At 41.3% G+C, this 283,652-nt stretch overlaps 6 protein-coding genes across 22 annotated transcripts; 4 read left to right on the forward strand and 2 right to left on the reverse strand.

Moving 5' to 3' along the window:
• The first annotated feature begins 9,381 nt into the window (after positions 1 to 9,381).
• LOC116329151 (voltage-dependent calcium channel gamma-2 subunit-like) lies at positions 9,382 to 76,729 on the forward strand. Its single transcript, XM_031751124.2, has 4 exons — positions 9,382 to 9,658; positions 56,460 to 56,543; positions 70,194 to 70,334; positions 74,501 to 76,729. The coding sequence occupies exons 1-4, from the start codon at positions 9,448 to 9,450 to the stop codon at positions 75,031 to 75,033; spliced, it is 969 nt and encodes a 322-aa protein (XP_031606984.1). The 5' UTR covers positions 9,382 to 9,447; the 3' UTR covers positions 75,034 to 76,729.
• A 9,040-nt stretch (positions 76,730 to 85,769) lies between these two features.
• On the reverse strand, positions 85,770 to 96,218 carry ift27 (intraflagellar transport 27 homolog (Chlamydomonas)). Its single transcript, XM_031751115.2, has 7 exons — positions 96,048 to 96,218; positions 95,515 to 95,594; positions 88,363 to 88,422; positions 87,801 to 87,860; positions 87,455 to 87,572; positions 86,255 to 86,364; positions 85,770 to 86,098 (listed from the first exon to the last, which is right to left on the reverse strand). Exons 1-7 carry the CDS (start codon positions 96,079 to 96,081, stop codon positions 85,994 to 85,996), a joined length of 567 nt encoding a protein of 188 aa, XP_031606975.1. The 5' UTR covers positions 96,082 to 96,218; the 3' UTR covers positions 85,770 to 85,993.
• A 134-nt stretch (positions 96,219 to 96,352) lies between these two features.
• LOC116329133 (synaptogyrin-1-like) lies at positions 96,353 to 123,966 on the forward strand. Of its 2 annotated transcripts, none has more exons than XM_039613251.1 (4): positions 96,353 to 97,342; positions 116,808 to 117,045; positions 118,870 to 119,009; positions 121,102 to 123,966. In XM_039613251.1, exons 1-4 carry the CDS (start codon positions 97,241 to 97,243, stop codon positions 121,315 to 121,317), a joined length of 696 nt encoding a protein of 231 aa, XP_039469185.1. In that variant the 5' UTR covers positions 96,353 to 97,240; the 3' UTR covers positions 121,318 to 123,966. The 2 variants fall into 2 exon arrangements, with proteins under 2 accessions (XP_039469185.1, XP_031606960.1); XM_031751100.2 differs by having other exon boundaries at positions 119,213 to 121,244.
• A 1,851-nt stretch (positions 123,967 to 125,817) lies between these two features.
• Positions 125,818 to 149,130, forward strand: tab1 (TGF-beta activated kinase 1/MAP3K7 binding protein 1). Of its 9 annotated transcripts, none has more exons than XM_031751091.2 (11): positions 125,818 to 125,930; positions 128,571 to 128,704; positions 129,460 to 129,613; positions 131,954 to 132,049; positions 132,397 to 132,535; positions 138,340 to 138,456; positions 141,037 to 141,148; positions 143,759 to 143,903; positions 144,154 to 144,367; positions 145,399 to 145,552; positions 148,179 to 149,130. In XM_031751091.2, exons 1-11 carry the CDS (start codon positions 125,898 to 125,900, stop codon positions 148,402 to 148,404), a joined length of 1,524 nt encoding a protein of 507 aa, XP_031606951.1. In that variant the 5' UTR covers positions 125,818 to 125,897; the 3' UTR covers positions 148,405 to 149,130. The 9 variants fall into 9 exon arrangements, with proteins under 9 accessions (XP_031606951.1, XP_031606957.1, XP_031606953.1 ...); XM_031751097.2 differs by having other exon boundaries at positions 128,574 to 128,704; XM_031751093.2 differs by having other exon boundaries at positions 128,574 to 128,704; positions 148,182 to 149,130.
• Positions 149,131 to 156,553: 7,423 nt separating this feature from the next.
• Positions 156,554 to 222,268, forward strand: mgat3b (beta-1,4-mannosyl-glycoprotein 4-beta-N-acetylglucosaminyltransferase b). 7 transcript variants are annotated; one of them, XM_039613046.1, is made up of 6 exons: positions 156,554 to 156,627; positions 201,352 to 201,512; positions 205,697 to 206,120; positions 208,347 to 208,984; positions 211,390 to 211,672; positions 211,846 to 222,268. In XM_039613046.1, exons 2-6 carry the CDS (start codon positions 201,436 to 201,438, stop codon positions 212,341 to 212,343), a joined length of 1,920 nt encoding a protein of 639 aa, XP_039468980.1. In that variant the 5' UTR covers positions 156,554 to 156,627; positions 201,352 to 201,435; the 3' UTR covers positions 212,344 to 222,268. The 7 variants fall into 7 exon arrangements, with proteins under 7 accessions (XP_039468980.1, XP_031606971.1, XP_031606969.2 ...); XM_031751109.2 differs by lacking the exon at positions 156,554 to 156,627 and adding an exon at positions 168,080 to 168,299; XM_039613045.1 differs by lacking the exon at positions 156,554 to 156,627 and adding an exon at positions 176,608 to 176,732.
• A 22,175-nt stretch (positions 222,269 to 244,443) lies between these two features.
• Positions 244,444 to 261,416, reverse strand: c1qtnf6b (C1q and TNF related 6b). Of its 2 annotated transcripts, XM_031751125.2 has the most exons (3): positions 261,273 to 261,416; positions 255,846 to 256,038; positions 246,233 to 246,780 (listed from the first exon to the last, which is right to left on the reverse strand). In XM_031751125.2, the coding sequence occupies exons 2-3, from the start codon at positions 256,024 to 256,026 to the stop codon at positions 246,233 to 246,235; spliced, it is 729 nt and encodes a 242-aa protein (XP_031606985.1). In that variant the 5' UTR covers positions 256,027 to 256,038; positions 261,273 to 261,416. The 2 variants fall into 2 exon arrangements, with proteins under 2 accessions (XP_039470015.1, XP_031606985.1); XM_039614081.1 differs by lacking the exon at positions 261,273 to 261,416 and having other exon boundaries at positions 244,444 to 246,780; positions 255,846 to 256,026.
• Positions 261,417 to 283,652: the final 22,236 nt, after the last annotated feature.

Consider the following 283,652-nt stretch of genomic DNA (forward strand, 5'->3'; position numbering starts at 1 on the left):
GAAAAAAAGTAAGTTTTGCTAACGACTTTTCCAAAAGCCACTTTCGGTCAGTCATATTGGAAGTGTGGATAATTAGAAGTGCCCCTCAATATTGCTGCTACTATCCACACATGGAGAATCAAAGATCACAGCAGACTAGCGGCATAAGACCCTCGAAGAGGGAAAAAGAACCCAGTGGTAACAGAATTGCAAAAGCATAAAAATCTAGACCAAAGAAAATCTAAAAACTGTGTTTAAAAATAGGGAAAAAAAATAATGATGATGTAACTTTAAAGACACTGTGAAGGAAACCACTTTGAAGCATGGAGCATTGTGGTTTGGTGCTGCTTCGTTACCTCAGGGCCTAGATTGTCATAGAAACGGTTAATTAAAGATCGTATCCAGACATTTTACAGGTGAATGTCAGGTCAGCAGTCCATGACCTGAAGCTTAGGAGAATCTGGTTGATGCAAATATGCAGTGACACAAAGTACACAAGCAAATCAACAACAGAATTTTTGGAAAAAGGAAAAACGGTTGTGGTTTGGAAATGTCAGAGTCTTTACCATAGACACATTTAGATGCACTGGCTTGGAGGCAGCTGTTTAATCAAGACTACTGATGGGCAGCTGCAGCTCAGGAGGTAGAGCTGGTTATCTACTTATGCAAAGTTCTGTGGTTCGATCCATGACTACTCCAGTCTGCATATCAAATAGTCCTTAAGCAAGATACTAAACCTTACAGTTGCATCCACTGACATGTGAATGTGATAGTTAGGAAGCACCTAACGCCATTAATAAACACAAGCTACTCAAGGAAATGCCCTAATGGGGGTTGTCACTGTTGAAGCTGATCCTGAACAGTTATTATCCCGTGTGTTCAGTATCGATATGATATTGATTACACTGATCAGTCATAACATTATGACCATCTGCTGAATATTGTGTTGGTCCCGCTTGATGTCAAAACAGCCCTGACCTGTTGAGGTATGAATTCCATTAGATCCCTGAAGGTGTGCTGTGATACCTGGCACCAAAATGTTAGCAACAGATCCTTTAAATATTGGAAGTTGCGAGGTAGGCCTGAGGTCTGTCCAGCACTTCCTGCAGATGCTTGATTGGATTGAGATCTGGGAAAGTTGTAGGCCGAGTCAACACCTCAAACTCGTTGTTCTGCTCCTCAAACCATTCCTGAACCACGTTTGCTTTTTGGCAGGGAGCATTATCCTACTGAAAGAGGCCACTGCCATTAGGGAATACTGTTTCCATGAAAATGTACAGCAATGCTGTAACAGTTTTTAAGTAGCTGGTGTCAAAGGAACGTCCGAATGGATGTCAGCACCCAGATTTCCTATCAGAACATTGCCCAAAGCATCACACTGCTTCTGCTGGATTGCCTTCTTCCCATAGTGCATCCTGGTGCCACGTGTTCCCCGGGTAAGCAATGCTCATTTAAAAGAAGATGTGATTCATCAGACCAGGCCCCCTTCTTCCATTGCTCGTTGATCTAGTTCTGATGTGTGTTAGCAGTTTCAGGTGGTCAAGGGTCACCATGGGCACCCTGACCGATCGTAGCTATGCAGCCCCATAACAAACTGTGATACTTTGTGTATTCTGGCACTGTTTTAGCAGAACCAGCATTGATTTTTTTTGGCAGTTTCACATACAGAAGCTCATCTGTTGGATTGGACCACACGGGCCAGCCTTCACTCCACACATCATCAGTGAGCCTTGGCCATTCTCGACCATTACGCTAGTTTGTCGGAGTTATTTTCTTGGACCACTTTTGATAGATACTGACCACTGCAGAGCGAGAACACCCCGCAAGAACTGCAGTTTTGGACCCAGTCATCTAACCATCACAATCTGGCCAAGGTAAAACTTGTGCAAATCATTATGTTTGATAATTTTTCCTGCTTCTAACTCATCAACTTTAAGGAGAAAATGATTTCTCGCTCCCTAATATATCCCACCCGCTAACAGGTGCCATGATGAAGAGATAATCAGTGTTATTCACTTCACCTGTCAGCCACATAATGTTATGCCTGGTTGGTGTATAACTATTTGTGTCACTTGTACCGACACATAGACAATCAGGTACATTATGTTTGTCTGTAACTCTAACTTGGATGAACATCAGACCAGATTATGTGAGTAATCGGTTCAGAAATCCTGGTAATACCAGCGGTTCAGTCATTTGTTGTTTTTTTCTTCAAACCGTTCATATGTAGATTGTACAGATTATGAAGCTAAACCCAGCAGCTGGTTTGCTTTGGTAAAAGGCAAAGGTGAAAAAACAACCCAGGCTCTCAAACAGCTATGTAACGTGTTGTTTGTTTACTTCATAGTAAATCAGAGGTATAATAATGCAGTGGATTTCCAGAGTAGAACATAAGCTAACATGGGGCGCCGGCACTGTTGCATGCATACTAAAGCTGTAGACTTTGACAGGAGCACATACTCTATGGACTGTCTGTGGAGAAAGACAAAAGAAGCATACTGTGCATGTCATCACCCACAAATGGTGCAGGCAGCTGCAGGGGGATCAGCAAGAAGGTAGAGCTTCCCTCATTACATCCAGATCTGACTAGTGCTGCAGTGTATGGCCTTTCAGCGTCTGAAGTTTTGACATTTAATTTGAGAATCCCCAACAGGCAGCTTATTATAATTTCAAAATACTGGAACCGTGTCAAAGACCATTGCTCCAAGTTTCTTCTGCAGTAGTGTGTCTCTGGCATCACCTGAAACATGCTGGATATATGTAGAAATGTATATATAGGTGGAACCATTTGCTACACTGTATATACATTCACACTAATCTTTTAAATGCCTCTTTCAGGCTTTAAACCGGTTACAGTCCTTTTAGCTAACGCTGCAGCAAATAACTCTACATATAGAAGGGTCACTATAAAAAGTCTTACGTACAAATCATGAAATGTTGCATATGGCACTCTGTGAGCTGGCCTTTGCACCACATAGCTCAGCTGTATCCATCTGAAAGTTCAGAAAATTCTGGTTAGAAACCAGCATTCATTGACTGCATGGGTGTGTTGAAACAGGCTTCTTGCATCAGTTTGTTTCTCCAATAAACCACATGGGAAGCCATATTATATGCAGTAAATCACTATGGTAACACTGGAGACGGTTGTGAGGTTCAGTTAAACATTACCTGAGGTCCATTTTAGCAGACAGGTAGAGGGCTAGTCAGGACCAACATGTCACTCTGCGCCCCTAATAATGTACATAATGTATATAGCTGTAAGTTCTCATATACTTTAAACATGTTAATTATGTAAAATTATGCCTTGATAAACCTACAGTATGGTATAAAAATCTTCGGTGACTTCCTACGGGAGTTATTGATTTTCAGAAAACTTGACCTCTGACCTTGACCTTGAGGGTGAGATCACTGAGCTTAGAGCTCATCCGAGAATTTAAGAAGATGCACCTGTGGTATCAATATGTTGACAAACATGGCTGACGGGTAGAAACTCATCCCCTGAAGATTCATGGTGGAGGAAATTTTGTGTGTCTGCGTGGGTTCGCTTTGGGTACCCTGGTTTCCTCCCACTGGCCAAAGACATGCAGTTGGTATATGACATACTCGTTACATTCCTCTCATGTTACTCTGTAAAATATCTGAAGCACACTGTCTCATAATCACCAATCAACAATAGAAACCTGAGGCTACAACCCCACACACCAACACAAATGCCTAATGAGGACACACATCTCTAAGATCTTTCTCTGAGTAGAATGCAAAGCTAACCGCACAAAGCAAAGATGAAAACCAGCACAAAACAGCGATCACCACAGTGATTCTGCTTTAGAGACATGAACAGAGAGAAAGGGGGGCTGCAGCCCGACTGTTCATCTGCTTGTTATCTGTCGAAGTTTGGGGTCTGGCTGCTGCACTCAGCTTTCTCTCTGGGTTGTTGGCTAGCTTAGTGTTAGCATGCTGTCTGTGCAGATGCATGCAAAGAACCAAAGTTGTGTTAGCAACATGTTGCAGCTGTTTCCATCCTGGATGCAGATTTCAACTTTACCAATTATCTTGTCCTTTTTTGCAGTAAAAATAAATGTTCATATCCATGCTCTGGACTGCGTCACTATTTTCCTCTGACATGCGTACTGAAATCCGCTGATTGTAGGGCGAATGCAAGAACCAATAAGCGGGATCGATAGGCAGGTAGACTAACAATTCCAAAGAACTGGACTACTGGGAACTGGTTTTCTGCAAGAAGCAGTTCTTGATTCTCATCCCTAGTCTCTGTGTGTTAGCCCTGGGACAGACTGCCAACCTATTTAGGGTGCACTCCTTTCACCCTACGGCAGCTGGGATAGGCTCCATCCACCATGGTGACCCTAATTAAATAAGCAACAGAAAATGAATGGATGGATAGATGATGGTTGTTCTGCTGCAAATATGAACATTTTGAAATCCCCCAAATCAGATGATTAAAGAAGCATATTTACAGCCTTGTGCAAAAAACTAATTTGGCCTTTATTGATAGTTTTCCTCTTCATTACAGTGCACAATGGGAGAGTTTTTATTTTTGTTTTTCTAACTCATCCATCTGGATAATAGCATTGATTGGCAGGTGTTCGACACTGGCAGCTTTTAGCTAATAGAAATCTGCTGGGCCTCAACTCTGCTAAATTAGAGTCCATGAACCCCACCTCACTAATGTGTTTGTGCTCTCTGTGCTTTTTGGAGCATTTTATTTATTTTAACGATCTGATATTATGTGCTGCTGTGTGGTACAGCCTGTCCCAAAAGTTGGTGTTTCCAGTTCTGGCAAGTGAGATTCTTTTGTTTTATTAGCTTCGTACATGGCAGTAATTAGCAGATATGTGTGTCTGTGTATTGCACCCCTTAAGTTCATAAACTTTCCAAAGTTAGAAAAAAACAATACTGCTGACATCATCAGCTTCATCTTAGTGTGGGTCATGATGTTCTGTGCGATGCCTTTTCAATCTAGCATTGAGAAATAATGTCCAATCCAATGAAATCCAAGTGAATCCGAAGATACGGATTCTCTTCACTTTAATCAGTTAATCAGTTTTGAGATTAAACATCGCCTTTTGAAGAAAATCCTGCCCAGGAAGAGAAGCATCCGTTCCTTCGCCTCCTCAGAGGAACAAAACTCCTGCTGCCTCCAGGCAACACTCAGTTTTTTTTCTTTGTATGTGTGTCTGTGTGTGTGTACACATGAATCTGTGTCTATTTACTAGCAGTACCCATGAAAATACCATGTGGATACAGTGCAGCCTATCACAAGAGGGAGACAGTTGCCGTGCTTGTGGAGTCACTGGAGGAGCTGTCCATTTCAGCACCACGATGAGGCAGCAGAAGCCACAGATGTTCCTATTGAAACGTTCCATATTTAGGTGGATAATATAAAACAAACAGGAATGATGCAAAACATTAGATATGTTTACTATGATTCCACGTACTGCACTGTATTTCCACTTGCTATACGTGGCCTTCAGCCACCTATTTTTCAGGAATTCCTCATAACTATTTTGCCTTTAAAGCTTTCATTAGCTGTGTTGAAAAACTACTTACGTTAGGGTATTTTAAACGTGCGTCTACATATAACATGATGTATATACGAGTGGCTCTGACAGCATTAGAATCACTGTAGTTTCTGCAAGGCGAGGGGATGTGAAACATATGATAGAGTCAGACATACTGACCATGGATCAGTGAGTTTTACAACCTAACCAATCTATTTCTGTAGAAACCATCCAAGCTCTTAACTGCTCGCTCAGGTGTTTTACACACTCTGCTCGCCCCTTTCATCATTTGTGTCTCGTATCTGCCTCTCCCCAGGAAATGAATGCACACACCAGCTCACTGGAAAATAATAATAATAATGCACTGATGATGATAATAATGTGACACTTTATTGATCCCTGTCAGATTTTTTTTTTCTTACTTCCCCTGCTCAGAGAAAAGGCTAGAAGGTGGAGGTCACATCACAGCAGCACTTCTGCAGTAACTGGAGGCTTTTGGTTCTGCAAGGACACGGACTTGGATTAAAAACAATAAAAACACACAAATATACGCTGCCTGATGAAATAGAGCCACTGTGATGCGACTCAACCACGGGTGTCAAACATGAGGTCCGGGGACCAGAATTAGCATGGCAAAGACTTCAATGGACGCCCACTGGATGGCTTTAGAAAACGTGGAGGAGAGCATGCATTTTTTCAATTCATTTTAACACATTTTTACAATATGGCTGAAAAAAAGAAAAAAAAGAACAGTAACAATTTTTTTTTTAAAGGACATTTTCTGTGAATTAACAGAAAGCTGTATCTGACCCCGAGTGTATGCTAAAAAAACACTGCTACAGACTGCTTTTGTAATTCATTGTCATTTGTTACTTTAACAGTGTCCCTGCTATCAGTGAAATCAAAGACTTTACATATTTGGGGGATTTCAGCCAAAACGGAAAGAAATCTTACTTCAGTAATAAGTTATTTCAAACTGACATCACTCGGCCGCCGTGACATGGACATGCATGCAGAAGTTGCAGTAACAGCAGAGGGAGATATTTTATTTAAAACCAACATGAAAATAATCACGCGGAAAGATTTAAACAGACATGATGAACACGTAATTACATATAAATACATATTAGCCACCTAGCTTAATCGTTTATAGCGATTAAGGATCCTGGGATGTACTTTGTCTGTTTTTTTGCTCACAACCGAACTCTTAGCTTTAAATATCTCCCCCTGCTGGTAACGTGGCTTCTACATGCGTGTCTAGTTCACGCTTTATTTTTTGGTATCTGGGAAGAAACTGTCTGCTTCTCCAGATTGCGCATCATTATTATTATTATTATTATTAATATTATTGTTATTATTGTTATCATTATTATTATTATTATTATTATCATTATTATTATTATGTTGCTTCATTAAATTTACAACTTACAACTCAAATATGTTTCATTATTACCACACTTGACTATATCTACTTTTTAAAATCTACTTTTTATCGTTTTATCCTACACCAGCTAATTTTTCTGACCTTTGTTTTAAACTCATGCTCCTTAGCACACTTTCAGTGTCATGTCCGATTCTTACCGTCATTAAAGCGCTGGCCTGTCGCCGTTTTACAAATAAAGTTGCCCAACCTTAGAGAAGTGCAAAGAAAAGCTTTCTAGAAACGAGTTGATGGAACATGCACATGCTTTCTCACTGCTTCAGACAAATAATAAACTGATGGATGTACTGACGTGGGTAAAGGGCATGTTTTTTTCTTCCTTTTTTTGCAGTGCGCTTGTTTTTGCGTAAAGTGCTGCTGCTGCTGCGCACGGAACATCCCCCCCTCTCTCTCGCTTTCTGGTTGTGTCGATTTTTTTTCATCCTATGCTCCTAACCATCATCCACCCCCTCCTCCTCCTCCTCTTCTTCTTCTCCTCTCTCCACTTCTATCTCGGCGCTGCGAAGAAGGAAACCGAGGGAACCGAGGATTGATGTGTTGCTCGGCTTGAAATTTGCCTCTTCCTTTTTTGCGCACACTGCCCACCCCCCACCACCTCCTCACGCCCGACAGCCTTGCCATAAAATTATTGCTGCTTTTTTTTGATGATTTCCGATCTTTTTTCATGTGATGACAGTAAACGGCTGTGTGTGTGTGTGTCTGTGTGCCCTCGCTGTTCTCCGGCTGACCGTGATATAACCGTTTAAGGACCGTTTGGATGCGGGAGGCAGAGGCTCTGACGCTCCGGGAAGCTTCGTTCATCCCTCCTTGTCCTCCTCCTGCCTGCGACCGGCTGTGTGACCGGTGATGCTCGGCCTCTCCGCCTGGATGCGCCCCTCTCTCCGCGGTGTGCCGTCGGTACCGCTGCCCGTGTCCCCCTGTAGCAGAATTCCACTGTTGCCGGAGAAAGGTCTAGGGACCACATATGGAAACTGGGGACCAGAATTTTAGGAAAAAGGAAAACTAAGCAGGCTGTCGTTTGATTTGCACAACTTGATGTTGTTCCTCTTCTTCTTCTTTGCTTGATTTTTATTCCTATTATTTGGAGAAAGAGGGGGGCAGGAGGAGGGGGGTTGATCGTCCCTGGTTGGTTTATTTATTTATTTGATTTTAAATTCTCCATCCTCTCTTCTAAGGAATGGCTGGTTTTTATGGCAGTCATGGCACTGGCTGATATTTGGCAGTATTTATCATTCTGTCCTTGATTTGGAGGTGTGTGTGTGTGTGTGTGTGTGTGTGTGTGTGTGTGTGTGGTGGGGGTGGGTGGGTGAAGTGCTCGGTTCTGCTGGTTTGAGTCTGTCCTCTCATTCCTTTTGGTACATTTAGTCCTAATTTCCCTAACATATCCCGGGCCCTGCCTGCCTGTCTGTCTTGCCTGTCTCCCATCAGAATACATGTGCTCAGCCTGATTTGTCAGAAGTGCTTGACATGTACCTCCATGATTCACTGATCCACCTGGGTTCACACTGAGCTAGCCATCACTGAATTGTGTCATCGTTAATTAGAGATCTGTGCTTTGCCTTCTTCGGGGAGTGTTTTAAAGAAATCAGGCCGCCAACTGTGTTAGTCTTAACAACACTCCACCCACCCTCACCCAGCCACCCCCCTATGTTTCTTCATTCCTCTTCAGTATGAATTAATTCACCCTGCATGCATGCGGGTGCTCGTCCATGCACAGGTGTGTGAAAGTTTAAGTCTGCGAGCGAGTGTGTTGTGTGTGTGTGTCTGCGAGAGAGCAGGAGAATGACAGTGTAGGCTGTGTGTGACAGACTCTGTGAGTGGAAAAAATATATATATAAATATATATATTTTTCACAAAAAATCAAGCGCTCCCATGCACATCACATCACCGTTGAAGCTGTGAGGATTGTAATACGTGTAACTGTTTGAGTCGGCTCAGAAAGCCTAAATCAGGTCTAAAAACAGCCCCGGAGAAGCTGAGCAGAATCCTCCATCTTCTCCTGATCTGGGCCTTTTTCAGAGTTTGACGTTTAGAGGCCTTCCAACTCAACAAAGTAGGCCTAGATCCCAGACCAGGTCTCTTGTGGGATCTGCTTGAAGCCTGTGTTTTTAGGTCAACTTTTTTTTTTTTCTAGAGCAGGGCAACTTACTGCCGTTTGAGGACTCGAACAGCTTCAGAGCTGAGGGCTCCGCTGTCATTGCCAAAGTCTGTTTGACCCCCCCTCACCCCCCTTGCTCTGTTGGGTCAAACAGCCACAAATCCACCTCAGAGCTTCACCCTTCCCTTCATTTTTTCACCCTTTTGAAGATCCCCCCCAAAAACCAACCATACGATTTCCCCCGAGCTCCCCGAACTCCCCCGCCCCCCCAGCCGCCCCCCGCCACCGTCGCCCGCCCGACGCCGCCCACCCCCCGTTTTCCGAGCTGGCGTGGCGACGCAAACTCACAAATATTTACTTCCTGTACATCAAGAGGAAAGGGGGCCCCCCTTTCGTGGAATGCGGCAACATGGGCGTGTTTGACCGTGGGGTTCAGATGCTGCTGACCACGGTGGGGGCCTTCGCTGCCTTCAGCCTCATGACCATCGCCGTGGGGACAGACTACTGGCTGTACTCGCGCGGCGTCTGCAAGATCAAGAGCAACAACGAGAACGAGACCAGCAAGAAGAACGAGGAGGTGATGACGCACTCGGGCCTCTGGAGGACCTGCTGCTTGGAAGGTGAGCTGGAGCTGTGCTGTAGAAGTCACACACACGTATATATACATATATACACCAACGACACCACGCTCAGGCACACAAGCAGATCGATCCCTACATGCCCACACACACATTCACACAGTCCTGCAGTTGCACTCACATGCCTACACATAGGCTCACATGCCCACACTATTCTGTATGTACTCTGCATCCATTCCCACACTATCTGTCTATCTATCTGTGTGACATCATTCCTTCTTTGTGTGCTGAAATGAATGCAGCTTCTTCCTGAGCAGTGATTTGGATGGCTTGTCTACCAAATGTAGCATCCTCGTCCGCGGTTTTGGGGCTGCCCTCATGGTCCGTCATGGCCGGTGTGGCCAGAATGGCTTTTTAATTGTCCCAGCAGAGAGCAGCCTGGCCCACTTAGCAAACTGCCACAACAGGCTCCACATGGCACACACGGTCCAGCCAGGTGCACAGCTAAGTTTATCTCCGTGGCAGGCTGATGAACCCATATTTCTTACTTACGTCTATGTGGGGGGAGCAGTTCAGCGATCACCCTCCTGCTCTCCATACTAGTCTTGTAGATGTAGATGGGGAGCGAAATCCAAAATCCTTGCATCACAAAGGGGAAACCAATGTGATGCATCAGCACGGCTTATTTTAGAGCCGGGGTTATTGGGATTCTACTAAAAAAAAAAAGAACAAGGAAAAAAAAAGTCAGTTTTAACTTTTTTGATTGTAAATCTAGGGAGGTGCACTGCTGTGTTCAAAATACTGGCTGCAAAGGGATAATAAAAAACCCTGCTATACAGCCGTGTTTGGGAGCAGAGATGGATAGAAAACTGGCATGAATGTGTCTTTGATGTGTGCAGGAAGAGCGGTTTTTGGTGGAGGGAGAGAGAGAGAGGAAAGCATATGCGAGTTTGCAGTGTGAGTTTGTGATCATACAAAAGGAAAAGCTGTGAAGTGTCTCTGCGTGCGAAAGCGTCTTTGACACATGCACACAAACGCTCGCACTGCAGAGGGTCACGCACACACACGCACACACTTTACATACGGCATGTTCAATCGGTCGTGATCATAAATCACGCAATATCAAGCCCACAGATTCGAGTGACGGAGATTCACTGCATTTGTGGGATTTCTCCCACGATTCAGCGAGGCTGCACGACTGCTCTGTTCAACGTTGGCCCGGACGGGCGTTTAGGAGAAGGAGGGATAGAAAGCATGAAGCTCTGTGTGCAACACGATGTTCGCACGTTGAATCGGGCCTTGAAATCAGCACCTTTGTGATCAATCTGACAGAAAACGACATGTTGCTGAGTCTGGTTTGATGTCATAATCTGCACCTACCTATTACTCATGTATATGTGTGCGTGTGAGACCGTGTGTGTGTGTGAGACTGTGTGTGTGCCACAGTGTGGATACTGTGATGCGCCGCTCCCTGATTGTGACCTCACGTTGTCACACCGGTCGAGCCATGAAGCCTGATCCTGTCGCACACCTTTGTTATTCATCCTCACAGAAATGATTAGAAGACGAGCTTGTTATCAGTAAGTCCTGTAGATTCTGTCCTCATATTTATTTCTTTTCAGTTTCATGGCAAAGATAGCAAAGACGTGTAGTGAAACTTAAAATCACAACTCCAGCTGCTTCTTTCACTTGATCATCAAATTTTAAATGTGTTTTTTTCCATGACATAACATCATGTTGTATTCTCTTCTTTCTCAGCTCTCCTGCTGTTTGACTTCATGGCATTTAACTCTGATCTCATACAATAATCTCACCTTATTTCTCCAGAACATCTTAAATTATCCCTTCATCACATTCATAAGAGGTGATCCGGTGGCAGATGAAGCTCCAACATCACACACTAATTTTTAAAACTTAATTACATCAGAACATCACTGACATCATTTTTTTTGCTCAATATTGTTGCATTTCCTAAAAAAAATGTATTCTTTAATGAGGTTTTTCCATGTGTATATCCTGGACTAACAGCACTACTGTCATTGTTCCTATCTAACAGAAGCTCATGGCACGGCTCTCACAAAATTGTCCAGTTCTGGTCAAATCTTAGCGTAGAACCAATCAAAGGAAATACATCACATCTATAGTTTTGTCTAAAATATCAGTTTCAAATATGATTTCATATTTCCCATGTCTCTCCTGGTTATCTACGTATTGACACTGTATGTGGGTGATGAGGTCATGTCTGGCCAGACACCATCATGTCTTGGTCGATCCTTTGACCACGTGCAAGGTAAATGAAAAAAAACCTCATCTTTCCTTTTTCTCTTTGTAAATGAGCTCATCTAATGCAGGACAAAAACACGAAGGGTCGTGTTCACTATTAATCAGAGATTTAAATCAAAAGGCATTTTTCACAGATATTTTTTTAACTTGGGAAAGCACAGGTGGTTTAGTTCCACCACATGTCCCATTAAGCCATGGTAGTAAACCAGCATGCATCATTAATACACCTGCGCTTCCCTTGCTGGGAGGACTCCAAATGTCTGCCATGAGGATTGCAGATAACAGCGTAACCTGTGCCCAAGACCTGGAAGATGTTGCACTTTTTTTCGTCTGTCTGTTTTACACGAGTTAAACCACAGTAATAAATGTAACCGTGGTTTTTAATTCGACTTGATCTCAACAGAACACTAGCCCAGGAATAGCACAGCGCTCCCAATAACTGAAACAAACAGTTGCTAATGCTTGCTCATTCAGCGAAACACCAGCCAGGTTATGAAAAGCGCTTAAAGGTCCTATACCACATTCAGAGAATCGGGTCTAGGCTCTTTTTTTAATATTGCAATTTTGCTAGAAACACAATTCAAACTGTTGCAGATGGAAGAGAAGATTTGGGATCATGGTAGCACAAAGCATTCACAGGTCCACAGATGGAGAAATCAGCTTTGAGATTACAAAATGACCAAAATAAGTCCTGGTGTCCTGTGTGAATCTTGGATGATAAAGGTTTAGAGCACAACAGTGAACCAAACTGAAACCTAACCCCGAGTCAACTCGGTCGCTAAGGTAACAAACTTTATGTAAGCTTTCTATGTAAAAAAATACACTTATCAGTGGCAATACAGCCTCAGTTAACCCAAACTGAATTTCCCACTGATGGCTACCTCCATCACTGCTCAGGTGCTAACACATCTGTTGCAAAAAGAAATACACTGGACAACACAGATCTTTGGTTTTCCACCAAAAGTGAAACGTAGTTTTCTTCCAGCATTTATATTTTCACCCTGCAGCCTGAGCCCTGTTTTAAATTTTAGCCCAGAAACAAAAGGCAGAGTATTTCACACAACTCTTGTTGCTAGCTTCTCTATTTTAAACAAAAGGCTCATTTTGTGCAGGTGTGATAACAGCTACGAGTGATCGGCCATGTGTCCACGTTATGCAATCATTTTTGAGCGCGGGTCACGGATAACAAATGTTGCACGTAACGCTGGTTGGTTTATGAACGTAGGTACAAAAAAAGGGCCAAAAACAGAAGAACTTGGCACCGAATTTTTAAAAATTGTGTCAAATCAACGACACGTTCGCGGATGTGAATGCGGCCACGCCAACTCGCTCCATGTGATATGCTTATTTTCCTCGCTAAGTGGCTTTACTTTTCACACTCTAGGCTCGCTCGGTGTCCTTGGCACCAGAGATTTGAAATGGTTAAGAGCAGAGAGGAATCTGAGAGAGATCCAGCTTGCTCTGTTGTGCTTCGCCTTCAGAGCTACAGTTGCTTTATGGCTGTGTGGTGCAGAGAAGAGAATGAGAGGGAGGAGAGGAAGAATTGGGAGGTGTTGAGAAAGAGAAAAACGGAGGTGGTGGTGGTGGTGGAGGGGGGCAAGAGATAGAAAGAGCAGGCAGCCCTGGTTTGCTGTCACACCCCCTCAGGCATCCTGTGCTATCTTTAACACACAGGCCCACGTTCTATCTAACCTATCTTGCCCGCCTTTTAACATAAAACGTCACAGCGTGACAGTGATTTTACATTAATGCTCGGGACGTGATGTAAATGATTTGTAGAAACTACTGAGTGACTGTTAAAGGTTTTGTCATCACGGTGAAACGCTGGCGTCACAAAAACACCAAAGATCACACGCAGCACTTTCACGTCGAGCTTGTGTTCGTTATTGCGGTTGTGAATATGTTTCTGCTTTAAAGCTCTGCTCTGTATACAGATGGAAAAGTGCCTGTGTCTTTCTGCACGAGGCAGGGCTCTGTCTCCATATTGGAGTGCATTACGGCGATGACATTAATTATGCTAATAGCCAACAGCTCCGGTAGCGTTGCTGTGCTTGATCGTCAACAGAGCCTCTCCACGCTGCCTCTTTATCTAAAGCCCCAGATAGTGATATGCCAGGATAGGGGAGTAACTAATTACATGGGATCCAGAATACAAAAATCCAGCTACTGACACAGAAAAAATATGCAGACCAACTCTTTATCTAAAGCCCCAGTAAGTGCATCAGTGGATGGAGAGCACAAATGGCTTGTAATCAGATTACAGTAGTAATCTGATTGGACAAGAAAAAGTCATGTATCTTTCATATCAAGCACTAGTTAGAGAGTCAGTGCAGGGAGGGACGGCTGACTGCAAAAGAACACCCACTGCTTTATCAGATGCTTCATTACTTGATATGGGGAGCGGGAAATGATGATTACGAACAGATTTACTCCAAAGTCACCTGATAATGTGCGATCTGGGATCTGTAGGCTCCCAGTTACAAACAGAAACAAATGAAATGATGCAAACTGTTTGACTGACAGGCCCAACTTCCACTGTGGTTACCTCAGTGTTTTCCCTCTCTATACAGTTATTTATGAGTCTGTGTTGTCAATTCAGTTTTATTTATACGGCACCAAATCACCACAACACTCGCCTCAAGTTATGGGTGTTAGATTTTTTTCAGGCATTATTGTAGATCAGAGTTTTCTGCATATTTTATGATGATATTTAGGGTTATGTTTTCATGTGATGCTGAAATATGAGCTCACAGAATTTGTTTGTGTTGTGGAATGTATATCATAAACTCAGTATATGTACATGGATTGATCCAAATATTGAGAGTATCGATACCAATGCTGATATTGGTATCCAATTGCTACTAGAACAACAGAATTGATACTTGTTTCTATCCTCTATGTTAAATATGCAGCCCACTGAATGTTTTTTGTTGGGGTTTTTTGTGGGGTTTTTTTCAAACATGCACTATGAAACACAGAAGTTAACCCAAAGGGCTCACATTTCATGTCTCCAAAAAATCCAGGTTCAAAATACACGAGAAGCTGAAAGGTGTGTTTTGTTGTGTTAGTTAATTATTGTGGAAAATAAAAAATTAGCGTGATTTAGTGATCGATAAAATGTGTTAAGACTTTGCAAACTGCTGATGATTCATCCCATAAATCATGACACACTGCTTTCCTGCATATAAGCTGTCTTTACAGGTCAGAAATATCGGTATCTGTATCTGCAACATTGGCACTGTATTCACTTGCAGTATTGCACAGGACTAGTTCTCAGAAAACCTTTGTGTTGAGGCTACATTCAAATATTCAGTCACTTACTGAGAATTATGCCCTATTGTTGTCATCTCCTTAGCTTAAAATGAACCGTATTACAACACGTCCTTACCCCGTGGTCAGTACATCCAATATAGTTCACAAGTATTTAATAATCAGGAACCATAAAATGTTGCAAATGTGTAAACCTGTCCCTTCCTACAATAACACAAACTTGTTTTAAGGAGAGGAAAGGTTGAAGACGTAGCTGCTTAATAAAATGCAAAGAATCCTAAATGATGTCTGAAAGAGGAGTGCTGGTGTAAGAAATAAGAACCATTGTTCTGTCTCCACACAGAGGCCTGCAAACAGTCAGCATCCAGCAGCGCTCCGTGGGCGTGTTGCTGTTGATACTGTAATAGAAGTGACTGACAGGTCAAGGCAGCTGTCAAACCACAGCCACCCAACTACTGGAAATTCTTCTCAACAGAGACAACAAAACCTATTTGGAATTATTTTTAGCCTTATAACTTATTTAAAGAAAATGCCCCCCCTTTTTTCCCATAATCCCTGTTGAGAACATGAAGTCTAAAGGCCTGTACACACCGGACACGCAAAACTTGTGTAAATGTTTAGTGCATTAAAAATACTTTAACTCTTCTGTTCTTATTGCAGCCATTTACAGTGACTTCAAAATTTCATAGGATGAATTGGAGGCATTTTTTGTGACCAAGCTTGATTTGTCTGAATTTTCACATGTGAATAAACAGATTTGACCAATCAGACCACTGCATTTGGTAACAGGCGCGCTCGTAGCTCAAAACGAAGATAGTAAAAGCCTTAGACACACAGCTGTACGCTGCTCCAGGTCAACAGGCCCTCGGAAATGATTTCACTGCCTCTTCAAATGTGATCCAACTCTCCCCAAAACAGTTCAAACTGCCTCACTGACATCCTGAAATACGTAACAAAACGGTCGTGATAGCTCAACTATTGGATGAAACCATGAAATTCTCCCTGCTGCTAAGTTCTCGTGAGATTTCAGTGAAAATTCTGAATTTCAACTGATTTTTCAAGCAGAAACATGAAGATATTCATGTTTCTGAGAGTTCGTTCCACAAGACATAAAATACAGAGAGGAGAATATTTAAATCAGATTTACTGGCATTTCCGACACGCGAATTATAGAAAATTTAACCCCGAAAAATGTAGTAGTTTTTTGTGCTTGATATCGAAATAAAACATGTCTAAAAATCAACCCAACTTTTAGAAACCCAACTTGCGCTAATTTGAGCGCTAGCTAGTAAATCTGGCCCAAAAAGCAGCAATTTTGCTTTGTTTATTACGCTGTTTCCTTTCAGTGGTGCAGTGGGTGTCACAGTCACCACACAGCAAGAAGGTCCTGTTTGAATCCACCAACCAGCTGGGGCCTTTTCTGGGTGGAGTTTGCATGTTTTCCCTTTATAGGTTTTCTCTGACTTCCTCTCAAAGTCCAAAGACCTGTGCGATAGGTGATTATCGTTGTGCTTCAAAATTGGCCGTTGGTGTGAAAGTGAGTGTGAGTGTGTATCTGTCACTCTGTTAGCCCTGTGACAGACTGGTGACCTTTCCAGGGTGTACACCGCCTTTCACCCTGTGACAGAATTAGGAAAGCAGTTACGAAAATGGACGGACGTTTCTTCCTAAAAAGTCAGAGATGTTCTTGGAAAATAACTTCAAAATTGAGATTTGCTGCTGCTCTGACAAACTGGCACATCAGTCAAAATAAAATCAAAATAAAACTTCTTAACTAGCAATTCAGTTATGTTAAACTGGACAAGTGACAAATGTAAAGTATTTGCCACAACAGCCCAGCTGTGCAGATGCAGCTGGTTTGTTCAATGAAGAAAAAAAGTAACAAGTAACGTATGGTTACTTTTTTACTTATGACTTATTTATTACAGCAATAAAAGTTGACACAAAAAAGTTCTGGGAGTCCTCTCCCAGTGGGGCTGCCATCTTTCGATTAGTCCATGGAAGTCCTGTAGGGCAACCCTGACAGGCGAATCGGGCTATAGGATCTTACAGTAGAATCTGGTGCTGCTTACAGTCGGTTGGATTGGGGGAGGAACTTATGGTGCACGAACACATGAATTTTGAGAAAAGAGTCTTGAGTTATGCTCCAGGTTGCTCTTCAGACCTAACACAGCTTCTCTGGGCTTGAACATTGCAGCTGGTCTGAAAGTGTTTCAGAGATGCACAAGGAGACGACCTTAAAGGTTATCACTGTGAAATTTAAATCAGGCATGTTTTGGGGTTTTGTTTTTGTTTTTATGGAACTTTTTGAGCACCAACTACAAGGTTTTTGTTCTTATTGATGAAAACAATAACAGTAAAAATCTGAATGTTTTAGTTTAGCATTTAGCATTAAATCAGTATTTCTCCCCTTAGACTAATTAATCACAAAGCTTCCTTTCTCGGTGTCTTCTTGAACTGGGCAGTTCAAAAGTAAGGAAGTGACACAGTGATGCATACAGTGACAGAACAGGCAGAATGGATCTTTAAATCTGGATATGTCACATATGACAACTTTACTTTTGTGTATATGTGTATTTTAGACTTGCGTAAAAGTGCACACAGTACCCTGGAACAGCCTCCTTATATCCGTGCAGCCATTACTCGTCCCCTCGGACCCCCACACTCCTCCATCCAGCAGCTATCGAGTCTGCTCCAGTTGGATCTGCTCAGCGTGCCTGTCATTCTGGATGGATGGCCCTGTGTCGGTGGTCCAGCTGTGGAGGCAGGCTCCACAGATCCAGCCTGTCGCGGGTTTCCGTGATAGATCTTGCCCCGGGACAGTCTCTCGTTCGTAGGCACAGACCGGAGCTGCCCTGGGGGCCCTAGCCTTGACAGGTGGAGCTCAGCAGGCTCTAAATGCTGCTATTAATCTCCATCACGGCGGGTTTGAGAGCGAGCGAGGTGTGTGTGACAGCAGATATGTTTCTGGGACTGAGGTGTGAGTGTCTGAGAGTGTGCTGCGAGTATGTGTTTGTACCACCGTCAATTTTAGCTTTCATCACACTCAAAATCATTTCGCTGCTCAAGCCATCTGAACCGCCCGAACCTTTAAAAACCCTGCCACGTCGAATAATTTCCATCTATGCAGCACTCGCCTGGACTGACAAAAACACAGGGCCCGCCGCGCTGTGCGTTACGTACGACCTGTAAGCTTATGTGTGCGGACATGTATTTATCACAAAGGATTGTTTAAAGACAGTGAGGAACTCTGTCATCGTGAGGCTTCACCGTCTTGTAAGGGTTAGGTTACCGTGGAGATAAGCGATTATTTTAGACCTCATTTTGTATTTTTCTTCAGCACCAGGTCAAAAAAATTTTTTTTATGTTTTTATTGACAGGCTGAAAGTCAAAACCCTGACCTGTTTGGTCAAAAACTGGAGCCTCTGTATTCTCCTCACCTTGTATGTTGCCGTTGTGCATACTCTTATACATTCTTGCATAATTACACTTATTGTGTGGTGTAACTTATATAACTGTACGCCATAACAGAGAACTGTAATTGGAAGTTAATAACCATGCTGCATGGCTACAAATACTGCTGTGTGTGCATAAACTCTGTGAAGTGAAGAATTTAACTTAGAGAAAAGCGACAAGTGACCTCAGGCTGACTTTTATTTATTCATTTTCTTTGAGTAATCCTGCATCCCATTATCACAGGCTTGTAAAAGCTAATGAAAACCGGCATTAGAATTAAAAAGGAAAAAATAATAATACAATCATTTGGGTTTAAGAGCTTAAGTTCTATTTGGACTATATGGTTTTTTGTTGTTGTTTTGATTACATAATATAACTGGAAAAACATTAGTGCAGTACTTTAGTACAGGAAGAGGGTCCTGGGCTCGACTCCACCATGTGGCGTTTATGTGTTCTCCCAGTGCCTGCGTGGGTTCCAGGTACTCCAGCTTCCTCCCACAGCCTAAGGGCATGCATGTTGGGTTAATTGGTAATTCTGAATTGTCTGTAGGTGTGAACGTGAGTTTGAATTATCGTCTGTCTCTCTGTGTTAGCCCGACTGGCAACCCATCTAGGATGTATCCTATGACATGTGGGATAGGATCCAGCCCTGCCGAGACCCTGACGTGGATAAGTGGGAGAACACGGATGGATGGATAAACCCAGTTTTTCCTGTTTGTGTCCTTGTAAGCCCGAGTCATTGTTGTCATGACCATGAACAAATGATTTACATGGGTTTTACCACTTTTTCTCAGAGGCATGTTTATATAAACATACACCATTACACCCCCCCCCCCAAAACAGCCCAAGATCCAAATGGAGCAAATTAAAATGACAAAAACTATTTTAATTAATTTAGTTTATATTACCCCAACCTTCTCTGTGTTAACCAATTAATGCAGTCGGTCCACTTTCTATTTGTAGCAGTGTTCCTTGTCCTCTTTCATGGCATTGCTGGGTATCTATGGCCACATGACACGGCGTAACTATGGTGATGCAGAGCTCTGTTGGCAGCACAAGGCCGGCTGTCACACAGGCATCACGGCCTCTCAATCAAAGCGACTGTTTACGAGCACTCACACACCACCTGGGACTGACACACACACTCCAGTCCGCGCCATGGGAGGGGCATCAATCACACACGCAGCAAACAGCTACGTGCAAAAGCGCGAGCGCATGCACAAGTGTAGTAGAGACACAACAACACACAAGCATTGTTCTAAATAAGGCAATAAAACTAATAATAACAATAAATAGACAGTTGTCAATACAGTTTTGTAAAACCTTCACAGCAATAAAGAAAAAAGTAAACAAATAAATCCAAAAAAATTTAAATAGTTAAATAAACATGACAACAATCTAAACATATAAACTCAATGAAAGGATTCATTAACACATTAACTGTTGATTGTTTACCACAAAATTGAAGTTTGGAATCGATCCGATACCAAAGGGTTAGTATTACCAATATCAATACCTTTAACCTATGGAGGCAGCTTATTTGTAGGGCACAGCAGTGTGTCATGATTTAGAAGATGAATTATCATCTTTCCAAATTCCAAAACACATTTTAATGACCATTTAATCATTGTAAATGTTTACTTTCCGCAATAATCAATCAGCACAATGAAAAGACCTTCCAGCTTTTACAAAAAATAGACGTGAGAGTCAACAAAAAAAGATTCAGCCATCTGTCATGTTTGAGGCATACTTTTTCATTTGCAAAAAATGAATTTATTCAACAAAATCCACTGGTTCTACATACTGAACTGGGAGGATCGGATCCGATACCAATACCGGTGTTTATTACCAATAATTGGATCAATCCACCCACCTCTAATGATGCATTGGTAAAAATCCAGATGTAGTTCGTATATGTGTGAACATAATCTGTTACTGAAATCTTAAAAAGCAAAATATTTTCATGTACTGTATAGTCAAATACTAAAATTATTCCAACCATTAACCAAATTTATTTTTCAGTCTCAGTACAATTATATATACAAGTCATTTCTGATCAATAATAATTTTCATGGAGGACAATATCCAGGCAGAGGACAGTGAGCACTAAAGTAATTTTAATTTGGTGGGTATTTTTGAAGAAAGACTGTTGTTTTTAGACTAAACACATTTACATTTTGAATCAAATCAAATCAAATCCCTCATTATATTTGTAAATCATCTTTTTTGATATGTTTGGGGCTCGCAGGGCATCCAAAGCCTCCAGTGTTAACATTAAAATATCTTTTGAAAAGTACAGCAGTGTGTCCGGTCATGTGTTTGTTCTGCGGATGCTGAAGTGTTTCACTAACAGGGTTATGCAACAGGACAAAGCTGTTAGCAGACTGTGGTGTTACAAGAGGAAGGTGTGCCAGAGCGATGTAGTAGCAGGACTATCCTGCACATGTGCGTTATTTCTGTAGTGTAAGCCAATCCTTGACTGTTAAACCACACAGAAAAGATCTATAAGCATTATTTTAAATCATCCAGAATGACTTGCATTGTATTACAATCTGTGTTGTCACAGGAGAGCCCAGCCTCTTACAGTAGTAACAGTAACAGTATGTCACGTTCTTTGTTTTACAGTATAGTAGGCTGACTGTGGTGTAGCGGGGATCTGTTGGCACCTCCACACAGTCTGTTTAACGCCTGGTGGGAGAGGTGCTGACAGGCCGACTGCTCCCTAATCCTGCAGACAACAGGAGCCAAAGGGAATGACCAGGCAGTGCATGTATGTGCATATAAACCTGTTGTTAAAAACATTACATTTACATTTGCAAAGTGTATTTGTGGTCACATGGTGACGATACAAACACTCTTTATTGTTAGAAGGAAAAATACTACAACATCCATGTGCTCATTAGATAGAAGTCATGAGAGCCTGTGACCCTGCCCACCATCAGTCACAGCAGAGCGACAGCTCGAGTGGGCTGCTGTCATTACAAACGCAGGGTAAAGCCGATAAGAAATCTGCATTAGTAGTAACATATGGTCGAACTGATGGAGTAACAATGCTGTCATCTCTAAGCCACATGACTCATAAACATAATGCCTGTGTGTGTGTGTTCACAGTCTCACTTTCCTGTAAACAATACATTAGTCAATTGATTACCTGATAGTAAAACAAGCCGATCCCAGCACAGCACACGCAACGCGAGTTAAACGTGGACCGCTTGCACACATTTAGGACGCAAGCACATTCCACACATGCAGCCAAACTAACGTTACCCGCGCGCGTGCATGTCATGTAATTATGTTCTCACATTCATTGTGTGAGTAATAACGTGCAGCCTTGGTACAGAGCTTGGCAGTTCGGACTTGTGTGTACACCCGGGCAGAGACGGCTGCATACAGAAGAAATTACAGAAGCCAGTCCCTGAGGTGATGTCGTGACTTTGGCTTCATGTATATATGTATTCATTTACAGAGCACAAACACATGCACTTCTCATTAAAGAGGTGTTCAGAGGTCAAATTTGTAAGGTTAAGTAATGTGTTAAGTACAATGACTCAGTCTTACACACAGACACACACACATACACAAGCACTATCACAATTTGACGTCAGTAGATATGAGCTACCAATCCTCCTACCTGTTGAAATATAACATTTAGAAGTAGTAAGTAATTTGTATTAAAGCACTTATTTGTTTAGGCTCTTAACTAATACAGGAAACAGTACTAAAATGCACTAAAATGATATTTATGTAGCCTGGATGCAAAAGCACTACTGCGGGATACAATCCAGGACACAAACCACCGAGGCCACTTTTTGCACAACCTGGCAGACACTGAAGTGTGGATGAACGCTACGATAGCAGTCACAGTGCCAGATCCTGTTGCACTTCACTCAGCATTAGGCCACATGGTGACACAAAGTTGGTTTGGCTTACTTCAAATGTCACTTTTATGACTGAGGTATATTAAAACATAACAGATTTTATATGCTTTGAGCAGCAATTGAATTACAGGGTTTAGGTTTGTCAGTGAAGATGAGCAAACCACCTGAACATGACACAACAACCCATGGACACTCCAGTTACTACTCCTTTCAATTTTTTTTACATAGTGCATGAACATTCACGTCAAGGTGCTTTATATTATAAGGTAAAAATTGTACAATAATACAGAGGAAACTCCAATAATCAGATGACACTTTGTGAGCAAGTACTTGGCAACAGTGGAAAGGAAAAACTCCCTTTTAACAGGAAGAAACCTCCAGTGCAACCAGGGAGCAGCAGCCATCTGCCGTGTCTGGTTCAGGCTAATGGGAGGAAGACAGGACAAAAGTCACACTGTGGAAGAGAGCTAACTAATGATTAAATAGAGAGTGGACTATTAACACACAGAGTGACAAAAGGTGAGTGAAAGAAGAAACGCACAATGCATCATGGGAAGGCCCAGCAACCTAGGCCTATTACAGCATAACTAAAGGAGGATTCAGAGTCACCTGATCAGAACTAACTAAATGCTTCATAAAAATAGAAAGATATTAACTGAGAGACATGCAGATGCACAAAGAAAACTCCAACAAACTAGTCAGGTTATGATTCACCAAGTCTTCATGGTCAGCAGAAGATGTTTATAGCCACACTGCAGATGTGTCTAACTCACAATAATGATAATGGTGCAACACTATGAAGGCTGTAATAAACTCCACTGTCTGCCATTATGATTCGTGGTCTGTTGTAAATCGTGTGTGTGTGTGTGTGTGTGGCCATCAGGATGTGTTTTTCGTGAGTTAGTTTGGGAATTTACAGGTACTGTATATGTGATGCTTCAGATATGTTTGATTGGCAGACCTCGACAGCAAGAACATTTTATTAGCTCCGCACGTCATCCGAGAGCGGCTTTAAAGCCTAAGCTTTCAAAGACCTGGAAAACGAATTTCTCCGTTCTGTGCAGACTGATGGAATGAGTCTAAATGGCTGTGCTCCTCGCACCGATCAGAGCGACAATATTTGAACAAGAATTTGATGACTGTTGGTGCATTGTTTGGTTACTGCAAAAAAAAATTGATCAAACCACATCCGCCCACTGATGAACAAAGATTAGAAGGCCTTTTGAGAAGTACACCTGTAAAAAGATGAATTATAAAGAAAATGCAAAAGTATTAAAAGAAGAACTGCTCTTATTCTTTTACATCAAAGTGCTTTTACAGATGTTTGGGAGTAATACTTTCTGAGGATAGATACTCGAGTTCCATACTTGAGGTTAAGTCTTTAAGATTGAAAATGGAAAATTAGAGCAGTAAATTTAGAAGATGCCAATCATCTCAGACACAAATGAGTGTCTGTGGTCGCTCGCTCTGTGGTATAGTATCACTTCCTGTTCCTGCTCAAACACAGTGGTGTTTCTGAGTAGCTTTTCTGCTTAGCAATTTAATTTAAATCTTTTGATACATCCCTTTTTCATAGTATAATCTTAACGTGCTTTATCTGAATCACCCTTTCTGTGTACTCACTACCTAATTTATAGCCAAAGTATTCACTCTCTGTCTCTGTACTGTTTCGCTAGCTTAGCTTAGCTCGTAGCCGACTCGTTAGCACCATGGCTACTTCACCTGCTCCTCCTGCACTTTCCTGCTCATTGTGTCAGATGTTTAGTTACTCCTCGGCCTCCTTTAGCAGTAATGATACCTGTAACAAATGTAGCATATTTGCAGCTCTGGAGGCCAGGATTACTGAATTGGAGACTCGGCCGCACCCTTCATTCACCCGTAGCTAGCCAGGCCCCTGTAGCTGGTGCAGCCGAAGATAGCGTGGGCCCGTTAGCTGTTCCCGGCAGACCCCAAGCAGCTGGGGAAAGAGGGCGGCTGGGTGACGGTGAGGAGGAAGCATAGTCTTAAACTGAAGCCCCAGGTACACCACCAACCTGTTCATGTGTCTAACTGTTTTTCCCCACTCGGCGACACACCGCCGGGGTCAAACTCTGGTAATTGGTGATTCTGTTCTCAGACATGTGAAGCTAGAGACACCGGCAACCATAGTCAATTGTCTTCCAGGGGCCAGAGCAGGCGACATTGAAGGAAATTTAAAACTGCTGGCTAAGGGTAAACGTAAATACAGTAAGATCATAATTCACGCCGGCAGTAATGACACCCGTTACGCCAATCGGAGGTCACTAAAATCAATATTGAATCGGTGTGTAACTTTGCAAAAACAATGTCGGACTCTGTAGTTTTCTCTGGTCCCTCCCCAATCAGACCAGGAGTGACATGTTTAGCCGCATGTTCTCCTTAAATTGCTGGCTGTCTGAGTGGTGTCCCAGAAACGATGTGGGCTTCATAGATAATTGGCAAACCTTCTGGAGGAAACCTGGTCTTGTTAGGAGACGGCATCCATCCCACTTTGGATGGAGCAGCTCTCATTTCTAGAAATATGGACCAATTTATTAAACTCCCCAAAATATGACTATCCAGAGTTGGGACCAGGAAGCAGAGTTGCAGTCTTACACGCCTCTCTGCAGCTTCTCTCCTCCTGCTACCCCCAAAACCCATCTCCATTGAGACTGTGTCAGCTCCCAAAAGACAAAAAACAAACCAAAACCAGCAATAAACAACTTAAACATAAAAATCACAAAGAAAGAACAATACAGAATCCACATCTGAACCAAAGAGTAAAACAATGAAATGTGGATTATTAAATATTAGGTCTCTCTCCTCCAAGTCTCTGTTAGTACATGACTTAATAATTGATCAACAAATCGATTTACTCTGCCTTACAGAAACCTGGTTGCAGCAGGATGATTATGTTAGTTTAAATGAATCAACACCCCGAGTCATTCTAACTACCAGAAACCTCGAAGCACAGGCCGAGGGGGCGGTGTGGCAGCAATTTTTCACACCAGCCTATTAATTAACGAAAGACCAAGACAGACTTTTAATTCATTTGAAAGCCTGATGCTTAGCCTCGTCCACCCCAGCTGTAAAACTCAGAAACCAGTCTTACTTGTTATCATCTATCGTCCACCTGGGCCTTACACAGAGTTTCTCTCTGATTTCTCAGACTTTTTATCTGATTTAGTGCTCAGCTCAGATAAAATAATTATTGTGGGTGATTTTAACATCCATGTAGATGCTAAAATGACAGCCTCAACATCGCATTTAATCTGTTATTAGACTCAATTGGCTTCTCTCAAAATGTAAAAGAACCCACCCACCACTTTAATCACACTCTAGATCTTGTTTTAACATATGGCATAGAAACTGAACATTTAACAGTGTTTCCTGAAAACCCTCTGCTGTCTGATCATTTCCTGATAACATTTACATTTACAATAATTGATTACACAGCAATGGAGAGTAGACTTTATCAAAGTAGATGTCTTTCTGAAAGTGCTGTAACTAAGTTTAAGAATATAATCCACCCACTGTTATCATCTTCAGTGCCCTGTACCAACACAGAGCAGAGCAGCTATCTGAACACTACTCCAACAGAGGTCGATTATCTTGTTAATAATTTTACCTTCTCACTACGTACGACTCTGGATACTGTAGCTCCTGTGAAAACTAAGGCCTCAAATCCGAAGTACCTGACTCCGTGGTATAATTCTCAAACACGTAGCCTAAAGCAGATAACCCGTAAGCTGGAGAGGAAATGGCGTGTCACAAATTTAGAGGATCATCATTTAGCCTGGAGAAATAGTTTGCTGCTTTATAAGAAAGCCCTCTGCAAAGCCAGAACATCTTACTATTCGTCACTGATTGAAGAAAATAAGAACAACCCCAGGTTTCTCTTCAGCACTGTAGCCAGGCTGACAAAAAGTCAGAGCTCTACTGAGCCAACAATCCCTTTAACGTTAACTAGTAATGACTTCATGAACTTCTTCACAAATAAAATTTTTATCATTAGAGAAAAAATTACCAATAATCATCCCACAGATGTAATATCGTCTACAGCTACTTTTAGTACCATCGATGTTAAGTTAGACTCTTTTTCTCCAATTGATCTTTCTGAGTTAACTTCAATAATTAATTCCTCCAAACCATCAACGTGTCTTTTAGACCCCATTCCTACAAAACTGCTCAAAGAAGTCCTGCCATTAATTAATTCCATCCATCCATCCATCCATCCTCATCCGCTTTATCCGAGATCGGGTCGAGGGGGCAGCAGCCTAAGCAGAGAAGCCCAGACCTCCCTCTCCCCAGCCACCTCCTCCAGCTCATCCGGGGGAACACCAAGGCGTTCCCAGGCCAGCCGAGAGATATAATCTCTCCAGCGCGTCCTGGGTCTGCCCTGGGCCTCCTCCGGTGGGACATGCCCGAACACCTCACCCAGGAGGCGCCCAGGGGGCATCCTTGTCAGATGCCCGAACCACCTCAACTGGCTCCTTTCGATGTGGAGGAGCAGCGGCTCTACTCTGAGCCCCTCCCGGATGGCCGAACTTCTCACCCTATCTCTAAGGGAGAGGCCAGCCACCCTTCGGAGGAAGCTCATTTCTGCCGCTTGTATCCGCGATCTCGTTCTTTCGGTCACTACCCACAGCTCGTGGCCATAGGTGAGGGTAGGGACGTAGATCGACCGGTAAATTGAGAGCTTCGCTTTTACACTCAGCTCCCTCTTCACCACGACGGACCGGTGCAGCGTCCGCATCACTGCAGCCGCAGCACCAATCCGTCTGTCGATCTCCGGCTCCCTTCTCCCATCACTCGCGAACAAGACCCCGAGATACTTAAACTCCTCCACTTGGGGCAGGAACTCATCCCCGACCCGGAGTGGGCACTCCACCCTTTTCCGGCTGGGAAAAGGGTGGAGTTAAGATTCTTCGATCTTAAATATGATCAACCTATCTCTAATAATCGGCTATGTACCACAGGCCTTCAAGGTGGCTGTAGTTAAACCTTTACTCAAAAAGCCATCTCTAGACCCAGCTGTCTTAGCTAATTATAGGCCAATCTCCAACCTTCCTTTTATATCAAAAATCCTTGAAAGAGTAGTTGTCAAACAGCTAACAGATCATCTGCAGAGGAATGGCTTATTTGAAGAGTTTCAGTCAGGTTTCAGAGCTCATCACAGCACAGAAACAGCTTTAGTGAAGGTTACAAATGATCTTCTTATGGCCTCTGACAGTGGACTCATCTCTGTGCTTGTCCTGCTAGACCTCAGTGCTGCGTTTGATACTGTTGATCATAATATCCTATTAGAGCGATTAGAACATGCTGTAGGTATTACAGGTACTGTGCTGCAGTGGTTTGTATCATATCTATCTAATAGACTCCAATTTGTTCAAGTAAATGGAGAGTCCTCTTCACCCACTAAGGTCAATTATGGTGTTCCACAGGGTTCAGTGCTAGGACCAATTCTATTTACATTATACATGCTTCCCTAGGCAGCATCATTAGAAGACATAGCATAAATTTTCACTGCTATGCAGATGACACGCAGCTCTATCTATCCATGAAGCCAGGTAACACACACCAATTAGTTAAACTGCAGGAATGTCTTAAAGACATAAAGACCTGGATGGCCGCTAACTTTCTGCTTCTTAATTCAGATAAAACTGAGGTTATTGTACTGGGCCCTGAGAATCTTAGAAATATGGTATCTAACCAGATTCTTACTCTGGATGGCATTACCTTGGCCTCCAGTAACACTGTGAGGAACCTTGAGTCATTTTTGACCAGGACATGTCCTTCAATGCACATATTAAACAAATATGTAAGACTGCTTTCTTCCATTTGCGCAACATCTCTAAAATTAGAAATATCCTGTCTCAGAGTGATGCTGAAAAACTAGTTCATGCCTTCATTACTTCCAGGCTGGACTACTGTAATTCATTATTATCAGGATGTCCTAAAACTCCTGAAAAGCCTTCAGCTAATCCAAAATGCTGCAGCAAGAGTACTGACAGGGACTAGGAAGAGAGAGCATATTTCTCCTGTTTTTGGCTTCCTTCATTGGCTTCCTGTTAAATCCAGAATTGAATTCAAAATCCTGCTCCTCACATACAAGGTCTTAAATAATCAGGCCCCATCTTATCTTAATGACCTTGTGGTACCATATCACCCTATTAGAGCACTTCGCTCTCGCTCTGCAGGCCTACTTGTTGTTCCTAAAGTATTTAAAAGTAGAATGGGAGGAGAGCCTTCAGTTTTCAGGCCCCTCTTCTGTGGAACCAACTTCCAGTTTGGATTCGGGAGACAGACACTATCTCTACTTTCAAGATTAGGCTTAAAACTTTCCTTTTGCTAAAGCATATAGTTAGGGCTGGACCAGGTGACCCTGAATCCTCCCTTAGTTATGCTGCAATAGACGTGGCTGCCGGGATTCCCATGATGCATTGAGTTTTTCCTTTCCAGCCACTCACTATGTGTTAATAGACCTCTCTGCATCGAATCATATCTGTTATTAATTTCTGTCTCTCTTCCACAGCATGTCTTTCATCCTGTTTTCCTTCTTCACCTCAACCGGTCGCAGCAGATGGCCGCCCCTCCCTGAGCCTGGTTCTGCCGGAGGTTTCTTCCTGTTAAAAGGGAGTTTTTCCTTCCCACTGTCGCCAAAGTGCTTGCTCATAGGGGGTCATATGATATGATTGTTGGGGTTTTCTCTGTATTTATTATTGTGCGATCTATTGTACAATATAAAGCGCCTTGAGGCGACTTTTGTTGTGATTTGGCGCTATATAAATAAAATTGAATTGAATTGAATTGATACTTATATTTCAGCATACTGAGTATAGTAATTCATTGATGGTCATTTACCTGCAGTAAGCACCTCCAGTCCTCACTGAGTGCTTCAGCTCTGTTAACCTCTACAGAGTAAAGAGGCCAGTATGTGGTCATTACTATAACTCACAGCTGAGTTTGACTCTTGCGTACATGGAGGAAACAGTATAGATGAAAATGAGCCTGCAGAAATTCATAATTAGTCATTTGCATGTATTAGCTTTAGGTTCATGAAACCATGGCTTTGCCTTCTGGACATGTTCAGCTGTAGGTTTAGGTTATTAAATCAGCCTCATAAATCATTCTCAAACAGATAAACAACATTACTCAGTCTCGGGATAATTATCATAATTGGTGGCATTTTAAATAATACTTCAAATGACACGATTAAAATTAATCTGTTTATTAGATTTAAATTAATACAAATATATAACAGCATAATAATGTAAAGGTCGAAGGGAACAGTCACTCTTGTGCGGTGCTAAATAAAGAAGCGCATATATCAAATGCACTACTTTAAAGCACAGTTACACACTGTAACTAAAGCTGCTTTAGAAATGGTGTGTAATGCAGACACACTAGGGAAAACAGTGGTTCGAGACAAAGGCCCAAATATTTCATTGCCTTTGATATGGTTGTTTCAAAGACGGCACCAGGTAGGCCACCACTCGCAGTCACGTACCGTCCTCAAAACGACTTTGGTGCTTTAAGATGGAGATAAAACGGCAGTAAGATGGATTCAGTCTGCTATCAGTTTGTTGTCAGTTTGTGATTTAATGGGGTCAAGTTGGCAATTCCATGCAATCTGTTTGTGGCAACACAGGGATTAACTGATAAATCAAAAAAAAAAATTGCAGATCTGTTGGACTTAACATTAACTACTAACATTCAGGATGCAGTCTTAACCTCAGAACAAAAAAAAATCTGAAATTCTGCTACAAATAGTGACCTACTTTCTGCAAAACGATGATTTAACTGCAAAAGGACAGAGGCGCCTGGCAACCTTAGTTTTAAATAGGAATATAACAAGAATACATCCAAGGAGATTGTTTGTTGAACGCTTAGCGTCTGCGTGACCAGTTGGTCGCCCAACAGCTTCCATGTGGTCACTAAATGGTCAAAAATTAATTGCTATCATTGGTCAACCACCAACTTTTCCTCGTCGCAAAGACACTCCTGTTCAGTTTTTACTCCAGTGTGACTGAGCCTGAACGTCAGAACGTAGTGTAAGAAGTCGAAACGTGGTTATGTTTGGGTTAAGGCAGAAAAAGAGGACTGTTAGTTTGCATGCCATACCCTGTGTATGTGTGGCACATAACTTACATCAACTTAACGAGAATGGAGGTGATAACCACCCAACAGCCACTCTCTGAACACATATTTCAACATAAAGTTTTCAACATAAAGTTTTATCACTTCATTAAATCAGTACATTAAACAGTCCTCTGCTTAGCAGTGTACAGTGTAGCTACACTAGCTAGGTTCCTTAGCATGCTGCTGTTAGCTGGTGGTTCCATCAGTCCTGCTGCTGGATCAGAAAATCCAGCAGCAATGGCCGTGTTCTTGAGTTTCAGCCGTGCAAAATTGTACAAATCACAGTCAATTTGTAAAATCATAATTTATGCAGATATGATCTGAAAAACAAGGTTTAAATGACTTGGGGTTCAGTCCTGCAGTATACTACTAATCCCTCCCTTAGGACTGAACTGGAGAGGCACAGAGAGACATACAGTAAGTAGGTGTGGAGTGAATCAGTTACTGGACTTTTAACTACTCATTGATCAACTGCAGCTGCTAAATGACCCAGCAAAAGACTGTATTTGTACTGGGCTGGTGGTGCTGTGTGATGGTGTGTAAATTTAACAAGGAGACTGAGTGTGTGTTGCTAAGACACTACTTGCATGCACATTCATTATTCCACTGTTAAAGTTACACTTGCACCATTTCCAGGCTTACCAGTCTTTTTTAAAGGGCAGGTTGACTGGCAGCTGATTCATACGAATGCTTTCTCATATCCTGCAAATTTCCTTAAACTTTCAGTTCAATGCAAGTTTTCTCCTTGTTCCTGAGAGAATCTAAAGCATCCAGTTTACTGTCTCTGAAGCCTCACTGCGATTCTGATGTGCAAGCTACGTATTGGGTATTTGACTCGTGCGTGCAGCTGATGAAGCGTTCAAGAACGGGATCGTGCTGTTTTGAGGGAACAGGAAGCTTCTTCCCTGCAGCAGGTACTGCAGCGCATGAGTCGAGTCAGAGTAAAGTGAAACGATTCAGCAGTTTCCTGAAACCTCTCAGTGTTCAGGTCAGAGCAGTGACAACAGCGCGTGGACACAAAATGGCCTCCAGCTATGTCTCCTTGTTTGGTGTGTTGCGTCTCTGTCCAGACGTGCCGACCAACAGGTGATGCAAGTGGGAGGCATCTCTGCTTTCAATCGGTGCAGGATTTGCGGTGTGCAGCGGCTATGTTGTGTGTTGTGTATTATTTTTGAACCTTTTTGTGAATTAAATGATTGAAAACACGTTGCGGCCATCTGCTAACCATACAGTGGAGTGTCTCTCCCAGCATCATGTGTTTAGATAAGTGTGTGATTCTCTGATGCTCCAGATTGAACGCTTTTCTTCCTTTGTAGAGCCGTCCTTTCCAAAAAACATGGCACAATATCAGCACACCAGGCACGCTAAACAGATGCCTACATTTTTCCAGCTGTGTCATTTCATTACAGTTTCAAGTGTTTCTTTAACAACAAGTGATCGGCTTTTGAGAGGGTTGGATGTAAAAAAGCTATAGTGCTCTAAGACAAGCAGTCAGAGGACCATTTCTACACTGTCTGCACTCTGACTGTAGTCACACATGCATAAGCTGCCTGCTTGTTTTATCTGTGGCAAATAAGTGTTTCCATATGCAAAGGTAGGAGCTTTTGGTATGGCGATATATCAAAGTGGATAACATATTGACTATCGGACAAAAGTTTTATCTATATCATACACTGTATATAAATGATGGACCGAGGAACCAGGATGTTAACCAAATCTGAAGCGCTGAGGTGAGTATCTTGGCCATCATCATCTTGGGTTTTAAACCTAAATATAAATAAGAAAGGCGTTTATCACTTTCACATAGAAAGTAATTATCAGTCAAAAGTAGCTGCAGTCAAAGAATACCTTCTTTTGTCTTAGATCAAGGAACTATAGCGTTGATTTCCTATTGACCTCCCATTGACACATAGCCCCCTGCTGGTCATCAGGAACAATGCAAGTTTATAGCAAGTTTAGTGTAATCACTATCGGCCTGAAACCTGTCCAGGGTCTACCCCGCCTCTCGCCCTATGGTAGCTGGGATAGGCTCCATTCGCTTTTTAATCTAAGTGAATATCAGGAAGGTATTTTTGGTATTTGAAAGTATTTCTAGTCTCTATTTTCTCCTTTTTTTTAAACAAGGAAACAGCTAGATTGAAGCTAACTTCTGCCTTAAATGTAGAGTTATATGACCTCTCTGGTGAAGTCCCTGGCATGTGGGAGAGCTGCTCAGGTTTTAAGGGACAAAGTCACAATGACAAGACACTCATGTGTGTCCCTCCCTCAAAATGGGAGGCTGAAGTTGACTTTTTTCAGGGTTGGTTTTCTTGAGCAGCAACACTGAAGGTCCCCTGCTATGATAATGAAGCTGTGAATCCATTATCACTCCATCGTCTTCCAATTATTTTCCGGTGGAATTATAATTTCAACCTAAACTGAACTTACAGCTATACTTATTTTTTGTTCCACTGAAATGCAAACGTAAAAACTTCATATAATTAGAAATAAATTACAAGAAAATGCAACAATACTAAAAACAAAAATGCTGAGATGCAAATTTGACTTGGTTTCACATAGGTTCTGATATGATCAGAAATGTACAGCACTGTGGAAAAGTCTGTAGCCATCCTCATTGCTTTATAATTTGCTAGGCAAATGGGAAATAGGTGCAATATTTATTGAAACATGTTGAAACAAGACAAAAACTGAATTTGTACAATACTAATGACCTTGAAAGTCAATATTTGGTGTGACAACTCTTTAACACAGCCTGAGGTCTCCAAGTCAAGCTTTTTTGTAATTTCTTTTAGTAGTCTTCAGGAATAGTTCTCCAGGCTTCTTGAAGGATATTAAAAGATGATTGCGTTGATCGTTTGCTGGCTTTTGCTCTGTTTTCTGTTGAGATGATCCTTCATTCCATGACTGTTTGTTTGTTTTAATGCGGTATGCTTTCACTGCATTGGCAGTGTGTTTGGGATCACTGTCATGGTTGGTAAATGAATTCCAGTCAGAAAAACCTCAGTGAGATGTTTTCCATATTGTATAATAAAACTTCACTGTAATTTTCCACAGTCACAATGTCATCAGTTTTGATAAATTCAACCTCAAACCATGACAGAGCCTCCACCATGTTTTACAAATGGCTGTAGACACTCACTCCTATACCTCTGTCTTGACCACCTCCATATAATATATATATATATATATATATATATATATATATATATATATATATATATATATATATATATATATATATATGATTTAAATCGAAAATTGCGAATTTGGATTATTCACTCCATTACACCTGTTGCAACTTTTTCAGTCCAGTTCTTGTGTAGTTTACCATACCTACCTTAGGAGTTGTTACTTGTATCCCCACCCTTCCACTGAGAACATTTCAGATGAGGTTTCAGTGAACAGTAGGTGGCTCTACTAAAGGATCAAGTGCATCTCTTGGGTCCTGTGTCACGTTTTTGCTGGATGTTTTCCGGTTTCCTAAGGGCATGATTTAAAAAAAAAAAGTTAATCTGCTTTAAAGTATTTTTTTTTAAAGAAGAGAAATCTTTTAGGAAATCTATTGCTTGAGAACGCCTAAGAAAATCTGGCTTCTGAGAAACAAAATAAAAAATGAGGGTTGGCTCAAGATGTTCACTCTCTACTGTGTGTTTCTTCATGGGATTCTTTTTCTGTTTTTGTGTTGCTGCTGTGTTTGTGAACTGGCGCTGTGTTAAAATGTACCCTTTGCCACCACTACGGCAGAAGTTGGCGTATTAGCTCGCTGCTCTTAATATTAAATTATTAATAATTATTCTGTGACTTTTTCATCGGCTCTTACTGTTTTGAAGTTGCAGTGAAACAGAGCTGAGGGCTGGCCTCCTGGTTTCAAGATATTTATGGAACGAAACAGTTTATGAACTTCGAAAGGAGCAAATATTTTTGTTTTTGTTTTCTAAGCACTTCGCCCTCTCTCCTTCCCTCCGTTCCTTCCTGCTTGTTGCCAGGCGCGCTTGCATTTGTTGAATATTCACAGATAATTTAGACAACAGAGGATGCAGGGGCAGGAGGGAAGTAAAGAAGAAAGAAGGAAGCGAAAGGCAAGAGGAAAAAAGGAAGGATGAGCAGAGGAGGTGGAAGAAGAAGAAGAAGGGAGGGGGGGGGTGGATGGAGGTGCTCTGGCGGATCCAAACTCTGCACTCATTGGCTTTTTCTTAAATGAAAGACTGGAGGCGAGAGCTGCAGCGAGGCGCTACTCAGAATACTGGATGCTCCTTTCTCCCCTCCCTCGCTCTCTTTCAATCCCTCCCACATTCTCGAGGAATCAATAGTCGCAAATTAATCATTCTGCCCAGAGCGCTCTGAGAAAGACAGAGAGAGGAAGAAAGAGAGAGAGAGAGAGATGGTTTGCATAAAGTGGCAAAGCAGCAGCAGTGTGCATAATCACACCTTCAGCGCGCTGAGCCTGATTAGATGTTATTCATTGTTATTTCACTTATTTGGAGATGAGTAATCATTGTTGTCATGGCGATTGTTGTGGCGCCCCCGTTAGTCGCTCTTTGGATCATTTCAGGGAGGAAATATCTCTTGCCTTCATGGAAATCCACCAGTTGGAGATTTTAAAGTCACACCTACTCTGAAATGACTATCTCAGCTCTGAAGTTTAAAAAAAACAAAACAAGAAAGTTGGTAAAGTAGTCTGCTGGTCTGAAAAAAAAAGGTGTGGGCAAAGGTGCAAAGTCAGAAGAACTCCTACTAGAAGCGCCTGAGGAAGGGTTCCTTATTTTTGCACTCTTTATGCTAAACTAATCCAAGCAGCACTCGGTCGTATAGAATTATATTTAAAGGATCAACATGAGAGCGGTATTGAACAAGTAATCTAATAACCCTTTTTTCCCTAAAATGTCAAAGTATTCCTTCAAGGCTCTGCGCAGGTGAATGATAAAAGGAAATCCAATTACTGCTGAAATCCACTGAAATGGCAGGACCTGTTTGAGCTGGATTGTCTTCAGGGTCTCCGTGTTTTGTTTTCTTCTACTGTTGAGCTTTTTTCCCAACCTCAGCCACCCAAGCCGATTAATTTATCGATTATTCGATTAATCTTTCAGTCTGTAAAATGTCAAACATGAAGACAAATGACCATTACGTTCTACTAAAGCTCCCCTATTAACAGCTATCCGGTTAATAAAACCTGATTATTTAGCAGCTTGTTATTAATAAATGACTAATTTGACTTGAAAGAACGAGCAGTAAAAACACACAGGGTGAACCTTAGGCACAAATCCTATTTATGCATTCGTGCTGTGCGTTGGTATCGATCTGATACAAAGTAAATATAGGGCGGTATTACCGACACTGATACTGATAGTTTTAATTTCTAAAGGCAGCTTATGTAACAATAATAACTTATTCAACACAGTTATATACGGAACTATGAGGATAAAAACAAAGTATCCTACTGTGCTAGTGTTAATCCAATACCAATACTATATTATCAATATTTGGATTAATCCGTCCACATTTAATACATAATATACAGCACACAACTAAGCCACAATTCCCCTGGAATTAAATAGAATTTACCCTTTAAAGCTTGATCCATGAAAATTTTAATTACTAAAGCTTCTGACAATTTAAAAAAAATAAGCAAATATGAATTTACATATATGAATTTTAATTTATATGATAATTTCTACATGTGGTTATAATTTGCACCTAACTGCATGACTTTAAATACAACTTGTGTGCGTCATTTATTTTTAAAAACATTTATTGTATAAAATTGACCACGCTACAAATTTTCATGATGGAGAAATGAACCCAAACAAGCCAAAATTATTCAGTAAACATTTAGTTCTGGTCTAGACTAATGGATGTCTTGCTGTTAGAGGCAGGCTCATGCGGTCATCGAGGAATTGCAGTTTTTGCCACCTAAAGGTTGTTTACTCTTGGCATGGACATAAACATTTATCCTTATTCTCCCTATTTCGGCATTAAACACGTTTGGCCTCATCGACTCAGTAGCTTGCAGAGTTAACCATGTGTTTGTAACCTTTGTAAAAGAGACCGTAAATTGGTTTTTAGAACAAAATGTGGTGACCTTCTATGCAATTTGAAATCTTATGAATGTTGAGACCCGACTCTTGCTGCTTCAGTATCCAGCCAGGAAAATTGCCTCTTGCTTTTTCCTTTTATTTATTTTTTTATTTTCACTTTTTTCATGTTTGTCCATGTAATGAGATTTTGTGTTTGGGTCTGGACCCAAATCAGCAGCCTTGAAACCAAGATGGAAATGATTCTTAGACACCAGGCAAGAATTATACATGCTCACACAGTTCACAGCTGAATATCTACACACACACACACCCGCGCGCGCACACACAGTTTCCCAGCTTGCGTGACAGTATGGGTTGCTCTCTTTATGCAGGCTGCAAGCGTATTACTGTGACCGGCCCACCCAACCCAAACAACAAGTACTTCTCTTGCCTCAGGAGACTTTTCAGTTTTATTGCATCTGCAGGAGAGATCGTCTGTGCCCAGAAACATCTGGGAGAGATGCTACTGCAAAGTGAGAAGAAGATCTGGGTTGAGCACAGAGGGAAAGTCTGAAAGGAAGGTGAAAAAAAACCCCGGGAGAAGTGAGGAAGGGAAACTGGGGGGAAAAAAGAGCAGATGGAGAGAAAAACAGCATTGGTGACGAAGAGAAGGTGGAAACAGAGAGAGAGAGATGGAGGTAAAAGGAGAGGCGAAAAAGCAGAAGATGGGGACAGGTAGACATGTGCCAAACAACATCTGTGAAGGAGGGCGAGGTAGCCGTGGGTGTGTATGGGAGAAAGCTTTCCAAACAACATCTGTACCGAGATCAGCGTCTTTAATGGGGGGGGCGAGGTGAGAGGAAGAAGAGATCTTAAAGTGAGAGCGCACCGAGGTGATGACTGACACTGCCTTGAGTGACGGTTAATGTTGTTGACACAGCAAGCAGACACTGGAAGCTCGTGTATTTTTTATCGCTGCAGAAACATCAGCTGATAGAGACAGACAACACTTTCTTCTTGTTTACTCCTTTGCTGATTGGGTAAAAGCACTGCAGCTGAGCCTTTTGGGAAACATCATCGATCACCAGCACGGCTTACTAGCTTTACTATTTGCCCCATCTATCACTATTAACCCTTCAGGGGCTCCAGCTGCGGTAGCAAACAGCATTCTTGTGATTCTTGGTAGGCTACAAATTTCAAATGTTTTTTTCAATTACACTAAGGTGGCAATATAATTACCGGCTGGGCTGTTCTCAGGGAAAACACTTTGTTTTGGCTGAATGTAAGCGATTAGAGTGCCTAAAAATAACCATAAAAACTTCAGTAATGCTGTAGTCGGTACAAGTGAACACTGTACTGCAAGATCAAAACAACATTATACCGTCACAGAACACATTACTTGCACTCTATGTATTTTCTGCTGAAATGCAATGCAGTGTTTTTTTAACAGAAATACAATCCGGTCACTTTTCCTTCAAAGATTACTTGCCATTGCACATTTGTATTCACTTGTGCATCGACATTGTTTCTAGAAGGCCGGGCCGGAGTGCCGAGACCTGCGACGGGGCAGCGTTTTTCTCGCCACCTCCCTGTGACTCAGAGTTCAATTTTGGGAAATGTATTAGACAAGATGTAAAAGGTCAGTTTCTCTGACAGTGGCATCTCTGGCAGATGGGTTCAAAAAATGTACATGGTGGGGAATCCAAATCATCAAAACAAGAGCACAAGGTCTGTGAACTGTGGGAAAGCACAAGAATCAGTCTGTAAGGAAACTGGGGGACTGATATGTATACTGAGGGAGCTAATTAGAAAACTCCAAGACAGATGTGGAGGTAAGGATCAAGTGACTGGGATGTGATGATGCAGGCAATGGCCCAGCAATCTGTTTCTACTAAACTTATGTCCTACCTAAATGTAATGACAGGTTTTTTATGGTTTTAGCCGCTGCCACTCAGAAATATTTTTGCTTACTTAAACTCTGAATGCTCTCATTTAGCAACTAAACTGTTGCTAGAATGTATGAAGCCATACCTCAAAATTTCGAGTTAGGGATCTAAATATTTTGAGTGAAAAAGGTCTCTGCACAGTCAAAAACAGGCAGTGACGGCATCAGTGAGGTACCAATGTGTAGCAAATGTGAACAAATTAGTGCCAGGTTCTTTTTCTCCTAGCAAGCGATAAACTGCATAAATGGTATCGAATCAATGTGTTCAATGTGTTGAACTATTGGACAGCTGATGCCTTCCGCCCTCTGCTTCTGGGTAACAAGTTATGCAGCATCACAGGGCTTCCTGATTGGCAGAACTAACCTGAAATCTCCCGATACCTAACTTGATAGATATTAGAACAGGTCTCTAGTAAACCAACACAAGTAACCTAAATTTGACTAAGAGCAAACCTCTTAATAATATATTTATTATATTGTATAAATTAATAAAGGAAACACTTGAATAGCTGACTATTTTTTCTTGAAGAGAGTTTTATATAATGAAGAAATTTTCTCCCCCCACTTTGCAAAGCTATGACGTCACAGCAACATGATTGGTCAGCTGCAATGTTGATCCTGGACCAACGTTACTTTGATGAGGCAGGAACAGTAACCCGGGATATCTGATACACCTAGCTAGTTAGTTATATGTAGCTAGCTTGATAATGCTAATTGCTAAAAATAAACACTCAGCTAGCTTGCCTTGTGAGCGACTGGTTGTTGTTGCTTTGTTGATTGTGTGGAAAGATCACTCAAAGTGATCCCTGTGTGTGAATCCTGCCTTATGGGAAAGTCATATTTTTACTTCCAGCAAACAGATATGAATTCGTTCTTCACTTGAAAGCATATTTAAGACATTAGCTAGTCTAGTTAAAGTTTGGACAAAGTTTTATTGAATTTGTCCTTAAAATAGATTCTGTTTGCCCCCCACATTCCTCATATTGTCCTGATCATTTTTGTTTACGTGTTTACATGACATGTCTTGAAACTATTTTGTGCGCATTGATTAGTGTATTTATGATTTAATGGGTCCTTGTGACCTGTTAATGGAGTGTTTACGGGCCACTACACGATCAGTACTGGTTGCTAGGGACCTATATGAGCTTTTGCACAGCCGTTGCTATGCAGGGAAAGACAGCGAGCGGTGAGCTACTAAGCAAGTGAGAGAGCCAGAAGCCCATGCGGAGGATGACTCATAGCACCCCCCCACCTCCCCCCACCAGGCCCTCCCTCCCCTCACACTCATACCCCCTGCCTTCCTTCCACTGACTCAATGGGACCTCACACACACAAACACACGCAGCTGGGCATGTATACATGTGTGCGTGTGGACAAACGTTCACAGAAACACACACACACAGTTTCCTACCAATTCTCTCAGTGGTAGCCAAACCTGTTAACATGTCTTCCCTGTGGATAACAGCTAATGGCTCATATTCATATGCATGTACACACAGACACAGGCACGCTTGCACTTTTGCACACATGTGGATGCATGGACCACGCATGCATTCACAGGTGCGCACGCACAGCGCAGAGATGAACACTTTTAAAGCAGACCCACACATTCCCACATGTAAGAGCATGAACACACAAGTGCGCACAGTCACGCAGATGTACACAAACATAAATACAAACACATACATGCAGCCATCATAACGGTTTCCCCTCAGAAACCATTACTGAGGTGTTGTTTAAGTGAAGCACTCAACCTGGTGCTTACATACTGAAGATTGAACTTTGAGGCTCCTACATGTCAGGCCACACTTGTTACATGGTTTTTCCTTTCTACATGAAGATGAAGCTTCAAGGTTTTGGAGCTGAGATTTTCCTGTGCTGGATAAACTTTCAAGCTCAGGTCACGGTCAGGTCTGTTCTCATGCCAATATTCACATTAACACAGCTGGAGATGTGTTCTCGAGCTATTATCACATAATGCAAGGTGCTCTTCAGGTTTGAGTAGCTTAGGGGATCAAAAACTACCAAACTTTGTGCAATTATTTTCTTGTGTTAAAGATATTTTTCAAACTCATGTATTGTTAATGCAGCAGTTCACACCGGCTGCATAATCTTGCAGGACAAATTTGAAAGTTTTGTTTGCCCCTCTGCTTTCTAGCAGTCCCCTGATTGGAGGTTACCATTTACACTGTGATCTTAAGCAACCAATAGGCAAAAAGCTAACCTGATAACAGATCACTTATTTGCATGAAGATGCAGAAATGAAAAATGTAAACATGTTTTGGGAAATAAATATCAGTACAAATAAAAATCAGAGAAATCATCTTATAATCAGTGCCTATATTAATTGTGATTGTAATTGAATATTAATTTATTTATGGTTTACGGTTGTGGTTTTGTAGACCCTGCCCAGCCAATATGAGAGAGGTGCCGGAGCTGGAATTTAACCCAGTTAAATGTCTTGTGCTGTTTTTGTTGTTTTTTTTAAATGAATCCCAATTAACAAATTATTGTGATCACCAAATCAAACAAACCAAATCGCAGCCAATCACAGCAGGACTAAATCAAAGTGGGGGTTTGTGGGTTTGTCCTTCTGGAGAGTGTGAGCTGATCAAAATCACGGACTTTCTGAAGCAGAACAAGCACGGACACGCAGGGAAAGAAAGATGTGGGAAGGATGGAGGGAGAGAAAGAGAAAACCAGTGTTGCTGCTAGTATCTTGGTTATTTATAGTTTAAATGCCCGGGCTCTTTTTTGCCTGAATTCATTGTCTGCCCCTCTCTGTCTCTGTCTCCCCCTCTAGCCTCTCTCCCATTCCCTCTTTCCTCCCCTCCATATTTCCCCACACCAAACCTCCTCATCTCTTTCTTTTCCGTGTTTATTCTTTCCATCTCTCCAGTCGACTTCGCCTCTGCCCTCCACCCCACCCTCCTCCTCCCTTCCCCTTCATCTCTCTCTGCTCTTTCATTAGATATTGGGTCAGTGCTCTTTGCTCGACTCCCTCACCACCCCATCCTCCTGCCCACCCTCCAAGCTCCCAGCCCTCGCCGATGCTGCACACTGGTGTGTGTCGTTTTTCTTTAGTAATGTTACGCAACGTCCATCACAGACACACCGGGGGGGTAAGAGGGTAGAGTAAGAGAGACGCGGATGGGGAGGAAAGACAGTGGACGGGAGACTTAAATGAGGAGAGAGGGGGAGAAAGCAAGCGCTCGCCATTTATTGGTCACTGACCCACTATCTCGCCAGATCCTGCGGTCCGATCAGTCGACCTTCTTGAGCTAACGGCTAATTCTGACCCGTTTACGCGCGTTTTTCACCGGAGCATGAATGTATTTTAATGTGGTGTAATGTGTGACATTATGACCATGACCGCTTTTTCATTCAGCAATCCCCATCTGTCAAACAATTCACATCCATGTCATAAATACAGGAAAAAATAATTTTAGGCCTGTGGTTTCTAACCATCACGTAATATTTCGATTTTCACTGCACCAGCGGCGAGTTTCACTGTGGGCTGAAAATTAGACCTCTGCTTAAATCATTTATTAAACCAACAGGCCACCCCAGCTGATTTGTTTGGGCTTTTAAAGCGAGGAGATATTTTAGAATAAGGTTTATTAAAAGATTTTCAGTATTTGAAAAACAGGCACTGATGATTAATCTGATTATGTAAAGATTTCTGAATGACTCAAGGCTTTAAATGTATGCTGTAAATGAGATTAATTAAAAATCTGCAAATAGTCAGAATATCTCATCACCACTTGTTGTTTCTTTTAACCAATCAAAGTAAAATTTACTGTAATTCTGTTGTATTACTTTCTGAAATAATCAGACGTATTCTGCTCTTGTCATGTCCTCATGTCTCCAATTTGTGACAGACAGAAAAAAACCCAAAAACCTAGAGACCTGTCAAGAATCGATTTATGTCTAATGAGCATTGTATCTGCATTAGTCAGGAAGTTTAGGTCTTTGAGGTGTAAGTCAGCATTAGTGATAGCCTAAACCCTGAGCCCAACCAGAATGTCTCATTTTTGCTCTTGATAGAAATGATTCTTCCCAGTCTCGGAGTCAGGGAACAAAGAACTTCAATCATTCTACCTGATACACATGAAAAACTTTCTTTTCCAAAGAATGACTTCTTGCTCGACTCCGAAGGGATGGGGTCATCACCAACGACACCTTGAACCTCAATGGATTAAGGTCTGTTATCTATGATATCTCAAGTAGATAAATCCCAATTTGATATGGACACAAGAGATAATAATGTCCTTTAGAAGTTTAAATCACACTGAATCACATCTTTATTGTTTTGGGGGGTTTTTTGGTGGTGGTGGTGGTGTGGGGGCGTGTCTTTTAGTCTTCTATACCTAACGTTTCAGTGTTTTGGCCTTCACTGCAATGGTTCCAACCTTAGGATGCGAAATTTTACGGAGAAATGCAAGAGCCACCATTTTGCAACATTCTTTTTTTTACATTGCAATGTGTTACCAGTTCTAGATTAGCCACTTGAATTAAGGTATACGACTAATATGAATGTAGCACTTCGTACATTTGAAAAGAAAGCTAGTACTATGTACAACATGGTTTCCAGATCACAGGACTACTCCACAGTGTTACTATAGCTCAGTTTAGTGCCTCACAAATGTGATGTCAGACTAATGTCCAACATTTTCATTTTTTACTTGATTGGAGAATTTAAAAACTGATACATTAACATACAAAAAAAATCCAGACGGGTCACTCCGTCTCAAATCCAGACAAGCCTTCTGCTCAACTGTCTCTGATTTGTATAAAAAATTATGTGTGAACATATATAATGATTGCTGTAAAATTTCTGCTTCACGTATCAAATCCTTCTCAAGATATATTTTTTGAAAATGGTCCATTGACCTTCTTTCAGGCCCTTTTTCCACACAGTGAAATCTGCAGCAATATTTGAACCTGAATGTCTCAAAAACTATTAACGACATTTTCATTGGTCGGTCTTACCATCTAAATGTCCCAAATTTGAGACTACACTAATAAAAAACTTCACGATGCAAAAAACAACTAGTGACTGTTTCAGAATGGAGTACAGCTGAATTTCACAATACTGCAATATAAAGCACTTAACATACTTTTCAACAGAAAAGAAGAAAATACTATCTCCATTCAGCTTCCATCCTGGATTTAGCTCCACCCATGTGTAGTGGAGGTTTGTGCTGGGTGAAAATTGAGCAAAAATAATGCACTGATTATTTGCAGTTTATGCTTCACAAACTGTTAAACAGAATACATTTTTGAGCTTTGAGAGACATTTGAAGTTAAGATACTGAAACACTGGAAACAACAGAAAAGCCTGCGCTGGTGCTTTTGTGCACAGCTGCGTCTCTCGTGCTGCGTCACAAATATGCACAGTTAAATTCAGTTATAGTCATTCAATTATAGTCAGCTGTTTTTGCTTTTAATTAGTAAATGATGATTAGTCCTTTTGATATTTCAGGATATTCAGTGTTGATAAAAATGTAAAACAAGTTGAAATGAGTCACACATCACACGTAAGAGATTCAAAATAGTCACTGCAGTGCTCTGTTGTAACCTTCAAAACTCTGACCCATCTGTTCAGCCAAACAACTTTCTTCTAAATTCTCGCAGATGTTGAAATACACACCAAATAATCTACAGGTCCTGTCAGTCGAACAGACAAAGCATTTTGGCTTAAGCATTTCTCTCACCAGCACACGTTATGTGCTTTCACAGTGAGATACAGCAAGCATGCAGTTGTTGACACCTTATAATGGGGAGGAAATGTGAACATTTTGAGTTAAATGTCAGTTTTCTGGATGAATATTGGACGTATGAGCAGCTGCCCAGTGTGCTGCAACAGAGATGATTTTGGGAAGATGTAATGTAGAGCTGCAGAATGAGGGCAGGTATCTATTCCACATATAGCAGCTTGCTGTAATTTTATACGGGGCTAAACATCTGTTGCCTCATTTATCAATGAAGCTTCACCAGGATGCTGCGGGCTTTGTGGATTTTCTCTCATTTTTGTCACCTCTCTGTCTCCCATGTCTCATCTGTCTGTCTCTTTCCTGTCCTCCCTCCACCCTTTTGCTTTTTTTTCAGTTTCCTCATTTCGCTCCTCTTTTCTTCACATGTGTGCCAAAGGAATTTATCAGAGCTGGGAGGGGGGAGGAAAACATTGCAGAAAGTTTCACTAAACAAAACTAGGATAGAGCAGGGAAGGGACCAATGACGGCGCGCTCAGGGATTTCTCAAAAGGGGGACAGTGTGGTTGTTTGCAGGTGGTTGATGGTACTCCCTTTTTAAAAATGAATTGTTTATTTGCTGTACCTGGTAATCTTCTAATCTTCTAATCTTTTTTTAAAGACTTTGTGAGACCATCTGCAAATTTATGTCTGCAATTAGCACGTGTACAGCCACAGATGGAGGTGGATGTTCCGTAATTAGTAACTGTCTCATCAGCAGCCTTGTCCAGTTTACTTCATTCATGCACTGATTAGTGTCTGATTTATCTTTCGCATTTTGACCATTTTTTTGCTGCTGGTGCTGCATATTATTTCTTATAGTTACATATGTATACAAATCAATGCATTCCTAAGATAAGCATTCTTCTTTCATGGCAGGGTGCAACCTTTTTTGCCGCAATCTGTTAAAAACAAAATACCTTCCTTCGCTGAGATGTAGAGTGTAAAGGGCTTGTGTGTTTTTCTCAGCACTGCGAGAGCTACCGTGTTTTGTTGTTTCGCAACCGTCTATTTTCACATTAAGATGGTGGAACCAGAGTACAATGTTACAATGTTTGCCTTAAGAATTATGGCCCTGTTTTCAGCACTCAGTTGTCGTTTCACGTCCTTTCTCATGTGGCAGTTTCAAAGAGCTGTGGCTGTTTTTCGTGAGGTGGGGTAATGTGTTCTGAAAATCTGCATTCACTCGCCAAGTTGTAACACTCTTGCTGTAAGAGTGCTACATGCTGGTGACACAGTACAAGTCCTACTTTTAACAGCTGAACTGCTGCTTCTCTGCAGCTCTGTCGCCCCAAAAAAGTGTTGCTGAGTTTTTCAGCTCTCTGAAATGGTGTGATTATGTCTGATCACAAGTTTAATTTTGTGTGGCGCTATCAGAGGAGGCAGCCGTGCTGAGCTAGTGTAACAAGGATCCATGAGGATAGATGTCTGCAAATATATTAGTGCTGGATGCACAGATGAAGATGACGTTCATGATGCGTGAACGCTTCTGTTGTTCGTATGTTTTTAGCTGAGATCTGAGATGAATGGTGCGGCGTGCTGCATCTCACGTGCATGTTAGATTTTGTTCACTTCTTAACTTTAACTGAGTAGCAACCACACTGTTGGTTGCACTGATGGATTTTTCTAAAATAAATATAGAAATTTGGCATGATCTTGGAGTTGACATAATTGTTCTGGTCTCTATCGCAGCTTCAATTAATTTTTTGATATTTCCTTAAATGCCAATATTATCTGTCTTGCCAAGAGTTTGATGATATATCTCAACAGCAGAAATATCATCCACCAGTTCTTTGTTTAACTTATACAGCAAACATTGTGTACAAATGACAAATAGAAATTTCCCATTATGCATCAGGCTGGTTCTTGATTGGGTAAAATGGGTTTTTGAATCCTCTGCTTGGCATTCATTTAAAAAGACAAGAAAAACGAACAATTTCATCAAGGGTCACAAGCACCACCCAACGTAAGGTTATTAACAGCCTTGGTAATTACCAAGATCAGTTTTCATGTTTCTGTAATGGTGAACACACCAGTTATGCGCAAATCCTTTATTCAACAACAATATTTTTAATGCTAAAAATATATTTATTGTTGTAATCCATGAATTTTTCTATTTATTATTTTACAAAAAAGCAGAAATAGGAAATCACATTGTTATTTTTTTATTAAGATGACAAATTACAGTTATTTACTTGCATTCATGAACAGAAAAAATAATTTTGGTGGTTAAATGTAATGCTTGATATATGTCAGATTTCTCAGAGAAGTCCAAAGGTAAAAGGTAAATTCAGTAATTCATGTATTCTCTTGTTTTTGTGGCAATTTGTGGAGCCCTGTATATACTTTTTAACAGTACTGTAAATGCAAATCCAAACGTGATAGCAGAAGATGACAGTTTTGGATTAGTATATCTGACTGAAGGCGTACGCACTACTTGATGCGTACAATTTTACATTTTGCAGTCATGTCCGACACAGTTAATATCAACATTTATTGACTGATTTGTTTGTGTAACAGCGCTACATAATGTCTTTATACAAGAAGCAGAGACATAAAATACAGCTATGCAAGATGTGAGCTGTTATAAACAAGCTAAACTCTACTCTAAGCTTTAATGCACTGACTGCCTGAGTGATTAAAACCACGAATGACTTTTCTGTAAGACGCTGTGTGTCATCACATTTCACCAACACTGAAACCATGTAGTCCAAAGGCTTAACTATGTTTGTGTTCAGTAGTAGTTTAAAATAAATGTTATATCACAGATATAATGTCACCATATGCCCTGTTTATTTACTGAATGCGTGCAATGCCAAGTTATGTTACAGATGAACTCTCTACAAGCAGCTTGTTTATTCTAAGGTGTTCCTTCTGCTAGAATGCCAGTGTTGCTAATTAAGTGCCTGCTTTAATGAAAAAGTCTACTGAAATTGCAACTTTGCTGTTATTGCTGTCGCTAATTTGTCTTTATTAACTACATGACTGACTTCAGCTTGATGTATTTTATATTGTGCAGGATTTTATTTCTAGCAAAACTTGAAAACTGCCTGATATGAGATGCACTCTGATTCCTTACAACTTCAGTGTCGTCTGTTTGTTTAACAGCTTATAACTGAATATCTGCCTTTCGCTTCAAACGGCGTCTTGGACACACTGGCAGAAAAGGATATTTCTTAGTCATCCAAGGATCACACTGGTTTTCTTTCACCTGTTTAGCGGCTTTTCTGCCTGCTTCTCTGCATGCAGCTGCAGCAACGCAGTCATGTCATCTAAGCATCCAGTCTTGTCTGCAGCCTGCCCTGTAAGGTCAGCACTGTTGTCCACAGACTGACGGTTCTGGCTGGGTCCACTCTTCTTTCCAAGGTTTCACATACTGAGGCATCTGGATCCATAGGCTTCACACTGAGCTGCGCTAGGTATTATTTATCACAGGTTAGACCTGTAGAGTCAAAAGGAGTCCTTCAAATTCTGACAGAAAAGTGACACAGGTCATGGATAAAAATGTTCCGCTGGCATCACTGTAGCAGGATACACAGCTGTGGGAATGGCAGATGGCAGAAGTTTAGATGAAAGCTAATTGCGGCAGAAACGTAATGTCACAGAATTCCATCTATGAAGCTTGCGTGATTCTTCCGTCCCTGCATGGGTTACAGTTCAAAAACATGTATATTAGGTTAATTGGTGATTCTAAATTAAGTGGCGAGGTGGGTATAAATATGATGTGTTGTCTGTTTCCTGTGCTCTGTGGGCTGCCAGACTCTCCAATCTACAGTATATACCAGGGGTGGGCAACTCCAGGCCTGAAGGGCCGGTGTCCTGCAGGTTTTAGATGTGTCCTTGATCCAACACAGCTGATTCAAATGGCTAAATTACCTCCACAACATGTCTTGAAGTTCTCCAGAGGCCTGGTAATGAACTAATTATTTGATTCAGGTGTGTTGACCCAGGGTGATATCTAAAACCTGCAGGACACCGGCCCTCGAGGCCTGGAGTTGCCCACCCATGCTATATACCCTGCCCAGTGCCAGCTGGGATAGGCTCCAACCCCCTATGGCCATATACAGAGTAAAAGATATGGCGAATGTATGGATGCATATACTGTATCACACTTGGTTTACTCACATTAGTCCACTTGGCTTTTGCTCTGCTACTGATCAGAAGCACTTAACCCGAGTTGAGTCATTTAAACGCGGAGGGAAATCTGAGCAATGAACTAATTTGGACTAAAAGTGTGAACACTTGTGAAATGCTCTCTGACCACCTGGCCGCTACGGTGACCTCCACCACACAGCGCCATGATCTGCCAAATTATCACTAACCAGTCATTTGCTCCTTTTTGCTTTGTGCCACATGACAACAGGCTGCTCTACTTCCCCGTCACAAAAAAGGGAAAAAAAATCAAAGTCGGGATGGAGGCTTCTTTATCAGGAGCAAACCCAAGCAGTTCTCTCTGTCACAACCAGACATCAAAGTAATTTATGTGGTGCGTGTGCACACTTGTGCATGCCTGCTGGTAGGAAAAGTAATTGCTTACTCTAAATTAGTTAGAACAAATAGGGTGAGAATCTAATTCCACATTTATTACAATTATCTTTAATAGGTCTGTCTATTGCCAGACGTGTGCTGAAATTGCGTGGAAATGAATTGGCCGTGCGGGTTCAAAGATTAAAATGAAATACAGCTCACAATGAAGTCGTTTAATGAACTGAAGGCTTTTTCAGTCATTTCTGTTCTTTTGTTCTCTATCAAAGTTTTGAAATGCATGAAGAGTTCATTTCTGGCCGCATGTTTACTGCATGAATTTTGTCTGAGCTCCTGGGATTCAACCTTTTATATGGATCATTATATTTGGACCATTTGGGACTAGTAGGAGAAAATGAAGCCTTTTTCCTCTTTGAACTGAGATTTCAAGTTATCAAGACTTTGTACAGAAATAACATTGTGCATTTTTCATATGAGGTGAAGTCAGGAAATGGGGTTTAATGAGTCAAGCAGCTGCTTACCCTGACTTGCTGAGAAACCTGATTACGTCTCCTACTACAATATGTTACAATCCAGTTTGATCCAATTTCCACTTTCCCTGGTAATCCTCTTGTCTCCCGACTTGTTCTGATTTTGGGTCATGACCTGAACCGTAACGTGTACACACATACACGAGCACAAGTGATATAAATTTCATCAGAAGAACACGAATGCAAGGCTCTGAACGGAAATCTGCATACCATTCAATTTCCCGTGATAGCACTGTACAAGGGAACCAGCTACACATGTGTAAGCCTGATTTAAAGAGCAATGGGAAGTTGAATAACATGACAGCTGCCTGGGTGTATGTTCACAAGCAAGTCTTATCTTATCCTCTCATACTGAAATTGGCTGGTGGTGCACCGGGTTCTTTGTCTTCCTCTGTTAAGCAAGTAACATCCTGCAAGGTGAAAGTTTGCACAGATATTTATGTTTCTCACAAAAGAACAAAGCAACAAAATATTTTTAAATTCTTAAATTTTATGATGTAAAGTTACAGGGCACAGCAGTTAAGCTCTATTCTTATCTTTAACTTCCCACTTTTCAGCTCAAGGCCGTATGTAGATCATTCCCTTACTCATATTCTTCTGCTGGAGGTTTCTTCCTGTTAACAGGGAGTTTTTCCTTCCCACCATCACCAAGGTGCTCGCTCATAGGGGGTCATCTGAATCTGGAGGTTTTCTCTGTATTATTGTAGGGTCTTTACATTATAAAGCGCGTGGAGATGACTGTTGTTGTGATTTGGTGTTATAGAAATAAAACTTAATTGAATCGTATAACAAAGAAACCTTATATTTCCTTTTTCAAATTGTTATTATTTGAGGTGCTCTTTATAAAGATTTTAAATAACGACAATTAAAATGTCCGTCTTTCCATATTTATCTAAGCCGTTAAACAGTTTAAAACATTTCTTGGAATCAGTGTTTTCTAGCGATGTTCCACCAGTACGAATCTTTCACTTGTGGCGTCCGATCAATAGCGATTTAACCTTACATTTAAAAATGCAAAACAGATTTAACTAACAAACACATTTTCGAGGTGGTTTAAAACATGACATCTCTCTGCCTACTCCAGTGTATGTCTCTGAAAATCTTTTGGTGTTTTCAGGAGGTTAAATTATATACTGCAGATGTTCGCTAATAATTAAGGTTATATTCTTTGGTAGCCTAATTCTTAATATCGAACAAAACCATCAATATGATGTAGCCGAGGGAGATTAAATGTGTTGTGGTTAGTTCTACGTTTACTTTAAATTCTTTTCTGGTAATGCCACTAAAACTCAAAGAGTGGGGAGAAAGGTGGATCAGATGCAGCAGGCGAGGCGTTTAGGGAGCGTTTTAAGCATCGCTGCTAACGGTTCATGGATGGGGTTGTTGCAACCTTTTAGAATCTAAAATGTTCATATTCGGAACAACCGAGGAGCCTAAAGAACACAAAGAAATATTTACAAAAGCATGAAAGCAGGGATGAATGTTCTCCTGGGTGAATTTACATTAATAGATCAAGAAAAGAAAGGAGCACATTTCCTGTGTACCGTGTTTGTAATCCACTGAACTGAGCTGGTAGCTACCTTTGCTGTGCAACACGTCTCCTTTGAGGTCTCTGATGTTCATCCACCTTTGCTGCTGAGGGATTACTTTAGTGGCACTTTAACACACAGACTGAGCCATAATTAGCATAAAGGAATAAAGGCACGCCGAGTTATTTGCATAAGACACAGTACCGGTTCAGAGGAGGGCATTTACTCTTCACACACATTTTCACGTATCTCATCGAGTGGGTTACGATGTTAATGCTTCATGAAAGGATGTCTTCCAGTGTTTCATCATACTGTATTAACTTATCCTTGACAGCTACCAGGTCGGTCAATGAGCAGGATTCTGATTGGCTTATGACAGCAAAGGGGTCATCAGGGTCTCCTCTTATTGGTATAAATCATCCGCTGTGAGACACAGTGGCCCCTCTTGCTGTGAGCATAAGTGGGTGACAGAGCTGTCCTGACCCCCGAGGTGTAGGTTGGTCTCAGAATAATAGTATCTGTTCCATGTTTAAAGCAGAATGTATAATTTAAAAGGGGCAATTTGGAAGAGCGACGCGTCATTATGATGGCTGTGTCGAGAGGAGAAGGGAAGAGGAGGAGTTTCTCAGATGGGGATTTCTCAGCAGGCACAAAGGTGTCTGCATTTTTTCTTTTATCTGAGCAAAAGATTGGTTGATGTATTGCAGCTTCAAAAAAATACTCCAGTTTGTTTCAACACGATGACAAAGCTGACAAAGGCCAAATACACAATGAGCGTAAATGAATGCAAAGCGGATTTGTTTGCTAGCAGAGGTTTGTGTTGCTAATACACAGCATCGCTTTATAAAGAGACCTTTTGGAGTTTCATGGAATCCAAATTTACTGCTGCTGATAATTTCCTCTTTTTTTCTTTCTATCCAGCTCCATGAAGCCAACTCTGTTTTAGCTCAAACTGGGGTTTGAGGGCTGAATGGCCACTTATGACTGGATTCACAGGTTAATATCCATCCATCCCAAGCCAGCTGAGAGTTGTTATCTCGCCAGCATTTCAGGGCTTCCTCCCACTGAGGCATCCTCAAAACACTTCATTGAGGAGGTATCCTAGGGAGATGCCCAAAAACACCTCAGCTGGCTCCTTTCCACATCGAGGAGTAACAGCTCCACTCTGAGCCGCCTCCCAAATAACCGAGATCCTTACCCTATCTCCCAGGGAATCTCATCCACCCAGGGTCTTTTTTGACCACTTTGGTGACCTCAGACACAGTGATGGGCGAGTCATCCCTCTTGTCCCCGGACTGTGCTTTTACTATAGAAAGTGTTTCAGTGGGATTGAGATCTTCGAATAATTCTTTATTATATCCATGGATGAGATCAGCAGCACCCCACTCCCACTGTAGACGGTGTGAGCAGGAAGCTGCTACCTGCGTCGCCTGAAGCTTTACCAGAATTGCCTTAAAGCCAACCAAAGGTCTTGCTCCAGGGCCTCTATGTGCAGTGGTCAGGGGCAGAGGTCCTGCTCATCCACTATATATACTACATTAATAATAAAGGTACTCATGTCATATATTTCCAGTTTGTCTCACACGTGTTTTTGTGTCATAATTCACCAAAGTTTGATCAGTTATCTTGACACGTGAAATCAATAAGACAGAATGCAGATTTAGGCTGATATCCACTCATGAAGTACTTGTGGTATGATTGTGCTGAGATGTCCTTCCTGCTCTTAAATATACAGTGGCATCTGTAGAATAGGGCCAAACGCTCAAAGCCCCTCACTCTCTCCACAGCCACACTCTGACGGGTGAAAGCTGGCAATCCTGTTTGTGCTATATTGCTCTATAATCACAGGTGTGAGTGTATCTAATAAAGAGGCCATGGAATCATGTGTTTAACCCCCACAGCCCATACAAAATTAATAAAAAAGAATCGGCCAAGAAATGAAATGCGCTGCACAGGTTTCTTCCCAGTCAAGACAGTAAAGCATGGTCTTAATTTGAATTGCAGAAGGAATAAAAAGGAGAGAGAGAGGCCCAGAGGACGGGCTGAGCTGCAAGCTCATTTCAAATGGGAATCTGGTCTTCAGGGTACCGGCACATGTATGTGAGACAGACAGGAGAGCAAGATGGGAGGGGCAGGAGAGCGAAAGCAAGGAGAAGGAAGGGAAAATGCAATTCCAGATTACATGTGCTTGTGGTGCAGTGTGGGTGGGCATGTGTTGAAGCAAGTGAGGGAGCGTGTGAAAGGCAAAGAGAGAGAGAGAGCAGCAACGGAAGAATAGATATAATGTAGTTTCTACATAGCTGTGAGTGTGTGAGAATTGATGTGTTTGACATGCTGTGGGATGTGGGTTGAAGACACCAGAGATCAAACCAATACATTTATACAGAAAACCAAACAAAAAAGAAGTCATTTTATTAAAGTTAAAGGAAATGGTGGTACCAGTCTAACAGCGCCATGGCTGTATACTCCCAGCTACACAAGAAAGACAACGTATGACGTATCTTGAAATGATGAATATATATATACCACTATGTACCGCTATCCAGGATGAAACAACAAACATCCATGAGTACATCAGGAAGATTGACACAACTGACCACATGTTAGTGAATACGTCAGGAAGGATAGGCCTCTGCATGGTATGGACCATCGACAGATAGAAGAAGTGGCTGATATTGAATGGCTGCACTTAAAGACAGCACAACGGCACTAGTGATTGCAGCACAGGAACAAGCTCTAAGTACAAGCTCCATAGAGGCTGGGGTCTACATCACAATGCAAGACCCCAAATGCAGGCTGTGTAAAGACACCCTGAGACAATCCAGCAAATATTAGCAGGGTGCAAGATGCTAGCAGGCAGGGCATACCAAGTGGTCAGCACAGTATACAGGAATTTCTGTGCCAAGTATGGCCTGGAAGTCCCAAGGTCAAAATGGGAAACAATCCTGAGCCAGGATTCTGTCGGACTTCCAGGTAGACTTCCTGTTTGGTCTTCGGTTTGGAGGAACTCAGCAAGGGGCACTCAGAGAGAGAGACACACCATCAAAACCATCAAAACATTCTTTTTTCTTTTCTTCTCTTGGGTAGCTGTTGAACTTTTTTTCATATCTACTGCAGAAACTTTATGGTTTATAACAGTAATGTAATCACAGCTAACAACAACATAAGACATGCACATCACATTGGTCAGAAACTTCCCACAAGATACCTACATCACACCCAGGTTCTTTAAATATGTTTAATTTAAGCATCTCATGTTAGTTTGGAATTACTGCCCCCAACAATCTTGATTGAATCAGTGATCTTTGACTAATGCATTAAAGCAAGGGTGTCAAACAGAAGGCCCGGGGACCACAATCAGACCACAAAAGACTTCAATCTGGGCCACCAGACCTGTGAAGGAGGACATAAATGTTAGATTTTAACTGTATTTTCATCAAATTTGCAGCTTGTTCTACTGATAAAGACCTCCCCCACAGTAGTAAAGGTAACAGATAAACAATTAAATGACATCTACTTTCAAAATGTCTGTTTTTTACAATGTGTCCACATTCAAATAAATAACTAAAATGGACATTTTCTCTGTTTTGAGAAAAACTTTCCTCTTTGTAATGACAGGGCAGTCTGGGCAATGAGCCAGCAGAGCTGTTTCTGTCGTTTTACACTCTTATTTCTTAGAATTTAAGCCCAAAGAGCCAAGCTGGAATAATTTATTTCGCTTACTACAGCAGCATTTCTTTATCATGTTATAAAACTGAGACATTCGGTTGAAATTGCATCTCTTCTTCTTATCCTAAGAAATCTCAGGGATTAAACGTGCAGTTAAACACCTTTACACTAACAGTTTCACCGGTCTGGTCCACTGCAGATCAAAGTGGGCTGTATGTGGCTCCCAATGTAAAATGAGTTTGACATCCTAATTTTTTTGGAGAGCTCAGTCCACATTAAACATGCTCTTATTCACACCGAGGATTTTATGGGTCATATAAAAAAATCTCATGCAAACGTGTGGTGTTGTTTTCTGAGGGAGGACAGGCTCACAGTATGATGACATCTTCATTTGTGACACTCTTCATGCTCTTAGATTATCCTCTATGTAACTTGAACAATGCAGCTGTCACCACAGTCCTTTAAAACTCTGTTGATCAAACAAACACACAGTTTCTAAGAGGCTGCGCTGAAATGCTAAATATCTCCTTCACGTCCACTGGAGGGAAAATGACATCATTTTAAAGACCTCCAGTCATCGGCGCTTACTGTAGCGCTTTCTTTCTATGTCTGTGAACCTCGCAAGCACACTCAGCATGATTGAAGTATTTTTAACTTTGTAGTACCGACTCGCATTTGTCCAACAAACAATTACTGTAAGCAAGTGAGACAAAGGGGCATTCAGATGTGAAACTATTTCTGCTGAAACACAGTGCGCTGTCACTCATCGCGGTCCTTTCAGGAACCGAACGCAATCTCAACACGCCGCTCTACACGCAGTTCACGGTGAAATTATGAAAAGATGAAAGTGTTTTCGCAGGATTCTGAAAGGTTTCAGCGCCGCTTCCTCGTGAAATATCTTCTTTAATGTATCTATCAAAGTGCACCTGATGAAAAACACTTTGTTCGTCTGAGAGTTTTCTGAGGTGTATTAAAGATATGTAAATACGAAACAGGCTGTTGTTGGAGTCCTGTCATGATTTTTTTTTTCTTTTTTCACTTTTATTTATCGGGCTTTGTTATAAAATGGTTATTTTCTCCACAGGTATGATAAAAATGCAAGTTTAGCAGCAAACACTCCCACCACGATGAGTGAAAAAAGACGGCTGGAGTGAGGCTCGTGGTAACAGGGCTGATGCTACAGTATGTGAATGTGTGTGTGTGTGTGTGTGTGTGTGTGTGTGTGTGTGTGTGTGTGTGTGTGTGTGTGTGTGTGTGTGTGTGTCGGTGTGTGTGCACGCCTGGAAGTGTGAGACATATTGTGAGAGTGTGCCCGTGTGCGCAGGCGATGCCCATTTAAAAGCCAGCGCTCGTCTTTCGTCCTTCAATCGCCAATTAACAAGGGGCCATTTAATTGCAGTGGTTTGGGAGGGTACAACAATTACCACAGGAGCTGCACTGAGCCAAAAACACACACACAAACACACACACAATCTCTCTTAATGAGCAGTACTATCCTTTCTTCCTGTCTATCATTTGCATTTTGCTCTCCTCTTGCCTCCTCCTCACCCTCCCACCTGCGTTTTTGAGTTGTTTAGACTGAGCTCCTCCAATCGTCTTCCTTATTTCTCCTTGTCTGTCACTTTTTGTTCTGTGATATGTTTCCTTCAAAGCTCCTGACAAAGTTCTCCTCCCTGTCTCATCTCTATTGTCCCAAAAAGGGTTGATACAGACACCGAGCAGAATACTGGAGACTTGATACAATCTGCGATACCATGCAGGGAAAAACTGGGAAAATTGAGTTTGCTTGCATTCGGTCATTCAGTCGAACACAAACATAAACGCATGTTTACACGTGCAATTTTATATTTTGTCAGTGCTAATTTTTGTAATATATTCTTTCTTTCTCACAGGTTCTTTCAAAGGCATGTGCAAGCAGATAGATCACTTTCCTGAGGATGCTGACTATGAGGCGGATGCCTCAGAGTACTTCTTACGTGAGTCTGTCTTTTTTCCTTCATAATCCCAGAATAATCCCAAAGTTGTCATCTAATCATGCTTTCTGGTTTTAGTTGGTTTTGAGTCAGTAACATCTGATCTTAAAGTTATCTTTCACTTCTCGTGTCTTTATCATAAACTCTCTAAAAAGCCTACAAACATATTAAATGAAGGATGGAAAGTGAGGATGTGGGCTGAGTGACAGCACACTTGGCCAAAGATGGAAAAAGATCAAAGGAAGAGGGGAAAGGGGCTAAGATGAGAAACCATACTTTTGTTTGTCGTAGAGAGGGTAAAAGGAAGAAGTAGCAGAAAGTCAGAGACTATGGAGGGCAGTGTACACTTACAGTAGAGAGTCAGTAGAGGAGGAGGGGTCAGGCATGTGAATGGAAGAATGAGGGGAATGTCACTGTTATGGAAGAGGAGGAAGAAATTGTTAAAGTCCTCAAGAAGAAAGATTGTGGGAGGTGAAAGAGGACAGGAGGAAGGTGCATCAGGAGAAAGCACATGGCTCAGTGAAGGGAAGGTTGAGGAGGTGAAGGACAAGGAGTAGGGTAGCAGTACAGTGCTGTTGCTCTCCCAGCGGCTTGCCAATTAGGACACTTTCTTCTATAAATACTCTAGGCTCTTCTAAGTGGGTCACACCTCTCCCACTCCTCCTTCCTTCCATCCATCCAGCCATCCCTCACCTCCTCCCTCTTGCTTTCCATCCATATGTCTGTCCATCTCCACCGAGGCCTTCGCGCTTGGCTGACAGCTGGTGGATGGAGGCTGTGGGGTAGAGCGAGGAATACAGGGAAGCAAGGGAACTGAGTTTGTTGTCAGGTCCACTCAAAAATCTTTTTTTGTGTTTTTAAAAGTTCGTAAAAGTTTGAAGATGGTTTAGTTGGAACGGATGCACACGGTGTGGCATGGGAAGTTTGCTAGTTTGAGACTGGATAGTGGACAGTTAATCTTTTTTTAACAGCAGGGAGTGAGTTGGGGCGATTCTCTCGATGCCATAGACTTTCTCTGAGGCCTTTCAGACAGAAAATTCTTACATATCAGCCAAAAAAAGTATCTATGGCGTTAATTACCCTCTGTGCAGCCTTCCTGTTGTCACTAGTGGCCCTGAGGAGCAGTAGAAGGCCAGCGGGAGGTTCTGGTCGTTGGTGTTGTGGGTCCATTTGAGATCAGCGGAGATGTGGGTGCCCAGAAATCTGAAGGTGGAGTTAGGTTTCTGGGCCGAGTCAGACTGATTGAGGCTGGTTGGTTGGGAAGTCTCTGATCCAGGAGCAGGTGTCAGGATGGACCTGAAGGTGGTCCAGTTTGGTGTTGAGGATGTCTGAGATCCTCCACGAAGAGCATCCTAACGTAGCTCTTCCTGTTCTCCAGATGGCTAAGTGCTCTGTAAAGGGTGATGGTGGTGACATCCTCCGTGGACCGATGTGGATTGTAAGCAAACTAGTGTAGGTCGAGAGAGGGGTTATACAGTCTCTGATGTGGGTTATAGCTGTGTAGTCGTTGAGGCTGTCTATACCAGTCTATTTGTGGATGGGAAGGGTGGTGGAGGCCTTCAGACAGGTGAGAACAGTGGCATGAGTCAAGGAGAAGTTGAAGACTGAGAGCCGTGATCACCCATCAGCTCTCCTGGGTGATCACGGCTCTCAGTCGTCCTTATATACTGTTCAGGTCAAACTTGAATCATTTTGATATATGGTAGCAGTAAAAGATAAACCTGAAATTTATAGATTTTTCTGTTAAAAGTCACGTAAAATATCCATCCATTCTCTTCTGCTTATCCTGGTCAGGGTTGCTGGGGGACTGGAGCCTAGCCCAGCTGTCTTAGGGCGAGAGGCAGGGTACACCCTGGACAGGGCTAAAAAGAATATTTTTAGGTAAAACAGGACCTATTTTGTGATACTAGAGGTTTCTCTACAGAAACAGGGGTTGAAAAAACTAAAAGAATACTCTCCCTCCTCACTTTAATTAATGATTAATCCTCCATTTAATAATGTCAAATAGGTTATTATGTAAATTCCATAACAAATCTCTAATTTTAAAATTGGTATAAACACATATGATGAGGCAATTCTAGGCCTGGGAAAAACTGAACCTGACCATACGAACATGAACGTGTGTGTAAGAGTTAAAAAGCCTTCACATGCACTTGGACATGAATATTAATAAACTGAATGTAATTTTTTTTTCTAACATTGACTTTGTAATGAGATGTAACCACTGCTGTCCAACGAGAATGACCTAGCTTAATTAGAATAGTCATTAGCTGTAACCCTGACAACAGGTCAGGTAAAACGGTTAAATGCTGAACTCAGCTGTAATTATATGCTGGAATTCATCGCTGTGTCAAGTGCTTAATTGTAACTGTCACCATTTGCACAAACTGTCCTTCTGCTCCTATTCTGTTTGCTATCTGAGCACCACTTTTGTAGTTTGCCGGGTTACATAACTATTATAAATGCGTTAACGCACTGACTCTTGCACTATTTGCTTTTGGCTTCCTGAATTCTTCAGTGATATGGTAATCAAAGCCCATTTTACTGTCCGATTCACTGCAAGTCACTCTGATTAACGGTGTCAGCTAAATTACTGCAATAACAATGTAAAGTGTGGATGATGACACATTTTGACAGATGGAAATGATGCAACATCTGTTTATCAATGCAAGATTTTTTCCTCTGTTATTCTGCTCATACACATCCCCACCTGAAAGCTTCCCACTATAGCCACAGTCTCGTACTAGTTGCTCAACCGAACTTGCTGGGTTCATTATACAATAGTTGATGTAGCTAGTTAACCATTCCCCTTCAAAAAGCTAACCTTCAAGTGCTGCATCTGTAAATCCCAGCCCACCTCTGCCACCTTGAATTTCCATCACATTGTTTTGCTGCCAAAAGCCTGAATAAAGACTGCCAGAGAGACGGAGTGAAACAATAGAGTTCAATATTTGCTGACTTGGGTGTTGCTGGTTTCCTCAATACATCCTGAAACATCAAAGTTGTTCTCAGGCACTCTGAATTATACAGAAAAGGACGTCTGGTCATTGATGCAGGTATTTTACCTTCACCTGTTTTTTATTTTCAGTAGTAATATCACATCACATCAGTCATTAAGTTCTGACCAACAATTTTGAAAACATGCGTGTGAAATAAATCTTTGTTCTTCTTTTGCTTTTCCATGTCTGAATGCTGCTTTGTGGTGATATGGACTAACATCACAGACCACATCGAAGATGCAAATTAGGAAGGAGAAAGCAAACAAGCCATAACATTCTCCTGATTTTGTTGCAGTATCACAATCTGTCCCAGATGGGCTTTTTGAGTTGAGATTCACTGCACAGATTTTTTTTTAAAAAGGAAAAGGACTAAATAACACCTACTGCATCATGACTGAGTGGGATTTGTCCACAGATTAATGAAGTGCAGCAGTTGTGCAGCTCCAGAACTGGAATGAAAGAAAAAGTGTAAAGAAGCACAGAGACGGACAGAAATGTCAGATGTCATGAACGTGGCTTCTGTAACAATTCAAACAGTAGCAGACTAATATTAATATGACGACAAAGGCTGTTATTCAGACTAGAGGAGTGCCTTAATGCAAGGTTTTCAAAAGTTGAATTAAGGTGATTGATAGCAAATAGTAGGGACAACTAACTAATTACCCAGACGTTAAGCAGGGAATTCCCTTGACCTTCGAGGTGACCACTTTTGATGGCAACACAATTGCACAGGTCATCTGGTGGAAGGCAACCTGCTCCCCAAACAATTACACTGTAGTCTGTCAAAAAGATTGTAGTGACTCTCAGACAGATTGGTGAAGGTGAATAATCGCTGTATAATTAATAAACGCAACACTTAAAAGTAAAGAGGAACAACTTTATTAACTGACCAACGCGTTTCAGCCTGTATCCTTCATCAGGGTCACTTAATAAATGCAGACAGATTTCTAATGCATTGCAATCAATCTAAGTCAGCCTGCACCAGCAAGTGCAACTCATCTGCATTTGTCTCTTTGCAGCAGGGGACTCAACTCAGCTGGTTGCCAACTGGTTGTATTCTGTAAATAGTCTATGTAAAAGCAAGGTTGTCAAGTGCCTGTGTCACTCTGTAGTTAAATAACCATCCTGCAGCAACTACATCAGAAAGAATTACTGTTTCAAATCTGTGAGGTTCTTGCAGGATTCAATGTAAATAGTTAATATGAATTTCTATATAATGTGATTATGGCAACAGATTTTCAACAAACAGGAGGAGATGTGGAATTTTCACTGATTTATCACAGTTAACTGCCATATCTGCAAACAGATTGAATATAATTGCAAATTGACCCCATTCAATGACAAATTGATACAGACTGATAGCAAACTGATTCCATTATATTGCCGTTTTAGTACCATCTCGATGCACCAGAGTGGCTTCGAAGATGTCCGGAAACTGACGGTGAATGGTGGCTGACCTGATCCCCATCTCCAAAGCAGCTATTTAAGAAGAAATGAAATTGAAATTTCATTCCACACAGTCGTAATAATTCCGGTCATGCTGCAGTTTCCAATCACTGTTTTCCCGAGTGTGACTGCAGCATAAGAACCTCGGGTTTGCAGGCACTATGGTTTCAAACATTTTCATGCATTGCTATGTAGTAAAGTTTTGCCTGGGATGCCCCATAGGTGCCTGTGTGCAATAGAAAACAGCTTTTAGGCAACACATGAGCACGGCTCCAGCAAACCGGAGAAAAACACTGTCAAAATTTGCAGTATATCAGGTGAACGGATACCGACACACACGTGCATACATAGATTCCTTTATTTGTTAGAGATTCTTTTCACACACTGTTTCTCCTTTTCTCTGTCTCCCTCTCTCTCTGCCCAAGGGCATTTTCTGTCTCTCTCCCTCAGTCTCTTGCTCTCTGAGCTGTTTCACCCTCCCCCCCTCCTCTCACTGGGTGAATTTGTACATGTGGTTATGTAAGAGCAAGCAGTCAGCCTTCGTCCTGCAGCAGTTGTACTATCAGCCACAGAGAGAGAGGACAGATCTGCCACCAAAATTCTTCAGTTTGGATAATATAGAGGACAGAGCTGACGATTTACCTTGCCGATGTACCCATCTAAACCAGAGAGCTCCACTGTCGATGCAGAAATCTCTCTCTGTGTGACTCAACTGCATTTTCTGTTTCCTGGAAAATTTTACTGCCGTCTCCTTTCCTTCAGATCTCTCAATTTGAAAAAATTAACTTATGCATGAAGACTTTGGGGTTTTCCTTGGTCTGTTTCATGCTGTGCAGAAACCATGAAGGCAATCACAGCCGCCTTCTTGGTCAGAACTTAGACTTTTATAATTTATTTTATAAAAAATATACACCAGACAAAATCAGAACTTGTGGCTCGCTTAAAAACAAATATTATACAAGGACATATAATTTCACCTCGGCTTGCTGAGACGCTTGTTATGTCCTATATAAAACCGTTTTGATGTATAGCCTACTGTCCATAATATGTCTAGCACTGTCTGCTATTATTGCACATGAACTCACAGTGTCCTTGAAACCTGAGCTTGCATTTATTGGATAACAGATTTAGGTGACAGCATGTTTCTTGGTGCCATCAAGGTGGATTAATGTGCATTCACTATATCCAAAAACAAGACAAAGAAAAAAAAAGCTATATATATATATATTTCCTGAAATTGTTACATAATTGATCCCATTTTGGCTTTAAAACGGAGGAAATCCGAAGCCCACGGTGCGTGGCTATTTGTGTACTGATGTGCCTTTGTGGACATGTTACAGTGAATGTTTTGACTTGGATAACATATGAGTTATGTGTATTGAGGCTTTAATTTGACACATATGAAGTCTATAATTCACAGATTTCGCATAGGCTACTACAGCTGCTGTGTGTTTGCAGAGTTGGAAAGAGTAAAAAGGGAAAGGCTGTGAAGCATACAACACAAAGTGTGTGTGTGTGTGTGTGTGTGTGTGTGTGTGTGTGTGTGTGTGTGTGTGTGTGTGTGTGTGTGTGTACGAGAGACACAGTGTATGTGCAAGCTTTTGAAGTGTTTATGTGTGCTGTGTCATGCATGGAGCCGATGAATGGGATTAGATATGGCTAACAGCTCAGCACTGGCCCTAACTGGCTTGAACAAGGCAGAGTTACACACACACACACACACACACACACACACACACACACACACACACACACACACACACAACCAAAAACACATTTGTGTGCATTTATAAGAACCTTCACTAAATGCACACTCCTGAGACATTAACCTCAACCATTACAACCACTGCCTAACCTTAACTAAGCACTAGTAGTGGAGTTATGGAACCTACAGATAAAGCAAACAATAACATATGAAAGTGTCAGTTTTTACTGGTATTGCGTAAGATTGTGACTCCTGATATGCACAAATCAGGAAGATTTTTAGAAGTCGACAAACTGGCCAGGAATTAGAGGGTTCCCACCAGTATATATTAAACTAATGAGACCTGGGCAGTGACTGGCTTTGTCAAAAACAATACACTTTACAAGGCGTTGCCAGCAGATTTTGTTCTCAATAATAACAACATCGTTTATAGCAGTCGGTTTCAGAGTAGCTACTCTGCAGCTGCCTAGCTTAGCACAGAAAAACAGGTAATGCCAGCTAGCTAACACTATTAGAGCAGTGGTGTTCATGCAGCTAAATCAATTCAGGGTCTTTACCTTACAATATATGACACTTTGAGGTGATGGTTGCCGTGATTTGGTGCTACATAAATATAAGCTGAATTAATCTGAATTCAGCCAGCTAACTGTACAATTTATTTTGTAAAATATAATGTAAGCTGTTTAACTGGATCAATATAACCATTTGCATCAAAAATTAGCATCACAAACAGAAAATCTAAAATAGCCTCTTTATTTTATCCTCTGTAGTGGACAAAATGAGTTAAACTGGAAGATATAAGACATCGTCTTCAGCAACTGGGGTCAGTATAGTAGGTACTGTTACTAAGATTAGTATTTTGGCTAATTGAAAACACATTGGCTCTTACTCTAACACACTCAGCTCAACTGATTTTGACAGAAGCTTTTACGTGGACTCACGCCCTCTAGCCATCCATGCAGAACTGCAGTCTGTAAATCCTACACCACAAACCTCCCAGCACACCTAATTCAAATTTTAGAATTTACAGTATGAGGAGAAACTATATGTTATTGCTCTTAATTAATACTGCAAGTAAAACTGTTGATTAGAAAAATGTGTCATATACAAAAAAGCACTCATGTTGTGATGTAGCTCACTTTAATACATTAATGTGCTGGGTGAGGCGCAGCTAAATTCTGTGGAGCTTTTATTTATGTCTAAAGGCATAAATAATTATAATGCAGAAGAAGATTAATATAAAACAGCCCAAACAAATCCTGTTTTGCAAAATAGAGTATTTAAGATAAAATTTATATAGTTATTTTACACTTATGACCTTTAACTAATTTTTAAAGCATAAAAAAGTGAACAAGTGAGGATCAGCCAAAATATACTGACTTTGAAAATATGTCCTCACTAGTCAGGTCTAAAATTTGGTTCAGAGGGCACACACCTTCAGAGTCCTAATTTGTACTGAAAACCCTTTTAGCTCCTATAATTAGAACGTTGAACGCGTATACATAACGCTAATACTTTGAATCGGGATGCTAGGAGACATGTGACGTCACCCGCTGATGATGTCATCAGGCCCACCGATGTCACTGCAGCTATTTTTGGCGGTCGAGTTGTGACATGGAGGCATATCACGATTTACATGAGTAATACGGCATGATAATGACTGGCAGGCTGCGCAAGCTCCCCCTGTGTGCGTGTAGCACACACACACACACACACACACACACACACACAAACACACACACAAACACACACACAAACACGTGCTCCCACTCACACAGACACGTGCAAACACACATCTGCAGGGTGGTGTTTGTTTTCATTATTCTGTTCTTCTTCCTCCATTTAAATAAAAGCAGTTTGTTTCCTAAAAATGATTCGTTTGTCAGCCCTGCATGGACGCACACACGCACATGCACACACACAGATAGTTATTCCCCTGAAGCTGTTTTGCTGAGTTCCCACTACCACATGTTCTTTGCTGCTGGGCTCTCCCACGTGGGCGAAGTTGTGTGTGTGTGTGTGTGTGTGTGTGTGTGTGTGTGTGTGTGTGTGTGTGTGGGAGACAGAAAGAGTGAGCAGATTGTTCCAGCACGGTTAGTGTACGGTGTGTATGGGAAACACCCCACTTGAGGAGAATGAGCGAGTGAGTAGGTGGTGGGCTGATCGATGAGTGTGTTCACTTTGTAGCTTGCTGAGCTAATGTGTGTGTGTGTGTGTGTGTATGTGTGTGTGTGTGTGTGTGTGTGAGAGAGAGAAAGTAATTGGGGTGTGGGTGGGGGGGGTTCAACTGTACTGTAACTGTAGATTATGTGTACACACATAACACAACTCTGTGTGTGTGTGTGTGTGTGTGTGTGTGTGTGTGTGTGTGTGTGTGTGTGTGTGTGTGTGTGTGTGTGTGTGTGTGTGAACCCAAGGAGCTCCCATGGTGGTGTCCACCCCCATCTCTATAATTCAGCCACAATTACAAGCCTCTCCTCTGCTGCAGCTAATGAAACCATAAGTCAGCCAGAGACACACACACAAACACACACTCATACACACACACAAACACACACACACCACTGCAGCAGAACCAGCCAAGCAATTGGAGAAATGAATGGAAGATGAAAGTGTAATACATAGAAAAAGAAACGCTGTTTGAAAGCAGCGAGGCGAATGTGTTGGTTTGTGTGTATGTCTGTGTGCCTGCTCTGCCATCTGATTGTGTATTAAATCTGAATTATAGTCCTCAGTACATATTGTACTGGTGTGGATGTAGGAATGACCTAATGTCTCAAAAAGTGTTGCTTAACTTTGCTCATATGCACAGATGAGAAATCCAAACTGGAGAAAAAATCTTATATGATGCAGCTTTTAGCACGTTTAGTGAGATGAAATTTTTACACAGCTGACAATTGCTGGACTGATGTGTAGTATAGGAGCATCAATAGCAATAGTATGATCATCGCCATTCTCTACTTCCTCCTCCGAATGATTGTTTCTCCGTGCAATAATGCAAAGCCTTACTCTCTTCTAATTTCGAACCACTAAACCAATAGTGTTGCATAGTTCAACGGGGGAACGTAGAAACAATATTACGAACCAATTTCATGCTGATAATTAGCACACAGGTGCTCTGTTCAGGGTGTACACTGCCTCTCGTCCAATTATGAGCTGAGACAGCCACGAACTCCTTTGGCATGTATAAGGGGGTACAGATAAATAAGACATTTCTGGAAAGTTGGACTCTATGGTGTTCTGTTTGACTTATGGTATGTTTGGCGTACTTTGATAAGAAACGGTGGCCTCGAGATAGATCAAATCACAACAGGTGGGAAAAAGTTTCCTTGTTTAACAAAGAAACTAAACCATACTGTATATGTCTCCTCACACTGCTGACACTAAAACTCATTCACTCTCAATTCAGCTCTCTCTGTCTGTCTCTGTGCCATGATGTGCTTGGTGGCAGGGTGCGCCTGGAGGCCAGCGCATTTAAAAATTCTCCTTTTTTAACTCCCTGCCTTCTGCTTAAAGTGTAGGTGCAGGGAGGGAAACAGAGGGAGAGGGATCGCTGGAGGCAAAGCAGCTTCACAGAGAAGTGAAAGCCTGCAGTCTTTGCACTTCTCCTCTCTTCTCTTCTTTTCCCTCTCTTGCTCTCTTTATTTCTTTTTCTTTTCCTTTCCCTATTTAGCCCCTTATTCTCCTTGAATCCTATAATTATACATGCAGTGTATGTTAAAAAAACCTGCAGTGCCACAGCATGCTTACTGCAACTTTGTTTCTTTTCTTCCTTATCTATGAAACCCACTCCTGCTCTTGCTCTCTTTCTCTCTTGATTCTGATTATTCACTTTTTTATGGCACAAATTAACATGAAATCAGCCATAGTGATAAAATACAAAAAAAAAAATCTTTTCTACTTTCACTCAAGTCAACTGGAAAATGTAAAAATGTTGTCAGAGTGTTGTCATATTTTGCTCACCAGGTAAAACCAAGAAGTCATACTTCTCTCTGAATCCATTGTGTCAGAATTTACATAACCACTTGTGTCATTGTAAAGTATGCTGTATGCCACAATGCCAAACCTGACAGGTTTGATAGTGCTAGCTAAACTAGCTGGGTAGTAGCTTAGCAAACTGCCAATCTGATAACAAAGTGCAGCCATTTATTTTAATAATGAGAAATGACAAACAGAAAAAGTATTGAACAAGCAGGCGTGGAAGTCATGACACCACCTGAAATCTATCAGTAATTAGAAATCAATCCTGCCACTTAGACCAAATTAATATCAGCTGGTTCAGTCCCATCTGAGGGCCTATAAAATGGTGTCTCGTGTCATGACGGGTAAAACCAGTAAGCTCTCTCAAGACCTTCACAACTTTATTGTAGTAAAACATACTGATGGCATTGGTTACAGAAGGATTTCTAAACTACCGAAGGTTCCAGGTGCTCTCTACAAGATTTCAGACACAGGAGTGAAAAGAATTATCAGAAGACTTTTCCAAAAGCCGAGGACCACTTGTGGAAAGTTACAGAAAGACTTGGAATCAGCATGTACCATTTTTTCAAAGAAAATAAGTAATACACTCAAACCAGATGGCATGTCGGTGCAGGATGTTATAGTAGCCATGCTGGTACAGTTTTGAATAAATCCCAAACACTGTCACCAGCAAAGCACCCCCACACCATCACACCTCCCCCTCCACGCTTCACAGTGGGAACCATGCATGTAGAGACCATCCATTCACGGCGGGTGGAGCCAAAGATCTCAAATATGGACTCATCAGACCAAAGCACAGATTTCCACTGGTCTAATGTCCATTTCTTTTGATTCTTGGCCCAAACAAATCTCTGCTGCTTGTTGTTTTCTTTAGTGGTGGGTTCTTCTGTCTTTGGACTTCTGCAACTCAGCTTCTTGCAGTAGTCTGTTTTCACATGTGCTCTGAATGATTTGTACATATACTGACTCCTGTAAAGACAAAGAAAAGGCTGAACAGATTAAAATAACCCTACTGTAAAGATGGGAAAAGTTTTGCAGAGTTAAATAGAAACAGTCTGTCAAAATCTAGCAATAGGTCTATGTCGGAATCCGGATTGTGGTCTGGTCCCTCTATCGGTGACCGAGGAGCTAGGGGAATGCATTGTGCCAACAAGTGTGTGTGTGGTATGGGTATTACTCCTGTTGTGTTACGTCACTGTAAAGATTACAGTGACGCAGCCATAACCCTTACTAGGAAGGTTTATGGCTGGCAACTCCCTAGCAGCATCCATTCACTATGGAAAAATGCATATTGCCAAATCAATTGGCAGATGTTTCTTGGTTGCCGCTGAGTGCTGCTAAGAGATTGCTGCAGGCGACCATAGTTTGCATGAAAGATGCCAACTTGTTTGCAAATGCAGCCTAACTCTTTTAGAGGCACAGATTTTACTTTGAAGGCAAAAATTCTCTGTTTCATGCGTTTTTAAAGTTGCATTGTCGCTTATCGAATAGTTGTTTGTGTCTACAGACACATCGTTGCAGTCGTGGCAATGTCTTAGTGACCAAAGCTATTATAATTATCAGTGCAGAACTGTATAGTTCTTTGACAAATTTCTCCTAGTGACTATCAGCAACCTCCAGCAACCACTTGCCAACTGGTTGGAGAATATATATTTTTCCCTAGTAACCGGTCATTATCAGCAGGTCACTGATCTGTAGGCCTGCAAGATTCGGGCTTTAGCAGTTGATTTCAGAGTGACACCCAGAAACCACTCATGACCAGTCAGGGAATACTCATTTTGTTCCCTAGCAACCAGTGGGTGGGAGGTTATCACCACCTGTCTCTAGGTCTGTGTGACTGGGGTCTTGGGCAAGCAGTAGTTATGGTTCAAGCTGGACTGATTCCCCAGGAGTGCAGCTCAGTGTAACGTCCTCTGAAGTCATGTTTACGTGATGTGAGTGAATATGACAGAAGGCAACTTTGCCTATTCTTTGAATATGTGTGTGTCTTTGTGTACGTACAGTGTGCACCTGGTATGAAGGATTTCCACCTTGAAGACGATTTGCACTGACAGCACATGAAGAAGAGGTGATGGGGTTAAAACAAATAGGAGGGAGAAGAGTAGGAGGAAGAGGAGGGGAATCTTGGTGCAGTTCCAACTCTGAGGTCACCTTAATATTTGATCTGCTTCAGTGGATGAAACGGTCAGAGAGCAGCTATAATAGAGAGTTGGAGGGAGAGAGAAATGCAGGATTAAAAACAAAATGAGGGAGGGAAAAGAAAACCAATATGGGAGCTACTGACATTAGAAACAATACCAGGGACAAGACCTGCTCTTTGTTCATTTGAAGGACCTTCGAGCAAAGCAATGGAGGCAAACTCTGGTTTATTACAGCCAGCATTGTTTTGCCTTTGCTTTGTGACCATAATGTCATGAGACATAGGATGTAAAGTCAGGTCAAAGGTCTGCAAAATTGCAGCTGTTTACAATAAACACTTTAGTTAATAGTTTCACAAGAAGCATATGAATATTTTTTTGCTTCACAGAGTCGTGCACATCTGGATTTTAATGCTAGATGGTGTTCACTGAAAATCAGAGCTTAGAATATTATGACACTTTCTGCAAGGGAAACGGAAATAACCTGAATGAAGTTGCTGAAATACAATCAAAATTTCAGAACCGTGACACTGGTCGCCTCAGAAACCGGCTCCATGACCACGGCAATGCCATGACAACCCTGAGGCCGATCAGGAAATCAGCAACGCAGATGGCAAACAGACAGATGATGAGGACAGACACATACAGAGAGATGGGGCGATAAAGGGATGACGAGGGGTTTCATGGAGGGAGACCGACACAATGCCCATTGGAGGATCTGATACAGATAGAAAAGGAGGAAAAGCGGCAAGGAAGTAAACAAAGTAATAACAATAATATTATATAAAGGGCAATAAAAGACCCCTCTTAAGGATCTTATCAAGGATTAGTTTTACCGAGGCACTCCAAAGTGGTAATTCGGCCTACTGCTGAAATTTGTGCAAGCAAATGGTGTACACCGCTTTAAGCATAATTGTTTTCAAAGTCATCATACCAAAACAGGATGATAGCAGATATGGTGCTTAACCCCTTCCACACTGGAAGTCGCTGTCTTCCACTGTGGGTGTAGAAGTGTTTTAAAAAAAGTCACAGAAGAACACAAGATCTAGATGAAGTTTTTATTACATTAAAAAAAACAGGGTTTAAGTTGTTAAAAGTATTTCCTGTTGTGCTATCAAGTGCAGCATTGCTACTGAAAGAGTGCAGAAATTCAGATTACCTTTACAAATGGGAATTTTCTGTTGCTGACTATCATTGTTTGAGGTTTAATAGCCCCAAAGCAAAGCATGAAAGCAGCTATTTCTCTAAAACCTTTCATACTTTGTTAGCTTCTGGTTAAAAGATTTGTATTTGCTTATATCTCGTGCCATACAAGGAACTAATGTCAGCGTGTCCACCGATGACAATTATGGTAACTATTTTTTGCCTTGATGCATGTGTGCAGGTGCTGTACGAGCCTCCAGTATCTTCCCCATCCTGAGTGTGATCCTGCTCTTCATGGGGGGGCTGTGCATCGCCGCAAGCGAGTTCTACAAGTCACGGCACAACATCATCCTCAGCGCCGGCATCCTCTTCGTCTCTGCAGGTATTAAGGGAAATAGGAAAACAGGCAGACTTACCAGGAGATAAAACAGTCAAAGTGGGTGAGCAGATGGAGGTAAACGTAAAGAAGAAGCAAGTTAGAGGTGGTAAAATCTTTGTGGATGTATGAAAAGGCAGATGAAAGTGAAGCTGACCAAAGAGCCAGCGTAAGTTAAAAACGATACTGATATACTGGGAGAAAAAGGAAGGGGAGCGTATTAAGCAAATATTAAGAAAAGTTTCTGTTGGAATTGATGATTTTATGGCACCACTGTGAAAAATAATAGATTTCTAGATATAGATATACAGTGGTGTGATTTACTTTACTACTAGGAAAGTGATTGAAAGTGAAAACACACGGGCTAGTCCACCTCTGAATGGCTTAAGAAAAACAATAGGAAGACTTAGGAGTGGCCTTGTCCTTACCTGAATTAGATTGAGATGCTGTGGCATGACCTTAAAAAGGCGGTTTATGCTTGAAAACCCTCCAATGTGGCTGAATTACAACAATTCTGCAAAGATGAGTGGGCCGAAATTCCTCCTCAGGGGTGTATAAGATTCATTGCCTGTGATCACAAATGCTTGATTGCAGTTGTTGCTGCTTAGAGTGGACCAACCAGTTATTAGGTTTAGGGGGCAATCACTTTTTCACACAGGGCCAAGTAGGTTTGGATTTTTTCCCTCCTAATAATAAACAACTTCATTTAGAAACTTCTGTTTAAATTTGTTTAATGATCTGAAACAATTAAGTGTGACAAACGTAACATTTGTGAGGTCAGACATTGATGTGGGAAAAGAAGCCCTGGCTCACAGTCTAAGCTCTAAATCATCCCAAAGGTGTTCTGTTGGGTTGAGGCCAGGCCAGTCAAGTTCTTCCACACCAAATTTGCTTATTCATGGACCTTGCTTTGTGTACTGACGTGCAGTCATATTAGAACAGAAAGGGGTCGTCCTCAAACTTTTGTGACAAAGTGGAGGAGCAGTTGTAAAGCTCTCCATTTGTCCCATATGTGTTTACTTTATTTTGCACATTGTACACATTATTCTGTTTCTATGTATTTGCTATGATTTGCTATTTGTCAAGTAACATTGCTTCACTCACTATCCCGGGTTTGTTTGTGTAAGCGTTCTGTTGCCGGCAAATCAAACATTCTGCAAATTAAGACAAATACTAAGTTATGTTTCTTTATATTTTATTATGTTACAGATTAAGTCATTTGTTCATACTTACTTTGTTTGTCTTTTCAGTTTTCATGAGGGTCAGGTGTGGGGAAACGCCCGCCTGGCATTTCCTCATTTTAAAATCCTGATGATGTCACACATGACATCAGCGGGTCAAACCAAGTGGAGGGGTTTCTTTTTCCATAAAGATGCTTCCTTTTGTTTGTGTTAAGGCTTAAAGGAATTTGTTGAATGTTTTTCCTTTTGTTAATATTGCCATTTAGTTGTGTAAATGTGCATATTAGAAGTGTGTAGAGGTTTTGTGTTTTTAAATCATTTGTGTAGAGTTTTACATCCCTCAGTTGAGTGAGTGGTACTAGCTGGGCAATTGGAGGGAAATTAATGGCCCTATTTAAAGCTAGTCTCTACCCAATGCAAGAGAGAGGAGAGGTGAGCTGTGTCACCAGAGCCATGCCATGCCATGCCATGCCATGCCATGCCATGCCATGCCATGCCATGCCATGCCATGCCATGCCATGCCATGCCATGCCATGCCATGCCATGCCATGCCATGCCATGCCATGCCATGCCATGCGGGGGGAAGTTTTGTTAAGTTACATTATATTAAGTTCACTGTAAATAAATTGCTCACCTTGGAAATCTGAAATGCCTGCCTAGTCTGCTTCCCTACCACATTCCTTGACATTCGTGTCCGACTACTTCACACTTTCCCATGAAGTTGGCAGAATTAAATTGTCCAAAATGTCTTGATATGCTGAGGCATTAAGAGTTCCTTTCATTGGAACTAAGGGACAGAGCCCAACCCCCAACACCATAATCCCCCCTCCACCAAACTTTGCACTTGGCACAATGCAGTCAGATAAGTACCGTTCTCCTGACAACTGCCAAACCAATGCTCGTCCATCAGAATGCCAGACGGAGAAGTGTGATTCGTCACTCCAGAGAACATGTCTGCACTGCTCTAGAGTCCAGTTGCACTGCGTTATACAGCACTGCATCCGACACAAGACAAAGATAGTGCAAGTTGCCATTTTGCCACAGAATTTTTCTGTGTGTGTGTGTGTGCATGGTTCTAGGCCATGGCCTACTGTGCTGCACTAGATAACTAGTTCCCCTCCAAGTCAGAAGTGAGAGATGCAATTCTGTTTCTCTCTCTCTCTTTCTCGCTGTCTGCGTCTGACTCTCTCGCCCTGTTGCTAGGCTAAGAGGAGGCCACTGGGATTACACTCTAAAAATAAGGTGTCCCTGATACTTTTTCTCTGATCCATCTCAATCAGGCCTACAAAGTCCTCACACCTCGGACTGCTGCTCTATGTCTTTGTGCAGAATTGTTTTCACCGTTTAGCTTTGTATCCGTCTTTTTGTCTCTCTGGCTGTCTGTCCATGTCTGTGTCTATTTCTGGCTACACACACCCAGAATCCTGTTGTATGATGTTGAAAATACAGAAAGGGAGATAACAGATAGCCTGACAAAGGATGTGAGTTGAAGCTCATTGGAGGCTGGGGGAAGATAGAGGAGGGTAAAATACAGAGGCACAGATGAAAACATTCAAATAAGACATAAGAAATAGAAGTGAACCCGCCCCAGTTTGGACAAAAATCCTGCACTTTTGGGAATATGCCTTCTTTCAGGTTTCACTGATTCTACTCATATTAATGCTGTTGCACATAGATTTGATAAATTACTAATTTATTTGAGGCATATTTCTGGTTCTCTGCCATGCTCACTCATCAGCTGCTTCAGCCATCAGATGTGAAGGACAGCTATTTGGCCACTCTCCTGGTGGATGACAATAGCAGTTGAAATGTAAACAAATTGAACATAAAAGCCTCAATTAAATATGAAAAGGTTGCTTTCTTATAATAATCATAAATGTCATTCTAGGCCCTGTGACTCCCTATTGAATCATTATACTTTCAGTGAAACACTACTATGTGTCAAAATAATGACAAATCATAATAAGTCATTTTAAGCTTTCAGAGGTTTGATTTTCCCCTCAGGGAAAATGTTCGGTATTAAAGACCTACGACTATGAATAAAAATGGATGTAGTTCATAAACAGTTAATGTGATCCTTTTTGTTAAACTACTAAAATTAAAGCCGCACGTCTGCACTTCAATCACATGTTGACTGTTTGATTTGAAATCCCCTGTGGTGGTGTACAGAGGCAAAGCTACAAAAGCTGCGTAGTCCAAAAACTTATGGACCCTACTGTACACGCTGAACTTGATTCAGCTGCTGCTGGTACCAGCTGTCCTAAATACAGTACTTGGTGCCCTCCATACAGAGAAAAGTTACAAAAATGTAGTCAGTCTGAGCAGACAGTGAAGGAGGGTAAGATTCTTAAGAGGACAAATATAAATATGACACATGATGATTTTAATTTGACCTTATTTTATAACATATATATTTTTGCATATTTACTTTGCATACACCGACATAACATTATGACCACTGACATGTGAAGTGAATTATGATGCTTATTGCTTCATCGTGGCACCTGTTAGTGGGTAGGATATATTAGGGAGCAAGGGAACATTTTGTCTTTAAAGTGCACTATGAGAAGAAGGCAAGTGGGCGGAGGCAGTGTGATGCTTTGGGCAACATTTTCAGATCATGTACACACTTTCATGGAAACAGTATTCCCTGATGGCTGTTTCCTCTTTTAGCATGATATTACATGCTGCCACAAGGCAAAGAGGGTTCAGGAGTAGTTTGAGGTGCACAACTTACAGGACTTAAAGGATCTGTTGCTAACACCTTGGTGCCAGACACCACAGCACACCTTCAGTGGTCTTGTGGAGTCCGTGCCTCAATGGGTCAGGACTGTTTTGGCAGCATAAGGGGGATCAACACAATATTAGGATGGTGGTCATAATGTTATGCCTGTGAATATTTCATTATACTTGGGTTAATGTGTGGCTTTGTTTGCGATTGACTGCATTTTAGCTCTTGAGCTAATCTCCGTCCCTCATTTCTTTACCCAGGCCTGAGCAACATTATAGGAATCATTGTGTACATATCAGCCAATGCTGGGGATCCTTCCAAGAGTGACTCCAAGAAGAACAGCTACTCCTACGGCTGGTCCTTCTACTTTGGCGCCCTCTCCTTCATCATGGCTGAAATGGTGGGTGTGCTGGCTGTGCACATGTTCATCGACCGACATCGGGAGCTGCGTGTGGGGGCACGAGCCGCCGACTACCTCCAAGGGGCAGCCATCACACGCATCCCAAGCTACCGCTACCGTTATCGACGCCGCTCGCGCTCTTCGTCCCGTTCTACAGATCCCTCGCACTCTCGCGAGGCATCGCCAGTGGGCCTGAAGGCCTTTGGGACGCTGCCCTCCACTGAGCTGTCCATGTACACGCTCCCCAAAGGCCAAACAGGCACTCCGACAGCCACCTATAACTCCACGGAGAGGGACCACAACTTCCTGCAGGTCCACAACTGCATCCAGAAGGACCTGAAAGACTCAGGTGGCCATAGCAACACCGCCAATCGGCGCACCACACCTGTATGAAAATGACACAGACATTAAGAGAAATCAGAGGAACTCTGGGGGGAAAGACAGCTTGTGGCTTAAGGAGACAGAAAGAGAAAGAGGGCTCCAAAAGACTGAGGAGTTAGGGGTAGGCAACAGAGGGGAAGTTCTGAGAGCTCCACAGCGCCTCAGATAATCACAGAGTTTCTGTTTAATAAAAAGGAAATGGAGTAAAAATGCATAAAAAAAGAAACATGCATGATTTTCCCATGAATCATTGTTTAACAAGTTTTGAACATGTTTGTAAAGAGTTGAGGGGGAGGTCGGGGAAAGATAAGTGGGGATGGGGGGCATTCATGATGCTGGGTTGGGGTGGTTGATGGTTGTCTCGGGGCTGTGGAACTGTGGAGTGGTGGGCTGGGCCAAACTGCCCATTTATAGGCAAACTTTATATTTTTTACTCTTCCTCAGTCTGATTGAAAGGCCCCTTGGCCCTGCCTATGAACCAACCCTCGCACTACCATACCACAAGCCCCTCCCCCCAACACACGCACCCTAAATTCCCTTATAAACCCTACTCCTTTCTTTAGTTACTGTATCTTCTTGATTTCATTCTTTATTCGCATTAATACTGTGAACCATTGCGGTACGGGATTTTAGCAGGGAGCATTTCAGGCCGCAAAAAAAAAAGAGAAAAAAACAAGAAAAAACACATAAGTTAATATATGTATTGATTATATATAAATATATGAACATATATGTTAATAAATCATGACTAGACTTCCCTGAAGCAAAAAATATCAAGAAAAAAATAAAAAAAGAAACAACGTAACCTACAATGAAACTAAACCGAGTCGTCATGGAAACTAAACCAAGACGGAGGATTCATTGTGACTGGCTCATTTGACGGGCAAAGGCTTCAGCCTACATGATAAACTGGTATTGGTTAGCGTTAGACACATTATCACATTCTTTTACAACAACAACAAAATCGTTTGGCCTTCCGCCAAAGCCCTGGCAGCCATCTTTGTTCAGGGTCAGCTAGATGTGAGTTGGCCACTCTTGCTTTTGCCCCATGCAGGGGTGGAGTGAAGAGAGAACTCTGGGTAATGGATGGTCTCTCTGCAAACTTGAAGATGACTACGGACAATGAATCGTCACTACTGCCAAAGACACAAAGTAGTGCATGTGAGAACATGGCTACGAGTGAGCTGAAGCTAAGTGACTCCAAAAAAAAATTAAGAATTTACATGCATGCTAATCTAAAATCATCCGATCTGCTTTTAAGGAACCTATGTTTTGAACAACTGAACAATGATACCATGTAAGGGCAGTGGGAGTGAAAAAAGTAGTAATTAATGTTACAGTACTGTGTCAATTTCTATTTTTCTTTATCTTGTTTTTCTTTTTGAGTGGGTTATTTGGGGTGGGGTTTCATCATGCTTGAAACAAAAAAAAACAACCTTTGAAAAACGTATCAAGGCTTTTTTTTTTTTAACAGAAGAGAATCTTATCTTGCCTTTTCATTTAATTTTATTTCCTCCATTACTTTGGACTCTCACACAGCCTTAGTCTCTTTCTTTATCTCATTTTCTTGTTCTTTGGTTTTGCTTTGTGTTGTTGTAAATGACAAATTAAAACAAAAAAACAAAAAAACATAATGTCTTTCAAGGTGCCAAAACTGAATGATTCTGAACTTGGATGCATCAAGTCCTGATGACAAATAAAAATTGAACCCCCCGTAGGGAACTGAATGAGTCTTTGTTGTATTATATCTGATCTAACATGAACATGAAACATGAACATGTAGAAACAGAGACTACAAGCCCGACTGCTGCTGAAGATCAGGCTCTGGCTGCTGGGCTGGGGGTCAGCATGCACTCAGCTTTATCATCACTCTGGGTTTATGGCTAGCTTTGTGTTAGCATGCTGACTAAGCAGATACAGCATTCTTCAGTGGTTTCTGCATTTTTGTTTGATTTATTTCCCTTGTAGCCGTGGTGTGTAGATAACTGAAGAACCTTTGTAATGCATAACTGTAACCATAACGTAATTAATAAATATTAATAAATTTAGTACAGTAACAGTAATGCACTAACATTATATTACTGCATTACTGAAAAATGTATTGGGACTATAGTAATGCGTTACTTTGGAGCACATTATGCCCAGCACTGGTGATCATTCTGTGGAAGTTTCAGTAGTGATTCTGGTAAAGTATGAAAGAACACATTTGTATGGATGCCTCGCCACCGCATGAGTCTTTTGGCCAGAAGAGCTAAAAAGAAAATGGGCCCAGAAGTTTTGTTTTTTCATGATGTGGTATTTAAGTATGTGATAGATGAGAACGTTAATGTTCAAGGATGTGTTATTTACATACTTCTGACATTATAGATGCATCACTGATGTTAGCTGTACTGCTAATTAAGGACATTGCTAAAATGTGTCCTTTCCCACAAATGACTAAAAAACACTTAATAGATTTGATATTCACCATTTGTTTAAGCATTTGATTAAATGTCACGTTCTTTGATAAGGTACAGAGCCATGCAAAAGTGGGCAAATGGCCACTTCACGACAATCCTGGAGCGTCACATAACTGTTAGGCCACTAACTCTAAAATAAATAAAATTAGCTAATTAAATCTGACATTTATTACATTTATTGTTCTGCTCTTGTAGGAAACACATTCCACTTCCTAAAGTTGTGAAAACTGCAGCCTGTATATAGCAGTAGATCAGATCCTACTGCCATGAGTGACACACTTCCAAATGGTTAAAGCTGGTTCAGCCCGAACAGCCAATCCTGGCAGTTTGGCTCACCGTGGCTCAGGTGATACACTTCTACATACAGTGTACACTATTTAACCTCTTTATTCCTGAGTACAGTTGTTACATGCCATTTGACACCCCACCTCTTCACGCTGCTAATTACACACAATTTGTCTATGTTGGCATTTAGATTGCAGTTGCCAACTCAGGTGTATGCTGTATTTAAGCACAGCAGTGGCCATTTGTCATGATACACTGTGACTCAGTGGCTAGAAAAACCATAGGTATTGTTGGATTATACTGTAAAAGAAATGTAAGATTTCTCTAAGTTGCAAACATTTCAGAGCAAAATGTGTTTCAACACTTGGCCCTCTGTCTGTGTGTACTTCTCTTCAAAATACAGTCTTTACCAATTCACTTTTTAAAGAGTCACTTTCATTCATTCACTTCATCTTTGCCTTCTTAGTCACTCATTCACAGCACTCTTCAGTATCCCTCTTTCTTTCACTTTTTTTCTCTGTTGCTGTCAGCTCTTCATCAGCTGTCTGTCCTGCCATTTCCATGAGCTCTGGAATAAATCTCAAATTCTTAAACATCAGCCTCGATGTCCTGCATGTTGCATGAAAGTCTGTCTCATGCGCTGTCTGTCCCTGTCTTTCCTCCGTCCCACTCTCTCTCCTCCCCCGGTGTGATGATCAAAGTGGCTGGCATGTCTCTCTGCAGTACTGCTGTGATCACTGAAGAGCAGTGAGCGAGCGAGGGAGGGAGGGAAGGAGGAAAGAGTAAAGGGAGTGGAGTAGCAATTCTGCTCTATTCAAACAGCAACACGCTGCCCCCATCTGGACCGGAGGTACATAATGATTTTTCTTCATCCCAAAATTTGAACTTTGTGACCTCACCGAAGTGCAGGGAACATAAATCTTCCACACAGCGTTTGCACCATGGAGGCTAAATTTTGTTGACATCCGTCTAAGATTTACATCAGAGTCTAGAAAGATTTTTTTCTTTTTTCTTTCTTTAAGTAGAATTCAGGAGTAGTTCTCTAGGCTTCTTTAACGGATGTTGGCTGTCTTTCGTTCTGTTCTCTGTCAAGATGATTGCACAATGATTTCATAATAATGTTGAGGTCCAGGCTCTGGAGAGGCCAATCCATGACTGACTGACACTCTTCCATTGAGTTTTTTTCTGTCCTGGTGTGCTTTTAAAGCACTGGCAGTGTGTTTGGGATTATGTTGTGGAGAGAAATGAAGCTGCTGCCAGTCAGACACTTTACAGATGGTACTGCATGGTGGCTCAACATCTGACAGTACATTTCTGCATTTATAATTCTAATCATCTTGACGATATCCTGAACACTAATGGCTGAAATGCAGCCCCAAACCATGACAGAGCCTTTGCCATGTTTTACAGATGGCTGTAGACACTCACTGTTGTACCTCTCTCCTGATCTGCTCCACTGGTATTGATAATGGCTCCTTGACAGTTAACCTTCAACTGAGACCATTTCTGATGAGGCCTCAGTGAATGTCTTGAACCTACTACTACGGATAACCCTACGTTCTCTTTGCTGAATTGACAAGTTTCTGTTATTTTTCAGGCGTGCTTCCACAACAAAATGACTTGGTTTCAGGGTTGGTTTAAGATTTTTCCACAGTATTGTACTTTTACTGGCTGGGAGCTCGCAATTTTATTGTGATATGAGACGACTGCCAGTTTCCCACATTGCCACAAATTACTGTTTTTTTTCCTGAGGACTTTAAGCTACTATTTGTTGGCCATTTTACTATTTATGCAACTCTGGTCCAACATCTGTTGGACTGCTTTGTACAACAAAATGGGGGGGAAAGTTATGAATGTTAATGGTTATCTCAAATATAATATTACAATTCTTACAATACTGCCTGGAGGTTACCTTAATTATTTTAGAATGCAAATGCAATGACTGCTATTTTAACAAATGGCATCTCAAATGGAAGATAATGTAATAAAAGACAAACAACCCAAAAAATTTCTGATATGGTGACGCAGATGAGCTCAGAGGCATGGTAGCTGATTATTGTAAGGGAAGCAGATCTGAGGGAACAGCTGCTGTGTCCTCCCTCACCTGCAATTAGTAAGCTTTTTAGGTCATGGACAGTTAGAGGCTATAGAACAAACCATGCTTAGATTCAAGCCTACACACAGACCGAAAAAAGAAAAAAGAAGAAAAATCAAGGTTGAGGTCAGTTCACCTCAAATTAAATCAAATGATAAGATTGTGTGTTAGAATATTTTTACAATTATGGCATAATTTGGTGTGTCAATTGGCTGATAATAAACCTGCGCAGATTTGTGCCTGGCGTCAATTTTCTTGGTCTGCTGTGGCGTGAGACGAATATAATTGCAAAAGCACGTCGAAAGCAGCGGCTTTAAAAACTACAAGTGTTAAGCAAGTGGAAACAGATTTTTCAGAGAGTTAGCCACCAGACAGGCAGAAAGCTGATCTGCAGGAAAAGCGCGACAGAAACAGAAAAACAGCCAGAGTAGGTGTAAGATATGAGTTGGAACTCTCCGCCCTGTGCTCAGGCTGTGTCATGCATACAAAACTCTGTGTTAGTGTTTGTTTGGATGAGGAGCACTGCAGTGAAATGTAGCTCAAATCAAGTCCTCGGGTCCCAAAGCGCACTCATACCTTCCACAGATATGATGTGCTGTGTTGTGTTAGGGCAAGATCATGGATCGGTTTTAATGAAATCACTGTCAAACCATTAAACATGTCTGATGCATTTTTATTAGGTGTAAAAGAGCACAGCAAGCATAATTTGCTCAAATGTAAACATATGGTGGCATTTTAAGGTAATCAAAGTGTCAATTAGTTTGTATCCAAACATAGCAATTAGTGCTTCAAGTGTTTACTCAACCTTTGCACATGTGGGGATTTTCAATGCAGCAGCTTAGGCTCTGCTTTAAGTTCAACACACTGCATTAAACCTGATGACAGTTGGCTGTGAAATTGAATCAGAAATGGCCCGTCAATACCACATCATTTACAATTCATCAGTCAAGGCTTGCACTCAAGAATTTCTGCTTATTTTCATACACTTTCTCATCCACATTTCTCAGTATCCACAAATTTCTGTTGATCAGCTGTTTTGTGTCACTGTGACAAAATGTAGTTTTGGAGAAACTACTACTGCTCCACTCTGTATTTAGGGGGAGTGGCAAAATACATGTACATGTGTTTGTTTGGTTAACCCAGGGGTGGGCAATCTCAGTCCACGAGGGCCGGTGTCCCTGCAGGTTTTAGATGTGTCCTCGAACCAACACAGCTGATTTAAATGGCTAAATTAGCTCCTCAACATGTCCTGAAGTTCTCCAGAGGCCTGGTAACGAACTAATCATGTGATTCAGGTGTGTTGACCCAAGGTGAGATCTAAAACCTGCAGGGACACCGGCCCTCGTGGACTGAGATTGCCCACCCCTGGGTTAACCCAATCCTTATTTTAACTTTAACACTAAAACCAAATCTTCAACCATCAAAGGGTTGAATCAAAGACTGAGGGATGTAAAAAAAAAAAACAAGATGAAACCACAAAGTTCTAACTTTTGTCAAATGTCTAAAATGCTATAAAATCTGCAAACTGTTGTTACAAAAGTAACCTAGTTTACACTACCTTAAATGGAAACTACACTTGTCAATTGTCTGTATGCCCATTTTGTAATATTATATCCTAAATAACCAGGAAAAAAACAGAAAGTTTACATTAAACTTCTTAATTCTTATTATACAGAATTTGTTAGCAGTAGATATCATACAAAATATGATTATATTAAGTTCTTCTGTTTCATTATAAATGTGTTTTTTATCAGGTGCTTAGGCATTTAAACAATTTCTAATGTGCTTTCAAACTGAGTTTCCACCACTTTGCATGTAATCATTAGTTATTATTAATCTCTGCCTCTCTTCTGTCCTGTCTTGCTCCCATTACCTGCAGCTAGCTGCTCTTCCCTGAGTCTGGTTCTGTAGAGGTTTCTTCCTGTTACAAGGGAGTTTTTCTGTCCCACTGTCACCAACTGCTGCTCATAGGGGGTGATCTCATTGTTGGGGTTTCCTTTGTATTATTGCATGGGTCTTTATCTTACAATATAAGGCACCTTGAAGCAACTGCTGTTGTGATTTGGTGGTATATAAATAAAGTTTAATCAAATCAAAAATAATTGATTTTAGGAATGTGAACTGTTTTTGCCATTCACTATTCACCGACTTGGGAAAGCAGCAGCATTGCAGTTTTATGCCCCATACGAGACACAGTTAAAGTAAATGCTCTTGCTAAGTACTGCAAAAAAGACCCAGAATTAATTATAGTATTAAATACTACTTTAAAGGATAAGCGGAAGCGAATGGATGGATTAAATACTTCATTATATTAGAGAATCATCAGCGCTTTATAATTACGAAGGGTTAATGTAAAACTATTGCCAAACAAACTGCAGGCACAGAAATGCTTGTGTTTTACACCAGTAATAATTAAAGCCATAAAGAAACTGTATTAATGTTATAGTGACACAAAATTTGAGGATCCCCTGAAGAGTTCCTAACAGCTATAAACATCCTACAGCCGACCACTATTACCTGCTGCAAATGTGTCCGCTTTGAAGGGGAGTGTTAGTGCCACAGTTACCTCACTTATACTTGGGAGGTGAAAAGCATCTGTCCTGCTGTGCTGTATTACAGGCCGAGCAAACCTGTTATGAATACTAATCATTGAGAGGAAATGATTGTGTTTAGTAGGGAAAGATGATTGAGCATGCTAGAGAGGCACGAAAGCAAAGGGAGCTCGACATTTGCCGTGATCTCTAAAAACCTGTTTCAATATCTGTGGAAATGAAGAAGTGTCTCCCGAAGCAATAAGAACCAGCCCACACTACGTCTTATGATATTATTAAGTGATATTCCCGAGGCGTGATGCTCCATTTAAGTTGAATAGAGGACAGAAGGGATACTGTTTAAGTAATAATAATGGTTTTCTAGGATAGTCAAGAGCTTGTGTTATACTGTACCTTGGTGTGTGTGCGTGTGTGTGTTTGTGTGAATAAATTGTAGTTCAAAACCACAGTTTGGAACTTTGGATTGTCCTCTTGACAACTTCAAAGGGCTGTTTAGGGAAATTATTTTTTTTCCGAGTGTCCTCACACAGACAGGAAGTGTCCTCACACAGACAGGAAGTGTCGTTATGGAAATTTTATGAGTTAAGGTTGTCTTCATGCACAAATGAAGTTTAAAATACAGATATATTTATAAAAAAAATCAACTCAGCCCAAGACTAATTTAAACATGGGACTCTAGGGGAACTGACCATAGACCATACATAAAAAATGAATCTAATGATGTCCCTTGGTTAGTTCCTCCGTAAATCCTCCAGTTGAGTGCTCTCAGAGACGTCATCTTGGTATTTTCAAATGGGACCCGAGGAAACAGCAACTTGTAATTATTAGGTAGGCTTGTGCTCATCAGGAAATGTTTATTGTTGTCATAGAGCAAGAGAGCCAAGGGCCATTTTCACAGACTTCTATTGAGGTTTTGCAGACATGTGACCAATAACCACATGACATGAACTTCACTGCCATTTTGAATATGTGACATTTATTGCATGTATTTTCAAGTGAGTAAAGCCCCTGTCACACACGCCTGCCCGAGACCATCAGGCTACCACCTGTCGTGAGGGAAAACGGGAATATTCCCTAATTGTTTGTGAGTGGTTGCTGGAAGCTGATAGCAGTGACAGGGAAAATGATTTGTGACGCTCCACCTGTGGCCTGTTTGTGTGGCAGGTCTCATCTGCAGCCACTGGAGAGGTGGTGTGGCTTGTTTTCAACACCTGGCTCAGTATGCCAGTGCTCCATAAAAGCCCTCAGAGGTCAATTGTGCACTAAACATCTTTCTTTCACTTAAAATAAGTAGCCTTTTAGTTCTTCGTTTTTATCACATCCATGCAACCTGGTTTCTGTCAAACTGGTCCCAGTGTCACATGGGCCTACAGACCAATCAGTGATCCCCTGGGAACAACCTATCACTAGGGAAAAATGTGCATTTCTCAACCAGTTGGTAAAAAACTCCTTGTGGTTGCTTTGATCACTATCACATTGTCACAATCACTGTCCAGCTCCGAGCTGCAGTGAAACCATGACATGGAGAAATTTCGCCTTCAAAGTAAAAGCTGTGCCTCAGAGCTGTAGACAACAGACACAACTTTTTTTTTTGTGGGCCATTAGTAGTTTTTGTTGCACTTTTTGAAGTTTCATTATCACTGGGCTACTACTTGCCAAATATTTGCATGAAACATGAAAAACTCCAGGCAACCAAAGGAATCACTGTGAACCTTGGTGCAGCACCTACAGAAACCACTGCAAACCAGTCAGGCAATACAAATTTTCCCTAGCAACCGGTGGTTGCATCACATCCAAATATGATGGACAGTTCTTGAGCAATATGATGCCATATGAGAAAAATCAATACATAGCAAGTTCTTTTTGAAACAGAGGACCCCCCCCCCCCCTTCCACCTGGCAGTCATCAAAAGGGATGCAGGTTTGAGGCTTTAATTGTCAGATCCTAAAGCTATGTCAATCTTTTTGGAACAAACCTCAAGTGGCCATCTGACAACTGCAGTTTTTGGCAGTCAGAACTAAGTCCAAAGATGAACCCACCCGCTACTGCAGCTATGACCTACCTTCCACAGAGACTTTTTTTAGACCTCCTACTTCTACAGTATGTCTACCCTCCCCTGAATATAAAGGGAACGCAGCGATTTTCTGTATCAACAATAAGCCAGGTTGTCCTTGAGGCTTCTGTAGATGAAGAACAGAAGACAGTCACGTAATTACGCTTCAAAAAGGCTCCACCAAGCCCAAGCCTTCCAGGTTTATGAGTTCACACTTCCAAAGATCCATGACACACAAGTACTTACATTACAGGTTCCACATTGAAGAGCCAACTGCAGTTGCCAGTGCCATAATACATTTACGGAGATGCAAGCGTACATTATTGGGCACAAAGAGAAAGAACACATGCAGACACCCTCACAAACACACATACCAATTACAGACACAAAACAATAAGGAGAGAAAGAATGAGAAGGATAGAGAGCCTAATTGCTATAATTATAATCACCCACTCAATGAGTACAAAAGCTGCAATAACAATTATAAGTTGTTTAATGCAGATTCTGGTAAGAACTTCACTACAAACCGTTTTGCAGGGGATAAAGTTTCCAGATTAGTTCCTTTAGGTGTTATCCAGTTACCGCATATGTTTGGGGAATAAACACAGCTGCGATTTTCAAAAGACCACACAAAAAACAAATTCTGCGACTGAGTTTGGACTCCAAAACAGGACAGAGTCGTCATGAGTAAATGCTGCAGTTATTATATGTGGTGCATAATGAGATAAAAACTATTGTGTCTGCCTCAAACCAGCGTGCCCTCATTTGAATGGTAGCAGCTGGTCTGAGAGGCAGAGAAAGAACAAGGACATGGCTTTGACCTGGTTTGAATGGGAGAGCGCTAATTAGAACGGTGATTACTGGTTGTTAGCGCCGCACAGGGGACATGACTGAAATGATGTGCGAGGGCTGCAGCCAGGGAGTTAACACAGCAAGGGAGAAAGAAACTGAACGGAAAAGAGAAGAAACAGCAAGTAACATTCAGTGAATGCAAAAAAAAAGCCAAGTGAGGCAAAGCTGACGCCAGGAAATAAAAAAAAGAAAAGATAACGAGGGCGAGTGAAAGAGGCAGAAAATAAGAAGAGGAGATCAAACATTTGTGTTGCCTAAAATCAGGAACAACCACTGCGACAGAAGAGGAGTCGTAAGAAGAAAAAAGGAGGTACAGACACCCCCCACCCCCACAATGAGCTGAAGTGCTATTGTGGTTTTGGTAATCACCCAACCATCGATGTGAAAGAAAACCTCTACTATCTGAGCACAGAGGAAACACACGGATAAGAGAGAACACGGCTAATCACTTATTATCAGAGAAAAACAACTTTATTTGTGGTCATAGTAAAATATCTGTCTGAACAAGCTATTCCTTTGCTTGTGTGGTAGAAAACAGTGTTTTGCTGTGTATTATCTGAATTTGTAAGAGTTTCAAAGGCCCTCAGTCGATGAAATTCTCTCAGCAGAGATACTTTGTATCCTCCTAATGGTGAAAAATCAAGCTGTGTGGTAAGTGGGGTAGGGTGGTGGTGGTCTAGCCTGGATTAAGGTTTTGGATGGTCTCACGGTGCTCTTGGTACAGAGAATGGAAGGCCTGAGCTAAACAGAGGAGAGGAGCATCACAGTTTTCCATCTCTTTCTGTAAAAGACAAACATAAACAGACAGAAATGCAGGCAGCAGTTACTGTATTATAAAAAGATACAAAGATTATCCTGCATAGTTCATCCTTCAGATGTGGGAACTGTTAATGTCTGCCATGAACACTATGTCGATGTGCGCAATAAGCTAACTCACAGCTGAAGTCTCGTGGTACTCCAGTCCCCGACTCTGTGCCCATTCCTTGGCCACAGATGCTTGTACCTCTCTTCTAGCAGACAGATCTGACTTGTTGCCCACCAGGACACCTGGAACACACACAAACACAAAGATGCACTTAGAGATGCACATAAACACAGATTCAAGACTTATTCCAGAAGTGTTGTTGTTTGTTTAGTTAATGCTTGGAAACTTTTGTTTAAAGATTTGTAGTTAAATGTGTCTTTTTCTTTTTTTTGGTGGGTTGCAAAGTGGGTTACAGGGGTGCAGCAAGAACGCTAAAGCTGCATAAACAGCTCACCTAACATGACACTAACAGGCTAGATGGGTATCAGCTGTGCTATCGTCTCATCTGGGCTGACATTGGGTCCACATACTCAGGAAATTCAAAAATTTCAAAGATTTTAAATTTATTTGTCAGTATGGATTCTTCTGTAACTTTTATGGCATCAGACTAAGTGATGCACTTTGAGATGTTTGTAAAGATTTGGGGTCTTTATTTAACTTTTAACAAGCTAAAGCAGAACAGTTTATCTGGTTCTTACCAATTTGTTAATTATTGAAATAAATTCACATCAACGGCAACTGCTGACATATTACACTGTCATTATTCCTTATTTATTCAAACAAAATGCAGAAACAATGTCTGAAAAGCTAAGTACACCTCAGAGCAATAACTTATTCAACAAATTCAGAGTTCCATTTTTCTCCAAACACTGTGCACTATGAGCAAACACATCCCCTTTGGTTTCATCTGTCTAAAAGATTTTGTTACATAAGTCTTGTGGTTTGTTCAGTTAATGTTTCGAAACGTTGATTAGAGATGTGTACTCAAATGTATTTTTTTCAGGGAGATGGTGGGTTGCAAAGTGGGTTACATGTGTAAGTTGGCTCAGCTGATACCCTTCTACACGTACAACTGGCTATCTTATGTAACACATGCTGTTTATGCAGCTTTAGCCTTCCTTGCTGCACATCTGTAAGCCACTTTGGAAGCCACCTCAATTTGACATTCTCATTTTATCTTGGAGCTGAGAGCGTCTCAGAGCAGAAACTTGTGACCATATTAAAATTACTGCAGCTGGTAATATCAGTCTTCTTCTGACCACAGTGGTCTTGATTGATTTCCCTCCCTTTTATTTTCCGTTTCCCAGTATTTCATGTTCTGTGAGGTGTTACCTGGAACATGGAGACCCTGGCAATGAGCACGGACTCGTTCCAGCCAGCGGCTGCAGTTAGCAAAAGACTGCTCACTGGACAGGTCGAAAACCAGGCACAGCAACGAAGGTTCCCCCCACTATAGAAAGGAACGTAACGAGTGGTGATGAGGTGGGAAATGTTGGTTTTTATATACAAGGAATGAGGGAAGTGGGACAGACACATGATTGGTCCCACATCGGCTTACTTCTCTCTACTCGTGTAGCAAATCAAATAATACTTTACTATGACAGGAGGTGAAGCTCCGGATGATGAATTTATCTAGTACCATGCAGATTAAAAAAAAAATCCAGGGAACAAGTCTCACCATTTTCTCACAGGAATCCACTAATGTCTCCTTCCCTGCAGAGTCTATGATGTAGAGCTCCTGGAGGGGAAAAGCAGAGAAAGGGGGAGACGGACGAGGTGTTATTCACGGGAAGTTAATCAAATTACTTCACATTTTCTTTTATAAGGACATTAATCTTAGAACTACAATACTGCCAAATAGCATACTGAATTCAGATGAAGAAATAACAATATTATATGTCTGGGAAAGCTTCTTCCACACTGAGTGATGGATTCCAATTGTCAGCATTTTAAAAACAGACTGGCGACTGCCAGTGCTTCCCCTCAGCCTCCTAGTCGACACAACTATCAATTTCAAAATCCTACATGGCCTTGTTCTCTAGTTATTGCATTCACAAACTTAAGTGTCCAAACGCCCCACTGGGCGGGGTGACGACAATACTCCATCAGCCTTTTACAACCATGGCTGAGAGATGAACTTTAAGCTGTGGTTGGGTGGCTAATATCTGGTGCTTCATTCAACAAAATGTAGCCTCCACCTAGAGTCCTGCAATGGATTCCAGGCACATGGTTGCACTCACCACGCTGTCATTGGTTGCTGGGATGTTGATACACTTCATCAGCAGCTCCACGCCTGTTGTCTGCCAAACAAACAAGGCTACAAATGTTAAATTAGTTATGTGACGTAAAGCTAAAATAAACCTCTTCATGATGGATCTGGCATGCCTTTGTCATAAACAATCATTCTTTCTGTCACATTATGGGCGTGCCTGTCAAAATGCATTTACAATCTGCAACAGTTTTGAAGAGAAGAGAAGAGAAGAGAAGAGAAGAGAAGAGAAGAGAAGAGAAGAGAAGTTTGTTGTCAGAGAGTTACCACTGTCTAGTCTGATGTATGGCAAATGTCAATACATGTTGACTGTTGTTCTGATTTGGCGCTATACTTAATTGAATTTAAAGTATTTTAAGCCTTTAAATCACCTAATGTTATGGTAGCATTTGTTTGTAGCCATACTGAGCTGATGTACTTATGTGTCATATTCAGTTTCCTTTTTTCTTATCTGACTATTTAGCTTTAAATGGTCCACTATGTTCTAAGTTCTTGCTCCCTACTTTGTGCTGTTATTTAGAGGTAAGCAAGTATTTTACAAAGGACTTTTAGAACACTTTCACTAAAAACAGCTGCCTACAGCAACCGAAACTGACATGACAGTAAACCAAAGCAGAAAACAACTTGGCCATTAACTCAAGACGGGAGTCAACAGAGGCCATTTAAAAAAAGAGTAGGTATAACTGTAAATGTTTCTTTTTTAGAGTTATATCTACTGTGAAAGAGAAAAAAAGCTGACTGTTTCTATGTGAAAGAAACACAGAAACAGTCAGTGTGAGTTTTTCTCTTTTGTCAAAACAAATAGCTGGTATAGCTGTTTACTAAAATGAATGTTGACTGTTCATCACACAAAAGCAGTTGCAAAAATATTTTGAAACAATAAGAATGACACAGAAAGAGCTGTAGTGGCTGTAAACCTTCCTCCTCCTTTGCAAGGTGGAGGCAGCTGTTTTTTGAATCTGCCCCAAACTACAGTTCAGGAAACATCAGCTATTTGAACTTTGGTCAAACTGTCTTAATGTTAAACAAACTGCTGAAGGTAGTTGGGATCTTTTAGTATCTGTACTAAAAGATCCCAACTACCTTCAGCAGATAGAGGTAGCTGTTAAAGGAGATAAAGTGCAGGACGATATCACAAATTCACCTTCTTTACAGGCTACGAGATCTAAAGAAATCCTAAATGGACCAGATAGTTGCAGGCTGCCTTTCCCCCTCCAACTATTCACTGGTATGAGATCAGTGATGACCTTGAAGAAGTGAGTCGAGGTTTCTTCACATCAGCATCTAACTCTAAATTGATCTGATCTCCTGAGCTCACACTTAACGAAGCATGTCAAATGCAAGAGACTAAAATCCTGCAAACACACACGCACACACAAACGCACCGTGGACACTCACTGCCTCTGTGAAATACACACACACACACCTCCGACCAACATTTACCCAATTCATACACACGCAGAGTTCATAACAAGCATCCAGCAGTACACACACGGACCATGCTGCAGTCCCACTTCAGAGCGGTCTAATGAGCTGGTGTGATGCATAGGAAGCTTCTTGCTGGAATGTCAATGAGAGCCTATTAGTAGCAAATAAACTTGGAATATTGCTAACAGGCTGTCTGACATTTTCAAAGGAGGACGTGAGCGGAATGGCTGACAGCCTCGGCTACCCTTCAAAATCAAAAGTTGAAGAACATGAGGGATGACTTGGGCGTCTGCAGAAGGATTAACCCTTCACAGCACCGGTTAAGCCCCGTGAAAGAAACACATATTGTGTCCTGTTTCCATCAGCATTTAAATCTTAAACTGAAAGCTGTGGGACAGAGTTACTGGTATTAGAGTAGAAAGGTCACCTGTGGAGTACCCCAGGGATTGGTGATTTACAATCATGATATCAGTTAATATTTTTAAAAATGACACTAATTTATATTGCTCTAAGGGAAATTTTTTTTTGCAGCAAACCTAGCTATTGGAAGAATCTGGAATAAAATAAATAGAAGCAAAAGACCTTGTAAATACTTTGTCGTCCATTTATAGTTTTTTAAATATCCTATCCCTATCCCTGTAAAAACACGCTAATCAGCTCCAGGAATGTGCACCCCAGCAAATTCACTCCATTCATCCAAAGGTCAGATCGTGCAGACCTCAAAGAAACCACGAAAAAACCCAAGAGTTACATCTCTGTGGGTGAACGTGGTTCAGGGGGTTGAGAAGCTGAACTTGTAACCGGAAGGTTGCTGGTTCGATCGCCTGCTCTGTCTGTCTCGGTCGTTGTGTCCTTGGGCAAGACACTTCACCTACTGGTGTTGGCCAGAGGGTCCAATGGCGCGATATGGCAGCCTCGCTTCTGTCAGTCTGCCCCAGGGCAGCTGTGGCTACAACTGTAGCTGCCTCCACCAGTGTGTGTGAATGTGAGAGTGAATGAATAGTGGAATTGTAAAGTGCTTTGAGGTTCACGAAAAGCGCTATATAAATGCAATCCATTATCATTATCATTATCTCAGATTATACCAGCCTCAGCTAGCATGCTAAAGGCTAAAGTTCATGACAGAAAAAAGACTGAACAAGTACGGCTTGTTTGCAAGGACTGCCAGGAGAAACCCTCTTTTCTCTAAAAACAACATGGCAGTACAGCTTAGGTTTGCAAAGTTACATCTACACGAACCACAAGATGTCTGGAACAATATCCTTTGGACAGTAGAGACCAAAGTGGAGCAAATCTAGAGCAGAATGACTGAAAAAATAAAGAATCAAGGGGTTGCAATGGCCCAGTCCAAGCCCAGATCTCAACCCAATTGAAATACTGTGGCCAAAGTAAGAAAAAAAGTGCTCACAAATCTCAATAAACTAAAGCAAACTCGTACAGGAAAAATTCTTTTGAAGCTTATTCATAAGTTCAATAAGGGAGATCTGTAGTCACACATCTGTCTACTTGCCAGGTATTGGCGGCTAATCTAAGCTTTACATCACTTCCACTTTCCCACACTGTCAAGCTGATTGTGACATCACTGGTCTAGTCCAATCATCTTTCTGCTGGCCTTCTTTAGGCCAATCAGCCTTCACTCCGCATACTTTAAATCTCACTGCATATCTGTCATTCTCCTTTGCAGACGCCTTCGTCTACTCCACCTCCTCCGCATCACCGCCTCTCCTTAGTCACTCAGGCCCTATTCAGGCCTCCATCTTCATCTCCACCACCAGAGTCTACACTCCAGGGGATCTTGTCCTAATCCCTATCACTGCTGGGATGTTGTTCTGCTGTGATGGATCATTGGAGTCTAGCCGCCAAATGCCTCAAATTTAATTCTTTACATCGACAAATCATGTTCAATTCCTTCTAATGATCTCTCGTTACTGAACTACAATGATGCAGAAAACTGATAAAGTCATACAGAGAATGATTACTTCAAGTTAGTGCTGCTAGAAGTGGTTCAACAAGCTACTGAATCAATGGGCGTACTTAGTTTTTTACAGGAGTGCAAAGAGTCCTGTTAAACAACCCAACTCAAAACACTGTTCAAAGTAACAAGAAGCAAAGAAAGGTCTATGGAGTCAGAACAAGAGGGAACATTAACGTGTTCAACAGTCCTGAGTAAGGGTTCTTTCTCTTGGGCGAAGCTCGGTAGATGTAAATATTCATACTTCTTGTTCAAATGCTGGAATTGAAGGCAAATTTGTACATTTCACTATTACTACCCTCTTGAAAATACAAAGTAACTTCTGGATGAAAAATTCATGGTTTAAGAGCTTCATTTTTTTTTTCCAAAGTCAAGTTCCTTTTACATGAAGCACTTTACACCAAGTGAGTTAAGAAGTTAAAAATATTTCAACTAATATCAGGCAAGCGGTTGGCCACAAATAGGTGTTTTAACAGTTGCATAGCAACAGCAAAGACTGTGACCAGCAATTCCCCATGAGCATTTCTTTCAGAGTATTCAGCTAATAAAGTGGTGTCAACTGGACACAGAGCCTTGATTTACTGGCACAAATGCAGACCTGTATTTCTCTCCACCTACTTTCAAAGCGGCATTGCTTCTTCTCTTCTTATTTTCCTGTTTGTTGTGTATTTGAAGATTTTCACACAACTCCACCTGTATCATTTCTTTAGATCTACTCATATTAGCTGCATTAGTTAAAAAGATGTCCAATAGTTTTACCTGGCATTCAGCGATGGTGCATGCTAGGCCATTACAAATTGAAAAGGCCGCCCAATTGCAGCCTCTTTCTACTTTGTCAATGACCTGCTAGTTCACCGTGAAGAGACACACACAGCATCACAAACAAGTGCCTACTGTATCAAGCCTATGCAGTATGAAGAAACTCATCCCTGTTGTTTTTTTTGTGTGTATGCTGGTGTGTGTGTTTGCTAGTTAAGTACCTGTTCTGGTGGCTTTCCAGAATCCTGCTGTATTAATTATCGACGTTCCTGTCACCTCAGAAGCCCCCTAACTGCTGACATAGCAAGATCTGAGCAACCACACAGGCACATGCATGCACACACACTCGCACACGCACACTTGGCCTTTGTCCAGTAATTCATACACCAACCTGTTCTGTACCATAACCACTGCACGGCTTTATGGTAAAGTCACTAAATGTGAGTGGTTGTGTGTTGAGAGAAAACAGCATGAATATGTATCCATACTCACGAGTTAATGCATGTACCGCACCTACACTTTCTTACTTTTGCAGTGCACTAGCCCTTTAGAAAACTGAGGGAATCGCTGAACAGCCATGCCGCCATACATCACAGAGTCAGGTTAATGACATGGTTCCTTTTGTCGTGTAGATTAGCATAAATAATGCAGATAAAACCTTCTCTGCGTCAGCATTAATTGCTACATTATGCTGTTGTGCACTTCAGTGATTCCTGTAGTAAAGACCTCTGCAGGTCCTTGAAAAGCCTGCAAGAAGTTCCACTAAAGAAACTACATGCAATATAAACATAGTCCTCTTTGACTAATATTAGACATGTTGATTTGCTATTGATGTATAATTACATCTTACTGTTTCATTAATTTGAAAATTCTACAGTTCTTGACTGATTGAGCAAATGCGGAGTAAACGGCTACATGTGATTAACTGTGCACGGTTACTCACTGCTTAACTGCTATGCCTATATCTATAAATACATCTAGAGCCTTCTAAGACCTTAATAGGTCTCAGGAAGGTTAATACTAGTTATCAGAACAAGTGTGCCTACTAAAAAAGCACATTTTGCCAATTACATGCTGATTAGCTGCTGCAGTGTCAGGCAGGACTGAACGCCTGGATTTCTGAGCACTTCACAGCACACAGATAAGGCTATTCCCTACAAACTACTATCTATTCTGTGCTGGCAGTGAGCCAGCATTGCACTTCATGAGCTGCTCCTTCAAACCCAATTCACCTCACTTACCCAGCCTGAATACAAAAACATAAGCCTGTGGCTAGTCACGGAGTACACCCCGATCTGTAAATCCCTGAACAACTTGTTTTACAGCTCCATTCCTCTGCTGATTGTGTGAATGGAGTACAACACATCCCTACTTACTGTTATAAGACATGTTATGCTGCCTACCCCACATACACTGCAGTATGTCTGGCAGTGAGCTCACTTTCTCTGTGTTATGTGACAGTGCTACACCAGGGGGCAGTTTCTCAGATGTGGACGGCTGCAGATGTCACAGACAAGTAGTCATTCTATTATACTTTGTTCGAGCCTGCTTGAAGTCCACGTGAAGGACATATCCATAGCTGGTACGTTGGTGCAAAAACTGAAAGGCATGCTGACATCCGCTCTGAGCCTCACATTCACCCTTTCACAACAAAATTAGTCAATCGGACCAAGTGTATACTTAAATACACAAAGTATAGCAGCTCCTCTATATGAACCAGGAAGGCCAAACCCATTTTACATTGCCACATTCAACTAATTCTGATCTTCAGTGAGCCAAACCAGAAAAAAAAATCCTTTCCGTCTGTGTAAAGAATTATAACTACACATTTAAGCCCCAAGAAATCTTAATATGAAAAAGAAGAGCAATTTCAACATTATGTCTCAGTTTTTCTATGTGATAAAGACCAAAAAAAGTCAACAGTCAACAGTGAAAAACTGAAACTTTTCTGTAATTTAACTGTTTATCTGTTACTTATTTACTTATACTAATTAAGTAAGTAATTAAATGGTATAGGTGTAGTATGAATGGCCACAGGGGAAGTCTTTATCAGCAGGGAAAGCTTAAAACCTATTAAATTTAAAGCTTTTGCCAGGTGACAAAAATGATGTCAAACTGACGTCACATCTACTTGGCCACGATACCACTTGAGTGTCGCTCTGGCCGGCCAAGTACCTTTTGATTTTGGAACCTGGGGCATTGCAGGCAATCCAACCAATGAAGGTTGATGATATGAGTGCCGTTTTTTTTTCTGCCATTTTAATGATATATCAGTACATGAGCTCGGAGATCCACAGATTATACAGAGGGAAATATTGCAAAAAAAAAAAAAAAAAAAAAACCAAGGAAAAAGAGGAATATGCTTTTATAACTTCTATGCTTCTGGTTTTGACTTCTCCTGTACCAGTGACAATATGGAAATTTTGTCTGAGTGGCAACATCTATCGTTCAGGAGAATACGGGTACCCCCACTTTATAAACTGAATGAAATGACCAATGAGCAGAACAAAAGACTGTCCTAACCCTACAGATTAGTCTAAAGCAATGATGTCAAACTCATTTTATACCGCTGACCACACACACCACACGTTGATCTCACGTGGGCCTAACAAGCGAAACTTTCTGTCATTGTAAAGATGTTTAACTACAAATTATCACATAGAGATCTGTGCTAGCTCAACAAACTGTCCTGTATTTACAAAACACATTTTTTTTATTCACAGTAAACGTTGATTTTGTTACATATTTCTATAGATGGTGGAAAAAACAGGCACTTTTCTATCATTCAGTTGTTTATCTTCTAGTTAATTCCTTTTGTTTTGCATTAATGGGAAAAGCTGTAAAACTTATGAAAGGAGGGCCTTATTTTGGACACATCGGATCTAAAGTACGAAGACTCACTTCACTCATGTGTGCTTTTAGTGACTGCAGTCACTAAAAGCGCACATGTGTTAATGCTCTCACCATGCTGTAATTCTTCTGGAAGAGAGTGCCATCGCTGTAGAACATATGAGAAAGAGCACTTTTGCCCACTGCAGCATCTCCTACAGACACACAGACACAGGGAAGAATACAAATATGACAGCCTGTGGTTGTGTTTACGATGTAGTTTTTGTGAATTAATAATTAATAGTTTAATTTGTGTTTAAGGAGTTCGTTCTCGACAGAATTCATAATTAACCCCCCTCATTATCAGGGAGTTTTAGAGTTTAGTGTCTGGTTCACCATCAATTCTCTGAGTTGAAACATCATCACTCGGCAGTGATTGGCTTGTGTAAGCTAAATGACTGTAGCTACATGATAAAAGAGACCCAACAAACATAATCTTTTATATATGAAATAGTATCAGGCTTGTATTTGTCGTCAGTCCTATAACAAGTAGGTTGAATCTGAAACATAAGAAGGACACGGCCTGTGGCTGGGGATGTTTCTGTAGTAAAAGGCTAGCTTTAGCCCCCGTTCCTTATTTATCAAGTGGGCCGCTTTGAAAACCTTACCGACCAGCAGACATCTCGCCCTTAACTTGACCATTACATGGGATGACTTCCGGTCTCTGTCAGGTAAAATTCTCTTGAAGCTAATCGAGCTATGTTTCGCTGTTTATCGGTCCATATGCGATGGACTATCCTTCCTGCAGCCTCGGGAACATGGACACAAAGCGTCTCTTAGCAACCAGCCACGGGGCTGTTTCATTGGTCCAGCCGGCGAGGACGTAATCGCGTAATCGTGTTTTCATTGGTTTTCTGTGAGGACGTAAAGGAAGCAAAAGGCTACTTTTGCAGAGTCTGTTAGACAGAACTTACTGAAACAGTGTACAAACGTAAATATCAGTGTGCACAACCATTTATAACACCAATAAGCCGACTTGAAGAAATATTAATGGGGCTTGTTTAAGAACAGAGCAATATCACGTATAAAGCCTGAAGGAGAAAACAAGCATGAGGTCCTTGCATATTCAGGCAATATACGGTAAGACCGCTAGAGGGCGGAATTTATTGCACCTACCCACGGCACCATCAATCATGGAGTTCTACGTTGTTGGGTGGTGGTACTGTTATACTGTCGTTTATTCATGTAGAAGCATTCTAGTGTTTTAATAAGTGCCTTCACACAAAATAACCCTTTACCAATATTTATTTTCAGCTCACATACTTTATCATATATGATATGATATATATGATTAAGTTAATATCATGTTCTGGTTTAATGGTTTAATCACTGTTTTTCCGCCCACCATCGGTAAACGAAGAGCGCGTGACTCTCTGTAGTGGTCCTGAGTACGTCGCTGTTTTTCTTTCTTTCTGTTTTTTTTACTCGGGGTGTTTTGACGAGGAGCGCTCCGTCCGAGGCGTGACAACGGAGGCGCGTTCACGGGGTCGCCACCGGCTTCTGCGCTGAACTAAAGGGAGAAAGCATCACTATCTAGCACCATCACAAAGCTTTCTTTACCCAAACACTCAACGGAGACAAATTAGAGGTTACATTTAAAACCAACAGCACGAGAGAACAGGGCGCCAAAGGAGACCGGGGGTGGGGGGAGACGCGCATCCCAGCCGTGCAGATTCAGCGGTAGTACAGTAGTGGTGATAGGGAGCAGTTTCGGGGATTTTCCGTTTCGGTTACCCGGTGCTCCACACACCCTGTGCCTTTGAGCCAGCAGCGGGGAGGGAGAGAGAGGAGGAGGAGGACCATGGAGGGGATGCAGGCATACGGAGCCGGGAAAGCCGGAGGAGCCTTCGACCCCGTCACCTTCCTCCAGCAGCCTCAGACCATTCTCCGCATAGTGTCTTGGGTGAGTTGGAGATATAAAAACGAAAAATAACTTTGTTCTTGGATACACAGTTAGCTACAGAGGACACCACTTTTTTAAAATCATTCATATATGTTGTCAAATATTGGTTTGAATTAGCCAACCGAGGGCCCACACAGGCTTCGTTTCAGAGAGGAGCTCCTATAGATACTGAAGGCAGCTGTAACATGCTTTGTGGTGTTTTGTTCTTTTAACTTTTGTTTTCACTTGTGTGTTTGGTGCTATTACCTGATCTCACTAATAATATTCTCCTCACGCAGTGGGTTGATGGGTTGATTGAACAGAGTCCCGATCGCTGTGTACAAAATCCACCTTCTACAGATACAGTGACCAGATGATGTTTTCTCATGAGCACAGTGAGAACACGCAGTCACACATTTGTTGAATTTCATAGCAAATAATTTCATAATAACTGACCACCCTCCGTGCTCTGAGGAGGAGGAGGAGGAGGAGCACTAATGAAAAAGGAGTAGCAACAGTAGGAGAACACTTTTGACAAGCATAGTAAACAGATGGCAACAGAAGTGCTCCCCAAAGTGTTGGCTCCACGCTGAGTTTTAAGGAAATAACAGCTGAAATGTATGAAACCAGAGGTTTATTTATTCATATAATTAATCATTAAGGAAAATGTGCTCGGTATAAACTGAATGTATAACAATCAAGTTCATTTCATTTGACCAGACCATTGTTTTACATTGTACTTATGTAAGAAAATTACATGGAAAATTTACATGTATTTAAATGAGTTAAAGTCAGGATTTTGGGCAGATTTTCTTCTTTTTAGCGCACTACCAGGTGGTATTTTATAAGATGTTTGTTTTGGGTGTCTAGTGTTTAACCCGCAGCTGTATCTTTTGTGTCTTGTAGTGTTTTAAGAGGAGGAAAATGCATGCACTATGTGGTGTTTTTATTAGAAAGCATCAAGGAAGTTCTCTTAAATTGTTGTACTTTAAGAAAGACAGGAAGTAAATATACTGTGTCCATTCATAGACTGCGTCAAGATTTATACATTACATTGTTACAGTTCATTTTTTTAAATGAGCGTTTGGTAATGTGCAGCAATTAGGAATTGCCCTTATTATCATTATTTTTAACATATTTGGACAATAAGTTAACACATAGCAAGACAGTGTTGTTTTAGATTTTGAACTATACAACTGATTTTTGACTACAGTGCAGTCTGTTACAAAGAGCATATTATTATTTGTTTTAATAATAATTCTTTTATTTCACCTTGTTTTATGGAAAAACAGGAAAAGATGTGGAAATGTGTACTTGAACATCTTTTAATAAGAAAAATGACTTGTAGTTTTTGTATCTGGTGTTCATTCAGATTATCTTACGTGTGACTAAAGGCACTTCCTGACCACAGTTGTTGGGATTACCTGAAGGTAACAACCTACTGGGAGAACATCTTATCTTTAGTTATTATTTCTTTTATGTTTACATCAGTAAGAATGCTCATGTGATGTATTAGCCGGCTGGAAGTTGTGTGCTGGCAACAAGTTGGCTACAGCCACAACAAAAGGTTGTAGGAAGACATGATTGGAGTTTTGGGATTTTGTCCGTGTATGTAAGTAGCTGAATTGGTGGTGGTGTTGCTAAAATAGTAGTTTATGTCTGTTAAGCTGTGTTATCCTTGGCATCATTCTTTTGTAGACTCAACTAAAGAAATGGGAACATATTTTGTGTTTTGCCAAAAAATACAATTTAAAATTTTTTTTTCCCTCAGTTGTCTGTTATGTGTAGACACTGTGCTGATTCACAGGTCAGTGATAATTGGCTTAACAAACACAAGAAACATTCCTCTGAAAATAAGTGAAAAAGCAGCCAATGTGCAATGAAAAACTGTGAAGACTCAGAAAGTCTGGAGCACCATTGTTCAAGAGCGCTTTAAAATATCACAAGAAAGTGTAGCTGCTTGGAAACAAAATAAGAAGAAATGAGAGGTGCCTCAAAACTTTTGTACAGCAATGTTACCTAAAATTACAAGGGACTATTTTCTCTAAATGTGTTCTGGTAGCCAATAAGCCCAGGCGGTAAAAGCCTGATCTGATCTTTTACTTTCTTCTAACTCTTTTTCAGTGTCTTCATCTCTATACTTTCACTGTACTGATTTTCTCTGTGTTGAGGCGCCAGTTGGTTAAGAGGAAACACTTGCAAAGATTTTATAGTGTTCAAAAGTTAAAATTTCATTGTGTTTCCTTTGTAGCATGAAGTCCGAACTTTAGCATCTTTCAGGTTCTCAAAGTTTAGTTTCATCTTAAGAGCCACTGGTTGTTTGCAGAACTAAAATGTAAGAAGTCACATAATGTCAGTTACCAGCGTTGCATCAGTACATAATGCTTATAACTATATAAACCTATATAAGGTAAGGTTTGTATTGTACTGTACAGTCCTGACACTAAAGTGGGAGCTAAGGTGTTCTTCTTTTAAAAATTATAAATGCTTTAAAAAGCTTCTGTGGCCTGAAAGTGCCATAAACTTAAAAAGTTATACTTAAAATTATAATTAGAAATACAAAGAAAATGCATGGTTTGTGGTAAAAATAAATAGTTTATTAATCTGTTAGCCTTAAATAACAAAGCCAATGGCAAGTGATGTGATGTGTCAGTAAATCATGGATTTAATCGTTGTAATGCTTAGTTGTGAGCTCATATCTTTGGCTGTATACGAGGTATACTAATATGATGACGTACTTTGTGTATCATTTATATTAGTAAACCTGGCAGTTTTCTGAACATATGACACATGTTGTGCTGTAAATTTGTCTGTATGCAGGAATATTTTTCAGTCACGTAGGGAAAGCATATTTTAATATGGCACAATTTGATCACTGCTATTTCACCTTTTTTGAGAGTTTTAGGGTTTTATGTTGAAAGTGTATGGCACAACTCAGTAGATATTTGTAGTTATAAAATCTCTATTTATTATCTAGGGTTGCAGTTTTTTTCTTTTTTCTTTTCTATCTTCATTTCTTAATCTTTATATTATTATTTCTGTTTGAATTAACTAGATTACTGCGCTACAAAGGGGGTTAAATCGTATATTTAAACAATACATTTTACTGTTATGTGACTATTTATTAATGTTCAAGTTGCATAGTTGAGGTTGAATGGTTGAAGTTGTTTCTTTAAGCATTCAGTACTCAAAATCTTAAAAATAGAAACCAAAACAGCACATGTTTAAATGTCTTAAAGAGTTTTATGGTCCTCAAAAATGTTTTTAAGCTACATTTTAGGTGACAGATCGCTTCAGCAGTGATTTTCTTCCACATTTATAATTTTCTATTGATTTGACACTGCCACTATGGAGGACCACAAGAGCCACTTTAAGACAACACTCTACAGGTATGGAGTGTCTTTATGACTCCTCACCACATCCCCTGTCCAGAGGTGTCATCAGAGCAGCAGCATGTCGCCATAGTAACAGGCATAGCCTAGCTTGTGATGTATCGTGTGACGACTTTCATATTGAGCCTGCAGCAGTCTGTGGGGGAGGAGACTATAACATTCAGCACTATAAAGGAGACTTCCTTACTTCATATACTAGACGCCTTTCCCAGTAGTGTAGCTGTTGTGGCTCTTATGGTGAAAAGGCAGCTGGCTTCAAGTCACACTTTCAATGGAAGTTAAAAACTGACACGTGCAAACAAAAGTTCAGCTTTTTCCAAGACTTCAGTGGGTCATACGCTTCCATATTTGTAAAACACACACAAACCGATTGATAATATAAAGCATGTAAGCATTATCGGTGATAACCCTAACCAAAGGTGGGAAGTAACAAACATGCATTTTTTTCACAAATATCTACTTTCTACTCCTGACATTGTCAAAACAGTCTTGTTACTTTAGGTTTGACTCATTTAAGAGAAGATATTGTTTCACATCACTGCATGCCAAACATCCAGTGATGTGACAATCATGTTAGTATATCCATTACTGTGGATTATTACATAGAAAGATATTAAAGAACCAAAAATGTATAATTTATGCATCTTATGTCTAACAATGCAAATGTTGCACATTGTGTAACAACACATTCCAATAACCCCAAAGTGCCAGGTCCTTCACAAAAAAATAGCTGGTAGTAATGTCCTTCAAAGAGCTACTTTTTACTTTCTTGCTTTGAGTACATTTCAGAACTGTACTTTTTTTTTATTTTACTTGAGTAAATAAGTTGAATTGGTACTTCATCTTCTACCAGAGTATTTTTTGATACTAGTATCTATACTTCTACTTAAATAAAGAATGTTTGTGGTTTTGTCACCTCTGACCCTATCCCTGTGCTATCGGAACATGTCATGTTCTTGTTAAACTTGTTCTCCTAAGTTCTGGCAATCATGAGACAAAGAACATCAATCAATTTAATGGATGTGTCAAAACTTTTTCTTCCAGAAAAGTGCTTTTTGCTTGCATCCGAAAGATAGAAATTAACATCTTCAACCTCAGAGGGTTAAACAATATTTTGTTAGCAAGTCAGTGAGAGTGTAGCAGTCCATGCTCAGCAATAATGAAACTTTGTCCCTTCCAATGTGAACATCGCTTAAAGGTCAAGCACTTCTTAGCACTTTCCTGCAAGTCCATTATAGTGATGAACAGTATTTAAGATCCCATTCTGTAAAATTTAATGTCTGTTTGCAATGTAGAGGTAAGCGCAAACCAGGTAAAATGATAATGCCAGAAAGTTGATTCTGTTTATCTGGACATACTGTTTTCAGTGGGAGAAAGGTTTTGCCACTCATCCAAGAGAATTCTTCAGTCAGGTTTCCCCAACCTTATAAACGGTACATTTGCATAATAACTGAAACTAGCACCGCTAACGAACAATGAGCTGTGAGGTCAGTTTCATGATCATTAATATGCAAATTATCATGACCATTGATCAACTACCACTGATCAATGGTCATGAGTGCCATTCACAGAGAGTTGGGGAATGGCTGCAAACACAGCATTGTAAGTTGGTGAAAGATGTACCCTTAGGCCCCCTCCTGGATTCAGAGATGGTCTTGATTGGCTACTGGCCTGTAGGTGTAAATAGACCGTGGGGTCCTGGTCTGACGAGTTAGCTCTTATGTATGTGCCATCCGCTTCGCCAGAGGTTGTTTGTTTCCCTGATGTGTAAATCATGGCAATCGTCCTGGAGATTAACAGCGTACACTATATTACTCTGTCTGTGTCAGGCGACCCGATCAGTGGGGTGGACCAGTTTTTGGCGCAGTGTGTTTTGGTGTTTGAAAGCCACACAGGCCAATTGTTTAGAAAAAATGTGTGTCAGTTCTTCTGATACTCCTGACATATAAGGTATCATCACTAAGGGTTTTCAACCGTTGTCCTTTTTCTCGTCTGGATCACCCAGAGCTTTCTTTAGGTGCCTTCCCAGCTGGGATAACCACATTTACTTCCCTGGCTGCTCTATCTGTGCGGATGCTGTTCGCTCTGTGGTGTAGCATCCTGATGACACCTAGTTTGTGCTTCAGTGGATGATAAGAGTCAAACCTTAAATACTGATCCGTGAACATTTGTTTATGGTACACATTAACTTTTAAATATCCCCCATTACTGATGGAAATCTCACAGTCTAACAAGTCTAGCCTGTCATATCCTTCCAGGCGAACTTGATGTCCACTGAGTTACTGTGATCAGTCAATTGTGGTACATCCTGACATTTTTACCCAGGTGTCATCTACATACCTGAACCACTGACTTGGTGGTGTTAGCTAGGCTCCAATGTACTAATTCATCCAGGTAAGGAGGTCATTATGCAAATGTACCATTTATGCCGTTGGGGTAACCTGCATTCAGCTGAGACTTAAGAAGTCACTTGGATGAGTGACGAAACATTTGTCCTAATGAAAAGTCTTCTTAGTCTTCTGGTTTATTTTGGCGAGGGGAAAAACAAAGACACAGATCTATTGTTTCATGAAAGGGATTGCTCTGATTTATTCAGTTACTGAGACTTTCAAAACATTAACGATATCCACTCTTTGGAGCGTAATTTCTTCGTTTCAGTCAGCAACTGAGTAGTGACAACAGGAAGACCCTGGATCCAGCATTATCCCGTCTTTCAGGAAGGTTTTCCTCTGTTTTTTATTTCCTTTTGTCTTTACTTTGAGGAGTCCTCAGCTGTGGATTTAAGTTCCATTACAACCAACCGTTAAACTGAATTTACCTGTTATTGTCCTGGTAATGGTCTGTCATTACGTTTAACTGCCTAAAATCAACCTGACACGTTGAAACAAACTAGGATAAGTAAATTATTGTGCGATTAGGTCGCCTGGGATGGAGATTTCCAATACAGTCAGTAAAGTGGCTTTTGCATGAAACACAAACATTAAAAACGATGAAGTTAGCATCACCCACAGAGCAAGGGTAGACACTTTACGTGAATGGATTTCTCCTTTAAACATTTGTTGATGGGCAACATCACTGAAGAGCTTATGAGAGAGAGGAGACCAGAATGAATGAGTAAGAAAGAGAAAAGTTTATGAATGTTGGTCGAGGATTCTCTGCCCTCTCTTTTCCATCCATCTCCCACTTGTTCTGACTCATGAGGGCTGAATGTGGAGGTGATAATGACGTGTGTGTCCGCCTCAGAGAATCAGCGCTGCATTTTAGTTACGAGAGTATTGGATGGTGAAAAGAAGAACAGCGAACACAGTGACAGGTGCAGGGAGAGTAACGTGGACGTGATAATTTTCTAATTGAGGAAATGATAATATTTGGATTTAATTAAGCTGAACAGGGTCAACCTGACTCGCAAAGTAAACATGACATTGTTTGCCTGTGGTTCTACTTTGATCTGTGTATAAAAGAGAATCACTTTCAAAACTTGGATCGATCCCTTGAGTGTAGTTCCTTGAATTCTGCTGCTGTTCGAGGATTCGGGTTATCGCAGGGGTAACATAAAACATCAAATCACTTTACACCTAAATATGCTGTTTAGTTCTGTGTTGTACTCGACTGTGCTAAAGAAGCATTTTTATTTTCAGAAGTCAACATGCCCAAAGTGGAACTTCTGTCTGCCCTGTGGATGAAAATACTGATCAAAGTTCACCATTTAACTCTCAAAAAAGACAAAAATACAGTAAGAGACAAATATACTTATAGGCATGATTATTTTAAATATAAACATGCCTTTAAAAGTCAAACTATGGGACACAGCTGGTTTGAAAACTTCCAATAATGTTACTTGTCATAGCCTGGCCTAAGGTATTGACTTTTAAACATGTTTTTTGAACATTTTTATGCATTTACAGTCCAGTCGGTTCGTTATTGTGCATTTTAAGTCACTTAACACTGACCTAGGAATCATTCAAGCACAAAAAAGGCCCCAAACTTAAGGGATAAACCAGTGTTGTACCGGCACATAACAAACAACCTAAGAATGAACCTATTTTAAATGGTATATTTAAAATAGACATATAGACACTTTGTTACTAGCAGCCTTACAAAGATACATATTTTTTCCTCCATGTCTTTAGTTGAATCTACAAAAAATGCTAAAGATAACAGAGTCTCACTGACATAAAATAGCACGTTCGCACCAACAATGTGATTCCCAAAGAGCATTTAGCCAAAGGCCTGACATTCCCAGCATGGTGAATCCTATCTAAAAGTGGACAGAAACTATGAGCTGCTGTGGAGAATTCTTCTTTCTTGATATTTGCTCTGTAATTAAAACACTCTTACGTAAATAGCGTGGGATAATGTTTTAAATTTAGCCATGATGGTGATTAGCATTGCAGAGGTCAAGAGATTTTGTGCTTGATGAGTAACTATTTTATGTCACCAGCACAAACCCGTTGCAGTGCAGGGCACTCCGTCATCTCCTCGTTACTCACTCTCACACACCCACAGTGTGTTAGCGCCTACATGTCAAATTTCAGATGTTGTTCAAAAGCTATTTTAAGAAGCAAGTTGCATTTTTATGTTGTTTGACTGCCTTAATCTGCTTGTAGTAGAAATTGTGAACATAAAGTCTGCAGATGTTTGCATTAAATATTCATAAAACCTAAAGCCCTGTCAAATAATGTTGATTATACATCCTTCAAATTACTCAGCTTTTTGGCCAGAGTCACAAGCATCCTTAACTCCCCACTGATAGCCCTATTTGTACCTAATTATTAGCATGCATCCAATGCTAAATCAGTTGGTGCCAAAATGTAACATTTGTAGTGTAAAATATGAAGCTGACCATGGGAACACATCTAATCTGAAGAAACATCTGGTCTACTACAACATATGTCTGAAAGCTGCAAAGTCTACTGTATTTGAAGGACCTGCAGATAACTCCAGTGTGTCTGTTAAGAAGATGAACCCAGGAATGATAATGATGATGATGAAAAGCTGTTGTCAGAGAAAGAGCTTTTTGACACTGTGCTGCTGACGTTTTAACTTTTAGCATTTGTTTCGCTGCGCGGAAATGTCATATTAGCATGGTATACAGTAAACAAACACAAAACCTTAGTATGTAAACATAACCAACAATTGTCTCACATTACCATTTAAATACTGCAGTATGCCAGCACTGTGACAGTGACGTCAACATCACAGACAGTGCAAGGCAGTAACCAAGGCAGCTGTTGTTGTGTGTAAAGTACTGAAAAGGGTACCGCTGGGTGCCTGTACTGGTTGTGTTCACAGGTATTAAAGCCTGAAAAAATGAATCATCTCCTAACTTAACCAACTGATCGTTTTCAGTTTGGTCATTGATTCAGATTCTGTTCAGCATAAATAGTTCATGAGCAGGCTGAAGCCTACTTTATTTGGGTATATCATCATAGTGCTCTACAGTACATTGATCTAGTCAGTGTCATATAATGCAGGCTGGCTCCAAAAGCAAGTCACTTTCAATGGATTCCTTTGTTAAAATGTCCAACTTTACATCAGAAATAAATGTATTTACAGGATGGCACAAAAACACTTTTGGTCTCTATGGTTATTTTTCCCATTAGTGATAACCTTATGGAGGGTTGATGTATATATTGTTAATTATTCTTAAGATTTATAGTTCCTGTTGTTAAGGCGTGGCCCTTTGTAGCCACTGGGCCTCACACCTTTGCTATTTGTGTTGGTGACTTTTGGAGCATTTTGTTTTATGCAAATACCTGATCACTTGCACGGTTTCCCTTGTGACTCATATGAGAAAAGAGAGTAAACTCTCGAAACTCGAGGCATTAAGATAAGACTACAAATCTGTTTGTGGACTGGCTGAACACACAACAAAATTGCCCTTTCAGTTTCACTTGCTGTTGCCATTAAAAAAATGTAAAAAGCAGGCCTGTAACTGAATGAGCACGCGTACCAGATTGCAGTGCTACTCTCCCTTGATTCTGTTATGCTCGGCTTTACAAGATTGAGGCACCGTCTGTTTTCTTGCACTGATACATGCTTGTTTTCTGGGCTCGTCTGGTCATGTTCTCACTGACTGCCACCACATTTCAAATAGAAACGAGATAATAAAGGGAAAAAAAGACACAGAGGCGTATGGAGGAGAGCATTGTGTGTGTTTGTGCATGAATGAGTGACTCGACAGAACAGACATCAGAGTGCCGTTGTGAACTTGTGATTCTGTCTGTCTCATTGTGTACCCTTGGCTGCAGTGGCTCTCCTTGAATTGTACTTTGACAAGGTCTCCTGTCTCTCTCACTCTCTCTCTCATTACATGAGCAGCTGCTGCCATGGTGACAGCAGCAATCAGGTATCCCCAGTCTGGGCCGACATTCTGCAGCAGACAATAAGCCCACACACACACACACACACATGCACGCACACAGGATGTAATATCCTCCAGCAGTGATCCTGTATTATGCAGCAGATAGCTCTGCTCACTTCCCACTGTCATAACTTACTTTTACTGATCATTCAATGCTTTGTTTTGTTCTCTTCAGACCACATAAAAGCTCTGAAGCACATAAAAGGCAAGAATTCACAGAAATGAACATGTTCTTTCTGGGATGATCTGATTGCATCAACAGTGCTGTGTTCTTTATCTGTAAATGCATCATTATGGTAAGCAATAATGGAAATTTCCTCCATTTTTGCAATTAGATAATATATTAATGTCACTGAGAGCACAGCACACACGTCAGATACTGGTGATGTGCCGCTGAAATGTTTCTTTTTCATTAGTCCATATTTTAATTACTACTTATATGTCGAAAGAATGGCATAAATCCAAAGGCACTGATGTTAGAAAGCTTTAGACTTACTGTATCAGAATCAACACGTTCCCCACGCCTTTCATTCTGACAGTGTCTCTAAACATCATGTAACATAAATGGCCATGTAACACAGTGATTGGTCGGATGTGCCGAGGTTCAAAATAGGCCAAATGTAAGCTTTTCTCTTCTTTTTTATTCTTTAGACAACTGTTTGGACACTTGTGTCTAGTTCTGACCTCGATGTGTATCTACCTATTAATAAAATGCTGTCTCACTTCAGAGGACCTGCACATCTTAATAGTCTAGAAAGCATCATGAGAAACAAATTATTCTACCTTTATTTCTTTTTCTCCCTGTTTTGATGGGTTGTGTGTTTTTGGATGGTGTGCTTACAGCACAAACTGTTTTGTTTGCACAGCCTTAACCTTAAAATTGACTTTTCTCAACTTATTTTCAATGGCATTGGCCCTGTGACAGCTGGGAAAGGCTCCAGCCCATCATGCAACCCTGAACTGGATAAGTGGTTAATAAAATGGATGGACGGATTTACTGCCTGCAGCATGCAGGGGGGAAAAAATGGCTGCAGTGTGCACATGTATGCACATACTGTAGCAGAACAGCAGTAACCATTAGCACCAGATTGCTCAGGTTTAGATGCTGGAGCTCCACCTGAGCTCTTAGGATTTATCTGCAGAACAACCTCTCTGACCTCCAAGACCCCAGCCAGGCCTCTCAGCCAGGTTTCTCATGGCTTCTGCATCATAACATAGCCATGTTTTTGTGCTGCCTCGCCTTCCTGTAATACAGTTTTCAGAGAGAACAAGTGCACATAGGCTGTGCTTATTTACAACACAGTGTGCTCATAGCCACCCGCCATTTATCGAAGTGAATTGTTCTCAGGCTGACTGAGAATCCCTTGTAAACAATTATCCTTAATATCCTTAATATTTTTCCTTTAAAAATGTAATTTTTATTACAGGCATAAATATTTGATCAAGACTGGATCCTGATCAAAAGATCATATGTTCAGATATTATGATGACCTTCCCATTGACTCTTGAATTTTCTATAAAAATGTCATCTTTTACCAGATGGGCGACCGCCCCATGGTTACACATGGCTACTTAGCATAAGCTCCACTGATACACTACATAGCTGATTAGCTTAATATTATAGCTATTTCTGAACCTGTATTTTTAAAATATGTACATAATCACAAAACATGGGTAACATATCAGTGGTGTTGCTTCATTTCACTTACTGAAGAAAATACAAAGATAATAATAAATTTCCCCCTTCAAGCCAACTTTGCTAAAATCCTCCTCTCTGTGACATCATACAGATCCAAACAGAACCAAGAGACCGAGAGACGTGTCCTGTTGTTTTTGCTCTTACGTTTTGCTTTTGAGTTTTACTCATTTTTGGTGATTTGAAGGCATCTAAACTACTTGGTTATATTTAAAAATAGATAAAAATGTGATCGTTTACAACTTTACATGTGTAAATTGTAAAAATATTTTTAAAACAAGTTCAAATCAGTGAATGATTGATTCAACAAAGGTGATAACCTTCACAGGATTTGTTCCTTGAATGTGGGCACGCTATTATTATGAAAAGGCAGCTACAAAACTGCACATTGCTAACTCACGGTGTGTGCATTTGTGTGTGTGTGCATGGCCACTTCCAGTACAGGATTTTGTGAGGTACAGTGAATAGCAGGGTGACATGAGGCCCGGCTCAATTGTCTGGTTCTCAACAATGGATGCAAAAGGCCTTTCAGCCAGCACAACAGCAGCTTTAAATCATTCACAAGCAGACCGACTGAACCGGTGTGATTTAGGCCTAGGTAGCAGCTGATATGGGTGCTGGTTTGTGGGTGTGTGTTTGTGTGTAAGTGTGTTTCGTTGTTGCAATCACGTGCATTTCTCAAATATCAGAATTTCTGCTTAAAGCTCTAAAGAAGGTCTGAATGGCGAGACACAGCAGCAATTTCAAAGGGAAATTCTCAGGAAGCACATGCTTTCATGCACGAATGCACAAAGTTTCAGAAGCACACACACACACACACACACACACACACACACACACACACACACACACACACACACACACACACACACACATCTTGTAATCAGCATTGTTAAAGGGCAATTTGTGAGGGACCGTCTGATGGTCACAAGACCAGAGACAGCACGTGGGATTCTTCACAGTGCCTGCTTTCACCGCATTCAGAAGCCTTGTGATCTCTCTACAGATTAAGCAGGGTGGGGTACCTTCACCTTCCCCAGGCACACACACACACACACACACACCCAAAGAAGTGAAGTCACATATGAAACCATGTCACACGATTCACTGGTTATGGTTTCGAAGCTCTCGGGAAATGATTAGGTGCAGTTCACATTTTTTTTGTGCATTTTTAAGGGTGTTTTTGTGTTTTTATTTCTAAAATGTGTGTGTATGTATCTTTGTGGGACACTCCTAGTAAACAGATTGCACTTTACACCTTCAACATACACTAGCTGTGCATATAAAGACATGATCAAGCTCGAGTCATTACACAAGCCTCGCCGGACTTTCGCTGCAAGCAGGAGAGAAAAGCTTTGTAATTCAATCTGCCCCCTGCCATGTGATACCAAATATAATTGTGATCCTGAAGACGGTGCGTGTTTTCCTTCTGAGTGAACTAGGTCACGCCGAGACCAATCCGTATTTCAAGGAATAGCGTTTGTGCATTCAGTGTTTGTGTCTTTGAAGCTGTAGCTGGAAAAGAAAGAAGAAAAAAAGAGTTTGAAAGATGCAGGCGAGTCCCTGGTGATGAGTTCATTTCCCAGTGCAGATTCTCCGAGCATTTCAAATCCAAAGTGTGTCACATCACTAAAAACTTGTGGCCCTGCAGGTACTTTTGTCCCTGTTACAGATACTCAGACTCCCTTCTGTATTCAAATAAACAAAGTTCGGGGCCACAGCTGTACATGCTTCATGCTCGCAATGTGACAAAACTGAGTCAACAGAAGGTGAGGGGTGAACCAGAGACATTGTAGTATTGCCTGTATGTTCATCAGAAGGAGGAGACGTGACAGTTAAAGATTCCTGAATGGGAGGCTGGAATTCTTCTGTTATGGAAAAAATGGTGATGGAAGTGTAAACTTCACGTGGGACAAAATCATCAAATCTTATAAGCTGTTCTGGTGACTAGTGCTTTAAAAGCATGTTCAAATCAATGTATCAAAGTCAAGTAGACTGATTTAAAAGATTCAAAAGATTCAAAAGAATCGTTTCGGTTAACTTAAAAGTTTTCTTTACTATATAAAAGAAGCGACGACCCTGCAGGTAAGCGTGTTAGCGACACTACGCTTATCTCTTTAAAAGATAAAAGAAGAAGAAGCGTGTGCATGTGTGTGTTCTTCACTATCTACTTCACAAATATCACTGAGGACGCAGAAGAGTAGAGTTTATGTGTCAGGCTGGGAGTCAGACCAGGCGGTGTGTCTGTGTATTTAGGGTGTAAATGGTCCTCATCCTTCTCCAAACAGGCACATTTTGAACAGTTACTGTGCTGGCTTTGGCGATGACACAAAGGTAAGAGAGAAACACAGAAGTGTTGTGAATCCTGCAGTTTTTGACCTTTTTAGAGATCTCAGAAATCATTTTGGACACCACGTCTTTTATTTTTATTGGACGTGCAAGTATGCCACTTTTTCTTTAGCTTTAAACCCAGCGCCACAAATCCAGATTAAATAAATAAATACATGCAGCATGTTTTTTTAAAGAGGAAAGAGACCAAGTGAGCAAATAAAGTTATTGTTGCTCTGACAATATCCCACATTATGTGATTGGCTTTATGCCTGTGCGTTTGTGTCACGATGCTTGTGTGTGTGCATTTTCTGACTCTTTTAGCGAGCCAGGCCTGTGAAGCAGTGGACAAACTGTGCGTCCATTTGAGCTGTATATGCATGAGTATGTGTGTCGGAGCGTGCTCATTTTTCTGAAGAATGCTTGTGGGCATAGGCAGGGCCAGTAACGAGGGGAGATGGGAAAAGACGAGGGGGAGGGAGCAATGATGCAGCCGGTCTAAAAATAGCACCGCCTCCATGCCCCTTCTACCCCCGATGCTTCTCTTTCCTTATCCCCTTCACAATCCCACCATCTCCTCCTTTAGTTCTTCATCATGACAAAAAAAACAAAACAAACTGCAGGTAGATGAATGATGGGATTGAGGTGTTTGAGGTGCTACTGCCCTCCCCCATACATCCTTTAATGAGAAAGAGGAGTGCATGGCATGGGCCAGAATCCAGAGTGGCATAAAGTGGACCGAGGGAGGAGCGAGGAAACAGAAAGGTTGCGCATGCTTAGTAACAAACTGTTAGAGTTTGCCATCAAGACGCAGATTTAAATGCCAGCTTGAGTTTCCTCTCTGTGCTGGAGCTTTAAAATGGAAATAAGAGTTGGGCTTTTGTTGCTGTGTAGAACAAAATGAATGAGTGTTACTCTTTTTATCATAATATAGCCTGCTGAATCACTTTTATTAATGCTTATTAATACAAGTAATACAGCCAGGGAAGGTCAGTTTTAAGTGCATACTCTCCATTTATTCAGGTAGGTGAACGTAGTGATTGCTCATAACCTCATCACCAGTCTGTCAAACTATAACACTGCGCTGTAGGTTAAAGAGACGGTGGCCATTATTCTGGGGATTCAGGCTTTTTGTCAGTGGTGGAGAACATTTTTTTTGATACAAGCTGCTGTTGAACAAAAAATAGAAATATGTGATGAAACCATGACAGATATTTTTAATAAACCCGGGTCATTGCCCCAGACTGTGTCAGTCTGCTGTGCTGTCGACTCAAATGCTTATTAAACATTGAAATACAATCCTGCACGATCTGTGAAGGAATAAAACCATTATTTAAAAACATAACTCATGAACATGTACATGGTCATATTCATGGACATGGATTAAATTGTTTTGTCTTTTGTTATGACCTGACTGAGACTGTTAACAGTGTTAATAGAGCCACATCACTGAGATGCAGAGGTGGCACAAGTATAGACATTTTGTCCTTAAGTAGAAGTACAGGTACCTGTGTCAAAAAATATTCTGGTACAAGTTGAAGTACCAATTCAACTTCTTTACTCAAGTAAAAGTGAAAAAGTACGAGCTCGGTACTCTGTGGCTGGGCGTGGTCTGTGGTGCCGCTGCAGAGGAGGCGGACGCACCATCCTCAATCCCGCCTCGCCGGCTTAAAGTCTGCTCTGCGTCCTGCAGTATTGTTGTTGGTGATGTGTGTGGCGGCAGCTGTAGAGCTGCAGCCGTGTGTTGGTGACAGCAACCGTGAAAGTGTTAATAAAGTGATGCTGAAAAGCATGACCTGTGGTCGGGTCCGTCATTAATACTCAAAGCAAGACAGTAAAAAGTAGCTTTTTGGAGGACGTTTCTAGCAGCTATTTTTGTGCAAAGCTGGACCTTGTGCTATGTTGTGGTAATAATAAAATAATATTAGTAGATAGAAATACAAATTTTATTTCAGTCTAAATTTCATTTCTAATAAAGGTACTCTAGAATCATAAGAAGAACATGAGCAGAGAAAAAGAAGCAAAATAAAAAAAATGGGTGACTTTGCCTCTAAACAGGAAAACACGTAGGGAAGGGGTTAAAGTGGGATTCAGCAGGTGGAGAACCCTAAAATCAGATGTAATGGCTCGACGTGAGGAAAAGAATCACAATTTCTACTGAGAGCTCCGGTAGATTTTCTTGACATACACGCTGTGATCAGCTGATCTGCTGCTCTTTGCAAATTTACAAAACTGATTTCAACGAGATGTCAGCAGATGTTTCACGAGTTGCCCTGGCAGATTTCCATCCTCTGACAGTATACTGCAGAGTACTTTCACACAACCTTTAAATAACACAGTTATTCTGCCTCAGATTGTTTTGCAACATGTTTCACAATATGAAAAAACATAATGTCACATTTAAAAACATGAGGACTTACATGTAAGCTTTAAATTTACAGTTTATCAAATACGACTGAGCATCCTTACCTCTAAATCTAACCTCTCTTCTTCCTCTCCTGTCCTGTCTGTCTTATCTTTCTACGTCTCTGAGTGAAGTTAGCGCTCTCTCTTTTCTCTCCCTCTGAAATAAGGCCGCTGGATCGTAAGCTAGCAACACAGTGTGTGTGTTTGCATGTTGCATTTGAAATTACCTGCCATTTATAAAAGTTACTCCCTTTATGCTCGCTGGGTAATGGCTCTCACTGTGGTTTGCTGGAATCCCGAAGTCTTAGAAATAGCTTTGTAACCCTTTACAGACCGACAGATGTCACTGACTTTGTTTCTCAGCCTTTCCTTTAGAAAAAGCATGAGGTGCGATGTGTTGCTTTTTGAGATCTTATAGCCTGCTTCTCGTTGTCAGACAGGTTTATCTTTGGGTTATCTTTGTCTAGTATTAACATTTGTTTGATTATCTGAAACAAAGTAAGTAAAGTAAGTCTGACAAATATGCAAACGACTTAGAGGTTCAGTTCTTTTTATCAGTGGGACACATTTTGAAAATATATTTAATGCAGTCGCTATACGTTAAAGCTTCACCACCCACAGATAAAAAATGAAGTCATTGTAATCTGTTTTTAAGCTTTTGTCCTTCACATAATCTAATTGATTGTATCTAAAGAGAGAAGAAATGCCAGTCTGTCAAATTTAATAGAGTCGGATGGCACTTCAGAAAGCAAGAACTCAATGTCAGATGAAATCGGGGTTTCCCAAGTGTGGACCGGACAGTAGAGAGAAGCTGAAGGGCTCAAAAGCAGATAAAGAAGGAAAGAAAAAACTGTGCTGTAATCCCACCGTGACTGGCATCCTTGTCTCCTCCTGGCCTGGTAGCTAGCCTTCATGATCAGGGCTGTCAGAGGAAGTACACTTTGCTTTGTATTCACTCTTTGTATCGCTGTCATTTATCTCACACCCAGAGACACGACAGCTGGGTAAACTGTACACACCAACCCAAGGTTCAAGTGTAGCTTTTTATCTGTCTTTTTACTCTGGATCACATTTAGAGATACCCTCTGAATCCATCACTCACCACAGCAAAGACCACACACAGACAAACATAAACACACTCTGCCTCTTATCCAGACAGAAAAAGCTCCTGGGAGGTATGGTCTGAGGGTTTGTCAGCTGGATGGAGTTGTCTGATCTGCTGTTAGCAACTAAACGTAGCATGCTACACAGTTTGTACTGCATTTGTTGCCCTGTGAATATTGTTTCGGTGATACTGCACTGAAGTGGAGCAAGGAGAAGAGGAGAGGGGGATTTGATGATATCTTATTAACCTGCTCCCTGTTATTGACTCCATTTTGTATCCCTTTGTGTGTGTGCTCCTTGAGGCAAAGCGAGACAGACGCAGAGAGGAAAATAAGGGAAAAGACAAAGGAGAGAGGGCTCAGATGCTATCACAGTAACCTTGTCCTTTCACTGGCTCCATTTTACCACTGTCAGGGTCCCTGCCTCGACCTTAACTGACTACTGCAGGAAGGATAAATCCTCTGTTCAGCTTTACAGAAGATCAGTATTACAGTGCCAGTAGCAAATACCTCCAAAATGACATTGAAATGTAGATGCAGTGCAGGAGCAATGAATGCTATTGTTTTGGGTTAACATTATAAGCATGTGCAGGCATGCCGTACAAGATTATGTACAGGAACTAGCGGATGAAAGAAAATGGATGGATGGATCTCCCAAACTGCAGCTCTTGCATGATGTTCCTGGTCTGCAGTGCTCAGTATTTATCAAAAATGGTGTAAGGAAGAACAGTGGTGAACCATCAACAAGGTCATGGGCGGCCAAGGCTCATTGATTCACGTGGAGAGCGAAGGCTGACCCGTGTGGTCCAATCCATCACTGAGCTACTGTAGCTCAATAGTTTGTGTCCTCCTCTCATTACATCTTCAAAAGTGTCCAGTTTGCTGCCAATCACAAAATCCATCATTTTGCTGCACACAGTGAAGGATCGCAGCTTCCTCAGTGTTGGTCTTCACATTTAGCCCATTACTTGTACCTCAGTATTTCTGTAGTTGACACGCTCTGGTGATCTACTGAAAGTCTAAGGTGTACAAGTTGAACAAAAATGGAGACAGCACAGTCTCCTGTGGAGCTACTGTACTGTGCATCACCAAGCCAGACAGGACAGAGCCCATTCTCATATACTGTGCAGCATCTCATGATTTACCGCAAGGGTTTTCTTTTATTTCCTGTAGTTTCATTCTCAGTAGCAGCTCAGTTGTGTTTAATGCATTTTAGAAGTGAAAGAAGGTGATTCTCACCATGCAGCCATTATTACAAGCATAATGTCACCTGTATGTTCATTAAGTGGAACAACCAGAAAGTTTGCTTGTGTGTGTTGCTGTTGTGTTAAATTGCAGTAAAGAAATGCAGCAAAATGCCAACTTCTCAGAAAAAAAGAGGCATGTGAGCAAAACTGTTTGAAGAAGACATGAGAAATGTTTAATAAATGACTATTGCAGGATTTTCGTGACAGTATGAGCTGAAAACACCAAGCTAAAGCTGTTTTTTCATTACCCAGTCAGTCTAAATATACCACCCTACTGCAGCAAGTAGGAGTTTTATGGCCTGGAAATGGCTTTTATGAAACACTCAGAAAACATGCAAACATAGAAGACAGCACTGGAGCACAAATGTAAACCCGAGCAGGAAAGTCAGATTGATGGTTCTCTTACTATTTACACTCAATCAACAACATGGAATTATTATAAGGATTGCCACAATCTTGGTAAAGATAAACAATGACATACGAATGGTTGGTTGTGTCTGTAAAGGACTAGTGACACTACACAGGGTGTACTACACTTCTCACCTAGGGCTATCTGGGATAGGCTCCAGCCTTTGGCAATGCTGTGTGGACAAGAAGTTAAGAAAAGCCATGCATAATAGTGACACCTGTTTGTGAAGGTCCTAGAAAAGTTTGACGTGTACGAAATGTGACACCATTTGAATACTCGACTTTCAACTTTTGAGCAACCAGGTGGAGGCAAATGTGACGACACTCATTCCAAATGCTCAAACTATGGAAAAATTGACTTCTGAATTCAGTAGCAAACCTTCAAGCAGCTTTACATATAGAAGCACTTCACAGAGCCACTATGGTACAGACTCACTTCAGATGTTCTAAAGGTGCTGACAAATTCTGTCTTGTAAACTCTACTACAGTCCTTAAAGTCATATCTGTTTGCGCATTTTCATCCCTTCTTCTCTCCTTTTCAGCTCTTCTCCATTGTGATCTTTGGCTGCATCGCCAATGAAGGCTACATCAACCAGGCCAAAGAAGAGGAGGAGTACTGCATCTTCAACCGCAACCAAAACGCCTGCAATTATGGGGTGTTTATGGGCTCCATGGCATTTCTTTGCTGTGTGGGCTTCCTGGCTCTGGACATCTATTTCCCTCAGATCAGCAGCGTCAAAGACCGCAAGAAAGCTGTGCTGGCTGATATTGGGTTGTCAGGTAAACCCATTGTCTTTTCATACTGTATTTCTTTACAATACTTTGTTGTTGTGAAGTATTTTGTTTGAGTTTGGATTTTTACCTTCAGATGTGTATACAGATAGCTAAAGCCTCAGTTACACAGACCTAGAGACCGGTTTGGGGACCATGTGCAATCACATGGAAGTTGGTGAGCGGTTGCTGTCTGTCGTCGGGTGATACCAGCTGCAGAGACGGTGCTGCACCAAAAACCTTGATTGATTGGTCGGTAGCAGATTGCCAACTACTCATAAAAATTCCCGCCTTACTTCTGTGAGTCAAAAGGTGCAAGTGAGCGTTCTACATCTCCAGTTTGCGCCACACTTTTTTCAGTTTCACAGTTTTGCTTGGGGAGTAGTTGGCAAGTGTTTGCAAACAAGACGTCATCTTCCATCTACAATACAGTGACTGTGGGAATCTGCTAGCAACCAAAGCAATCACAAGGATATTTGCACCGTACACCTCTTTGCGACCAGTTTCGCATAGAAAGTGTCAGCAACCACTTGCTAACAGGGAGTGCAGATTTCTTCCAAGCAACAGGTGGTTGCCGATCAGTCTCTGGGTCTGTTTGTCTGGAGCTCAACAAAGACTCCTACAAACAGCTTCCATAAATACCTAAATTCACTTCCCATGGATGCTCGAACCAAATGGGCCTTTTTCTGTGCAAATTATCCCAGCCGCTCAAAATATACTACCTAATGAAAACCTGTCAGCGTTTTTTGTAATGTATAAAAATGCCATGCAGTTAGGTTATTACAACAAAGGGGAGATCTGTGACAGGGATAATAAGTAGACAAGTACTCATCTGACACTAACAAGTCTCTGAGACGTTGTGCGTTGGCGTCCCTGACAGTGGTTTCCACTACTTCTCCACTGCACTGCTACTGGAATGAACTCAAATATAATGACAGGACAGTGAAGTGTCGGATCGGTTAATGAGGTAGTTCCTGTCACAGACAGAATTCTCCCTCCCTGTTTTCGTCACCTACACTCTCTGACTCTGATTTCTCTGTTGTAATATGAGATGGTTTCCACACTGAAGAAATAAGGGAACCTGATAATCCCTGGGTATTTCTGATTAGGCTTTATACATTGCCTCCACACTCCAGCTCTTTTAATTTCTCTCTCCTCTTCCAGTTCCCCCCAGCCAGCAGGAAAGAATCATATCTGATTTTAGGAGTAAATCCTGCTGTCTGACTGCTCATCTTGCATACCACAGGGCTCATTTTGGGCCCATTGCTGTTCTCAGTTGATTGCCTCCACCTTTTCATTCTTATGCTGACTTAATTACCCACTTTAGTCATCCAGCTGTGATACCTGAGCTTTGTTTTTCTGCACTATGTGTTCGACAATTTGAGAAATATCTCTTTCTTTATGAGAGTTTTCAGTAAAACTGTTCTTGTTTTGTTAAACAAATGGCAGCAGGAACTTAGCCTAGCTGAGATAAGAGTTGAAACAGGTGGGAACGTTTAGTTTGGCTTAATTACAGTTATACAACATATTCATCAACCAGTACCTTATAGGTAAAGGTGGTGATTGGCTGAGTTTTTTATAAGACGGCTACCTATTCTCCCCTGCTGTTAGTGCATATTCTGAACTAAACAGCCATATTTCTATATTTGCCATACAGACATAATCTAATCAAGTAAGTATTCAGTTGTAAACACTGTGATTTGCTCATATCGAGTTGCAACATGAGTTCCATTCTGTTATTTTGGAGTTAAGCAAGAGGAATTTCTTCTGTCTTGTAGTTGTTCAGTTAGTAATTTTACTCCGAATCTCTGTTTTGTTTTTTTCTTATTCCAGCATTCTGGTCCTTCATGTGGTTTGTGGGTTTCTGTTTCTTGGCCAACCAGTGGCAGGTGTCTGAGGGCAACCAATTTAAGGAGAGAGGGGACGCTGCCCGAGCAGCCATCACCTTCTCCTTCTTCTCCATCTTCACTTGGGTAAGGAGCTCACTGGCCTGATACGGTGCAGTAACCAAAGACGGGACTGACAACCTAAAACTTTGAATCTTATTTGGCTTTTATCCTCAGCTTGCTGATAAAACCAGTGAGCTATATAAATGTGTCTCCCTTCATCTTTTTTTTAGTACTGCTCACTGTTTCTGACATGTGAACTCATGAGTGTATAAATATTGTTCCAACAGGGGGCCCAGGCTCTCCTCTCTATGGAGAAGTTAAAGAATGTGTCATTTGAAGAGGAATACACCAAGCTGTTCCCTCCTCAGCCTCCTCAGTCTTTTGTTTGACTTTGTCTTCTCTCTCTGTCGCCTTAACCATCTGCAGCAGGTCCTACACGCTCCTCTTTCTTTACTGAGACTGCACTTGATTTGGGCGCCCTCTTACAGCAAATACTGCTGTTGCTGACACAGAGACATAAAAGCACACTTGCTAATCCAAACACCTCCAAACACCCACATTAACAAGCAGGCTGACCTTATCATTCATCAGTGCAAGACACGCAACAGCTAAATTTAAACATGTGCAGCTCTAAATATCCCAGGTGTGAAATCAGAGCTTTTTCTGTTGGAATTTCATGAAAGACTCGTTTTATTTATGAAGAAAAGCTTCACTAAATTAATTTTTTAAGTTTGTTGTTGAAACAGATGTGTGAACAGTGTGACAATCAGAGTATCTGCAACACCAAACCTGGACCCCTGAACAAGTGCTGTCTCAGTTTCTAGGACTGGACACCATTTTTTCTCCTCCTTAATTGTAATGAGTTTTTAGAAAGTTATTAATTGCTTACCCACCCAATTTTCAGTTCCTCAGTTAAAGGAACAATTTCATATATAATCTAGGGCACATTGCAGTGTTGAGATGGTTATTGTCAGATATATTATTACACAGATATGTTGCACTCAAAATCCTCAATTGAAATCAATGGGAGAATTCGACGACCCTCAGATGTTGGTGGAAGTATAACTTACAGGAGATGTTTTAAGCCTTTTCTGTTGTGTAAGATCTGATTTCTGACTCTACACATGCAGTTTTTATGTCCTGCTGACAACTGAAATGAAAGCTAATTTAGCTAATGCTTAGTAACACCAAACAAGTATCCAAACTTGTTTCAAGATGACCGACTTTGTTTATGTGCTGGACAGTTTCTCCAGCAGAAGGACTTCAGGCTCAATCAATCAAGCAGAGAAATGTTAAAGAGCTTTCTGTTGGACGATGTTAAGTTAGATAAGTGTTTCGCCTCGTTTACAGTGAGAACACAAGCTAAGCTGAGTCGTCCTGCTACAGACTCCAGCTTCATATTTAACACATTTTATAGGGGTGTCAGTTTCCTCTGTGTTTGCACATACAGGCTCCCTCTTTCACTTTATTAAATTTAAAAGGTAGAAGTGTGTTAGAGCTTTAATTTTAGTCATTTAACATTTAATATTCATTGGCTTTTATGGCTAAGTTTTATTATGCAGGTGCTAATAAAATGTTCTATATTCATATTAACAAAAAAGTCTGAAATATTCAGGGTACAGTCTATGTAACTCAGACTACAATGAGTGCAAATTTCCTCTAAGTATATGCTGTGGAACGTTTTCTTTTGGACAGTTAGCTGGCCTAATGCGCTGTCATGTACGACTTATAGAATCAAAAAGGTCAAAAAGTACTGCAGCTATTCAAGTGTCTGCAACATCTGAGCAGTCACTAATAAAGAAAATCTCCTCATGTAACTTAAATCATTTTAACTGTCTCTGTGTTGCTCTGTTTTACCTCTGGCTTGTCCCACGATTTCCTTCCTGAATTATCAACACAAGGGGAACTCGCGCTCTTCTTCTAGAGCTACACAATGTACGAGCTGCGTTTTTTGTGCTGCTGCCTGAGGAAGCAACTCACTGTGACTGATTCACTAAAGCTGTCTAATAATGTTGTCAAGCTTTCCAGCCAACTAACCACTGTGTCCTCCTGTCTCTTGTTGTCTGACCCCTCTCTTCCTCTCACTAACATCGCCGCGTCTCTGCTTCATCATCTGTCTTCAATCGCCTCCCATTCACCTCCTCGTCCGTTTCCATTTACGATCCTCATCGCCAAGGCGGGCCAGTCTTTCCTGGCCTTCCAGAGATACAAGCTAGGGGCCGACTCGGCCCTCTTCTCCCAGGACTACACAGACCCCAGCCAGGATGCAGCCGGAGCCCCCTACACCTCATTCGGTGGGGATGACCTGGAGAGCCCGGGAGGAGGAGGAGGCCAGACCAACAGTGACGGGGCCTTCGATGGATCCGGAGGCTACCAGCGTCAAGAATACTGAGATGTTAGGGAGAGTTTCATGTATGCTGATGAAGTTGTCCAAAGTTTCTACTTCAAAATAATATTTGTGCTGTTTTGTGTTACACAAGAAACACTGAATCCATTACTTAGTGTATTGGGCAGATCTTTGATCACATCCTAGATCCAACAACCTCAAGTTTTGAGTTGCAAATTTATTGCTACAATTTACTGTTTTTATTGTTACGTGCAGGGGTTAAAGTGGGATCTGGCAGGTGAGGAAACCTGAAGATCGGGTGTAGCAGTGCAGCATGGGGAGAAAAGACTTACTTTGAGATAATTCACATAAAATCCTTGTTTGGTTTTTGAGTTACAGCAGATTTTTCTTTGTGTACATGCTGTGACTCGATATTCACTGTTATTCACAAGATGTAAGCAGTTGCATGTACGGCTGATTTCACCTAGACAGTAAAAAGTTAGTATATAAAGATCGGATTCTATGAGTACGTGTGTTCCACACCATCACCTTAAATGTAAATTGATGTCTGCTAACCCTGACGTAAGCTAACATGAACACCACAGCCTATAACAGTCTAACATATTGCATCAATGTAAGCTCTATCACAGTACTGCAAACTAACTACACTAACCTGCAGTCTTTGACTATCTAAGATGAGTATACTTCAATTAGTTTCACAACACGTGTAGATTTTAAAACTCTGAAACCAATTCTATTACAGCTTTAAATTTCATCTCTGAGATGTCCCACAAGAACTTTTTCTCCTCTCTGTGGGAAGTACACTAAGTTGCTCCATTTATTCTCCTCGTCTTTAGTGCGAGGAAGATGCAGAAGTACCGCGACCACAACTTTACATCTGCACCATGAACACATCACAGGGATGAGAAGGAAAAGGGGACGTGTTGAATTTGTATAAGCTCCGTGGTGTGTTGTTATTTTCTTATTACTGAGCAAGTATCTCCAGGCCATCACTGGAAGTAACACCAGGCTGAAGCATGAGAAAAATGAACCCATTCCACAATCATTTATTATTTATTAACTCAAGGTACCAGAAAATTGTTAAGACCCACTTTAACCCCTGGTTACGTGCACAAAATAATGTGCCTGGGACAATAAATAATGTAAAGAAAACATATTATTAAAGGTCAGTACAACAAAAAGAGTGTACTTTTAAAAAGAACAGGGAGAGATTATGACATTTTACATTTAAGACTCACACCAACGATCAGCTCAGTTGACTTTTCGAGCTTAACAACAGCTTCTGCATTTAGGTGGTGATTTTTATCCCATGTGACAAACACTAGTAATCAGAAGAAGTTAATGTCATCAATTCTGGCAGGTTTCTATCTCTTTTTGTCAAAAAAAAAAAAAAAAAACCCACACACACAAAGAAATCTTGAGCATCCTCCAGATTTTGGATTTATAGGTAACAGGTGGTGATCTCAGGAAGGTGCAGTTAGGCAGACAAACATCAGTGGGCTCACTTCATCCTTGGGAAGGAGCTACAGGATGCAAACAGACACCGGGTGCAGGGGGTGGATTAGAAACTATCGGCAGGTCACCCTGTAGCTGATCAATGCTTGTGACCACACTGCCTTCAACTTGTGAGGTCTTCAGTCAGTCAGCAAAATAAGTGCGATATAGCTAAAGCGCTCCCCAAACACAGACACACGCACAGGTTCACAGCCTATCGATGCTGCGAACACAAGTTTTTGCTGACAGAACTCGTCGATGGGCCATTACAGGATATCAGCATAGATAAACAAGCAGCAGTGGTTTATCAGGCAACTAATCCCCTCCACTGTATAATGAGAGTGTGTTTGTCTGCGTGCGTATTGAAATTTGTCCTTTTTTTCTCATTTCCTTGAAACGCCGATGTTTTTATGTTTCCCTGTAAAGCTTTTTCTTTCCTCGATTGTTGCCTTAGTGCTGACTGCCAAGCAGAATCCATCACGCAGGAACACAAGCCTCCACAACTCACTGATGCTCTCTTTAAGTCTTAATGTACAGCAAAATGAATTTGGTCTTGTTTTTGTCCTTGAGCACGTCAAACTACTGAACAAAAGCAAGCGTTTGTCATCAGTATAGAGCCTTCCTTATCAGCAGGTTTGCGAGAAACTTGTGTTTTCCGCTCGTTATCAACAAAACTGCAGGCATCCTCAATATTTATGAACATGCATCGCTCCATTTTTTGTGCTCCATTTTTCTCCAGTATATCTGTCTGTATAAACATATGTAAATCTATAATTGAGTATATAATGGTGTTTGAAAAAGATTCTGCTTTATTTTAGGGCATTAAGCTAGTTCTGTATTTAAAAAAAGACAAAAGAAAGAAAGCTCTATGGTCTGTTGAGTGTTATTGTGATAAGATATATGGTGAGGTTATCCATGCCTCATCCTTTATGTTGCTCTTGAGGTAAGGAGAAGTTTTTATTTTTGGGATAACAATATTAAATATTAAAATATACATATATATATATGGCTACGAAAAATGTGACCAAATTATCAAAGTATATATGCACATATATACTTTATGCTGTACATCCGTGTAGACGTAGAAATGTGTGATGTTCCTCTGTGAAATGAAGCAAAGTAAGACTAAAGAAAAACAATTGTGTACAAATGTTTTTGATGTGGTTTTAACCAATAAAAATAAAGAAAATACAAAAGAAATGCAAAATGAGAATCTCTGGTGTTGGATCTTTGGATTACAGTACTGTGCAAAATTCATGAGCCACCCCTCAGAATTAAAATACATTGGCAGTGTGTGTGTGGTTGTTATTGTGCTGAAAAATAAATCCGTTCCCAATCAGACGCTTTCCCGATGCTATCGCATGCTGGCTCAAGCTCTAATAGTACTTTTCTGAGTTCATAATTTTAGCAATTTTGACAAGATCCCCACACCTCTGGTTGAAATGCTCCCCCCCAAAAAGGACAGAGCGTCCACTGGGTTTTACAGGTGGCTGTAGACACTCACTGTGATACCTGTTGTCACTGATTTTCAGTCCAATCGTTTTTTCTTTTCCCTTCCTTAAAAATGGCTTCTTGTCAGCCGCCTGTTCACTGAAACAGTTTCTGATGAGGCTTCGTTGAACAGCAGATGCTATTCATTTCGTGTAGATACTTTTTAGGCCTGCCACTTCACATCTTGTCCTCCTCTTATCCAGTGTCCTCACATTTTCTAAGGACACACTAAACACATTGCTGGGATATGCAAGCAACAGGTCTTTGCAAATTATTTTACACGTTTTATTTCTATCATTCGTAGGCTAAGTGGCTTAACAATGACACAAAACAAAAACATTCCTGTGAAAATAGTCGTGCACAACGACTGGACTGAAAATGAGTTTAAAAAAAAAATCACTCCGTGTCAAAAGTAACACTTTGAAAGACCGTCAGAAAGCCTGAAGAACTATTGCTGAAGATCACTTGATGTGGGGGTGGCTCAAGATTTAACTTCTAAATGTTGTATATCTCTTAGAACTTTATAGAAAATGCTGAAACAACATCAACTTTCCGCCTGGGGTGAGCTTACTTATGCAGGAAACGTTTATCCATTTATTTTTCAAAGCTGTAAATGGTCACAAGCAGGCTGGTTAGTCCACTATTTATAAGACACAGCTCCCCCTGCTGGCAGGAGTTTTACCCGCGAGTTCAACTGCAAGACAGCTTTTAATTTAGTGCAGTTATTCAGCTTTTTTAAAAAACGTTCTTTCGTTTGTTTTAGTTCACACGGTTAATGTAATTTTAAAATAGTTTAATCGACGAGTAAAGCTGCTAAGCGCATGTGTGGCTAATTTTATAAAATAGAAAAATAGATAGTCTAAGCACAAAATACTAAATTAAGAATGTGTGCTACTTGTTGTAAAGGCGACTGAATATAAACACAATAAACAGAAAAAGTGTAAAGCAAAAAGTGTAGAAGAGGTAGTTTATGGTAAACACATGGTGGCGGTATTGTCAAAGAAACCCGGTTGAGCAACAAAGCAGAAGTCGGAAGTTTTTCTTCCTTTCTTTTTTGTGGTTTTATTATTTATTTAAACATTTTTTCCCCAGTTTATTATTATTTACTTATCTTTTCCAGTTTATAAATGAAACAAATCAAGATGTATTATGGAAATACGAAACACGCTTAGAAAGAGATAAAACAACAAAAACAACAACAACAAAAACGAGTTTGACGTTGTATGCTGCCTTCAAATACTATCAGAATTGCTGAAGCAATTTAGCATACGAGTGTAAATCTTGACGTCTCCGATATCCTTCAAAGCACGCAGCCCCTGAATTTGGATCATGGATTACAGACTTGCATGTGGCAGAATTAAGAAAGACGGGTATAAGAAGGCAAGACGTATATGCAGTTCCTGTTGTTAAAACGCGATAACAATAATTTTAATATGTGAAAAATATCTAAGAAAAAGGTTTTCTGTGAGTTACCTTTTATATCCGTATACTACCTGGTAATGGTGAATTTAGCTGTCGGTTTAGATATGTATTTTTTAATTCAATTTTACTCTCGCATAGCTTGCCTCCCAACTTCAGACTTTGAAGCTGAGATTTTCTACCTCTGTGCTGAATCGTGAACGTAACGAGTTCCGTTCAACATGGCGGCCCAGCGTAGGAATTTGATGCAGAGCGTAAGTGAAAAGCCTGCCGTTTGTTACTCTCAGTAACTCAATATGTTAATGTTCCTCTGCTTTTCAAGACTGGCGTCTTACAGTTTTTTCCCTCGGTGGTCATCGCTGGTTGCTTGGTTCACTGCTTCCTGTGTAGCTAATTTAGTTGAGCTCATGAATTGTTTGGCTAACAGTTAGCTAGGCACCTTAATTGAAGAAATAGGACTAATACGATTTATTAGCGTCTGTTATCAGCACCGAGAAACACTATCACTTGAAGCAGGAGGACACAATAACATGACCGATGCTGTTGTTGCAGTTGCAGTGCCTGGGATATGTTCCAGATCACCTGTGTGAATTAGCTAAACTTGGGAGTCACAAACTGGTAATTAGCCACATTGTGAACAACACAAACGACTATTTCAGAGCGACTGAGGTTTCTTAGTCGTTTTTGTATGTAGTTCTCTTAGGACACTTTTAGTTTTACATAGAAGACTGCTTCCCTTTTGCCCTACGCGGAGATGCTATCGGTCTGTCCTGGGCGTCAATGATTCACATTAAAAACAGACAGCTTTCTGTTTCACCGTTAGAACATTCAGCTTCAGTGAATCTAAAAACAATCCGATGATTACCCTTTAATCGTACCCAGTACTCACACTTTAGGCTAGACAAGGTAAGGCAGATACAGTCGTGGTAAAACGGAAGTACACCCTTTTCCCTTCTAATTAGCAGGTAAATACAACCTCAGATGAACAACAACACATTGCAGGCACACTGTTATTAGTTCTTGTTAAATAAGTCCAAATGTAGGAGCAGTCTGTGAAAGCGACCACGATTCAGTAGCTTTTAGAACCACCTTAAGCAGCAGTTGCTGAAATTTTGTTTTACTTTATCGCAATGATGTAAGGTAGTGATAAACTTTGGCTCACATTTCTTTGTTTCACTTCATTGTTCGGTTTATGAGTATTTCTTTATGCACATCCCCCACCACAGCATTTCAGTCAGGTTGAAGACTGGGCCATTGCAACAAATAAATGGACTGACTCTTAGCGCATTTCTGCTGTATTTGAACACTAAAAGTGCTTTCTAAGTGTCAGCCACTCCATCTCTTTCTCTCTCTCTCACACACATTTATAAAGTTCTTTTGTTTACACCTAAGCGTTAACACACACTCATCGGGGTAACTTGGGGTTCACATGGACGGGAGGAGTCGAGGATTGATCCACCAACCTTCCAACTGGCAGGCAACCCACTTAACCAGGGGTGGCCAACTCCAGGCCTGAAGGGCCGGTGTCCTGCAGGTTTTAGATGCGTCCTTGATCCAACATAGCTGATTTAAATAGCTAAATTATGTCCTCAGCATATCTTGAAGTTCTCCACAGGCCTGGTAATGAACTGGTCATTTGATTCAGGTGTGTTGACCCAGGGTGATATCTAAAACCTGCACCGGGCTTGAGGCCTGGAGTTCTCCACCCCACTAAACCAACTGAGCCGCAGCCCCTGCACCTTTTCCACCATTCTCCTGTAGACTTGTTGCTTGGATCATTGTCCTCTTGGCAAGCTTGAGTTGGATTTGTGCTGATATGGTGTGTTTGGTTTTGTCCAAATGTGTCACTGTGCATTGTGGCAAAACTTCAGTGTATTAACCTGCCCATGTAGATTATAATCTGCTGTATCGATATCACTATAAAGACACTGGCTTATCTGTAATAGAAAGTGTCGTTCACAGTCACAGTGAAAAGTAAATACACCCTCTTTCAGTCCTAAAGTTGCATGTATCACGGGCGTTAAATGGCATATTATACTACAGTATAATATAATATCATACCCAGTTTCAAATTGTTTAGAAATGAACTTATAACCTTTCCAACCATCCCCAGACTGATGGAGACAGCACTTACTTCTCTAACGTTATCGCTAGTGTCTTTCCTTATGCGTGTAACACACATCTCAACAGCCAAAATGTCTGATGTTATAGAGGTGCTCACTTGGAAGCAGGGTAAGTAACGGTGTGCTTAGTTTATTCACACATAGTTTCTCCATTTTGGCTTAATTTGTGTAAATAATTAACGCGGTGTGATGTGTTTGTCATGGGTAATACACATAAAACTTTAGAATTGAAAGAGGATGTGCTTTGTTTTCACCACGACTGTGTACAACACTTTCCATTACAGATATACTGAATGTGTTTATAGTGACTGACACCAGGAACGTCATCTACAACATTAACAGTGAAATGTGCTTAAGAGTAATTTGCAGCATAATGCAGAATAAATAATATAATATAGTATAATAGGAGCACCTAATGATGAGTGACCTATTTTTCTGGCTCAGGGAGGTTACAGTACAAACAAAAGCACCATCGGTGCTGAGTGTGTTACTGCGTCTGACAGAAATGTTTGTAATTTCCTGTTGGACCATTTCATAATTTCAAATGTCTGTCACTCGTGTGTAAATGAAATCTCATTATATCAAAGCTGGTTTGATGCTGGGGTGTCTTCATTATGGCAACTTTATAGGATAAAGGTGTTTGCAAAATATCTGTGATGACAGTTTAATTAATTTCTGTGTTGGTTTAAATCTTTTATTTTCACACTCGAGTTTAGCACGTAGACCAAATATTTGTTTGATTTTTCTTTTTTGATGTATTTCTTTTATTAGCAGCATCAAAGCTGGACAGATGACCTGCCTCTGTGTCAGATGTGTGGGGTCGGAACAGCACCCAACTGTGTGTACGGCCCTGATGGCAAAGGAACTCAGAGCCACCCCAACGAGGACGGACACCTCAGGTTCAGGTACACGATTGGTCCAGTGTGAGACAAATAAGGGTCGTCATTTTGAACTGTGACTTGTTCAGAGCTGCTTTAGTAAAGTGCAAGAATTAAACAAATAATGAGCAGGGAACATGCATAATGCATCCACTTTGAGTTGTCTGTTTACTTGGGCCAGTCCTTGCTAATGTTGTAAGGAAACTTGCTGACTCATTCACTTAAAACTGTACTGAGATTTATGATCAAACTTGTTGTCTGTAGCCATGTTTCTTACCAGAATAGTAAAATCCTGAATGGTTTCTTATTTAATCTCACAGAAAAACAAACATCTTAGACTTAGCAGGAAAACACAGCAATGACTGGGCAGAGCACATAAACATGTAGCTTTAAATGTGCACTGGTAATGTCTGAGTCACTGAAGCGGTAAAGAAATAGGTAGTTGGTATTTGTCCCTTTTTATAGAAAGACTGCTATCAGAAAGTGAATTTTGAACATGAGGTCTGCTGTTCCAGCCAGTAATCCAGTCCTCAGTACTGATTGTATGGACATGAAAGCAAACAGCAGGCTCTGTCAGAGAAATGTGTTTCATCATTATAGACTTTGCTCGTCTAATTATTTGTAAGTTAATGATTTTTATACGAATGTTCTTACATCTACAGTTGTTACTGCAACAAACACAGCGAGAACGTGAAAAGATAGCAGGGCTCTGAGAGTAATTTACACAGTTTTTTCAAACATAGGTGCCATGTTTGTTGAGCTTTTCTTTTTTTTTCCCACAGAGGTGACGATGGCTGTTTCCTGTACGGGGTTTTTAATGGTTATGATGGCAGCAGAGTGGCCAACTTTGCTTCCCAGTGTCTGACAGCGGAACTGCTCCTGGGGCAGCTAAACTCCGGTCACACAGACAACGACGTCCGCAGGATCCTCACACAGGTCTGTTAAGTTAACTGCTGTAACCGTTGAGGAAAGAAACTAGAAACTTTTTCTCACTTTTGCAGTCTGTTAAGGCAGAGCCTGTGACAAAACACTGCACACACAAAATGAATCTTTAACCCTCTTTACCCCAGTCTGCTTGTTAAGTTGATGATGTGTCAGCCCTGCTTCTGGTTCCAAGCTCTTACTGCGTTTAATAACCAAATATTTGAGCGATCCATAAAAGAATCACTCTGAGGCTTTCAGTTGGAACATGGAGCTTAAGATCAGGAATTTTTTCACAGCGAGTCATCAAAACCCTGCACAATAACTAACCTTGTGTTGGTGTCAGGTGGATCAAGGAACAGCTGGTAGAGCTCCTGGTAGAGCAGCCACACTGATCATTTTATTGACGATGACAGAATTTGGGTCATTTTTATTTTTATTTTTGTACATTTCATCGTCTCTTTATCCTTCTCCTCTTCTTCATCTGCCTCCTCCAGCTCCATGCTCATCTGAAGCCTCATGTCCTGAACTGAAGACAGGGATCTTACACGCAAAAATGTTTATGAATGTGCTTTTTTATTCCTAGTATTGTTATAATTGCTGATTTCCAGCAGATCAGACATGTGACCCTCATGTCTCCCGACAGCAGACAAGAGCCAGCAGTGGCGGCAGCAGCGAATTATAAGCTAACATTATGCCAGAAAACATTAGGCTAGAGTGTCCTAAAAAAGCACACTTTCCCTCTGCTAAACAGTTTGATTACATTCTCAGGTTGTATGGGAGTTTATTCACTAAGAGTCCAAGTCCAGCCTTGTTACATCCACTTTAAAGGAGGTTTCAGTAACACAGGCTAACAGCAGCTACCAGTGCCAAAAACAGCATCACACACTTACAGAAAAGTTCTGGAAATCCTCAACAACTCAGTTCAGTATTGCTGTGTTCAGGAAGAAGTGAGGTTCACTGACTCAGCGACTTGTATCGCTTTCCTTTCACAAGCAGCCTCCTCCAGAGTAAATAGTTGTGGACGCTCCACACCTGGTATTACGAGGTAATCGGTGATCCAGATAAACGCTGACCGCAGTGTTTAAGGTGACTCGGGGTAAAACTGTGAAATATCACAAAATGTTTAATCTTCACCTTTTTATTTTTAGTCCTGATTTTTTGCTAAATGTTGATATTATTCAAAAACGCTAAAATACAGAGTGTTTTATACAAAATCATAGAAACGCACTGGCCCACCATGGTCGCTACGTGAGGGTTAAATATTTAAACTACCCTCAGATATGTTTAAAATAAAGCTACATTGAAGTTATTACCTTTTAGTGTATAAATAATACTAATACATTATAAACAAGGCTTTGTTTTCATATGGAAAAACAAATGGCTGATCTGTCATCTATGCTCAGACATGCTGTATAAAAGTTTTCTGAAACATGTCATTAATAAGCTAATCTGGAGAAACGCCAGCCTTATCATTTATTAAAATAATCTGCGCAGTTCCTTGAGGCAGGATTTGCGCTGATTATTTTAATAAATGAATAAAAGTGTAAATCTCATTCTTGCCTCTAAGACATTGCTTGCATTTGCTGCTGCTACATATTTTGATTTAATACTTAAGCCAGCGGTTTTATTTTCCCACACATTACAAAAACATTTATGGATATTAATTAAACCAAAGTTAATGTGAAAGGCCTGTTTCACTTTTTAATGCTCGTTTAATGCGATTTAAAGCTTTTTGCATTAAACAAAAAACGAAACATAACAGTGCATTTAAGGGCTAGTCAGATTATAGAAAGATGCTCTGTGTGGGTCATTATGCACTACTGTGGCATAAATGAACCATATTCATACACTGTGCTTCCCTCACATAGCAGGCCTCCCAGGTGTTTTTCACTTTTCACTACTCAGTCAGTAAAAATTCTCGGTTGTAGTTTATAGATTATAGATTTTCTGTGCACATATGTGATAAGTATTTTTTTGTGTGAACGCGGGTTTGCATGTGTGTTCTTATCTTGTGTTTGTCATGTCTTCAGTGCCATCTGCAATTCATTCAGTAGCAGACAATCCCCTCATTGCTGTTCTGAAAGTTCATTCTCTACTTCCTCTACCTGCTGCACTGGTGGTCCTTGATTTCATTCATTGAATCTCCGACTGTAGCTTCTTGGCCTGCAGCTGGCAGTGATGGTCCTTGTTCTGCTCTGGTCACGAGCAGAACAAGGACCATCACTGCCAGCTGCGGTCCAGGACCATTAAGCCTGAGTTGACATTTCAGTAGCGTTAAGTGTTCAGTAGTGACACTCGCTCTCACGTGCGTTGACACTTGACATTATACATGCTGTTGTTGCTGCGCTGCAGGCCTTTGATGTGGTGGAGAAGAGCTACTTTGAAACCATAGATGATGCTCTGGCTGAGAAGGCTAACCTGAGCAACTACCTCCTACCGCACAATGAGGTAGGAACACTTTTCTCTTTTGGTTTCCATAGCAACCACAGATTTAGGCTTTGATGTGAGCTAGTATTTAGCCACGGGAGAATGAGCTTGTTATTCTTTTATTTGGGCTCATCACTCTCTTTCATCAGATAAGATTGTCTTGGTTACAGTCAGGACAAATATCTGTGTTCTTACTCATCTCTTATTCTTTTCTTGCTTTCTTATCATTTGTCTAATTCCCTCTTTTTTTTCCCTTCATTTCCTTCTTATCCTTTTCTGCTTTCCTATCTTCTGTCCTGCTCCTACTTGCTTCATTTTCCTCTTCCTTTCCATCTTTTACTCTGTGCCTTCACCTCTCGGCCAATCAGAATGTTCCGTTCCACCAGCTTTCTCCTCAGAGTCAAAAGGTGATGGAGCGGCTGAAGGAGCTAGAGCAGGAGGTGTCAGGAGGCGCCACGGTTGCGGTGGCGCTCATTCTCAATAACAAGCTCTACATTGCAAACGTTGGTAAGTTGTGGTTTTTATATGAGCTTTGATTCTGGTTGTGTCAGCGATGGCGCTTTGATTTCCTGTTTAATGTGTGATCGCACTTGATCATTTGCAACAGAAACAGTTGGCAGCAAAACCACCAAAAGGCCAGCCAGTAACAGACAGCCATGACACAGTCTGTTTTACACCAGCAGATGTCAGGCTTCACACGGATTTGTGTTTGGTTACTGGCCACTCTGTGAAAATGACCGAGGCCACTTTCAGCATGAAAATCCATGTTAGCTCCACAGTGTCAAAACAGGCTTAGTGGGCAGCTGCTGCAACAAGATACTTTAATGTTCATGACTGTTCATGTTTTATCTCATTAAATAGTAAAATGTCTATATATACTTATGGAATGCACTTGTTCACTGATGGAGAATAATGCCTTCCTTAATAAAGGTTGGAGAAATGGCTGTATTGCATCCTGATGCAGTTGAGAGCCAATATAGTGTTACATTAGGGAATAATAGTTCGTAGGATGAAGCAGTGCAGTGTCTACACATAACAACATGATAAAGAACTCATTTTAAATTGTATCTTTAGGCACTTTGTTACTAGAAGTTTGGCACTAAAACACAGAATTTGTTCCCATTTCCTAAACTGAACTTGCAAAAAAATGCTGAAGCCTCGTCAGAGATGGTCTCAGTGGAAGGCTGGCTGTCAAGAAGGCACTTTTGAGGAAGGGAAACAGGAAGGAAAGGCTGAGCCATGCCAAATTACACAATAACAAACCGTGGCAACACAAAATATGCAGTTATTAATCCATTTGAAATTTAACATCTTTGGTTCAAGTCATCATCAGTATGTACAGAGAAGGTCAGGGGAGTGGTGCAACAGTGAGTGCCGCAGCCATCTGTAAAATATGGTGCCGGCTCTGTTATAATGTGACACTTCAAATCAGCCAGTGGTGTTGGGCATCTGCTAGCTCTGACGTTTGGAAAACTGATCACAGAGGCCTTTCCCACCTGTTGTTCAGACTTTTTTTCGAGTGAAGCTGATGAGAAGAAAGCTGTCTGAAAGGGTGGCGCTAGAAAAGAGCATAATAGTCTCACTTTAAAGTATTCTTATTTAAACAAAGCAAACGAACACAAGCGGGGAACATTTTTGTGTCATTTCATTGCCTATCAACTAGGTAAAGACAGGGAAAAAAATGAGTTGTTAATCCACACGCAGAAAGGTTTAGTGAAGACTAAACATACATATAAATCTATGCTAGCTGCCATGGAACTTGATAGCTACCTGACAGCACTGAGAAAAAATTGTAACACTCATAAATAGTAGATTTAAACTTGTGTGGCAGATTCTGCAAACTCCTATGTGACTTCTCTTTCTAAAGAGTGCTGCCAGACTCTCTTTTAAAGCCATGAAACCTCCATCTCTTCATAGAGGGTACTTGGGGTTTTTTTTGTTTTTAACCAACTATGTGAGCTAATGCTGAATGCTCAGCATCAGCTGTAAGTACTAGGAGTAGTCCAGCTGAAATGCTCCTAACTTGTGCAGTGCAGATGTGTTCTCTGGAGTAACGAATCACACTTCTCTGTCTAACAGTTCTGATGGACGAACATGGGTTTGGTGGTTGTCGGGAGAACGGTACTTGTCTGACTGCTTTGTGCCAAGTGTAAAGTTTAGTGGAGGGGGGATTGTGGTGTGGGGTTATTTATTAGGAGTTGGGCTCGGTCCCTTAGTTCCTGTGAAAGGAACTCTTAATGCTTCAGCATACCAGGACATTTTGGACAATTTCATGTTCCCAACTTCATGGGAACAGCTAGGAGATGGCCCCTTGCTGTTCTAATATGACTGCAGATCAGTGCACAAAGCTAAGTCCATGAATAAGCAAATTTGGTGTGGAAGAACTTGACTGGCCTCCACAGTTTCCTGACCTCAACCCAACAGAACACCTTTGGGATGAATTAGAGCTTAGACTGTGAGCTGGGACTTCTCGTCCAACATCAGTGTCTGACCTCACAAATTTCCATCTGAAGAATGGTCAAAAATTCCCATAAGCACTCCGAAACCTTGAGGAAAGCCTTTGCAGAAGAGTTGAAGCTGATATAGTTGCAAAGGCGGGTTCAACATCACGTTAAACGGGAATGGGATGTTACTCGAGTTAGATGCATGTAAAGGCAGTCAAACATAGTATTGGCAATATAGTATAATGTCAGTGCTGAAGCCTTGTCAGAGATGGTCATTTGGTTAGTATGTAACCAAATGTCATCACTGAACATTTATTTCCACGGGAAACGAGGAATGCATTTCCACATGCTGCGTTTCCAGCAGCCCACAGTCAGATGGAGTTATGGAATGATATTGACTCTTTTAATTCAAACCATACCAACAGTGTCCATCAATATTTTTAAATCCCAGCTTACCGACTCGGCTCCTGCGGACAACAGCTGCAGTACTAGCATCATAACAGCTAGTTCTGCCTGCATGATTTATTGTGTGTGTTTATGTGTTCTTTAAGCTTCAGAGTGGAAAACGAGCATCTACGGTTAATATCTGAATACACAAACCCGCAGGCCGTTTTAGATCCTTAACTGTAAGAAAGTTCAAACAAGGCAGCAGGGCGCAGTTCTTCCCACACAGACGCACCAACTTTGAAGAGCGACAGCGATTTTCCCCAGAAGGATTTCAGTTTAATAATCATCAAAGCTGCTGCCAAAGGCTGCTGCATATTGAGCTTTGTTTCAGATAAATGTGAACACTGGATATTCCTATTTTTGGTGGATTTATTCACTAATCCAGGGGATGAATCTTACTGATTGGAAATACCTCAGTTTTGCTAAATCCTTTAAAAGCAGTGCTTCACGTTTCTTTCTTTTAGCTTCCTGATTTGATGCTGGGGCACACACAGGAACAGAGCCCCTCACTCTCCCTCTCAGTTGGATTTTTCTTCTGTCCTCGAGGACGTGGAACAGGGCACAATATGGGGAGGTGGGTAGTAATTAGTAGATGGTAGAAAGGAGGGACCGTTGTCCCCTCTGGTGCTTTGTGTGAGGGGGGGTGGAGTCAAGAGTTCAAAGTTGACAGAACATGAGGCCCAGGCACGTTTAAACATAGGAGTAAGTGTGCTTGAAAATCACTCCCAGCTGTGTGTTGATGTGAAACACAGTTTGACAGTTAAGGTCATGTGAGTCACAGTTTGAGCTGCAAGTTGGAGTATTTGGAGAAAGGGGGAAGGGCGCCGATATGTAAACGCTCAATATCAGAAATGGTTGGCTGCTCTTTACAGATTAACAGACGTGCGTTTTCCTGACTATCACATCAGATTTAAACCCAACACTACCTGATTAACACAGAAGGTGACACGGACCCCTCCCTGTGTATTGTGGCTGATCCGGATGCCCTTATGTGCAGATTATATGAATAACACACTCATACACACACAGCCGAAGTCATTTTTGGGACATAAGATTTGGCCGGAGGCGGGGGCGGCGTGGAACTGCACCGTGCTTCGGCTCAGCGGCCCCAAACTATTAATATAAAAGTGAATTAATCATTGATCTCTCCCCGCTCAGCTTTTGTGTGGCTGCAGAGGCAAATAATTAATATTTAGCTTTTTAAAAGTACCACAGCGTCTTAGCTCGTTAATTGATGGAGAGTGGGACCTGTGAGTAACCTCAGAGCAACATCAAAGCCTCTGCATGATTAATGTGTGCAAAAATTAGAAGCCCAAATGTCTCATGAATATGGATAGGGGTTGAGAAAGACGAGACAGTATTTTTTTTAACATTTTTTTTCTCTTGTTTTTGTTTCATAAAACTTTTTTATATAAACTTTTGTATGGAAGTTGCACCTTATGGCACCTGTTTATTGACATCTATATAATATTTTAAAAGCAATCCTTTGTATTTGACGCTAAAGGAGACATATTAGCTCTGTGGTCTTTTTTTTAAAAAGCTAAATCAAAGAGCAACCTGCAGGGCTGAAGAATAAAGCAATTACAGATGTGCCAAAAACTGTCCAGCTCCTCTGACTTGTACCGTATTTTTTTCATTTACTCATTCTTCTTGCTTCCTCCGCTTCTGTACCATTGATTCATTAATGTTGAATTCTTTCAGAGCTGCTCTGTTCCCATGTTGTTGCAGTATATTAATGACTAACCTCGTATTGTGGATGGATTATCTCAGTTGTTCTCCTGACTTAAGTTTGGTCTGTTTACAGCATCCATGCCATGCGATTGCATTTGTCCCTAACCATCAGGAACCCTCGCGTCAACTTTTATCGAGTGGAAAAAAGTTAGCGTTCATCCTCCAACATCACTGTTTATGTTATGCTAACATAGCTGTGTCGCTAGCGATCACGTAGCACATCATTATATACCAGCTAGTCCAACTTCAGTAACCCTACAAAAGTCACTGCTGTTTAGTTTTCTGTCTTCATTATGTTGGAAGTGATAGCAGAGCTGTACGTTTTAATTTTTTCAGAAATCTCTCAGTCAGAACATGCTATATCATGTTTACGTGGAAACTAGCGAGCTAACTTCCTGCTAACGTATAACTCCGTTAAATTTAATAAATTCTGTTTTCATGGATGCCTGGATGTTAAACTTAATTCTTACACCTGGTAAAGCAGCAACGCTGATCATTTTATTAAAGATGAAAGAGTTTAGACAGTTTTTAACTCTCAGTGATGCCGCAGTGTTTGACTTTGGGACCTGAAGCGGACGGAGATTTGGACTCAGATTACTCCATGAGGCCCCTGACTACGGTAGCCGTAATGCTCCGACAATCCATCAAGTGGTGTGGCTTCATAGCTTACCAAAGTCGTACTAAAACATTTTTTGACAGATTTTTGAGCGCCGTGTACCACATAAAATCGGTTCGAGGTCAGTAAGCACAACCAGAATTCATACATAAGGCGCACCGGATTATAAGGCGCACTGTCGATTTTTGAGAAAAATAAAAGGACTTTAAGTGCGCCTTATAGTGCAGAAAAAACAGTGTGCTAAAAGGCCCAATTTTACCTCAAAATGCTTACAAAGATGCTTTTGGTCATTACAGCTTATTTTACGATTTGTTGACTTACCTCTGCAACCTTTAAAAAAAAACTACTTTGTCGACCAGATGTCCATTAGTTTGGAGCCAACGCTGAGTAAAATTAAATACAATTTAACAGGAATTAAGTCAGCATTAGCTTTGGTGAGTAATGAAAACACATAAGTGCTTTTTACAGATAGTAAAAAATAATAAACCGTCGATCGTGTGTGTGGTGCTGTTCTCCTTGTAAAAGTAACACATACAACCATTCTGAGTTTGGTTTGACAAGAAAAACTGAAATTAGCTTTCAATATGATTCAGCCCAGTAACCACAACAAGTCCAAAAAGGCCTGGACTTGAATCAGCTCTTAGCTGAGAGCTTCAGTGAAAACATCGGAGGCACAATGGGGCCTTGTTAATGGCAGATATTTAGACTTGTTGAACACAGGATCAATTTCATGATCCAGTAGAGCCTTGATATTTGCATAACATTTCAATGTCTTTAAGCAAAAAAAAAACCATAGGAGCAACTAATACTGTTAATGTTTGCTGTGTTCCAGTTCACTGTAAGCTGATCCACTGATCAAACATACTTTATACCTCAACACATCAGAGTGAAATACAGTCAGTTGTGTTACTAACTGCACCTGTGATTGAAAGACCTCGGAAAATTTGTCTTCTTCTGCTTGGGAAAGCAGATCATCTATACAGTTTAGTGTATCTACTTCAACCGACTCAACTAACAGTTTTACCTCTTGTTGATTTCAAGTTACCTTCAAACATGTTTTCCTTTGGTTCCAGGGACGAACCGAGTCCTGCTGTGCAAGTCCAGCAGTGACGGCCAGAACCAGGTGCTTCAGATCGGTCGACCGCACAGTACTGACAACGAGGATGAGCTGCAGAGACTGGCTGCACTGGGTGAGACACATAGATCTGTGGCATAGAGGAGAAAAATCATTATTTGATCCCGAATTTGATGCTGAACTTGTAAGTTTACTCACTTACAAAGAAATGAACAGTCTCTTTATTTTTTAAATTTCAGTTTTATTTAGAGAGACAGATCATCAGCCAAAGATCCAAAAAGTTAATCATTATATTAAAGTTATAAAGCGCATGTCATTAAGTGAAAGAGGTATTTGATTTCCAAGCAATACATGACTTAGTGCTTAATGGAAAAAGCCTTGTTGCTAAGCACAGCGATAACATTTTTTTTGTAGTTGGTCACCAGGTTTTCACACATCTCAGGAGGGATTCTCGTTTTTACAGAGAATCTCTAAATCTTTTAGGTTTCTTGGCTGCTGCTTCACAACTAGCTTCATCTCCCTCCACAGATTTATTATAGGACTGAGGAGACTGGCTAGGCCACTACATAACCTTAATGTTTTTTTTTATCTACTCCTTATCTACCTTCTGGGTCATTCTCGTGCTGGAAGACACATCTTCACTTTTGTTCTGGTTAAGAGGAGGAGGTTCTCGTCAAGATTTTGTTTGTTTGACCCCTCAGTGCACTGAAGTCTTCCTGTACTTCATACCATAATGTTTCCACCTCTGTGCTTGACTGTGTGGATGGTGTTCTTTGGGTCTTCCTCCAAACACAGCGCTCTGAGTTTATGCCAAATAGCATTATTTTGGTTTCATCTGACCACAGATCCCTTCCTGCAGCCAAGCCTTTTGAGTCCATTAGGTGTGTAACCTTGTAACCAGTGTGTTACCGAATTTGTTCTTGGCGACTTTGGTCCCAGCTGCCATCAGCTCCTCACGTTTGGGCCAATCAACCACCTTTCACATGATTACCCTACATCTTCAGGCAAGGTGTTGCATAGTGCTAGATGGTCATTTTATATTTCTATTTTCAGATAATCACACCAGCAGTTTGAGGCTTCTCACCAAGCTTATTGCTGATGGTCTTGTAGTCTCTCCCAGCCTGGTGCTGGTTTACAGTCCTTTGACAGCTCTTGGGTCTTGCACATGTTGGTGGTGAGGTGGGAATGGAAGAAGCTGCCTCTGTGGACAGATGTGCTTTACACACACAACAAGTTGAGACCAGGAGTATCTGTACTTGATTGATTGTAATAGTGGCACACAGCCAGTCTGTGGGAGCCAGAAAGCTGGCTGCATTGTTATACTCATCATCAACCACATTATAACTTTTTTGTGATATGTGTTTTTCTAGATTTTTGATTGATATTCTGTCTCTGTTATGAAACTACCTTAAAAATTAGAGACTGTTTATTTCTTTGTGAGTGAGCAAACTACAAATAACAACAGATTTCTCACTGTATACATGTTTGGATATCCCTAAAACTAAACTGGTGTAATAATGGAAATAAAAACAAAACGAGAAATTTTCCATAAAACAAACACTAGAATTTAAAAAAAGAAGCTACGCAATAAATAAAATGAGTGAAATGCTGATGCTCAGTATGTTAGGTTGAGAGCCTTAAACTGGACCCTGAATACAACTGTGGGAGCCAGTGAAGGGACGCAAGTAATGAGACCATCTCTAAGACCGAGTTAGCAATGTAGCAGCAGCATCCTGAAAAGCGCGCAAGCGACCTGGGGCTCGCTTACTAAGTGAGAAGAAAAATGCACAACAGTAGCCAATAGGAAAAGAGAGACGAGCATCTCTAGCTGTTCTCATGAAAACTATAGCTCTGTTTGCTGGTGTTTATTAGATGGGGGAAAAATAAATCTAGAGCGCTGCTCGGTGTGGGTGTATAAACGATGAACTTAACACTCAGAGTTCAAGTACTTTTCAGATACAGTCGGTGAATCTTGACATTTCTTGGTTCTGACTGATAGACAGAAATAGATTTTTGTCACATTACTATTGGAGGGTTTTGGATCGACAGTGTGGCAGACACACCTTGTCTTACATTCCCTGAATGCTGTGCTTGATATAAAGCTCAGCACAGAAACAGCCATTAGAGAAAGCACACAGTTGCTCATCCATGGTGGACAGAGCAGGCTAATGGTCCAGTAATGAGGGTTGTGTATATAATAGAAAATGCATACATCGTAATTAGCTTTGCCGATAGAGCAGTAGGTGCAGCCTGGCCTGTAATGGATGAAATGGGGAAACTGACGCATTTTGTGTGTTTTTTGTTGTGTGTGGGGGGTTTTCGCCTCACCCTCTCGCCGTTTCACAGCACACCATTAGAGGAGACCGAGCTCTCTGCCTCGCTTTGTTCTCTTGTCTCTTGCTGGGATTCACATTATTATTCCATTGTTCAGGCCCTTCTCTTAATGATTGAAAAAAATGACAGTCGTTCCATTTACCCAGGCCAAGGTGACCTTTCCCCCCTCACATTTTCATCCAGCCTCAAACACACAGATGTACCCCCCTCCCTTCACATCCCCACCTCTGCTTCTGCTTATCGCTTGTGTGCTTTTGCTCCATCCTCCCCTTCACCTCTTCTGCTAAACTTTCCTTTCTCTTAAAATCATCTCCTATATGCATTCACCATCCGTTTGTCCGTTTTCCCTCATCTCCTGCAGGACTGGATTCAGCTCGGATAAGACAAGCGGGCCAGATAGCGGGACAGAGCAGCACCAGAAGGCTTGGAGACTACCGAGTCAAATTTAACTACAACGAGATTGACCTGCTCAGGTGAAGCCGAAAAACACAAAATATGCATGTTCTTTTTTTCAATATGTAAAATGCAAAAACTTGGAAAGAATACACTAAAACATCAGGCTATCTAGAAATACTGAATTATCTGTGTCACTTTCTTCCATTGTCATTCTTCATCTGCTTAGCTTGTGTTCCTGTGTTTTGAGGTTATGATGAAAGATTAGAAGAAATATCCAGTATCACAAGATAGGACGTGGTACAAAGTCTACAAAAACAGTGAAGTTTAACCTGTCACCATGTGACCAGTTCTAACCTTTTCAAATGCAGTCCTTTCTCTAAATTAATGAGCTAAGTATCTAAGAAAGTAGTCCCTCAGACTGTTCTAAATGCTCCGTTTTCAACGGTTTTTCTACTCTTGGCTCTGCACGAGGTCACTGAGAGACAATAACTTGGATTTATTAAGTGTAGTGCGTCTATTTTAACCTGCTTGCTGTCATTTCCAAAGTCTGTGTTTTGTTGATTGTTGTCATATGAGATTATTCAGTGACTCTTGGACCATTTCCTGTTCTATGTTGCATGTGAGAAAGGGGCAACACTATACAAATTCTAACATTTAGAACATTTAGAGGTTTTAGCATTCAGATTTTTTTTAATCTTTCAAATGTTCGAGTCATTTCCCGCTGCTGCCAGTCTTTATGTTAAACTTAGCGAGACAGTAGTATCGATCTTCTCAAACCCCTCAGGCAGTTAAAACAAAACAAAAAAAACCTGAAGACTTTAGAAGACTGTGCTTCAAAAGGAAGTCGGCCAGATAGTGAAACTTTTTCATGTATCGTACTTCTTTGTTTCTTTATAGCAGAGTTAGGCTATAACTAGGTTGTGTGTTCAAGAGCGTCTCTGAACACACAACACATAAAACTTTGACGCAGGATAAAGCCCCACAAAGTGCCACTTCTCTCATCTGTGAGCGGAAAGAGGCTACGATTCACACAAACTCAACAAAAATTCACAATAGAGGACTGGAGGAAAACTATGCCTCGATTTCTGCTGCGACATTCAGATGTAGGGTCAGAGTTTGGTATAAATTAAAGCATGGATCCAGCCTGCATCAGTTCAGGCTGCTGGTTTTGGTGGTGTGATAGTGTGGGGCATGTTTTCTTGGCACACTTTGGCCTCCTCTCTACCAGTGGAGGATTGTTTAAAAGCCACAGTCATTGTCGCAAAGCTCAGATCATCTCAAACTGGTTTCTTTACCTCAATGATAAGTGTCCTGTACTCGAATGGCCTCCACGGTCTCCAGATCTCATTGCTGAATAGCATTTTTCGGATGTGTTTAAATGAGGGATTTGCATCAAGGATGCGCTGCAACTGTGTAATGCTGGCAAAACCTGTGAGGCATGTTTACAACCATTAAGGCGCTTCTGTAGGAAAAAAGGGAGTTCCAGCTCAGTAGTAGCAAGGTGTAACTAATGAAGGGGCTGGTGAGTGTATGTTTTTTTCTTTTGTTTTGTTTTTTTAAATCATCATACATGGTGTCAGTTTCTCATTATGTACAGCAGTGATCATCATGCTTTAGATCACCTTATTTTTGCAAACTTAGTAACTTAGAGCTATACTTAGAGCTGTTGCTTAGCCTTTCAAGGCAGACTGTCAACATTCATTACACGTCCACCAGCTTGAGAACTGAAACACCAGAGATATTTTAATAGCTTTATTCATCCCTCCAAAAAATACCTGTCAGACGCTCTGTGTCAGCACTCCTTCACAAACGGAGGCTTCTTCTGTGTCCAGAACTCAGCTCAGTTAATGAGATGGTTAGAAAGCTGTGTGCAGGCTCTGCGTAGGACCAACACACTATTTCATTTTAGTTTAATAATTTTATGTGGGAAATCACATTTATCTCGGGCAGACTACATCCTCTATCCTTTGACCTGTGGTTTGGAGGTGGACTACATTTAATAAATCGCATGAGACTGTAGATGTGAAGTGCAGCTTCACCAGCTGGTGAAGGCATATAACTGCACTGTGGTGTGTGTGTGTGTGTGTGTGTGTGTGTGTGTGTGTGTGTGTGTGTGTGTGTGTGTGTGTGTGTGTGTGTGTGTGTGTGTGTGTGTGTGTGTGTGTGTGTGTGTGTGTGTGTGTGTGTGTGTGTGTGTGTGTGTGTGTGTGTGTGTGATGCCTGCACAGGAGTGGCTCTGTCTCCATATTATGATCATTATTATCAGATCAGATTGTGTTCCAGCCTCTTCCTTACCTCATGAAATTCTGTTATCCGGGGGCCCCGCGCTCTCTTCTATCTCACACCTCTCTCTTCCTATTCTTGTCGAGGCCAACTGAATAAAAAAACCCTGAGTCATTCCAATTATGATCCTCAATAAAACACATAATAGAGTCTGTATAGAATTTCCTCCTTTGTGACATCAAAGGGAGTGCAGGAAATGTGATGTGAACAATGTAAGCGCTTCTTTGGATCTATAAGATTAGCTGGTTTATTATATGGAGGTCAAGGCACTTAGGTCTGCTTTTCATCCTGGGTTCTCCCTCTGTCGCCTTCCCCCAGCATATCTTGCAGTCTTGACCCGTCTTTCCTTTTATGTGTCTAATATTAATTTAAGTGCTGACATATCTTTCCGTCTCCTCCGTCAGCGCGGCCAAGTCAAAGCCAGTTGTTGCGGAGCCAGAGATTCACGGCGGCCAGTCTTTGGAAGGCGTCACAGGCTTCTTGTTGCTGATGTCAGAGGGACTGATAAATGCCCTAGAGTCCGCCCATGGTCCTGAACAGGCTAATCAGGTTAGCAGATTCATTCTGAGAAGCTACTTTCACCTCATTTATTGTCATTCCATCTACTTCTTCCTTCCTTTCACTAATATTTTTTTCTTTGGAGTTTTGTTTTTGTTTTTTGTTCTTGCCTAGTTTGAGTCTATTTCTGTTTCCTTTATTCTCATAGGCTCCTTTTTCTGTCCTTAGGTCTAATCCTTTTCCTTACTTCTTCCACTCTTACATTAACCTTTTCTTTCTCTGACCCCGCTGTCTATTGTAGGAAATTGTTGCCATGGTAGCAGCAGAGCTAGCCCAGCAGACCAGTCTGGAGGCGGTGGCTCAGTCTGTGGTCGATCGGGTCAAGCGGCTTCACCACGACGTGTTCGTGTCCGGCCGTCAGAGGGCGACTTACTGCTCTCGACACGAAGACATGACCCTGCTCATCCGCACGCTCAACTACCCACTGGCTGATGCAGCGCTCACGCCCACGCAGGGTAGGATCTGGCATTTAGGCATTGATTCATATCTCAAGGAAAGCACGTCTAAGAAGCGGCCTTCTGTTGTAGCTACACCAACACAATTTCCTCATTTAAAACTTTAGCGAGTTAGTCACGTTAGAATGCGTTATTCATACCGAACCGTTAAAAAAAGGCTCGTGACTTCATGATGCACCAGGCACAAGTGTCAGGCTGAGGATTTTGCATGTTGTTGAGCAAACAGTTGTTTTAATTGTCGTCACAATATAGCTGAAGAAGATTCACCATACAAGGAACAATAATGAATGCATCGTGATGTCGGTGCATGTGTGTGTAAACATTATTCCATTTTAACGTTTCAGTTCAAACGTCTCCGGTTTACTTCCCCGGTTGTCTGCAGCTTTCCTGTACGAGTTTCTTTGTCTTTGTTGCTATAAGCTTATTAACTTCTGTTTACTTTACCCTCATGTGTTTGAAGAGAAACATCATGAGGTGGCATGAGGTGGCTCAGGCCCCAGGCCAGTTTCTTTGAAGCAAGACTATCCGGGGTCCTTGTTTGTGCACTTGGCTTGTCCTTCCTGTTCTTCTGCAGGCGTTTTTTGGTAGGATCTGGTTTCAGCCGCCGTGCAAGGTTAATGCCGGATGTCTTCTTCTTGATCTTGGGAGGTTCATTGAATGTTGAATAAAGTTTTTAACCAAAGATCGGGTGTTCATTTAGATAAAATTTTAATGTTTTACGATTGTTCATGGGCATTTGTATCAGAAGGAGTAGTGTATCAGTGTGGTCCCAGCATCGAATCACAGTTATCAGATACCCAGTTTAAACTCAGAGCGGATTCCTGGAAAATAATCAGAAAAAAACCACTGATCCTTGAGTAGAACTGTTAAATAGAATATCGAATAGAGCCTAAACAACCAGGTTTTTGAGTAGAATATCGGGTTTCCTCCCACAGCCAGGACCTTCGCTTTTCTAACGTCCTTGTTGAAATTATTTAGCGGCTCACAAATGAACGGGACTCAGCTTTTCTTTTATCTACTTCTTCTTTCAGGCGGCCGTGTCTGTCCCGTGTCTGTGCCCTACTTAAACAGCCAGAGCACCAGTAAAACCAGTGTCACCCTCTCGCTGGTCATGCCCTCACAAAGCACCCTGACCAATGGAACCAACACGGCCTCCACCCTGGAGGAAGGCACCCCCACACCTGGGTAAGCCTGCATTGTCTTGAGTCCCTGCCTGCTCTGGGTCCTCACTCCTTCTCCCCTGCTGGGCATACTTTGAATTTGCCTCTTTTTCACTTCGATGCACCTCTGTCCTGTTTTTGCTTCATAAGCTCAATTTTAACTCCCTTGTTTGCACTGCTGTGGGGCGGATCCTCTGTGCGAGCTTTGTTCTGCCTTCACCCTTCACTCCCTGCTGTTAGGTTTGTTTTTGCAGTCTTTTAAATAAGCAGAAAGTCCTCCCTCACATGCTATACTTATTTTGAGTCTTTAGGTCTTATTTTCACACACCCTTGTGTTCCTGCACTGCTATGCTTATTTATGTGTTAGCATGGCTCTCGCTTCGCTCTGCTGCTCCGTGTTGGGATGGCACGCCACGGTTCATTTCACTGGCTTGAAATTCATAAGATAACAAATGCAGATAAAAAAGTATTTTAAACTCCTCTTCCTCATTCCACAGTGTGTTTCTTTTGTTTTGTTTTTTTCTTTTTAGATGTCAGTGTAGAGATAGAGATAATGCGGGTACCTGTTAATACTTTTTCCAAGAAAAGAGAGTTGCAGAACAAAAGCTGCTTAAATGTCCTCAATCCTGCTGCCACTGCCGGCTGACGGGGGCAGGCAGTCCCGCACAAGCTGTGCAGCAGAGACGAGTGAGATGCAGACAGAAAAGAGTTGTTGAACCAGCGCAGAGGGGTTGCACTGCTGAGAGACTGAATACGGGTACAGACTATAGGAATATAGATCTGGATCATGTCAGGTGGAACAGCTGGAACTGCATACCAACTTGAGAATACTGACAGACAGAATTTATAATAATGCTTATGTTTATGTTCCAGAGCAATCTCTGTGGAACTTGATCAGCCAGCAAAATACCTGTAACCTGTACCTGCACCTCACTGTAATGTAGCATGATGAAGCAGTTTTCTTCTTCTTCTTGAGGCTCATGCATTGATACATGAGCTGCACATGAAACAGAGTGCTGAACAGTCTGAATAAGAGTTATAGTTTTGTCATTTCGAATTAAGTTTATTTTGTTTGGACTTTTTGCTTTTTTTTTGCTTTTCTTTCGGTTTCAGTTGTTTTCCTGAGGGAGTTTTAATCATTTAGTTTTTATAACTTTTATATAGTGCTTTTCTATTCTAATTAAGCACTAAAAGTGCTTTTTAAAAATATTCATATATATGTTAGTTAATTAAAATGTTTTTCCCTACATGTAGTTTTATTTTGTAGTTTAGTCTGAACACAGCCTTTGTCAGGTCGTAAATTTAAAGGATTTGCTCAGCTTCTTTAGGTGGCTGACCTATTTTTAAAAACCAAGTTGGAACCAAAACACTTGGGGTGGAAAAATCACTCGAGAAGAGCAGAGTTTGATACCCACCGCTGTATTGAATGTGCAACCTCAACAAAAACACAGAAGAAAGCAAGCATCTCTCCTACAGTGTGCGCCGTGAGCACAGGCAGAGACTGCTCCTCCTCCTTTTGTGGTACAACTCGACAAATCTTGGTTTCAGTTGTATTTAACTTTCATTTTAACTGCAGTTATTTTCCAATTTGTGTCCAAATCTTTTTCTTTCTTTTTTAAAGTTACATATTTAGATGTGCGTACACATATTTACTTGGATCAGGATGTCAGTATGCTAGCTCTTGTTTCCTCTAACAAACTTAATGCTTCAGTTCCATCGTTTCTTAACACCTTCTCGGATCCCGTCATCCATCATCAGCACACTCACTTTGACATATTTATAGTCAAGGTCAACATTTAGTGTGAGAAACAACAGCCGTTTATAACTGATTTACAGTCGGTGGTAATTAATATTGTTAACGTTTAAGACTTAGATCTGCACTTAGATGTTTTGCTGTGAGTGTAGGTGGTAATTGTGCCTTGTTAATTATATATGTGCTTACTGGAACGCACGGATGATTGACAGCCTCTCCTAGCATACCTGAAGTGTGCACTTACCTTGTCGGTCTACTTGCTCGAAAACACCTGCTTTATAAAGTGAACGAGCATGAAGCGCTCTCTGTGTGAGTGCATTCCCTAAATGTTCCCGCTGCTTTGATTGCTGCAAGTGCACGTTTTGATTCTTCCCTTTGCACCGTCGTCCTCCAAGATTGTTTCTTCAGCTCTTCTTCCTCTATGATTTCCACTCTGCTCCCGTCTGTCACTCGCCGTCTGACTCACAGCCATATTTCTCTTCCTCTTGGTTCCCGACTTGCCAATATCCATCCTGCGCCCTTCACTCTGTCCTTGCCTCTCCCTTTTCCTATCCTGCAGCACGTTTCACCCCACTACCTGCCAAGCTTCCGTCAGCATCCTACAGCCCATAATTGAACTCCCTCTTTCCCCTCTTTTTCCCCTCTCACCTCTTCCCCCCCTTTCCTCCTCTACCTCTCTCCTTTCTCTTGCCACCATGCCTCGTCCTCCACGGCCTCTCCCTTCGTCCACCTCTCTCCTTTGTCTGTCCACACGTGACGTGGACCTCTTCCCCTCCTCTTGGTGCTTCACATCCTCCTCCTCCTCTATTCCAACCCTTATACCTGTGTCTTCCTCTTCCCTCATCCTCTCCAACCACCCACCTTTCTCCTCCTCCTTCTGCTCCTCCACTCTCCCCAGCAGTCAGAGCCCCACAGCCACTCTGCAGTCCACCAACACCCAGACGCAGAGCTCCAGCTCCAGCTCAGGAGATGGAAGCCTGTTCCGCCAGAGAGGGAGTCAAGCGGCGCAGCCTGACGAGACGGGCAGGGTCCCGCCCTACGTGGACTTCAGTCAGTTTTACCGACTGTGGGGGAGCGACCATGGCGACGGCCAGAGCATGCAGGGAGGCCTGGGACCGCAGTGAGACCCACTGGAGTTTCCAGCAAAGCTGGCACATGGATTTTTAAAGGGACAAGTATTTAGGGACGTGATGGGATGACTTATAATATCCTGTTAATGTAATGTTACTACATATAAGTGACCTAAAGGTGCATGGGGATGAACTTCTCAACAGAAGTTGAAGACGATGAAATGCTGGGAAAACATTGTCACTTCACTCCAAACTGATGTTTGGTCATTTGTAAAAGACAAAGGTGAGTGAGTGAATCCATGTAATCCAGAGTAATTATTGTCAGATGTAAAGACACCAAAAGGGGAATCTCATGGACTGGGAAGCTTGTGGAGCTGTGAAATCACTCACATACTGTAAGGCCTTAAAATTGAATAAATGAATGCTTTATAAAGTACTGTTTAAGTTGTAATGACAGTATATCTCCAGATTAATTCCCATCACCTTTAATTTTCCCAAATAGTTCTTCAATAATTGATTGCTTTGACGTCCTGAGCTTCATTAAACGCCTCAAAGGTCTGCTTATATGGTTGTTATGACAGCAACTAATGTAACTAGCGGTCACACCTGCATCGTTGTGTTGTCATTTCCACACAGCCCAGAGGTTTATTCAGGGATTGACAGTTTAGAATATAAACATAGCATGTACAGGAGGGCTTATTAGGGATTTCATCATGATATTAGTTTTAACCAGCTACCAGCTGGGACTGAAGCTGGTAATAAAGAACTTGCTTTAAAGTGGACCTATGATGGTTTTTATCTACCACGAGTTCTTAAAGTTGTGACACTGTGTAAAATGTAAATAAAGTTGAATGAATTTGGAAATGTCATAAACCCATATTTTATCACAATAGAACAGTAAAAAATATCAACTGTTTCAACTGAAATAAAAATTACCATTTTAGAAAAAAATCTTAGCTCATTTTGGATTTGATGGCAGGGCCATGTTCACCACTATGTAGCATCTCTTCTTTTGACACCTAAATGTTGGAAAACTGAGGAGAGCATCTGGACTTCTGGCAGAGGAATATTGTCCCATTCTTGTCTGATGGAGGACTCCAGCCCGGGTCTGCTTTGTTCTGTTTTTGTTTGACCATGTGCCACGTGATTGTTGATGAAAGGTCAGCCCCCAAACTCATCTACTACAAAGCCATACCGTTCCAGTGGCTGCAGTTTTGCATTGTCTTTCTGAACTACGCAGTCCTTCCCTAAAAAAAAGGTGGTCTGGATGGGATCACATGTTGCTCTAGAACTGAGCACTGGTAACAAGCTAGATGTTGAGGCTGACCTCAGAACAGTTTTCTGCTTGGTCTGAGCCCATTTTAAATGAGCTTTGGCCCAGAGAAGACAGCAGTGTTTCTGGATCACGTTCACATATGGCTTCTCTGCATGACAGAGCTTTAACCTGCATTTGTTAATGGCACAGTGAACTGTGTCCACAGGCAGTGACTAATGGAAGTGTTCCCGAGCTCGTGCAGTGATTTCTCGCGTAGACTCGCGCCTGTTTTAATGCACTGCCGTCTGATGGCCCAAAGATCAGACATTTGGTATCGTTTTGGCCTTGTCCCTTGCGCACAGAGATTTCTCCAGGTGTTCTGATTCTTGTGATGATATTATGTACTATAAATCATGAGATATTAAAAATCCTCACAGGTTGAGGATCATTACTCTGAAATTATTTAACAATTTGTTTAATTTTTTTTCTCAAGATCATGCAAATGCAGGTGAACCTCAGCCTCTCTGACCTGTTGGCAAATAACCAAATTAGCTGCAAAATATTTCTCCAAGCTTTTTACTTCGAACTTTAACTTTCTGTTGCCCAACCTTTTTAAGACATCTTAAAATAAGCTCAAAAAAGGTTGTTTTTCCTCAGTACAAACATTTAATTTGTTTTTCTGTGTTCTGTTGTTAATATAAATGCTGGTTTATGAGATTTGCTAATCATTGCTTTCTGTTATTGTTTACATTACACACAGTGTCCTAACTTCTTGGGTGTGTGTGTGTGTGTGTGTGTATATACACACATTTTTAAAATGCTGGATACACAAGTTTCAAATAATTCGGTCCATGTATGTGTAAGTTACTGACAACTGTTGCTAATAACCAAAGGTCTTCAGCATCAGCCATGAACACTTTTAGTGGTGATGTATAATAAGACACGCTTTATGTATGAGAAATACGTAAGCTGGACTATAATTACAGTTTGGAGTCTTGCATACGAAGTGTGGGCCGCTCCATCAACATGACAAGGAACAGGAACAGAGGAAGATCTGACTCTCCAGCAGCTTCGTGGGACATTGATAGATGGTGCGCATAGTGACTGTAAAAGCAGCACACTGTGCTCGCAGTGCATTGAAGTAAACACTGATGTGCAGCGGTGTGATAGGTAAGGCTGGGGAGGATCTAGAAGAGCTTAGTGAGATTAGTGGAGCAAATGGAGCCATCCATAAAAGTCAAACTGAGCCATTACTCTTTGCTTTATACTGTCCTGTGTCGCCATGATGTCAGAATAAACAATGAGAAGTTGCTTGCAAACCTGAAAGTTTCAAATTAAAATGTTCATCTTAATCCAACACTGTTGGAAATCTTTTTTTTCCCATCTGCTTTGTATTTCAGGATATACAGACACTTGGCTGACTGCAACTCTGCATGCCTCTGATTTCCTGTTTTACAAAATTACTTTCAGAGAGAGGGAGGGGCTCTTCAAGCCGAGAAAAGCTTCGCATTCTTTCACATATTCTGTCAGTGTCAGATGTACAAATATGCAAACTGTAACTGCACGGCACTCTGGGGTACCGGGCCGTGAACCCTTTCCCAGAGAGTCTTACCTAATAACTGAAAATTCTCAAGCTAGGAGACTTGAAATGTCTTAACGTGGTGTCATTGTGCGAGTCTGATAGAATTAAAAACGTTAGTACATTTATCATCATGCAGCTTATTTTGCACAGCCCCCCTTCTTGGAAGTCAGGATGTTATCTCTGCCTAAATTAACTTCACACTGTTATGAGGCTCTAATTGGTTTAATCAGAGAAGTGATTAGAACACACGAAGAAGCAATAAATGGAAGAAGAATCGTGTCGCATTAAACCCTCAAGTCACAAGTTCAAACTGTACCGCAGCAGAGTGCTCGGTATCAAAGCCAACGCAGGAATGTTGCTAATTGCTCGTTTAAAAGCTCATTTTCAATGTAAAAACCTCAAGCCGGCAATGAGACTTGTAAATGAGCTTCACTGCACTCTGCTTGAAGCCTCTGTTTGTTCTTATGGATGCATTTTGAAAGCTTTGCTCACATAGCAGTCAACAAATATCTGCTCAGCTTTCCATTCACGTCGATCAAAGCCCCAAAAGTCCTGTCGGGGGTCCAGTTTTATGTGTATAAAGCCAAATCACATCAACAGTCGTCTCAAGGTGCTTTACAGGCTCAGGGAGGGGCAGCCTGGTTTGGGTCCTTGGTCAGAGAGTGTGATTCTGACACTAACATTTCACTAGCTGGGCCCACGTCCTCATTTTAGGTTTGTCAGCATTTTAGTAGGTAAAGGTGAATGCTTTGACATGAATTGAGCTGCGGTTTGGGGAAGGCCTCGAAGGGGACTGGTGATGGCTCCCAGGCCTGGCAGGTCCCCCTGTACTAAATAGAAGCGACGAAATTAAAGAATAGAGAACCAGGAGGGAGGGAGGGTGGGGCACGTAAACAAGAACGATCAGCTTGCAGAACTGGGGGAACCTATATAGATGACAGCCGGAAGGAGCGTGTTTGGAGGCGTGGTCCTGCTCCTGAGATTCAGATACATAATCTCCATTAAATGAAATCCTGACTGGAAGGGCCATATCAGTGCAAAACTAAGCAGGTGTACACGCCTTGCTAATGAAGTGCTGACTGATTTTAGGAACTCTTTAGCAAATATTATTTTCTTCCATGTTAAATATAGTTATACAGCTGCCATACCTATTGTATGAAAAGTGTTTTGGCTTTGACTAGTGAGTAGTTGAATATAAACTCACTGGCCAAAGTTGGGTTCAGACCAAGCATCAGAAAAAAAGTGATTTCAGTGATTTTGCATCTGACATGGTTGTTGGTGCCAGAGTAGCTGGTCTAAGTATTTTAGGTACTGGGATTTCCAATCATAGCTGTGTCTAGGGTTTACAGAGAATAGTAAATAATTCTGGAAATATGCAGCGAGGGGCATTTCTCTTAGTGAAAATGTTTTGTTGATGGCAGAGGTCAGAGGAGAATAGCTAGATAGGAAGGAACAGTAACTCAAATTACCACTCGTTACAACCAAGGTATGCAGAAGAGCATCTCTGAATGCACATGTGGGACCTTGAAGCAGACTGGCTACTGCAGCAGAAGACCACAACCCGGTGCCAATCCTGTTAGTTAAATAATCAGCCGCTCACATAGCGTCAACTCAGTGCATTTATGCATGTAGAGCAGCAAAAGACCACACTGGGTGCCAACACCTGTCAACTAAGAACAGGAAACTGGTGCTAAGATTCACACAGTCTCACCAAAATTGAGCAACAGATTGGAAAAATGTTGTCTGGTCTTATGAGTCTCCTGAGCTGCTGCAGCACTCAGATATCAGGAACAGAATTAGGTGTAAATAACATAAAGGCATTAATCCAGCCTGTCTTGTATCAGTGATTCAGGCTGTAATGGTCTGTGGGATATTTTCGTGGTACACTGTGGGCTTCTTAATGCTCCATCATTTGAACACCAAAGCCTACCTGAGTGTTCCTACTGACCATTTTCTGATGGCTGCTTTCAGCAGGATAACACTGTTGTCACAAAGCTCAAATCATCTCTGAGTGGTTTCTTAAACATGATGCTGAGTTCACTGTGCTCAAATGGCCTCAAAACTCATTATATCCCAGTACAACAGAGCACCTTTGGAATGGGATGGAACAGGAGATTCACATCTGCAGCGACTGTGATCCTAGCATATCAATATGGATCAAAGTCTCTAAGAGATTGACAGGGGATTTCTTTAAATCACCCTGCCGTTCTTTCTTTAGCCAAGACTCCTGAGTTTAGAAAACACACAAACACTGCAGAAGTTTTTCACTCGTGAGGGGCAGTCATGAAACGCACGAACTGCGCCCCACGACTGTCCGCGTCCTTTATTTATACTTTTCTGTGTGAGTGTGTGTGTGTGTATGTGTGTGTGTGTGTACAAAGGTAACAACGTCATTTAGAGCCGCGGGTTTTTCCCCTTCACTACATTTGCATGTTCTTCTAATAGAGCTGAGTCTTCACTTCTCTGTTCTCTGAAGACAGGAAGCGGTTAGTAGCTGCACACAAGTTACTAGGTGAAAAGTCACTTAGACATGTCCTTAATAATAAGATAAAAAGATACATTTCATATAGCTGATCATATTATACAATATTCTCTTAACAGAGATGTTTCCAGGACTGTTTCCAAGAACTGAGGCAGTTCTGAAGTCATTAGTGAGGTGGACCTAATGAAGTGGCCATTTCTTCTTCCTATTATGCATCTCTGAAAAAATGGTTTTCTAAATTTACGTATAAGGTTACAAAAAAGACCCACTTCATGAATTCATATATGAGTAATGGTCAAATGTCAAATTCCTGTAACACAACCTGGTCCGCAGATTTTTACACGTCGTTATAGATTAGAAAACAAGCTTTCCCGATTCACCACTTAAAATTATGAATCAAACCACGGACATATATTGATTATGTACATTGATTACTTTGCAGCCAACCTTTAAAACTCTTGCTTTGTCTTCCAGATGGTTCGTACACTCCCTGTACTCGCACATTTTAATTTGTTAATGCTAATAAAGTCATTGATTTTCTTCGCCGGAGCAGCGGAGGAGTGCATGCTGATATCTTTGGTGGAAAAAAAAAACTTGCATGCTTTTTCTGAATAATTTTCATCTTCTTGGCTCTTCTTTCTCTTCCATCTTCAATCACAATGAGCTCAGAGAGTGTAATCCAAGCAGATTTCAGTTTCTTTGTTGCCAGGATCTCAATAGATTCCTCATGTGGACTTTCAGACTCTGGACGAGCTTCATTCTTCATTTCATGTCATGAGTGATATTTGCATATTGCTACTTTACTATACAATCAACCTTTTTTTTTGTCTTTTGGATGTCAGACCCACATCACAGTGCATACTGTGTCCCTTCTGCTGCCGCTGCTTTGCTGAAGGAGCAACGTACTGTGTCGTGTAAAACATGACCGACTGTGTTGTTTGATGCAGTTGCAGGATGTAGATGTAGCCATGTGTGGCCTTGGAGGATAACAGCTGTTCATTTCTGAAATAATTCAGCCACAGTTTTCTCAGCATATATAAGCAATATTTGTCTGCGTTAGTGACCCAAGGTTAGCTCAGTGTTATCCAGTTTCTAATGTCTAGGTCTTAGCCTAGCTGTGCCTGTGAGTCTTGGGGTGACAGTAGCAGTGATTTGCGAGTCTCATACACCCATGTTTTACTCATTGTCGACTATAATAGAACTGATTTGTCAAATTTTTCATTTGATGGTGGGCCAAATTTTTTCAACTGGTGAAAGTTAACCCCAGGACTCTTCTACTCCAAAGACATGCTTTTATATGAGATGCAGCATGTGGTTTTGTTATTGTCTTATGAGTTTACAAGGCCTACCCTGTAAGAGACATCATCTGGATGGGAGCAAATGTTGCCTTTCAGCATTGATGGTGCCTTTCCAGATATAAAGCTGTGAATTCTAGAAGAACTGACGGAATCGTGTCAGAAATGGCCTCGGATAACAAGCCAGAAAATAATTTCACACTTTTATCCTTCTAATTAGTTTTTCCCTTTGTTTGAGGTTGGCCCAGAGGAGACAGCGGGGTTACTGGATCGTATTAACATAGGGCTTCTTCTTTGCATCACAGAGCTTTAACCTGCATTTCTGGGTGGCACCACAAACTTTGTCACAGAATAGTGCCTGTTTTTACAAAGATCAGGCAGCCGAGATCGTATTTTGACACCATTTGTCCCTTTCACAGAGATTTCTCCACATTCTGTGAATCTTTTGATGATATTATGTATTGTACATGATATTCAGTGTCTTCATCTGGAGAAGAAATATGTTCCAGTTTTGAACAGAGGTGAACCTCTGACCTTCTTCTGAGAAACTCTCCTTCTCTTAGATGCTCTTTTTATACCCAATGATGTTATTGACTAATAACCTAATTATGCGCGTGTAGGTTCTCAGTCATCCAGGTCATCGTATTCTAAGGAGCTTGATATGAAAGCCACTGGACTTCTTTGAGTTCCTTGAAGACGTTTCACCTCTCATCCAAGGCTTTGAAAACCAAACAGTGGTGAGTCCCAGGTATTTAAACCCTAGTGCAGGTCCTCTCTTAAGAGGTTTGTTTACCTACCATTGATCATGTGATTCATCACATGAGCCAAGTTGTAAAGAAAGGCATGAGTCATTATCAGCAGAGATTTCAGGTGATCACTGTTTGATAGGAACAGCAACATTAAAGCCAGAGATCAGCAGAATGTGGGGACGCTTAAGTGAAAAGAAGAGAAATCGATGTTTCAAAGCTGAATTCTATCAGAGTAAATAAAAGCACTTTTTAAGACACATCAACCTTATTAAGGAAAACATAACGTGTTAAAACACAGATGCACACGAACAGATGGTGTAACCTGACCTAATTTTAATCTGTAGTTAAATCAACTTTAAACTATGAAGCAGTGGGTTCAAAACAGGAAAAACTTGACTTCATGAGTCTATTGTTTTTTCTTATTTTGACATGTCAGTTTCCCTTCAGCAGGATCCATACTGTAACCTGAAGCTTCTGACAGCCAGTATTAACCATTGTGCAGTAGATCAAATATGTTTTCAACCCTGTTGTTTCTGTAATTCAGCATTAAAAAAAATAGAAGAGCAGTAACTGTCATCACAGGTCATCTTACTGTGTCCTCAGGTTTTGTTAACATTCTCAGGCGTGGTGTTAAACAGTGACTAGTTATATGATAGACCATCACCATGTGGGTGTGTTTAGGGCGTAAGCTGAACCAATGGAGTGTAATATCTGCTGTACTTTGTGACCAAGGAGACTGCAGAATGCTGTGTTTGTTCAGCCCACACTCACCTGATACTTCTCACCTTTAATGGAAGAGCTCATTACCTGCCTGGAAAAAAAAAAAAAAAGAGAGAGCACAACAGACAGGACGCTGTCTACCTGATCCTGGACCGCTGACTGTGGCTGCGAGAGGCAGGAGAAAACTGGGAAAGGTAAACATGCACGGCTTTAATATTTAAAAACGCAGCAAACTGAAATATCTATGTGGAGGAAAAGCGGAGAGCTGTTAGCCTGTTTGTGTAAAGAGATGCAGGCGTGACAGCATGTCTGCAACTATTTTGATAGTGTGAGAAAGAGTTGCAGTCTTTACTCTGTCAAGTGTTTTGAAATGCTTGCTGAGTGCTGTAATGAAGTCTGACACTTTTGTCTGAGAGTAAACGCCACGGCAAAACCGGCTCGTTCCACGCAGAGTGTGCTGATGAGCACAAAGGGGGGAAAGTCACTGGAAGTATGGAAGAGCAGAAGAGTCCTTAGTTTCTCTTTCTCTTCACGCCCTTTTGTCTCCCCACTCGTAACGTTTCCCTCATAATCAAACACCCCTGAGCAATAGTGATGCACAGGAAGCGTTTTCCAGTCAGCAGTAATCTCCTACACATTGAACACATTACAAATCCACCTACAGATGACTGACTTCCAGGTTTTACGGGACCCTAACCACACCCCGGCTCCATGAAAAAAACAGAAGCAATTGAATGCTTATCTCTTCCTGTCTCATAAAGCATTGATCTTTCCCTAGTATTTGGTTTACCGCTATATCCGTCTGGAAAGTCCAAAGCTCTCACTCTGTCTCCATATCCAGATTCCTGTCGCCCTAAAGTTGTATCCAAGGAAAACTGAGGATGTGAAAGCTTTAGGGAACTGAAACGTTTGACTCAGTCTGGACTTGGATCAAAGACCATTTTTATTGCAGGTGTCATCTGAGAAGACTCTTTTGCTGAATATTTTATCCTGCGTGTGTTGCCTTGGGTGCAGACGTTCTAGGAAACTTCTATGAAAATGAGACGTGTGTTGAGAACTCACTCTTTGTTGGTCCCGTTTCTTTTAAACCGAGGCTTTTCCGGCTTTTCTATATTTGAAGAGACTGTTTTGTTCTAGTTTCATGAAGCGTTTAAATTTGCTGGTATACAGGTGTGATTGTGTTCTGGATGTGAGATGGAGATTAAATGACTATCTGGTTCACCCAGCAGTTTTTCCTCTGGGAAGGCACGCTGGTGTTGCTCCGGTTCTGTGCTTGCACCATCTTTATCAGTCTTTTCAAAATAATTACATGACTTCTCAAATCTAATCAACCAATCACACAACAATTCAATGCTTTTAAGGCATGTAGAGCAACAGGGGACCACACAAGGTGTCACTGCTGTCGACTAAAAGCAGGAAACTGAGGCTACAGTTTGCCAGTACTGGGCAATAGAAGGTTGGAAAAACGCGGTCTGGTCTCAATTTCTGCTGCAAGGTTCAGATGGTAGGGTCAGAGTTTGTTGAAGAAAACATGTAAGAAAGAAAACAGAGCTGCTGAGGCACGGACTCTGTTAGAGCCCTGAACGCTTTCTGTGACATGCAGTACTTCCTAACATTGACCAGGACGCCAGTGACCTGGTTTGGTTCACACTTCTCACCTATTTCCGGATACCTGAAAGGAATTATTAACAACTATAAGGCCAAAAGATAACATCTCATAGTTCCTGAAAACACTTGTTTCATTCATGGCTTAAAATACAACCTAACCATACCAGCTTTTCCAGCGACTTGGAGAAAGTAACCAGGTTAAAACAGGTTTGCTGATGTTACAAGGTACGGCACAAGGGTCAAGACATATGTATGATTTTCCAGAGACAGTTTTAGTGTAGTGAGCATAAAATAATCCCTGAAACCAGCCAATGTACCCATGAATGACCCAGATGAATCAGAGGGTGTAACTTTAGGTTCTTTAACAGAAGCTATGACCCCGACACCAGAGTGACAGTATGGGTCAGATCTGATTTGGTTCCAGCTATCATAAAAGCATCTTCATAATCCTGCTTCATGAGACAGGACAGACTTCTGCTGTCAGCCATAAAAAAAAAACCATGTCGCACTCAGACTGCTGACGGGCTGATATCAATATTTAAAATGCAGAAACAGTGTAGGTCTCTAAAGCCCCTCCCCCCACCGCACAGTGGCTGCTGATTGCTCAGAGGGAGAACAAAGTGAGGCTTTGAGGTTGAAGATCTCAGGCTGTTATGAGGGATGTTACGCTCTAGGGGGCTTAGCATCCAGCTGTATTTACTGTATCACTAATAAGCAGAGATGTTGCCAACTTCGCAACTTCACTGGCTTACTGATGCAGACACTTGTTAAAAAGCAATGGATCACAGGCTATTTAAAATCTGAACCATATCACAGCTGCCAAATAATGAGCATCTAGACTCCTTGAGCTCCCTCGAGACCCGAGTCTCCGAAAAAGGGACTCAACCTGAACCTGTAACCTGAAACTAAAACTGAAATGGGTGAAGTCACACAAAGTTGGGGAGATATGTAAATCCTTTGTTACACCTGCTGGCTTCAGGCAGATGTACAAAGGATGAACTAATAGCTGACTTTAGATCTCTCAGGTGTTCCCTTCAAAAACCCTGGACTGAATTTGTGAAGGACAGCAGGCTTTGTTTATCCACATGAAGTAGAAACCATCCAGAGGGCAGCTTCTGATGTTTGACAGCATCGGTTGGTATAAAACGTATACGTGATCAACTCATTGAGCCGATTCTCTTATATTATTGTAACTCACAGCTTCGAGCTTTAAGGCATCTACACACCGGACGTGTAAGATTCATGAGAAAATTCATGGGTTCAAAATATTTTTCTAACTCACCTTTTGTTAATGCAGCTGTTTACACCAACTGAGTAAACTTGCATACAAATAAACAGATCTGACCAATCAGATCACCGCAATCTGCAACTGGCAACAAGTGGACTCATAGCTCAAAGTGTGCACTGCTACTAATATAGATGTTGTAAAATAATACTGTTTTACCTCTGACACACAGGCAGACACTGCTCTCTGGTCAATCGGCTCTCTACCTGCTCTGATCTGGTGCCAACTCTGATCACAAGAGCTCAATCTACCTCACTGACATTCTGAATTACGTCTCTTTCTAAACGCGCTCGGCCTGTAAAGGTCTTTAGGCTACAGATCTACATGGGAGCGATGGTGGTCTCAGGTACTGAGGCAAACTTGTGCCACGTGGGCTTGTAATGTGCACATTAGGAATCTATTTCCTCATGTCTGTCAGTCTTGAAAAGGACAAGCAGAGATGTTCCTTTTTCTTTAACCAAGAGGCTTTCGGGCCTGGTCTCATTGCATGAGTTCAGTGAAACCCTGAGTTAAGTTAAGCAACGTGACAAAGACGAACATTCGCCCCTCGGAGGATGTTTCCTTTTAAGGGTCGGTGCAGTTTATTGTTCCAGTTTATTCAAGCATGCATAGCCACAAATAGCATGAATAGTCCTCCACCCTTTGCCACAGGCACTAGGAGGAGGACACAAGTTGGTAGACATGTTAGAACAATAAACAGCTTATTACAGATAGCCATTCATTTTTGCTAGATTAACTCTTACGCGTCACATTGTGTGCATGCAGGAATTTGACTTTTTTCTCCAAAAAATTTATGTTTTTGTTTGAGATTTACTTTGGTAAGCTAATTAAACCAATGGAAACTTTAGATATTTTATATTTTTGTTAGTTTTAATTCTTTCTGAATTTATTTTTTGGCATTTAACGTGTCTGACTAGAGACGTGGGGATAAGGGAGGGGCTCGACATGCAACGCTTGTCCACACTTGTTGGATTTTAGCTCGGTACCAGAGTCATGATGTTAGTAAAGTACAAACTATGGAGACTGTAGCTGACGATAACAGTGTAGATACAGACTCACAGTTTCTGTGTGCTTATTCTGAATACATCTGTCATTTCTTGGTGCAGAATAACACGCATACTATTCTTGATAAATTTCAGTCAGGTTTTAGAAAGTTACACTCCACAGAAACAGCTCTCCTGAAAGTCACAAATGACCTGATGGCTGCAGACAGGGGTGATTGCTCAGTCCTTGTTCTTCTGGACCTTAGCTCAGCCTTTGATACCGTTGACCATCAGATCTTAATCCATCGCTTAAATCATACGGTAGGGATATCTGGATCTGTCCTAAAGTGGTTCACCTCAGTTTTGGCAGATAGAACAGTTTTAGTTTCAGTGGGAAACTTCCGATCAGATGTAGCTAAATTTTCATGTCGAGTCCCACAGGGTTCGGTTTTAAGCCCCCTGTTATTTTCACTATATATTCTTCCTTTAGGCCGCATCATTAGCGGTTTCAAAAATATTTCCTACCATCTGTATGCAGATGATATCCAATTATACATCTCTTTTAAACCTTGGGAATTAGACAAGCTATCCACTCTAATGGACTGTCTTAAGGAAATTAATGTTTGGATGACAAACAATTTTTTGCAGCTGAACGCAGACAAGACCGAGTGCTTAATCCTTGCTCCAGAGAATATCAAGCCCCAAATTAGTCAACATCTGGGTGCCTTTTCATCCTCGATAAAAGCTACTGCTCGGAATCTTGGGATAACTTTTGATCAATCTCTTTCTTTTGACGTTCATATTAAATCTGTGACCCGCTCCTGCTTTTTTCATTTAAGAAATATTGCCAAACTCAGGACTATTGTCTCCAAAGCTGAACTGGAGATGCTTGTCCACGCCTTCATCTCCTCCCGGTTAGACTACTGTAATGCACTCTTCTCCTGTGCATCTAAGGCTTCACTAAATCCCCTCCAAGCGGTCCAAAATGCTGCAGCAAGGCTTTTAACCTACAGTAATAAATTTTCACAAGTTTAAAATCCTCACCTTTTACGTTTATGTCTTTACAAGGTGAGGCCCCCACCTTCTCCAACTCTACTCTCCAAAGCAGATTCTTGGATCCACTGATAGTGGTCTTTTATCTATTCCACGGACCCGTTTGAAAACGAAGGGGGAAATTGCGCTTTTCAAACCCTGGCTCCAATACTGTGGAACTGTTTACCTCTCCCGCTACACACCACTGACTCTGTGGTTTCTTTTAAAAAACAGCTTAAAACACATCTGTTTAGACAGGCATTTGGGTAATGTTCGTGTGTAATATGTTGTTTTGTTTGATATTTATACTGTCCTATTGCTTTGTTTGATATGCTTTTATACTTCCTTTATATTGTTTGTTTGACATGCCTTTTATTCTCATGTGAAGCACTTCGTAACAGCTTCTTGTCTTAAATAGTGCTATATAAATAAATTTTACTTACCTTTACTAATTGAGGATAAACCAACTTTAGGTTCTTCCTGGACTCTCTTGCATGGCACAGAGTAATCACAAAACCAGATAGGCTTGCCAACATGATTTTGTTACATACTAGCGTAGAAGATAATCGTGTCATTTCAAAAAATAATGTTAATGATACACACCTGTGTTTGCACACGCCAGCTCTCTGCAGATGCTAGACATTGCATTTGTTTATTTGTTCACCTGCTGATAGTCATGGTTGCAGACGCCCTCTCCTCCTACCTACCCTCACATCCTGAGTGTAATTCATTTGCCATAAAAGGATAAAGAAACATAATCAGCACACTTACATTAAATCTGACCTGAAGCATTATTAAAGGGATTTTCAGAAAAAGAAATACATCATCCCACGCCTTCAGCTCTTCCTCGTTTACAGCAGTTAAAATGGTGGAAACTTATATTTAAATTTGACTTTGTGAAGTCAGCATATGTGCAAGCCATGGCGTATAGAGGACCCAGATACAGGACGCAGAACACTAAATCAGAAATGAGCTTTTGTTGTAGCTGATAGATATACCCAAACAAAATACACAAAGTCCACATAATATCTAAACATCACCAAAACAAACAAGCAAGAAGACCAACAGAAATGTGCAATCTAAACAGGCACAATGAGCAGAGGCGACGATCAGCCAGCACACAAAGGAAGAGCACGACAAACACATTAGAAAGGGAATTCAGGATGCACGCACACATGCTAAACACACGAAACACAGGTGCATGCAATGAGCAACAGGTGGAAGCAATCAGGGAATCAGGGGCCAGACAGGAAGTAACAGTAACTTCCAAAATAAAACAGGAAGCCAACAAAAGAGACTGACACAGAATAACTTTGGAGACAAAGAGGGACAATTGGAAGCAATGGGGAGATTGCTGCTACTCGTCCTATTACTACCACCACTACTACTACTACAGTAAACATTATAATAATAAAAGGCAGTAGAATTAGAAATTAAGAAAACAAGCCAGGGGGAATCAAGGCAGTAATTCAAAATTCAAAACACAGAGTGGAAGTTGTTATGGCTAAAAATAGCCATCTGATATCATATGAAACTACGGATTAAAAATGGGATGTGTGTATGTGTGTGAAGGCAGGTGACACTGGGCAGTGTAGTGTATATGTGTTGGATTTGTTTGGAAAAGGTGCAGGTTTAGTCCTTTTTTCCTGATACATCCAGCTCTGCACTTAATGGTGCCTAAAGAGCCAAATATGGATTTGTCATAGCAGCAAGGCGGGCCTTTCAGCTATCTAAACACATGTGTAATGGATAGTATTATACTGAACTGGGCCAGTATTTTAACCCGCTCATGACTGCAAATCACATGTTATGACTTTAAAAAAAATACTTAAAACTAAGAGACAAATTCCCTGTTTTCCACTTTTCCCTCTATTTACACATAACCAGCTCCTACTTCACTAACACTGAACGAATACAGCACCGTTTGCGTTTAACTGAAGGGCAGCGTTGCCCGAGGTGAGCTCCGAGTTACAACCTGCTGTTTCTCTGGCGCCCCCTTCAGGCCATACTTCACATTGCCTGAGCAGCAGTCGGAGGTGAACGTGTGTGTGTGTCTCCTCACACTGTATCCGTGCAACAGTGTCTGGTGTGCCTCACGGGGTCCCTGCTATATGGGCATACAGTTTTCTTGCAGTTCTGCAGGCAGTGTTTACAGGCGAGCTCTGCGTGGATCACAGGTGAGGTCACAGCAATAACAGTCTTATATGTTCCAGCCGCTGCACGGTTCGCTCATCTCATTTTTCATATCTCATGATGGGCGCCCCCACCGTCCCGCCGATAAGCAGCATAACGGGGGGAGGAGCTCTCTTCTCACGGGGCTCCTCCTTCCGCTCCCTTAGTTTTCTTCCACTTGCTCCCCCCCAACGCCACCCACCCCCCCTACACACACACACACACACACATGCACACTCATCTGCACCTCCTCCTGCTCTTCGCAGCTCCGATCGAGAGGAATAGAGGGCAGATTATGAGAATATACGTGAAGGCGGAGCGAGCGGAGGAGTAGCGGGGGTTCTTCTCCTCCTGTGAGCGGAAAAGGCGTCACGGCGGGTGCGGAAGACTGAAGAGAGAGGGACGCATCGCGGACAGAGACCGAGGAGACGGAGGGAGGAGGCGACAGCGGCTCGTAAACACGACGGAAAACGGCGATCAGCTCGGCAGACAGCGGCTATCACCCCCCATCCATCTCCCGCCTGGCACCACCAGCCCCACCGACACTGCTGCCACCCCCGGAACCCCTTCGCATCATTCCTTCTCCATCCTATTTTTGTACGGTTATTGTTGTTTGGTTTTTGCACCGCGGTGTGGCTCGGTGCTTTCCGTGCCTCTGCTCGCTGTGATTATCTGTGGGGCGAACCGCTGCTCGTGTCTGAGGAGCAGCAGCATCAGGGGCTGAGCTAGGAGAGGAGGCTGTGAGCCATCACCGCGACCCATAGGATCCCCCCCACCACCACCCCCAGTCGGGTCCCGCTTGGGACGATTATCTGCGCGTCCGATCCGGCGGATAGAGGAAAAAAACAAAAACAGCGAAGGCGAAATGACTGCACAGTAACCCGCCTTCAACAGAGAGAGAGATAGAGACCCCGGCCCCCGGTTATCAGCCAGTCTCCAGCATCACCGATGCGATGGCATAGCGGCTTCTGCAGTGCAACCGACTGGCTCGACTCAGATCAGCAGGGCTCTCATCCACCATGACCCTCTGAAAGACATCCGACACAGGCACAGATGGGTAAGAGGAGATGCTCAGCTCTTTTATTCATGTTTTCTTTTCCCTTTATGTTGATTCCGGGATGTGGAGGTTGGGCGGGGAATGTGCAGGGGTGGGGTGAGCAGGGGCGGTTTGTGACGTGTAGAAGACCCCTGCCATCGCACTGAGCCCAGGGTATAAGACTGCAGTGTAAGGTGTGTGTGTGTGCCCGAGTGAGGTTGTGGAAGTTGCTGAAAACAGAAGAAGACCGGGGCGGATGTGTAGACATGGATGTTCCTTACTGGGTTCATTGGAAATGTTTTTGTCCTGTGTATGTTAGACTTGATGTTCAAGCTCCATGACCGATTAGTCTGTTGGCCATTCTGTCACAGACTCCCCCCCGGCCTTCCAGGGCCAGTGGGTCAGGAATTGCTGTTCGCTTTCATCTGCAGAAATGTCACAGGAAGGAGATGCAAAATAATGTGCAGAGATGTAATCAGCCTCAAAGAAGCAGCGATACAAGATGCTAAAGACTAATCGAGGCTAATCATGTTCATGTTTCACGTCACTCATGGTTCGTAGATTGTTGGTGCACTGGAGCTTTCAGGTTTTGGCATTTGATTCTCATTAAGGTACCTCCATGAGGTTCCTTAAGTGCCCGCTGGTGCTTCCTTGTTCACTTACATTTTTAAATGACATTATTCACATGAGACCGGTTCCCAAAAGTACTGTTCTTGAGGCTCTCTAAATTGTGAGGTAGAGATCTGGCAGCATTAGAGAAAAAACAATCAGCAATCAGCTGGCAACAGCGAGGAGGAAGAACTCCTCTTTACAGGAAGAATGAGAGCAGAGGTAGGCTGCAAACTACAAACTACAGGAAGGAAGAGTCTAGTTCACAGCATGCAGTGGTTGGACATAAGTGCATGGCAAGTGGGTAGATGCTTCTGTTTCAAATACCTAAAACGTCGGAGGCCGTGAGTCTTGTCACTGCTGCTCACAGCTCAGCGTAAAGACCTCCCAGCACGTGACCTTATAGGTCTGAATCACCCTTTTCCAAGCAGCTGACTTCTGTTTGCGACAGCTGAGGCCTTCACTGAATAACTCTACTTTCCATGTCTCGTCAAAGTGAAACCAAAACCAGAACACCACCTCCGCTAGCTGAATTCTTTTCTAATTTCCCACAGGAGTGAGTCTGCTGCTCCCTGACTGGTGCTTTGGGATATCCAACCCTGCTGCGGTGGGGGTGCGAGTACTAAGGGGTTGAATAAGCCGATGCGCCATTGGGCAGGCTTTGCGTGAGCTTGATCGAAGGTTTTGACTATTACAGTTCTGTGGAAAGAAAACAGTAGACCTCTTCCTCTTTCAATACGTCACCCGTTACTCTGGAGCATAACAATTAATCGGCTGTAGCTCCATTAGAGCTGCTCTGTGGTGCAACAGTAGCAGACTGCACTACCTGGCAGATCCCAGGTGTGACTGCACGAAGCGGAGCGTCAGTGATGAGCACGCTCAGTCTGTTCCCCGAGGATAAAGATGCTTCTTTTGGGCTTTTTTATTTTATGATGTCTGTTTAGTAACGACAATAATTTGAGAAGGTCTAAGTTGAATCCACGGTGAGATAGTGGGCTAATACTTCGACTTTTCCTGGCAGCTGTTTGGTACCAGATCAGTACCTGGCAGGTTGTGAAGAGAGCAGACAGGAAATGAATTTGAGCTAGAGGGCAGCAGGAAGTTTCTCACCATGCTTCCAGCTGAAGCAGAAGGATTTCTGCTGCTGCGGTTGTCTGCAGTTATCACGACATGCGTTCAAATGGTCCACCGATGTCCTAACAAACATCCCCGAGCCCCACGTTTCAAACAGCAGCATCAACAAAGACCGTCTCTCTCGGGAATGCTGGCCTTTTAACTTCACGGTTGATGCTGATGCTGAGAGACAGAGCCTCGTGCAAGAGTCTGTGAGGTGTGTGTGTCTGTGTGTGGTAACGGTGGCAGTGTTTGCAGGAGGAGGAGCAGAAACTGAAAGGGTTTGAAACACACTGCAGTCAGAATGAAGACGTGCAGCGAGCAACACAGGGAGGGAACGGATGCACTGGATGACTAGTGAGGATGAGAGAGGATAGTACTCAGTTGGCTTGGGTGGAGAGAGGGGGGCCCTTAAAAACTGCCTGGACTCGGCAGATCCACCTGAGCCCCACAGCTGAAGCTCGCATCATTTGCCAAATTTGATTAAGAGCGCACTCGAGATTTCTCCCGCTGTCGCTCATACTCTGTCAGTTTCACTTCAGGTCTGCTTTACTGGCACATATAAGAGAGAGGAAACCTTGGATAAGGGAGTCGAAAACGTGAAGTGTGCCGCGACCATTACAGGAAAATCCTAATCTTCCAAATCTCACGTTTTGTGTTTTTTACCCTGCAGATGCAGGAGCCCCTGACTCCTGTCTAACTCCTGACAAGGAGGCGAATAAGCGTTGAACCTGTCGTTTAAGGCTGCGAAACGCAGACCGACAGATGATTTGTCCTCTGTCTGTTTTTCCCAGCGGCAGCAGATAACAAACTTTGCTGCTGGTCCCATCATCTGCCCGGTTCCTAATACGAGGAATGCTGAAGCTTTTTCAAAACGTGATCAAATTTTAGGTTGCAGTACACACAAAACCTCTTCTTGGTAGTTCAATTAGCATGCATCCTTTCATCCTTTTCTGCTCTCACACAGTTTTTTCATTATGGCGTGCCCTCTATCTTCCCCCGCCACCCCCCGCACAGCCTGCGACTCAGGTTGCAAGGCCGAAACAAATGGCTTTGCTGGCACACAGAGAGGCTGTCAGTTAAAATTGCCAGGGGTGATCTGGGTCTATGCGCTCAGATCAGCAGCCTTTTTCCTGTTGCACTACATCCTGTTTTGCAGGCTCTCCCTTTTCTTTTCTTCTTCATTTTTCCTTTTTTTCTTAGGAAATCAGCTGTTAGTGCCAACTTGCCCAACAGTCATACGTCTTGTAATGATTTCATTGCATTGACTGCAGATCAAGTTCGAGAAGGATTTTGACGCTCTTGAATTTCAGAAGAAAACGGCAGCCTCTCCGTTGCTTCTCGAGTCGAATGCGCTGAAATTTGTAATAAGAATTTTTTTTTAAAGCGAGAATGTGTGCAGGAAATGGCCACAAACCAGTCTTGTTGTTATAAGCAGATGGAGGCGGACATCTGATATCCTGCAGTGTGCGAACGCCACTGAAGGACAGCAAAAGGGCAGTGAAGACAGATTTGCATGAACGAAGGAAAATCCCAAACAAAGCAAGAGCTGGCTGACTTTTGCTCACTAGGATTAGCTTTCTAGTATTGCAGTAGAGTGGATGTAAACACAGGTAGTGCAACAACCCACAAAACACACACAAAGGAATACCATTTTCAGAATTAGGGTGGAGCCCCCTGCACGTGTTGCTTTAGCTCATGGCAGTGGGTGTGCCCAACAGGTGTGATCATGTTAGTGGCAATCAGTCGCTCACAAGCCAAGCTAACAGAGCTTTGATTAGCACTTAGCATGAGCCAGGCCAGCTGCCTGCTGCCAGCTCTGTTCATGCACTAACTCACCGCCACCATCGTCACTTCCTGATGCCCAACAGCTAGCTGCACATGCATCTGCTTCGCCCTCTTGTTTTGTTTTTTTTCACAGATTGCTTGAAGTTCTGCTTTTCTTGGGTTTCAGCCTAAGAAGTGCAAGCAAAACGTGACAATCAACAGTTCAGCGTGACCACATGTGAGGTCACAGAGTTGGTTGAGGTAAGAAGCCTGAAAAATGTTTGTGTGAATCCCTCTTCAGAGCCCCTTTTTAAAGTGGCCCTGCCTGCAAGGTGGACCGGGGTCCAGAATGTTGTGCCGTTTAAGCAGAGCTGTTTTCAAAGTGATCTGAAACGGGTCTTGAAGGGAGTCTTTGAGAAATGCGTGCATATGAAGTGAGGGGAGAAGTGAGAAGTGTCAAAAGTGGTAACCAAAAAGTGTTATAACCGAAACTATTTCTGCTTTTGGAGCATGCAGTTTTAGATCGTGTCACATTTTCTGCACAGTCCTGAAATTGTGAGTTGTAGCCCGGTTCAGCAGCTGCTGGATGAACGTAAACGGATCCCGGTCGCGCTGGCTCGTTTGGGGGAAGCAAGTTTCTTGAGCGGGTTTAAAATGGAGAACGATGTTGAAGGGAATGTAAAGGATGACTGACTCCTGCTTAGTGTAACTCTAGCTCACCTCCACACTGAGAAGTGCTGCTGATGAAACTGGAGCCGAGGCTGAGGGAAGCCGAATTATGCTGGAGGCCACGTTGGTCCCAGCAGTTACTGCTAACATGATCTTTATTCCATTGGTTGTGAGTGCATTGTTTTCCATGCTGAGGCACAGGGCGAGCACTAAAGCAGTTAGAAGCCATTGTCTCCTCCAGTGGGGGGTAAACGACTCAGCAACATGGCAGGAAGAACTTCAAAATAATCAGTGTAAATGTACCTGGATCATACAATATCTATGTTGCATCATTACCGCCATGGCTGTAATCTGTGCTGTGCAGGCGGGGGTCGTCCCAGCTTCCAGGATGTGAAGATCGTACCGAGCTCACCCCACCAATAGGTTACGTGCACAGCTTGCCTCTGCTGCTGCTGGGGGAATTGAGCTGTGTTCCACCTCTGATCTGGCATCTGTAGACAAACGCACACACTCGCTCACTGGGCTGGGCCTGCTGGCTGTGCTCCCACTATTCCTGGAGAGACTCGGTCTGACAAACACATACATCTCTTTCCTTGTTTGACATCTTATTTCAAGCCGTGTGCATACAGACCCTGTCCTAGAAAAGACTGAGCGCTGCGTGAAACGTGGATAAAAACAGAGAGCACTGATTTGGAATCCCTCTCATGTGTTTATCCAATGTAATCTAATCCAGATCTCCTGCACATACCTGCATCATGATCAGCCCCTTCTGGCCACACGTGCTGCAGGATCAAGTGTTGTGTTTAAAGCACTCAGGAAGGGGTAGTCGGGGGAAGTGGGAAGGTGCACCCCCCACCTCGCCTTAGGCTTGAGTGTTCCCAGCCCTCATTAGTCGGTCGGGGAGTGTTTGATGCCTGGATGAACGAACAGCTACAGAGTTTTCCCACCACTTACCCGCTGTCACCCGATGAGCAGCGCTGATAAAAATAACATCTCGCACCTCGGCAAGGTGAAAGGTGCCGGTCTGGTGTTCTACGCTGAGAGCTGTGAAGCTGTCATGTCAGCTGCACCAGCAGATCACTTTGTGTGTTTTTTGTTCTGTTTTTTCTTTGGGAGGTGTGCCCTCGAGCAAGCTTTTAACAAGTGTAACTTGTAGGTCCCGGGACCTGCAGTCATTTGAAAGTAATTGCATGAAGCAAACTTTTCATTTACTTTTGAGTGACAGCAGGCTGAGCTGATGAAAGAGTTCCTGATGTGTGGCGACACAGTCGGCCTCTGCAGCTGCGTTCGCGTCAGGCGATGTTTTGTTATTTATAATCTGCTGTTTGTTTTTGTACTTACGTAAATATATATATATCTGTATTATCTATGCCAGAGCTATCAAACATGAGTGCCAGGCGGTTTTAAATTTGTGGACTTTTTGCTGCATTTGAATACGTTTTACAGCGCTTCCTATTGATAAAGAGCTGCACCGTGGTCATTAATGCAAACTGACAGAAAATAAATAATGGGCAATAAACAGCAACGTGACATTTAAATGACGCTGAGGTTCCTGTTTTTCACCATCTGTCGATGAATTACTGAAAACTTTGCTTTATAAATGCAGGAGAGTCTGGGTGCTGAGCTACCAGAACTATTGCTGTAATTTTACACATTTTTCATATAGAAAAACTGAGATGCGCTGCTGAAATCGTGCCTCTTTTTTTCTTCCTTTACTTTATCTTAGGGACTCGTTGTGTAGTTAAACATCTTTACAATAACAGAAGGGAGCGTGTGGCTGTAAAATGAGTTTGCATCCCTGATATAGGCCTGTCACGCCATATTTGCAAAATTGCTTTTGCGCTCATGGTTTCTACTGACATAGATCCTTCATTAGATACTGACATACTCGTATGTCAGTATCTAACGAAGGATCATGAATGTTCGGTTCTCTGGATGCCCCCAGTGTGTCTGTGTCTGTCTTAATCTCATTGCAAACTAGAAAAGGAGCTCAATCGCCACGAAAGACATGCGCTGGTTGTTTTGCGTGTGCCACTGTTAATTTACGTGTGCAGTTCAGACTTTTGCTGTGCTGAAAGTGACGAGCAAGTGTTAATGTGGCAACTTTCACATCTCGTACAGAGAAGGCAGGGTTTCCTGATAGGTTCATGAAAACGAGTGCAGGATGCAGACGTTCACACACAGCCTTAGTTTGCTTTAGTTGTCATTTTGGGAAGGTTTTCACTTTTATGTATTGTCAGTTTTGATCACTTGGTTTATTTAGAGTGCATCGAATGCTTTGTGCAGGCTCTGCAAGTCTTTTTCTTTTCCAGTTCATTAGATTAGACACCCCACAATTGTTACAATACTTCATGATATTATTGCAGTTTTTAATAATCTGTGATTATGCTGTGCATTGCAAAACACATTGCAATTTATCAACTTCTTTTCCAACTACAGATTGCCCACAAAGTTAAACTTAACTTTGTCAACGCGTAAGCGCGGGTAGCTCGTTAACGCGTTGACGCCATGCATCCCCACGCACGGGGCTCTGTGATTGCAATCAGTCCAAATCAGACTGCAGCTGTTTGCAGACAGGTTGCTTACTAGCAGGAGCAGGAGCCCTCTTGTTATCAGTAATATCGATACTTGGTGTCCCTGTATTGATACAATGTTACCACACAAAATATCACAATAATATGTTGTATGTATGTATGCACAAAGGTTTCTCTATCATATATGATTCTTGCTCACCGGTTATGAAAATTTGGAGGCTTGAATTATCAGCCGTCTGGCCTTTGTGTTTACCGAGACCCGACTATTGCTCGCTGTCGTATGTGCACTTACTCTGCCTTTGTTTGCTTTGGTTTACAGCAGCATTCAGCAGTCTTTGTCTTGTGACATCTGCCAGCCTATAAAGATTGCTGTCGGATTCATTTCCGATGCAAATAGTTTTACGAGAAGCTTAAGGTGCTTTCGCCCTGAGCAAATTTTCTGATTAACTTAAAAAAACAACTTGTTCTTCTCAAGTGTGTTAATCAATATTGCACCAACGGGCATCTCTCAAAGAGTCTGAGATATTATTCATGCCTCATTTTAAAGCTCAGACTTACAATACAGTGCTGGTTCTAGTTAATAAATCCTCCTTCAAACACACACACACACACACACACACACACTCTGTCTCCCAGGCAGGGTCTTTAGGGGGTACTTGTTGTGATGATTAAATATGGATTTCTGCTCTGGCAGGTCAAACTTGAGTGTGGCTGGGCTGTATGTGTGGGTGTATGAAGAGCACTCCTCGTACCGCTGCTGCTCGACTGACCATCAAAGGAGCAACATTTCCCTTCTCTTGCTTGCTCTCCCTCTCTCCCCTGTCTGTCCCTTCCCTCACACTGTTTGGTTGGTACTCCCCCGTTCTAAAAAAACGGCACTTTCTCCCCTCATGTCCTCACCCCTCCTCTTGCATGCAGACACACACGGCTGAGTTTACCACCAGGCCAAAATAGAAGTTGTCTGTCCCTGAGGATGTATCGCTCCCTTTTTCTTTCATCGCCCCATTTTCTCTCTCACCTACTTCTCGCTCTCTCAGTTTTTTTTGTTTTTGTTTTTTTCCCCCCTACCCTCTTCCATGCTCGGTCACCTTAGTGTCACCTTACAGCCACGTCTACGCTGTGGAGACAGGAGACCCACCTAGGCGAGGTAATGGTCCTGACCTGCCCTCAGCCTGGCATGTGTGTTTATTAAGGCTGCAGTGCCGGAATGTACCACTGCCACTCGTTTTATGGGGGGGGGGGTGTCAGTTGCATGCCAGCTGGAAATGACGCACAGTTCATGCCTGGGTCAGAAATGAATATGCAGATATGTCTCTGTGTGTTTTGCCTGTGCTGTGGACCCAGATGGTTTGCGTTTGGCTATACAGAACAAAACAGAGGAAGTTGAGATAATAAAGTATCGAGTTCTCTGCTGGGTAAGCTCAATTTTGGTGGTTTTGCAGATTAAACGACATCTGTGTATTTAGGTGAAAGACTCACTTTGTGTGCAAACACTGTTTCGTCACTTCAGTGACTTTATTTTGACCCTTGGGATCACTTTTGTTCCCTAATGTCATGCAGGTCAAATATGCATACGTGTACATTTGCATTACAGATAAAACCCCACATAATAATTATGTGTCAAAATTCTTCGAGTGGGTTTCCAATCTTTACGTGTGTCGTTGCACTGCATGTAATCCTACTAGTCCCACTTACCATTGTATATAGAGGAAAGTATAGAAAACATAGGCTCAGATATGACTTGGAAATGTTTGTTGAGCATGGGTACATGAACAGTAAATTCAACCGAAACGTGCCTCAGGTCTGTCAGGGTGAAGCCTCTGACTTTATGCTCCTCATCCCTTCCTTTGTTTTGTTTGTAGTTTGTCTTGTCATTATCTACTTTGCAAATTAGCCATTCACTTAACGACTCAGTGATTCAGGAAGTCAGATTCTCAGAATATAGAGGCGCTACAGAGATGCTGTAACAGACTGAGGTTGAAGAGGTTTTTCAGTGAGTGGCGACACCTGCTGTTCAGGCAAAGGCCGCAGCCACTCTGACGCGCTTCAGCACGCCCCGACAAATCGTCACAGGGCTGCGATGACGCCACAGTTTTCACGTATAACAGTGGATGCGGTGACCACAGATGAGGCTTTAGGCTGGACTGGAAACAAACAAGAAAGAAAGACTATAAGAGCCACAGATATGAGATGGAGGAGGGGATTATGATTCATATTAACCAACAAATAAAGCAGCCCGGTAATTCAATGAGATTTGTAAGAATGACGGTGACGCATGGCTATCGCATCACATCGCTTTGGCTGTTGAGAGATGCGTACGTCAATGAGGAGGCTGCCACCGGTAATGTGAGGGAGGTGAGACGTGAACACGAGGGTGGGAGAGGAAGATGAAGGCCAACTCTTTGTCTGCGGATGGGCGGCCGGCTGAATGGATGGAGAGAATGAGAGGGAGAGGACAAGCAAAGACATTTTCATCAGGATTATCCTCCAGCCCAGAATCTCATCTGGGAAAGTGGCCCAGTGCTTACCGATCACACAAACGCACACAGACACACACAGACACACACAGACACAATGCCGCAGGAGGCTGCAAAAACTGGAAAAGCTGTACTTCACCTCAGTTTGCCCAGGAAAGCCCCTCTTTAAAGCTGCTTGCTACACGCCCCTCAAGAAATGTTGCTGGATGTTGTGACTGTGTGTGTCTGTGTGTGCGCGCAGGTCATTTGTCTGTTATCCTCACTGAATCTCAGTGGATTTCCTCCTACCTGATTTCACTGTTTATTCATTGTGTATCTCCAAACTCCTGCCCACCCTCGGTACACCGCAGCCAGGAGGAAAGCCTTGATAACAGCTTGCTGCTTTGTATTCTGTAGCTGTAGCTACACATGGAAACTCGAGGCCAGGGGCCTCATTAAAAAATGTTCTTAGATCCTGTACTTAAACTTAGTCTTTGGATAATTTCTGAGTGTTCTTACATCCAGTACTGAGCATAGAAAACCCCTGCATGCATGTCTGAAGAATCACGATTCTGTTGTACTTACTGTGATGTATAGACCAAATGGCCAAATGTATCTTGTACCATTTAGCAGCACAGTCATTATTGCTGAGGTAAGTGGTAGTGACACTACTAGGATTTGGTATCGATACCCAGCAGCAGTACCTTTTTTTTCTTTTTCTTTTTTTGGTACTCTAAGCATTTTTAATGAATATATTCAAAATATTGTCTTACAAAGTAAATAATTACTTCTCAATTAAAACATTGATGTATGTATTTATAACATTTTACACATCATAGCACATAGATCAGTGTCAATCTTTGAGTCAACAACTTATCCAGTCACCTAATTACCTGAAAAAGAGAAGCTGTCGATGTTTTAATAAAGTTTCATCCGTGGCTTTAACCATAGTATTCACCGCTGACAGCTGGTAGTGACAGCAGCAGGGGTACACAGGGGTTTACATGTAGTGGTACCACCCAGTTGAATGTGGCTTATACGTATGGTCATTTTTGTTGTAACTCTGGTCATTTATGTTACTGCTACTAACAAAATATTGGAACTCACTGGTGAGTCTACTTTGGTAGCGTTGATGAAGTCGTACAACTGAAACGTGTTTGTTTTGTTGTTTGATAAACTTAAACAAAAATCCTTATCACTGAGTTTCTTTTTGTTTTATCAATACTTTCCACCCTGTAAAGATCTTAAAATTTAGAATTGAAAGCCCATTTCACCCTTACTGTTAAATTTCCTTGTGCTGCTCATAGTTGATTTAATTTAGCTGCTGAGCCTTAGCCTGCTAACGTTAGCTAGTTATGCAGTCTGAACTTCACTGACATTAGCCATTTCACCATAAACTCTAGCTTCATTTTTTTTATTCGTTTATAATTAATTTCAACATAAACATGGTCTGAAAGTTTTATTATAACCTTGTGTAGTGACTTTTTTCTTTTATTTATTTTTTTAAGCTAGTTGGCTGTATAGTAGTCGGTATGAGTTTCGCTAGCTGTTAGCTAAAGGTTTCTGTGGTTTTACTGGGAACAAAATCTTTTCTGTTAATATTTTTAATCCACTTCTAGGAAATGTATTTTCTCCCCCTGTACACCCCGGCAGCCTGAAAAGTTGCTCTTGGTTTGTGTATTTCACTTTTTGGGTTTTTCTTATAAATATTGTTGCTGCTCTACACCTGCTGAGAGTTTTCTTGACGCTATTTTTAAAAGTAGAATTACGTAGAAATGAAAAGCCTTGTATTCAAATGCACACACGTTACAGAGACTGAGGTTAGTTAACTAAAATTAAAAAGCTATATGAAAAACTTTGCCTTAAGATATTGCATTACCATTTTAGACCATGCTCTAGTGAGACACTTAAATGTATTCAAAAAGGTGAATTACGAAACGCTTCTTCATAGCAGATCCCCAAATTGCATTTAATTTTGGAGTAATTTATAAAACCATAAACTCTGCTGTTTGCTTCCCATTTAGCCAGCAGTTTACTTTTCTTTAAGGAGGATGCAAAGCTAAAAACTGAACACTAAGTATTCACAGTTGACTCCTGCTCTTCTGCAACAGTCACTTCAGTAAATTATCAGCCAATATTTGAGCTGCACTATAAAAGTCCTTGACCTGCGCTTCATTTTGCCACTCTAGATATTTATATCCAGACAAATATTCGTACATTTAATTTGAAATGTAATTTTTTTTAAAGTAAGCTTTGTTCTTGACCAAGACTGGTTTTTGTATTTTGGACCAAACTTAAAACTCTTCAATATTAAACTGATTTGGCGTCCATATTTTCAAAATTTGGAAATTTGACAATCTCAGTGTGACACAATCTTCTGGGAATCCCAACACAATGGATACAAGAGAAAACCTTAACAATGGTACATATATTGCATGCATAAATAGAGCTTAAATACATTGTGAATAAACTGTTTGTTTTATGAACTTATTTTTTGGCTTATGTCAGCTGTGACCTTTGCAGAAGAGCTTTGTCCTGCGATTGTGACATTCTTAACTTAATTTCCTAAGAAATGCAAAAAGAGGAAATGCAGCAAAGTCAGATTAATTGCTATTTAGGACATCGGTCGTACAGTTTTGCTAAAAACTTGAAAAAAAATTTTTGTCCCCGTGGATTTTATACAGCGATGCACATTTCCAGCGAAACAGCAACCCCCGCGCAACAATCCTGCGCTTCCTGTTTTATTTTTTTAAGTTATTGTTATTTTTTTTAAATCTTAATGCTTGGTGCTTACCGCACAAAGTGAAGTAAAGGTTGCGTAAACAGACACCACTCCCATTTGCACTGCATTTCACATACCTACAAAGCTGAACTGGGTGTCACAGGACCACAACTATTATCTGTCAGCAGTTAAGGGAGGACAGATTGTGCAGAAAGGTTGTGTGAGAGACCGGGTGTGTTTAGGCGTTTGCGTGTCCAGGTCGCACACTACCAACAGGAGCCGGGTCACATTTAACAGCCGTGTGGGAAAAGAGGTCAGTCTTACACACCTTGCTTTTTATGCTTTATAAACCGAAGATGATTCTTTAGCGCAGTAGTAACTTAAATGTATATATCTAGTGTGTGTGTGTGTGTGGGGGGGGGGTGCTGGCTTATGATAAAATATCTATTTTCAAGTTAGGCAAATTTTTAAGCAAATGCTTGTTCTGATCTTTATCAGTCAAATTAAGTTTCAGCCTCTGTGTGACATGCCTCAGCGTGCACTTCAACCTATCGCTACATGACTGTATGTACAGTAGTTTTGTTGTAGAATATATATTCATATACCATGTTGCATGCTGCATGTTGTCAGTGGATATTCACTTTTATATTTTTTGTTTTTTTTAAGGCTCGTAAGGCTGCACAGAGATTATGTTAGAAAAATCTTATATGCACTGATGCAGTCACATTACTTTTTTTATTGGAGCTGTTTACATGGATGTAATTAAAATTTAAAGATGCCTTTTTAAGTATTCTGTGTATGTGTTTGTGGCTGTTCGGACACACACAGTCCCTCCCCACCAGCAGCTGTGACACAGCACTATTTCAGAGACAGGAAGTGGTTCCAGAGTTGAATGGGCTTTATTGTGTCTTGAAGTTAAGTCTGGCAAGACACACACACACACACACACACACACACACACACACACACACACACAGTGTCTGCCTATGTCTAAGATTCTTCTTATGACATTTGACACACAAGCACAACGTGGAATGCAGTCAGTTTTCTTGGTGTCCTGGTGGAAGTCTGTTGTTTTGACAGTAGTTTAGCATCAAGAGGTCGTTTAGAGTTGGAGACAAGGACTCGTTTTTACTTGTGTTGCTATTTCTGGAGGAAAAATAATAAATCATGCACAGGAAGAATGTGCTTTGGTTTCTTAGATCCAGTTTAGCTAAATGGCTCTATCTGTGAGTCTACTGAGGAAATCTGACCGAGATTTCACCTTCTTCTCAATGCTCTCCTTTTTTTCTTCCTTTCTTCTTCACCTCACATACATGGTAGACCTCTGACCTTCCCTGAGCCTCGTTCTGCTGGAGGTGTCTTCCTGGTTAAAGGGAATTCTTCCTTCTTGCTTTAGCCAAGTGTTCGATCATAGAGAATCATCTGATTGTCGGGGTTTCTCTCCAGTATTGGAGGGTCTTTACAGCACCTCGAGGCAACTGTTGTGAATTTGTGCTTTATAAATTAAGGTCACTCTAAATGAGGCTTTGTGTATCTATGGTCCTTATCTCCTCCTAGATTACTGGACCAATCTTCATGAAACTTTGCATAAAGCTTTCATGGTAACATCTATGTGACAGGCTCACAGTTGCATTACCTATTTTGCCTTTTAGTTTGTCTCAGGCTTGTTAGCATGTAAGTCTATTCGAAAAATGTTAAAAAATATAATTAAGATAAAGATTATACCAGCGACTGATTGGCGTCTTGTGTAGCTGGTAATGTAAACTGCCACTGTTTCTGTCCAGATGAGACCTTTCTGAGCTTCTAACTTTAAGAGAACCGTAACACTTTTTAGTTACAAAAAATAGTGTTATCCCAATAAATTAACACAGTCTGTCATAACGTGTACAATTCTATGCTGGCAGCTCCAAATAAGTGGCTAACCTGATAGTAAAGTGTCCCAGGCTTGTCAGTGCTGATATTAGAATTTAGCTTAAAGCTAAAGGGATGAATGTATTACCCAATAATGATTGTATTATCTGTTAATGATCTCTCAGCTTGTTGACCTCCTACCTTGTTGTTAAACAGAGGCGTAACTAATAGCAGTTGCAATATTTGACAAAGGACACTTGTTTTGTTTTATTGCAGGTATAAAAAGCCTGAATCTTGTTTGAAGTACAGTCAGTGTTCTACACATATGATAATGGGTTCAGTTTTTTTTTTATCATGAATGAAAGCACGAAGTCAGCACTCGTCTCATTTGGAAGTGACAAATTCGATGAGGAAGTTGAGCATCTGGAAGTTTTGAAGGTTAAAAATAGCATAAATGTGTTCCAGGGAACTGATTCCTTCTTAGTTTTTGTTGTTTACATTTCAAACTGGTAAAATAACATCATGTATGTCAACTCATTTGTCACAATCTCCTTTACTTAAGGTTTGTTAAACAAATCTAGTCAAACTAATGCAGCGCCTCACTGCTTACTTAGATGGCGCAAAGGAAAACCGCATGACCTTGATCACTATAGATATGCTGCCAGACGTACTTTAAATGAAACTCATTTCCACTGCATGTCTATGTATTTGTAGCGCTGTAAATAAAGATTCTATCAGTAATAAAAGCGACTGATTGGCTTCACGTGTAGCTGGTAATATAAACGTCCGTCCTTTCCGACAGGGTGAGACCTTTCTGAAAAAAATGTACAATTTAATATCGCCTGTTCCAAATAAGTGTCTAATCTGATGGTAAAGTTGATATTTATTAGTATCTGAGAATCTTTTTTTAAACAACCTTAACTTTGACTGTGTTATTGAACTGCTGATGGTTGTGAGCAGGAGACATGGAGATATTATGGATCTACACTGATGGCAAAAAGAGTTAATAGAGGTGTGATGGAAAAAGTACACTGAGGTCCGGGGCGTCAGCACACACACATACACTCTTAAGCGGACACATGCTTTTAGATGTGTCTTTTTTTCACACTCACATATGCTCTGACACGTCTATATTCGTGTCATGCAGAAACGCGACCTCTCTTCTTGCTGTCGTTCCTCTCTGATACTGTAAAGCACAATCTGCGAGTTTATGATCCACACCGAAACAAAAATATAAATTAGATTGCAAAACATAAAGCTGCACACAGGTGGTGGAAGTGGTCATAAATAACACCACGTATGCAATCACGCTTTTCACAATTCGCTTGAGAAAACATCTGTTTTTTGTGGTGTTATACACATGCAGCCTGCACGAGATGGATCTGAGCTGGGGTGAAACAGGTGGAAGCTTCCTCTTCAACAAAGGACCTACTACCAGTTTCCCTGTAAACTCACTTTCATGATGTCTTTGCTCTTTATCTGAATATCTAAAAAGAGTACGGAGTACCTGAAACACAAAAACTAAAAATAACAGCAGCCGTTCACATCTCTGATATCAACCATAAAACCTCAACGAAGCTCATCAAACTTCTTGCAGAGGCTTTTGCTAACATGCAAAGCATTGATTCGTAGATTCAAGATTACCGCAGTCATTAGCAGATGCTTACTGAGCTGTTTATTCCACTGAGACTCTGCTATGAAGGATCTTGCTCTGTGGTCACCTGGTTCAAGCCAACCCGCTCGACTTAATCGCACCAGAAACATACAAGCTTTTTTGATAAGGATTGCTCGTGACCCGTGAGGACGTTTGGCATATTAAATTGAGAAGCGTGTTTGTTCTCCGATCACGTGTCTGATCAGAAACTTGTTGTAGCACATTTACTCAAAATTTCCTTTCTCATCTTATTTCCTGTCACATGCCCTTTTTTGTTTGTCCTTTTCTCTGACTGAGGTACAGCTTGTGCTGACTCTGCAGGTCCACTGTCGTCATTATCAATCTGCCATCACTGTTTGTTTTTGTGTTTTTGTTTTTTTTAAATGTCAGTGCAGGATTGTATTTTTCATTAATCAGCAAATGTTTTTCATGCATCTGTACTGGGCTGTTGAGCTCTTTATAATATGCGCTCATGCTTTCGGACTACCTCAATGTGTTTTAGCATTGTCTTGCTGAAGTAAGCAAACACTTTCCTGACGGATATTTCCCGATAATAGGATATGTTGGATTAAAAGCTGGAGTGATCATTGCACAACTTTCGCACAACTTTCGCTCCCCAACTCCTGTCCCGCTGTAAAGCATCTCTTGCATTAAAAAGTGCATGTCTCAAAGGAGCTTTTCTGTGGGATTCTTCTGTTTGAATAATAGTCCTTTGCTATTTGCTATCGGTATTGGCAAAAAATATCATGTGGGAGAAACGCCTTTCAGCCTGGTCGTGAGTGTTGATGATGTTTGCCTACCAGAGGAAACTCTACTCTCCTTCCTGTTGGCAGCACATTTGGAAAGTCGAATGTCGACCTCAGTCTGAAGCTTTAGGTCAATCGGACTTGAGTTTTAAGCATAAAATAAAAGCTCGTACTGCGCTGCCTTATGACAGAGAATGTGTTGAAAACGTACTTTTAAATAGTTCTTGCTATTGCAGCTTATTTATGAGCGATTTGACTTAATGAGAAACAGGAACTGTGTGTGTTTGTGTATTCAAAGTGATGTGTGTTACATTTGAATGTCCATAATTTGCTCTTAAAGACTCATTGACTGGGCATGAAGTTGGAGAAAAGCCCCCTGACTGTCATGTACCCCTCACTGTTTCAGGCACATAATGCTGCATTTATCCGAAAAGAGAGAGGCTGGCTGTGTGTATAAACGATCCAATTTATCTATCGGAGCATACAGCTGTGTGTGTGTGTGTGTGTGTGTGTGTGTGTGTGTGTGTGTGTGTTCAGACCGAATTGCAATTCAACCAGATGGACTGCCTCACCATTGTCAGCTTAATTCAAGAATTTGTTGTCGCGTTGTCAGTTCAAGACTTTCTTTGTGCCTTAACGGGAAACTTCATTTGCAGCGAATCAATGAACACAATGCACACTCACTCAATAACATATACATGAATGCGACACATTAAAATGAACAATGGAGGTGGGTTGACCTTCGTCAAAGCGAGAGTTGCCATATGCAGAAAAGTCATCATGTTAGGAATGCACTCCTTTCACCCCACTGAATCACGTTTTGTCTCCTACATTGTCCCCCTCCTACTCGCACTAATTAATCTCATTAAAGAAGTCCACCCACCCCTCTTACTTCATTCTTCTCATATGAGTCCTTTCTGCCATGAACCTTTTTAAGGTTAAAGGAATGTTGTTTTCCTTCTTGGTTGCTGGGGAGCAGAAGCCGCTCCTTCTGCATTTAATACAGCTGGTTTGATTGAAACAGAAGTGATCCAGGAAATGAACCTTATTCTTCTCCTCGTGCCAGAAAATGTAAAATGTAAGCAATGCAAAGGAGCAGGAAATTGAATGAGCAGTGAAGTGGAGGGCTGCTGGTGTGTTTCAGTGGTGAAACTTTGCAGCACTCTGTTGTCAGCAAGCATAAGTCACAGGCTTTGGTTTGGGAACTGTTGTCAGCGTATAGAGTTCAGTGGGCTGCCAGCACGTCGACTGAAGAAGGTATTTCCACTTCTCTGATGGTTTTATTTGAATGATTTATGTATTTCCCTTCATCTTACAGTGGGTTTCCAACTGGGGTAGCTGTAGAGGTTCTCATATCAGCGAGGCTCTAGACTGGCTTTAACTCTAAGTGAGGCTCAGTTCATGAAACCTCCAGGCATAAATAGTCAGATGGGACGCAGATGGCAAACAAAAAAGAACGGGGAGCAACAAATGTTGATATTAAACTAAGAATAGAGTCAGAAGCAGGTGTTTGGTTTTTGGGAACAGGTAGCTCGAGCTGATGGATGGTTTAGAAAACGCAAATCCCAGAGGACGGTCATCCAGGGTTTAATCAGATTTGGCTGCTTATCCCAGCCCAGCAAATGTACTGAAAAATGATATCTGGTGATGTCACTATAGAAACATCTAGTCCATCCACGGAGATGGCTGAGAGAAAAAATCCATTTTGTTCATGGTCACTTGTCGGAGAATGTTTCTTTTAAAGGTAAAGTCGGATATTGCACTTGTAGATATGCGCAGAATAGTGTTTAATTAGATCATTATATATGTTCCAACAAGCTGATGCATTCTAATAAAATTAGAAGTGGGTTTGGGGATTTTTGGAAGCCACCATATTTGTATACAGTTGCTGGGAATGGCATCTCCCTTCTCACTAACTGCATTTTACATATGTGGCTAGATACCACCCACACATGTAGTACGTCAAAGTGGAGAAGAGAAGTCATAGGTGTTCACGTGTCGTGGAGAGACATCGAAATACATGCCTGAACCTTCAGTTTCAAGATATGAAAGCTCAAGATGAGGTTTTATTGTCAAATCGGCAAAGAGAAGCTACTGGCTAACTGTATGCCAGCTATCGTTAGGCTCGAGCGTCCTTAAGGTCACACTTTCTGCTGAGCAAAACTACTAATTCTCAGTTTTCAGTTTCAGCGGCTTTTATGTATGCAAAACGGCACATTTGTTTATCAGATGTGCGCAGAGTTCTGTGGTGCGTCTGTGCCTAAATGTACTTCACTGTGCACTAGAAGGTGAGTTTTCTGCCGGTCAGTCGAGTATCTTTAAATTATGCTCTCAGCGCTGCCTGCAGCATCGGTCCCAAAGCAGCTACACTTTCACAGCAACTAGTTTGATGGTTACTTAAGAAAATGACCAAATTTCCAGTGTTATTTTTGTCTGCTTTAGTTGCCTGTGTGTGCGCGCGCGTGTGATTACATGTTCTCCCATCTTAGTGGGGGTAAGGCACTAGCTGAGTGTCACATTCACCCACTGCCTGTATCATTAACAGGTTGTCTTGCAGAGTATAATGAGCTGCCAGTCACCTCTCCCTCCTTTCACTTTTCTCTCCAGAGGCAGGTGGAGAAGCCTGATGGAGCGGTTGCTTATTTGCTAATTTTATTTTATTTTTTTAATTTGTCTCCTGTCAGTCAGGGTTGTACCCAAGTGACATTCTGCATCCATCAACGAGGGGCTATATTTACCTCAACAGAAAGGGCTTTCAGATCTTATTAGTGGCAGGTCATCACATCTTCTGGCAGGATTGTGGTGGCTTGTGGGCACAAATTGCACATGTTTGTTTTGTTCTCTCTCAGTAATTTGGCATAAAAAACATAGCACCCAATCTGTGTGGCCAGGATTGGCTGCATATATCATTTGCCTATGTGCCTACTTGCCTACTTCTGCATGCAATCTATGCAAAGCAAATGGTGGAGTTAGGAACTCAAAAACACCCAAACAAAACATTTTTATCTTGCTCCAGCGAACACACTCACACTTACAATTCATGTCACAGTGTCACAACATCAATGTAGAGTCACGAGTAGCAAAATCTATTTTGTAGTTATTAATTAGCCCGTGCTCAAAAAACAACCCCAAAACAACAAAAACAAAGTTCTTGCGACACCAGACTTGCATGGGTTTGTGAAGCCGTCGGTGCTCCTGTACAGGGAATGCTTGAGAGAAGTGAGTTTCATCTTCCCTCTTCTAATGCAATCACTCCATTAAAGCAGGAAAAAAGCAGAAAGAGAGTGAGATCATTTGCATTTCAAAATAAAATGTTCCACTTGCCTTCAATCAAGCAAAGCAAGGCAGGAGCCTTAAGTGGTTCATCAAACCCCTGACAGCCATCTGCTCCAGTTTGATTTTGGAGAATGAGCCAAAAAAGAAGCAGCAGCAGAGTAGACGTAGAGCTAGTGTTTGTTTTTAATATGTGTATGTCCATATATACGACAGGGCTTAGCTTTTTGTTGTTATGTATTCATGTGCTTGAGGGAACGTCGCCATCTCTGCAGTGATTCCCACCTCTCAAGTTCCTTACTAGGCAGCTTTTGGCTACATCGCTGTTGTGACGTTATCCCAGAAGGATCTCATCCTTCGGTCAGACGTGCTCCAAACTCCACCTTCTTGGACTGCAGCAAAACCTACAGCAGGTGGAGAAGTCATTCATGGGCCGGAGAGCAGAACAAAGGGTTGGAGACCGTCCGCAGGGTAAGGGACTCGCTTGAGAGGCGCCGGTAGAATCTAAATGTGTGGGAAACAGTGAGAGTAGATGCCCATTCAAAACTGTGATGCTTGAAGAATAGCACAATAGCACCATTTAAAGAAGGAAAGCTGTGCCACCTCCATCTGCTGACAGAATAAAACTCTCTAGATAAACTCGATTTCGTTGCCTAGGTGTGATGAGGCCCGAGTCTTCCACACACCGAAATTGACATATTTTGATAAAGATGTGTAAAACAGAGTTATTTCCCTTCGTCATGGCACTCCGGAGTGCAAACTTGAACCAGGTGACCTGGCTGTTTCCACTGCACTCAGATGCACAACAGCTGTATTCATACCTTCAGGTTGTGACTTGACCAGGTTTTTCCGCCTTAAATGAAAGTCATTTCCAGGTTCATGTAGAGGTCTAGAGTGAAAATGAAAATGTAGCAGAAACTCTTTATGAATTTGGAGCTAATCTGACACATCATCATGATCTGCTGCTACTTGGTTTCAAGCTTATGACTGAACCCAGTCATGATTTCCTTCCTTGCACTATATTATTATCATTTGACTTTGTTTGCACATTACCTATTAATAAAATGTGTTCCAGGAGCACTCGCACATTTGAGTTCATTGTTGTGTTGTCTGGGGATTTGTCAGGGTAACGATAATGAAAAATGTGCCATGTTGTGTTGATGTGCTGAATGGCTTCGCGGGGAGCTCGGAGGATTTAGCTGCTGATGTGTTAGACTTTGCAGATCTTTTTTTCTCTCTCTTTTGCCCTGGCAGCCACGGGAAGCAGAAACTAGTAGAGTCAGACTTTATGTTTAAAGGCCCGAAGCAGAGGTGAAAGAGGAAGACTGAGAGAGGCAGTAGAGGATGGAAGGAAGGAGAATGACAATGAGGTATCAGCTGGGGAAACTTTAAAAATGTTGATAGTAGTCGGTATTTGTGTGTGTGTACATATCTCTGTGAAGATTAGCATGAGCGCTAGCAGGCGAAGGAGCACGGCAAACAGCTCAGGGTTATTTACCGTGTCCTCAGAGGGATCGGACATGCTAGCACGCCTCCTTGCCTTTCTAACACACATCCAGCTGACACGAAGCTTTTTCCTCTACATTCCTGACCTTTCCAGTTGGTGATTTTGGGCTGACGAAAGGGGAGAAGGGGTCGGCAGAGATAAGAGCGCCTGAGATGCAAGTCGGTTTGCTCCTCTTGCCAGATGGTCAAGGTGGACACTGGCAGGGAAACATGAGCCAGATGTAGAGCTAAAAGGATTGAATGGATGCTTGTTCTTACTTTTGCTGCTTCAAGAAAATTCTGAGAGGAGAAAAGAGGCATCGAGAAAGAACATGCTTTTTTTTTTTTTTTTTTTAATATGAGAGAACAACACCACGACATGAGAAATATCAGTGGGTAAATAATGGAGAGCTGATATTGCAATCGAAGCCACTGGTTTCACTGGCTGATAAAAGCACATTTGTTTTTTCTTCCACTCTCAGTGCCATTGCAGCGAGATATCTGCCATTACCGATAATATTCCAATGAAGCATTTCTGATTGTGACACTAGCATTTCCATGTGGATATTATCTCTGCACTTGTCCGCTTACATAAATATTGTAAAAAATGTTGCTCTATTCAGTCTGTCATTTGGTCGATTTATATAACAGCACCGAGGTTGGGGGGGCTGATGGGGTATTATTGTCCCAACACCTAAGTTTGCAAAAGTGATAACGTCTTGCTACAAGTCTGCACAACGCCACGGTCGCCAAAATTGTGCCAAGGCGACGTAGGAGCTTCATATTGATACCGGAGGCTCAACTATTAAAAATCTTGGATGAGGTCCAATCTCGGTGACCTTGACCTTTTCTGAAAGTCTTGTGAAAGTTATAACTTGAGAACCAGGCGACGTAGGATTTTGAAATTGATACCATAGGTGTGCCTACTTAGGAGGCTGAGGGGTAGCACTGGCAGTCCTCCAGTATTTTTCGGGACAGGTAACCAGCTCCTTACACACAGGTGCCATCCAGCAGAAGTATATGCAAAACACTTAACTGTTGCTCTGGAGGGTTGGAGGCTGCGCACTTCTTGTTCAGGTGAAATCAAATCACCAAAATCCGCTCAAAGAAGAAACTGATGCACCTCAGAGGCCTCGTCGAATGTGACGCTTCTATGGCAACACCGCTGGAGGCAGATCCGAGGTGTCATCATAAGTGTGGCTCTTGAGTTGCACCAGTGTTGTGGGTAGTCTTGCAAGGTCTTTTCTCTTGTTTCACAAGCTTTTTTCGTGGTTAGCTTTGTTTTCTTTTCTTTTTTCCCCTCTTTCCGTTTCCCAGCTCGCAGAATGGCAAAGTACATGTCAGCAGTATTTTGCAAATGTAAGTACAGCGGCATTAGTTGGAATGTCCGTTGTCACTATTCAGGAATCAGGAAGTTTCTGGAAGTGGAAATGGATCAGAGGTCAGTGCATTTTTCAGAAATCTGCCCAACCTTTTAGAGCCAATGTTGAATCAACATAATTAGGAACAGAGCACAGCGCTCATGGTGCTTTTGGAAGTATCACAAAAGCCTCGAGCTAGTTCCCTGGCTGTTTTCTTTAAAACGATCCTTTTCATTCTTGGATGGTTCACAGAGAGGTTAAAGCGGGACTTTAATCCACAGGGCGGTCATGGATCAGGGAAAACGCAGTGGAACTCGCTTTTAAGAACTCATATATGCTGGCTGACATTTTTACCGTGGCATTGTGCTTCTTCCAGACTCTGCGTCCCTGTGCGGTTCCTAAAATTAACTGCCTAAATGTCAAGCCTGAACATGAGAGAGGGTGTGGCGTTAAGAACCGTGTGTTGGCAAGATAACTGCAACAGACAAAGAGCCGCGGTCTCTTTTAACCAACACGTGCTCGCTTGTGCAGGAAAGCGGCATGTGGGTTTTCCTTCTGCCACGATGATACGCGGTCAACTTTCCAAATACACACACGGAACCCAGAAGCTTTGAATTCCCAACGTGCACGGCACACTTTCTGAACTGTGCCTGTAACAGATAAGTGAGCTGTGGAGCGCACAGACAGGCCTTGTGATTGCAGTTGGCACCGGTCTTGCTACGAGTCTGCACAACGCCACGGTCGCCGAAATTGTGCCAAACTCGATCGGACACTTGCTCTCACACGTGCGACAGCAACTGCTGATCAATCTGTCACTCTGCTTGAAAACTGTCCCTCAGATGGGGAAAAGAACCGTGGTAAGGGTGAGAGACAGGAAACAACGTTTTTTCTTATTTTTATGCCAGGGCTGTGCAAGGTGAGGCGTGTGGTTATGGTATGAGTCGACAAATGGGTTAAGCTGGTAGGCTGACACACTCACATGTATCGACAGCTTCATATAAATATGGGGGGAGGGGGGGTGACTGCGCTTTAAAGCAATTTAAACCACTGTTGCAAAGGTAGACTCACAGGCTGGGTTAAGAATATGTAGATGATTGCTCACTGGAAGCTCGTGTCAACTTTTACAAGCAAGTCTGTCAGTTTAAACTTTTTATGCTAGTTTTCAAAGCTGCGTATGAAAAATGAAAAGCTTTCAAAGAAATCTGGGCCTTTTAATTACAGGTGCCCAGCCGAAGAAGAGAGGGACATTTATCATTATAAGAAAAGTCTCAAATGACCAACTGAGTCGAGTCTGGGGCAAAAAAATCCTGATGGGGATTTCATCTGGTTTTAAAATGTTGCCAGCTGTTCACCGCTGTGACAGAGCTGTGTCTGTGCAGCACTCTGACAACCATTAGCTGGAAAATTGCTCTGAATGTAAACAAGTCCAGACTTCCAGCTTTGTATTGGCTCCAGCAACAGTTTAGTCACTGTTTGCGTGCAGAATTGTGCTTTATCCAGCAGTGAAGATGAGCCAGTATACGTCCAGTGTAGTGTGTTTAAAGTGACGTTTGGACTTAGACTACGGTCCTTCCCTACACACGGCTAATATCAGAATCTATTTTGCACTCTTCTTAGTTGACTCATTTTCTTCCGCTATTTGTTTCTCTCTCTGTATTTGACCATTTATTGCTATGCTTATATAACTGGACTTTTGTGGAGATGGATGAGTTTATATTTTCAAAGCATCACGCTCCCACCCTTCATGTGCTCAGGCCTATGTTATAGATGTGGACGCTGCTAATAGCTAAAATACACTTTCACTATGCCAATACTTAGGTTTGGTCAGCCAAGTCAAGCAACATATTAATCACCTTTGGAACCACCTTTGAATATCTGCAGGATTTATGTTGCCAGCAAGGAAGTTACTGGCAACATAGAAACAGTTTGGCATATAGACTTTACAGTAAAGTATTGCCAGCTGTTGGTTTGCAGTTATACTCATTTCTTACTATAAAGTGTGTATATGTGTGGCTATCACAGCACTTGTAAAGTAAGTTGTATTTATACTGTTAAAAATATACATTAACTTCCTTTTTTCCTGGGGAGTGACAATATTCCACTCACCAGAGCCCAACATACTTTTTAGCAACCAGCTGATCTATGGGTATTGGTATTTATAATGGCTAAAAAATGGAAAATTAAAAAACAAAACACCATTCAGCCATGTTAGGAGTACCAGGAAGAGTGTTTGGATCATCACAAACACAAAAACAGCTGATCACAGAGCAATCAGGAGGAGTATAAACAAGGAAGCCTAACAAATGATGGGAAATCTGTTTATTTTTCATGTGTCTGAAATAAAAAAAACAATCACTAATTTTAAATAATCAGAGATTGGCATTGTATCAGTTTTGAAAATCCTATACTGGTCATGCTCTTGTATTCAGAAATAACGATGCGTTAAAACCATAAAAAAAAAGAAAAAATCCACTTGCACGGAAACATCCATTTGTTTCCGTGCACTTTAACTTTAGGCCCTACTTACTGGACACATTCCGGTTTCAGCCAAAGTTCAGATATTTTGAAATAGTTTCATTTATTGTTCTTTAATCTTTGAGTCACTTTGCAAAATGTGTTGTATTTTTTTGTTTTTCTGTAACATTTCTCCCTGTGTGCTAATCATTCACTTGTTGGCTGTTTAGTTGATGGAGGTTAGGAGTGCACCATCTGATGCCTGCTGTGGGAGCAGATGCTCCTCCTGTTTATTCCAGACAAACTAAATCTCTCATATATATTTTTTAAAACACAAGACAGACATCCACCAAAGCCCTTAAATGAAGACTATGTGAGTCTGACAGGAAGTGTATAACCCGTGTCACACTGCACATCTCACCTCTTTTTACACCCTCCTGCGTCCCCCCTTTTCAGGAAAGCCTCACAAAGGTTTTAAGTACGTCTGAAGGCACGTGAGGGACCGGTACAGATGCCAAGTGCTTTTCTTTTTTTTTCTTTTTTTTTTTTTAAAGACTTTTTCACTGCTTTTGCTCTCAATTCAAAAAAAGAAAAAAAGGGCACCTGACAGCTGAGCCTGATAGATTGTAAGGACTGATAGCAGCTTTCTACTTTTTCGTTTTCACACAGCTGACAGCATCACCTGATCCTCTTTCATCTTTGTGGGCATCTCACTTCCTTTTTTTTTTTTTCATCTCTTTCTTGCTCCGTTTTCCTCATGCACCAGTCTACCTCCATCCTTCCCTCACCCTCTGCTCCTCCGTCACTCGCTGTGTTTACACATATTTTAATAATTTGATTAGAACCAGCGGGGTAATATTGCAACTGTCAGATAAACCCCTTAAGAGTTATCTTACTCGCATTAAGGTTGTAATCGCAGAAGCAGAACTCGATTAACCCAGCTGGATTACTCAAATTCCTCTTGGCACCTATACAGCTTAGCGAGTTCCTTCTGTGGGGAAAAAAAATGTCATTGCTAACAGCGATGGGAAAGAAAAACAGTATTTTGCGCGGTGGCAGAATAACAGGCCTATTTTTAAGGCTGCGAGTGACTGCAGTTGTGTTAACATCTGGTGAGAGAAGCGGCAAAGAAATTACTCCATGTTGGACTTTTTTGGTTTAGCTGTTTTATCATCCAACTGCTGTGATATTATTTTTAAAAATGTCTCCTCAGCCAGGCTTTTTTTGAACGTGTATATCCACTTGAGCTAATGTATGTGCATGCAGACCTGCTCGCTGTTTCAGCTGTGTCCCCCTCAAAACGAGTTCCTCGACATGCCTCTCCTCCACCCTGTGATCTAAATCACACATGGCCTCTGGCTTTATTTTGTTCAGCTCTGCCGTTGCTTTCCTCCCCCACATCTCGGTCTCTGCTTCTCTCTCTTCCTTCCCTCACTCACATCTGAAGCCGCATAGCGTCCTGCTGCACCACTTTTAGCGCTAATCTTCCTCTTTCCTCGCCCTCATGCTTTCGCTTCAAACTGCCTCCGTTTCTCCCTCTACGTGCTTCTGTTTTTTTCTTTATCTGATTCCTGTCCCTGATCACGCTTTTTCAAATGAGTGCTCGGTAATTAAAAGCAGTTGTCCGAACTGAACGAGCTGAATCGTTAGGCTCTGTCACGCAAGACGGGGGGGAAAAGTTTAATTGAGCAACCCCTGCCCAAATAAAAAGAAATTGGTTGTTGATTTGGCTGCTTTTTAAACCGATGTGGCCTTTTTTCAGTTATGCATAACGCAGCAAAACACTCTCTGGGTCCATCGGCCCGATTCTGTGCGTTCAGCTATTACCGCCTGCCCCGTGGACTAATGCAAAGACCCATCAGGCTTAACCGGAGCTGAAATGGAGGCTTTCTAATGGGCTCCATCTTCCTGTTTCCGTAATAACAATGTTAGCTGTGCAGACAATAGCAGCGTGTCAATGAATTCTCCAGCCTTGTTGTTGTTGGGCTTTTGTTTTTTTTTTCTTTTCCTTTCTTTGGGTGTTGACCTACTTCAGTTAATCCCAGCTCTGTGCACACGCCTGCAATGTTACGTGTGGCTCAATTTACAAGTAAGCAATTTTAAAGGCTGCTGTCTTAATGCTTCGATTTAAGATGGCGGGAAAAAGCTGAAGACGCGTGGCGAGTAGGAGAGCGAGATGGTGATCGAGGAAAACCCACTCGTGTTTTCTCCCACGATGAGACCTGTTGTGTTCACCAAGCTGAGCCCGTGCACTCGCAGATCCACTTGCTCTCCAGCATCCACCCCCCAAACGATAATAATCACGTCGGTATTTCAGGCAGAAAGCCGAGCGACAGGAAACGGGTCTCAGACCAGGCTGCGTGGGGACGAGAGGGAGGAGGGGAAGGTGGGAAAAACCTGACAGGAGATTTGGTGTTTTAATTCTGTCTCGCCTATAATCACACGCCTGGGGGATAAGCCTTGCTGCAAACCAGGCATCTTTGTTTGCTGTCAAGCTGATCTGCGGAGCCCTGTCATTATCGCACCGATGTTATACAAAAACATTAGCGTGAGTCAGCTCAGCCCGCCCTGCAATCACACCGCACGGCTGTAACGGCCCGGCAGTAGCCTAGATCTCGCAGTTGGCCTTTTAACCTCCAATAGAATGGAAGCGAGTGGGCACGGATAACAAAAGACGGGGTGGATGCTGCAAGTGACTAAAGGGGTGAATCACTGCAGCGAGAATTGCTTTTTAAGAGAGCGGCGGTCGTTAGTGATGCTGCACAGTGAAGCGCGGCGATGCGGGAGGTTACAGGAAACTGGGAAGAAGCGACAGATTTAGCCAAAAAAAAAAAAAAAAAGTCAGAACTGGCGGGATTTAAGGTGATGGTTATGCCTAGAAATTCACAATTTTTATATTAACCTTCTTCTCTGTGCACCAAGCTCCTCAGACGCTTCAGTGACGTCTTCAGCCCGAGGTTCACACTCTCATTATTCCCCTCACTCCCTGAGCAGGTCACTATTTTCCTGGGAGAAACCAAACTATTTTTTTTCCTCCTTTTTAATGCTTTGAAGCCAGCACTAGCTGTGGCATTGCATTTGTAGGATTTTGCTTTTATCACAAAGAAAGGTCTAACCTGAAGGTCACAGTGACTTCTGATCTGCCTCCTTGTAAATGTGATATGTCGTCAGTACCTGAAGGGTGCATGTAGCTGTCTATTCTACTCTCGTTCTGGATAGACGAACTGTAGAGCGAAATAAAAATAGATTTGATCTTCGAAAAAATTTTGAAGAAGAAATTCTTTTGATGGACGACTTGTAAACTGCAGTTTTCAGATAACAAGACTTCACAGACAGTAAAAACCACCGACACAGTAACACAGTCATTTTTCTCATCACTGAGGTTGTGATCTTCTCAAATTTGTTTTATGTACAAAATACATCGTCGCACATCTGATAGTTTTTCTCTTTTGAAATCATGCTAACCAAAAAAAGAGCCACACAGTGATACACCTCTGATCATCTACATCAGAGGTGTCGAACTCCAGGCCTCGAGGGCCGGTGTCCTGCAGGTTTTAGATGTGTCCTTGATCCAACACAGCTGATTTAAATGGCTAAATGACCTCCTCAACATGTCCTGAAGTTCTCCAGAGGGCTGGTAATGAACTAATCATTTGATTCAGGTGTGTAGACCCAGGGTGAGATCTAAAACCTGCAGGGACACCGGCCCTCGAGCCCTGGAGTTCGACACCCCTGCTCTAGGTCACCAATAGGCAGACTGCAGTCCGGATCTGAACACAGATGCTGTTTGTTACATACTCAGACCAGTTACTAGGCATTGATGGACTGTTTGTGTTTTACTCTAAGCAACTTTTCTCATATTTACGGTAAGGTGAGGTTAATCTGTGCACCCTATCCTGTCTTTACAGTAGTCAGTGTACGTGGGAATCGCACAGATCAGTCGTCTGTGATTCTGATGTTAAATTGTACTTTTTCTTGTCATTTGAAAGCCGTTAAACCTAAATTAAACATGCTGATCTAAGTATGAAGTACAGTTGTTACCACGGTCACGTCTGTTACTGTTACTGAAAATAAATGGCCCCGTATTAAATCAGCGTTCCGCACAGCTTGACAGATTTCCTGACAGCATCTGAATCATTCCAGGCTACAGGAACATGTGACCTTTACAAGTGTGACCGGGGGAAGTGCAAGAACGGCATTACAGTCAGAGCCACATCCTCGACAGGAATAAGATGTTTGCAGAAACGGAGCGAAAGAACCTAAAAACGGAGGAAAGTGTTTCGGCATGGCCGAGGGGCTCTTCGAGCTCACAACCTGTTACTGTAAACCCCCGGGGTCGGATGGTTCTAGCTGAGAAATCCGTTAAGAGAAAGCTGAAATGAATAGAAGGAAAGACGTACGTGCGTGAGAAGAGACCGTCTGAATCAGCTGCGAGGGGGGAAAAGAGAGAGTTATTGTCCCTGAGGTGGATTCACCGTGGACTTACTACAAACAGAAAAAGAGATCTAGAAATATACAGAAGTAAAACACACATGAATAACACTGAAACAATATACAGTGCCATGTAGTTCCTGAGATTAATAATAACAACTTTCTACTGTAAACTTCCTCCAGTGGTACAAAACAAAGGAAAGAGCAGTACAGCTTGGGCTGTAGGGGGCGGGGGAAAACACGGCTCTTCTGTTTCTGATGAGCTTTTACTGATACTGTCAACTGAAACCTTAGTTTTATTTTTTCTTCAGTCTCCAACATTACAGATCTTTGTTACACATGACTGTATTTGAAGGCTGGATGCAACTACCAGGTCCTAAAAGGGCCTTAAAACTAAGTTCTTTTTAATGGCCAGCAGGGGGCAAACATCTGGTTTCCAAAAGACAGCTGGTTGTATGGGAAACTTTGGCTACGCTTTTCCTGAAGACTTTGTGATCTTGGCTGTCATGTTCAGGTTTGATTTAACAGACTTTGATGTTTATCACGTTCTGCCAAGAGGGTCGTGTTTGTGGTGGCGTTATTCTTTCTGTAAACACGCTCAAAGTTCTGAATGAATTCTGATAAAACTTTGCAGGAGTGTAGCGCGCGGTCATGTTAACAATGGATTCAAATTTAGCTTAGGTCTTCCATCAAGGTCTTCAGGGATCACTTAATGATTTATTGGTCAGAAATTGACAAATGGCCTTAAAAATAAAGACTTGTATATCATGTCACATTTGACCTCTGACGTCTTCAAGTTTCTTACTATTATTGTTTGTATTGACAACATATAGGAATATAAATAACTATGATTTTGTTACAACCATTTAAATATGTACAGCATAATATGTAAAATGTTCCTTTTTTATACAAAATGAAAAACAACCCCTTTATTAACTTTTAGTAAACAATGAAATGAAAGCTACACTTCTTGTTGTGTGAGTTATGGTCCCCATAAAGTCTAAAGGGATTACCTAATGTGAAAAGTAGTTGCCCTGTCAATAGCATTTCTTGTTTTGTTCTTTTTTTCCACCCATTTCTTCATCATATCTGCTCCTGCTTAAGCAAGCGTGGTTTCATAATCCCAAAATAGCGAAATAGCTGTCACCCACTGGTGATGAAACCTATGTGTGGCTTTTTAATTTTTTTTTCCTTTTTTGGAGGAACAAGTATTTGGGCAGAGAACATCTCTCTCTGAAAGAAACCACTGAGTTATGTTATAGGATATGTGGGATCCAGTGTTTTCAGATCTTGAACCATACAGTCGACCAAAATGAGCCAAAATCGACTTGATTCCTCGTTTCAACTTTAAAGGTAAGGAAGGGACTCAGTTGCAACATAAAAGGAGTAGAAATGTATCTATAACTTAATTGCGATTCATTCAGATTTAGCAGCCGTTTCCTTTTTTAAACAAATTGCGTAACTTTTTTTAAACTTGTGTAGTTGAAAAGCAGGAGGCGGTTTTGTGCCGATTCTCCTTAAGTACAAATTGTTTTGTAATTTTACATTGTGGGAAAAGCACAGCTCAGTTTGATCTTGAGTACCCTGAGATATCTTCATATAAGAAAAAGACGTAGTTTCAACAGTATGTCTCAGATTTTCCCATCTGTTAAAGAAATGCTGCTGTATTAAAGGAAATAAATGTTTTGCATGACTGATTTGGGCCTAAATTGTAAGAAATGTGTAAAATTACAGAAAAAATAGTTCCGTTAGCTCCTTGCCGAGACGCCGCTGTAATCATAAAACAGAAAGTTTCTGTTAATCTGCAGAAAATGGTCTTTTTCATGTGTGGAGACATTTGTTTAAAAAAGGTGAATAGATAAACAATTAAATAACAGAAAAGTTTCTGATTTTTTTTTTTTTTTTTTTTCACTAACTAAGATATAACTGTGGTGTAATATGAATGACTCTGGGTTAACTCTTTATCGCCAGGAAAAACTGCAAAAGTTGTTGAAATACATTTAAAAAATCCCCAAATTGATGCCCTCCTTCACATTTTTCACATCTGTCCAGTGGGCCGGATTAGAGTCTTGGCCAATTCTGGACCCCGAACCTTATGTTTGACACCCCTGCTCTAGATGGCTTTAAGGCTGCAGCAGGCAGGCCTTACCCATTTCAACACATTCTCTGGGTTCAGAATGACTTCATTCAGTGAAACGCACTGAGCTGCTGCTCACAGCTTTATGGGCTCCAGACAGTTGGCGGTAGATGGGGAGAAATGGTAAGATGTACCGTGGAACACTCGTCTCCACCTTCATTACTGAAGGCAAACAGGAGGGGATCGAGAAAAAGACCTCACAGACCGCTGCAGCGCTGAATTATAGATGAGATGGGAGGAATGGAGGCACTCCGCAGGCTTTTCCCATCCTCTCACCTCAATCCGTGCTCCGTCACGCATGCATGCACGCGCACGTTCACGTCTGCTGCACCTGAAGCGGTAATTCTTATCACGCACCTATCGGGTCCCCTCAGAGGCAGCACACATTCACACCCCAGCTCCAGCCTTTCGCTTCCCAATATTCATGTCCACCTAAACCCCAGCTCCATCATAACATGCAGCTGGCACATGCACACAACCTTTCTGAGGCTCTCACCGGGCTTGCATTATTGAAATCCATTTAGCACTCTGGCTTTCTCCTGACGTCTCGCTCACCAAAGCAGTGACCCGTGAGCCGAGAGGAGAAGAGCGGGATTTCCCGGTTCTGCTGCCAAAGAGACGAGGGAAGAGGGGCTGCATTTAGCTACCTGCCAGCGTACCTCCTGTGCCAATGTAGGAAGTATGAACGAGGAACAAAGTATAGTTTACGGCAATATGGGTGAAGCAGTTTCCAAATATTAACCACGTTTAACCACAAATGTACAAAGGTGGCAAGATCAAGTATGCTGAAAGTCATGTTTGGTCATCATATCCTGTGTTAAGCTAACCAATGGGAGCTAGCTAGAGCTTTTAATATCAATTGGCTTAATAAAAATAGTTTTTGGTTTCCATGACGCTCACGGATGTTTTTAATGCCACAATCGACCTCAAAACTGATACTCTTACTGATACTTACATAGTGTGGTGGTGACGAACTTCAGGTTTTACGACCTTGTGATAATCTCATGATTCAGTTTTATGATCCCACCTAACCTGAAACAACACACCAGATGGTTGTTAAGTCAGATGGTTTGTTACGCAGAACTATGATTCTTGGAATATGGCAGGCACTTCCACAAAATGATCCATAAGTAACATCTTTGTCCATCGCCCGTTAGCTTGCACCAATTGGATCAAGCAAGAAGTCGGGGTAGAGAGCTCTGCGTTTTGGTCGAGGATTCGTGTTTTCTCTGTAAACATAAGAGGCACTAGCAGGAAGTCGCTGTGTTGTAGATGTGACTCTATTGGCCAGCAGTTCCTCACTGGTCTAAACATAGAGTTTGGCTGAATGCACAACACTTTTTAAGCACAATATAGAGCTTCAGGTGAGCTGTGTTCCAGAAGGGCTTCAGAGCTCATTTTTGGAGTTGCTGTGCCGAAAGTGCAAGAACTGGCGTTTACAGCACGAGTACAACACGTACCGTTATGCTTCATGTGTAGACTGATATGCATCGATTTAAGAGAAGGGCGTATCTGCACTATCAGATTAACTGCAGCGTGCATTTGAAAACACTCGTGTGAAGAGAAGTGCTTTTCTCAGATTCTGCTCTTGCGCATGAAAACTATGTGCCTTTCATCTAAAAGTAGCGACTCAAAGCAACGAAATGACTCAGCAACAGCTTCAGTCATTCCCCATGCATCAAGCGAGTAAAGAAATGCAAAAGTAAAACGGACCGTGGGGTGACTTAAACCTTGGACTTGCTGAGAATCCCCCTAGTGCAGGACACTTGTTTGCTAATGGAGGAGTTACCTGTAAGAGAGGCGCCTCAGCAGGCATTAAAAGCAGGATCAAGAGGAGAAGCTGTGATCAGCGGTGCACGGTGACAGATTTACTGCGATACTCTGGGAGTAAGAGTGAGGCCAATAAAACTTTATGGGTGCTGTTTCATTTTAAAACTCATCCGTTTAGAAGAAGTCGCCGCCTGATGCTTGAAAATCCACATCATTACAATTATTTTTACTCTTCTGTTTCAGTTTTCTGCCATTACTCCCTGATAATGTGGTCACAAGACTGAAAAAGAGTGTCTTGATAGCTCGAGTGTTCCTTATGGGAATCTGCTTGGTGTCATTTTCAGCATCTATTCAATTTCAATTCAATTTTATTTATATAGCGCCAAATCACAACAAAAGTCGCCTCAAGGCGCTTTATATTGTACAGTAGATAGCACAATAATAAATACAGAGAAAAACCCAACAATCATATGACCCCCTATGAGCAAGCACTTTGGCGACAGTGGGAAGGAAAAACTCCCTTTTAACAGGAAGAAACCTCCGGCAGAACCAGGCTCAGGGAGGGGCGGGGCCATCTGCTGCGACCGGTTGGGGTGAAAGAAGGAAAACAGGATGAAAGACATGCTGTGGAAGAGAGATAGAAAGAAAGATAATAATCTTGATAATTCCCCGTCCACCCACATGATACTGATGCACTATTTTGATACTGACAGCTATTCAGCCGATAACTTTGTATTGCAAATATTGCCCAAGGACACAATTAAGAAGTTTGGCAATTTCAGTTTGCGCAATTAGGCATTTGTTTTTTGAGGGAAGCACGTCTGCGGCTGAAAGTTGAGACCCTTAACTAAAGACGCTCTGATTGGGCTGTGCTTCTGATTGTTTGGTTGGGAGCTGGTCTCACTAACTGCTGCACCCAAGGTGCTTTGTTTTGTTTTGATGTCTCCCCAGAGAGCTTGTTAGGTGAGGCCAGCAGACTGCTCAGAGACTTAGTGTGGTGCTGAATAAGCTGAGAAATTCTTTGTAGTCCAGATGAGACAATACGAGAGACTTTCCCATGTGGAAAAATATTTGTGTGCCTGTGTGTGTGCGCGTCTGTGTGTGTGCATGTGTTCAAAGATAAGAAAAGTGGATTTCGAGGTTGCACACGCACACAACAAAAAGCCTGCAAGCCATTCGGAGAAACTGTATCTCATTTATAATTCGACCTATGAGACAGTTTTACTGATGTGGTAAAATTTTCAAAGCCACTTGTCCGTGTTTGTTCAGGGTTCACACAAGTCCAGCTCTTGATCTGTTTGAGTACGGAAACAATCGTGTGTGTAAAACGGTCTTTATAGTGTGTGATTCATGCAATTTTGTCATTGTTTTTAAGTGGCGATGGGAAGTGTAATGAGCAAGTCTAATGCAAGAATGAGGCGTCTAAACACTGTTTGGGAAGTGGCCGGGGGAGAATGGTAACAGCTGCTTGAATGGCTTCATTGATGTGCAGAACTGTGGCAGAAGTCTTGAGCCACCTCACATTTTTTTAATAATTTGCTTCTAAGGAATCAGACTTTGGGTTTTTGAAGGTCTTTCAAAGTGATTCTTAAAGAGCTATTAGCTTAAAAACTTGGCACAGTCTGCAGCATGTCCTTAAAAAAATAGAGGAAACTGGACGATGGACGAAGACGTCTAAAGCACAGTGGAGGCTCTGTCATCGTTTTTGGCTGCATTTCAGTCAGTGGTGTTGGGCATCTTTTCAAAATTGATGGAAAACAGATGCACCGTGCAGTTCCATCGGGAAAGCATCTGTTTGGAAAGCATGACGCTGCCAATAGTGGAATACTCGGTGTCCCATTATGTGTTTTTCTATCAGTCATAGATTGGCCTCCCATGAGCTCGGAGAAGCAGTTTAATTTCATCTTGACAAGAACAGAAGAAAGCTTTGAATGTCCTTCAAAAGCCTGCAGAACTATCCTGTTCTTGAAGAACACTTAAGGAAATTAGAAGAAAGCTGCCTAAGAGAGTTCAGACTGTGTTGAAGAATGAAGATGGTCATACCAAATATTGACTTTCAAGCTCACTGGACTCTGTTTGCTTCACATACTGTATTTCTCCTTTTCTCGGAGTATAAAGAAATAAAAGGTAGCTCTAGACTTGTGCACAGTACTGCATTTTGAGAGGTATTTCAAATATTTACAATCACCAGTTAAGCCAGTTAAACTGTGGGAAGAAGCCAGAATGCGCAGAGAAAAGTATGTACGGTAATGCTCAAACAAACACAGCACAAAGTGCCTCGCTGATCCATCACGTTGGTATCCAGTACATTCCTGCTGTGAGCCAATGACTGACAGCATTTTTAAACATCCAAATATGATGCTAAGCTTACTGAAGCTACGGTCATAAAGGGGCTGGTGTGCTTCCTGGACAGGTCGCAAAACATTTTTCAGTTGCTTTTCACTATTTTAGGGGTCTTTTGTTTTTAACCTGATGACTTGATGAATGAAGATGGTTGTTCCTACAGTTTTGCCTTTTGGCTCAAAAGAGACAGAAACCTTTGTGTTGGAGCCGAATCACCGGAGCCAGCTTCAACCTGAAACTAATTCAGCTCGTCAGCATCATCATCAAGCGTTCACTTGTTCTGTCCTTGGTACACTTTCCTTTCCGCGTACTAGACAAGGGTGCGTTTGTCATTGGGCAAAATAATTTTGTATACTTGAATTCTCAGAAATCAGACTGAGTAACATTTTAAAGTCCACCCACTGTTGATCTTTAGTTACACTATTGCACTGATGAAGTCTGTCCTCAGACATCCAGACGGGAATGTGCAAACACAGAGTTCTCCAGAAAGCACTTTTGTGGGTCAGTGGGTGTCACCCGGACTTTTTTTACTTACACACACACTATGTATAATTAAGATTAGTTTACAGGGGGAATTCCTCCTCCCAGCACACAGACCTCATATCTGCAACTGTTTATCTCTTGGCTTGGCTTTCAAGCCTGTAAACCAAATGTTTGTGCTGCTCGTCAGCCGGCAGTTGGGGTTTTTTCTAAACTCTTTTTTTTTTTTTTTTTTGTGGGTTTTGCTCTTAAAAAAAAATCCCACAGAGCTCCATTAGAGAGAGAACATGAAAGGTTCCACAAGTTAAATTTTACAGAGTGTGAAATTTACACCGGCGGTGTTACAGGGAGGAGCTACGTTCTCTCCACCTTCACTGGTATCAGATTGTCATCTGATAAAAGTTTTAGCTTTATAAACACAGGAACATTGCTGAAGTTTCCCTTTTCCTTCACTTCAGCGCGTTCTTGTTGCAGTGAATTCTCCCCCGTTTTCCCAGTGAGCAGCGTTTTCCCACTCACTTCTTAAAGAGATTCAGGCAGGTTTACCTGAAGCATGTGACTTGTTTTTCTTGTTGGCTTTGTTTTTATGCTTTTTTTGTCTTAACTTCAGCATTTGTTCTGTTGCTAGAAGCTCCTTACATTGACAGATGTAACCTCTTTAACTAGTTACGAGTGTTATGGTGACCCTCAATAAGATATTTTAATAATATAAGATATTTACATATATATTAATGAACTGCTTTTATAATATTTAAACTCTGTTATCTTGAGACACCACTGACTTAAAAAAAAAAGATATATTTATTTATTTTTGGTCTACTTGTAATGGTAAACAAAAACCAGAAAGATTGTGTTTCAGGTCAGTAAAAGTAGAATTACATGTGTTACAGGTGGATAGACTGTGCCTTGTAAGCTTCAACCTTTTGCATTGCACTATCTGACAGGCGGCACCTCCGGGGAAAGGAAGGTTGCAACAGCAGACTGACAGCGAGTGCTGGCATGAGCACACTGGAATAAGTTCTGCAGTGATGTCTTGGCTTAGAGGTACCAGGGCATCCTCGAATCTGCACAAAATACCGGCACGATGCGGGCAGTTGCTGTGTGTGTAAGTGCTTTTGTATATGGATTGGTGGTGGGCTGTGCAAACTGGTGATGGGCTAAATCAGTACAAACTTTCTTGATGTGATTTCTCTGTGAAATGAAATGTAAAATAAATTATCCCTAAAAGCAGAGGTGTGAGCCCTTAAATGAAGATAGTTGTTAGTCTCTTAGTGAATTAACCTCTCTTCATAGCTCGGATCCAGTAATGTTGCTGGAATCATTCAGTGCGGTTGTGCTCGCTCAGTTTGTGAAAATGAAACCTCGTCAGATTAGTAGAAAGGAGTGCCTGTTGAAAGGGGCTTATGTCAGTACTGTGTTATATACGTCTTGTCCTGTTGCACTACCTTCTTCTCAGACAATGAGAGCTACCGCAGCAGGATTTTCCTGTTATGTTGAAATCCTCACACTCACACTGAAAAGCTCCGATAATGGTGCACAACAATTTTTCTTGTTTTCACTAATACCAACTGAAGCTCTGGCGTCAGAGACCTCTAAACACTCGCTTTCAGACAGCTTTCTTTTTTTCTCTAATGTTTGTGCTCGGTCTGCACGCACCACCCACCCGCCCTTTAAATCTTTTGTCTGCGAAGAGCGGTCGGGCTTACGAAAGCGGCCTAAAAGGAAGGTAAAATGGCTTGTGTCAGACGGTGGATGAAAGTAAGAGGAGTAACAGCACGACGTTTATATAGTCTTCATTTTAATTTCTTTTATTTGCAAGTTGAAGCTATGCAAAGGTCGTCATTGTAGGCAAAACTGAAGTCTAGACTCGTGCCGGGACACAAGGTCAACAAGTGCTGGTGCAGGAAAGATTAGAGGCAAGAAGGCATACCTTAAAAGTCTTAAGGCGGGCCAAAATGAAACATTATTGGGATGCTAATTGAATCAGTTCCAAGATGCCAGAGTGTCTAGACAAAAAACGCAAAACAAAAAAAACCAGAGAGACACCTTATGTTTGCTTCTAGCCCGCACCACAGTCCTCTTGAGTCTTTGCATCACGGCTGATGCCACCCAGGACGATTAGTGTGCATTAAGCCGACTCTTTATCTGGTCATCTGTGAATCTTCAAGTGGAATCTGTGCTCATGTGAAACCGAAGTGCTCAAAAAGGGGGAAAGAAATCATGTTTACTTCCCTCTCTGTAACTGCTTCTTTCAATTTCTGTGTGTGTGTGTGTGTGTGTGTGTGTGTGTGTGTGTGTGTGTGTGTGTGTGTGTGTGTGTGTGTGTGTGTGTGTGTGTGTGTGTGTGTGTGTGTGTGTGTGTGTGTGTGTGTGTGTGTGTGTGTGTGGTGGGGCTTTCAGTCCTCACTTCCTCCTCTTTTTTGTTATTTTGTTTCATCTCAAGTTGTGTGGGAAACGGAGACGAGCGGAACGGGGAGAGAGAGTGAATGTGAAGGGGAACTAGAGATGATAAATAAAGTCGGGAATTGAAAGGGTTTGGAGGGAGGATGTGGAGCAGCGGAGCTTCAGTAATAAACCCACCAGCTTCGACCTCATCCTTTGCCTGCTTTACCTTTGACTTCTTCGTCCCTTCTCCACCCGTAGGCTCAATTCACTGCGATCTTTTGTGCTGTCATCTAAAATGGGAAAAGACAGTATTCAGTAGTTGCGTATTTCTCCGAGTTTCTGCAGTATCGGGGCTCGTTAACTAACAGCGCAATGTGCCGGAGGATGCTTTCTCACAGCATTCCCCCCAAAACGGCACCAACGTCTTATTTGAGGATCGCTTTTATCTTCCTGTTGTTGGGCTGGAAGTTGCTCGTTACAGCCTCATGTGACCTTTTAGTTAGCAGGGTATTTCATTAACCTGGTGTCGCTTCGATTAAGTTTGACGAGAGATTGTCTTCATTAGCATGCAAATCGAAAAGGTGCGGCGCTTGTTATCTGTTATTTACTATTAAATTATGAATTTTTTGAACTTTTGCAGCTCTGCATTCAGCTACTTGAATTAAATAATCATTTTTTGTGTTCTCACATGTTCAGGTTTAGGTGCACTGTTGTGACTGTACACTTAAACTGGTATGTGGCAGCTGGAAAGGCTGTTTGCCTGTAAATATGCTCTTTTTGTACCTGGTGTTAACCCGCGATCCGTACCTAGATACTTATCTGCACTCTAATATCCAATTCGTCAGTCTAAACACTAATATGCCAAACTTCCTCCTCTGATGGGAAGTTTTAAGATTTTGACCTTCTCAGTATTTTTGTGGATGTGGCTGAATGGAAGGCTCTATAGTATCATATGAGCCTCTGTTAGAAGATACTCGTATGTGATCAGATTGTGTTCTGTGACGGCGGCGGGGAGATAACTTGTTCCTATAATTGTGTGCTTCTTGTTGTGAAACAGTGGTGCAGACTGCTGTTGAGCTCTGTGTTGTTGTTTGAGCCCTTTGCAAACCTCACAATGACGAGCTTTTTGTTTGTGTCGCTTGCTTTATTTCATATTTAATAATTATTCCAGTCATTTATAATCTCACCCACTTAAGATCACTAAAGATTGAGGTAGGCTGTGTGTGGCCTACAGCGTCACACCCAGAGATTTAAGAAACCTTCTAGTAATGCGGAGGCTGTGTTCTTGGAGAGTGTTTGTGCCATAGACAGCGACAACATAACCTGCTCTGCAACAGGTTAGACCTGCAGCATGGGTTACCATGGTGATGCACCCTGGTAACAAACTCTGGGTTAATGCAGAAGTTACTTGGATTTTCTTTATTTAATGCTAAGCTGCTTGCAAACACCTTAGCAGCTTTTTGAAACACAAAGTTTCCAACTTTAACCTGACCTGGGACTTGTTGGTCTATACTTTCACCACATTTGGAGACTAAATGACTCAGTCAGTAGTTGGAAAAAAGTTCTTCAATCATTGTCCTCCTCATTTGAATAAAACAAATCCGCATCCCTCGATACCACATCCTCTCGTCCGCTCAGCTGGACCTCACTCCTTCCTGCCCCTCTTCACATTCATTACACATCCAGTACAAGAGCTGTGCTGAGCAAGCTACTTTAAGTTCATTTCATGCACTGCTGGGAAGTATGTCTTTCTTTTTCTTCCCCAGTACTTTATTCCTTATTCATCTCAGCTTAACGTGTTCTGATGGCCAACACTTTTTTTTTTAAAAAGATGGGCTTAAATGTAAGAATAAATTTTGCCGTGTAAGCACGGGCCGTCGCCGTTACTCGACGGAGAAATCCTACTTCAAAGCTGCTTTTTTGGCTCAAACATGGAAATCTGTGTGAAATGCTCAATCTATCGAGTGTACGTGGACAGAAAGGAGTGTGTTTGAACTTGAATGCAATTTTTCTGTTATGCTTTGTAGTTTTAGACATCATAATCATCCATTAGTAGGGACACTTTATTATTTTTGTTCACATCTCATCCATATTAAGAAAATTGTCCATTAGCAGCTAAGTCAGGATGAATAATGATGCACACTGGATGCATGGTTATTTGTGGGTGTATAGGCCTCAGTTTTCTTCTTTAATTAAAAAAGAAGAAAAAAAAGCTGCAGGATTGAAATTAAATCATGTTAACTCGATCATCAACATGAATTATCCACAGGTCACTGGACGGAGTGGGGCCAAAGCGCAGGAAGTCATTTTTCTACATTTGAAGCTAAAAATTCAAGTTGTTTATTTCTTCGTGGATTTGCAGTCCGTTTACGACCATCTGATGGATAGAAGTCTGTTCCCTGTTTTTTTTTTTTTTTTTTTTTTTTTTTTTTGAGCTCCACTTTGGTCTCTGTTGACATTTATGATTCTTTAGCTGCTAAATAAGCCATTTTCATTTCCGCTATTTTCTATTCTGTTTGAAAAAACTCTCACATCCCATCAAATCATGCACAATCCTTTTAAGCGAACCTCAATGTACAAAGACCACGGATCCCTAAGGTTTTTTTTCTATATCTATACTACAAGCCTGTTGTTTTTTTGGGGGGTTATGTTTTTTTCCCCCTTTTTTTTCTTTTTTTAACTTAATGGGTGTATTTACTACCCTTCAGCTAAGGGAAGAAAGGGCTCAAAGAAGTAAGACTGCACAAAGTGAACATTGGCAAGTGTGTGTAATATTAGAGAGAGAAAAGGCAGGTTTGTGGCTCTGTTTTTATCTTCTTGAAAGGCTGTTGCTTCTCATGACTTGTGCCTCACCGGTGGAGGTAAATGGTGCACTGATGTCTCTTCCTCTTCCATTTGTTCCAGGATGAAAATGCGGCGGCACAGGGTGTTCTTGCTGTGCACGGTGGGCCTGTGTGTCATCTCCTTCCTCCACTACTACAAGGCCCTCCATTACGTCTCCCTGCTGCGGGAGCTCTCGGCTCCATACCCCAACATCAAGTCCTTCATCATGGTGACCGGCTTCTTCTGGAGGGAGAAGGGTATGGCCACCACTCCGCTCAGCCCGGCTTCTCCTGAAGAGGCTCCCCCTCTACCCGGTCTCCGGCAGTCAGATGCCAAAGCCAGAGGCGTGCCAGGTCTCGGGGGAGGAGGGGAAGGATTTGGCCCAGGGATCCCGGAGGCCATAGCTGGAGGTGGAGATGAGGTGATGAGACAGCGGGAGGAGCCAGCACCACCGCATCCCTGGGAGAAACCAAAGGAAAACCAGCTGGGAGATGCAGCAAATGAGGTAAGATGGGTAAACCCGAACGCAACAGCCCTGCGTCAAACGCCTCGCAATTTACACCTTCAGACAAATTCATGTTTATGTATTTCAAGCTTTCAGCTCAAAATCCCACACAGATCCCTGGATCTGAGCCCTGTTTCTCATCCATTTCCACGGCTGGTGTTTCGCTTTCTCTCTAAAGCCACCAAACTCGCGTCATTAAAAATGCAAATTTTACCTTGCAGCGCACCTGGGTTTGTTTTCCAAACTCGGGTGACTCTGTTGTTTCTTTTAAGATGTTAGTTTGCATCACAACTGTTGTGTTAAAACGTCAGAGTCACATGGCAGTCCAAGCAAGCAAGCAAGCAACCAGCCAGGGCAGCAGGAAGCTAAGAAAATCAATGTTTTTGTCGGTGCAGTCTGGAGGCTTTGAAAGGTCCCTCCTTGAGTCTCTTCAAAGTTATACATTGCAGACTGTATTTGACTTTTCTCCAAGGCTGATGTGATGCATTCTGCAACCAGATGAGATTTCCCCAGACCTCCAGTATATTAAAATGTGTTGGTGTAATCCTGTGCTTCTTTACCTGGGGTCCTTAAACGGGGGTTGCACTTAGGTACCTAAAATAATTTCATGTGAAATGAAATTGCAGAGCATGCTGTGAGCTAATAACATCACTTAAATCCAGACTCAGAGTGGTGATTCACCGCACGCACGCACGCACGCACGCACGCACACACGCACACACACACACACACACACACACACACAGAGAGCTGACTCAAATCAAGAAAATCTATTTAAAGCCATACATGCAACATGTTTCTCCAGCAGCTGCTGAACAAGTTGAAGCATAAGCATCTCTAAATGTTTCTGCTCATGTTTACCTTGCTTGCCTACTGCACCAGCATGTTTTTAACAGCATTACAGCATCACTTGTGCCATAAACAAATTGCAGCATGTCTGGCGCTTCACTGAATGTGTGCTCATGCAATTTATCCTCATAAAATGTAATGTAAGGTTAGTACTGCTTGTCTCAGTACTGTTTTTATAGTGTTGCCTCTATATACCACCACGGTGGGTTTTAAACCAAACAATCAAGATGTAATTGAAGTGCGGACTTTTAGCTTTGATTCAGGCGGACTGCCTGAAGTGTAGAGTTCGTGGAGAGCAGCAAATGTTGCGTTTCCTTCCTTGAGATGCTCTTCCAGGCCTTTACTGCTGCCACCTTCAGTTGCTGCCCGTTTTTCTGACTCTCTGCCTTCAGTTTTCCCTTCAATAACTGAATAACATGCTCTATTGCACTAATGTAACTAGTTTGGCCACACAAGAATATCTTATTTCTTTGCCTTGAGAAACTCTTGGGTTGCTTTTGCAGTATGCTGCAGGTCATTATCCATTTCCACTGTGCAGTGTCATCTGATCATTGCAGCGTTTGACTGAATCTGAGCAGGAGGTATAGCCATGTACACTTCACAGTTCATCTGACCGTCTTGTCCTTGAGTGTACCCAGGGGCGTGCACCTTGTTGGAAACTCTCTGTACGTGACTCTGATTACATGTTGTGAAGGGTTTTTTCTTAACCATGGAAATAATTTGCAACGATCCACTTCTTTTTAAAAATCCAACACACTGTTTTGGTCACCCTAAATGTTTTTTTGCTGTCACTCATGGCATTCTTCACAATGAGAGTTCAGGTGAACAGCTTCCAAATGCATGCTCAACATCACCAAATCCATTTTTCATGTAATAACAGGGGAATGTTTAGTGTTCATGCAGTGATTTACTGCAAGAAGCAGTGAAAAGAAAGAATTCAATGCTAAACATTAATATTAATTTGCCCTAATTTATATTGGCTAACATTTAGTCTTGTTTGATACTAGTGGCCAACTTGGTAGCCGCATCGTTAATAAGGCTATGAAGCCATTGTGCTTAGACTTCAAGACATGGGTCTCTGAAAATCATTCTTATTTATCTACAACTACAATTCAGACACTAACAGTCACTGTCGATGCCCTTCACAATTTGCGTAACCAACAAAATGAGAAGAAACTAATTAGACTCCTGCTTGTACCGGACAGGACACGGGTTTGCCTCAAGTCTTTGTTAAATACAAATATTCTGACGTGAAACTATTTCATGACAGATTCACTTTAATGTGAATCTTACAGTAAAGAGTATAATGATTAAAGCTGGTGTTTTTATTTCAAGGCAGAGTTGTGTAACTGTTTCCCGTTACTCTCTTTTATCCAGATTAGAGCTGAGGACCGCTTAAAGCCGTGGAATCCCGCCCACCCTGCACAGCCCGAGAGGCTAGACCTTCCACAGAAACCAGCAAGAATAGAGCATCAATTCAGTGATCCCATAGAATCCATGGGAGACCTCCATACTCGCACTTTCCAGCTTCAAGATGACAAAACCCCTTACTTTGTCCGTACCAAAGCTGGAGCCCTTTGCTTCAGGCAGGGGACAGAGGTAGCTACCCCTAAAGAGTACTCTGGAAAATCAGGGGGGTCTGCGGCTAACGGAGCAGTTGGTCGGGCTGTTGCTGCTGGGCAACGGAAACCTCTGGAGCTCCAGCAGCAGCCAACCATAGTGCCAAAGGTCAAAGCTCGGTCCAAGGGCAACGGGAAGCGGCTGGTCAAGTGCGTTTGTCGGCCGGGGTGGCACGGACCTTACTGCGGGGTTCCCACAATGGTGTACCACTCCAATCTGCCCACTAAGGAGCGGCTGATGCCCAGAGAAACCCCGCGGAGGGTGATCAACGCCATCAACGTCAACCACGAGTTTGATCTGCTGCACGCACGCTTTCATGAGCTCTCAGAGGCCGTGGATTTGTTCCTCGTGTGCGAATCAAACTTCACCGCCTACGGAGAGAAACGGCCTCTCAGGTATGATTCAAAGTAGTTTTTTGGACAGGTGCATGTGAAGAGATTATAAAAACCACCCCACCCACCCCGCGGTCAAGGTGTATTTATGTGAGATGTGTAATCCTCCACTGAGCTGCTCTGTGGCCTTCGGTTTAGGACTCTGTAGTACCGGACCATATGCATTGTAAAATAAAGCGCACACTCGGCAAACTTTAAACTGGATTAAAGACACCAGGGTGGATTAGTAGGTCAAAGCAGTCACAAGAACAGTATGTATATATTATGAAGGCCATGTTATGTCATCTTTATGTCTTTATATGGATAAATGAGCTCACATGAGGACACTGTTACACAAGAGAAGCTCCATTTGTGCTCATTTTTTTATATCCAGCTGCTTGGTTACAAACACACACACACACTCCCCAATTTTTTTTCTTTATCCAAGTTGTGACGCCGCTGTTTCAATGAGTCGTTATTGTTTGCAGCTTACCCTCTTTGTTTACAGCCAGCCCTACGCGTGCTCCTCGAGTATCCGCGTGCCGAATAACAATTCCAGTTAGCTTCCTGTGGCGACAACATGAAACGCCTCGAGGGCAAATTTTACAGCAGATTATGACAAGAGCAGCATGATTGACTCTGCGTGTAGCCTTGAAGGGAGAGATCGGTGTGTTCAATCATCGGATGTGACACTGCATGAAGGCGGCTATGTTCTGCGATCGCCGTCTTTCGCTATGCATATCACCAGGTTAATTGAGTTGTTCTTCCGGACAGTTTGGCGCGAGGAGAACGGCTTTTCTGTGCTGAAAGGTGCCATTTGTCAAACAAGTGCCTTTCTGACCTGTTTCTTTATCTCTTCTGCCACATTTTGACAACCTTTTATAAATGGGGTACAGCTGGAATGTATTTGGCTCACCGTTTAACACGGTATTTTTTTCTTCAGAGGGGAAAAAAGTAATAATTACAAGCCTTTTAAATTTGTGAAATCCATTACAGGAAACATCTCATCATGTCACATTATGGATGCATGATACTGCAGGTCTGTTGGTGTGTTTCACACCAGAAGGCATTGTGTAATAAATGTAGTGAATCAGTTTCCTTCCTTAATTTTGTTTCTTGGTACAGTCACCCAACTCCACTCAGAGATGGGGAAACTCGGCACAACTGTAGACTGTGTCCGCAACATGCTCATACACAAATTATTAGTCCCCCTGTGAAATTTAAAGTTTTTGTCCAAATTTTATCAATAACTTTTTCTTTTAACAGAGCAACATAGCATTTCTAAACACACTAAGTTTCTGTAGAGATCATAAATTATTTCCATTTGCACAAAAAAACAATTATTTCCAAGTCAATATTATTAGAAACTGAAAAACTGTCTTTTTCATTGAGCCGTAGGATATTTATTTTTAATGTTCAAAGCCTGTTAAATCAAGTAAAAACTGAGGACTACCTTATAATTTACAAACAGTAAAAAAACTCTTGAGCTGTCACTTGAGAAAGCATCATGCTACCATCAGTTTAGAGTAGAGAATAATAACAGGAGATGGATATACAAATTTAAAAGAGTGTTTCAAGTGTCAAGAACTGGAGTGAGAAGTATCATCAAGAAATGTAATACTACTATTCACTGCTTTTCACTTCAATAATAGTTTTAAAAGGGAAATTTTCACAGCAGTACTAATTGTTGAATAATTATTAATTCTAAATAATAAGTATTTGTGTTACCTGTTAAATTAACACAATCCTAACGTCACAGACGGGCATGTCTTGTAACGTTTGCTGCTTTTGTTCAACATTACCGTTATTGTTAGCCTTATTATTAGTAGACATAGCTTTTACCAGCTACCCTAATGATAGCAAATTGGCTAATGTGGCTAACGGGTAATTGCTAATAGTCAAGCTAACGTTGGCATGTGCACTCGCTAGGTTAAAATGTAGAAACTGTTAGTAAGTGTGAGTAGTAGGTGTTATTGAAACAGAAGCTTTACTGACCTTGAAATTCCTCAGTGTCTTTCGGTGTCGTGAACGTTAGCTACTTCAGCTGATAGTCACTGGAGGGGCTGTCCTGCAAATGAGTGTCTAATCCCATATTAAGTTTTAGTATTGATTAGTATCTAAGGTTTTCTTTTGCGTTTGTGCTCTTAAGCATGAAATACATCTGTAGTTACATCTTCAGTTAGTTAGTGACTGATGATAGGAAGGAGAGCTAAAATGGCAAACGGCAGCCTTACCTTGACAAGAAGAATCTGTGCTCTTGCTAACTTATGACTGCTACATGTCAGTAAAGGAAAGCAATGGCTGCCTGGAACAGCAGGTAAAATTCATCTAAATGCAACGGCATTAGTTAAAGAGCTTAAAAAAATCATATTAGTTTTCGTTCGGATTAAAGAATCCACATAATTACATTTTTGTAATCCCTCCCTCAGTTTCCTGCGGCTCCTTCTAAACGGTACCTATGACTACATACGTCACAAGATCCTGTACGTGTTCCTCAACCACTTTCCGGATGGAGGTCGGCAGGACGGCTGGATCGCCGATGACTACCTGCGTACCTTCCTGACGCGCAATGGCATGTCCAGGGTGGTCGGTGCGCGATCAGACGACGTTTTCGTCATCAACGATGCCGACGAAATCCCAGCACATGAGGGACTACTTTTCCTCAAGCTGTTTGATGGGTGGACAGAGCCTTTCGCCATCCACATGCGCAAGGTAACAGAAGTATCTCAGCTTTTTTGTGTTTTCTACGAGCAGCCAGTTTGTTACATGAAATTAAGATCTTTTTTTTTCACCATGTAAGATTAAGGGAAGAATAAATGTGGTAATTGAACAGTATCTCATTCTTTTTGCAATTCTCCTGAACTGTCTTCTCTCCGTGTGTGCAGTCATTGTATGGCTTTTTCTGGAAGCAGTTCGGGTCCCTAGAGGTGGTGTCGGGCTGCACGTTGAGGATGCTGCGCGACGTGTACGACGGCGACGGCATCAAACTGCGTCGTCGCGAATATTACACCATGCCGGGTTTCCGCAAATACGAGAACGACACCGGCCACATCCTGGTGCAGTGGTCGGTGGGAAGCCCCTTCCACTTCGCAGGGTGGCACTGCTCCTGGTGCTTCACGCCCGAGGGGATCTACTTTAAGCTGGTGTCTGCGCAGAACGGAGACTTCCCGCGGTGGGGCGACTACGAGGACAAACGCGACCTCAACTACATCCGCGATCTCATCCGGACTGGCGGCTGGTTCGACGGCTCGCTGCAGGAGTATCCCCCAGTGGACCCCAAAGAGCACATGTACGCCCCCAAGTACATGCTGGAGAACTACGACAGGTACCGCTACCTCTTGGAGAACCCTTACAGAAAAGAGTCCAGAGCGAATGAAGGCTAGGTGTCAGGTGGCCAAAAAAATAAAAATAAAAAAACATGTGGAAAAAAAAAAACTCGTAGGGCCCAAGTGATTTTGGGGGTGGAACGATACTGATGAACTGCTTCTCTCATTGGAGTGAAACTATATGTATCTCCACCAGGCAGCACTGATGCTGCTCTTTAAAGTCATTACATTGGGGTCAGGAAAAAAAAGGGAACACTGAATCACATCCATGGATTTTGAGAGAGAGCTTTGAGATGAGAGGATATAACCACTGGATAAACAGAATCTTAGATTTCCTCATTCCTCCCCTTTTCCGGGAGGCCCCGAGCTATCTCTCTATTTGTCACCCGTCCTTCCTTCTGTCACCCACCGATTCGATGCGCCTGTTCTCTGAGAGAAAATGGCAGCAAGAAAAAGCCAGGGGTGTTTCGCCGGCAGGTGAAACCCCTCCATGGATCTGACAAACTCTGAAGGGAAGGACCGCTTTGGTTCTGTCTGTGTTTACTGAAGTTTACAGATTGACCGATGTTCCCGCTTCACTCTCCACCTCCAGATGTCTTCCTGTCATATTTGGTGACCTCCTTCCAGACATAAACTCCTGCTCAGATATTTTCATTGCTCCTGAGTGTCGGTAGGACATTACAGAAACCTGCTTAAACCCCCACCACCGGAGCACCGACAGCCAAATGAAAGGGAATGACTCAGTAGAGATGTTTCAGCTCATACATATGCTCACATTCATCTACATGCGCCTTAGAGTTGTCTGCGTGTGCTTGTAAAAGAAAAAAGGAAGCGCGGGATTGGGGGTGGGGTGTATGTGGTTTTTATTTGTATCATATTTTGAGAAAATGGAAAGGAAGAAAGAAACTGAGGGGAACAGGAAAGGAAAGGATGATACTGGGATGAGAAAACCTGAGACAGAAGGCAGGAGGGAGTGTGAGGGGAGTATAATGAGTGAGGAGGAGAACACATGAGTGTTGCAGGGGTGTGTGTGTGTGTGTGTGTGTGTGTGTGTGTGTGTGTGTGTGTGTGTGTGAGAGAGAGAGCGAGAGAGTGTGTTTCCCAGAGCTTACAGGCAGCTCTGAATAAATCATGCCCCGTCTATGGCATCTAAGGCAGTTACTGCCATTATTGTTCGTCCAGTCCGATAGCAGCTGGAAGAACATCACCCTTCAGTTTTTCATCTCTCTCTCTCTCTCTCTCTCTCTCTCTCTCTCTCTCCATCTAGCTCCTCAGATAACTTTGTTTCCTTGGAAACTATGTGGAAAAGAGGAAATGGGATGGGTGTTGTTAAGACGAGTGGGTGGGTTCATATCAGGCAAGGAGCTGCAGCATTCAGATGAGGTCGACCCCGACTTTGGGTCCCTTCGGTTAGATATTCAGCTTTCTGCTCAGCTGCCAATCACAGATCGTCTTTGTCTTTCACTTATCATCCTGATTTTTGTCCTCCCCCTCCTCAAGTCTGTGTTTTCCGCTTTCTCTGTTTTGCAGAATCTCCCAAGTCATCCTCCAACACATACACACACACACACACACACACACACACACACACACACACACACACACACACACACACACACACACACACACACACACACAGTGGATCCTACCTATTCTGTGTGTGTATCTGTTTCCTGTTAATCCTCACAGGAATGCACCATTTCAATAATAGGGGTCTATTTATCTTCTCTCTGCCTCATTTCTTTCCCTTTGTTTTGGGGCAGCGGTTGCCATGGCGATGCCTTTTCTTATGCCCTACAGATGATTATCATCATAAACATTTAGGCAGGAGCGCTCATGCCTCTTGCTTTCTCTCTGTCGTAAACAGCTGTCGATGTGGGATGGATGCCTAGATCACCCCCCCACCCCACCCCAACACACCCACCCACCCACCCGCTCAAGTTGTCTGGCAGAAGTTGATGATGATGTGGAGCCTTGGTATGAGTACATGGGTAGCCCAGTGGGACAAGGATTAGTTCTTGTTGAGGGCATGGAAGTCGTAGCTGGAATATTTACCGTGCCGCGGAGCAGTTAAGAAAGATGTGCGCCGGGCAGACGAGCAGCAATCAAGAAATCATGAACGCATTGATTTTTCTTTTAACTGCAGATTGACCGTATCCGCCATCTGCTCTTCAATGCCTGTCTGGGCTTTACTTTAGCTTCTGGCTTCTTTTGAGGTTAAGACCTCCTCTAGAGGTATAAAAACCACTTTTCTTGTAGTAAACACGGTCTGTCGCTGATGGCGACTGAGAATATATCAAACCTTATTTTGTAGCTTTAATTTAATCAGACACTGACACAGCCATGCATCCAATGCCTCAAATGCTTTTTTCTCATTATTTTCACCCCCTTCAAACTCCTCGATCATTAAAACACAGCTCTTTGCTTACAGTCCAAGGCCATTAATATGTTTTTTGGGGTTTTTTGTAAGTCAGGACTTGTATCCGTCAGTCGGTTCCCTTCTTAGAGCTGGGAGACCTCTTGGTGGGGAAAATTAGATTAGCCAGCAGGCCGCCTACAGTTGTCAGGGCCCGTGCTGCTGCCTCGATGGCAGCGCGGTCTGTGCCGGCATCTGTTAGGGTTTTGGTTTTGATGCTGGGAGCCAAATCCTGATCCAAACCCAGAGGGGCTGCGGCGAAAAAAGAGCTTTAAACAGGATTTGATGAGAGAGCAAGTGACGATAATGCGAGATGCAACACCGTTTGTCTCAAAATGAGATATTTTTTTTCTTCTTTTTCTTTTTATAAATAGTACGTAGGTAACATAATCATGGTTGAACTCCAGGTCAAGTAATGAATGAGGTGTCACACATTCTTGTACTAAAGCTCTTATTTTCTTCAATCTTCTTGCAAAAAACACTGATGTTTTCACTCGAGACTATATCTGACTGAAGTTTCTAATCTGACTCTCATAAAACAAACAAAACCATTGCACTGCACTCATAGGAAGACTCGCTGCTGCAATCACTTTGCACATCTTGCATATCTGTGTGTCGGCTGGCCACTTCTTTGTAAGCAGGATTCGCGCTGACAGATGAGGATGTGTGGACTGCTGAAAGACGAGTCGGGTTTACCTCGCTGGGCCCGTTGCCCCGTTATCACTGAGATCCCCACGACACTTTCCTGAGATCTACAACAGGCTGAGGTCACCGGCCAAGATGGCTGGCCAGTATAATAAGAGGTAAAGGAATACACATGCATATGTCAACCAGACCTGAGCAAGAAAGAAAAATGCAAGCATGAGCCAGAGAAGAAGTATGAAGGGAAACATATTTCAGACTGCAGAAACAGGAGAATTAAAAAAGACAAAGAAGAAGCAGCAGTCTTCTTTTTCTTTTTTCAGTATACAAAGTCGAAGCTTGATGAATGGAGACTGGAATCCAGAAAGAGACATTTTGGAAATAATCCTTCCGCTGCTGTTCCCAGTGACGGACTCATTGGATGAGTGGGGAGTAGGGAGGCAATACACTTGACGGAACGGCTTTGGTTCTTCCACTTTGATGAGGGAGAGGGAGTCATCATGGCGATGAAATAAAAACCATTCCAAATGAAGGGAGCGCCTCATCCTCCCCGTAAAAAGCCAAATCTATAAAGCAGTGACAGTTTAAGTGAAGATGAGGCTGTGATGCTGACGGGCTCGTGTGTTGTCCGCGCTGCCTCCCGGGACTTGCGGTAATTTTTAAAGAGGCTGCCAGGAGTGCCAAATAGGGGTGTCTTTCCTGCTCAAGGACACTTGATTTTGACCACTCAGCAGGCATTAAAGCACTGAGGCATTTATGTTTTTGGACAGCTCTGGCCTGTTGCTTTCTCTGAGTGTTTTTTAGACACCGTCAAACGTAAAGCCTGCACTTCAACTACAGGTGCTGTAGTTGAAGTGCAGACTCGTATAAAAGAACGGGCACGGCCATTGTGACCTCAGCCTTTGAAGTAACCTGCTTTGAAGCCATCTTTTTATACATATTTAACTAACCAAGTAACAACTAACTGCACAGCAAGCTTATTTCTCTGCAAATGACATTTAAAAATGTTCCCACAGAAACCTCCAATACAAATACAGTGGAGGTCCAGTTCATTGGCTTGGATTAGATGAGATGAAGCCCAGTCAGCACTCACCTTTCCACTCAAAGCAGCCACACTTAAAAGCCTTAATGATAAATTTATGTGTCACACTTGTTTATTTCGGCTCTAAAATTTTTAACCCTCAACCCCTCCCTCAGTTTTTTTTTTTTGCTTTATAAATGAGAGAAAACTGGATCCTTGTTGTGTGCGAGCCATTTATTTTCTCTTTTCCATTGTTGTTAGCTTGTTTTTGGCCCACAGGCTGCCCTTTTCCTGCCTTGGATGTTGTGCGCTTACGTTATTATTTTTGGAATAACCGATCTATAACTCCCAATCTCGCCTGACCTTAAGAATGTGAACACTTTCAATATCTGTGACGGGCGTTTTACCAAAGATAAAAGGTTTGAATTTCACTCTGATCAGGTTTTTGTTCTTTTGGCAGTCTGACAACAAATAATCTGCAGTAACACAGCAGCACTGGTTTCAGTCCGCTTAGGAGTTATTAGTAGGAAAGAGCTCGGTGTCATCTCTTGTTTGCTTTCAGTTATTGCTATTAATGGCAGGAAATAACCACTGGGAAAATTTCTGTTTTGAACTGGAGAAGTCTGAACATTGGCTGTACGTGCTGTCAGGGCTGTTTGCTGAGGATCTGTGTGCGCTGTGCTCTGCACTGCACTTCCACCACTTCCTTTCACTTACACACGAGTAGTGCTGGAGGTGTTGGGATAGCCTCCACGCTTACAGATCCTACATTTCCCATAACGCAACTCTGTGACATCTTTTTGCTTCCCTGTTAAATATTCATGTCTTTCACATTCAGTGCTGCCAGTTTACACCACAACCTTGTTAAAAGACATCTCCAAGGCCCGGGTTAAGAGAGGTGATGATCCTGTTACCGTGACATCGCCAGAGTAAACATGTGAGACAACTTACAGAAATCAGAAACGTGAGCCCAACCCCCAGTTATCAGCTCCGCCCTCTTTTCAGCGCATGTATGCTAATCATCCACATATGTTTTGTAGCATTTGGCTTTCGTGTGTATCGTGCACAGATGTGTTTTTGCACCACCCACACCCATCTGCTGTTGTGCTCACAGAGTAGCCGATCGGGCTTACATGCCATCATGGCTCTGGCCCCCCGCCAGGCCCGTGGCCCCCACCGATTGATCTTTTCCGAGAAACATTGGCAGGAAGTAGGCCAGAAAGAGAGGAGGGGGAAGTGCGGAAAGTAGTGCTCCTTTTAGAGAGGTCTTTTTTTTTTTAAGTCAAACTTTATTCATCTCTCATTAATACCTCCTACACAAATCTGGGAAGCTTGGATGGAATGTATGGAAACACATGTGCTCTGTAGGGAGGGGAGCATGCCTGCCATCGAGCTGCTGTTGTCTCGGCCGTAAACATGTAATTATTCTCCCCGTGTAATAGACGGGAAGCGTTCACATTCCACAAACTGAGCAATCGCATTCACTCTAGCAGCTGCACATCGATGTGTCGCCGCTAATTGGAAAGAACTCGGTGTTAAACCACAAGCGCTACAGCGAAACCAGTCTACCCCAGTCTTTCTGCAGTTAGCTTTGATTTGTCAGTAATCCAAACCAATAAACGGTCGGCTCACTCAAACAAGAAAAAAAGAAACTTTTTCCACTTCTATGTGATGATGCTGTGTTTTAAATATGGTTTTATTTGCCCACATTTCGTGACGTGAGATTTCTGCCGCCACCCTAATGCGGGATTACTGTGAATGGGATTTCATGTATCGTTTTTGGTGCTTACAGCATTTAAAGATTAGTGTCACTTCAGTTTTGCTTGGAAATACCAAAGAACCGGTCCTTGCGACAACTATTGACAGTGAGTCCTGTGGATTAGCTGGAGTAAGCACTGATTTCTGATGGAGAATCAACAGCGATCTCTATTTTTACGATATCCCACACACGCAAATATGACAAAGAAAACTAGTTGCAAGCAAGGAAATTTCAGTGAACGAGTCCTTTAAAGCATTCAAGTGTGGCATTCACTGTCAAGTAAAAGCTCCCTTTTTTTGTTTACAGTTCATCAAGTGGACGCACTCGCTGCAGTTAAGCAAAGCAGCCGACTGGTGTAAAAGAAAATAAATTGCTCTGTCACACAATGTCACATCAACAAAGAAGCACATTAACATATTAACCAGCAGTTTAGAAGCACTGTGAAATGTGAAATAGTGGAATTGGCTGGCAAATTCAACCTCTGTAAACATGATGGGCTTTATCAAAGGAATGTGCCTGGAATTTATAGGACAGGTGCGCGTGTCTGGGTGTGTGTGCGGGTGCGTGAGTGTACATGCTTGTAAGTCAGGAGTCATAACACTTGTGAATGTGTTCCAGGACAGATTGTTGGCAAGTCCGGGCGTCCATATGTTGTGACACTGCAGATCAAAAAGATGAAAGTCAGTGGAGCACCGCGGAGACAGATGGACGCGGTGACACATACTGTACGTGCGAGAAAAGTCAGGCAAGCAGACAGGCCGACACCTGGCCGCAGATCAAACGCCGTCAGAAACCGAGGCGGAGGTTGGCGCGTACGCGTTTGTGTGCCATTGACGACACTCTGTGGCCAAAACTATGACGACATCCCCCGTCAGTGTGTTTATGCGTTTATGCTTGCTGCTCGTAGGGAGGTTTTTCTTGCAGCCTGGTCTGGGAAATAAATAAATTAAAGAAATTAAATACCTGGGACTAGAATACTAGAATTAAAAGCACTATTTATTCAGAGTTTACAACAAAAATAACTCGGGATTTGGTTTAACCGGAGTCCGTCTTTAAAGAGCCTCTTTGCTTCTCCGCAATGCTGCCATAGTGAAAATGGCTGCAGTTCACCTAGAGGGCGCTCATGAGAGCTTTGATGGAGTAGCGGTGTATGCTGCTAAAACAAGAACGAGAGAGAGAGTTAGAGCGATTCTTACAATCAGACACATCATTTCCACCTTAACACCCCCCCCCTTTCATGTGAAGTCAATCAGTGTGTCTGTCCTTGTGGAGTTTTTGTTTTTTAAGTTTTAATATTGTTTTCGGGTTTTTTGTGAACATCTGAGAAACGCAGAGATGAGTGTCTCTGTTTTTCTATTTGACTTTGTTTTTGTACTTTTTTTTTTGTAATTTCATCCTCTTGGCAGCTTGATATTTAATGTCTTTTAAAGGCTGTGTGTGTGTGTGTGTGTGTGTGTGTGTGTGTGTGTGTGTGTGTGTGTGTGTGTGTGTGTGTGTGTGTGTGTGTGTGTGTGTGTGTGTGTGTGTGTGTGTGTGTGTGTGTGTGTGTGTGTGTGTGTGTGTGTGTGTGTGTGTGTGTCAGCTCAATAGCACTGTCTCAGCCTACTGCTAGATTAACTTCCCTCTCAACCTCACAGATCTTTTACCTCTTTTGATGCCGTAAAGGGGACGTCGCGCTGTGGCGGCCATTTTTTTTTCCTCTCTGGGATTGTTTATTTTTTGGGCTTTTTTTAAATTTTATGACATCATCCTTTCTTTGTGACAGCACAACATAACCACCTGATTCACGTATGTGTGTTTAAATCTTTTTTTTTTCTTACTATGTTGATTTATGTTCCCATAGTAGGTCTCTCTCTCTCTCACTCACACACACACACACACACACACACGCACACACACGCACACAGTCCAGCCTCTGTATTTAGTTTTTTTCTTACTGTGCTCTGATTGTGTCCGAGTCCTCTGCTGGTCGAACAGTCAGACTACTGTAGGCGCTGTGTTTGTGCCCTCGCTGTTATGCGATCGCTATGAAGGCTCGCCATTGTGTGACCAAAAAACATTTTTGTCGTTGCTCAGCCACTCAGAACCGGTTTGGGCCAGAGTCTTGACCCAAGAGAAACCCAAATGCCATTTATCTTCTCATGTTTTGTGTTCCTGTGTCTGTCACACAGCAGTGTGGTGCTGATTTGATGCTTTTCTTCCTGCTTTGTGTGTGTGGTGTTTTTTGTTTTTTGTTTTTTTCTCCTTCAAACAGACAAAGATGTCAAAAATGATCAAAACATATTTGGAAAAATAGCTTTTTTTATTTTGAATTGCATGCTGAAACACAGAGACTACTTCTGCCTACAAAACTATGAATTGCACCTTAACTGTTGGATGTGTTTTTCTTTGGGTGTTTTTTGGTTTGTTTTGGTTTTTTTTTTTGCATACACATAAATAAATGCATGGGGGGTGCGTGAACTGTTTGTTTACTTCTGAGATAAAAAACGTAATTGCCAGCGTGTCAGGAATTCTGTATATCTTAAAACAGGGTTGTTTTGTTGTGCTTATCAATGCCAGATTTCACTGTAACTGATTCGGTCACCGGTGTTTGGGGCACAATGGCTTCACTAAGCAGCTTCAGAACATGCTTCTTTTTTTTTTTTTCAAACAAAACAATAATCAGTGTTTACGGGTTTTTATAAAAATTTATTTTATTCAAAAACACAGATTGTATTTAAAAGATGATTCTTTTTGCTGCTGGATGGTTCGCCCCCTGCTGGCCATGAGAAGAAATGTGGCTATCCATCTTCTATATACAGTCAGTGGCCTAAAAATCTAACACAGCATTAATCCAACAAGTTATCAACAAAGCAACATCTGCATCTGCTTCTACTGGCCTGTCCTCACACGGTGACTGCTAGGAGGTTTTCTGCTCATCCCTGTCATAAAGCACACACACACATCCACCTGCCGTCCATCTTGTCCTTGCAAAAACCTACAAATGCGCTAGCATACACAACACACACGTGCACATATCTACAGTCGAGCTTCGGCAGATGACTGGCACTCAGCATGGCGTTGCCACCCGGCCTTGTGTCCCCAGGGGCAGAGCCATGTCTGCAGCCAATTAATCAACAGGGCAGTCAGCCACATCCATACCCATCTGATGCTCACCAACCTCCCGCCAGTGTGCCAGATTTAGCTTTCCCCTGTTTACACAGACTGTGTTTGGTTAATAAGAAAGGAATTTAAAGCGCTACATGACAGGGATACTGAAAATGTTTTCGAGGGGTGTTTTTTTTTTGTTGGAAAGATCCCAGTGAAATTGTCTGGGTTGCAGCACTTTGTTGTTTTTTTTGTTTCTTTTTTAAATATTATTATTATTTTTTGCTAAATGATTGCATTGTTTAAGAAGTCAAAACATGTTTGCAGAGACTGTCGTAAGGTTTTTCTTTGTTGTGCAGTGGCATCATATGACTTTACCACCTGCGACGTATGTAATATAATTACAGAATTACTGCCTCCCCTGCCTCTTCCTGTCCCCGAGCACTGATTATGATTGTAAATGGTCACATAGTTTTATTTTTTATATCATTGTTGGGGCTTAAATTTAGTTTCTTCTTTTTTATCTTTTTGTTTTAGAACAGTTAATGGGTCTCTGTGGGAAAGTGTGTGTTTGTGCCAGCAAGAGTGCACGTTTGTGTGTGTGTGTGTGTGCAGTTGTCTTACTGTATGCGTGCGAGGGATGATGCAGGCTGTACGTTGTTTCGTGGCTCCTGTTGCACATCGGCCCCTTTGCCCGTGTTCATCATCGTGCCAGTGTGTTCAGGTGTTCCCTTGCCTCTGCGTCCATTCATCCAAAAGAAGAGCGAGGGAGAGAACAGGAGATGAAGGAGGAGGATGAGGAAGAGGAGAGTGCAGAGGGGCTTTTTCCCCTCAGAGAGGGGGGGAAAAAACAACCAAGAGAAGATACTTTTGAGAAAAAAAAAGATATTTTTCTCCTCTGCTGGGTCACAATGAAGAGTGTAAATTTTTAAATTAACTGAAAATGATGAATTAAAAAAAATCATTTGTTCTCTATATGAATGAATATGTTAACCATGAACAAAAAGTAATGACTTCTATGACAAAGACATATAATAAATTAATTTTAAAATTTTAACTCTGAGTTCTTCGAGGCCTCTGTTGAAGGTGTTTGGCTGATGGGAAGTGTGTTTTAATAGATTACGGTGACTTGCATCATCTCACTAGAGGGCAGCACTGCAACACACATTGCATCTCATTAGGATGCATCACTCTGAAAAGCTCTGGACGCATTTTAATAGCAAACTTTTAATGATGAAAAATCCTAAGTGCTGCAGAATGAACATTTGTGCACCTCTGCAATGATCATAAACAAATCTATCATTTAAAGTGTTTTTAACTATAAGTCTTAAATCACAAAGATTTTGACAGAGTAACCACTTTAAGGTTAGAGCTCAAGGAACAATGGAGGTTATTTGGCATCTTTTAGTTTAAATGTGCAAATGATTGCATCATAACATGCAACAAATAGGGAGCTCTGATCCGACTTTTGCTGTCAAAACAGCCCAGACCCACTAAAGCATGGAGTCCACTGGACCCCGAAGGTGTGCTGTGGTATCTGCACCAAGATGCTAGCAGCAGATCCTATATGTAGTGGACGTTTTGAAGTGGGGCCTCCATGCATTGGAATTGTTTGTCCAGCACATCCCACAGATCCTCAACTAGATTGATATGGGGAATTTGGTCACCAAGTCAACACCTCAAACTCGTTGTGATCCTCAAATTATTCCTGAACCTTTGTTTTGTTCGGCATCATCCTGCTGAAAGAGGCCACAGCCATCAGGGAAAACTGTTTCCATGAAATGGTGTGCATGGTCTGTAAAAATGCTTAGGTAGGAGCTGCAGGTTTGGAGATGACCCAGTCATCTAGCCACCACAGACTGGCCCTCATCAAACTAGCTCTTATCCTCATGCTTGCCCATTTTTCTTCTAACTCATCAACTTTAAATAAAAAAATGTTCTCTTGTTCCCTAATATATCCCACTCACTAACAGGTGCCATGATGAAGAGATACTATTAGTACTTGACAGATGAAGTATTCACTTCACCAAGTTATTGATAGGTTACTGCCAGCTCCCTTTTATAGCGGGGTGAGGGTCGTTTGCTAGTTTCTATAAATGCAGAGAGGCCTGACAGTTTTAAGGAGAGGGATTAACCTGTGCTACGCTGCAACATAGTCGTTTGGCACTATATATTTATTTGTATCACCTGCTGGTTCATTTCTGCTCCACTTTTAATAGTCTCACACCTCCACTGGGATTGTGACCTGCTCCAAAAACAGAACTTCATACCCACAAAACTCATTTTCATGTGTAAAAAGTTCAAAGTTATGTTACGACCCGGCTCATAGCCGCAACATAAAAGAAGATGAATACCAGATTGTGGGATGAGAAGAGGCTTTATCTTAAACTGGACAACCAGGTTGGCTAAAAAATGGCTGGTGCCACTAAGGCAAACACAACAAACGATGGACAAAATGGTGAACGGAGAACTAAACTACTGACCCTGAACAGAAACACAAACCTGAACACGAATAACAGCCAGCAGAAAACAGATGACGGTTGGGCAGCAGGGAAACACACGGATGAGACATGGTGGATACACAGACGGACCAGCCCAAAACTACAAAGAGGACGCGACTTAAATACACACAGGGAAACACAGGGAGATTACACACAGGTGGGGAACACAGCTGGGAATAATCAACAAGACGAGATAGAGGTAAAACTGAACACACTCACATGAGACGCAGACCTTCACAATAAAACAGGAAACGAGAACAAATCCTTAAACATAACATAAAACAAAACACTGACAACATTAAATCATAACAGTTATAAAAAGAAAAACAAAAAAAACAACAGCAATAAAAGGCTGGCAAAGTACCCCAAAAGGCCCTAAACCTCCACCACATCAGTTAAGGGTGTTCATTTTTGAAAACAAAAGAGACAAAAACAAAAAGGTTTGAGGTCATGATGCATTCAGCTGGACAGAGGGAGCCACTTTATGTCTAAATTTTTGGTTAATGTTGAGTTTAAGCGCCAGATCAGCCACAGTGGACCAGGGTGTAACGGCTCCCAGCCCAACCACACACACCAAGGAATGCACTGCTGCTGTTTTTCTCAATCTGAAGTGGAGGCAACCACAAACAAAAGGTCTTTAAATATCTGAAGACTCTCTCACACACACAGGCACACTGACGCCAACAGCTGCAGGCACAGTACAGACATAAACATTAATACTTTCAGCCAGCAGGATGCATGAAAACACACACTGACAGCGACAACTGTGGATGTGCTGCACGAGGGTAATCGAGAACAACAAATGTCACTGTAAAACAAATAGGACGTTCAAATTAAAGGCATAAACCACTGGCTGTTACACAGCCTCCAAGAACATATCCACAGTTTCCAATATGGTGCAATGAACTTTTCCCTCCTTAAAGCTACTATACATATACACACACACACATATATATATATATATATATATATATATATATATATATATATATATATATATATATATATATATATATATATATATATATATATATATATATATATATATATATATATATATATATATATATATATATATATATATATATATATATATATATATATATATATATATATATATATATATATATATATATATATATATATATATATATATATATATGATGATATATATATATATATATATATGTATATGTACATATATATATGTATATGTATATGTACATATATATATATATATGTATATATATATATATATATATATATATATATATATATATATATATATATATATATATATATATATATATATATATATATATATATATATATATATATATATATATATATATATATATATATATGTACATATATATATGTATATGTACATATATATATATATATATATATATATATATATATATATATATATATATATATATATATATATATATATATATATATATATATATATATATATATATATATATATATATATATATATATATGTACTGTGAGGTAAAGACCCTACAATTATACAGAGAAAACCCCAACAATAAAGACGATACACTATAAGCAAGCACTTGACAACAGTGGAAAGGAAAAACTCTTGTTTAACAGGAAGAAATCTCTGGCAGAACCAGGGTTGGGGGTAAATATGATAGAAGTCAGAGGACGAGTCAGCTTTGTGGGTTTTTTTTTCAGCTTTCTGAAGCACTTTGGGGCCAGAACTGCGACTGATCTATCAGCTGTTATATTTATCATGTTAATATGGACGAGACACAGAGGTGAAAGGGCAGCACATGCTGGCCTTACATTTTTCATCTAATTACTAATTTACTTGATGTCTAGTTAGTGTTATGTTTGCAGCCTGTTTCCACTGCTGCGTCTGGCCAAAACATTGGTAAACTGTTTGAGATGTAGTAGTATTATCTTATACAAACAGTATTCTCTACATCCCAGATGAATACATCAGTTCAAGGCTAAAGAAGGTAACATATTTTTCTGTATTATTACACATTCAGAACTTTCAGCGTGTTGTGTTCAAAGTGGTCTGACAGAAACTGACCTCACCAGGGATTTTTTCCAGTTCCAATGAGGTGATCAGGAATTTATATTATATATGTATATATATATATATATATGTATATATAGGTGTATATGAATATGCAGCATTATTCAGAAAGCTTTCCTATTTCCACTTGTAGTCTCTTTGTAGCTTAAGTAGTACACTGTAGCCCTGAAAATTCAAAATATCAAGTGATTCAAACATTTTTTGACTGTTTTCCTGACGTTACCAAGATTTACACTTTCAGACAAAAGTTCTGGCAACTTGAACTTTCCTTTTTGGCCAATTACAATATTCAACCAAGGCCAACAATGCACTTCTGGCTTCAGCTGCATGTATTTCTTTCTTCGAAAATCACAGACATTCTTGTTAAATGAAATAATAATATTTAAAAAATATTACCCAGGACCTTTTAAATTGGGAAGTAAGTCCACTAATGCTGATTACACAAAAGAAGCTGAGAGAATCCACACAGACCCAGAATAACATGCAAACATATTAATAATGCCATTAATTTGTTTTTCAAAGGTAAAGAGAGCTTCAGTTTTCTCTAGTCTTCTTGTATGTAACTCAGATATACACAGCTTTGAATGGATGTATTAGGGTAACTACTGATGAGCTTTTTCTTGTTTCAAGCGGTTCTGTGTTTTGTACTGACCTGTACTGATTTTCCCAAATCTGGGACACTTCCCCTCCATACAGCAATAAAAGATAATCATTATAAAGACAGAAAGTAACATGCCAAATGTGCCAAAGTAAAATCCACTCTGAAGTCTAGTAAAAAAAAAACAAACTAAAGTAAAAAAACAAAGTCAAAGTAAAATGATAATGAAAACTAATTAAAAATATAAACGATATTAACTCCATTTTCGAGTCAGATAAATGTGAAAACTTTACCGAGGTCAAAAACTGATACTTTTCATTTTTCCAGAAGGAAATTAGATTTGAAGGGTTTTATCAGCAGGCCAGCAGTCTGTGACGAGAACAAATGAGGGAACAGATTTGTTGAAGCACAAACTCAAAACCATCAGCTATCAGCTGACAAGGATTTTACAGAATACAAATATCTGTGAGGGTGCATAATAATTTTCTGAGTCATCACCCAAAACATCCGTCCAAGATCGCCAGTTTCATTGTAGGCAGTTTCCTTTTTGCTATGTGGATGCAGGGTTGGCTGGAGACCGTAGAAGCTTGATGGGGGTGTTTGGCTCAAATCATGAAAAACCGCACTTGCACTCACATAAGTTATGCATATTACAACCGTACACGCACAGTACACTCAATGCCGTGGATTTTCATATATGTATGTTTATTTCTTGACCTGTTGTTTCAAGTGAAGCAAAATGATTGTAAAATAACTTAATTTAAACATACATACCTGTGCCTTTATCATTTATTACTACAAAGCAACTTAAAAATGGAACTCGAATCATAGTAAACTCCTGAATATGACTCGGTCCACAAAGATCTCATACTGGGAAAGTAAAATAAGTCCACATAGAAGTTGGAATATGGTCCAGTGAGGAACCAACAGTCAGCAGGGAGTTTAATTCTTTTTAAAATCCATTTATGAGGCACATAGCACGGTTTGCCTAGTGGGCGGGGCTAAGAACAGCAGGGGAGGCAGGCCCAGGCTTTCCTGGATTTTTGCCTGCTGTAGGCCTAAGTGATGAAGATCAAAAAGATGCACGAGGAGACACAGAGCCCAGCCTCAGGGGAGTCACAAGCTACTGTGATACCACTCAGAGCCCAGAGAAATAAGAGGAGTGCCAAATCAAATATGTGAATCCATCCACTGTGGGGAGCCCTACCTGGGCCAACACAACTGATGAAACTTTCATTTTTATTTCATTTTTAAACAATCTTCTCAATTAAGGTTTGGTTTTTGATTAGAGGTCTGGGTTTTCTCTCTACTTCTGCACTTAACAGATCTCTGTTTGTGCAGCATGTCAGGTGTACTGTATAAACAAAAGTCAGATTGCAGTCTTTAAATCTAAGCTGGGCCTTTATTGTGAACCCCCTTCCTCCGCATCTGGTCATCGGTCCAAAGCTGTAATCCATCTTCCATTATTGATATGGGCTACATGCTGAGCTGGTGTTCCTTTCAAGGGAGAACTTCTCTGCGGTTTCCTTCACAGGTTGCATTTGAATAATAGCAGAAATCAGCAGAGGTACATTATTAAAATTGAAATCTGAATAATAACTCACAGAGGTAATTCACATTTGAATAGCCATAGGCACAGGGCTGTGTCATAACTCACACAAAGCACAGCTCTGCTCCCATTTTGCTTTCAAATCATTAGTGATCCACAGTTAAAGCTCTTAATCTTTGACTATCAGAGAGAAAACAATGGACGCTACACTTCACTAAACATAAAAACACAGGATTTGAGTCATATCCTTACAAGGTTTGCATTTCTGTTTATTGGTCCTTTGTTGTCTTTATTCACCACATCCCTCATTTTCCAAGCGATGAAGTTCCTCTCATCATCTTGTAATATCCTTTTGTGTTTTCCCTAATTGCTAATGACTTGCACTTCTGTCCCAGCACTTAATGACCTTTCAATTAAATAGCTTTTTCACCAGAATTACAGTAGACACGCTATATATCTGGAGCCAAGATGGATAATTAAATGTGCTGTAGTGCGAAAGTGAATTATGAAGCAGGAAATGCACGGCCCCGAAGTGCAGGAAAAAAAAGGTAAAAAAATCAACAGGAAAAACCGTGATTTTTCCCACAGAAACGATGAAGCAGAACAGCAAATATTTAAAAGCCTTGTTAGATTCTACATCGTTTATCTGTTATGTGTGTTTTGCTTTGCAATACGAAGCACCGGATAATCACAGACATGAATGTTTTAAAGGAATGAAAACAATTAACAAGGAAAAACATAATGACTCAAGTCTGCTGCCTCACAGTGTTTACATGTAGAGAATAGGAGAGAAAAAAAATGACACATAGAAACCAGCTTTGCTGAAAACAATACTGAATTATAACCAGGATACTTAAAACTAGAGTACGTGCACATGTTCTGCTCAATAATCCGGCTGCTTCATAGGCTTTATTGTTTAGTGGTAATTGCACATTGCCTTTGTTCTACTTAAGGACCAAAGTACAAACAGTGTAAGCACACACGGTTAGACACCATACAATTATTAAAAAGTAATATGTCAAAATATTTTGCAGAAAAAACGATGAATATTTCAATCATATTTCTTTCAAAAGAAACTCAAGACATGTCTGAAAAGAGTAGCTGAGTAACTGAAGATATTTGCAGGATATTTGCAGGAACAGCAGAAGAAAAGCCCCACTAGCAGAGATGGGCAGTAACTGTAATCCGATTACTTTTTTCAAGTAACGAGTAAAGTAAGCGATTACTATTGCAAAAAAAGTAATTAGATTACTGTTGCTTATCAGCGATGGATAATATGGAACGCCGGGAGAGAGTACGACCATGCAGCGTTTAAAGCGTGGAAGCACTGACATTACTTTGAGTTTGATTCTGTAAAAAGTGACAAAAACATTAGCGTCCGCTGTTCACTCTGCGTGGGAAAAAACTTCTTTCCACAGCGAAAATTACACTTCAAATCTGAGCAAGCACCTAGCACACCGCCACAGGAATGTGAAATTCACAGAGAAACCCCCGGATCCCCCCACTGACATCACTGCTGTGGCACCGGGCAAACCTCCACCCGCCCCACTCCTGCTAAACAGGGGACAATAGATTTAAGAGCAACAGGACTCAATGCCGCTAAATCTTTGATTTTATTTATTTTTTGCTGTGTTTTACTTACAACTATTTGAAAGAGTGAGTGTAAAGACAAACATTTTTTTTATCTTATATTCTGGAATACGCAGAAAATAGGTTTAAATGTTAAATTAATTTCTTCAAGTCAAAGACTGTTGCATTTTTGCTTGATGCGCATAAAGTTAAAAGATTAAAACTACTAAACTAAATAAGTGAGGCAACTAATCCCAAGTCCAGTTCAGTTGTGGTTTTAGAAGTGAATCTGAACAGCATTTAAAAAAGCTCCCTAATGTTCACATCTTACTGCAGATCAGGTGCAGGAACAAATTTATCATGATCCCACAAATTGTACACGAGCAGTGCTGTGCAGCAACTGGCCAAAGTGTGCTTGACTGGCAAAGCTCACCGTGCAAGTGACTCCAAGCAAATCCCCACAGCAGTTCTACCCATAAAAACCAAAACCCTGATTTGTTCACACCTTCACCACACTTGCAACATTCACAGAGCTCCTCATTCATTTCCGAAGGACCTTGGGACTCCATACAGTTTTTGTGGTTTTCAGCAACTCTCAAAAATATATCAACAATTGATCTCTTTACAGTCACCTTTGGGATGATTTCTCTGTGTGGAACCCCTTAAATGCTTAGCAAGCACCTGGTTGGACTCCTGACCTGATGTGCTGCTTTTCTAACTTGGACTCAGTGAACTTGTTGACTGCTCGTCTCTGCAGTTTGCTCTCTGGCTCATGCTGCAGATGGAGATCCAGGTGTCATCAGCTATGATCATCCTGATCATCCTGATGCTAGTCCTTTCTGTCTAATCAAGTCAGAGAAATCCTAAATGTGCACCTACAAATCAGAAGTCAGAATGAGAGGTTGTGGTCCAAAAACGGTACAGACATGATGAAACTGAAGGTCATTCTTTTTGCTTTTTATGGGTGGATCTGCAGAAATTTGTCATATTTCTTGTTTTTTTTTCCAACAACAAAGCACAAATTCCTTTTAGAAATTTTACTTTTTCACCAAGTTAAAATTAGAACAAATATTTCTGTTGCTTCAATATATCAGCCACAGTTTCACTTGTTGCTAGGTTTAGAAACGTATAGTATGTGTCCTTTCAGCGATGCACCCACACACACATCCTCCACAGCATTCAGCGGGTTACATTTAGTGTATATTATGTAGTCCCTCAATCCTGCAGTACTTTTCCTGAAATTCTCGACAGTGTACTACATTTAGTGGAAAAGTCACAATAATTACAGGAAAATCAAGCAGACTAGAGCCAGGGGCCCTGTGTGTGTCAGCATTAATGATAATAACTTCTATAAACCTCCTGCAGATGGAAGACTGTGGATAGCTGCTGCAGCACTGGATGACAGAAATTACAGGAGGCCTGAGGCTCAATGAATCTGTATTGCTCCTCTATTGCATGGTGGTGGCAGTGGAGGCATGTTTGTGTGTGTGTGTGTGTGTGTGTGTGTGTGTGTGTGTGTGTGTGTGTGTGTGTGTGTGTGTGTGTGTGTGTGTGAGTGTGTGTATGTGCAGCTTCTCAGAAAAGAACAGGGTGGAGTCAGGCAAGTAGGGCAAGCGAAAGTCTGTAATTTGGAACCCAAAACTGAAGCCAGACAGCCCGTCACTTTGTGTGAGTGTGTGTGTGTGTGCGTGTGTGCGCGTACATGACTGAATGAGTACCTGCAGACTAGTGTGTATACGTGTACTGTATGTGTTTGTGTCTTTGCTGACTTCATATGCAGCTGTTGTTGTGTGTTGTTCAGGTTTGTAAGATCATGAGGACATTTTGAGAACATTATTAGGTTTTCAGAGTGCTAGCGTCTTTGAAAGGGGACATCACTGCTCATTATACAACAACAACAAAAAAACTTTGCATGATTTCTAAAGAGCGTTTTACTAACTTTAACTATAAAAACTACAGGTTGTAAAGAAAACTTGTAAAAAGAAGAAAAAGGCTTTATGGTCAGCAGCTTCCATCCATCCTTTTCTATCCAATTCAGAGTCATGTGGGGGCCTATCCCAGCTGCCATTGGAGAAGAGGCTGGGTACACCTTGGATAGGTCAGTCATACGGCAAACACAGAGAGGCAGATACCCATTCACAATCACATTTACACCTACGGGTAATCTGGAATCCCCAATTAACCTAGCCCCACTAACTCCATGTCCTTGGACTGTGGGAGGAAGTCAGAGTACCTGGAGAGAGTCAATACAAACACGTGGAGAACAAGGCTTAGGGTCAGGTACCCAATGCATACAACACAACAACAGGATAGATGTACGGTGGCTCTGAAAGGTCAAATGAACTGGATCTTAAGAAAACACCAGAAGAATGGGGAAAAAAGCACAAAAAGCACAACTGAAGTTGAAAAAAACAAAATCACACAAAGCATATGATGCAGCACGTGATGCTGTGGAAATCATGTGGAGATTTCATGGGTGTTTTGAGGCAGACAAAGATGCAGGTTAGTGTCTGTTAATCGCCTTTGTAACTATTGTTTATTTGCTGGTGTTTTCTTATGTTGATAGTGCTATCTGTCTTCTAGGGCAGGTCTACAGTTGATCATTCTGTGTGTGTGTGTGTTTCTGTCATCTGTGTTTTTGTTTTAGTAATGCAGAGCAACAAATATCTTTATTTCATTGTTCACATAACTGTATCTGTATCGTGGCGAAATCAGAAATCTGGTAGTTGCCAGCATGTCGCTGACTGATCTCTACACTTCTGTAAATGACTACAAAAGCAAACAAACTTTATCTAAAGTGCACATGTAACTGCAGGTGGTGCTGCAGAAAAAATGAGCTACAACTGCAGCTGCAGCCACAAAGAATATTTTAAAAAAAACAACAACATAAAATGGTAGTTAAGACTGCACTACTGACATGTTTTAAATGTTGGTATAAAATAAACTATTACTGAAGATGCCTAGTCTGTTTTGGTAAGCTGATCCAGTATCTGGGAGGTGAAGCTGTCAGTACTGATGGAGACCTGGGGAAAAACAGGTGTCATCTTACAGATGACAAGTTCCAACTGCAAACTGCCTTTTAAGTTTGCATCAGAATTTTAAAATCAAAGCAGCTGTTGGGGCGCGTCTCAGGCATCAAGGATTTATGGCCAAAGTCAGACGCTGATATCGTGTCGTCCATTTTGAGCTGTTTCTTTATACTCCACACCAGCCTCCAGCCCTCAAGCAACAGCAGCAGGGAGATGGTTTGTTAGCAGCCTGACATGGTTGCATATTGCTCGGCTGCGATCGACATATAGCCGCCTGAATCTCACTGGGCTACCTGAAGGAGAAAAGCTGCTTATTATTGTTGTTTACTATGAAACTTTTAGTTTGCATTCAGTATTTACATGAATGCACATGAGACTAATCAACACAGAAACTTAGTGAGTAGCCTACTTTAAAACAGAACCTGAGATTTGATTTGACTTAAGAATGTTTGTGATATCTACCCCCTTTCAGCTATGCTAGCTATGAACCAATCTGTTTATTGCTGCAGAAATAGCATTCAGGAGAAGCTGCTCTATTGCTCCTTCATGTATAGCCTGCTGAGACAGTTCAGGCATCTGATCATTCCTTTGAACGTAGGGGAAGACCCAAAACATGCCAGGGCCTCATTTCTGTGTGGCCTCAGAAGACTTCAGGATGTTCTCAGATGAATAAAAAACGTGATTGAAAGGGAGTTCTTGACTTCAAATGAACACCTGGTTAAAACCTTCCTGTGCAAAGCATTCTTTTAGTCTTTGACAAATGAGACGTATCTTCTTTTCAAGCATAGATAACCTTTACATGCACTGGAGCTCTCTGCCAGCGCAACATACACATACCTCCCAAATCCACTGACACAGAAGTATCTATGCTGACCGGAGAATCTGTTTTCTCTTTCCCAGCTCAACACCAGACGCTGTGTAAGCAGCAGATAAGAGCTCAGACCTGGGGCAGATGTTTAGGACCAGAGAGATGGATCTGGATCAGAGGGGGAACCTTATCTGTCGCCTCAAGGATCCCCCTGTCAGTTGGCTTCCCTGGCTCAGACAACCAAACGATTAAATTAGCCTCTGATAAAGAGATGGGTCAAACACAGAAGCATTTTTTCTGCCTCTACATACGCAGCAGAGAAAGCACTGTTGGGTTTACTGGCAAGGGATTTTACAAACTTCAGAAACTCAGAGTGTGGGATTGTAAACGCGTAAAAAATTATTAGTGGAAATTGTATTTTTAGGATCATACCCTAACATACAAAAAGTATTTAAATAAATATATTTTTTAAAAATTCAGGTATGTCTCATAAACTACAGCTGCTGAATGTGTTTTGTTGTCGGAGGACACAAAACATTTTAGCATGTTGTGATTGAACAACATGTGAGGCTTTAGAACATCAAGCCTACAATCACAGGCCTTTTAAATCCTACATGACGTTAGCATTGATCAGTATTTAGCAATGCCTATGCAGCTCCAGGAGGTTTTCTTGTAACACTTTATAATACAGCCCCGACTCAGGGTGTAATTCCACTATGATTAAATTGAGTTTATTTTAAGTTACAATGTAATTATATTTATTTACAAATTCAGCAAGAAGGTCCTGAGTTCAATTCCACCATGGGGCCGTGGTCTTGCTATGTTCTCCCTGTGTCTGCGTGGATACTCCGGGTTCCTCCCACAGTCCAAAGACATGTGGTTAGTGGGGTAAGTCTAAATTGGTGTGAATGTGAGTGCGAATGGTTGTCTGTCTCTATGTGTTAGCCCTGCGACAGACTGGTGACCTGTGAAGTAATTAAAAAAACTAATATTGTTGCCTACAAAATACAATAAAGGTATAGAATTTAAGACAAACTCTACAGTTCTACCCGGTGCAGCTTTAACATTTTCTTTGCTGTAAGCACTGATCAGTGTTGCCTTTTTATTTCTAACACTTTATTTCCTAGTGAATGTTCAAAGGAAAACATTAAAATTTACAAGGACTGAAAACGAATGTCATTTCAGATCACCTTTTCAGCTCTGGTACTGTGGTTTTCCTGATGATGCCTTTAGTATTCCTCACATGCAACCCACCGGCAGTTGGAAAAGGGAACTTACAGAAGCCTATTTTCATCAACAAAAACATGCACACAGTCAAATGGCTCCGTTGTCTTCCTCGCAATCTTTCTGCTAAATGTCCCCCACATGAATCGAATAGCACCAACTTCTCAGGCTTAAACTGAGTGTGCATAGATGCTGGAGTTTGTCATTAAAAGTTTAAATGGCGTTTTGAAGAACTCTTGCTGCCGCTGTCCTCACTTGACTCGCCGGCTCACTTGGACAAGACTTTACCTCATTTGCACAGACCTGAATCTGCTTGTCTTTGCTCAACTCATGACCTTCACAGCAAGATAAAATAAAGCCAGCGGAGCATGTCTGGCAGTGCCATATACCCCCCTCCCCTGTCTCGTATCTGACTCATGCAGCAGCGCTCTGGCAGTGCTCTCCTAAGAGCCATTACCCAATTATTAAGAAGTGAGGCTTTTACAAGCGAAATGGAGAGGAGTGAGGGATGATGGAAGGACAGACACTGCAAGGGAAAATATATAATGGAGACAGCGAGACGGCAGTTAGAGCCTGAAAAACTTTAGTCAGTCTTGCGTCTTAATGGCTAAATTCACTTTAAGTTAAATGTAAGTGGACGCTTGTTTGATTAGTCAGAAACAATAACACAGTTTGACTGCAGAGTCCTTCTTTTAAACAAAACCAATAAACCGCAGAAAGAGGCCATCTTTAAAAGACAAGAAAATCAGTGGAACTGTAGCCTCTACAGTCATTTCCTATAACGTTTGAACAGTTAATTGTTATGATTCAGTCATACTTGTGTTTATTCCCGACAACACTTGGAAAATCCCAACATCAACTAATATTCCAAACTTCACCTTAACTGTGTAAGAATCCAGACTCTGTAGCTGACTGGAACAATTTAGCATGCATTATGCATGGTGTATAATGCACATCAAGAGTTTCTGTGAACCCTCACGGTGCACTGTGGTGTCTCTTGATAACAATCAAGTATGATCAACATCCATAAAAGTTTCAAAGTATGAGCTCAAGCATCACTCAACCCACTGCCTTAAAGCGTCTTTAATATTTTCACATAAAAGGTTACAAGGTGCTCGAGCTTCCAGATTTCCACTTTTAATGCTTTTATTTTTAAGGCTCCGAATTTTATTGTGGTTTTACTACCAGTAAACACTGTGATGGTCTGATCCTTCTCTGTCATACAATAACACAAGAAGCCAAGTCATAGCAATGAATAACAAACTGGGAACCACTGAAGGGAAGCAAATACATGACTGTAAGGCTTAAACATGTAGGCTAGTGACAGATCATCTTTATTATTCTTTCTGAAAATGTTACCATGTGTTATTGTCACAGTACAGTGTTCTGCCATCCATGTTTAGTCTAGTTGTTTCCCAAGATCTAACTGTCCTGTCATTACAGGCCCTGTCGCTCCCACCCTCCTCACTAGTAACATCACGTGGGGCACATTCAATCTGAAACCTCAGGGCAATTTGTTGCATTTTACAGTCGAACAGCATATTTCCAAGAAACTGTGTCCATTAGGGTTTGAAATGCATTTTCTCTCATTTGGCAGGTATGTCAAAAGAGTTATCCTGTCTGCAGTGATGTGTATATAAGCCCTGCTGTATTAAAAAGCCAGTGCACTCAATAAATGAGCTGTCAGAGGGGTGAGCCTTGGTTAACACAACTTGATGTGCAATACGTCACTGTTTCTATTTTTGAAGGGGGAAAAATCTGCTACATTTTACTGCAGCTGAGCAAAGCCCAGATCCTTCTCCGTTCAGCTGCATCCATCACTCTCCCTTTCTTGCCAACTTTTTCCCCCTTTGCTCTCACTACTTTCTCGATTTGAGATTTTATGGAGTTTCTCAGAAGTTAGCTGACAGTATTTAGGTCTGTGCTATAGAAAACAATACATTTGAGAATTGTGGAAGCTGTCTGCTAGATCAACACTGAGCAGGCCAATTGCAAACAATTGCACTTTTAAGTCTTGCCCAGACAGCGGCTCTAGTGAGGATGACTGTCATCTCAATCCAGGGTGTTGAATACTGTTATTCTGCTCTGGGAGATCAGTCATCAGTTTCAATCACTGACAAGTTTTCTTGTCATTGGCTGCTTGGCTGGGTTTAAGTACCTCAGCTGGTTAAGGTCAAGGAGAGATGATTTTAGTTAATTAACTTTGCGTATTTAAGGACTCTAGAATCCCAGAGATCCCACTTCCACAATCCTTTTTCCTTCTCGTCTTTGTGATGGTGGTTCAGATGTAAAGGTGTGTTCGAGGTACTTAAACATCTAGCTTGTGCCGCAGAAAAGAGAGAACATTCAGTGTAACTTTTTTAGAAATGGGAGGCAATTTCAGTGTTTCAAGCAGCTCAATATAAATGGCACACAAACCTTTCCTGTGCCACTGGGCACAACATTTCTTTGCCAGTTAAGGATAGAGCGGCTGTATGTCCTTAAAAAAAGAGGAAAAAACTTGTGGAAATTCTGCTCTCTGAGACGTATAACGATGTAAAAAGAGGACGGTGAGAGATTATTTTCTAAGGTAAAAGATGCTCATCGCGTACCATCAGATAAACTAGAAAATTAAAGCGTACATGTAATGTTAAAAATTCATGTTGGAGTAAAAGATATTGGATCTGTGCATGACTGCTTACTGAAGTGTCGTGCGTCGGTGAGAAGAGGGAAGGAGATCGGACCCAAAATGCAGACTCATCAGGCAGAACTGAACTCAAAACTCAGCTGTAGTGCTGGATGGAGGAATACAAAACTAAACCGGGAATACTAACTAAGACAACCAAAACTAGAAACACTGGATGAACACAAGACTAAACTAAAACTAAACTAGGAAATATAAGATACACAGAGAACATAATGAAGAAACAAGACACCAAAACACAGTAAACACAAAACACTGGGTCAATGAAACAGGAACCCTGACATGAAGTCATCTCAGTGTTTACATTATATATATAAAAAAATCATAAAATGTTTTTGAAAGCAATTTTGACAGCAAATTAAACCGCATGTTATTCAAAGGTAGCAGTGTTGTGGTTCAATTTCCTGATTTCTTATTTTTTTGTATGTTTTTCACACTTAAATATTTCAGATCATCAAACAAATTTAAATATTCAATAAAGAATAACACAAGTAAACACAAAATGCAGTTTCTAACTGGAGGTGTTTATTATTAATGCGGTGTATCACATCTTTGGAAAGCTGAGTTCAATTTCTGTAGCCACATCCCGGACTGATTACTGCCACACCTGTTCTCAGTCAAGAAATCACTTAAATGGGACCTGCCTGACAAAGTAGAGTAGACCAAAAGATCCTCAAAAGCCAGACATCATGCCGTCATGCAAGGAAATTCAGGTACAAATGCGAAACAAAGTGACTGAGAACTCTCAGTCTGGAAAAGGTTATAGAGGCATTTCTAAAGCTGTGGGACTCCAGCGAACCACAGTGAGAGACATTAGCCATAAAGAAAACATGGAACAGTCTCCCATGGACAGGAGCGGCTGGCCGACTGAAATTACCTCAAGAGCCCAGCCATGACTCACCGAAGAGGTCACAAAAGACCCCAGAGCAACAGCCAAAGAACTGCAAACCTCATTTGTCTCAGTTAAGGTGTTCATGACTCCACCATAAGACAGAGACTCAGCTAAGATGACCTGTATGGCTGAGTTCCAAGATGAAAACCACCGCTGAGCAAAAGGAATATGAAGGCTCGTCTCAGTTTTGCCAGAAAACATCACTAAGACTTTTAGAAAAATCCTCTGTGGACTGACGTGACAAAAGTTGAATTTTTTTGAAAGTTTAATGTGTCCCATTACATCTGGCACAAAACTAACACAGCATTTCAGAATAGAGACATGATACCAACAGTAAAACATGGCTGTGGTAGTGTGATGGACCTGGATGACTTGCAGTGGTAAATGGAGCTGTGACTTCTGCTGTCTACCAAAACATCCTGAAGAAGAATGTCCGGCCATCTGTTTGTGACCTCAAGCTGAGGTTCTGCAGCAGGACAATGATCCAGAACACACCAGCAAGTCTCTGAGTGGCTTAAGGAAAACAAAATGAAGATTTTGGAGATGCTGTGGCATGACCTTCAAAAAGGTGGTTCGTACTCGAAAACCCTAACATTTTGAAAAGATGAGTGGGACAAATTCCTGCTCTGAGCTCTAAAAGACTCATTGCCAGTTATGGGAAACGCTCAATTGCAGTTGTTGCTGCTAAGGGCTGCTGAATCCGTTTTTAGGGCCATGTAGGTTTGGATTTTTCCCTCTTATATAATAATAAATACATTCATTTGGAAACTGCATTTTGTGTTTGCTTACCTTATCTTTGTCTAATTTTTAAATAAATTACATTTCTTTGATGTTCTTAAACATTTAAGTGTGAAAAACATATTAAAATATTGGAGAGGCACAAACACTTTTTCACGTATGTCAGACTGTGCAGACTGATATACCCTGGGTCACTGCTAGCTTAGGTCCTAGGTCGGGGGTGGGCAACTCCAGGCCTTGAGGGCCGGTGTCCTGCAGGTTTTAGATCTCACCCTGGGTCAACACACCTGAATCAAATGATAAGTTCATTACCAGGCCTCTGGAGAACTACAAAAGATGTTGAGGAGGTCATTTAGCCATTTGAATCAGCTGTGTTGGATCACGGACACATCTAAAACCTGCAGGAAGCCTGGAGTTGCCCACCCTTGACCCTGGTAGAAGTTGAAACTTTATAAGAGAGATATGGCGCTCGTTCCAAACAGAAATGTATGAGAATTTTAGATAAAACGATAGTGGAGAAACTTTTAAAATCGTATTTGTGTGCAAAGCCAGTAAACTTTGGCAGAATATTCTGTACATAAAGTTTTTACGTCCTGTTGGTCTTTGAAATGAAAGACAATTTATATAATGCTTCAAAATAATTGTAACAATAAATGCTCAGATGCTTTTCAATATGTCTGCTAAGTCACAGGATCTCCTTCTAGAGGATGGGATTAGTTTTCATTTAAAATTGTGTTGTTTAATAACAGCTGCCAAATTTTAGCTTCATACTGAGGTGGAGTCGGGACAACGCCATAATTACAAATGCAGAATGTAGCTTGTCTGCGCTGCCCTGCTACATCTGAAATCCCGCTTTCCACCCTGGCCACACCTGCTGACGATGATGTCAATCAAGTGGATTCGATTAGCAGCATCTGGCTGCTACTTCCTGTATTTTTGATTTCATTTTTGAGGTCGTGTTTACCTCATTTTAAACCTGCTAAGGACCAGGCTATTTTCAGCAAGGTAAAACCTTGTAAGTGAAAGACCATAACTTTTACCATAACTATTAAAATAAACTCTTGTAGGTTCCACTAATATAAAAAGATCTGCTTTTGATATCCAAGAAGAAATTAAGAACTGATGGGAATAAATACCAAAACAAAATTAGCAAGAAGATTATTATGATCCAGTAAACAACAGACTACTGTCAGCCTGAATATGCAACGAGTATGCAGAGCCCCAGAGAGCAGTGCAAAATCCCTCAGATAAACGTTCAGCGAGATACAAACAGAATGCAAATGAGAATTTGTCACATCCAGTCACACTCAGTTAATGTTAATTATAGCGTCATCCTCAGGTCCAAATTTCTACTTTCTTCAATACGTCTGAGATGTTTGCAAGCAAACATTAAACAGGATGATTTGCTGTGAAAGTAACTCCACAACAGTACTGATGTAAAACAGGTTATTGGTTATCTGACTGCAGGAGGCCTGACAACTCTGAGTTAAGCCATCACAGCTGGTACTGTGGTCTAAGCCTTTATTTTGGAGAAAGCCAAAATACAGACTTTTTATTTGAACTTTAACTTTCACCTTAACAGAATTAGCTACATTTCCATATAATCTCATGTTTTTTGTTTATTTTAGTAAACATACCTAAACCTTTCATGCTAACGTTGATGTTATTGCAACTCTGACCAACCTGACATGAACAGAGCTGTCAAGCATTTGTAATTATTTGTATGTCCTACATAGTTTTATATGTCGCACTTTTCCCTTTGCCCTATGACCGTAACCATGACTGTAAAGCAAAACAAGCACCAACCAGCTACAAACAGTGTAAAGTTTGTAAATGATTGTTTCTTTGTGTATTTATTCTCACATGTTTATGTTAAAGCCCACCAACATGAACCTGCTGAGGCACTTGTTTTTTGGGTGATTCCTTTACTTCCATCTGTCAGTAACAAACAGCAAATGCAGCTGCAGACTGTTGCCAACATGAAACTCTGAATGACCTCAATGTGTCTCCGTTAAGGAACACATGCACACACTGACACTCTGTAGCTCTCTGGTATTGCGTGCACACTCCATCTAGAAGGGGCATAACTCTCGACCACTCTGAAATTATGTTGCTTACTTTGGAGTGAGTATGAAAGGGCAGTCGGCTCTGTCAGCATGCCTTCCTGTCTGCTCTATTTATGCTGCAGTGGTAGATTGTAGAGCTAGAAATTCTACATTTTTGAGATTTATATCCTGGGGTTTTCTGTTTCCGTGAGCTGTAATTTTGGGATTTCAAGAATCTGTCAGGAACTGGGCTGTCTTTTGATCCATACTTATTTTTATTCAACGTCCAGTTAATTATTTTTTTCTTTCCATGAGGCTCCTTACTTGCTTCTGCCTTGTTTCCTTTTCCTCCTTTCAGCTCCTCTTTCTTTCCCATCTCCTTGTGACAGATGAGTGTGGTCAGAGGTCATGTGTTTGTAATTAGGTGATCCCTGCCTCAGCACTCGGCCCTGTTTCCTGTTTCTAATCTACGGGAGGAACAGACTGCAGTTCAATCAGCCCTGAAAACAGCTGTTAGCCTCAGGCTCAGCCTTCAAATGCCACAACTTAAATAAAGCTGTCTTTAACCTGTCTTCACAGTCGCATAACATTTATCATAACCTTCCCCTCCACCACACCGGCTCCACACACTGATTTCCTTTTGCTTTGCCTGTTACATAACTGCAGAACTACTAAGACACAGGAATGCTGAAGGCTTCAGAAATGATACACTGAGTACTGATAACAAGCCCCATTTTTTTATGTCCTTTGCTTTTTTTTAGATTAACTATTTCCAGCATCTTTGGGCCTGGTCTGCAGGTGGTTCTTGTTACGCTGGTTTAGTCTTTGTGGATTTTTCCAGCCTTCAGTGGTTTATTTTTTGTAAGTCTGTCAGCATAAAAAAAGTTTAGTCTAGGGAACCAACATCAGCCATGACACAAGCAGTTCATCAACGGATTTACGTTTATGGGAATTTTTTTCTTTTTGATAATTATTTGAGCGCAAACAAATAAAAATGGATGAAGAAATTAACAATGGTACTATTTCCCCTCCACTGAGGACTGGTGTTATTCTTTTTTGCAATAAATGAAGTCATTGGTGTCATTAAATGACTCAAATTTAGCTGAAGCAGTTAGCATCATCTACAACTGCCAAAACACACAAAGATCCATCCTCCAAATTGCTCACAGGTGTGGAAATTAGAAGCCATTGCTGCTTATTTATGGATTTTCATAACACAGGGTGTTTTTAGCATCATCTGTTTATTTTGAATGTCTCTCCTGTGACAAGACACACGGTACCAGCAAATTCAGGCTGTGCCGTGCTCACAGAAACTGACAAAAACAAACCAAGAGCTACGTCTCAGACTCTACGGGCCTCGGTTAGTATGTTAAATGTTAAAATTAATGAGAGTACAATGTTGTTTGGAAGGGATGTTCTCAGGTTTTTAGTTTGCAAATGAACAGACCACAAGGGCTCTAGAACACAGGTGTCGAACTCCAGGCCTTGAGGGCCGGTGTCCTGCAGGTTTTAGATGTGTCTTGATCAAACACAGCTAATTTAAATGGCTAAATGGACTCCTCAACATGTCCTGAAGTTCTCCAGAGGCCTGGTAACGAACTAATCATTTGATTCAGGTGTGCTGACCCAGGGTGATATCTACAACCTACACGACACTGGCCCTCAAGGCCTGGAGTTGCCCACCCCTGGTCTAGAAGAACAATGTCTTTTGGATGTCTCCACTTTGGACCAAATGGAGATATTTGACAATAATGCACAGTACCACATTTGATGAAATCTAAACACCACATATCAACACAAACACCTCACACCAACTATCAGCACGGTGGTGGAGTGGTGATGGTTTGGGCTTGTTTTGCAGCCACAGGACCTGGGCACCTTGCAGTCACTGAGTCAACCAAAAACTCTGTTTACAAAAATTATTTTAGAGTCAAATGTGAGAAACTGGGTTGTGCAACATGACAGTGATTCCAAACACAGTTCTACATTACAGCTTATTGTGTGGTTACTAGGAAGCGTGTTGGAACACCATGACTGTGCTGGTGTCTTACTGTAACATTCTTTATTGCACTTGTACTTATTTTTGGTCTCATGCATTGGCAAATTCATTTATGTTGTTTAAGAAGCTGTGTGGAGTGGAGCAGTAGGACTATCACCACAAGAACATCCTGGTGAGAACCTGGTGCCCATTGGGGCCTCCCTGAGTCTTTATGGGTTCTGTCTGAGTACTTCAGCATCCTCCCACAGGCCTTCTTACCAGGCTTTTACCCTGTGACACCCGGGATAAGCTGTGAATCCGAACTGGATAAGTAGATAAGAAAAAGACAGGGATGTGTGGCAGTTAAGCTAACAATTATAACCCCTCTGCTAAAGGAAAAAAACAGGTTAGTGTGTAATAGTCTTCAGGTGCTTCAAAGAGCAGGGAGTAAAGTGGAGTTCGTCCTGTGTGCGATGATTATAATAGATCATCTAAATGAATCTGTAGCCCACCTTTCTGCCTGAAGAATGCTGCCAGACGCAAAATGAGAATTTCATTACTGCTTGCTGTGATAGCTGGTGTTTTTCACTCATCGAGGATAATTGGAAGGAAAATGTGTCTCAGTTGGTTGTTCATTGTTTAAGTTTAATGGGATTAGTTGAAACAGCCTGAACTGGACGGTTGTTTTCATGAATCGTGTAAACTTGAAGTTAATTGAGCTTATCGCTTTAACTGACTGTGAGAGTATTTATTTTAAGTGCTGTTGTTGTTAATGGGCAACATAGTGAGCCAGTTTACACACTGTGTAAAGCTTTTCCCGTAAGAGTTGTTATTGCCATTAGTTTTGCTGGTTTTGTCACTGGTTCACTGCTGATTTATTTCTCTCTCTAATGGTGGATTTAATTGCCTTTGATGCAAAGAGTATCTTTTAGTTACCTACTCAAATATACATTTTGACCCATTTATTTGCATGTAAATATTCCGTCTGTAATAGCAGAACATAGTAGGAAAAGCTAAACCAAACCAAATTAAACCCCTAAAGTGCTCATTTGAACTAACAGCTTGCCTGCTGTGCATGTTGGAACAGCCTCCACTAGTCTGGGCTGATGATCCAGGAAAGCTGTCCTGCTTTGTTTCCCATCACAGTTTTCGGATCTCCACCGAAGGCTTAAAGTATTTACAGTGCTGCAGTCTGCCTTTCCTCCCCGAGCCTCCCTGAGGACGACATTACAGCTAATGGGAGATATATGGCCAAACAGATGGAGCTGGCATGCTGTGGACTGACGCTGTCTCTCAGAGTTTGAGGTTTTTGTCTGCTAGTTTGTTTGTTTATTTTAGAAATCTGGCCAGTTTTCAGGTTTGATCACAGATATTATTCCCCTCATAAGGTTGAGTGGCCAAGCACTAATCTGGAGGGCAACATGAAGAGAATTAGATAGGTGAGGAAAATCTTCCAGAAATGTTAACACACAAAAAGAAGTACAATCTTGACACAATATACAGCTCTTTTTGTTTCTCATTAACACAAATGAGTAGAGACTTGGTTAGTGAAGGAAATATTGTTTTTATATGTTATATAAACACACACACGCAGACATAGACAGTCCAGCCCCAACAGCTTAAGTGGTAAAACATATTAAAGCTATTACAGAAAGCTCATTTACAGGTATTTACATAAACTGCTCTGCAGCCTCAAGTCCCTAAAACAATAATCAATAACTGTCAAATACATTCCTGCATTTGATAAAGCACCACATGTATTTTCATATGCTGGAAAAGTGGTCAGCTCACCAAAATTACAAAAGGACAATAATGTAAATCAAGTTTTGCAATATTTTCATGCCATGTCACTGCAAATATAAGCACTCAAGTTGGATTATGACTTTTGTAATGTATGAGAACAGATAAGGAGTATGCTAGCAGCCATTGTGATCCAGTTGAAAAAAAAAAAAGGGCTGCAGTTCAGTAGCAATGAGTGAGAATGAGAATGACTCCACCTAAATGATCTTATTGCTGTTAAGTATTTGTAGGTAAATATAATTACAATTGCTAGTTTATGTTTGGTTGTTTTGTTTTGACAAACAAATTATGATGTATGCAAATATTTATCTGTATTATTATTTTTCCTTCTTGAGATTGACGCTGATTTCGTTTGTATTTTTTTATTATTGCTCATGTTCTCTGTGCCTTGTCCCGGATGTTTGTATTTTGCATTCTCATGCATGACCTCTGAACTGCTCGATGATCTTTGCCTTTTCCCTGGACCTCATTTGGATTGTTTGCTGTGCTGTCTGATTCCCCGTGTATGATCTCTGACAGTGTTTTGCATTAAAGATTGGGATGTTTCTGCAAATATTTGGTAGCATTTTGTAATAAAACTCACAACTAAGGGCGTAATTCAGTGTATTTTATATGAAATTACAATGTAATTATATTTACCGGCAGGTAGACTAGAATAAGAGGGTAACAAGTCAGGCTTTTGCAAGAAACCTGTAAAGTAATTTTAAGTATTCGGTTACTTGCAGTGAGTAAATTCTACTTTGAGTAAATTACAGTATAATGTGTAAAGCCTGGAAGTCAAATGTGTTTAAGTCACTCCATAATGTAATCATTTCCTGTAAAGCACCTGAAGTTATGCAATGCTTCAAATCGACCTTGTGTCTGTAAGCTGGTGATGTTTCATGGAGTTGCCTAATGTATTTGCAATCATTTTATATTAGGACAGTGGATCTTGTAGCTTCAGCATTTCCATTTCTGCATGGCTACATACAGTTGGTGGAATGGTGGTGGATGTGGGACATTTTTGTAATTTGGATGAACTGACATTTTAAATTGCTTCTGTGAAAGAGGACATTTGTTTAATGAATAGCCGACTGTCACAATGCATTTCACTCTGACAGATTCTATGTTGCTAAGAGGCATCGCACCATAAATGTCACATAAAACTGATTGCACAGATTTTAAATTCCTGAAAAATCGGTGTAACGTCTTATTAAAAAGTACCTGAAAGCGGGTGATCACGGAAAATGGCACAAAAAGTAAGCTCTTTGTACGATAAAGTATTTCTAGTGCAAAGAAATTATTTTAACTTTTTTCCCCTATGCTGTACCAGTTGTGCCACTTGTTTCCTTTTTCTTTTTAAGGTTTAGGTTTAAGCATTTTGGGCCGTCTTTATTTAACAAAACAACATTTTCCTCTCTGGATTGAAAGGAATATTTAAGCACCTAAATTGATTTGTGCGCTAGTAAGTCCCTGTTTCTTGGCACAAAGTAATATCCCTGGGAAAAAGACTTAATAATCGGACCCACGCAGCCTGCCCATCCTGCCTTCTCTTCACTGGATGCTGGGAGCCACCAGGTATCCGTTGAAGGTGATGTAAACATCCACGTCGTCGCTGTAAATGGCGTTCTCCCGCTCTCTTTTGTAGAGCCGCACCCAGACCTCATCATTCAGAGCCAGATCCAGCATGACGCTCTGACTTTGCATGATGGACCTCTCGCTGGGCTGAGCGTACAGGATCACCTGCTCCTTGTCGTTGTGCATCAGGTGGAGGTATGTCTCCTTAAAATTCCACGTGTGGATATTGACGTTGAAGAAGTAGATCCCGGGCACGTAGCAGTAGAACTTGCCTTTGAACATGTTAAAGTGCTCGTAGAGGTTGACAAACACGGTGTCAAACACCAGCGCCTGGTAGTAGTCCAGGCTGTGCAGGGACTTGCGGCGTCCCACAGAGAAAGAAGAGTGAGGGATCTTGCAGGCGTCTCCGGGTGCGCCTGCTTGGCCTTTGCTGCCTTTAGGGCCCATGGGGCCTCGGTAGCCGGGAGGGCCCTCCAGACCTGGTTTTCCGGGTGTACCTTTGTCTCCTTTGTCTCCTTTATCACCTAAAGGGAGGAAGACAGAAAACCCACAAGCTTGATTTGCATGTTTGAATATTTTAACCCTTTAAAGCCTGAACAGTGAAACAATTGTCAGAAAATTCTATATTCTTGAAAATATAGTGTTTAGTAAACCTTCTGATGAAATCTTTCATTTTTAAATTTCATATATGAGTTTATATGAGTAGAAGTCTCAACACATGTATCAAATATGATACATTTGGCTTGAAGCTGTTAACAGACATTTTAATAAGGAAGAGGTTAGCTTTTGCAAAGTGAGATATACTGGTGCTCACTGTACCCATTAATAGCAAAGGCGTGTCAAGACCACATTAATTTATTCCCAGCTGGCTGCACCAGATGTTTTTTTCTTCTGAGAACACAAAGTGATCTTGCCATTTAGCAAAGTGCAGCATTTAGTTGGAATCAAAGATTTTCTCTCAACTCTTCCATTTTCAGGTCTCCGTTTTATTGTGTGCACAGTACCATTAAGCCTGAAATTTTTCATAGTGACTACAAATCTAGAAACAGTAACAAATTCCAGTAAACCTTTTATATCTGACATTTCAAATCCTGCTTATAAATCTAAAGGAACTCTTTCATTTAAAGTAGTGCTTATTTTAAATTTGACCTCCTCGTGGGCTTTAAGACGGAATGTTCAGGTAGACCTTGTGAGGATAGCATGTCTGTAAAAAGCATTTGTTTCCAGAATCTACTGCCTCATTAAATTTGAAGTAATCACAGCCAAAGACCAGAAGGAACTGTAATAATTTCATTTAAACACATTTATTTCTTTTTCTGCTGCTGTTCTAGGCATCTGAAGGTGAACTGCTTTAAAGTCTGCAGACACCCTGAGACAGCACATGAGCTCTACTGGAGGAATGAGCATCATTATTCTAAAACTGACTTGGAGCTTTCGTGGTGACAGTGGAGCGCACTGTTTCATAAAATCTTCCATAAAAGAACAAATAGGGGTTGGTGCAATCCAAAGGTATCAAAATGGTCATCTAGCCTTGCTTCCTTTAATTTGCCTCCCTTTTGGCCATACAAACTGATTGGTGTATGAATTAAATGCACCAATCAGTCATAACATAACAAGACTGCCTGTCTAATATTGTGTTGGTCCCCTTTTGCTGCTAAAACAGCCCTGACCCATCAAGGCATGGACTCCACTAGACTCCTGAAGGTGTGCTGTGGTATCTGGTGCCAAAATGTCAGCAGCAGACCCTTTATGTCCTGGAAGTTGCGAGGTGCGACCTACATGGATTGGACTTGTTTGTCCAGCACATCCCACAGATGCTCAATTGGAGTTAGATTTGGGGAATTTGAAGGTCAAGTCAACACCCCAAACTCACTGTTGTGCTCCTCAAACCATTCATGAAGCACTTTTGCTTTGTGGCAGGGAGCATTATCCTGCTGGAAGAGGCTCCAGTCATCAGGGAACACCATTTCCATGAAAGGGTGTACATGGTCTGTAACAGTGCTTAGGTAGGATGTTAAGGTAACATCCACATGCACACCAGGATCCAAGGTTTCTCAGCAGAACATTGCCCGAAGCATCACACTGCCTCTGCCAGCTGGTCTTCTTCCCATAGTGCATCACTCACACACTGCCATCTGCTTGATTTAAAAGAAAACGTGATTCATGAGACCAGGTCACCTTCTTCCATTGCTCTGTGATCCAGTTCTGATGCTCACATACCCATTGTTGGCAAGAGTCAGTCAGCATGGTCACAGTGATTGGCCTGTGGCTTTACAGTCTTCTGCACAACAGCCTGTGATGCACTGACATCTTTCTATCATAAACAGCTTTAACTTTTTAAGCTACAGTAGCTCATCTGTTGGATTGGATCAAGAGGACCAGCCTTCGCTCCCCACGTGCATCAGTGAGCCTTGGCTGCCCACGACCTGCCGCTGGTTCACCACTGGAACACTTCTGATAGATCGATAGACTGACCACTGCAGACCAGGAACACCACACAAGAGCTGCAATTTTGGAGATGCTCTGACCAAGTCATCACAGTATGGTCCTTCAATCAAACACATGAACTATGAGAACACAATGTTTTCTTCCTCCCTAATATATCCCAGCCACTGGCAGGTGCCATCATGAAGAGATAATCAGTTTTATTCACTTCACCTGTCAGTAGTCATAGTATCATACCTGATTGGTGCATGTTCAGCTTAAAATATAATGTTTTTAAAAAATTGCTAGGATATGTTTTCCTAGTTTTTATTTGCTCTTTTTTTGTTTATATCTGTCTTCCCTGGTGGATTCTGCTAAGCTGCCACCACATGCCACCAAATCGTCCTCTGGATTTTAAATTTAAATGCGATGTGACAACAAGCTCTAAAAATGATTAATGAGATTTTGTGTCCTCCTGTTGTCAGTACTGACTGAAATGTCTCTATTTAAGCGAACATTTTGAGTGGTGCTATTATTCCCGAAACACAAGAGAATACTTTTGAGCTGATTGTACATTTGCATGTCAAGTGACACTGCTTATTCGGTAAGCCTTCCTACATGCCATCACCATATCGCTGTGGAACAGCTGTAAAAAGATGTGAGCCAAGAAAAGACTCAGTCATACATAAACAGAAGCTAATTTAGGAGCAGTGCAGCTTACTGAAATTAGCGGATGAAAAGTGGGTGACCATTTTCACTTTCAGCTGACAGCAGAGTTGGCTCCAATCTATCAGCAAGGATCTACATGCAACTTTATTATAGCAATATTCTAGGCCAGTTCAAAACTGGCTTGACAAGCCTAAAGGCAAGCACGCTCCCCATTTTCTGCCATATATACTGACTGGCCACTTCATTAAACCTATTCAACTGCTCGTTAATGCAAATATCTAATCAGCCTATCACATGGAGGAAGCCTAGTGCATTTAGGAATGTAGACGTGGTCGAGACAACCTGCTGAGTTTAAAACTGAGAATCAGAATGGAGGAGAAAGGTTATTTACGTGACTCTAAAAGTGGCATAGTTTTTGGTTCTAGATGGGCTGATTATTTCAGAAACTGATGATCTTCTGGGATTTTCCAAAACAACCATGTGTAGGGTTTACAGAGAATGGTCCAAAACAGATAAAATATCCAGTGAACAGCGTTTCTCTGGGCGAAACTGATTTGTTGATGTCAGAGGTCAGCGGGAAATGGCCAGACAGCTTTGAGCTGATAAGAAGGCAATAGTAACTCAAAAAAACATTCATCATGAATGCACAAGATGTCTACCCTTGCAGCAGAATGGCTACAGCAGCAAAGGATCACAGTGTGGGCTTTTGGCTACAATTTTTACACAGACTCATCTAAATTGGGCAATAGAAGACTGAAAAAATGTTGCCTGGTCTGATGAATCTCAATTTCTGCTGCAACGTTCAGATGGTGTGGTCAGAACTTGGCGTAAACAACATGAAACTACGGCTCCATCCTGCCTCGTACAGTCCCGATCAAAAGTTTAAGACCGCTTGAAAAACGGCAAAAAAAAAATAATCATATTTTGCATGGTTGGATCTTAACAAGGTTCCAAGCAGAGCTTCAACATGCAACAAGAAGAAATGGGAATGAGACAAAACATTTTTGAGCATGCAATTTATTGAAAACAACATTTAAACTGAAACAGGCTGTTTTCCAGCTGATCAAAAGTTTCAGACCACATGCCAAGAGTTCATGATCAAGAGTCCAGGCTAGTGGTGTTAATTGTTTGGAAGATACTGGAATTATATTATTGTTTGGGTTTTCTCCTAAATACTGTAGTGCCTGTACAAAGACATTACACTATAGATATGGACTGAGCAAGCGTCCATATGCTGCACGGCTGAGAGTGGCCGGTCAGGGTTTGAGTCTTACCCGTGGCCCTTTGCTGCATGTCTTCCTCTCTGTCTTTCCCCCACTTTCCTGTCAGTCTTTACTGTCTCTATCAAAATGAAGTCATAAAAAGGCCCAAAAAATATAGAAAAGAGAAGATTACACTATAGATTTTTTGCTTTTAGAAAAAAACCCCAAGACTGGTGTATGATAGTTTTGTCAGTTTTGAGAGGCTCTGAGGTTATAGGGTGATAAAAAGAAACCTGTAAGTATAACTTTTTGCGAAGTCTTGCTGAGCTTGCTCTGCATTACTTTAGGCAGCTAAAACTGTGGTTATGAGTTAAACACCTCTGGGATCGCTAAACCCCACAGGAAGAAGCCACAGTGCTTCCCTCTTTCACCATGACCAACACTTCCTGTAGAGGTAAACACTGCTCATCCTCTCCACAGAGCCACAGTGACGTCTCCAGCTGTGACCAGCATCCAAACAAAAAAGTCCTGAGAAGAGTTACAGCAGTTTCCACAAACAGTAGCTTAGCAGCACATCTGGTCACAATGACCTACAGTAAGTGACTTATCTGGCAATAATACATAGTTACTGTTACATGTTGCAAAACACTTAGATGAGAAAAAACCCCATTGTTTCTTTGGACTGGAAACTATTATATATATATACAATGGGGTTTTTTCTCATCTAAGTATTTTGCAACATGTAACAGCAACTAAGTGTGAAATATACACTTTTAGGGAATGGGTTTTAATTCAATTACTAACTTTCATGGGCTCATTTTAATACATCCACTAGATAGCATACAATAGTATTTTAAATATCACTAAAACTTCTGAAATAAATGAACCATCTTTTGCTTTTCTTGTAGGCAAATACAGGTCTATGACTCTGTCTGTAGGTTTAGGATATTACGATCAGATGGTTATGAGTCACTGAATGTCTGGAAAAAGATCACAGATGGTGTTCCTTTCTCAGGCCTGAGGCCTCAAAAGTGGTATACATGGCAGTATGGACGGAGATTGTAACAGCAGTTACAAGTGGAAAGTTAAATGAGAATTGCTGTAAATATTCAGGAATGACTGCAACAATAAACTTGTTATCAAAGAGAGTCACATGCACTTACAAAAGCACTGATTAGCCAATGGTATTGTTGGAATGTGGACACTGCTGTCCTGTGTATCCAGTACATTTCAAGCAACACTTCTTTTCATTTGCTTTTGATTTACTTGGAATGAATCTAGAGTCCGAAAGTGGATCAAGACCCACAAGTTGAGCAACTTAAAAGATAAACTTAAGATAAACATGTTAATTTAGGAACTGAAAGTACACTGACACTGAAAGCAGCAAATGTTAAACTGCAGGGTTTCATAGAAACAAACAGAAGATCCAATCACAAAAATTAAGCAACATTGCACGACACCAAGACTTAAATCCAAAGCCATGCATTTTGGAATCAACTTGACAGAAAGGCAGACTTGAAAGGTTGGAGGTCAAATGTGACCTGATAATTGGATGGAAACTATAACGTGTATTTAGACAATACCTAAATGTTGCAAATACAAACTAAGGCAACAGATTTTTAAGCATAGTTTTAGCGATAAAGACCTTTTATGAAAGTTTGGTCTTATTTGACCTTGAAGAAGCCGTCAGAGGTACAAAGTAATTATTATGATGGCTAATATTTCAGGATGAATAACAAGCCCTGATCAGAAGACCTGTGAGTCCTGCTGGTGACATATGGATACAAAAGTTTGCTAATATAGGTGGGTGATTCACCATGCACAGCCCTAAAGGTGAACAACAGAACTTTTTCCCAGAGAGCTGATTCTGTTTGTCTGAATGTTGCATTTTCACTCAGTCATCCAGGTGATTTCTTCAGTCTCAGTTGACTGCAGGTTTCCCCAACCTTATAAACAGTACATTTGTTAATATGAGCACCACTGAGCAACAATAGGCCGTGAGTTCAGTTTTATGATTATTAATATGCAAATTGTCATGACCTTTGATGAATGGCCATGAGTACCATTCACAGAGAGCTGGTTAAATGCTGCAGTTGTAAGATGTTTAAAATGCACCATTAGGCCCCCTCCTTGTTTCTACCAATAAAAACGCAATGTCCAGATGAACAGAATCAGGTTTCTGGGATTTCTTCACCTGGACGTTTGAGGATGGATCAAGACACCAAATTAACTTTTCAATGTAATGCTACTAAAGAAAAATGTGTGGGTGTAAATTCTGATTTGCCCATGACTGAAGGTTCGGGTTTCTTTTGAGAAATTTGGCAGGCTAGTGTCTCTCAAACTGAGATGTTCTTACTGACTATGGTTACACTGTTTGAGTAAAACCAACAGCACATACTACAGCATTTTTGATCATGCACTTAGTTCAGTTTGTTGCTGTGCAATGCAAAATTGCTTCACATTTTGACTCCCCACTGGGTCCATGAAATTACAGTTGATGAGGAAAGTTGTGCCATGGCACAAAAACACTTGAACTGTGTTTGCGAGTAGCTTAATGATAGACCAGCAGAGACATTTTTGTGGTTCAATGGTTGGACTGGTTTACGGGCTGATTGTGGGTCAGAACAGACTTGGCATGTCCGGTAATCAAAGAACCAACAGATAAAACAACGGAGTGATGACACATCATCTGGATCGCTTTGGCTGTGGCTGAGTTGGCTGACTGGCTTATCATATTAAACACACATGTTCTCGCAAATCCCTCTCTAATTCCATTTGTGCAACTCTTGCATTGGGAAATCCCACTGATTCCCACTTTTTAATCCCACTGAATCTCTCATAACACTTCCCCCTCTTTCTCTTACCTCCATTGTATATATATGTACTAGTATGTGCACGCACAGATAAAGCCACACAGATGCACAAACACTGACACTTAAAATCTTCACTGTTGGCCTTCCTCACTGCCTGCAGTAACAATAACTCAAACAGGCTGTCAAGGATTTGACTGTGTAATCAGGTGTAGTAAGCACAGGATCCACAGTGTTTATAGGAGGGCAGATTAAGGAGTCAAACTGGACGAGTTCCAGGTTTGATCTAATCCGCTTCTTTTTAATTTAAAGTGGGCCTGAGGTCTATAAGTTACCAGGACATGTTTTGTTGGTCCTTTTTCCCCACTTTCTGCTTGGTGTGGGTCTATAGCTGGGTAACCGAGCCCAAGTGTACTGGTGTTAATTTGTGGTTATTGAAGTAACCACGTTTTTGGTTTTTTAAAGAAAATACACAATGTGGGAAGAATTTGCTCAGAAATATTTGTGATACTGAAAATGGGTTGTGATAAAGAGCTTTAAGATCAGGTAAGCTTTAAGGTTTCTCACATTTATTTTAATATTGCCCTTTAATTGGTAAGTATTAGTAGACACTATTGCAACAAGACAACCTAGGCTTTTTTTGGACCACTGAAAATCTGGGAAACCAAAGTAACTGCCTGCTTACTTGGCAATGCAGTCTAGAGCCTGATGAATTATATGGTGTTTTTCTCTCTCTAAATGGGCCACTTTGGGTTGTAAGTTGAAATTATCTTTGAGTTTAGTTTAGACCAAGTCTGAGTATCCTACAGCCAGTTTCAAATCAAGTTACCGATTCTCTTAAAACTCATTGCATGAATAAGTTCAGGTTAGATGCAGTCCAGAACTGGATGTATGGACAACCTGCCATTGGTTCAAACTCTGAACCCCATGAAGACTCTTAGTAACCTCCAGTAACACAGTATCATTTCACTAGCTGGGACCACATCCTCGGTAACGATGGGCGATGAGGGACGAGGAAGTGTGAACTGGTGCTGCGGTTTGGGGAAGGCCTCGAAGGGGACTGGCGACGGCTCCCGGGCCAGGCAGATCCCCATGTACTAATGAGAAATGAATGAAGTAAAGGAAGAGAGGAGAAGAGAGGGAAAATGGGGGGGAAGGGTAGGGCATGAAAATGAGAACAGCAGGTATTGGTGAAGGGGGCTTTAATAGCCTGAGGCCAGAGGGGGCGTGAAGGAGGAGTGGTGCTGCTCCTGAAATTCAGATGATAACAGACAGGTAGCAGTCTGTTTATGTAGGCTCCAAGTTAAAATGTCGAACTTTACCGCAGAAACAAACATATTTAGAGCCTGATACAGAAAAAAATACTAGCAGCCACCAGTGCTGGTCCTCAGTAGATGTGTTCTGGAGTTATCTTGTTCACGAAGTTGGGTGTCCATGCTGCCCACCCCTCGGTCTGTTTAAATCAGTGAACTGGACCTCTTTGATGTTTGTGCTGTTGGTGCTTTTATGGGATATTAAATATTTTCAACTCTATTAAAAGTAATATTATTTGCCCAATTACCTAACAGAATGTCCAAGAAGTCTGTGATGGTCAGGATGTGCGTCACCACTTCTACTGTTGCCTGGATTCCTGAGTATCTATCAGAGAGGCCTCTATGTGGCAGAAGACAGGAGGCTTTTTATAGCTCTATATATTATTGTGACGTGCTTTTTAACAAACTGCAAACTCCCTTTGTTTGGCCCTTGACCTTTGAGCTTTGGCTTGTTGACTGATTCATTTATTATAACACAATGTCATTCCACCTTAATGAAAATTCATCCTTGCATACGTTGATATGTTGATACTGATATACATTTCCTACCACAGATACTGTGAGAAGCCACCCTTGTCACTAGTATTTGGCTGCCTGCTGCTTTACAAAATGTTAAAAAGCAGCTGATTTTTGAAGTGGTTCCAGATTCTTTCTGTTACGCGAGTATCTAATTTCCTTTTCACAGACAATCTCTCATTTTACTCTCAGTTCCACTCAGCCATCACTGCATGGCTACACTTAGCAGCTCTATTCCATTATTATAGATATGTGATTACTCTCCTGATTACGCAGTACTCTTGTCTCACACACACACACACACACACACACACACACACACACACACACACACACACACACACACACACACACACACACACACACACACACACACACACACACACACACACACACACACACACACACAACCACCTGGAAAAGGAAAAGCACAGACTTTGTAAATGCAGCTTAAAATAGAGCCCTCGTAGTACACACTTTGAAGAGTGAATGATTTTTTTTTAGGAAATTAACAAGCAACAATTCTCCAATCATGGCATCATTTACAGAAGGTCCCGTACCTGACCATCAAAGTGAAGCTGCAATTATCAACTGAACGCAGTCTGTAATCAGCAGTGTTTCAGAGCTTAATGGAAGCTTTTCAAGTCCCTGGTACCTTTGAGGATGGTCATGTTAATGACAGTTCGGACTTCAGGCATTTGATACTGAGCCGTGGCTGCGGGAGAATCTTGCTGGTCGCAGCATCGTCTGCAGAGTCTGGAAGGAGACCTGGAGGGGGAGGGGACACAGCAAACCAAGGGGAGGAGCAACAGCAGCCCGAAACACCCCGACAACATGGCTGTCTCAATCTGAAGGAAGGAAAGAAAAGAAATAAGTGATCAAAATAATGGTGATGCTCCAGGACAATGTTAAACTGTATGTCCATATGAGGCCATAGTGATGGCAGAGTTTACAGATGCATGCAACTTTATGGCTCATATAATAATAATGGTGTTTTTACTCTCTAATCAAGAGGAATTTGAAAATGAAAAATAGATCAGGCCCCAAACCAACATTTTTTGGGGTTAGTTATGTTGTTGGTGTGCTGTATTTTTCACATTCCTGTGGAAATCTGGTCAATAAATCTGGACTATAACTGCATCTTCTCAGAAGACAATAATATTGACAGTAATTCTCAGGTTTCCCTCGCAGCCCTTATTAGCCATTGTGTACCTACATTTAGTGATCTATACAAGATATAATATACTACAATGCAATTTTACCATGACATTGTGGTTTTAGAGTTGCAGCAAGAAGTATTCAAAAACAAAGGCTTGAAAACACCATACCACTTCTTAAAAGTATGTTTGGCATTTTGAAATTTAAGAACCCAAATTCAAATCAAACACCATGTTATTTTAGGATTATCGTATAGTATCCAGAGGATTAAGAAGTGAAACATAAGTCTTTCTATAGACTAAAAACAAGAGTGAGAAAGTTTTCTGAAGCTGGGAATTTGATCACAACATAAAACAAAATTATTATACTGGTTGGGGATCTTTTCAAAACTGTTTATTACAAATGAAACTTGAGTGCATAATTGAAGGTTATGAAGAAAAAAAACAAAAGTTGTCCATCATTTTGTGCCTGTGTAACAGTAACCATAACACAGACAATATGACACTTGATTGATGCTTTACCCAGAGTGCTTTATGGTAAAGTGAGTACATATGTTTCCAAGCTGCATAACCCAGAGGCAGCCAGACCCTCCCACCCTGAAAGTGTAACCACAGAGAAACACAAGACCATAAAATCCATCTGGTTAAAAGGGGAATGCTACAATCTTTTCCTTTGAGCTTCATTACACAACTAGAGGCACAAACTTTGATGTTGTATTAAATACAAATCTCAAGATTAGTCTACATTGGGTTCTACAGTGACCTCTAAGGAGCAGGGGATGTAACACTGACTGGTGGACAGTGAGCACCCCTCATGATGGATCTCAGCACATTTTGTTTTCTGCTGCCCCAACCGGTCATGGCAGATTGCGCCCGTCCCTCAGCCTGGTTCTGCTCAAGGTTTCTTCTGTTAAAAGGGAGATTTTCCTTCCCACCATCACCCAGTGCTAGCTGATAGGGGGTCGTCTGGCTTTTTCTTTATTATTGTACTATCTTTACTTTGCTCGAGGTGGCTGTTGTTGTGATTTGGCACTATAAAAAAATTAAATTAAACTGGAATCAATTGCCCAGTTTGTTGTTAACTACATATTGGTGCCTGTGGCTCAGGAATGGGAGCAGGCCATCTAAATACTTGAAGGATGGTTGATTGACCCCTGGCTGTTCCAGTCTGCATGCCAAAGTATCCTTGAGTAACCCTGATTTGCTTCTGAATGACACATGTTGTATAAAGTGCTTTGAGTGCTCATTTTCCCCAACACTACTAGCTACAGAAAATAGTCAATCAACAATCAGTCAGTAAAAATCTGAATATTGATCTAATATTTTTCCCTTTACATGTGTTGTAATTTTCTGTTTTCTCAGAGAAGCATCTAAGTCTCTGAAAACAGTCTTTATAAAAAAGTTTATTTGATAGAATTAGAGGCCTGCTGCTGTAGGAAATGAAGCCCATGAGAGTGGTATTGTTAGGCCATAAAACCAAAACCGCATGTGCTTGTCTGGTCTGCATTTTTCACCTTTTTCTCTCATTCCCTCTCATCTATTTCATTTTCATCCTCAAACACAATGCTTCTGAAAAGGAACAACATAACAGAACGAGAGGAAATGTTTGTGTGAGAAAGGAGAAAACTAAGGAAATGAAATAAACAGGGAAGAGACGGATGACAGATTCTCTGAGGTTTTTACAGTGATGGATGAATGTTAAAAGGATTTGAGATGATGGATGGTGCATGACTGTGAGGAAAAATGAAATAACCGGAGTGCTGCCCCAACATTTTTATCTGACTACTGATAGTAAAATATAACAGTTATTATCTGCCTCGTTATTACAGCCTGTCAGATGTCACGCAACGCATCTGTGCTCTATTCTGCAACATGTCTGAAAAATTAGGCTCAGATTTATCATATGAATTTGTATTTCTGTCATTTTGGCAATATTCTGTGGCGAATGCAACAAGAAATGGCCTTCAGTTCCCTTTAAAGACAATCCAGACTAAAGCTGTATTTCTGTCACAAAGCAGTAACCATAAGAAGAGGATGAGTGGTGCAGCTTGAAAGTGCTTACGCTGGAACGCTGAGCTGGTGTGGAAAATCTAAGTGATTATTTGGATTTTTTTCTTGGAGAGCTGTCAAGTGTGGATTCACTGCAGTTGACATACAAAAAAATACATTTTGCAGACTTCAAAGAATCCCACATGCTACTGTATATTTGCTCTCCGGTTACCAGAGTGTGCCCCAATGGGTGGCTTATTTTTACAGCAAGTCCTGTGTCACAGGAACGCAGCACACAGGACAGGGAAGCGCTCAGCAGACACTCTGCTTGACTGACTGGCAACCTGTCAGATTATAAAAATCCAACCCTTAGTGACAGGAAGTAATATTACTGCAGTCCCAACATAGGAAACACTTGTTGAAATTATAGGTTTTGGTCAGTGGAGGCAGTGCCCAGCTGCTGTGCACTGCGATGAAGAAAAGATGCATCTTCTTGGGTTTTCTGAAGCAGCTTTCGCACCTCAACCTTAGATAATGAGAAGAATCGGGTCGTTCTGATGTCCTTTTTCTCATGTGGCGTGTAGGACTAAACACAGAGACAAGGACACTCACTCACACCTATGGCTCATTCAGAAGCACAAGCTGATATCTCTGTGTTGGTGTTGTTCCTACATTATGACACTAACATTGGTCAAAGATCAACTTGACAACTAACCAGTGACATTGTGTGAGCGTTAGCAGAAGCCAAGAAGTTAACTAATGCAATTAAAAACCATTGCTAGCAAACCAACATGAACAACCTACATTTGGCCAACAGCAAAGCAAACTAAATAAAATATTTGTTCATTATATAAATGAATAAAGAAAATGCTTAAAATGCTGACCATTTGTTCTCAAAGAGAGTTTTATATAAAACTCAAAGTTATGACATTACAAAAATTACAATTACAATGTTGATCCTGGACCAACATTATTATGATGGGAACAACACCAACACGGGGATATCAGATACATCCATTTAGAATTAGCAGTTCACCAGTAACAAGCATGTGTTTGCAGTGTGAGCGAAAGCCAAAGTTACCAGAAAGGACCAACACGTGTGTACCTCTGTCTTAACAAGTCCTAAAACAGTTCAGGGCTCCAGCAGTGTTCATGAAAACAGCTTTAACAGGTCAAAGCTTCAGCAATATTTGTGCCATATAAAAACGGCCAACATGTTTTGGCTTCTTGACTTCACCAGGGCCAAATACTGTACAAATGCCCACATGCATATCAGTGAACCAACTAAAGGGACTATCATGGTCATGTGTGTGTCCTACGCAGAGCCTATGCATAGCTTTTCAGACCATGTCTACGTATTGTAGCTATTAACCATCACCAGGGGGCAGTGTCCATGGGGCTCACTATTAAACCAATCAGCTTTTGCCCTATGTATGCCATGCTCACCTTCAGGCCAGCTCTGTTCCTTTTTGTAGGACTGCATGCAGCCACATATGTAAAGGATGCATATCTCACATCACCCTGATAGCTGAATATCAACACAAATGAACACCAACAAGGTTATATCAATTCTGCTTAACAGGATGGGTTGGAAATGTGATCATGTGGCTTCAGGCCAGTCACTGTAAATGGCAAAGGTGAGGGTCCAGCATTAAACGTGGGTAGCAACATTATTTGATGCATGAGTGCATTTAAAGGTATTGTTTAGGATTTGCCCCTAAAAGTACCACTTGAGGTCCTCCACTTTGGTCTAACCTGGTATATCCCAACCCCTACTCACCAGATTGCCAAGAATATCTACTTATTTATTTATTTTTAATAACTAATATCATAGTCTCCAAAAAATGAAGTGACATTTCCTCCAGCACCATGTGTTATCCTTTTGTGGCTTTTGGTAACACGTCTTGGCACGACCGTAACATTTGTCACAGATCTCCATGGCAGAGGATGCGTCTTATAAGCCCAGCCAATTCTTACTAAATTGCTTCTTACAGTTTTAAAATTAAATCTCCACCTGTCTTTAATAAGTTCTACATTTACATGCTTAGGTTTTTGAAAACTAATGACGTGCTTTACTAAAGACTTTGTAATAAGGTTCCATTCAGCGGGTTTCCTGTATTTAGCAAAATTTGAAAATACTGCAGAAATGTGAAGGGGGATAAACAGAAACATGAGTTATACTTGAAGATTTTGGGCAAGCACACAGCAGGCTGACACACCCTTGGCCTTATTTCATTATGCAACATGCTGTCAAATTGATTAGGCCCCATGTTCAGCTTGCTTTAAGGCAGGAAAAGAAAGTGTGCAACAGACGTTTTAAAGTTACTGAAAGCTATGCAGCTACAAAGGCAATAATAATTAGTCAGATTTTATAGCTGGTTTAATATCATCAAACGGGAACAAAAATTAATCTCTTACATCATGCTCTACCAACATACATCACCCCAATGCGTTCGTGTGCGTGCGTGCGTGCGTGTGTCTGTGAATCATAACAAGTAACAACCACTAATCAGCTGATCAACACACACTGCACTCATGCAGCTGTTATAATGAATTGGTTTAAGAAGCCACGTCTACAACGCCAGAGCATCAACTTGGCGTGCAGCTGCACTCCGGATAAAGCACATACGCGCGCACACGCACGCAATGTCGGGCAGTGGGCCGGCGCGTGAGAGCGTGCGCGGTGATATAGCTGCTGGGGTAAGTTTGCAAAAGACAAAAAAAAAAAAAAAAAAAAAACTACTGCTGAGTTGGCGACTTGTGAACAACTTCTTCAGCCTCTGCACGTCTCTGCAAGCGCACCGCCGGCTGCTTTTTTCTTTATCTCCATTCACCGTTTCTTTCCTTTTTTTTTGTACAGCATTACGATGCAGAGTAGGTCGATTGTCATAAAGTCGCTGTCACATCTTGTCAGAGTGTCTGGTCGCTTTTCTTACCTGCAGGAGTCTCAGACGAGGAGGAAAAGCAGACTGCTGGTGTCAGACTGAGAGGAGGAACAACTGAGAAGAAACCTCTCTCTCTCTCTCTCTCTCTCTCTCTCTCTCTCTCTCTCTCTCTCTCTACACACACATTCCCTCCCTCCCACTCCTGTATATAACCTACCCTCACACACAGCACAACAAATCCTCCTCTTTCATCAAATAACATAAAGTCAGTGTTACTCCCTACTCCCTGGTGTGTTCATTTCCTGCAGCCCTTCCTCCACACATAGTCTCTCTCTCTCTCTCTCTCTCTCTCTCTCTCTCTCTCTCTCTCCTTAAACTCCAGATCCATCACTCTTACTTAACAGAGAGTCAAGGCAGCTGTGCTTCCATCCAGGAGTTTTATAACAGGGAGCTAAAAGTGGCATGAGGGGCTGTCACCACCCAAACTCTAATATAGGTCATCGCTCACTTCTGTCCAGGCAGCACAGATGCCCATGACTCAGATTCTGGACTGCAGCAACATATTTTCATTTAATTTGTTCCATTACAAAACTATCACCTTCATAAAGTCCTGCTGTAGCTGCTGTTAACACTGTGAAAATGCATAACCAGCATTTTGTCCCCTAAATGTCTGTCTTTCAGTGTAAAACAGTCAGCATCCCTTTCCACTAAGTGTACTGAAGATCTCATCTGCAGCTTCTTTTGAGGAACAATCTACTGTGAAACATATGCTGCAGAATATCAGAATGAATCCAGCAGGCATGGGAGTATCTATCATCTGGGTGTCCTGGTGGTCCAAGTGCATGTGTGCACAAAATAAATAATTTAGCTAATTTATTTTCTGATTATTTTGTTTTATCGGTATATCAAATTGTTCTAGTTCTTAACAAAAAGGTTACTGACATTTTCTTTGTGTCTTTAAAAAAAACCAAGGCTGCTAAAAGTGGTGCAGGCAGCCATGATAATCATAGGTCAGGCAGCTCGTCAAAGCCCTCAGTCCCTTTATGGACAGTGTGTGTTACGATAAGCCGGGGGAATTTTGTGTGACCCAGCTCACATCCTGTTCTCACAATATGAACTTTGTACTTTCTGGCAGAAGATACAAAGTTCCACACTGTAAGTTTGAAAGATTTAAGAAGTAATCAGTGGTTTGTTCAATTGATGCTCTGAACAGCGCTGTGTAGTGTGGAGGTCATTGGGTGAGTGCAGCCTAACAGTTATATGTACAATTATTGTTCATGTTGATTAGTGTTTATTTAAATCCAGGTTGACGACTCACCTATTCTCAGCTGCATTTGAATAAAGCACCAAATCCACACTTAAGTTTAAATTTCAAAACCTACTTTTTAACTACTGATTTTATCTACTGTTTTGATATTTGATTTTATATACTGTTTTGTTTGTTTGTTTGTTTGTTTGTTTGCTTGTTTTAATCAAATTTAAATCATGCTTTTTATTTTATTTATTTATTATTTGTTTTTGTTTTTAATGTCTCTGTAAAGCACTTTGAATCACCTTGTTGTTGAATTGTGCTATATAAATAAACTTGCCTTACCTTGCCTAAAATGTGATTTGTTGTGCTTTGTATTCTATGTAGTTTTAAAGGCTGTACTGTCAACTTGGATTTGAAGTCCAAAACAAATGTGCTCTGAAGGGACAATAAAGTATAAAGTAAAAATATTCTGAAACACAAAATGGGTGGCTTTCATGCCCAGTGCGAAACCACTGTTTCCAGACATTTCAGTCAGCTGATATTGCAGTGCAAAGACTGAAAATGACCTGACAGCAGTGAAAGTGAACTCTTAAGTAAACATCAACCTAAATGGCAGAAAAATGAAGCCAAGTGCAGAACTACCAAAAACTGTTAAGAGCTAAGTTCATTGGATGCCAAACTATCTATCCATCTCTTTTGTAAACTGCTTGTCCAGATCAGGTTCACAGGGAGGCCGTGACCAGATGTCAGAGAGCGAGAGGCGGGTTACAGCATGGACAGGTTGCCAGTCTATCACAGGGGCCACAGTGGACACCTGTATCCTCCGTGTCTTCCCTACCTTTACCTGTTATTAATGTTCACCTTCCAGCAATGATCCATACCAGTGTGCCTTATCAGTTACTGCCATGGCAGTGGTCTCAGATGAGCTTTGTTCTCTTGAGACAGGTAAAAACTGGTGTTTCAAATCTATCAGGGGGGAAGCACAGTGACTCTGGAATGGGGAAGATTGATACCCTGCAGCTTTTTTGTGCAAGGCCTCAAATTACTTTCCTCCTGGAGGAAAGGGTGACAGAGTTTGGTTAAATGGTGATTCTAAATTAGCCATAGATTTGAATGTGAGGGTTAATGTCTGTCAGTCTGTCATAGGGCTAAGACAAGGAGACAGCCAACCTGTTCAGGGTGTACCTCTTGCCCCCTAAAACCCTGAACTGGCTAAGTGGAAGAAAATGGATGGAAGGATGGATGAAGATTAAGAAGTGCACTGGTTTCAGTGGCTAACCCTCCAGTGCAATAGGAACCATGACGCAATGCCAAAAAAGTTGATTCTGTTCATCTGGACGCAGCGTTTTCAGTGGGAGAAACGTTTCGTCACTCATCCAAGTGACTTTTTCAAACTTCTTAAGTCTCTGGAGACTGAAGAAGTCACTTGAATGAGTTTATTCAAATGTTTCTCCCACTGAAAACACTACGTCCAAATGAACAGAATCAACTTTTTGGGATTCCCTTAGATTATTGAGCATGCATCAAGACATGATGAAATGCCTCCTCTCAGCTTGGAGCTTGCCAGCTACTTACAAATACGTCCCTTTGAACGAATCCACTGCTTCACCATTTAGCCGCCTGATTAGGCACCTTCATCCAAGCCAAATACATGAAAGCACTATGGAGCTTCCATTTCCTCAGGTCTGCTCTACAGTTTTCTGTTTGTCAGTTATCTTGCTTTCATTCTCAAGTTCCGTGGTAACATCTTTACTTTGGAAAAAAGATCCTCTGCCTTTGTTAGTCTGTCTAGAATCATTAACAGAAATGATTAGTTTGGGTGTTTTTGTTTTTTGTGTGAAATAAATTAGCCTAGTGCGTCTGCACTCAGAGAAGCATTCATTTAGGCTATCTCTGTAAGATCAGCAGAGGGGAATTTCCCTCCTATTAGCACTGATTAGAGTCAAAAGTGAAACAAAGTCACTTTTTAGTTGCCTCAACCTGAAGCCAGCTAGTACTTAGCACACTCTTTGGATAACACTCACACAAAAGGATAGCTGTGATGGTAAAAACAGCTAATTATGAAGCCAGCGTACCCAGCTGTTAACAAGATCCTTTGTTAACAGCTGCTCTTTTACCAGGTCCCCTCATCACTGAACTCCTGCATGACGCTTCAGCAGCAAACGCGGTCAGAGGCTTTTAAAACCCTAAGTACACTCAGCTTACAGGCTTAGCGATGATGTCATGGGTTTTGGGGTTTAGACACTAATTTGGTCATTTTCTTACTTTTCTAGTCTAGAAGCAAGACAGCAACAGGGCTTAAAAAAATCAAACTGCGTTTTGTTAGAGTTACCTCCCAAAACTTCCCATGATCTATCTGTATCTACACTCACAGCCCTGCCTCCTCCTCCTTCTAGCATTCCATCACACGGGCTTTCCTCTTTTCTCCGGGGTTTTTGGTTGGGTCCTTCATGTTTTGTTTCCTGTCCAGCTCAGTGCTGAGCCCTCAGCCAACCAGACGCCACAGAAGTGAAAGTAGAAAACAAAGCAAAAACACAGAGAAGACTCATGAAATCTGTGTCAAGCGCTTCTGACTGACCCAAACGGTGATGGCCTTGACCATGTAGGACCGTGCTGTATGGTGGGAGAAAAGAGTGGAAGTTGGCTTCCCTACCAATAAATTACACTCTATCATATGTTTATTTTACAAATGTTTATTTTAAAAATGTAACACAGCCATGAGCACTTCTTAGAAAAAAAAGGATTTCTGAAAAACATCATTTAGACATGTTTGTTTTGGCAGCTCTGCTGAGCACACAAGTTCAGAAGTTCAAGACTGTGAATGTGAACGCATAAAGATACATAAAGATATAAAACCTCACACTGCAGTCACATAAACAAGAGTCACAGTTTTACGTCTCAGTATTCATTTTGTTTTGGTTGCCTGGGTTACATTTTCTCAGTCAAGCCACTCAAACATATGATCACATGCAATGTTCTCATTGTAATATATAATAATAAAAAAATTATGTGAAATGTTTATGTGGCCACATTTATGTCACTTACTGATTTATGGACTCGATTGAAATAAAAATGATCCATTTAGACCAAAAGTCGTTCTGTGCAGGCTGTACAAGTGCTTTTTATTGCAGTTATATTGGTCATTTGAACACGTATGGGCACCGACCTTGTTTTGAAGTCAGTCTCAAGTGACGCCTCCAGGAAATGCACAATTTGGCTCTGTTGTGTTGGTGACAGCCCAACAGGCTGCTGCTTGGTTGTTACAGTAAGAATGTGCAACAGGAGTGGGGAGAGGTCTTTGAGGAACCTGTTCTCTCTCAGAAGTGTTACAGAGTCAGCAGCAACATGTATATAAATCTCGCCGTGTAAAGAAGATCTGGTTTGGCTTGGACCAGACTCAACATTTGAAAGCACAAATGAATTGTTCCTTTGTGTGCTTTGGGAACGCAGGGCCAGAGTTAAATTGGCCCAATGAATCAGCGGCCTCTGGTGCAACACTCGGGTAATATAACAGTGCGTCCAATGTACCATCACTTCCTTGGATCAAATGTTTTGCTTCGTTTTGTTGGGGACAAAAGCAGCTCATTTCTTTTCCACCTTCCTACTCGCCTCCATCCTCTCCACTCATAGCTTGTTTCTGAGAATGACGCCTGTGCTTTTCTGCCTCCTTTACTCTTTGTCTGTGAGTGTGTTTTTAAGCTGTTCTGGCTTGCCTTTTATTTCTGCTTGTTATTGTAGAACTCCATTTTTGGTTGGCTCTTCTCAGCTCATTTGCCAACTTTGATCAACTTTTGGCCTGCCTGTTTCAGTCCGTGCTTTTTGACTTTTCTAAACCACATCACATTTTCAGCAGTGGTTTTAGTTGCCTTAAACTGTGAAAGAAGTGGGCTCATGTTCTCCCTTGTCAGGGGGACTGTTTACTTATAAAAGCTCTTTTTCTTCTTTCTTTTTTCAGTCTTAATTTATTGTTAGAGTTATTCTGGTTTTGTTGGCTCACGAAGAGGCTAAGGGTTGTTGTTTCAAGATGTTTTTATTTGTCATATACAGGTAACAATGGCGCATCATTACCAGCAATGAAATTCTTAGTCTCAGAGCCCTCGCAATATTGCATATAGAAAAAGTAAAATTGCACATAAGGTAAGACTTAGGTAAAAATAAATATATAAATAAGATAATATATATTAATAAAAAGAGTAGAATAAATAAATACATTACTAAAAATAGTGTAGTGGGTGTATTAACACACACCAGGGTTTCATAGAAACACAGACACTGATTACAGTGAAGCATTATACTGGGCTGTCCGGGGTGTACATCCACTCAGTGTCAGCTGGAATAGACTTCAGGCCATGCTGACATTAATATTGACAGGAACACAGCTGAGGAATTCAGTTTGTGACTAAATGAACTACAGAGGCTTTCTTCTGTTTGTGCAACGACTCCGCTGCAATCAAAATGACAAGCCCAGGGGTTAAACAGCATTCAGTTAATGAGCATTTAAATCTGATATGCAGCTAATGAAGATTACTGTCGAGTGAGTTCATTTTTTGTGTCCTGCAGCCTGGCGTTGCTTCCAGTGATGGCTTGGAGTTGAGTAATAAGAAAATAATGAAAATAATGTCATCCCGTGGCTCGCTCGCATCTTTATTTTCTAATCCCTGTGATGCATTCAAATAAAGTTGGTCACAGTACTTGAGGATCTACAAAGGAGGGTGGCATAAATGGAGAAAAGTTTTTTTAAATGCCAGGCAATTTCAAATGCAACTTTCCAAGATGGAGAAAGAGGGAGCAGAAGAAGAAGATGAGATTGGTACTGTACTTACAGCAGTTACTGTAAGTACAGTAACTGATGTCCTCATTCATTTTAGAGTTTTTAAATCAAATAGTGGATAACGTGATGATGTGCTGCTGAATTATGTTTTTGTGAAAAACGCTGCAAAATAAATATAGTCACACTGAAGTGTAATAACTCTGTGTTCAAAGCATGAAAATCCCAAGTACTTTATTGCTGGCTGCACAGGTGAGTTTGAAGGACTGTGGTGAATTTTACAGTTGTTTTGTCCTGATTCTGCTGTGTGCAGAAAGTAAAGGACCAAAACACAGGAAGCAAAAGTAAACAAAAAAAACCCCTCGGCTTTATTTGCTGAAACAAAACATTACAAAACTAGACTGAGACATAAATTAACACACGAACAGGTACACAGGGAAACACATAACCATGAGGGGAGATCGCATCACAGGTCCAAGGGAGACACTGACGAGGGAAGTGACACACGTAACACAAATTTACAAGACGCCACTGGGGAAGCACATTAAACATGAAAACACGAGACTTTCACAATAAAACAGGAAACAGTGGAACGTGACAAAGGAGTGGGGAAAAGGCAAACGAGAGGGAGCAAGGGAACGGGAGGGAGAGAGAGAAGATATGACGGGCTTGGGAAACATAGATAAACATGAAAAGCAGGGGGAATACAGAATGACACGAGGAAAACAAGACACAAGAACTCACACAACATACAAACAAAGACACACGGAGAGAGACACAGAGGACAAAGACACAAGATGAAAATACTAAATAATCAAGGAACTAAACAGAGAATATAAGAAACTCAAAACAGAATACCAAAGACTACTAACGAACCAGAAAATAACCCATAATACAAAATATGACAAGAATACAAGAAACACAGAACGCTGGGCCAAAAGGACCCAGAACCATGACTGATTCACTGTGCTGGACTACTACAGAACAGGCTGTTAGATTTTATCAAGGGTAGCAGACACTGATTATTGCTAAATGAATTATATTATCAGCATCATACTGTCTAGAGGTAGGAAATAAGCCATGTGGCTTATGAAACATCTGCTGCATCTTGTTGAGTTCAGCTGAAGCCAAAAATCCACAAAAAGCAGTGAATATTAGAGTACAGGTCAGTTTGTCACAGCATGTACAGAACGAAAAATCAAGCTTACAAAACAAACTATGTGACTTATTCTGTGACTAAATCTTTTCTCCACCCTGCATCTCTACACCCAATCTCAGGGTTCCCACACCTGCCACATCTCACTTTAACCCCTGGACAAGTGGAAACTGAAGGCTTGTATCCCTTATGCTGTCCACTCCACTTTTGAGCTTTTTTCATAATTTCATTCAGAAATTGAAAACTTTCATATCTTTTATAATCATTACACATAAAGCGAACTATTTCAAGTACTTTTTTTGTTTACGTTTTGAAATTTGTGGCTTATAATTTATGAATATCAGATTGTTTGAATATTTCCAGAGATTCATTATAAAAGGATTTAAATGCAGAAACATCCAGCTGCTGAAAATTATGTTTTTTATACAACTGCTTCGATAGCGGCCTTCAGCTCTTTTTATTTTTGGTTCAGGTGTTTTTCGTCAATCCTGCAGATTCTCCGTGGCTCTCAGGTCGGAGGAGATGACTGGCCAATCAAGCAGTGTGAGAAGATGGTCAGCGAACCACTTGGTATTAATTTTGGCACTGCGGGCAGATGTAAAGTCCTGCTGGAAAAGGAGAACTGCATCTTCATAAAGTGTGTCAACAGATGGGAGCATGAAGTGCTCTAAAGTCTCCATGCAGATGGCAGTGTTGACTTTAGACTTGACAAAGCAGAGCGGACCAACCATCACCAATAGCAACAGATGAAACCTTAAATCATCACAGATACCAAAACGTGACACTGGACTTCAAAAACCTTGGATTGAGGCTCTTCACTCTTCCTACAGAATCTAGGACTTTGATTTCCAAATGAAATGCAGATTTTACTTTAATCTGAAAAGAGTATTTTAAACCATTGACTGACATTCCACTTATTTTTTTTTCCTGTAGCCCAGGTAAGATGCATCTGATGTAACTCTACTTGTCTCTGATTAAGAATGGCTTCATATAAGCGAGTGACAGTTGTAGCTCTTTTTTTTGAAGACATCTTGATGCACTGGCAGCAGCTTCAGTCCACTCCTTGCGAAACTCTCTCAAGTTCTTGAATTAACTTTTCATGACAATCCTCCCAAGTCATCCCTACTGCTTTAGCATCTTTTAAAAAAATTAAAAATTGCCAGGCTTCTCCCTTCCATGTTGATGATCATCTTCTTCACTTTCTTCTTTCCTCTTTTCCATCACCCCAGCAACCCTTCATACCACATAGCTTCCCCTCTCTGAGCCTGGGTCTGCAGGAGTCTTCTTCCTGTTAAACGGGAGTTTTTCCTTCCCACTGTTGCCAAGTGGTTGCTGAAAGGGGATAATGTAATTCTTTTCTCCAAAATACTTTAGGGTCTGTACCTTGCAGTATGAAGTACCTTGGGGTGACTGTTATTATGATTTCCTAATCACAATAACAGTCAATGCGCTATATAAATAAACCTAAATTGACTTTTGAACTAAACTGAATTGAATTTGGACAACTTCCCATTGACTGTGATTGCATATACTGCACTAGACTAAATAGACTGCATTTACACTCTTTGAATAGTACTACTAGCACTAGTACTCAAACTCAAAATGAAATATTCTAATAATGTTTCGGGGTTTTTTTCTGATTTTCATAAGCCATTAAAACAAAATGAATTACTCAGAATTACTCAGAAAAATAACCTTTTCATACTGAAATGATTTGAGGTGGTCTAGTATAAGACTTTGGGACTGTGGTTTCATGGTGAGAGTCCTAGGTTGACCTGTGAGAAAGCTTAAAGTTGGCCATTGTAACAGTCTTGGCACCAACAATAATATGGGACAAAACTCTGAGAGAAAGAATCAAACCCAGAAAATACATTCGGGGGCTTCCAGCCAAGAAAAAAAAAAATCAGACTGAACTGAAATGACAGAAGCTTTGATTGTATGATTAGCACAACTGTCATAGTCGATAATGACAGTAAAAAAACAGAGTTAGGGGTCTTTTATACATTCACTGGTTTTATCATTGTACAGTATACATAAAGTTTATTTAATAAACAAAGTGATTAGATCCATGTCACAGTATCACATGCAGTAAACACAATCTCAGACCTTAGGGACCTTCAGCACGAGGGGCCAGACAACCAACCATCTTCCAATCTTCAAAGCAAGTATTTTGGTTCATAATCATAACAAAAGAAATGTGTTTGGCAAAGTCGCTCTTTCATTTTGGCCCAAGATATTTCTCTTTAATCTTAAAGTTAATCCTCTCAGATTTCCATCCATTCATTGCCTTCCAGCTACATTATCTGGTTTACATAATTACTATTAACAGAGTAGTGCTCCATGACTTGGCTGCAGATGTGCCTTTCTATGAAGCCTGTTTAGCTCGTCAGCTTATGGCAAAAAGTGACCTTGGAGAAAATCTGGAGACTCTTATAGTTAGACTGGAGGTTGGGGTGTCTTGAGGTCTTATTTAACAGATGTGACGCCACCTATAGCCAGACAAGTGTATTAATAAATCCAGATTTTCAAATAGGGGAATATATGTTGGCTGAACATGATTTGTTTTTAAGAGTCTTTTCAAAATATCTAAAAATCTCAATTTTGCTGGGGAGAGACGGTGAGTATCAGTTTCAGAGATCCCATAGTTCTTTCTCTCCCACCGGACCTCCATGGTCAAAAAAATGATGCTTATAGCTGCAGTTGGTCTAAAATCTCTCATTATGGGACACATTTTTTAAAGCCTAGAAAACAAAGACAAAATGAAAAGGAGAGGCTTATTTTTCTCGCAGACTGCAGACAGTACACTGAAAGGTTATTTTGCTCAGTGACGCCCAAAAAATTACAGCCAACACCAGCGTAAATCAAAGCTCACACTAATTCTAAAAGGTGAAACACACCCCCACAAACCGTTGCACTCTCATCCAAGATCGTACTTAGTGTAGCTGTGATCTTTGTGGAGACATTCAGTGTAAGTATTATAATACACTTCAGGCCGGTGATAAGTGTTATTCCACTCGACTCCACTTCTCAAAATTATTCGCAATCGTTTTCCTCTGGTCACCTGCATGAATGTAACACTTCCTTTCTTATCCTTTGGTCTGTGTCTGTATCTGTTGATAGCTTTACCAGCGATTTTCTTTCTTGCATCGACTTATGTCATTTCCCAGCTCTGCATGACTCCTCGGGTCCCATCTGTGGACACTCAACATGGAAGAAAATTAAACAGATGGTGGGGCAGACAGGGGGACTTAACAGAGTGTGAGCGTGTGTGTGTGTGTGTGTGTGTGTGTGTGTGTGTGTGTGTGTGTGTGAGAGAGAGAATGTAATCTGGACTGTATAGTTTCTGCAGTCTCTCAATGTGGATGTCTCTCTTTCTATTGGACAGTTGAAAGCCTTTATATAACCTAAAAGTCTGAGTAATTATAGATGACACGATAGTTTCTATGTAAAATAATTGGTCTGTTTCACTAATTTCTATTTATCTCTCCAGTGTTTACCTCCCACGTCCCGCATCAATGTTGGCTGTAAGACTTTAGGCTTTTAGCAGCGGATGCATAAAGTAAAATTTGTGCGTTCATAATATTTTGACCCACCTATTCTCAAAGCAGCCGTTCACACTGACGATGTCATTTTGCAGGATGAATTTGAGGCATTTATTTTTCTGGATAATGCTTTCCTATGTGAATAAACAGATCTAACCAATCAGACCAATGCATTTGGCAAGAAGTGTGCTCATAGTTCACTGAATATCCAATGATATGGAAATGGTAAAATAATACTATTTTACCTCAGGCACACAGCTAGACACCACCATAATACATAATACATTAGGTTATGTTCTTTGCTTAAGCAGCCAGCTGTGTGTTCTTGTGCAAAGTTAATAATTGCAACTTTACCTGTGCAATGTGTGTGCACAGCTTTTGGAGATTTATCAGATGTTAGAGTTATGTCACCTTAAAAGTTTTATAAGTTTGCTCAATTTCACATCCTGCGCTGTCCCTTTAAAATATTGTTTCACAGCTACAGCTGAGCTCCAGTTAGTAAACTTAGCACCGAGATGATTTATTGCTACAGTTGCAGAGCTGGGCCAAAATGTTTACACTTCTCTCTCTCTCTCTCTCTCTCTCTCTCTCTCTCTCTCTGTGCTTTTGTTTAGTTTCGGTGTCGCTCTCAGATTTGATTTCCGTTCCAATCAGATGTTTCTATGCAAAAAAATATGAAAAAAGATTTGTCAAACCTGCTAATTCTTGGGCGTTACCGATTGCATTGAATCCAAAAAACGAAAAAATCCTTATTTTATTTGTGTATTCATTGTGGGAAATATGTCAGTTTGTTTTAATACTTATTTAAGGTTCTATTTAAAATCTTAAGATAGGCTTTAAAATGGTTTCTAGTGATCATTTGTAAATCCATCAAATCAAACAGCAATCTGCTCTGTGCAGAAATGTCTCGTTTCTGTCAGTCTGGATACGTGTCTTTGGGATTATAATTGCCTCTCTATATGGCAGGTTTTTAACTCAAACAATGGAGAATGATGTTTTGTAACTGTCTCCAAAAACTATACTGACACAAAGGTTCAATATACAGTCTATGTTAACTATGGATATGAATGTGGATCTATATGTTAACATATTTATTCATCATCTAATGATACCTAGGAAGCAAATTTGCCTGTAGCCCATAAAGACACAATTTTTAATGACAATATAAGGATCCCCAGAGCTAGAGATATATAACTAAACATGGACAGCCAAGAGAAGTATCAGGGGGTGAAGGACCAACTAGAGCACATGCACAGTAAATGATATAGATAGACAAGCTGGGGATGACTGACCAGCTGCATATAGTAGTGATGGTAAAGCAGAGAAGGGTCCCTGAGTCTGACAAAAGCCACAGACTGAGCAGCTGCTATACCATCGCCTCGACATTGCTGTGGCATTCGTGTTACATACAAATGACGTCACGGGACTTTTGGATAATAACCCAACGCACATTACTCACTGGGTTCTACGCCCACTATAACTCGGAAATGAGTCAGATGGAGCCAATCAGAGTAGATATTAATGAAAAAGGACGATATGTGATTGTGTTGCCTTGAATAAGTTCAATTCAATTCATTTTTGTTTATATACATTTATCCAACAGTTCAAGGCACTTTACATTGTAAGGTAAACACCCTACAGTAATACAGGAAACAGAGGAAATCCAAACAATCATATGACCCCCTATGAGCAAGTGCTTTGGCGACAGTGGGAAAGAAAAACTCCCTTTTACCAGAAACCTGCAGCAGAACCAGGCTCAGGGAGGGGCGGCCATCTGCCACATCCAGTTAGGGGTGAGGAAAGGAAGGTGGGGCAAAGACCCACTGTGGAACAGCACCAGAGATTAATAATAAGTACTGATTAAATGCAGAGGGGTGTATAAACATCCCTCTGCATTTCCTGAGTGAGTGAAAAAGTAAGTGAGGAAGAAACAACCTGCAGCCTAGACGTATTGCAGTGTAACTAGGGAAGAATTCAGGGTCCTATAACTATATGGTTAGCTGGAAAAGCTGGAAGCTCTTTCCACAGAAGAGGGGCCTGGAAGCCAAAAGGCTCTACCTCCCATTCTTTTACATTTGCTACAAACCACAAGTAAGCCTGCAGTCTGAGAGCAAAGTGCTGTAATAGGGAGATATGGTACTATGGCATCATTAAGATAAGATGGGGCCTGATTATTCAAGACCTCGCATGTGCTGAGAAGGATTTTAAATTCCAAGTCACATGCAATGGCTCGTTTCTTTCCCATGCTCTACATTGAAGTTAACTTTTGTATTGGAAAACTTTAATATGTCTTGTATCTAACTAATCAGAGATATTGCCAAACTTTTCTGCTTGTAACTCCCCCTCATTCACCTCCCCCTCCATATCTTTGTTTTTCTACACCCACCATTTTTTCTTCTATCTCCTTTCCACCCTAATATCTCCCTCACTCTTTCAATCCAATTTTCTCCTCTTCCTCCATTCTGTCATCCCTTGTCCTCCTCACTGTCCGCCCCCACTCCCTCACATCATTTAGGTCTTTTCATCTCTCGGTCATGCTGTCTATTTGATTGGAGCTTGCCTTTATGGAATTTCATTCTTTGGCTTTGGGGTCATTTTCTATCTGTCTCTTTCATTCCACATATCCTCCTACTATATTCCTCATTTCTCATCTTTTTTTTGAACTGTTTTCCTCACTTCTTTATCATCTTTCAATCACATTTCCTTCCTTTTTTATATCTTTTGTGCCCACTCTTCCCTCTCCCTTTAGTTGAGCTGTTCCCTCAGCTCATTTATTGTACATTAGTCTATGTTCCTCTGATAATTCATATTCTTTCTCTCCTTTCCATAGTGCATAGTATTATACCACCATTACATTAATCATTTCCATAGGTTTACTGAATAATACTAGCTTAGAAAACTTTACTTCTGAAACAATCAGTCATTAACAAATCTGGACATTAAAAATCACCATTAGCTAATATTTCCCTTTCACAAACATTACACCTGTATGAACTAATGTTATCATATTCTATAAATGACCAACACTGATAAAATCTAGATCTTACATGAATGTGTGAGTGCCTAGGCTTTGCAGCACATTTGTATGGAGGCATGTTTCTAGGTGTCTCACAACTGCCCACGTTTGACTTTTGAGTTTGAGGCCTTGTTCTGTGGTAAAAAGTGCAGCCCATCGCCTCTCTGTTCCAGTGCTACATATTTCATAAGCTCTCTCTTTAGGTCCCATCACAGCTTTTGATAGAATCTTAACAGGGCTGCAGTCTGGAGTTTGGTCTTAGTCACTAAAACACGTTTATTCATTTCTTCTTCAGCCATTCTGTTGTAGATTGCCCTGTTTCATGACTCAGTTTCAGCCACACATTTGCTCTAGAATACTGTGGTATACAGAGGAGTTCACAGTTGACTCACTGACTGCAGGGTCCTCAGGTCCTGTGACTATAAAGCAAACCTGAATCATCACAGCTCCACCACCATGTTTGACAGTTGGTATGAGGTGTTTGTGCTGATATGCTGTGGTTTCATCAAATGTGAAACTGCGCACCACCACCTTGTTCCTAAGCCATGCTGTCATGATTGTTTTCTCCTGTTTTCTCTTGACAATCCTCGTCATTGACGAGGGAATTAGAAACATTGGCTGATCAACTCAGTTCTCACACTTAGAAATACTCTGATTAGATTCTTTGTTTTGAGGCTGGGTCTCCACTCCAGTGCTTTGATGTGTCCCAGTGTTAATCGTGCTTATCATTCCTGTTTCTCTGTTTTGTAGCACCATGTCTGAGGCTGATACAGTTGGTTCAGTGTACACCTGACTCAGAGTGGAAACGTTTGAGATTCTTCTACTTCTCTGTGCCAAGCTGACCGTACTGAATGGAAGGCTTCATATTGTCTTATTTTGTCTCCATGTAGCTGCCATACTTGTTCAATCACATTGCTGCAACAAACCTTGTACAGGTCCAGACCTTAACCCAATTAACGTTTTGTGAAGAATGCTAACGGATGCCCACAAGCCACAATGAACTGAAGCAATGCTGGAAATAATATGGGCCAAAATTCATCCTTAGTGATGTGGAAAAACTGATAAAGTCATACAGGAAATAATGACTTCACATTGTTACTTGTACAGGTGAGTCTACAAGCAGCTGAATCATGGGGTGTAGTGTTTCACAGGACTCCTCTTATAAAACTTTATTTTTCACATGAAAGCTAAAAACACTGAAGCTGTAAAACTGTCTACAAAAAAAGTAAAGAAAAATCCTAAATTAAATTAGTGATTAAATTAAATTAAATTAGTGATGGCCAACAGCATGCTGTGGGCACCCCAGCTTGAAACTGAGACACATGTGAGCTCAATTAAGTTTAATGTATATAAACATACTGCATCCCATCACAGCAACTTACTTCAAAGTCATAATGTCAAGGCTAAAACATGTCATAATAGCTTTAGGATGATTAGGATGATTCATGCCAGGGACCCTAAATGGTTCCCAGAAATACCAACTTCTTTTTCCATTACATAACTGGTTAGACACCAACTTTACAACTAGATGGAATCACAGCATTCTGTGTCCTACTAATTAATACGGTCACATGTTAAAATCCCTACATACTCCAGTGTTCACATTTTCATTGCCTTCAATGTATATATAATAATGTATAATTTCATTGTACATTCTTGGACAATGGCAATAAAGTATTTTATTATTATTATTTATGATTATTATTAGAAGCATTAATATTTACAGTGTTGTTTAAAAACACTTTTGCCTGCTGTGGATGCTCTCAGCGACTACGTCACGTCATCAGACTGGACCTCTTCACAGTGTTTGTACTTTAAATGAACTATCAGATTAACATTATGGGTTGTTGTGAAGTATAGACCAGCCCAGAAATTTGTGCTTCAGTTTTCCTTAGTAAAATTCTAGTATTTTACTAGTTCGTTATTTAGCCGATGTGTGTGTGTCTGCACTGCACCCATGCAGTTTATAAATCCAGCTTGCTCACCAAGCTTGCTAGTGTTAGCTGATAAATCACCACTCCACACTTTAATCTACAGAAGGTAGCTTTTGGCTTAAAAAAACAAAACATGGAGGCAGCCAATATGCTAATGTTGGTACTTCAAAGTTCATTCATCTACTGGCTATAGTTATATCCTCACCACTTTTTGTCTATACTTAATGTTAACATATTCTATGAACTTGGAACTTGCTTGGTGTCTAAGGTGTCTAGTTTAAAAATTATTTTACAGTTTCTCACCAAAAGTAACAATGTTTTAGGTATTTTTTAAAGCTAGTCTTGTCCTGACATCTCCATTGCAGCTTTTGCTTCTCTCCCTCTCTTACCTCCTCTCGCTCGCCCTGGTGCTTGGCTGACTGATCATAATGAGGACCACAGCAGTGAGTCTTCTACACACCTGTTTCTCATCTTCCCAGTTCACTGCAATGCTTAAGTATCAGCCTCCGCGTCCTTTGTAAGTACAGTTACTTTCATTGTAAGTAACTGTAGTGGACCAATTAGACCAGGGGTGCTCAATCCCAGTCCTCGAGAGCTACTGCCCTGCAGCTTTTAGATGCGTCCTTGTTCCAGCACACCTGAATCAAATGAATGGCTCGTTATCAGGCTTTTGCCAGACTTGATGGCATGCCGAATTGGTAATCCAACTATTTGATTCAGCTGTGTTGGAGTAGGGATGCATCTAAAACCTGCAGGACAGTAGCTCTCGAGGACTGGGATTGGGCACCCCTGAATTAGACTTTTTGATTATTCATCCTGCCACATTATTTATCATTTTACTTTAATTCTGTATCTCGTATTGTCCTATACTCTTACAATAACCTAAATATTTCCAACAAATCTACAGAAATCTGTAATTTTTAATAATTTTTAATTATTATTAATTATAATGGCATCATATATTTTATATTCTTGCTAGCCATCAAGCTATGACTTGTAATGTTAGAACTGCCTCATAAACTAATTTTTGTATGATTGTTTTGACCATGGATAACAGCTCTAGAATACTTTCCCACTGAAATTAATGTCATATAATGTTAGTTAAACAAGATGCATTGGTAGCAGACCAATTATCATTACATTAGCTACATTACTTTTAGCTTTTTTATTAGAATGAAAATATTATATGAATCTTGATAACAGAAAGTGAAGAGAACAAAATTTGAATATTGTACCCTTCTTTAAAGATTGTTACGTTCCCCTAAAAAGGTCCAGGCGATGAGGGAACAAAAAGTGTCCGGATCAGAAAAAGGAGACAGAGGCAAAATTGTTAAATTAAAGAGTTTTATTAAAGTTTCTATTTATAACTCAACTAAAAGAGACGGACAAGCCGCTATCACCATTTAAAGAAACAAAACAAAACTCAAGCGTTGGTCAGTTAAAAAATGAAAAGTAAGTCAGAAAAGGGTTAGTAACCAAGCACACTCCTCTCCACCAAGCAGGAGCAAACAATCATAAAGTAAAGCTCACTAGCTGCAGCCACTCACATGGCACTCTGGCACCAGAGCTCACCTTTCTCTGACCTTAAGTACCTTTAATTGCTGATGGAAGGCAGGTGTACTAAAGGAAAAGGCGGCACCTAAGGCAGGAGAGATGATAGGACACGCCCACACAGGCAACTTCAGGAGGAGGCCTTCCTAGAGCCATAACAAGATGATTTTGACCCCATGCCACTTTACAAAGTTATAAAACTAAAGAAAAAAGAAGAAAAGCAAACAGCCAGAGAGGGCAGGATTTTAACTCTATAAAAAAATGCTCGTCGTTTTGCTTTAGCTACCAGTCTTTTATTTTTGTGTTTTTGCTCCCTTTCATATTTCCTGATGGATTTCTGCACAAGCGTTCTCCTCCCAGACTACCCTTCTCTTCCAGTCTAAACACACAAAGCCTTAAGATGTTCAAACCATTAAGAAAGAAGCTAAGGGCAACAATGGAGAGATCAACTGAATAACAGCCTTATACCCCATAACAACAATTAAAACCAAGATTTATGACAAGTTTGGTTTAAAATTACAGTAATTATTCAACACTTTATTTCTTTTGCTTTTTCATTGCTCAATATTTTGTATTCATTGAGACACGAGAGTGAAGTAAATGAGTTCCAAGAAAGCTGTATTACCATTTACTTCATTGTATTCCATTAATTTAACAGAACTGCTGGTGTGCGGGACCAAACTGAAACAATGTTTTGATTATTATTATTATCATTTTAATGGATAAGGCAGAAAATATTTGATGGATAGGGTTTTAGAGCTTCGAGTTTGAGACAGTTTTTAAATTTGGCAATACAGAAGAAGTGAAAAAAGCAGCTGTCTTTATCCACTAGTTTCCATGGAAATATTGGTCAGTTTGTTTTTAGAGAGTGTGTATGTCATTATTAGTAAATGGACCACAGCTCAGTAATTGTGAATTGTGAAATGTGTTATCCACATAAATCCACAGACACTGGCTTTTTCCTTGCTCTCCACTTTGTAAGTAAAACATACTTCAGATGCAGTAGATTCTGAATCAGTTCAGGCAATAATCCAAACATGAACAGACACGCTCATGTGAAATATGACTGAATAACAACACAGTGCTCAGTGTTGAAAACAACATATGACCTGTTGTTTTTTTCACCCTTTTTTCTTTCACATTTTCCTGTTATGGTGGTGGATTACAATGGATGATCATAATGAACTTGGTCAAACTGCACACTAATCACTAAAGCTGTGCATATACACACACTGGAAGTGATTTGCAGAGACTAGAGTGACCAGAGACCATAGAAAGATATTTGACGATTTCAAGCACTGTGGGCAAAATAACTGCTGCTGACCAAAAGTGGGCAGGACTCGAAGTAAACTGTGTGACCAAGAAGGTCTTGTTCTGATTGACATAACACTTTACAGTTCCACTGTCATTGGTAGTGTCTTGTGTGCTTTTGCAGCATTTTTCAATTTCAATTTCATTTTATTTATATATATATATATATATATATATATATATATATATATATATATATATATATATATATATATATATATATATATATATATATATCAATGAAGACCCTACAATAATACACAGAATAATCAGACAAGCCCCTGTGAGCAAGCACTTGGCAACAGTGGATGGAAAAACTCCCTTTTAACAGGAAGAGCTACTGATAGCGGGGTGACGGGGACATTTGACCTTTCAGGGCCACTGTACAAAAGGTCAGGCATCAGACTGCTTTAAGCTCAGGTTTTTACTCTTAGCTCTGTATGATATAAGTGAGAGCAGACATGGTCATTTCAGGTTCTGACTCAGAGCAGCCCCACCCACTTGTTGTTTAAACCTTCAGTTTGCAAGGGGCAGCCAATCAGAAGAAAGCAGGTTTAAAAGGGAGGAAACTAAAGTAACAGCCTTATGTAGCCCTTCAGGATGAACTGAAGGGCTACAAAAGGCTTAGTAAAAGATAAAAGGGAGTTTATTGAGCTGCTCAAGTAGTGTCCAAAATAAAAAGATGAAAAATATGAAGTTTGAAATGAGCATAACGAAATGGCCAGGGGCGATCATGGCTCAAGAGTTGGCAGTTCGTCTTGTAATCAGAAGGTTCCCCGGCTCCGACAGTCTCGGTCGTTGTGTCCTTGGGCAAGACACTTCACCCGCTGCCTACTGGTGGTGGTCAGAGGGCCCGGTGGCGCCAGTGTCTGGCAGCCTCGCCTCTGTCAGTGCGCCCCAGGGTGGCTGTGGCTACAATGTAGCTTGCCATCACCAGTGTTTGAATGTGTGTGTGAATGGGTGGATGACTGAATGTGTAAAGTGCTTTGGGGTCCTTAGGGGCTAGTAAAGCGCTATACACATACAGGCCATTTACCATTTACCATAACTAGTCTGCTTTAATCTGTAAATATCTCCTTAAGTGAGACTCATGATCATTTTCATTGGATGTAAATACTCACTGTGGCCATCTGTCAGTCTATCAAGTTTAAGATTCTTCACATTTCTATTTTTAAGACTCTAATTTACCAGAATTTCACACCAAAAGGTTGGCAGCTGTGGCTCTGGGAGCAGTGTTGGTTGTTCAATCACAGGTTTGGCGTTTTGGTTCCCAGTCTGTGCACTTGTCCATGGGAAACTGATTTGTTGAGCAGGACATATGCAACTTTCTCACTGTCTTGCTGTCTTTGCCGAGCAGTTTCTTTCATGGTTTTCTTTGATGGTCTTTTTTAAATGAAGATAAATACACTGCATCTTAGCCTGCATCCATGGCATCTACTCAGTTCTTCCATATCTGTGAAAAATTGGTTTGTAAATAAATCCTATTGTGCGTGAGGACACTTCACACACTGCTGCAAAGCCAGTATTCACAGCTGAGTGAGCGCAGTGAAGATGTTTTAATGTAGCAGCCCCGAGGACAGCAAGTTAACTACTGGGCTGAGATTAAGTGGATTTCATGTTGCTATGGGCAATGTTATTACTGCACACACACACCCACACGAGCCTTTAGTTATACCTACACTATTTAGGATAGACTGAGCAGGATTTATTTTGGATTTGACCCCATTTTTAAGTGGTATTTGATATTGCAGCCAGCAATAGTGGTTTGCGTGTTGGCACATATAAAAGCTTCCAAAGAGTGTTTTGTTGGAATGTTCACATATTCAAGACAATTATGCAAATATCAGATCTTAATTTTCTCTGCTCTACTTGTGCTTTTGTGAAATTTAGCCAGCTGGTCAGAGTTTGACATGGTTGTTCAGCTGTGCAATGTAAAATGAGAGCTATTAGCTCACGTTGTTGAGGTCAGGGGGGTTCACTGGAATTGCTGAGTCATTTAATTCTGTAACAGGGCGTTTTCATATTTGGCCTAAATACTCAAAATCTCCATCCAGCAGCATTTCTTTGGAAGACAAAGACAATATTAAAGGTTTTACTACATTCATTAGCCACTTACTTAAATATATGTGTTCAACTTCTCCTTAAAGCAAATCTCTATATGTAGTATCAGCCAGTCACATGGCAGCAACTCAGTGCATTTAGGCATGTAGGTGTGGCGTGCTGATGTTCAAACTGAGAATCAGAATGGAGAAGAAAGATGATTTAACTGACTTTAAACGTGGGGTGATTGTTGGTGTCCCTGGTGCTGGCCTGAGTAATTCAGAAACTGCTAATCTGCTGGGATTTTCCCACACAGCCATCTCTAGGGTTTACAGAAAATGGTCCAAAAAAGAAGAAAGTATCAGTTTCAGTTCTCTGGCTGAAATTACCTTGTTAATGCCAGAGGTCAGAAGAAAACAGTTAGACAGATCACCCTGTTAGCGCCTCCTGTCACCTAAGAACAGGAAACTGAGATTACAATCCACTCAATAGAAGAATTAAAACATAGCCTGGTCTGATAAGTCTTAATTTCTGCTGCAACATTCAGACTGTAGAGTCAAAATTTGACATGAAAGCATGGATCCACCCTACCTTATATCAACAGTTCAGGATCTTGGTGGTGTAATAATCATTGTTTGAAGATGTTTGAGTCATTTAGTACCAACTGAGCATTGTTTGAATGCCACAGCCTACCTGGGTAATGTTGCTGACCATGTCCATCCCTTTATGACCACAGTGCATCCATCTGGGCTGCTTTCAGCAGGATAACACACAGTTTTGCAGTCAACAAGTCTGCAGCTATCATGTCAGTATGGACCAAAATCTCTCATGAATGTTTCCAGCAACCTTCCTGAATCTGTGTAAAGAATAATTAAAATAGTTCTGAAGGTGAAAGAGGGTTTAATTTGGTACAAGCAAGATGTAACTGGTAAAGAAGTTGTCAAATGTAAGTGGTAATTTATAAATCATAAATCAAACAGCTGGAATCTATTACTTCAGTTAAACTCAGCTCTTTGTTGCAGAACCAAGTTGCTCTATTTGTTAGCCAACTGCATACTTCACATTATGTCAAACGTATAAAAAACATCTTATATCGACATTGGCACAGCTGTTGGATCACACCTATTTTCATACTCAATATTCTTTTTGATCCCAACTACACACCAGTAAAGTTCAGTGAATGCGTCTTGTACAAATGTGTCCAGCATTTGAACATTACAAAAAACATAATTGCATAAATTATCATGCCCAGAACACACTGATTATCATAATTTGCTGAGGCAATGGGTGGAAGTGCTGAGTGTTAGTTCTGCAAAGTGTATTCAGGGAGCTTGAGCATGACAGAATTACAAAAATATGTGAACATGGAGGAGCCTGCTCACAGGAAAGGAAGAGAAGAGTGTGGTGTGATGTAGCAAGAGAGGATCAAATAATATAGGAACTGCCAGGAGGATTGCCAGGATTTATACATCGGGGAAACCAAATGACCTCTGGCGAAGCAGATGGGACAACACAGAAGAGCTAACTCGTCAGGGCCAAGACCTTAGAGTCTATTCAAACCTGCAGGCCAGTGGACACTCTTTCAATGATGAGGATGTACACATCCTGGACAGGGAGGAACGCTGGTTTGAGCGCGGAGTCAAGGAGGCCATTTACCTGAAAAGGAAAAAACCATCTCTGAATCGAGGAGGGGGCCTAAGGGTACATCTTTTCCCATCTTACAATGCTGTGATTGCAGCCATTCCCCAACTCTCTGTGAATGGTACTCATGGCCATTGATCAATGTATATTAATGATCATGACAATTTGTGTATTAATGATCAAGACATTGACCTCACAGCCCACTGTTCACCGGTATGAA

The sequence above is a fragment of the Oreochromis aureus genome, linkage group 6, assembly GCF_013358895.1.
Source record: "Oreochromis aureus strain Israel breed Guangdong linkage group 6, ZZ_aureus, whole genome shotgun sequence".
NCBI lineage: Eukaryota > Metazoa > Chordata > Actinopteri > Cichliformes > Cichlidae > Oreochromis > Oreochromis aureus.

Coding starts and splice junctions, on each gene's coding strand:
- tab1 (XM_039613246.1), top strand. CDS start 126,214: ATGCTGTTGTTGCAGTTGCAGTGCCTGGGATATGTTCCAGATCACCTG. Junction 129,614..131,953: donor TCCGCAGGATCCTCACACAG/GTCTGTTAAGTT, acceptor GCTGCGCTGCAG/GCCTTTGATGTGGTGGAGAA. Junction 145,553..148,178: donor GAAGGCACCCCCACACCTGG/GTAAGCCTGCAT, acceptor CACTCTCCCCAG/CAGTCAGAGCCCCACAGCCA.
- mgat3b (XM_039613044.1), top strand. CDS start 184,190: ATGTGCTTGAGGGAACGTCGCCATCTCTGCAGTGATTCCCACCTCTCA. Junction 201,513..205,696: donor TGCGGGCAGTTGCTGTGTGT/GTAAGTGCTTTT, acceptor CATTTGTTCCAG/GATGAAAATGCGGCGGCACA. Junction 208,985..211,389: donor GGAGAGAAACGGCCTCTCAG/GTATGATTCAAA, acceptor TCCCTCCCTCAG/TTTCCTGCGGCTCCTTCTAA.
- LOC116329133 (XM_039613251.1), top strand. CDS start 97,241: ATGGAGGGGATGCAGGCATACGGAGCCGGGAAAGCCGGAGGAGCCTTC. Junction 117,046..118,869: donor GGCTGATATTGGGTTGTCAG/GTAAACCCATTG, acceptor TTCTTATTCCAG/CATTCTGGTCCTTCATGTGG. Junction 119,010..121,101: donor TCTTCTCCATCTTCACTTGG/GTAAGGAGCTCA, acceptor CTCATCGCCAAG/GCGGGCCAGTCTTTCCTGGC.
- LOC116329151 (XM_031751124.2), top strand. CDS start 9,448: ATGGGCGTGTTTGACCGTGGGGTTCAGATGCTGCTGACCACGGTGGGG. Junction 56,544..70,193: donor TGCCTCAGAGTACTTCTTAC/GTGAGTCTGTCT, acceptor GCATGTGTGCAG/GTGCTGTACGAGCCTCCAGT. Junction 70,335..74,500: donor CATCCTCTTCGTCTCTGCAG/GTATTAAGGGAA, acceptor TTCTTTACCCAG/GCCTGAGCAACATTATAGGA.
- ift27 (XM_031751115.2), bottom strand. CDS start 96,081: ATGGTCAAGTTAAGGGCGAGATGTCTGCTGGTCG. Junction 95,595..96,047: donor GGCGAGATGTCTGCTGGTCG/GTAAGGTTTTCA, acceptor GTGTGTCTGTAG/GAGATGCTGCAGTGGGCAAA. Junction 88,423..95,514: donor TCCAGAAGAATTACAGCATG/GTGAGAGCATTA, acceptor TTTGTTTGGCAG/ACAACAGGCGTGGAGCTGCT.
- c1qtnf6b (XM_039614081.1), bottom strand. CDS start 256,026: ATGTTGTCGGGGTGTTTCGGGCTGCTGTTGCTCCTCCCCTTGGTTTGC. Junction 246,781..255,845: donor TAACATGACCATCCTCAAAG/GTACCAGGGACT, acceptor TCCTCCCTTTAG/GTGATAAAGGAGACAAAGGA.